Source organism: Capricornis sumatraensis, chromosome X (genome assembly GCF_032405125.1).
Source record: "Capricornis sumatraensis isolate serow.1 chromosome X, serow.2, whole genome shotgun sequence".
Classification (NCBI taxonomy): Eukaryota; Metazoa; Chordata; class Mammalia; order Artiodactyla; family Bovidae; genus Capricornis; species Capricornis sumatraensis.
In genome coordinates, this window is record NC_091092.1 from 22,182,530 (window position 1) to 22,470,887 (window position 288,358).

Below are 288,358 nucleotides of genomic sequence, written 5' to 3' on the forward strand. Positions count from 1 at the left end.
GAACTTTGTGTCTTAATAAGAAAAAAAATCTGTTAATAGAATCCATAAAATTCCTTACTAATTGAGGATTTTAATAATCAAGCGCCTATTTAAAGACAATGATGTTTTCAAAATAAAATTTATTCAACATTTAGGAAAAAATTCAGTTTGATAAGACTCATATCTAACATTTAGCCATAAGATTGGGATTTATTGAGTCAACAGAGTGAATCTTGATTAGAAAGGTCTTCTTTTTTTGGTATGAAAAACCTGAAATTAAGAAAGAGCTCCATTATTAACAGTCATTAATAACACAAACTATTTCACTTAGATTAACAACTCAGAGAAATAGAAAAAAAAATCATTCAGCGGGGAATAACATTTCATGCACATTTACATTTCTTTTATCTTTAAAAGATTTGGCATTATGGTATTTTTTCTCTCAGTCACATTTCCTTCTTAAAGCTCACCAAAGATATAGTGGTCGATCGATAGCATTATCTGTGTAACTCAAATAGCTAAAATCAGCTCATAATGCAGGTTATGTTTTTTGTATAGATTCTACTATACGGCTAGCAGAACTGGAGTGTGAGCTCTCGGAGGTTACACACCAAGATTTTTAAAATTTTTGCAATCTTTCACTTGTGGCACACTAGTAATATATATCAGGCTGCGTACATTTTAGGTCAGTCTTTCCTTTTCCTCATCTTGCTTTTCGCCTGTAATTCTCATGTTTCCCCTAATCTAAAGGTATTGTTTCATGTTCTAAAGCATTATTATTATATATCATCAAAAGCAAGTCCACCCCAATATGTAGCTTTTAGGGTTAATATTTTAAATTACTGTTCATTCTTAAGACATCATCATAGTCTACACAACATCATTGTACATTCACAGTGTACAGGCAGTTATAAAATGTAGGTTCATCAGTTCTAAAGCAAAATATTCTTTATCTATTAGCTCAGACTAAACATGGTAATGCTATACAACTTACCATTTTCAATAAATTTCTTTGCTTATATAAAAGTATACAAGTAACTACCAAAACAAATAATGAGACAAGAACAAACGGTACCAAGAAAAATAGTAAGATTTCCTTCCATATGTCACCTAGGATTAAAATCACAAAAAAAGGGGAAGGGTTAGATGTGTACAATTATTTTGAAAACGGAATTATTTTATAAATAAACTTGTAAATGGAGAAGAACGGAGTTAAACTTGGCAACTTCTGCCATATCTCCCAGTAAGTGATGTTTGAGTCTGGATTCCTTTCATTCCTGAACTTTTTTTTTTTTACTAGAACAACTACTTTACTAGACTGTGACAGCTCTTCATTTTGCTTAGAGATATAACTACCTGAAGCCCCATTCTATTTTTTTTTTTAAATATTTATTTTTTTGGCTGTGCCAGATCTTAGTTGTGGTATACAAGATCTTTAGTTTCAGCATTCAAACTCTAAGTTGAGGCATGTGGGATCTAGCTACCTGACTGGAGTTAGAACCTAGGCCCCCCTGCACAGAGTCTTAGCCATTAGACCACCAGGGAATTCCTCCCCCCCTCCCCCATTCTCATTTTATTACAAGATTTTGTTTCAAATTTGTTCTTGTGAATTTTTCACAATAACACAGTGGTAAAATATTAACAGAGTGATTAGATAAACACACCATATGTATCTCTTAACCCTCAATAAGTCAAATGTTTATATCATACAATGCAGTAGTGAGTGAAAGTTGGTCTTCAGTAAGTCTCAGTGCGAATAATGGGCCTAGTCTTTAAAAGTCATGTTTTTGAAATTGTCTTACATTCTGGAGACTAAAGAAATGAGCTTTTTCTTATCTTTTTTTTTTTTTTTTTAGGGATGAAATTTTAATGGTTCTTCTGCATAGCAAGGGCTTCCCTGGTGGCTCAGGAGGTAAAGTGTCTGCCTGCAATGAGGGAGAGCCATGTTTGATCCCTGGGTTTGGAAGATCCTCTGGAGAAGGAAATGGCAATCCACTCCAGTATTCTTGCCTAAAGAATTCCATGGACAGAGGAGCCTGGTGGGCTACAGTCCATGGGGTCACAAAGAGTCGGACACAACTGAGTAACTGACACCGTCACTGCATAGCAAGAAATGAGCAATCACTAGACAAATTGAAAATGTATACAAGGTTTGTCCTTCCAAAACCAGTATCTCCCACATTTTTGAAATACTATGGAACATTTTGAATCTTAGGCCTATATCTATACTCAAAACTATCTCCAGCCCCACTTTTTTCTTGGTGTCTTATTCATTTAGGATCTTATTTTCTATTAGAAAATTACCAAATTCATAGGCCCAGTTAAGAATTGCAAGGATATAATCCAGAGAAATGACTAATGATATGAGCTTCTGGCATGCAAAATTAACAGCAAGAAACAGGCTTTTTTTGTGAAGTTTCAGAGTAAATCCTGAATAAGATAGTCATTTTCAAAAGATTACTGTGCTATTTTTCTATAACTTAAAACATCCAATAAGAAATATACAAAAGAAATAAGACCACATGCACCTCAAAAGTCTTTGTTTCTAATCTCAAACTTATTAAGACATAGCCATCAGGGCAAAAGAAATCTGTCATCAAAAACATGGTTAACAGCAAAAGAGACACAGATGTATAGAATGGACTTTTAGACTCTGAGGGAGAGGGAGAGGGTGGGATGATTTGGGAGAATGGCATTGAAACATGTATACTATCATGTAAGAAATGAATCATCAGTCTATGTTCGATACAGGATACAGGATGCTTGGGGCTGGTGCACAGGGATGATCCAGAGGGATGATATGGGGTGGGAGGTGGGAGGGGGGTTCAGGATTGGGAACTCATGTACACCCGTGGCTGATTCATGTCAATGTATGGCAAAACCAATACAGTATTGCAAAGCAAAATAAAGTAAAAATAAAAATTTTTTTAAAATGGTTAAGATTACATACAAAAAGTTTAAAAAACAAAAACAAACAAAAAAACTTCATTGTACATCAATTATATTCCAACTTTAAAAAAGATTATATATAAAATATATAAAAGGATGTTAAAAATGAAAATCATGTCTTCTTTAAACATTGCCTTGACTAATGAAAGTGAAAGTGAAAGTCACTCAGTCCTGTCTGACTCTTTGCAGCCCTATAGGGCTTCCCTGGTGGCTCAGAGGTTAAAGTGTCTGCCTGTAATGTGGGAGACCTGGGTTCGATCCCTGGGTCAGGAAGATCCCCTGGAGAAGGAAATAGCAACCCACTCCAGTATTCTTGCCTGGAGAATCCCATGGACAGAGGAGCCTGGTGGGCTATATATATATTCTTTTTCAAATTCTTTTCCCATTTAGGTTATTACAGAGTATTCAGCAGAGTTCCCTATGCTATATAGTAGGTCCTTGTTGGTTATCCATTTTAATTATAGTGTGTACATGTCAATCCCAAACATATTTAATTGAAATATATCTTTTACCATAAGTCACTTTAAATCAGTGTTGGAAGTAAACAGAATGTACATTTTACTAATGATAACATATTAATCAGAAAAATATTCATTAGGCATGATACCAGACACTCAAAAACAAGTGTCTTGTTTAAGATTTCTGTTCTCTTGAAAATCAAAAGCATAGGAAAATATTGATAAAAATAGTCTTCCCCACAAAAACACTAGCACATTCTCTCTTCTCACAGAAAAACAAGAATGTTGATAACTGAACTATAACAAGACTCTGAATAAAGTCAACTTTAAGACAACTTAAACTAGCTAAAACCGAGGATTAGATTTCCTATAAATCTATGTTCAATTGAGGTGCTTGCTAATTTATCTTTTCTGTTTATAGACTATCTGCAAGAGCATTTGGACTTCCATAATTACAAAATACACTGAGAGAAAATTAATTTTGCTAGCAAAGAGCAAATAGTTTAGTTACTGTTCTTTTTAAAATATATTTTCTTCAATAACTATATCAACATATTTTATGATTGTTCCCTCTTTCTAACATTTAAATGGATTCATTTGAATTTCAATGGGGAAGCAGCATAGACTATAAAAATCTTGAATAATGAGCATATAATTTTTCAAAACCATATAAAGAAGACATAATATACCCAAGGGTCTGATAAAATACATATATGCTTGTAAGTAAAACTTCAGAGTAAATGTACTACTGCAACTCCAATTGGTACTAATACAGATTTGGTTAACATCTGGTAAGTATATAAGAAACTCAAGAATAGTACCACCAAATTTTGGAGCTAAGACTACCATTGGAAGGTAATCCACTAGCAAAATCAAAGCAAAACAGGTAAAATTAGCTTATCAAATGAAAGTAGGAAGAATCAAACAGAATTTATTAAACCTAGCACTGTGGAGAAGATACAGCCCAATTAATATTATAGACATCTATAAAAATAGGTAATATAGCCAATATTTTATAATAACTTTAAATGGAGTAAAGCCTTTTAAATTGTGAATCACTACATTGTACACCTGTAACTTATATCTCAAGGAACTATACCTCAGTAAAAAAAAAAAAAATGGTGAAGAAGGATTGGCCCTATGATATTGATAACCTGTGTCACTGAATTGTAGTGACCTATGACATCCAATAAGGCATCTTCTTCCTCAAACAGTGCTAGAAATACTCTACTGTTCTTTTATCCCATACCTTTCCAGCACTGTTCATCACTCCACTCACTCCATATTCCATCATCTGCACAATAAATATTCATTTTGCTTCTTACTAAAAAGCATAATCGGAGACTTTCATTTGATGTTCTTGTGATGTATATTTCATTTTCAATTGTGGTAGTCTGAAAGCCAAGAATAAAATAAGATGTCATTATTTGATCTAACTGCAGCTAGCCATACTCTATTTGATTTGTCATTTTTAAAGTGAGTTTTGTTACATGAAATAAATGCATCAAATGCCTAGAAAGGTATATACCAGTATCCTAACAGTGGCCATCACTGTATGGTGTTTTACTTTTCATTCTTTCTTCCTTATTTATATCTAACATTTTTCCTGTAGTGATAATGGATTACTGGTAGTAAAGGGCATATATGACAGGGCAAAATTCCTAGGTAGTTTTGGTGCTTATGACTCCCATTTTGGATTAGTTTCAAATTGTCCAGATTCCATAAATTAGAAAATGCTACATATACTGAGTTAGCAAAAAGAGTCATCATGTGAAGGTTGTTTCTATGGATACTGTAAAGTTCATACACACAAAGCTTCTTTTCTTCCCTTATTCTTATTTTGTTTAATCATAAGACCAGTATAGTGTCCAACTCTTTGCGACCCCATGGACTGTAGCGTACCAGGCTCCTCTGTCCATGGGATTTTCCAGGCAATAGTACTGGAGTGGATTGCCATTTCCTTCTCCAGGGGATCTTCCCGACCCAGGGATCGAACCCAGGTCTCCCACATTGTAGACAGATGCTTTACCGTCTGAGCCACACTATAAAGCCCCATAAATTAGAAAGTGCTACATATACTGAGTTAGCAAAAAGAGTCATCATGTGAAGGTTGTTTCTATGGATACTGTAAAGTTCATACACACAAAGCTTCTTTTTTTCCCTTATTCTTATTTTGTTTAATCATAAGACCAGTATAACAGTGCTCAGGGCCTAACATGAAACCACCCCTTCCGATATGAGAATACACACAGCTGGATGATCTCAAAAGAAAAAAAAAAATCACTTCATGATTACTTCAATTTTGCATTTAAAAGAGCCGAAGAGTGTTTCTCATCCAAAACAACATTTGTTGTAACTTTTCTTGTGAGCTAGCATAATGTAATGTAAATTAAAGTAGACTGGGAATAAGATCTGGATTCTCGTTCTAGCTACATAATTTTATTGTAAGTCATTCACTTCCTTGGGACTTGTAAATCTATTTTTTTCAATTAGAAAAATCAGTTTTTTCATCTGTATGTGAAATGAATTGATTAGAACTAGTGGTTCACACACTTGTCTCCACCACTCCCTAAGCTGGAAACCGATGAATAAAATTAATATATAACAACATGGAAACAAGTGATTAGGTTATCTCTAAGGACCTATGTAGCTTTAAAGTTGGTATAATTAGCTGATTATACTTTCAGACTGCAAGCATCTTTCTTTTGTCCACAAGATTGTTTGGTTTTCTGAAAGTTAAATTAAGGTGCATGTCATGTTCCATCCTCATGTGAATAGCAACTGACTTTGGTTCTTATGTTTACTATTTTATTTAAAAGGCTGTGTTTACGATTTTCCCAAATAAATGCAATGTCCATACCACCCAGGCAGTATCATCTTCTGTGAACTCAATTTCATAAATTAGACATTTTGCTGGAATAGGTCCTCTGGGAATGCTCCATTTCAGGTTGACTTCTGAATTCTTCATAGTAAGACTAAGGTAGTCTGGTGGCAAAGGTTTAACTGAAAACAAAAGGAAACAATTTCAACATGAAAGTTATTGAAGTTTAGCAGTAGTCTTTATCAAAAGCTAGGGGCACCTATTAACAGAAGCATCCAGGATAAATCAGATGGCTCAAGACTATTCTCTATAAGTGAGTGAGTGTTAGTTGCTCAGTCGTGTCTGACTCTTTAAGACCCCATGGACTGCAGCCCACCAGGCTCCTCTGTCCATGAGATTTCCAGGCAAGGATACTGAAGTGGGTTGTCATTTCCTTCTCCAGGGGATCTTCCCAACCCAGGGATCGAACCCAGGTCTCCTGCACTGCAGGCAGATCCTTTACTGACTGAGCTACAAGGGAAGTCCCAATGTGAATTAAAATCAAAGCCACTTGCTAACCAAGATCAGTTTAAGAAACTTGGTTATTTGGGAAACTGATTTTTTGTTAAGCCACATATTGACAAATATGTAAGTCCAAGAGAAAAGCTAGAGGATCCAAATCATTACAGTCATTTTTGCATTTCATGGCATTAGAAACAACTACCACAACAAATTACTACTAGTATTTTTATTTTTATTAATAGCTAATTCTTATTTAGAGCTTATGATGTGTCAGGAAGTAAACCAGGAATGTTACATCATAAACTTATTCATGTCTCACAATAAATCTATGAGGTGGTCCTCTATTATCTTCATCTTACTGAAAAGGAAATTGAAACATATTAAGAGTAACTCACCCAAAGTCATATAGCTAGAATGTAATAAATTAAAAATTTATGGCTGGCTCTAGAACCTGTCATTCTTGTAACTGTTAGAAATGAGAACACAGACTCAGACAATATCCAACATATTCCCAGGGCCTTTTGAGCATTGGGAATGAGTGATTCCATAATTATTCTATTATTAACATTAGACAAAAATACTTTATAGAAGACAAACTCTGAAGCTGGGAAACAAATTATGAATTCTAAATGAACACTATCCTTTATACTCATTCAATTCCTTATCTTCCATACTTTTATATTTAATTAGTTCTTCCTTGTACTCTGTTGGCCTCCAGTTTTCTGGCTTTGCATTCCAGTGTGTGAAGCCGCTCAGTCATGTCCGACTCTTTGTGACCCCATGGACTGTAGCCCGCCAGGCTCCTCTGTCCATGGGATTCTCCAGGCAAGAATACTGGAGTGGGTTGCCATATCCTTCTCCAGGGATCTTCCCAACCCAGGGATTGAACCCGGGTCTCGTGCATTGCAGGCTTTATCCTCTGAGCCAACAGGGAAGCCTACATTCCAGTAGATATCTATTTATCTACCTCTTCTCTTCCACGTGTCGGTTGTAAATGGTCTAAACTAGAAACATTTTGAAGTTGTTTACCTCACCTATATTTTGAAGCTGAAAAATGAAATAGCTGGGTCTGATTAATTGGGATTCTGATGATCCATTAACACAGATGTAGAAATCTTTATAGTCTGATGACTCCAAGTAGGGAAATCTGCATCCAATATTTTTTCCTTTAGCCTGGATATAATCAATACACTCTAACGCATGGTCCAAGCTCTCATACCTATAAAAAGAAGTGTGGTAAGAATTGTGTTTATCAATATCTTCTAGTAGTATGGTGCTCAGTTTCAATTATTTTAAAATACCAGGTAAATAAAAATCATTTAATAACATACAATATTTACTGAATACCAACTATGTGCCAGATCCTATGAAAAGTGCTAGGGGTACAACAGTAAGAAAAGTAGACATAGGCCATTATTTTACAGAGCTTACAATCTGGTGGGAATCTTTATAAAATCTAAGATATAAGGCAAGAATTCTTACTCATATACTTAGGTTATGTTGATTCACCAATAGGATTGTGGTGATTCCTATTAGGAAAACATGGGATTTATATTGATAAATCAATTTATATTGATTTATATTGATAATCCTGAATGGTACTGCTTTTTAAAATACAGTACTGAAGAATTTACTAGAAGAAAGCAGATTTAAAAGCAGATTTACAAGGTGGCCAAGAAGCACAGGAAAAGATGTTCAACATCAGTAATTATTAGAGAAATGCAAATCAAAACTACAATGAGGAGTCACCTCACACCAGTCAGAATGGCCTTCATCAACAAGTCTACAGACAATCAATGCTGGAAATGGGGTTGGTAGATGCTAACTATTACATTTAGGATGGATAAACAGCAAGCTCTTAATGTATAATACAGGGAACTATATTCAATATCCTGTGATAAACCGCAATGGAAAAGAATGTATATATGTATATAACTGAGTCATTTTGCTGTACAGCAGAGATTGGAGCAACACTGTAAGTCAACCTCACTTCAATGGAAAAAAAAGAAAGAAAAATAATGCTGGAGCAGGTGTGAAGTAAAAGGAGCCCTCCTACACTGTCAGTGGGAATATAAATTGGTATAACCACTATAAAGAACAGTATGGAGGTTCCTTAAAAAAACTAAAAATAAAACTACTATACGATCCAACAATCCCACTCCTGGGCATAAAGCTGGAGAAAACTAACTAGGAAAGATACATGCATCTCAATATTCATAGTGGCACTGTTTACAGTAGCCAAGACATGGAAGCAATCTAAATGTCCATTGATAGATGAATGGATAAAGTAGATGTGGTAAATATACAAAATGGAATACTACTTAGCCATAAAAATAAATGAGATCATGCTATCTGCAACAACATGGATGGACCTAGATATTATCATACAAATGAACTAAATCAGAAAGAGAAATAAAAATATCACATGATATCACATATCTAAATATTAAAAATGATACAAATGAACTTATTTACAAAACAGAAACAGTCTCACAGACTTCAAAAACAAACATGGTTATTAAAGGGGAAAGGTGGTGGTGGGGTAAATTAGGAGTTTGGATTAAAATAGACACAGTATTATATACAAAATAGGTAATCAATAAAGACCTACTGTATAGCACGGGAAACTACTCAATATTCTATAATAACCTATGTGGGAAAAGAAACTGAAAAAGAATAGATATATGTATATGTATAACTGAACCACTTTGCTGTACACTTGAAACAACATTGTAAATCAACTATATTCTAATATAAAATAAAAATTAAATTTCAAAGTAAATAAAATATAAAAATTAAAGAGAAAATTTAATTAAAACATTTTAAAAATAAAAGCAGACATAAAATATTGTTATGTTTAATAAAATGAATGAAAATCCTCTGAGAGCATAATACACATAGGGATAAATCCCAAAAAAGCCAGTCAGTTCAGTCGCTCAGTTGTGTCCGACTCTTTGCCAACCCATGAATTGCAGCACGCCAGGCCTCCCTGTCCATCACCATCTCCCAGAGTTCACCCAAACTCATGTCCATCGAGCCAGTGATGTCATCCAGTCATTTCATCTTCTGGTGTCCCCTTTTCCTCCTACCCCCAATCCCTCCCAGCATCAGAGTCTTTTCCAATGAGTCAACACTTCACATGAGGTGGCCAAAGTACTGGAGTTTCAGCTTTAGCATCAGTCCTTCCAATGAACATCCAGGGCTAATCCCCTTTAGAATGGACTGGTTGCATCTCCTTGCAGTCCAAGGGACTCTCAAGAGTCTTCTCCAACACCACAGTTCAAAAGCATCAATTTCTTGGCGCTCAGCTTTCTTCACAGTCCAACTCTCACATCCATACATGACTACTGGAAAAACCATAGCCTTGACTAGATGGACCTTTGTTGGCAAAGTAATGTCTCTGCTTTTGAATATGCTATCTAGGTTGGTCATAACTTTCCTTCCAAGGAGTAAGCGTCTTTAATTTAAAAAAAGCCAACAGGGGCTCAAAAAGAGAAAGAAGAGCTGTTCGGCAAGTAAATATATAGTTTTCCATTCTCCTAGATAAGATATGTTGCTGTATCATTGAAATTTAACCTCTTTCCAGTAATAAAGCTAATGGGAATTAGGGGGGATTTCCCTACTAATTTCCAAAGGAATAAATGCCCTATTTATTTTCCTAAATAACCTGTAATGCAAAATTTACTTTATCTATAAAAGCAGCCAAAATATCAGCCTAGCAGCTGATATGGTACTGGTACAAATATATGGACTCCACTGAATTCACTTTATGCCAAATATTTTGCTAAGTCATATCCGACTCTTTGTAAACTCATGGACTGCAAGGTTTCCCTGTCCTTTACTATTTCCCAGAATTTGTTCAAACTCTTGTCCATTGAGTCAATGATGCCATCCAAGTAACTCCTCTGTTGCCCTCTTCTCCTCCTGTCCTCAACCTTTCCCAGAATCAGAGTCTTTTCCAATAAGTTGGCTCTTCACATCAAGTAGCCAAAGTATTGGGGCTTCGGCTTCTGCATCAGTCCTTCCAATGAATATTCAGAGTTGATTTCCTTTAGGATTGACTGGTTTGATCTCCTTGCTGTTCAAGGGACTCTCAAGAGTCTTCTCTAGCACCACAGTTTGAAAGTGTCAATTCTTTGGCGCTTAGCCTTCTTCATGGTCCAACTCTCACATCTGTACATGACTACTGGATAAACTATAGCTTTGACTATATGATTGTTGGCAAAGTGGCTATGAAATTAAAAGATGCTTGTTTCTTGGAAGAAAAGCTACAACAAACCTAAATGGTGTATTAAAAGCAGTGACAACATTTTAAACCCTTAGTGAGAGTTAACAAAGGCAGGGAAGTCAGAAAAAGGATCTGGTTTTAATAGCTACATGGTTTTTTAAAAAGCAAGAATATGAAATATGTCAGAACTTTTTAGGTTATAATTCCATCTATTTAGAAGATGCAAAATTTAACTCAGTACAGAAACAATGATTGCATTCCTTATATCACCCATAGAGTGCCTTCTAGTAGCTACAGCCTAAACCTACTTATTCCCATTGAAAACCCTAAATAATTGTAAATAAACTTCATCATAAATCCAACTCTGAAAAAGTGTAATGAATTCAGTTTAATGAAAATGAAATTCTCTCAGTCGTGTTCAACTCTTTGTGACTGCATGGACTATACAGTTCATGGACTTCTCCAGGCCAGAATACTGAAGTGGGTAGCGGTTCCCTTCTCCAGGGGATCTTCCCAACCCAGGGATCGAACCTGGGTCTCCCTCATGGCAGGAGGATTCTTTACTAGCTGAGCTACCAGGGAAGCCCATCTAGAGGCCCAAGTATTTGTTTTGTTTGCCTTGTTTGTATTTTTTAAAGTTTGAATTAGGTATGTATGTATGTGCTAGTTGCTCAGTCCTGTCCTACACTTTGCGACCCCAAGGACTGTAGCCCTCCAGGCTTCTCTGTCCATGGAATTCTCCAGGCAGGAATACTGGAGTGGGTTGCCATTCCCTTCCCCAGGGGGTCTTCCCAACCCAGGGATTGAACCCAGGTCTCTTGCATTGCAGGTATATTCTTTACCATCTGAGCTACCTGGGAAGCCCTAATGAAAATACAGTTACTAATACTGTGGATTAATTTTGATAGATATCTTCTGGATATGGAATTCTTATCATAAAATACTTACCAGTAATATAAGCTGTAGTTGCTATCCAAGTGGGCACCCATGCCAGGTTTCCAAGAGCAGAGTAAATATTGCCAGTTGTAATATACACAATCCATATCCTGAATTTTAGTGTCCAGAGTTCCTAAGAAATGAATAAACTGTGAATGCTTGAAAGACATGGTAATGAATCACTTGGGAAATCACTAAGCAATTTTATTTCATTTCCTTTGACCTCTCCACTTCATTTAGCAATCAACATAATCAGGAAAATCCCCAAAGGAAGTTGTTGGAAATCACTTCACTTTAAGTGGAACATGCAAAATCAAAACCTTTTGAGGGCTCATTTATTGGTACTAGTGTAAGCATATGCAGAAGTGCCAAATTAATAATTCTAGGATGCTCTGAGCAGCTGCATAGTTGCATGTATATTCACTGATATGAGCCCAAAACTGGGATCTATATTAACCTAATAAGGGCTATAGTCTATGGGGCCACAAAGAGTTGCACATGACTGAGCATGTATGCATGAAATAAAATGTAGGTTTTGCCACATATGTTTTCTGATTTAAAGAATTCAAAACCCAGAAAGAAAAACACCAATACAGTATACTAACACATATATATGGAATTTAGAAAGATGGTAATGATAACCCTGTATGTGAGACAGCAAAAGAGACACAGATGTATAGAACGGACTTTTGGACTTTCGAGGGAGAAGGAGAGGGTGGGATGATTTGGGAAAATGGCACTGAAACATGTATACTATCATGTAAGAAACAAATCGCCAGTCTATGTTCGATACAGGATACAGGATGCTTGGGTCTGGTGCACGGGGATGATCCAGAGAGGTGATATGGGGTGGGAGGTGGGAGGGGGGTTCAGGATTGGGAACTCATGTACACCCGTGGCGGATTCATGTCAATGTATGGCAAAACCAATACAGTATTGTAAAGTAAAATAAAGTAAAAATAAAAATTAAAAAAAAAAAGAATTCAAAACACCAGTCACCCACTCCTCAGAAGGATTCTATTTTGTGCCACATTCTCAACTATACATATAATCTTCTGTATAAGTGTTAAAGAACTTACTTCCCATATAGATTTTTCTAACAGTATTAACTATGAAAAGAGAGCTTTGTTTTAACCTTGTGATGATATCCAGTAAGTAGCTTCTGACCATGAACTTTGAACTTCTGATCCATTTGTGCATTGCCTTGGCAGAAGTGCATGTATCTTTGCTTCAACACCTTTGTTAAGATCAAACCCATCTTTGTAAAGTAGATTCTTAGTGATGATCGTCTGTTTGATAAAAAGATGAGACAAAGTCAAGCTTAGAAACAATAATGGTATCATAAGCCACATTATTAAGACTAAAAAGTCATTAATACTCTGGAGAGTCTTCAATAGCTAAGAAATTCCAGATGATTATCTGATAAAATGTCCCAGATATATTTTTGGCAGAGTTCACCTTCTGCATATTACTTCATTTGATGAGATCATTTGAATCTTAACACCTCATTCAAAATAAATTCTGGAAGACAAAAAAGGCTCTGCGGCAGGAACTTGAGCTATAACCAACTTATAGCTCAAGGGATAATTTTCATGTACCATATGCCTATTACATGACAATTTTCACCTTTCAAAAATCATATGAAATAGGAATCATATACAATCTTGGTGGTAACTGGAGGAAGCCAGACAAAGTGTGACTATCTGAAGGACTAAAATCATATATCATTTATCCTTCTATTCCTGATACCTAGCCAGTGAAGTAGCTGGCAGAAAAAAGTTGCTCAATGAATGTTTGATTTTAATCGTTCTTTGAAACTACCTAGCTGAATTAAGAAGATAACAGAATTCCTTGTACAATCAAAATCTTTGAAAGAACATGCTTGTTGACTATATAAATAGTTAATAATTCAATAAACTTTCACTGAGCACTTACTACAATATATGCAAAGAACCATGCTGTGTTCCGTAGGGTGAGTACAAAGAAAAATAAGGCTTAATTCCTACAAAGAAAAAGCTCACATCATCCGGTACCTTATGTAAGACCCATACACAGGATTTAAGTAACTCTGAAATATGGTAAAATGTATAAGTACTCTATAAGTCCATATTCCATGAGATCAGATTTTCCTTTCCTGTACTTCCAATGGTAGTCTTAATAGTGGTTGGGGTGAAAACAGACATTGCAGGATGTACAGGAGACAGCAGCAGGCATGCAACTTATATCTTAATATAGCTATTGAGATACAAGAGATATTGAGAAACAAGAGCAGACACTGACATCAGGAATCACAAGAAAACTAATAAGCACTCTAGTATCTTAAGTGCATGCTTTACTTACCCTCCAGTTTTCACTATCAACATTTCGATATTTTAATTCATATTCTACAGTGCATTTATTAAAATTATCCAGAGACACTGGAGGTTGCCATTGCAAATAGAGATAACCTAAATATCCAGGGTCCACTATTTCAAAATCCTGAGGAGGATTAACTGAAATAAAATCAATAGAATATTTTAATTTTTATCCTGTATTTTATGACAAAGATTTCTAAATCTAGATTACTTTCATATGTCCATAAACTGATGAATGAAAAAAATAAACTATGATATATTCATAAAATGGAATATTATCCAGCCATAAGAAAGAATAAAACACTGATATATGCTAGAACATGAATGAACCTTGAAAACCTTACTCTAAGTAAAAGAAGCCCACATATTACATGATTTCATTTATGTGAGATATTGGAATAGGTAAATTCATAGAGACAGAAAATCAATTAGTGGTTGCCAGGTGCTGGAGGGAGGGGCGAATGGGATGTAACTACTGAATGGATATGAAATTTCTTTTGGGGGTGATGTAACTATTCTGGAATTGTATAATTGTGGCTGTTATACAACTTTGTGAATATACTAAAAACAAGTATACATTATGCTTTAAAATTATAAGTTTTATGTCTTGTGAATTAAATCTCAGAAAAGCTATTTTTAAAAATCTAGATTACTATTACATAGTTGTCCCTTCTTTGAGAAATTGTATATGTAAATGTGACTTAGCCTATCTAGGTACTGTTTTCATAGAAATAAGAAATTCAACATGGAGTTTTCTCTGCAGTCATATAGACCACAATTTGGTCTTGGGTAGGAACATTTTATTACATAAATCTCTCTCATAGCAAGAATCAGTCAGTATTAATCTAGTGTTTACTATATGTATAACATCATAACATACATGCATACACATACAAAGGGACAGAAAATATAAAATACGGCACACACAAAAAGGGATAGAAAATATAAAATATGACTACTCTGGCTAAGTGCCTTAAGAATTAGGGGAACAGGCCAATTTTGTTGGTCCATTCAAGATAATTGAATCCTCTGGTTAACTAAAGCTCAGAGCTATTTGCAGAATATGCAAACCTGAGCCATTTTTTGGAAGGATTCAAAAAAAAGTGGCAGGCAGCTGAGTGACAGGAAACAACTTATTTTATTTCAAGGGAGGGGGCAGCGGGAGGCAATGGCTCCTTCATCTGTTGATTTAGAAAGCAATAAAAATTAACAAACTATTCTATAAATGTACTAAGTGTTAGTCACTCAGTCATGTCCAACTCTTGCAACTCCACGGACTGTAGTCCGCTAGGCTCCTCTGTCCACGGAATTCTTGAGGCAAGAATACTGGAGTGGGTAGCCACACCCTTCTCCAGGGGACTTTCTGGACCCAGGGATCAAACCTGGGCCTCCTACATTGTAGGCAGATTCTGTACTGTCTGAACTAAAAGGGAAGTCCCATAAACTTACTAAACCTACTAGCAAATCTAGTACATAGTACTGCCCTCATGTTGCCTTTCTGCTAATAATTTCTTCTCATTTCTGCTCTGCTTTTCATTTTAATACTTTACTTCATATTACTTATTGAGAAAAGTAAAAAAATCAACAGAAATAAATGATGCCAAAAATAATGATTTGAAATGAGAGCCTCATGAACCAAATAAAGAAGGTCTCTGTTGAAGATGAAATGACAATCCTATTGTTTCAACTCATGATTAGAAATTTTTGTTAAATACATTTTTCTAATTATCTTCTGCAATGAAAAGTTCATTAGACATGACTTAATAATTGTGTAATGATTTTTAAAATTCATTTTAAACTTATGTATTTTTAAAACTTATTTAATTGTCTTAAAAGTTAAGGTAGCTATGGTTTTTCCAGTAGTCATATATGGATGTGAGAGTTGGACTATAAAGAAAGCTGAGTGAGAAAGAATTGATGCTTTGGAACTGTGGTGTTGGAGAAGACTCTTGAGAGTCCCTTGGACTGCAAGGAGATCCAACCAATCCATTCTAAAGGAAATCAGTTCTGAATATTCATTGGAAGGACTGATGCTGAAGCTGAAACTCCAATACTTTGGCCACCTGATGCAAAGAACTGACTCACTGGAAAAGACCCCGATGCTGGGAAAGATTGTAAGTGGGAGGAGAAGGGGATGACAGAGGATGAGATGGTTGGATGGCATCAACGTCAATGGACATGAGTCTGAGCAAGCTCCAGGAGTTGGTGATGGACAGGGAAGCCAGGTGTGCTGCAGTCCATGGGGTCTCAAAGAACCAGACACAACTGAGCGACTGAACTGAACTGAGTAATTAAGGAATGTTTTCAGTTAATTGGGTACCAGACAATGAGGTTTTCGGTAAATAGCCTCTTTTTTAGAAAAGATTATATGAAAATTAGGGCAGAAATAAATGCAAAAGAAACAAAAGAGACCATAAGCAAAAATCAACAAAGCCAAAAGCTGGTTCTTTGAGAGGATAAATAAAATTGACAAAACATTAGCCAGACTCATCAAGAAACAAAGGGAGAAAAATCAAATCAATAAAATTAGAAATGAAATTGGAGAGATCACAACAGACAACACAAATACAAAGGATCATAAGAGACTACTAACAGCAATTATATGCCAATAAAATGGACATCTTGGAAGGAATGGACACATTCTTAGAAAAATATAACTTTCCAAAAGTGAACCAAGAAGAAATAGAAAATCTTAACAGACCCATCACAAGCACAGAAATTGAAACTGTAATCAGAAATTTTCCAGCAAACAAAAGCCCAGGTCTAGACAGCTTCACAGCTGAATTCTACCAAAAATTCAGAGAAGAGCTAACATCTATCCTATTCAAACTCTTCCAGAAAATTGCAGAGGAAGGTAAACTTCCAAACTCATTCTATGAGGCCACCATCACCCTAATACCAAAACTTGACAAAGATGCCACAAAAAAATAAAACTACAGGCCAATATCACTGATGAACACAGACGCAAAAATCCTTAACAAAATTCTAGCAATCAGAATCCAACAACACATTAAAAAGATCATACACCATGACCAAGTGGGCTTTATCTCAGGGATGCAAGGATTCTTCAGTATCCACAAATCAATCCATGTAATACACCACATTAGCAAATTAAAAAATAAAAGCCAAACGATTATCTCAATAGATGCAGAGAAAGCCTTTGACAAAAATTCAACATCCATTTATGATAAAAACTCTCCAGAAAGCAGGAATAGAAGGAACATACCTCAACATAATAAAAGCCACATATGACAAACCCACAGCAAAAATTATCCTCAATGGTGAAAAATTGAAAGCATTTCCCCTAAAGGCAGGAACAAGACAAGGGTGCCCACTTTCACCATTACTATTCAACATAATTTTGGAAGTTTGGCCACAGCAATCAGAGCAGAAAAAGAATTAAAAGGAATCCAAATTGGAAAAGAAGAAGTAAAACTCTCACTGCTTGCAGATGACATGATCCTCTACATAGAAAACCCTAAAGACTCCACCAGAAAATTACTAGAGCTAATCAATGAATACAGTAAATTTGCAGGATATAAAATCAACACACAGAAATCCCTTGCATTCCTATACACTAATAATGAGAAAATAGAGAAATTAAGGAAACAATTTCATTCACCATTGCAATGAAAAGAATAAAATAGGAATATATCTACCTAAATAAACTAAAGACCTATATAGAAAACTATAAAACACTGGTGAAAGAAATCAAAGAGGACACTAATAGATGGAGAAATATACCATGTTCATGGATCAGAAGAATCAATATAGTGAAAATGAGTATACTACGCAAAGCAATCTACAGATTCAAAGTAATCCCTATCAAGCTACCAACGGTATTTTTCACAGAGCTAGAACAAATAATTTCACAATTTGTGAAATACAAAAAACCTCGAATAGCCAAAGCAACCTTGAGAAAGAAGAATGGAACTGGAGGAATCAACCTGCCTGACTTCAGGCTCTACTACAAAGCCAGTCATCAAGACAGTATGGTAGTGGCACAAACACAGAAATATAGATAAATAGAACAAAATAGAAAACCCAGAGATAAATCCACACACCTATGGACACCTTATCTTTGACAAAGGAGGCAAGAATATACAGTGGAGAAAAGACAATCTCTTTAACAAGTGATGCTGGGAAAACTGGTCAACCACTTGTAAAAGAATGAAACTAGAACACTTCCTAACACCATACACAAAAATAAACTCAAAATGGATTAAAGATCTAAATGTAAGACCAGAAACTGTACAACTCCTAGAGGAAAACATAGGCAAAACACTCTCCAACATAAATCACAGCAAGATCCTCTATGACCCACCTCCCAGAATATTGGAAATAAAAGCAAAAATAAACAAATGGGACCTAATTAAACTTAAAAGCTTCTGCACAACAAAGGAAACTATAAGCAAGGTGAAAAGACAGCCTTCAGAATGGGAGAAAATAATAGCAAATGAAGCAACTGAAAAAGAACTAATCCAAAAATATACAAGCAAATCCTGCAGCTCAATTCCAGAAAAATAAACGACCCAATCAAAAAATGGGCCAAAGAACTAAACAGGCATTTTCTCCAAAGAAGACATACAGATGGCTAACAAACACATGAAAAGATGCTCAACATCACTCACTATCAGAAAAATGCAAATCAAAACCACAGTGAGGTACCATTTCACACCAGTCAGAATGGCTGCGATCCAAAAGTCTACAAGCAGTAAATGCTGGAGAGGGTGTGGAGAAAAGGGAACCCTCTTACACTGTTGGTGGGAATGCAGACTAGTACAGCCACCATGGAGAACAGTGTGGAGATTCCTTAAAAACCTGGAAATAGAACTGCCTTATGACCCAGAAATCCCACTGCTGGGCATACACACCAAGGAAACCAGAATTGAAAGAGACACATGTACCCCAATGTTCATTGTGGCACTGTTTATAATAGCCAGGACATGGAAGCAACCTAGATGTCCATCAGCAGACGAATGGATAAGAAATCTGTGGTACATATATACACAATGGAGTATTACTTAGCCATTAAAAAGAATACATTTGAATCAGTTCTAATGAGATGGATGAAACTGGAGCCGATTATACAGACTGAAGTAAGCCAGAAAGAAAAACACCAATACAGCATACTAACACATATATATGAAATTTAGAAAGATGGTAAGATAACCCTGTATGCAAGACAGCAAAAGAGACACAGATGTATAGAACAGTGTTTTGGACTCTGTGGGAGAGGAAGAGGGTGGGATGATTTGGGAGAATGGCATTGAAACATGTATAATATCATATATGAAATGAATCACCAGTCCAGGTTCGATGCATGATACTGGATGCTTGGGGCTGGTGCACTGGGATGACTCAGAGGGATGGTACAGGGAGGGAGGTGGGAGGGGGGTTCAGGATGGGCAACATGTGTATACCCATGGCAGATTCATGTTGATGTATGGCAAAACCAATATAATATTGTAAAGTAATTAACCTTCAATTAAAATAAATAAATTTAAATTAAAAAAATAAATAAAGTCAATAACCAAAACAGAAAAAAAGAAAAGATTATATGAAAAGGTATAGAAAGTATATTTTAGTTTGGCATTTATCCCATAAAACATTATCATCAGTTACGTTACACATGAGGCTGACTAGTAAGAACGTATCTTTTGTGTATGGGCTCCCTGAAATATTTCCAATAATAATTTATCTATTTATGCACTTTCATATGGTAGGTTGACAAGGCAGTTAATATCTCTGATTTTAAAACTACTCCATTCTTGGTTTACCTTTTATCTCAGCATTTGAAGACAAAGTAGAGCCAAAAGCTGTGCAAATAAGAAGGGTATATAGACATCTGATATCCAAATGAATGAAAGCCATTTCTCTAAGATTTAATACCTTGCAATTTCCACTCTAAGAAGGAAAAAGATAAAATTTTAACATTATCATACTTCAATATGGATTAAATGTGATTAAAAATACAGTTGGGAACTCTTTGTGGGCTTTCCACCAAGAACTGGGAAAACTGTGTCCCGTAGAACCATTTAAACAGAAAAAACATAAATCAAGCTTGGAACCAAAATAATTGGAAAAGAAGATTTTTGTCTCATCCTTCTTATGAAAGCAAAAACAAGGCGACACAAAGATATCCTTTCAGCCCCTGGCTTTGACACACACACACACATTATACATAACATGCTATGACCAAGATATGATGACCTCAAATAGCCTTCAGCCTGAAGATTGAACCAGACCCACCTGAGAGTTCTATATCTATTTGTGGGGGGAATTATATCATTAGTCTCCATAGTGATATTCTCCACTAGCCACCAAGAAGACACACTAATACATACACACACTCTTTTCTGAGACAAAAATTATTTGAAAGTTATCTGAATATTGATAAAATCTCAGAATCAATAGCAAATATACCAAAGCCTCAGATAACTCAGAACTTTGTTTCATTTCTTCATAAACATTAAATCCTCATCATCTACTCTCCTATCTGTTCAACTCTTCCCTGTATTTCTTATATCAGTAAATGACACCATAATCTTCCCAATTGTCCAAACCAGAAACCTGAGGTTTTTTAATCCCTCCCTCTCCCATCCAATTTCTCCATTATCACTACACCTTCCTAAGCTGAGGATCTCATCATCAGGGATCTCCTTATCCAGTCTTTCCTGCCTCCAAACCATTTCACATCACATACAGTAAGGACAAATCTGAATTCATCACCTCTCTTAAAACAGCAATTTACTGACACAGAATAAAATTTAATAATTTTTTTCCACAGAAGAATACTGGTTTTATGATCAAAACTAAAAGGACTCATGTCTCCACACATCTATTCAATCAAAAAATACTCTCCTTTCCATGAAAAAGCATTACTTCCAGTTCTACAATTCTCTTTCAGTCTATATTCTTAAAAGCAACAATTTCACAGGAAGGATTAAAAGTCAATTACCCCAACAGTCAGAGACTGCCTTTCTTTTCTCCTACTTAAGTTAATTATGCAGGACAGACCCTTTTCCCTGCCCCACCCTCTCAGTCTTACCTGCTCCAACTGTAATGTTCTCATGTTGCTAGGCTTCAATTATTACATAATGGAATCTTGGAATCAGACTGTTAGAGCCAGCAAGTATATTGGAGGCAATGCTAGTCCAATCCTCCTTTATATATTGGGAAGTAAAACTCAGACTTGCCCAAGATTACACAGTAAGTTAGTAAATTAGTAACAAAGCTGGAAGTAGAACAGAGATGTGATTCCCAGTCTAGTGCCCTTCCACCCTAATATGCTGGATCCCACATGTTTGGCTCAGTATTATGAAAGCTTTTCCCTTGGGACTCCAGCATTTAAGTCTTCCTTAAGTTAGCTAGCCAGGCTGAAGCAACACCATGCTATTTCTTTTTCTATGTCTCATACAATTGTAAGGGGATGCCATTCCTCTTACTGAGGTCCAATGAATCTCTCTACACAATTCCTTCATCCCCATCACCAGCCCATTGCTGCCTTCTAAGGCATGTGTAAGTAATAAGTGGGTTTGGTGAACAGAAGGCCACATTTCTGCCATAGAGATGCTCTTACAGATTGAGATTAAAAAGACTGGTTACTTTTGGATCCAAGGCAATAGGTCTGACAAACAAATTCTTTCATATTACCTATAAGGATGAAGACAATCATGCTTGCCCTACTATCAATCTCTCCTTAAATATTTTATTAGCCCCTGGTCATGTACAGCATAAAAGCTAAATAAAGAGTTAAAAATAACTTGCTTCTATTCTATTTATAGGGTATTGAAATTAAACTCAGACCATCAAATAGCATTTCCTGGATCAGTTAAACACATTTAAGCAAAAATAGGAAATAGACTAGCTGGCTTCCTGAATCAATTATCTAGAAATCCACAAAAGGAATTCCTGAATAACACTTAGTGTCCCACCTAGACTTTCTTACCCAAGTGAACGTGAAGACAATTCTTTCCTCAGCTTCTGGGTTACAAGACTGTCACTAGTGCAATGAGGGAGTTAGCATAAAAGTGAAAGTGATGTTACTGAGTCATGTCAGACTCTTTGCGACCCCATGTACTGTAGCCTACCACGCTCCTCTGTCCATGGGATTTTCCAGGCAAAAGTACTGGAGTGAGTTGCCATTTCCTTCTCCAATAGTTAGCAGAAGGACAGAGTTTTTCACAAGGGATCTGAAGGCAAATGAAAGATGGGGGATAGAAATGCAGGGATACAAAATGTGAAACAGTTTCAGATATACTCCCCACTCCCAGCCCACAGTTAACAATCACTTATCTGGTCATTTTATTTTTTAAAATGAGGAAATACCCAAAGAGGAAAGTGAGTCATCCTAGCTTACACAACTTATGGGGAGTAGAGCTAGGACTGAAAAACAGTTCTCTTGAGCCCTTTCTTGACTAAATAAATTTTCTTGTCATAAGAAGTCTATCCTGCATCTATCTTTCCAGAAGTCTCCCTGCAAACTTTCCTAAACCTACAGTTGCCGCCCAAACCATCAACCCCACCACACAGTTTTATCATCATGACATTTTTAGCAGAGTAATAATTCAACAAACTTTGATTGTGCTTTTTTTTTTTGCCAAATACTATTCCAGGTAAATCTTGTCTGAAGAGGCAAGGTGCAAGTGATGAATCATAACATCTATAATAATGATAAAAATATATCCTACTATTGATTCAGCATTCCCAGCATTTCAGGCACTGGCCTGTGCTAAGCCCTTTATATGTATAATCTCATTTAATACTCAGTCAGCCTTGGATGTATGCACTATTTTTATTCCCATGTTAAAAACCAGAAACTGAGAAGAGAAGAAATTAAACAACTTCCTACAAGTTACTACAGGCCATAAATGGTGAAGCTTGGATTTGAACCTAGACAGCCTAGTGTCAGACACCTTGATAACCACTACACTAGAGAGGTTCCAGACCTAAGATCAATGTGGCAAACAACTTCTTGTTTCTGTCCACCCAGTTTTACACAACACTGTTGCTCAGACAGTTTTCCACTAAGAATCATCTTTGGGAAGGCAAGCCTAAAGCTAGTTCCTGGTTTCAGCCTCCCTTCCCCACCTCTTGAAAGCCATGCTAGATAAACTCTTTGTTCTAAGTGTTGGCAGGAACAATTCTTGCATTACTGGAGAAACTCCAGGTACTTACCAATAACATTGTTTCTCAAGAAATGGATTATCATAAGTAATTATCATAGCCCCCCTTTTCCCCCTTTCCAACTTAGAGACATTTATTGAATCTCTAATACTTTCCTTCCTGTCTGACAATCAAGCACACTGAATAAAAATAGGCTTTCCTGAAACAGCCAGGGGGCCAGGACACAGATTCTATAAGTCACAAGATAGGGGAGTTTAAAGGGGGGGGGGCTAAAAGCCATCTAAAGCAAATATAGAATCACAGCACAGTATTGTAAAAGCTGACAGGACTGACTAATTTTTGAATAAACCAATAGATATATGGCCAAGGAGCTTGTTGTAATACAAACAAAATAATACCAATATCAAAATGGATTTCAGCCCTGCCTCAACCACTAATGTGCTTTCAGTTCAGTTCAGTCACTCAGTCGTGTCCGATTCTTTGTGACCCCATGAATTGCAGCATGTCAGGCCTCCCTGTCCATTACCAACTCCAGGAGTTCACCCAAACTCATGTCCACCAAGTCAGTGATGCCATCCAGCCATCGCATCCTCTGTTGTCCCCTTCTCCTCCTGCCCCCAAACCCTCCCAGCATCAGAGTCTTTTCCAATGAGTCAACTCTTCACATGAGGTGGCCAAAGTATTGGAGTTTCAGCTTCAGCATCAGTCCTTCCAAAGAACACCCAAGACTGATCTCCTTCAGAATGGACTGGTTGGATCTCCTTGCAGTCCAAGGGACTCTCAAGAGTCTTCTCCAGCACCACAGTTCAAAAGCATCAATTCTTCGGTGCTCAGCTTTCTTCACTGTCCAATTTTCACATCCATACATGACCACTGAAAAAAAACATAGCCTTGACTAGACGGACTTTTGTTGGCAAAGTAATGTCTCTGCTTTTGAATATACTATCTAGGTTGGTCATAGGTTTTCTTCCAAGGAGTTAAGTGTCTTTTAATTTCATGGCTGCAATCACCATCTGCAGTGATTTTGGAGCCCCAAAAAATAAAGTCTGACACTGTTTCCACTGTTTCCCCATCTATTTCCCATGAAGTGATGGGACCGGATGCCATGATCTTCGTTTTCTGAATGTTGAGCTTTAAGCCAACTTTTTCACTCTCCTCTTTTAGTTTCATCAAGAGGCTTTTTAGTTCCTCTTCACTTTCTGTAATAAGGGTGGTATCATCTCTATATCTGAGGTTATTGATATTTCTCCTGGCAATCTTGATTCCAGCTTGTGCTTCTTCCAGCCCAGCGTTTCTCATGATATACTCTGCATATAAGTTAAATAAACAGGGTGACAATATACAGTCTTGACGTACTCCTTTTCCTATTTGGAACCAGTCTGTTGTTCCATGTCCAGTTCTAACTGTTGCTTTCTGAGCTGCATACAGATTTCTCAGGAGGCAAGTAAGGTGGTCTGGTATTTCCATCTCTTTAAGAAATTTTCCACAGTTTGTTGTGATCCACACAGTCAAAGGCTTTGGCATAGTCAATGAAACAGAAATAGATGTTTGTCTAGAACTCTCTTCCTTTTCCCATGATCCAGCGGATGTTGGCAATTTGATCTCTGGTTCCTCTGCCTTTTCTAAAACCAGCTTGAACATCTGGAAGTTCACGATTCACGTATTGTTGAAGGCTGGCTTGGAGAATTTTGAGCATTACTTTACTAGTGTGTGAGATGAGTGCAATTGTGTGGTAGTTTGAGCATTCTTTGGCATTGCCTTTCTTTGAGATTCAAATGAAAACTGACCTTTTCCAGACAGAATGATCTCTGTTCATTTCCAAGGCAAACCATTCAATATCACAGTAATCCAAGTCTATGCCCCAACCAGTAATGCTGAAGAAGCTGAAGTTGAACGGTTCTATGAAGACCTACAAGACCTTTTAGAACTAACACCCAAAGAAGATATCTTTTGCATTATAGGGGACTGGAATGCAAAAGTAGGAAGTTAAGAAACACCTGGAGTAACAGGCAAATTTGGCCTTGGGATACGGAATGAAGCAGGGCAAAGACTAACAGAGTTTTGCCAAGAGAATGCACTGGTCATAGAAAACACCATCTTCCAAAACACAAAAGAAGACTCTACACATGGACATCACCAGATGGTCAACACTGAAATCAGATTGATTATATTCTTTGCAGCCAAAGATGGAGAAGCTCTATACAGTCAGCATAAACAAGACCAGGAGCTGACTGTGGCTCAGATCATGAACTTCTTATTGCCAAATTCAGACTTAAATTGAAGAAAGTAGGGATAACCAGTAGACCATTGAGATATTACCTAAATATAATTTCTTATGATTATACAGTGGAAGTGAGAAATAGATTTAAGGGACTAGATCTGATAGATAGAGTGCCTCATGAACTATGGACGGAGGTTCGTGACATTGTACAGAGACAGGGATCAAGACCATCCCCATGGAATAGAAAAAAAGAAAAATGGCCATCTGGGAAGGCCTTACAAATAGCTGTGAAAAGTAGAGAAGCAAAAAGCAAAGGAGAAAATGAAAGATACAAGCATCTGAATGCAGAGTTTCAAAGAATAGCAAGAAGAGATAAGAAAGCCTTCCTCAGCGATCAATGCAAAGAAATAGAGGAAAAAAACAGAATGGGAGAGACTAGAGATCTCTTCAAGAAAATTAGAGATATCAAGGGAACATTTCATGCAAAGACAGGCTCGATAAAAGACAGAAATTGTATGGACCTAAGAGAAGCAGAAGATATTAAGAAGATGTGGCAAGAATACACAGAACTGTACAAAAAAAGATCTTCACAACCCAGATAACCATGATGGTGTGATCACTCACCTAGAGCCAGATATCCTGGAATGTGAAGTCAAGTGGGCCTTAGAAAGCATCACTACGAACAAAGCTAGTGGAGGTGATGAAATTCCAGTTGAGCTATTTCAAATCCTGAAAGATAATGCTGTGAAAGTGCTGCACTCAATATGCCGGCAAATTTGGAAAACTAATTTGCTTAGAGGTAAATTATAACTCAATTTCTATCTATAATGTGGAGGTAATGACTCCAGCCTGGCAGTTTTGGGTTTAAGATTAAATGAGATAATGTATGTGAAAGAGAATAGTAAATTGCTCTAAGGGGTTTGCTTCTGAGCATCTTATTACTCAGAAAAAACTAGAAAACAACTTACTCCAAATCCACACGTTTCCTCCTACTACTTCAGCAAAATCTACTTCTGCACAGTTGATAAAAAGGCCCTTATTGTTAACCTCTTTTACCATCCTTTTTGACCCATTAGCTACCTTTATTGGTTTTTGTCTTAGTAATAACAATTTATTGCATTTTTAAATGTTTCATAGTTTACAAAAAATATATTGAATTATTTTAACAAATCTGTAGGTATAACAGTTTGTATTACATATCTACAATCATTAAAACTGGGGTTTAGAGAAGTAATGTGACTTGAAAAAGATCCCACTGCTTGCAAAATCCACACTGAAATGAAAGGTAAAAGAAGCAAGGAACAGAAATATGTTGTAAGGCTAATAATGCAATCTCTTACATAGTATGGTTTTGTAGCAAAGTTTCTTCTCTACCTTGACAAAGAAGAAAAAAAGATTCTTCCAAAGTATCTGAAATGGCCACAAGTTCTTTAAAAAGGCAATTACTAAGTTACAAAGACAAATATTATCTATCGAAAATGATGAATGAAGTTTTGCAATGTCACTAATGTGGCTTATAAAAACCACCTAAAGGGAAGTATGGCCGTGTTATTTCTATTGCCGTTTAGGAAAAAAAAAAAAAAAATCAGTGTTATAAAATTTGATACTTTCTATTCACATTATTTAAACTATTTAAAAATATCAGTCAAAGCAATTGGAATAGGGTTAGGAGAACAAGAAAATGGGAAAAATAGAAGAGAACTAATGCTTGAGTAGTGTGTTAGTCACTCAGTCATGTATGACTCTTTTCAACCCCATGGACTGAAGTTCACCAGATTCATTTATCCATGGAATTCTCCAGGTAAGAATACTGGAATGGGTTGCCATTTCCTTCTCCAAGGGAATTTCTCAACACAGGGATCGAACTCGGATCTCCCGAATTACAGGCAGATTCTTTACCATTTGCGTTACCAGAAATGGAAAAGTAGATGTGATACAGGAAAAGCTTTACCAAAGTCCAAGCTCTTTTTCAACTTGTCCAAAAGAATCTGGGTAAGGAACACAAGAAACCAAGGAAAAATACACACACTCACACACACACAAACTCACACTGAGACTGAGGAACAAAGAGAACAGAGAGAAGCAGTTTATTCAGGGCAGATGCAAAGGGTGTGGGCATCCTCCTGAGTGAGGAATACCCACAGGGTGTTGATACCCTCCTTTTAATCTCATTTTCAGCTCTGTGAATGGGTGGGGGTCTTTTTGATGAGGGGTGGAGTATTTATTGAAGGGAAGTTTGAGGTTTGGCTCAGATTGCACCAGGTAGCAGGTAGCACCAGCTTCCAGTCCTGTGCATTTGTCTCCTAAAGCCACTGTGTGTGCTCTTTAAGAGCTGTTTTCCTTAAAATTTCCCTTACTAGTTGAGCACCACATGTGAAAATTCCTAAAGGGTCATCAGCAACCTGTGATTTTTTATTTGCACACCCTCCATGCTTTTCAAGGTCAGAGTTTCTTGCTCAGATGCTACAAAGGGTTCGTTCTAGATGCCATTCTTCTCTGCATCATGGTCTCATTAAGTGCAAAACAGGGAGGTGGCTTTGCCTTCTGCCTAATGCCTATACATAAGGAGCCCGTCCTTGTGCTGGCCTGTCTTTCCTGCCTCAAGGTGATTGCAAAGGCTTAAATGTTGTCTTTGGGTAAAATGATAAATTTATATGGTCTTACATGAGAAGACATTGACTAGAAGATCTGGGCTCTAGCATCAACGTTAGCAGGGGATTTAGAAAATGATAATAATAGGGACTATAGTTTCTTAAGTTCTTACCAGGTGTCAAGCTCTGTTACAGATATTTGATATGGATTAACTCATTTAAGTCTCACAAATGTTGCTAGTTACTATTATTATTACAATATCCCAATATTACAAATGAGTTGTTTGAGGCTCAGAAAGGTTAAGTAAATTATTCAAGGTCATACAATTTAAGCAAAAATTATGCCCACATCTAATTCTAAAGATTATGTTCCTTTTAACATATAATAAGTGTCTTTCCATCTCACTTAGGTGAAGGTGAAGTCGCTCAGTCATGTCCGACTCTTTGCGACCCCGTGGGCTGTAGCCTACCAGGCTCCTCCATCCATGGGATTCTCCAGGCAAGAATACCGGAGAATCTCACTTTAGTGAAACTCAATTTCCTGTCATAGGAATTATCCCTAGGATATCATTCTGTTCCATCAGTTAATCTGGTGTGAATCCATCCATGGTTTCAGGATTTGACTCAAAAGTGCCAGCTTCCTGAATAAGCAATCTTGTTTCAAGGAGACCATCCAACATATACAAATATTTATTCATAGTTTCTAGAGTATAGCCATGACTCCGCATCATAATCAGCATCTCTGGAACCTGCCAAATCCTGAGGCCCAGCAACATTTTGAGATCAATGCATAGCTCAATAATAGTATAATCAGTCTATGAACTCCTGATGAGTCAATTCTGATTTAGATAATAAGTGGCAATTATTATTTCTTGCAGTGGAGTAACTTTTAAAGAATGCTGAAGATGACTTTGTGTACTTTCAAATATAAAAGGACTTTGAATCAGACAGATTCGTCATGCTTGCCTTTAGTCAACTGTCATTTCCCACAAAAATGCAAAAAAAGGGCACATGATGAATAATGAAAGTCACTACAGATGAATAAAGTACAGGTAGGATCTCCTTTTAACAAATACCACTTTAGCATCCAGTTATACATAACATGATTATATTTGTGTCCCTGTCAGCATTACATACTAACATTGTTTCTTGACATTTATGAAACATGTTCAATAAATCTTGTAAAACATAAGTAGTCATCTTATTCCCTAATTCTTTTTATAGATGGTTTCCTGTATAACATCTTGAGTTCATCCAATTGACAAGTTTCCTGAAGTACTATCAAAGCTACAGAATTAGGTTTTAAGCTATTCAGTTCAGTTGCTCAGTCATGTCTGACTCTTTGTGACCCCATGAATTGCAGCACGCCAGGCCTCCCTGTCCATTACCAACTCCTGGAGTTCACTCAGACTCACGTCCATCGAGTCGGTGATGCCATCCAGCCATCTCATCCTCTGTCGTCCTCTTTTCCTCCTGCCCCCAATCCCTCCCAGCATCAGAGTCTTTTCCAATGAGTCAAATTTACACCATGGCAACTGACAGGTTTATAGTGTTAATTCATGAAGCAGCTTACACATTTCAGAATCTGTTCCTAGTCTGGGCAGATCAGAGCCTTTTACTTTATAATTCTATCCAATAAACCAACAACAGGCTTTTACAACCCTTTAAAAAAATCTTCCAGGTCATCAATTTCTTAAAATAGGTAAAATTCTTATTATTAAATACACCTTACATTCTATTCAAATTAAGTCACAGCTGAAGAGCAATGCAGTATCTTGCTCTGGAACTAGCAAAACAATCTCTTTTGTTTTTTTAACACCCTTCTTCTACACCCTTCTTCTCACCCCCAAATGTTCCTCAATACTAGTGTGAACAAACACTGTGTACCCAAAACATTCACTTAGAGTAACAACTTTGGAATAACAACTTTTAAAGTCATTCCTTAAAAAACGTGAACTAGAACTGCCATACAACCCAGCAATCCCACTGTTGGGCATACACACCGAGGAAACCAGAATTGAAAGAGACAAATGTACCCTAATGATCACTGCAGCACTGTTTACAATAGCTAGGACATAGAATCAACATAGATGTCCATCGGCAGATGAATGGATAAGAAAGTTGTGATAGATATACACAATGGAATATTACTCAGCTATTAAAAAAAAACACATTTGAGTCATGTCTAATGAGGTTGATGAAACGGGAGCCTATTATACAGAGTGAAGTAAGCCAGAAAGAGAAACACCAATACAGTATATTCATGCATATATATGGAATTTAGAAAGATGGTAACAATGATCCTATATGCAAGGCAGCAAAAGAGACACAGATGTAAAGAACAGACTTTTGGACTATGTGGGAGAAGGCAAGGGTAGGATGATATGAGAGAATAGCATTGAAACGTGCATATTACCATATGTAAAATAGATGACCAAGGCAAATTTATTGTATGAAGCAGGGAACCCAAACCTGGTGGGATGGGGTGGGGAGGGAGGAGGGTGGAGGGTTCAGGATGGGTGGGACACATGTACAGCCATGGCTGATTCATGTCAATGTATGGCAAAACCCACCACAATATTGTAAATAGCCTTCAATTAAAATAAATAAATTAATTTTAAAAAATGCACAGAGAAAAGAGGAAAGGAAAGGAATAAACTACAAGCAATTATGTAAGTGGGAAAAAAAAAGTTTATTTGTCCCTACCTTTATCCTACTTGGTCTTCAGAAACAAAAGGAAATTATATTTGAAAGAAGATAATACCCATAGCCTCAGTTTATCTCCGCATAAACAGTATGTGGCATTCGATAAAAAGTTATTAGGGATGCAAAAAAAAAAAAATGATCATAATCCCGGTCCCCTCTCCATAGTGATCATGGAGTTGGGCCACCTAGTTCTCCCATCTAGAATATTTATTATATAGGGAACAGAGCTGACTAACAATTAGCCACAACTTTGGAGCCACTAAGTTGGTCACTTTCCCCAGGCTGTTGCCAGCAACAACTGAGCATGGCAGGGCTATTGGAAGTGGGGCATTTCTCCCTGATGCACAAGCCAACTCTTACACCCAAACTTTTTTCAACTCCAGAATTGATGGATGAACAAAACATTTCTGAGCACAAAACAAAAATATAACCCAGTTCATCTTCCAGTGTTTTGTGACAAAGAACTGATCATCCCAATTTGCTAAAGAATGTATGACAATATTCTTTATTCTTTTATTAATTTCCTTGTTTTTCTGCACCAAACTTGATACTGTTTGTAGGTGGACAATACTACAGACAGGCATGATACAAATGTGATTGGAAGGAAATTAAAAGTGTAGACATTTAGGGTGGTCCTAAGATGGCAGAGGAATAGGACAGGGAGACCACTTTCTTACCCACAAATTCATCGAAAGATCATTTGAATGCTGAGCAACTTTCACAAAACAACTTCTGAACACTGGCAGAGGACACCGGGCACCCAGAAAGGCAGCCCATTGTCTTCGAAAGGAGGTAGGACAAAATATAAAAAATAAAAAGAGAGACAAAAGAGTTAGGGACAGAGACCCATACCAGGGAGGGAGTTGTAAATGAGGAAAAGTTTCCAAACACCAGGAAACCTTCTCACTTGGGGTGGGGGGAGGGTCTGGGGGGAGTTTTGAAATCTCAGAGGGCAACATAACTTGGAGGAAAAAATAAATAAATAAAACCCACAGATTATGCCCCTAACTGCAACTCCCAGCAGAGAAGTAGCCCAGATGCTCGCGTCTGCCACCAGGAAGCAGGGGCTGAACAAAGAGGCGCAGCGTGCATTGCTTAAGGTAAGGACTGGGCCTGAATGCCCTGAGGGTAATCTGAGGGAGCTAACGGGAGATAGCAACCCAAACTGTGGGATAGCCAGAGAGAGGGGAAAAAAAAAAAAAAGAGGAAAGAGAGGGAGAGAGAGAACTTCCCCACAAAAAGCTCTAACCTAAGGCACTGCTGGGTCTGCTCACAGAACAAAGGACTGAGCGAATACCAGAGGAGAGCTAGCCAGCAGCGGACTGGCCCATCCCCTACTGGAGCCAGGGAGGCAGGCAGGCAACAGCCAGAGCCGGAAGGCAAGGGGCAAACTCAGTCCGAGAGATGGCATCCTCTACCAAACTGCGAGCAGGCTCCCAGATGCTAACCAAGTCTTCCTGGGATCCTGGATGGTTGACACCCATCAGGAGGGTCGCAGCCAAAGATCAGCTCCCCAGAGGAGACACATGGCACACCTGAGAAGGTGCTCCCACTGTGCACCCGGGAAACCAAGCAACCAGGACCGGGGAGGAGATAAGATGCACCGCCCTACCCAGGTAGAGAGCACTTGCCAAGCATCTGGTCGCCTGAGCTGCTTGAACCTGGGAAGGGCACAAAACGCAGGCCCAACCAAGGTTGTGCTTTTGTGGAGTACCCAAGAACCTGAACCTGAGCGGCTTAGACCTGCGAAGTGCACCCAACCCAGGGCCCTCTTTAGACAGTTCCCTTGCAGAGCAACCTGGAGCCTGAGCAGTGTAGACCGGGAAAGCACACACACCTGAGCAGAGGCAAACCCAATGTGGCCTAGGCACTGCAAGCACTCCCCACACATGCCAGTGATATTTGTTTGTAGTGTTCTCCCTCCCCGCACCACAATTGAACAAGTGAGCCCAAATAAATGACCACCTTCAACCCCTTGTGTCAGGGTGAAAGTTAGATACTGAAGAGACTTGCAAACAGAGGAAGCCAAAGTAAACAAAGAAGAGGGAACCACTTTGGAAGTGACAGGTGCAACAGATTAAAACCCTATAGTTAGCCTTGACTACATTGGAAGCAACATATAGACCTTGAGAAGACGTATTAGCTGGAACAAAGAACTATCTGAAACTGAACTGATGCAACACTGCCCTCAACAGCTCCAGAAAGGTTCCTAGATATATTTTACTATTATCATTTTTTAATTTTTTTAATTTTTAAGTTCTTTATTGATCCTTTAATTTTCCCTTTTAAAACCTACTATTACCTTGCAAAAAAGACCCTATTTTTAAAGCAAATTTCATATATTTTTCATAACTTTTGCGATTTTGCTTTGTTTTCTTAATATTGTATTTTTAAGAGTTTAACCTCTACTCTAAATTTTTAATCTTTGCTTTTTGGTATTTGTTATCAATTTTGTACATTTAAGAATCCAATATTCAGTACCCATTTTTACTTAGCAGTGTGATTAATGGATTGATTGCTCTCTCCCCTTTTGACTCTCCTTTTTCTCCCCCAGGTCACCTCTATCTCTTCCCTCCCTCTTCTCTTCTCTACCCAAATCTGTGAATCTCTTTGGGTGTTCCAGGCTGTGGAGAACACTTAGGGAACTGATCACTGGCAAGATTGGTCTCTCTCCTTTTGATTCCCTCTCCTCTCCTCCTGGTCATCTCTATCTCCTTCCTCCCTCTTCTCTTATCTGTGCAACTCTGTGAACCTCTCTGAGTGTTCCAGACTATGGAGAACACATAGGGAATTGATTACTGGCTAGACTGCTCTCTCCCCATTTGATTCTGCCTCTTCTCCTCCTGGTCACCTCTATCTACCTCCTCCCTCCTCTCTTTTCCATGTAACTCTGTGAACCTCTCTGGGTGTCCCTCACTGTGGAGAATCTTTTCACCATTAACCTAGGTGTTTTGTCATCAGTGCTGTATGGATGGAGAAGTCTTGAGGCTACTGTAAGTATAAGACTGAAAACCAGAGGCAGGAGGCTTAAATCCAAAACTTGAGAACAGCAGAAAACTCCTGACTCCGGGGAACACTAATAGATAAGAGCTCATCCAAAAGCTTCCATACCTACACTGAAACCAAGCTCCACCCAAGAGCCAACAAGTTTCAGAGCAAGACATACCAAGCTAATTCTCCAATAACAGAGGAACATAGCCAGGAGCATTAGAATACAGGTGGCAAAAAGTCACAGCAAGCCCATAGACACTTCAAAATTCACTACTGGACACTTGATTGCACTCCAGAGAGAAGAGATCCAGCTCCACCCACCAGAACACCAATGCAAGCTTCCCTAACCAGGAAACCTTGACAAGTCATTCATCCAACCCCACCCATAGGGAGCAACCGCCACAATAAAGAGGAACCACAAACTTCCAGCATACAGAAAGGCCACCCCAAACACAGTAACCTAAACAAGATGAAAAGGCAGGGAAATATTCAGCAGATAAAGGAACATGATAAAAGCCCAGTAAACCAAACAAAAGAGGAGGGGATAGGGAGTCTACTTGAAAAAGAATTAAGAATAATGATAGTAAAAATGATCCAAAATTTTGAAAACAAAATGGAGTTACAGATAACTAGTCTGGAGACAAGGATTGAGAAGATGTAAGAAAAATTTAACAGACCTAGAAGAAATAAAAGAGTCAATCAATAATGAATAATGCAATAACTGAAATCAAAAGCACTCTGGAGGGAACCAACAGTAGAATAACTGAGGCAGAAGATAAGATAAGTGAGGTGGAAGACAGAATGGTGGAAATAAATGAAGCAGAGAGGGAAAAAGAAAAAAGAATAAAAAGAAATGAAGACAACCTCAGAGACCTCTGGGACAATGTTAAATGTCCCAACATTCAAAATAGGAGTCCCAGAAGAAGACAAAAAGAAAGGCCATGAGAAAATACTTGAGGAGATAATAGTTGAAAACATCCCTAAAATGGGGAAGGAAATAATAACCCAAATCCAAAAAACCCAGAGAGGCCCAAACAGGATAAACCCAAGGCAAAACACCCCAAGACACACATTAATCAAATTAACAAAGATCAAACACAAAGAACAAATATTAAAAGCAGCAAGGGGAAAACAACAAATAACTGAGAAGAGGAGTCCCATAAGGATAACAGCTGATGTTTCAATAGAAACTCTTCAAGCCAGAAGGGAATGGAAGGACACACTTAAAGTGATGAAAGAGAAAAAGCTACAACCCAGATTACTGTACCCACTAAGGCTCTCATTCAAATATGAAGCAGAAATCAAAAGCTTTACAGACAAGCAAAAGCTGAGAGAATTCAGCACCACCAAACCAGCTCTAAAACAAATGCTAAAGGGTCTTCTCTCGACAGGAAAGAGGTTTATTCACCTTTTCTGTGTATAAACTCAAACTCAAACTCAAAACAACAAAGTAAATGGCAACAGGATCATACTTATCAATAATTACCTTAAATGTAAATGGGTTGAATACCCCAACCAAAAGACAAAGACTGGCTGAATGGATACAAAAACAAGACCCCTATGTATGTTGTCTAAAAGACCCACCTCAAAACAAGGGACACATACGGACTGAAAGTGAAGGGCTGGAAAAAGGTATTTCACACAAATGGAGACCAAAGGAAAGCAGGAATAGCAATACTCATATCAGATAAAACAGACTTTGAAATAAAGGCCATGAAAAGAGACAAAGAAAGACACTACATAATGATCAAAGGATCAATCCAAGAAGAAGATGTAACAATTATAAATATATATGCACCCAACATGGGAGCACCACAATATGTAAGACAAATGCTAACAAGTATGAAAGGGGAAATTAACAATAACACAATAATAGTGAGAGACTTTAACAGCCCACTCACACCTATGGATAGATCAACTAAACAGAAAATTAGCAAGGAAAAACAAACTTTAAATGATACAATGGACCAGATAGATCTAATTGATATCTATAAGACATTTCAACCTAAAACAATGAATTTCACCTTTTTCTCAAGTGTACACAGAACCTTCTCCAGGATAGATCACATCCTGGGCCATAAATCTAGCCTTGGTAAATTTAAAAAAAAATTGAAATCATCTAAAGCATATTTTCTGATCACAATACAGTAAGATTAGATGACAACTACAGGGTAAAAAAGCTATTAAAAATACAAACATATGAAGGCTAAACAACACATTTCTGAATAACCAACAAATCACAGAAGAAATCAAAATATGCATAGAAACAAATGAAAATGAAAACACAAAACCCAACAACCTATTCAGATTCAGATCAGTCACTCAGTCGTGTCTGACTCTTTGTGACCCCATGAATTGCAGCACGCCAGGCCTCCTTGTCCATCACCAACTCCCAGAGTTCACTCAAACTCACGTCCATCGAGTCGGTGATGCCATCTGGCCATCTCATCCTCTGTCGTCCCCTTGTCCTCCTACCCTCAATCCCTCCCTGCATCAGAGTCTTTTCCAATGAGTCAACTCTTCACATGAGGTGGCCAAAGTACTGGAGTTTCAGCTTTAGCATCATTCCTTCCAAAGAACACCCAGGACCAATCTCCTTTAGAATGGACTGGTTGGATCTCCTTTTAGTCCAAGGGACTTTCAAGTCTTCTCCAACACCTTTTATCCCATGGATGCAAGGATTCTTCAATATCCACAAATCAATCAATCAATGTGATACACCACATTAACAAATTGAAAGATAAAATCCATATGATTACCTAAATAGATGCAGTTCAAAAGCATCAATTCTTCGGCTCTCAGCTTTCTTCACAGTCCAACTCTCGCATCCATACATGACCACTGGAAAAACCACAAAACCTATGGGATTCACTAAAAGCATTGCTAAGGGGAAGGTTCATAGCCATACAAGCCTACCCCAAGAAACAGGAGAAAAATCAAATAAATAATCTAACTCTCCACCTAAAGCAACTAGAAAAGAAAAAATGAAGCAACCCAGGGTTAGTAGAAGGAAAGAAATCATAAAAAGTAGGGTAGAAATAAGTGCAAAAGAAACAAAAGAGACCATAGCAAAAATCACAAAGCCAAAAGATGGTTCTTTGAGAAGATAAATAAAATAGACAAACCATTAGCCAGATTCATCAAGAAAAAAAAGGAGAAGAATCAAACCAACAAAATTAGAAATGAAAATGGAGAAATCACAACAGACAACACAGAAATACAAAGGATCATAGAGACTACTATCAGCAACTTCTGCCAATAAAATGGACAACTTGGAAGAAGTGGACAAATTCTTAAAAAGAGTATAACTTTCCAAAACTGAACCAGAAGAAATAGAAAATCTTAACAGACCCATCACAAGCACAGAAATTGAAACTGTAATCAGAAATCTTCCAACAAACAAAAGCCCGGGACCAGATGGCTTCACAGCTGAATTCTACCATAAATTTAGAGAGAGGTAACACCTATCCTACTGAAATTTCTCAAGAAAATTTCAGAGGAAGGTCAAATTCCAAACTCATTCTATGAGGCTATCAGCACCCTAATACCAAAACCTGACAAAGATGCCAGAAAAAAAAGAAAACTACCGGCCAATATCACTGATGAACATAGACACAAAACACCTTAACAAAATTCTAGCTATCAGAATCCAACAACATATTAAAAAGATGATACATTATGACCAAGTGGGCTTTTATCCCATGGATGCAAGGATTCTTCAATATCCACAAATCAATCAATGTGATACACCACATTAACAAATTGAAAGATAAAATCCATATGATTACCAAAATAGATGCAGAGAACGCCTTTGACAAAATTCAACATCCATTTATGACCAAAAAAAAAAAAAACCCTCCAGAAAGAAGGCATAGAAGGAACATAACTCAACATAATAAAAGCCATATATGATAAACCCTCAATGGTGAAAATTGAAAGCATTTCCCCTCAAGTCAGGAAGAAAACAAGGATCCCAACTCTCACCAGTACTATTCAACATAGTTTTGGAAGTTTTAGCCAGAGCAATCAGAGAAGAAAAAGAAATCAAAGGAATCCAGATTGGAAAAGAAGTAAAACTCTCACTGTTTGCACATGATATGATCTTATACTTAGAAAACCCTAAAGACTCCACCAGAAAATTACTAGAGCTAACCAATGAAGTTGCAGGATATATAATTAACACACAGAAATCCCTTGCATTCCTATACACTAACAATAAGAAAACAGAAGTAGAAATTAAGGAAACAATTCCATTCACCATTGCAATGAAAAGAATAAAATACTTAGGAATAAATCTACCTAAAGAACAAAAGACCTATATATAAAAAATTTAAAAAACACTGATGAAAGAAATCAAAGATGACACATATAGATGGAGAAATATACCATGTTCATGGATCAGAAGAATCAATATAGTGAAAATGCATATACTACCCAAAGCAATCTATAGATTCAATGCAATCCCCATTAAGCTACCAGTGTTATTTTTCAGAGAACTAGAACAAATAATTTCAAAATTTCTATGGAAATACAAAAAGCCTCGAATAGCTAAAATAATCCTGAGAAAGAAGAATGGAACTGAAGGAATCAATCTGGCTGAATTCAGGCTACACTACAAAGTTACACTCATCAAGACAGTATGGTACTGACACAAAGATGGAAACATACATGGATGGAACAAAATAGAAAGCCCAGAGAAAAATCCACACACCTATGAACACCTTTGATTGTGTGGATCACAATAAACTGTGGAAAATTCTGAAAGAGATGGGAATACCAGACCACCTGACCTGCCTCCTGAGAAACCTGTATGCAGGTCAGGAAGCAATAGTTAGAACTGGACATGGAACAACAGACTGGTTCCAAATAGGAAAAGGAGCACGTCAAGGCTGTATATTGTCACCCTGCTTATTTAACTTCTATGCAGAATACATCATGAGAAACGCTGGGCTGGCAGAAGCACAAGCTAGAATCAAGATTGCCGGGAGAAATATCAATAACCTCAGATATGAAGATGACACCACTCTTATGGCAGAAAGTGAAGAGGAACTAAAAAGCCTCTTGATGAAACTGAAAGAGGAGAGTGAAAAAGTTGGCTTAAAGCTCAACATTCAGAAAATGAAGATCATGGCATCTGGTCCCATCACTTCATGGGAAATAGATGGGGAAACAGTGGAAACAGTGTCAGACTTTATTTTGGGGGGCTCCAAAATCACTGCAGATGGTGATTGCAGCCATGAAATTAAAAGACGCTTACTTATTGGAAGGAAAGTTATGACCAACCTAGATAGTATATTCAAAAGCAGAGACATTACTTTGCCAACATAGGTCCGTCTTGTCAAGACTATGGTTTTTCCAGTAGTCATGTATGAATATGAGAGTTGGACTATGAAGAAAGCTGAGTGCCGAAGAATTGATGCTTTTGAAGTGTGGTGTTGGAGAAGACTCTTGAGAGTCCCTTGGACTGCAAGGAGATCCAACCAGTCCATTCTGAAGGAGATCAGCCCTGGGTATTCTTTGGAAGGAATGATGCTAAAGCTGAAACTCCAATACTTTGGCCACCTCATGCGAAGAGTTGACTCATTGGAAAAGACTCTGATGCTGGGAGGGATTGGGGGCAGGAGGAGAAGGGGACGACAGAGGATGAAATGGCTGTATGGCATCACTGACTTGATGGACGTGAGTTTGAGTGAACTCCGGGAGTTGGTGATGGACAGGGAGGCCTGGCGGGCTGCGATTCATGGGGTAGCAAAGAGTCGGGCATGACTGAGCGACTGAACTGAACTGAACTGAACTGATGAACACCTTATCTTTGACAAAGGATGCAAGAATATACAATTGAGAAAAGACAATCTCTTTAACAAGGGGTGCTGGGAAAACTGGTCAACCACCTCTAAAAGAGTGAAACTAGAACACTTTCTAACACCATACACAAAAATAAACTCAAAATGAATTAAAGATCTAAATGTAAGAACAGAAACTATTAAACTTCTAGAGGAAAACATAGGCAAAACACTCTCTGAGGTAAATCATAGCAGAATGATCTGTGTTCCACCTCCAAGAGTAATGGAAATAAAAGCAAAACTAAACAAATGGGACCCAATTAAACTTCAAAGCTTTTGCACAAAGAAGAAAACTATAAGCAAGGTGAAAAGACAGCCTTCAGAATGGGAGAAAATAATAGCAAATGAAGCAACTGACAAAGAATTAATCTCAAAAATATACAAGCAGCTCCTGCAGCTAAATTCCAGAAAACTAAGCAACCTAATCAAAAAATGGCCCAAACAACTAAACAGACATTTCTCCAAAGAAGACCTACAGATAGCTAACAAACTCATGAAAAGATGCTCAACATCACTCATTACCAGAGAAATGCAAATCAAAACCACAATGAGGTACCATCTCACACTGGTGAGAATGGCTGCTATCCAAAAGTCTACAAATAACAAATGCTGGAGAGGGTGTGGAGAAAAGGATACCCTCTTACACTATTGGTGGGAATGCAAACTAGTACAGCCACTATGGAGAACAGTGTTAGTTCAGTTCAGTCGCTCAGTTGTGTCCGACTCTTTGGGACCCCATGAATTGCAGCATGCCAGGCCTCCCTGTCCATCACCATCTCCCAGAGTTCACCCAGACTCAGGTCCATCGAGTCCGTGATGCCATCCAGCCATCTCATCCTCGGTCGTCCCCTTCTCCTCCTGCCCCTAATCCCTCCCAGCATTAGAGTCTTTTCCAATGAGTCAATGTTGGGAGTCGTCGTGAGGAACTCTGCCCATGGCAAAGGTCATGAGGAAGGAAGCTTGGCATACGCAAAGGCGTGATCAAGCCTCAGGAAACCCTGTGTTCCTGAGCATCTACCCCAAAACCAGAGTACTTTATGGGGAGCTCTCCCCCATAACCATTTCTCTCAGAGAAGGAGTTAACCTGCAGCTCCAGTTAATAAAAATTCCTGGGCGTGACAAGAGTGTTTCAACTTACAAACTCTGGAGGTTCTCTGGCCTGCCTGATCAGGCTCGTCCGGCCGCATGTGATTGTTTACAGCCTCCCAACTGTGAGAGGCACGGGATGTTTTAAAACTTTCTAAATACAGACTCTTTTGAGAAGTTAGAAGATCATTAGTATAGTATTAGTAGGTTGATTAGGAATTATATTGGTGAAGGGTTTTTTCATTTGTCCTGCCAATAATTACTGCTAATTCCCTGCCCTGGGTGTGACAAGGATGTCTCAGGTCAAACCTCTCTGCTGACAGACTAGCTTATGTGACAGCCTCTCAGCCATAAACAGCACAGAGAGTTTGGAGTATTAGCATAGGGCTTTTTTCATTGATGAGTCAATGATTGCCATCAGGCCTCCATATCCTTAAGCACCTGGGAATATATTAATCAATGTATTTGGAATATAGAAAAGGAAATATAGTAGTTTTTTTATGTTAGCAATACTAGACTTTTTGAGTTAATGAATCTTCTCTTTTATTATAGACCACTGTACTTTGTTATAAATCACTGTGTCCTTGCTATGCAAAAATGTAACTTTATCACTATCTTAAGACAAAATAGATCTTAAGGGGAACATTGGTGAAGGGTTTACATTTGTTGAGCCAATATTTCCTGCTAAATCTCAATATTCCTGTCCTTATAATGAATATAACTAGCATATAGGAGAAATAAGTATTAAACTTTAAGATTAATCATGTTAAACCTTAGGTTAAGTAAATTCCTTTCTTGATTGTAACTCACTACACCCTCACCCTATAGGAATGCAACTTTATTTGGAGGGTGGCGCCTGATTTAAGAAAAAATCACCCCTGGAAAAATAAGTTTTCTGGTTAACTGACCAGTATCAGAAAGGGCCATAAAATGTCAGCAGACCTCATGGCCAGAAGATGATGAAACTCATAAGACCTTTGTATAATTTTATATGAAGCACCTGATTGTGACAAGGGTCAGGTCTGCTGGCCCCAGCGTGACTCTGTATTCATCCCTATATATAACAAAAAGGTATATAAACAAACCTGAAAAATAAAGAAATCGGATCAGTTTCTGGAAAGACTGATTCCCCCGTGTCATTTCTTTCTTGCTCTCCGCTTTCCTGGCTGAATTACCTTCTGAAATGTGGGTACTCATCAAGCCTGCTAATTCTGCCTGGGCTTCTGAGATCAGACCGGGGAGGCCTCAGTGCCTCCTCTCCTTTGGGAGAATGAAAGACGCCTGTTGCCTATGTAGGTGGTGATTGGTATTCCATGTAAACCAGTTGTTCAGCCTCTTTTCTCCACTAATCTTCCTACTACACTATCTGTTTCTAATCTCCCTCTATATCTGTAATTAAATAAGTTTTTTTCCAGGATGCCGACTCCGTCCCCACCTTCGAATCACCCTGGATCCACTGGGGCTGGACCCCAGCAAGTCAACTCTTCGCATGAGGTGGCCAAAGTACTGAAGCTTCAGCTTTAGCATCATTCCTTCCAAAGAAATCCCAGGGTTGATCTCCTTCAGAATGGACTGGTTGGATCTCCTTGCAGTCCGAGGGACTCTCAAGAGTCTTCTCCAACACCGCAGTCCAAAAGCATCAATTCTTCTGCACTCAGCCCTCTTTATAGTTGGACTGTGACATCCATACATGACTACTGGAAGAACCTAGCCTTGACTAGATGGACCTTTGTTGGCAAAGTAATGTCTCTGCTTTTTAACATGCTATCCAGGTTGGTCATAACTTTCCTTCCAAGGAGTAAGCGTCTTTTAGTTTCATGGCTGCAGTCACCATCTGCAGTGATTTTGGAGCCCAGAAAAATAAAGTCAGACACTGTTTCCCCATCTATTTGCCATGAAGTGATGGGACCAGATGCCATGATCTTAGTTTTCTGAATGTTGAGCTTTAAACCAACTTTTCCACTCTCCTCTTTCACTTTCATCAAGAGGCTTTTTAGTTTCTCTTCAGTTCAGTTCAGTTTAGTTCAGTCGCTTTCGGCCATAAGGGTGGTGTCATCTGCATATGTGAGGTTATTGATATTTCTCCCAGCAATCTTGATTCCAACTTGTGCTTCATCCAACCCAAAGTTTCTCATGATGGACTCTACATATAAGTTAAATAAGCAGGATGACAATATACAGCCTTGATGTACTCCTTTTCCTATTTGGAACCAGTCTGTTGTTCCATGTCCAGTTCTAACTGTTGCTTCCTGACCTGCATACAGATTTCTCAAGAGCCAGGTCAGGTGGTCTGGTATTCCTATCTGTTTCAGATTTTTCCACAGTTTATTGTGATCCACACAGTCAAAGGCGTTGGCATAATCAATAAAGCAGAAATAGGTGTTTTTCTGGAACTCTCTTGCTTTTTTAATGATCCATCGGATGTTGGCAATTTGATCTCTGGTTCCTCTGTATTTTCTAAATCCAGCTTGAACATCTGGAAGTTCATTGTTCATTATTCCTGAAGCCTGGCTTAGAGAATTTTGAGCATTACTTTGCTAGTGTGTGAGATGAGTACAATTGTGCGGTAGTTTGAGCATTCTTTGGCATTGTCTTTCTTTGGCAATGGAATGAAATTCTGACCTTTTCCAGTCCTGTGGCCACTGCTGAGTTTTCCAAATTCACTGGCATATTGAGTGCAGCACTTTCACAGCATCATCTTTCAGGATTTGAAATAGCTCAACTGGAGTTCCATCACCTCCACTAGCTTTGTTTGTAGTGATACTTCTAAGGCCCACTTGACTTCACATTCCAGGATGTCTGGCTCTAGGGGAGTCATCATACCATCGTGATTATCTGGGTCATGAAGATCTTTTTTGTATAGTTCTTCTGTGTATTCTTGCCACCTCTTCTTAATATCTTCAGTTTCTGTTAGGTCCATTTCATTTCTGTCCTTTATTGAACCCATCTTTGCATAAAATATTCCCTTAGTAACTCTAAATTTCTTGAAGAGATCTCTAATCTTTCCCACTCTATTGTTTTCCTCTATTTCTTTTCATTGATTACTGAGGAAAGCTTTCTTATCTCTCCTTGCTCTTCTTTGGAACTCTGCATTCAAATGGGTATTTCTTTCCTTTTCTCCTTTGCTTTTTGCTTCTCTTCTTTTCACAGCTATTTGTAAGGCCTCCTCAGACAGCCATTTTGCTTTTTTGTATTTCTTTTTCTTGGGGATGGTCTGATTCCTGTCTCCTGTACAGTGTCACAAACCTTCATCCATAGGTCATCAGGCACTCTGTCTATCAGATCTTAGCGCATATATGTGGAATTTAGAAAGATGGTAATGATGACCCTATACGCAATACAGCAAAAGAGACAGAGACGTAAAGAACAGACTTTTGGACTCTGTGGGAGAGGCAAGGGTGGGATGGTTTGAGAAAATAGCACTGGAACATGTATATTATTATATGTGAAATAGATCGCCAGTACTGGTTCAATGCATGAGACAGGATGCTCAGGGCTGGTGAACTGGGATGACCCTGAGGGATGGGATGGGGAGGGAAGTGGGAGGTGGGGTTCAGGATGGGGAACACATGTACACCCATGGCTGATTCATGTGAATGTATGTCAAAAACCACCACAATTTTTAAAAGTAATTAGCCTTCAATTAAAATTTAAAAAGTGTAGACATTTTATTTCTGAAAGCAATTATCCTTCAATAAAAAATAAATCAATTTTAAAAAGATAACAACAAAAAATATTAACCATTTTACCTAGGATTTCAAAATCCAAAACTGAAAATATTTTGTATTAATAATTATAAAGCAAAAATGACTATCATCTCTTCCATAAAATTATGAGTTGTCAGCAATTTCAAAAGGGTTAAATTTGGATGACACATATTTAAGGAGAAGAATAAAAAGTGAGTGTAACCTAAAAGCTATTAGAAATACATTTAAAATCTGAAATAAATTTTATAAGATGGAAATAATCTTTCATAACAGTAAAATATATGTCTTTCATGAGCATGTAAATATATGAAAATATGGCATTATGTAATATGTCATGCCATCAGTAACAGAAAGAATGTTAAGAAGACAAAAATATTTCTAGCATGTATTCATTATTCATCAATTATTTCTGGAAGCCTACTACATACCAGGATTTGTTCCAGCCGCTGGAGTTAACAGCAGTGCACAAAACAAAGAACCTGCTTTCTCAGAACTAACTTTCTGGAGTGGGAGACAGACAATAAACGTATCTGATAATTATAACTTTCATAAAAATAAAGCAGGATAATATGAAAGAGAGTTCATTTTATATAGGGTGATCAGGAAATGCCTCTCTAAAAAAAATAACATTAAGGACCTCAGTGAAGTGAGGGTCTGAACCAGGTGAAAATACAGGGAAAGAAACTTTCAGGGAGAAGAAATGTTGTTGTTTAGTCACTAACTCTTGTCTGACACTGTGACCTCATGGATTATAGCCTACCAGGCTCATCTGTCCATGGGATTCTCCAGGCAAGAATACTGGAGTGCTTGGCCATTTCCTACTCTATGAAATCTTCCCAGACCAGGGATGGAACCCATGTTGAAGGAATAGCACATTCAGAAGCCCTAGGGAGGGAATCAGCTTAGTAGTTCTAGCAAGACTGGTAGGATAGGAAACAGATAGTTAGACAATCTCACAAAGATAGGCTGACTGTGGGCAATGGTACTGAATTTCCTATTTATACTTAGTAAAATGGGAAGCAGTTGGATAGCTGTGAGTAGAGTGAGATGATGTCCATTATAGTTGAAAAGTCTACTCTATATGGAAGGGAAGGGTAGAAGCAATAAACCAGGCTAGAGCTGACGGTGACTTGCACCAATTTGCCAGCAGTGGAGAAGCTGATAGGATTTTACTGATCCATTGACTGTGGAGTATCAGAGGATGATTCCTCTATTTTTGTAATGGGAAACTAGATAATTGTTTGTGGGGCATGAGGATGATGGACAAAGGTTCAGTTTTACATGGTTCAGTTTGAGCTGCCTAACAAAACATCTTATGGCTTCCTGATAGCTCAGTTGGTAAAGAATCCACCTGCAATGCAGGGGACCCCAATTTGATCCCTGGGTCAAGAAGATCTGCTGGAGATGGGATAGGCTACCCAATCCAGAATTCTTGGGCTTCCCTTGTGGCTCAGCTGGTAAAGAATCTGCCTGTAATGTGGGAGACCTGGGTTGAAACCCTGGGTTGGGAAGATCTCCTGGAGAAGAGAAAGGCTACCCATTCCAGTATTCTGGCCTGGAGAATTCTTGGCTCAGCTGGTAAAGAATCGGCCTGTAATGCGGGAGACCTGGGTTGAATCCCTGGGTTGGGAAGATCTCCTGGAGAAGAGAAAGACTACCCACTCCAGTATTCTGGCCTGGAGAATTCCATGGACTGTATAGCCCATGGAGTCATAAAGAGTTGGACACAGCTGGGTGACTTTCACCACCACCAGATCAATTAAACATCTAAAGGGAGAAGGTGAGTAGGCAGTTGGACTTGGTTCTGGAAATTAGGGGAAAGATTGGAGCTATAGATATATTTTTGAGAGTCACCAATACATGTTGTTGCTGTTGTTCAGTCACTCAGTGGTGTCCAGCTCTTTACGACCCCATGGACTGCAGCACGCCAGGCTTCCCTGTCCATTACCAATACCCAGAGCTTGCTCAATCTCATGTCCATTGAGTCAGTGATACCATCCAACCACCTTGTCTTCTGTTGCCTCCTTTTCCTCCTGCCTTTAATCTTTCCCAGCATCAGGGTCTTTCCCAATGAGTAGGTTCTTTGCATCAGGTGGCCAAATTATTGGAGCTTCAGGTTCAGCATCAGTTCTTCCAATGAATAATCAGGACTGATTTCCTATAGGATTGACTGGTTTGATCTCCTTTCAGTCCAAGGGACTCTCAAGAGTCTTCTCCAACACCTCAGTTCAAAAGCATCAATTCTTCAGTGCTCAGCCTTCTTTATGGTTCAACTCTCACACTCATAAATGACTAGTAGAAAAACCATAGCTTTAATTATACAGACATTTGTCAGCAAACTAATGTCTCTGCTATTTAATATGCTGTCTAGGTTTGTCATAGATTTTCTTCCAAGGAGCAAGCATTTTCTAATTTCATGGCTGAAGTCACCAACTGCAGTGATTTTGGAGCCCAAGAAAACAAAGTCTGTCACGGTTTCCTTTGTTTCCTCATCTATTTGCCATGAATTGATGGGACCAGATGCCATAATCTTCGTTTTTTGAATGCTCAGTTTTGAGACAGCTTTTTCACTCTCCTCTTTCACCTTCATCAAGAGGTTCTTAGTTCCTCTTCACTTTCTGCCATAAGGGTGGTTGGTGTCATCTGCATATCTGAGGTTACTGATATTTCTCCCTGCAATCTTGATTCCAGCTTATGATTCATCCAGCCCGGTATTTTGCATTATGTACTCTGCACCTAAGTTAAATAAGCAGGGTGACAACATACAGTCTTGATGTACTCCTTTCCCAATTTGGAACCAGTCCATTGTTCCATGTCCAGTTCTCACTGTTGCTTCTTGACCTGCATACAGGTTTCTGAGGAGGCAGGTAAGGTGGTCTGGTATTCACATCTCTTTAAGAATTTTCCACAGTTTGTTGTGATTCACACAGTCAAAAGCTTTAGAGTAGTCATTGAAGCATAAGTAGATGTTTTTCTGGAATTCTCTTGCTTCTTCTATGATCCAACAGATGTTGGCAATTTGTTCTCTGGTTCCTCTGCTTTTACTAAATCCAGCTTGAACATCTGGAAGTTCTTGGTTCGTGTACTGTTGGAGCTTGGCTTGGAGAATTTTGAGCATTACTTTGCTAACATGTGAGATGAGTACAATTGTGCAGTAGTTTGAACATTCTTTGGCATTGCCTTTCTTTGAGGTTGTAATGAAAACTGACCTTTTCTAGTCCTGTGGCCACTGCTGAGCTTTGCAAATTTGCTAGCATATTGAGTGCAGCACTTTCACAGCATCATCTTTTACAATTTGAAATATCTCAGCTGGAGTTCCAACACCTACACCATCTTTGTTCATATCACCTCCACTAGCTTTGTTCGTAGTGATGCTTCCTACGGCCCACTTGACTTGCACTCCAGGATGTCTGGCTCTAGGTGAGTGATTATACCATCATGGTTATCTGGGTCATTAAGATCATTTTTGTAAAATTCTGTGTAATCTTGCACACCTCTTCTTAATATCTTTTGTTTCAGTTAGAGCCATACCATTTCTGTCCTGTATTGTGCCCATCTTTGCATGAAATTTTCCCTTGCTATCTCTAATTTTCTTGAGGTCTCTAGTCATCAGTATATATGTAGTATCTAAAGCCATAGGATTAATTAAAGTCACCTAAGGTATAGTGTGTGGCTTCCCTGGATGTTCAGTGGTAAAGATCTGCCTGCCAACCTAGAAGATGCAAGTTCAGCCCCCAGGTTAGGAAGATCTCCTGGAGGAGAAAATGACAACCCATTCCAGTATTCTTGCTGGAAAAAAAATCCCATGGACAAAGGAGTCTGGCAGGCTACAGCCCATGGGTAGCAAAGAATCTGACACAACTGAGCCACTGAGCACACACACCCACACAGGATAGAGTGTAGATAAGATAAAGAGAAGAGGAGCAAGGACTGAGATATATGGGACCCTCCAATATATAGAGGCCAAAGTGATGAGAAGGTACCAACAAAAGGCACTAAAGGGAGGCCAAGGAAAAGAGAAAGAAACCCAAAATTTGTGGTGTCTCAGAAACCAAGTAAGGAAAATGCTTCAAGGATAAAGTGATAGACAATGTCAAAAGCTGTCAGTAAGTCTGACTTGTGGACACAGCTGGGGAAGGAGAGTGTGGGATGCATTGAGAGTAGCATGGAAACATACATTACCATGCATAAAATAGATAGCTGGTGGGAATTTGCTCTGTGATGCAAGGAGCTCAAATCTGGTGCTCTGTGACAACCTAGAGGGGTGGGATTGGGTGGGAGGTGGGAGGGAGGTTCAAGAGGAAGGAGACATATGTATACCTAAGGCTGATTCATGTTGATGTATGGCAGAAACCAACACAATATTGTAAAGCAATTATCCTTCAATTAAAAATAATTTATTTTTTTTTTTTAAAGCTGTCAATAGGCCAAGTAAGATGAGGCCTGAGAATGGTCTAATAAGTTTGGCAAACTGAAGATAACTGGTAACATTGATAAGGGAACAAGTGGAATGTCTGGAGCAAAACAGATTAAAGTGGATTCAGGAAAAAAATGGAAGGGTAAAAATTAGAGACAATGAGTATGGATAATTAATTCTCTTGAGACTTTTGCAATGAAAGAACATAAGGTGCTCTTGCTAGGAGGAAGTCACTCACTTCTTCCCTTTGAAGACATGAATGGAGAACATCTTACATAAAGGCTTGATACTGTTGTTACTTGGGTTTTGGTCATACCTGCTTAGTAACAGTGAATGTTCTTATTTTAAGGATGCAGGTCAGAGTATTTTAGGATTGTATTGATCCTTATCAAAGCATACCATACTAAGGCAAAACATTTTTCTGAGACAATTAGAAACGATCACAGTTTAGTTTCACCAGTGATTATTTTAACAAATACTTCACATCTGCTCAAATTGTTTTGCTAAGGTATCTGCATCTTCTCACATTTCCAATGAAATATTATTTTTAAAAGCCTGCAATTTTTCCAGACCATTGAACATCTTTACTTTCCATCTATGTGCAATCTGGGATTTCATTCTTTTTCTTCTAAATTTGTCTTCTGCAGCAAAAGTAACAACTAAAGAAACAACTTTATATTTTTTTGGGGGGGGGGGTTCTTTTAAAAATAATTTGCTTTCTTTTGCATGCCACAGGACAGATTTCTAGTTTCAAAACAGGGTACATCAAGAACAAAAATATCCCCCCTCCCCAACCATCTTTATTGTCAACCATCTTTATTGTCACCAATATAAGAAATCCTTCTGGAAACATAAGCAAGTGACTAACTAGGTATCGAACCACTGAATCTACAAGTTAATACATAATCTGTTATGGCAGAATAATCAAGAGTTTTCCCCCAAAGAAAGATTTTAATTTTTCAAATATTAAAGAGTCTCAGAGGATCATATGAGAACAAACAAAAATCTGTTACTCCAAGTTTGACGGTAAAGATGAGTAACACACTGGCAGCTGAAGAAAGCTGAAACTCTTACTAATAAATAGATCCAAATTAAGAATTTTACAACATTTCTTTAGAAAACAGAATCAGAATTCCTTTTTTTTTTTAAATGATGATCCTGTGGAATGCATTCACTTCCATATTTATCTAATATCATAACAGTGAAGGCACTTTAAAAATTTGGCTATTGGTCTAGAAATATGACTGAAGATCAGAATGAAGGCATATCAGAATTCTGGTTCTAGGGAACATAAAACCTATATGGTATTTTGAAAACTTTGAAACAAAGGGATCAAATAATAAAACTATACAAACTCCCAAAGGGTTCCAATAAGTGCGAATCTTTAAGCAAGAAGATTTGTATTCTGGCTTAGATTAGCAGTCTATTTGAAACTCAGCATAGAGGGTCCTATTTCATCATTCACACTCTTGCTGTTTGTTTCTTCTCCCACAGATCTCTCATCTTCTTTCCTTATATTCTTCTTTTTCTATTTTCTCCCTCTTTCCCTCTCTTATTGATGTTTTTTTCTTTTCCATTAGGTGGAAATAAATATATATTTTTTAAATTTCTGGCTGTTCTTATTTTAAAAAGACTATAGCATTCTCTCTTTGGGGCTTCCCTGGTAGCTCAGCTAGTAAAGAATCCGCCTGCAATGTAGGAGACCCCAGTTCGATTCCTGGGTCAGGAAGATCCCCTAGAGAAGGGATAAGCTACCCACTCAAAAATTCCTGGGCTTCCCTGGTGGCTCAGATGGTAAAGAATCCATCTGCAGTGCAGGAGACCTGGGTTCGATCTCTGGGTTGGCAAGATCCTCTGGAGGAGGGCATGGCAACCCACTCTAGAATTCCTGCCTGGAGAATCCCCATGGGCAGAGGTGCCTGGCAGGCTACAGTCCATTTGGTTGCAAAGAGTCAAACTAAGCGACTATGCACAGCACATTCTCTTTTCTTAATATATTTTCCTTAATTCTTTGGCTTCAGAATGTTTTCCAAGCATTACTAGAAGATTAGGCCAGTTTTGTAACCTTGTAAGTTTACTTTTTAAAAGTGTTTATGACCAAAAAAGTTCTTTTTTACTTGTATGTGGGCAAAAAAGTTCTTTTTTACTTGTGTGTGGGCAGACCCTTATTGTTTTTCACTGGGCTGACTGCCCTTCATAAAAATGAATTTCCTGCTTTAAGAGGACTGGTTCTTTATCTGCTTAAAAGCTGTAAATTCACTTCATAATTTTAAGTGGTAAATCTGCCTACTTACCCATTTTCTCACTGTTTTTGATAGCTGCTTTTGAGCATGGGTTAGACAATGTTTACTAAATGACTTCAGAGTCTTCTCACCAAAATAGAACCTCAGAGTGTCTATTTTTATGGCCTGTGCCTTTGATTGCTCTATTGATGCTGACATGGTCATAGGCATCCATCCAGATCTTCATTTCACAGACATTTCCTAAGCATTCATCTTTGCTCTCAAGGCTACAGATATGCAATTGACCTAGACACAGAGTTCCCTGCCATCAAGTTTACTGAAGGAGAGCAAAAAAGAAAAACAAAACAAACAACACAGTAACTCAAAACACACTTATCAGAATGGCCAAAATTCAGGACACTGATGACAATAATAAATGCTGATAAGGCTGTGAAGCAACAAGAACACTCATTCATTGCTGGTAGGAATGCAAAATGGTACAGCCACTTTGGAAGATAATTTGGCGATTTTGCACAAAACTAAACAAATTATTACCATATGATCCAGCAGTCATGCTCCTTGGTTATTTACCAAAAGGAGTTGAAAATTTATGTGCACACAAAAACCTGCATACAAATATTTATAGCAGCTTTATTCACAACTGCAAAAACTTGGAAGCAACAAGATGTCACTCAGTTCATTCATGCAAAGGGCAACATTTAAATGACGTAGCACTTCCCTTGGCTGGAGTCTCCAACCAGATATCTGGGGAAAACATCATACTGATCCATCCCACCTATAAATATTATAAATCACAAAATGCTGAAATAGAAACTTTTCACAGTGACAAAATACAATGTGACAACAGTTCAGTATTCCTCCTTGAGGCCTTCAAAGTCCTTACTGTTCTAAATAAATGCCAGAGAATGCTCTCTGGCCATTTGGAGATTCTGCTAATATAAGAAACTTAACAGGTACCATAGCCCTCTCCCCTCCATCATGAGCTGCTGTTGCCACAGCTTTCTGAATGATGTTCTGATGGTGCATGCACATATTTTTAGTCCAATGCTGTTTCACCTTTTTCATATGTTGACAGCTCATCCACATGCTTTGTTTATTCTCAAAATGCCCTGAAGTTCAAATTCTCAATGAATCAGTACTAATTCCAATAATAATGTACACTGTTCTTCCTGCCAAAATGCTAGATAAATAAAATGGCTGATTCCAAAGACAGAGAGTAATCACACATACCTAGAAAAAAATAACTATTTGTAGTAGAATCAAACCTAGAAAAGAATGGCTTTGCCTTCCTTTGATGGGCCATCCATGGGAGAGTTAGAATGACCAATTCCTTCTACCCTCCAACCCTGTTTCATTTCTTAGAAATGGGCAGTTGGCTCTTCAGAAATCCCTAGGCCCTGTTGATTCTCTTGGTTGTTGTTTAGTCACTCAGTCATATCTGGTGCTTTGCAACCCCATGGACTGTAACCCACCAGGCTCCTCTTTCCATGGAATTCTCCAGGCAAGAATACTGGAGTGGGTTGTCATTTCCTACTCCAGGGAATCTTCCTGACCAAGGGAGTGAACCCAGGTCTCCTGCACTGGCAGCCAGATTCTTTATCAGTGAGCCACCAAGGAAGCCCCAATTCTCTTGATACTTACTAACAAAATAATTATATATATATATATATATGTGTGTGTGTGTGTGTGTGTGTGTATATATATAAATTTCAGTTCAGTTCAGTTCAGTTCAGTCATTCAGCCGTGTCCGACTCCTTGCGACCCCATGAATTGCAGCACACCAGGCCTCCCTGCTCATCACCAACTCCCGGAGTTCACTCAGACTCAAGTCCATCGAGTCTGTGATGCCATACAACCATCTCATCTTCGGTCGTCCCCTTCTCCTCCTGCCCCCAATGTCTCCCAGCATCAGAGTCTTTTCCAATGAGTCAACTCTTCGCATGAGGTGGCCCAAGTACTGGAGTTTCAGCTTCAGCATCATTCCCTCCAAAGAAATCCCAGGGTTGATCTCCTTCAGAATGGACTGGTTGGATCTCCTTGCAGTCCAAGAGACTCTCAAGAGTCTTCTCCAACACCACACTTCAAAAGCATCAATTCTTTGGCACTCAGCCTTCTTCACAGTCCAACTCTCACATCCATACATGACCACAGGAGAAACCATAGCCTTGACTAGGCGGACCCTAGTCGGCAAAGTAATGTCTCTGCTTTTGAATATACTATCTAGGTTGGTCATAGCTTTTCATCCAAGGAGTAAGCGTCTTTTAATTTCATGGCTGCAATCACCATCTGCAGTGATTTTGGAGCCCCCAAAAATAAAGTCTGACACTGCTTCTACTGTTTCCCCATCTATTTGCCATGAAGTGATGGGACCAGATGCCATGATCTTCGTTTTCTGAATGTTGAGCTTTAAGCCAACTTTTTCACGCTCCTCTTTCACTTTCATGAAGAGGCTTTTTAGCGCCTCTTCACTTTCTTCCATAAGAGTGGTGTCATCTGCATATCTGAGGTTATTGATATTTCTCCTGGCAATCTTGATTCCAGCTTGTGTTTCTTCCAGTCCAGCATATCTCATGATGTACTTGGCATATAAGTTAAATAAGCGTTCGAGGTCGGGGGCGGCAGCCGAGAGGAGCTACCCGGCGTCCGAGGTCAGGGGCGGCGGCTGGGAGGAGACACCCGGCGTCCGAGGTCAGGGGCGGCAGCCGAGAGGAGCTACCCGCGTCCAAGGTCAGGGGCGGCCAGGAGGAGACATCTCGCACCCGAGGCCAAGGGCAGTGACCCTGAGGAGCCACCCCGAGCCCAAGGCCAGGGGCGACAGCTGGGAGGAGCCACCCACGCCCGAAGCCAGGGCCGGTGGCTGGGAGGAGCATCCTGAGGAGTGGTGGCTGCGCAGGTGCAGGAGGGCCTAGAGAAGCTATCCCACGTTGAAGGTCAGGAAAGGCGGCAGTAAGGAGATACCCCCCGTCCAAAGTAAGGAGCAGCGGCTGTCCTTTGCTGGAGCAGCAGTGAAGAGATGCCCCACGCCCAAGGTAAGAGAAACCCAAGTAAGAAGGTAGGTGTTGCAAAGGGCATCAGAGGGCAGACATACTGAAACCATACTCAAAGAAAACTAGTCAGTCTAATCACACTAGGACCACAGCCTTGTCTAACTCAATGAAACCAAGCCATGCCTGTGGGGCAACCCAAGATGGGCGGGTCATGGTGGAGAGGTCTGACAGAGTGTGGTCCACTGGAGAAGGGAATGACAAGCCACTTCAGTATTCTTGCCTTGAGAACCCCATGAACAGTATGAACAGTACATATAAATTTACACACCAAAAACATACTTGGCTTCCACCATCTATCACCATGGCTTATATGCAGATGAGAAAACAGGCCAGAGAAGTTAACTGATTTTCCCATAATCCCTTTTCACTCTAGCTTACATTTTAAGTACTGTCACTGTGGTGATTTTTCAGCTTTGCAACAACTGGATTGTTTTCTTCCAAATCCATTTGGCAGACTTTGCCTTCTTCCTTTCTTTGTTAAATCTAGATAAGCTCCCATACTCTCAAACTAAAACTGCCCCTCTGCCTGTTTGTCCTAACTTCCTAAGAAAATCCCAACCAATAAAATGAGTCCAACCTTCAGGCTTTCTCTGGGCCCATACCTGAGAAGATGAGTGCTGAAAGAATAAGTCTCAGAATAGATTAGTTCCACAATAAAGTTATAATATTCAATTTTAAAGGAACCCACAATACTGCTCAGAAACACTATTATATGCCTCTGTTTAGCTTTATTCCATTCTTGACAATAATTATAAACTTCTTCCAATATCTTCCATCCTCTCATTTCCTCTCCCTTGATCTCAGCACATGACTTTGTCTCTTTAAAAGCAAAATTGAATAAGGACCTATTGGATAGCACAGGGAACCCTTCTCAATGCTCTATAATGATCTATATGGGAAAATAATCTTAAAAAGTGAATATATGTATATGTATAACTGACACGCTTTGCTGTACACCTGATACCAACACAACATTGTTAATCAACTATACTCTAATAAAAATTTTAACAAATAAATAAAAACAAAATTGAAACTATTATATGGAGATTCCCTCATTTTCTTGATTCCACATTTTCCCCATATCCTCTCTTCCTTCCCTACTGTTATAAAAGAAAAGAGTATATTCCCTACCAAGGTAAAACCGTTCATTGTGTGTTTCAGACTCCAACTTTGATCACATTATCAGGGTCTTTATAATTTAATATTTTCTTTTCTCCTATATCTTCACAGAAGGGATGGCAAACAACTTCAGTATTCTTGACTCGAGAATCCCATGAACAGTATAAAAAGGCAAAGGATATGACACCAGAAGATGAGCCCTGTATGTGGGTAAGTGTCCAATAAGCCATTGGGCAAGAGCAGAGAAATGGCTCCAGAAATAATGAAGAGGCTGGGCCAAAGCAGAAATGATGCTCTGCTATGGATGTGCCTGGTGGTGAATATTTGATGCAAAGACAGGCACAATAAAGCGCAGAAATGGTACAGACCTAACAGAAGCAGAAGATATTAAGAAGAAGTGACAAGAATACACAGAAGAACTATACAAAAATATCTTCATGACCCAGATAACGATGATGGTGTGGTCACTCACCTAGAGCCAGATCCTGGAATGCAAAGTTAAGGGGGCCTTAGGAAGCATCACTACAAACAAACCTAGTGGAAGTGATGGAATTCCAGTTGAGCTATTTTAAATCCTAAAAGATGATGCTGTGAAAGTGCTGCACTCAATATGTTAGCAAATTTGGAACACTCAGCAATGGCCAGAGAACTGGAAAAGGTCAGTTTTCATTCCAATCCCAAAGAATGGCAATGTCACATCTGCACTCACATGCTAGCAAAGTAAAGCTCAAAATTCTCCAAGCCAGGGTTCAACAGAACATGAACCACAAATTTCCAAATGTTCAAGCTGGATTTAGAAAAGGCAGAGGAACCAGAGATCAAATTGCCAACATCTGTTGGATCATAGAAAAAGCAAGGGAATTCCAGAAAAATATCTTCTGCTTTATTGACTATGCCAAAGTCTTTGTGTGGATCACAACAAACTGTGGAAAATTCTTAAAGAGATAGGAATACCAGACCACCTTATCTGCCTTCTGAGAAATCTGTATACAGGTCAAGAAGCAACAGTTAGAGCTGGACATGGAATAACAGACTGGTTCATAATTGGAGAAGAAATATGTTAAGGCTGAATATTGGCACCCTGCTTATTTAACTTATATGCAGAGTACATCATGCAAAATGCCCAGCTGGATGAAGCACAAGCTGGAATCAAGATTGCCGGGAGAAATTTCAGTAACCTCAGGTACACAGATGACACCATCCTTATGGCAGAAAGTGAAGAACTAAAGAGCCTCTTGATGAAAGTGAAAGAGGAGAGTGAAAAAGCTGGCTTAAAACTCAGTACTAGGAAAACTAAGATCATGGCAACTGGTCCCATCACTTCATGGCAAATAGATGGGGAACAATGGAAACAGTGAGAGACTTTATTTTGGGGGGTTCCAAAATCACAGGAGGCCTGGCATGCTGTGATTCATGGGGTCGCAAAGAGTTGGACATGACTGAGCAACTGAACTGACTGAAAATCACTGCAGATGGTAACTACAACCATGAAATTAAAAGACGCTTGCTCCTTGGAGAAAAGGTATGACCAACCTAGAAAGTGAAAGAAAGAAAGAAAGTGAACTCACTCAGTCGTGTGCTACTGCTTGTGACCCCACGGACTGTAGCTTGCCAGGCTCCTACGTCCATGGGCTTTTCCAGGCAAGAGTACTGGAGTGGGTTGCCAATTCCTTCTCCAGAGGATCTTCCCGACCCAGGGATCAAACCCAGGTCTCCCACACTGTAGGCAGACGCTTTACCATCTGAGCCAACAGGGAAGTGATGACCAATCTAGACAGCATATTAAAAACCAGAGACATTACTTTGCCAACAAAGGTCTGTATAGTTAAAAGCTATGGATTTTCTAGTAGTCATGTATGGGTGTGACAGTTGAACCATAAAGAAGGCTGAACAATGAAGAATTGATGCTTTTGAACTGTGGTGCTGGAGAAGACTCTTGAGAGTCTCTTGGACATTAAGGAGATCCAACCAGTCCATCCTAAAGGAAATCAGTCCCGAATATTCATTGGAAGGATTGATGCTGAAGCTGAAACTCCAATACTTTGCCACTTGATGAGAAGAAAAGAACTGACTCACTGGAAAAGACGCTCCTGCTGGGAACGATTGAAGGCAGAAAGAGAAGGGGACGACAGAGGATGAGATGGTTGGATGGCATCACAGACTCAATGGACATGAATTTGAACAAGCTCCAGGAGTTGGTGAAGGACAGGGAAGCCTGCCATGCTGCAGTCCATGGGGTCCCAAAGAATCGGATATGACTGAGCGACTGAACTGAACTGTGATGAGAGTAAAGTCTGATGCTGTAAAGAAGAATATTGCATTGGAACCTAAAATGTTAGGTCCATGAATCCAGAGAAATTTGACGTGGTCAAGCAGGAGATGGCAAGCATGAACATAGACATTTTAGGAATCAGTGAACTAAAATTTATGGGTGGGTGAATTTAAATAAGACTATTTTTATATCTATGGCTGTGGGCAAGAATCCCTTAGAAGAAATGGAATAGTCCTCATAGTCAACAACAGAGTCCAAAATGCAGTACTTGGGTAATCTCAAAAACAACAGAATGATCTCAGTTAGTTTCCAAGGCAAGTCATTCAACATCACAACAATCCAAGTCTATGTCACAACCACTAATGCCAAAGAAGCTGATGTTCAGCAGTTCTGTGAAGATCTACAAGACTTTCTAGAACTAACACCAAATAAAGATGTCCTTTTCATCATACAGGACTGGAATGCAAAAGTAGGAAGTCAAGAGATACCCAGAGTAACAGGCAAGTTTGGCTTTGGAGTACAAAATGAAGCAGGGCAAAGGCTAAGAGTTTTGTCAAGAGAACACATTGGTCATAGTAAACAGCTTCTTCCAACAACACAAGAGATCACTCTACACATAAACATCACAAGATGGTCAATACCAAAATCAAATGGATTATATTTTTTGCAGTCAAAGATGGAGAAACTCTATACAGCAAAAACAAAACTTGGAGCTGACTATGGCTCATATCATCAGCTCCTTATTGCAAAATTCAGGCTTAAAATGAAGAAAGCAGGGAAAACCACTAGACCATTCAGGTATCAAATCCTTTACAATTACACAGTGGAGGTGACAAACTAATTCATGACATTAGATCTGGTAGACAGAGTGATTGAAGAACTATGGACAGAGGTTCATAACATTGTACAGGAGGTGATGACCAAAACCATCCCCAAGAAAAAGAAATGCAAGAAGGCAAAATGTTTGTCTGAGAAGGTCTTACAAATAGCTGAGAAAAGAAGAGAAGTGAAAAGCAAAGAAGAAAGGGAAAGATAAATCCAAACCCAACTGAATGCAGAGTTCCAGAGAATAGCAGGGAGAGATAAGAAAGCCTTAAGTGAATAGTGCAAAGAAATAGAGGGAAACAAAAGAATGGGAAAGACTAGAGATCTCTTCAAGAAAATTAGAGATACCAAGGGAACATTTCATGCAAAGATGGGCTCAATAAGGACAGAAACAGTATAGGCCTAACAACAACAACAAAAAAGAGATTAAGAAGAGGTGACAAGAATACACAGAAGATCTGTACAAAAAAAAGGTCTTAATGACCCAGTTAACCACGATAAGTTGGTTAGTCACCTACCTAGAGCCAGATATCCTGGAGTGCAAAGTCAAGTGGGTCTTAGGAAGCATCACTATGGACAAAGCTAGTGGAGGTGATGAAATTCCAGTTGAACTATTTCAAATACTGAAAGATGATGTGAAAGTGCTGCACTCAGTATGCCAACAAATTTGGAAAACTCAGCAGTGGCCACAGGACTAGAAAAGGTCATTCAAATCCCAAAGGAAAGCAATGCCAAAGAATGTTCAAACTACTGTACTGTTGAGCTCATTTCACATGCTAGCAAGGTAATGCTCAAAATCCTTCAAGCTAGGCTTCAACAGTGACCTGATAACTTTCAGATGTTCAAGCTGGATTTAGAAAGGACAGAGGAACCAGAGATCAAATTGCCAACATCTGGTGGATCATCAAAAAAGCAAGGGAATTCCAAATAAACATCTTCTACTTCATTGACAACTTTAAAGCCTTTGACTGTGTGGATCACAACAAATTGTAGAAAATTCTTAAAGAAATGGGAATACCAGACCATCTTACCTGTCTGCTGAGAAACCTGTATGCAGGACAAGAAGCAACAGTAAGAACCGGACATAGAATAATGAACTGGTTCATAATTGGGGAATAAATACGTCAAGGCTGTGTATAGTCACCCTGCTTATTTACCTTATATGCAGAGTTCATCATGCAAAATGCCAGGCTGGATGAATCACTAGCTGGAATCAAGATTGCTGGGAGAAATATCAACAACTTCTGATATGCAGATGACACCACTCTAATGGCGAAAAGTGAAGAGAACTAAAGAGCCTCTTGATGAAGGTGAATGAGGGGAGTGAAAAAGCTGGTTTAAAATTCAGCATTCAAAAATCTAAGATCATGGCAGCTGGTCCCATCATTTCACGGCAAATGGATGGGGAAAAAGTGGAAACAATGACAGATTTTATTTTCCTGGGCTCCAAAGTCACTGAGGACACTTGATGCAGCCATGAAAATAAAAGACAATTGCTCCTTAGAACAAAAGTTAAGACAAACCTAGACAGCATATTAAAAAGCAGAGACATCACTTTGGCAACAAAGTTCCATATAGTTAAAACTATGGTTTTTCCAGTAGTCATGTACAGGTGTGAGTTTGGACCATAAAGAAGATTGAGCACTGAAGAATTAATGTTTTCAAACTGTGGTGCTGGAGAAGATGCTTGAGAGTCCCTTGGACAGCAGGAGTCATGTCTGATTCTTTGCGACCCAGTATACTATACAGTCCATGGAATTCTCTAGGCCAGAATACTGGAGTGGGTAGCCTTTCCCTTATCTAGGGGATCTTCCCAACCCAGGTATTGAATCCAGGTCTCCCCCATTGCAGGCAGATTCTTTACCAGCTGAGCCACAGGGAAGGTGATCCAGCCAGTTATTCCTAAAAAAGTCAACCCTAATATTCATTGGAAGGACTGATGCTGAAGCTGAAGCTCCAATACTTTGGCCACATGATGTGAAGATCTAACTCATTGGAAAATACTCTTATGCTGGGAAAGATTGCAGGCAGGAGAAGAAGGGGGTGACAGAGGTTGGATGGCATCATCAACTCAATGGACATGAGTTTGAGCAAATTCCAGGAGATAGTGGAGGACAGAGGAGCCTGATGTGCTGCAGTCCATGGTGTCCCAAGAGCCGGACACGACTTACCAGATGAACAACAACTACATATATCTTCAATATACATGAGATGTGTGTACAAATACATAAATATCAGTTCAACATATATATTAGCATTAAAATATCCTATTTCTCCCCAAACTTAAAAAAAAAAAAAAAAACTATCTTGCCCATATATTTGTCTCCACCTGCTGCTCTAATTCTCCCATCTTCTTCACAGTCAAATTTCTAGGAAGAGTTGTTTATCTTTGCTGGTTTCACACCTCCCACTCACTCTTCACCACTCCATTTCCTACCGGCTTCTTCTGCCAATCCATGACTTTCCTGAAACAGGTTTCCCTAAGAATAACTAGTGGCCTTCATGTGACTGAATCCAATCAATCTTTTTTTAGCCCAATCTTAGTGGAATTCAGCTGTTGACCACCATCCTTCTTGAAACGGTGTTCCCTTGGCTTTTCTCACAGCAATGTCCCAGTTTTCCTTCTACCTCTCTGGCTACACTTTTCATTTCATAAAGGTTCACAATTTACTTATCCTAATATTAAATGAAGTTCTTTGAAACCCTCGTCTCTTTGACTCTATGTTCTCCCTAGGAAAATTTATCCACTCCCTAGCTTCCATTACCATCTATATGCTAATGACTTTCAAACATTTATCTCTCACTCAAGTTACTGTTCCTGTTCTGAGCACCAGACCTGTATATCTAATCGTTTTCTCAAAATTGTACACTTAGAAGTCTCAAACACAACGCAAATGCAAAATATCAAAATCACAATCTTCCAACTGAAAAGGGGTCCTTTTGCCAGATGTGTAGTAGTTTCAAGGTGTCAAGGTGTAGTGGTCCCATATCACTGACTGGCAGTGGAATCTATTCAACAGTATAAACCAGAAATCAAAGAACTGACACGTAATCAAAGAATAAACACCTAATATCTATATCTCACATCTAACCCATAATCATTTAGTCCATTTTTCAAACATCCTGTGAAATTACTTGAATCTGTCTCCTTTCCATACTAGTTCAAATCATCATAATTTGCCTGGACTCTTACAATAACTTCTTAATACATGTCCCTGAATTTACTGTGGCACCACCCTATTTCCACACTGTAAGCTAAGTGCCTTTCTTCTGTTTTCCAAATGTAAATATGATTATGCAACTTCCTCACTAAAAATTCTTCACAGCTTCCTTTTGGAATAAAGATAAAAATATTTGACTTGATTCTCAAGGTCCTAAGTATTGTGACATCTGACTACTTTTACAGATGCCTTTTATAAATTCTTCTATATTGTGCTCTGGGCTCTCACTACAGGGCCGGTGCACTTGTTATTCCATCTTTCTGGAATATTTGTGTCTCTTTCTATCCCCCTTGAACTAGTTCACTTCTACTCATATTATTTTCTCCATTTTACATGAGAAAATGAGACACAGAAGGGTTAAATTACTGATCCAAGATTACATAGATAGTAAGTAGGAAGATAGTAAGTACACTTCCCTTGTAGCTCAGTCGATAAAAAATCTGTCTGCGGTGCAGGAGACCCGGGTTCAGTCCCTCAGTTGGGAAGATCCCCTGGAGAAGGAAATGACAACCCATTCCAGTGCCCTTGCCTGGAAAAATCTCATGGACAGAGGAGCCTGGTGGGCTGCAGTCCATGGGGTCGCAAAGAGTCGGGCATGACTGAGCAACTAACATTTACTTACTTAAGTAGGAAGAAGCAGTATTCCAGCCTAATCAGTCTGATTCTAGAAACAATCCTTTTAATTCATAAAACACTGACACTGGAAACTTTCCTTCAAAGTAGTTAGAATTTAAAATTACACATTTATAATTGTGACTGTTTGAGTAGGGTCCATCAATTCTGGTTATTGTAAAGTCCACGAGAGCAGAAACTGCTTCTGCTTTTGTATTAGTATGAGGCCTGTCACATAGTAGGCAATAAATGTCTGCTGAGTGAATGAATCGATATGAATTTGACTATGAACTAGTTATTTCCAGAGACCCTCTAATTTTGGAAAACTGACAGACTCCTGATCCAAAACAAAGTTTCCATGCTCTATCATAGTGCCTTGATACTTCTACATAAGTCACCAATATTTTTAACTTGTATAAATAACAAACCTGTACTTATCAAAGAAAGGCATGGAGAAGGAAGTATATCTTTCCTGGAACACTGATGAATTCCATTTATGAAGATTTTCTTAAAATATCCAAATAACCCTTCAGTACATGATTTCAAAACACAGATGATGTAGTTCAGTTGTCTCTGTTTCAAAGAACGTGAATACACATGGGGATTATAAATATTCAAAACACTGATGCAACTTATCATCAATTTCCTTTTCTCTATTTCCAGTACCAAATGACAGTATGACTTCCCAAGTAGTGTCCTAAACCAGAAACATAGGAATAATCCTAGATTCCCTTCTTTCGTTTATCTTCAACCATGATCTCCTTCTCTAATTATTATACCTTTGTGACCCATCCATATCACTCCATCTTCACTGTCATGACCCTAATCCTAACCATCACCATTCCTTGATTGATGAAGTACAGTTACATCCTGATATATTTTACCCCATACAATATGTCAGATTCAAGCAATCTTCAAAGCTGTAGCCAGTGTGACCTTTTCAAACCACAAATACATCCATTCAAACTCCTTCACTGGCTTCCCATTGCTCTACAGGTCAGTTTATATTTATTTATTTATTATTTTACTTTACAGTCAGTTTTTAATGGCTTACAATTCAACACTGCTTATAGTGTGCTCAGTGCTTGTATAAGCACTTCACTGTATTAATTCACTTAATCCTGACCACGGCATTATGAAATAGGTAGTGATGTCATCCTGTTTTACCAATAAGGAAACTGTGGCACAGAAAAGCTAAATGATTATCACAAGGTCCCATAGGTAGTAATGAATGGAGACAGATTCAAAGGCAAGCAAGTATCATTCAGAGTTTGTGCTTTAATCTCTATGCAGCATTGCCTCTCATAAAATGACGGATAAACTCTTTAACATAGTAATCAATAATTCTTATTATCCGGATTTTATTAACACTTTCAGTCTCATCTCCTACTTATAGATCTTGAAAAGTAGAGTCTTGTATCTTTAAGCTGTTGGTTATGCCGGTCCCCTTATACCAATCCTGTTTTACCTAGCCTAATCATTGATTGCCCCTAGTCACTGAGATTTAGCTCAAGTAGCACTTAACTTCTGGGCTTCCCAGGTGGCTCAGTTGTTTAAGAATCTGCCAGCAATATAGGAGATACAAGTTTGATCCCTGGGTCAAGAAGATCCCCTGGAGGAGAGCATGGCAACCCACTCCAGTATTCTTGCTTGGAGAAAACAATGGGACAGAGGAGCCTGGTGGGCTGCATAGGGTCCATAGGGTCACAAAGAATCAGACATGACTGAAGTGACTGAAGTAACTGAACACGTAGGCATGCATAGCACTTAACTTCTATAAGCTTTCTGCACTCCCTCTTCCCAGACTGAATTTTGTAAGTCTCCTCTGTACTCTCTGCTGAAATATTAGGGAATGAAATTCTGCAGTATATTAAAAGGCACTCACAATTTAGTGAAGGGAGAATCTCATAAACACACAAGTATTGCCAATATATTTTGGGATAATTATTTGTATTTTGGTCTAAGTTTTTTCACTTCTCCCTACAATTTCAAGAAGATAGTTGAGCCTTTTTATTCTTCTTTACCTCACCCAAGGAGATCCCTAATCCCCAGTTTCCAGGACTGAAATTTGAAGTTTTCCACACAGACTTTCCTTCATGGCTTCTGTATTCCCAAAACCCAAGCTCACTGGAGAGATCATGCTTGGAGGTACCAATGCAGGTCTCTGGAAGACAGATAGAATTTCTTTTAGGATATTAAAGAAAGAAAGGGACATACACTATAGACAAAAAGAAGTCACGGCTCTGATAGGGTTTAGAGGTGGCAAGGAGAACAGGAGAACTCAACATTCGATAGTGGCAACCAAGGAAGGGCAAAAGCTCAGAGAAATTGTAATGAGTATTCTGGGCTCTAGACACAGGGGACTCAGTCCCAGCAATCATCCAGTCCCCTAAGCATGATACAGAAGAAGCAGCAGCAAACCAAAAATGACCATACTTGACAGAGACAAAATGGTATATCAGAGACTATATCACAGAGTTGACAGAAAATTACTGATTAGTGACCAAAAGGGCTTCCCTAGTAGTGTGGTGTTTCCTAAGGTTTCAGCATATTTGCTTGAGCCAGTAGGAGGTTTAAGTATTGGCTGAAATTGCATATTTTATTTATCTGGCAGAATGTTGCATACAAGGGAACTGAACATATTTCAATGTGAAACTTCTTACATAAACACATTTATGGACTATTTCATGATGCTAACTTCAATTAGAAGTAAAGATATACCCATTTGAATACAGAGTTCCAAAGAAGAGCAAGGAGAGACAAAAAAAGCATTTCTCAGTGATCAATGCAACGAAATAGAGGAAAACAACAGAGTGGGAAAGATTAGAGATCTCTTCAAGAAAATCAGAGATATAAAGGTAAATTTTCATCCAAAGATAGGCACAAAAAAGGACAGAAATGGTATGGACCTAACAGAAGCAGAAGACATTAAGAAGAAGTGGCAAGAATACACAGACGAACTACACAAAAAAGATCTTCATGACCCAGAAAACCACAATGGTGTGATCACTGACCTAGAGCCAGACATCCTGGAATGCAAAGTCAAGTGAGCCTTAGGAAGCATCACTACGAAAAAAGCTAGTGGAGGTGATGGAATTCCAGTGGAGCTATTTCAAATCCTGAAAGATGATGCTGTGAAAGTGCTTCACTCAATATGCCAGCAAATTTGGAACACTCAGCAGTGGCCACAGGACTGGAAAAGGTCAGTTTTCATTCCAATCCCAAAGAAAGGCAATGGCAAAGAATGCTCAAACTACCACACAATTGTACTCATCTCACACACTAGCAAAGTAATGCTCAAAATTCTCTAAGCCAGGCTGCAACAGTACATGAACCGTGAACTTCCAGATTTTCAAGCTGGTTTTAGAAAAGGCAGAGGAACCAAAGATCAAATTGCCAACATCTGTTGGATCATCAAAAAAGCAACAGAGTTCTAGACAAACATCTATTTCTGCTTTACTGATTATGCCCAAGCCTTTGACTGTATGGATCACAACAAACTGTGGAGAATTCTTAAAGAGACGGGAATACCAGACCACCTTACTTGCCTCCTAAGAAATCTGTATGCAGGTCAGGAAGCAACAGTTAGAACTGGACATGGAAAAACAGACTGGTTCATAATTGGGAAAAGAGTACATCAAGGCTGTATATTGTCACCCTGCTCATTTAACTTATATGTAGAGTCCATCATGAGAAATGCTGGGCTGGAGGAAACACAAGCTGGAATCAAGATTGTCAGGAGAAACATCAATAACCTCAGATATGCAGATGACACCACCTTTATGGCAGAAAGTGAAGAAGAACTAAAAAGCCTCTTGATGAAAGTGAAAGAGGAGAGTGAAAATGTTGGCTTAAAGCTCAACATTCAGAAAACGAAGATCATGCCATCTGGTCTCATCACTTCATGGCAAATAGATGGGGAAACACTGGAAACAGTGTCAGACTTTATTTTGGGGGGCTCCAAAATCACTGCAGATGGTGACTGCAGCCATGAAATTAAAAGACTTTTGCTCCTTGGAAGAAAATTTATGACCAACCTAGACAGCATATTCAAAAGCAGAGACATTACTTTGCCAACAAAGGTCTGTCTAGTCAAGGCTATGGTTTTTCCAGTAGTCATACATGGATGTGAGAGTTGGACTATAAAGAAAGCTGAGCACCGAAGAATTGATGCTTTTGAACTGTGGTGTTGGGGAAGACTCTTGAGAGTCCCTTGGAGAGATCCAACCAGTCCATCCTAAAGGAAATCAGTTCTGAATATTCACTGGAAGGACTGATGCTGAAGCTGAAACTCCCATACTTTGGCTACCTGATGGGAAAATCTGACTCATTGGAACAGACCCTGCTGCTGGGAAAGATTGAAGGTGGGAGAAGAAGGGGATGACAAAGGATGAGATGGTTGTATGGCATCACTGACTCAATGGACATGAGTTTGAGTAGACTCCGGGAGTTGGTGATGGACAGGAAGGCCTGATGTGGCCATGAAGTCACAAAGAGTCAGACACGACTGAGCGACCAAACTGAACTAACTGAACTTCAATTATAATGAAGTAAAGTTAGTCATGTCTGACTCTTTGTGACCCCATGGACCCTAGCCTGCCAGGCTCTTCTGTCCATGGGATTCTGCAGGTCAAAATACTAGAGTGGGTAGCCGTTCCATTCTCCAGGGGATCTTCCCAACCCAGGGATCAAACCTGATTCTCCTGCATTGCAGGTGAATTCTTTACCAACTAAGCCACCAGGAAAGCCCCGATTATAATAAGGTGTGGTAAGTTTCAAGAGAGAGGCAAGCACTTAGGAGCACAGAGGACTGGCACATAATCTACTCTGGGTGTGGTGGAGTCAAGTAAGTGTCCTTACAGGAATATGTATCTAAACATCCTCATAGATAAGGAGTAGGTGTGTGCCTGGGGAATTTGAGGAAAGGATTTCTCTTCAATGGTAATTGATGAAGCAAAAGCAAGTAAGTGAGAAATCTTAATGAATTCATGGATCTATTATGCAAGTGGTTTGCTTTGGCTGCAGTATACCGGTACATTCCCAAGTGGTGCAGTGGTAAAGAATCTGCTTTCCAATGCAGGAGATGCAAGAGACTTGGGTTCAATCCCTGGGTTGGGAAGATCCCCTGCAGCAGGAAATGGCAACCCACTCCAGTATTCTTACCTGGGAAATTCCATGAACAGTTGATACATAAGCATGCCTTCTGAGTTCTGTTAAGACTTTGGACTTAATCTGATAGTAATAAATGGTACTGACAGGAGAAACTGATAATCATTGACATTAGTGAAGCAGAAGATTGAACGTTGAAAAAGCATTCAACAGCCAAGAGCCTCATGTGTCAATGAAGGAAAGGCATGGGGCAAGCAAGACAAGAACTGAAATGCATCTGCTGTAATTGGAAATAAGAAGTAATTAGTAATCATGGTCAGAGACGGCAATGGCAAGCCACTCCAGTACTCTTGCCTAGAAAATCTCATGGACAGAGGAGCTTGGTAGGCTGCAGTCCATGGGGTCGCTACTAGTCAGACACAACTGAGCGACTTCACTTTCACTTTTCACTTTCATGCATTGGAGAAGGAAATGGCAACCCACTCCAGTGTTCTTTCCTGGAGAATCCCAGGGATGGCGGAGCCTGGTGGGCTTGCACAGAGTCGGACACGACTGAAGCGACTTAGCAGCAGCAGCAGCAGTGACCATGGTTAAGGCAGTTATATGTGTGGACCCATTATTGAAGTTCGGTTGTACAAAGAAGGGTCAAGAAATGGTCTTTGTCCCCTTCTTGCTAAGAAAAGAACTCACAGAGAGGAAAAGGTTAAAAGTACAGAAGAGAAAGGTGATAATTGTATAAAAAAAGATCCCTGAAATAGCAATAGGAAGGTATGGAATCTAAAACAAAGGCAGAGAGATAGAACTTGGATTGATAGAGGGCTAGTTTTTCCTCAGACAAAAGCATGGATGAAGATGCAAATCAATGTATGTATAAAAGATGATGAGGTAGATGGAGGAGAGGTTCAGACACACCTGGTGGCTCTTATTTTCTATGTTAAATAGGACCCAAATCCACCTCTTGAGAATAAATGTGCAATAGCTGAGTAGGAGCCTTAAGAGAAGTGACCATTTGCAACAGCCAACAAAGAGGGCATAAAAGAGCTGAAGGAAGTCCATCTGAATAATGACATGTAGAACGACCTGGTTAGTTCCTATTCATTTATTAGATCTCAGCTCAGATGTCACTTAGAGAAGCTGATGTGCATCCTCTGTTACATGCTTTTAGAGCACTAACTACTTTTCCTTTAAAGACTTATAATGGTTTTAACCTTATATTTATCTAATTAACTTCTACTTCATTAGACAATAAAGTCAATGAGGATTAAGTAAGTAAGTGTTAGCCGCTCAGTCGTGCCTGACTCTTTGTAATCCCATGGACTGTAGCCCACCAGGCTTCTCTGTCCATGAGATTTTCCAATAAGCATTAGGGAGTATGTTTGCTTTGCTCACTATGATACCGTTTAACCCTTAGTTTCCCATCTCTAAAACGTGAAGAACATTAATCCTTTTCTACATGTGTATGATATGGATATAGTTAGCTTAGCACCAAACTGGAATTTCAGATATAAGAAAGCAGGAACTTCAAATTATTCCCTGTTGTATCCTCAGTACCTAGCACAGCGCATGACACAGTGGATGCTCAATAAATATTTGCCTACACAAGTAAAACCAACATGGCAGGACACCAAATCTCCTGACTTCCATTCCAGTGCTCTTCCCACTCTACCACAACTACCCACACCAAATGTTTAATATGTTGTAATTAATATATATGCATATATTATTATTATTGTTTTACTCAAGAAGAAAGTGAAGTTCTGAGAGATTAATTATCCCATGAAAGTTAAACAGCTAATTAGCATGTGGAATCAGAATTCAGTTCCAGGTCTTCCTGGCTCCTAAATCTGAGTTCTTTCTGTAATTTCACACTGCTGCTAAGATATTAAATGATGAAAGACTTAATACATGAACTCTCCCAAGGGTGTGTGCATTTGGAAGTCCTCCCAACATCTCCACTGGCAAAGATAAACAAAACAAAGCAATCATTTAGAGGTAAAATCTCAGGGAAAGTGAACGTGATGAGTCAATGAAGATGATATTTGTGGACAGGCACCTGTCAACTGCTTTGCAAATCATATCAGGTAGGCACTTGCCTACCTACTCCGTGACTCTATGTTATCTATCTCCCCAGTATAAATCTTGAGCCAACAGAAAAAATGAAAGACATAATTCCAAATCTTCTCAGTATTGTCTCCATGAGACTATAGAAGAAGCATGGAATAATGGGAAGAGCCCAGACATTGCAGCCACACAGATCTAAACAACACACTTCAGCTTTCTGTACCTAAATCTGTTTACCTATAACATGGAAGCAGTAATACTTGGGGTTTCAGTTCAGTTCAGTTGCTCAGTCACGTCCAACTCTTTGTGACCCCATGAATCACAGCACGCCAGGCCTCCCTGTCCATCACCAACTTCTGGAGTTCACTCAAACTCACGTCCATCGAGTCAGTGATGCCATCCAGCCATCTCATCCTCTGTTGTCCCCTTCTCCTCCTGCCCACAATCCCTACCAGAATCAGAGTCTTTTCCAATGAGTCAACTCTTCGCATGAGGTGGCCAAAGTACTGGAGTTTCAGCTTCAGCATCATTCCCTCCAAAGAAATCCCAGGGCTGATCTCCTTCAGAATGGACTGGTTGGATCTCCTTGGGAAATACTTAAATGGGATGAAAGTAGAGTGAAAGTGAAAGTCACTCAGTCATGTTTGACTCTTGCGACCCCATGGACTGTAGTCTGCCAGGCTTCTCTGTCCATGGAATTCTCTAGGCAAAAATACTGGAGTGGGTTGCCTTTCCCTTATCCAGAGGATCTTCCCAACTCAGGGATTGAACCTGATATCTCGCATTGCAAGTGGATTATTTACCGTCTGAGCCACCAGGGAAGCCCAGCATATTGGGCATAAAAACCCAATTGCTATTAGTTGTCTTCAGCTTCTCCCATATCTAGGAGCCACCTCTTATCAATTCTTTGGAGACACTGAAAAATATATCAAAGGGAACAACAATCTATTTCACTGCAACTTCTCCAAGTCGTAGAAAAGTACAGGTGATATTTATCCGATTGTCAAAAAAAAAAAAAAATACCCTGAAGGCAAGTTTTTCATTTACAGGTAACATCATAGCATCAAAAAAATTAAGAATCCAATAGTTGTTCTGTCTCTCTTTCGTTTAATCTTATTGTTTGAATAATCATTTCAAACATTTCTACTGCCTTTCACAACATTAGGCAGAGTCAGGACACCTGGTTCATTTTACAGATGAAGAAAAGACAGAGAGGTGGGAGGATGTCCATCCCAAGGTCACAGGACTATATGGGAGGATCTAGAACTGAAAACTCTATCTCTTAGTCTTTTGTTTATTATTTAATAACAATAAGAAATCATTTATGAGATTAAGTCTTAAACACTCTAAAAATTCTGTATATCAATAAAAATTTGACCAAAGACAGCTGATAGACACCCTGTATTCATGCCCTAATTTTATATATCTTTTTACATATTCAAAAAAGAAAAATAATCTGGAAGCACCCAAAATGAGGGCAATGTATAAAAGTGATAGTCACATTTAAGTGTTAACTATATATTCTTTCAAAGGAAGACAACATCAGATGCATAAAATGCTAGTTGACTTCAGAGCAAAAACAGTGAAAATTGGAAATTTTATTTTAATAACTTACTATATATGTAACCATAATATTCAAATAAATGAAATCATCATATATAGAGGTATGCATGCTCCATACATTAAATCAAACTGTCATATAAAATAAATCATTCATTTTAAAGGAGCTCTATGGTTATTTCTAAGCTTAAGAGAGAAAAGTTACAGTGAAGTGGAAAATTCACATTTATAGAAAAAAAAATCACACAGAACTCACAGAAAACCTCTTAACTCTAAAATGCAACTATCTTTACCATTTCTAATGGACCAGGTTTGCTTATAAAAGGTATGATTTTTTATAGAAAATAAAAACTAATAAGATGAGAATAATAAAAATTAAAATCAAGTGTTATTTACTCTGATTATCCATCACCTATTAGTTAACTTCATTTAAAATATTACAATATTTCCCCAGATTAATATTGTCAAGTCAATTTTTGCCACAAAAAAGAATTATGAGCCCCTTTTAAAAGAAGTGAATAAAGTGAAACAAAAAATTATTCAAAATAGCTTACCTCTAATCCCAACACTCCCTCCCTCAAATTTAAGTTCCAGACTTACTACAAGCAAATAATGTGTGCAGTTATAATTGAATTCTTCTGCAACGTCACTAAAATCTGTCTCAATGAATAGTTTTTTAGCTTAACAGATTTTAAATGACCTTAGAACTGAAGTCTTATCCACCAAATGTACTGTCATGAGAATATCTGAATTCAAACAGGTCAGCATTCAAGGTTATATCTGTCAAAAGATTCAGAGGAAATCACAAAGTTCATCTGAATGATTTTCTTTCCCTTTTAATTAGTTCCTTATATGCCATTGCAGTATGCCAATGTTATTTTACTATGTGACTCACCACATTGGGAATTAAAAGATAAGTAAGTGATTAAACTTAAATATGTGATTGCCAGGGCTATGTTGTTTCCTCAGAGTGCTTTACTGTGTTGAGTTTCAAATATCTTTAAGTATGTAAAGAATCATAGATGGACAAGGAATCAGGAAACCTGGATTCTACTCTGGACTCTCTTTCCCACAGTCAGCTAGGTGACCTTGGGCAATTTCTTTAACTTCTTTGGCCTCAGTTTCAAAAAAATTTACTGAATGGAACCTCAAAATTCATCTAGTCTAAGTTTCAATTCCAAGCAAAAATTGCCTCTGCATTTCCCCTAAGAAACAGTCAGTTTCTCATATGTAAAATTGGCAGTTAGAACTAGATGATGACTAAGGTTTTCCCTCATTTCTAATATTCCTGGTGTTGTAATTAAAACTCAGTAAGTGTCATGTATATTTTTCCCATTGAAAGTTTATCAAATAACCCTTTACATAACCAAACAAGATTTTATGTTAGCCCAGACAAAATTAAGAAACTCAGATCACCATCAAGTTGGCCCTCATCTTTCAAGTCTCCACAGTTTTTAATACACTTCTGATTTTATCTCCATGACCAGGAACTATGCAAAACTATAAGAAGCTTGGATACTTTTGATGTTTTTCAAAAGTAGATGAAATGGTGACAGTGATTTATTCCAAAATAAGAATGAACTGAGACTGGATTCAGTCTATATACCATCTAATATTCCAATGGATAAAAAGTATCTTTCTTGCTTTGGAACACAGGTTCAGACTTGATAACTTCTCTCAGATAACAAAGATATATTTTACATTAAATATATGAATAAACAAATAAAAAGCGAAGAGTCTGACTGAAGAGGGGACCGTGGATTACAGTCTTCACTCCATTACTAACTGAATGTCCTGCCCTGAACTCCTTTGGCAGGACAGGTCTTCAGATAGATATTTTTAGGAGCTGATTTTATGAGCCCAATTCTTGTATCTCCTCATATCTAGAAAATCACTAAAATCATTCATGGTGACACCTGTTTATCGTGACTAGCAGTCACCTACAAGAGACTAGCAGAAACTTTCGCAAAAAAATATGTGCTTGATTACATGTACTTCCCCTTCACCAAAATCACATATTTTAGACCTTCCCCTCTACTTCTTTGGAGCAATTTCTCAGAGCTATCTGAGGTGCTGTCTCTCAAGCTATAGTCCTCATTTTGCCTGAAATAAAACTTAACTCACAACTCTCACACTGTGTGTTTTTGTTGGCAAAACCATAAATTAAATGTCATACCTTGGTGCCCATAGGGGATTAGTCCCATAATCCCCACATGGATACCAAAATCCATGGATGTTCAAGTCCCTTATATAAAATGGTATAGTCCAACTGGCCCTCCTTATCTGTGAATGCAGAATACCCATATCTGGAGGGCTGACTGTATAGTTGATAAAATGAAGTTGGAAACAATAATGCACCATGCCTTAAAAATTAAAGTTGGTTAGACTTGAACTTCTACTTTGATTTGATAGCTTAATCAGTGAAAGCATAGGCTTAGCTTTGCTCTTTGGTGTAAAGGGAAAGACACCAAAAAGACAACTCATTTTAATATACTGAAAGTCCTACTTCATGGCTTTCTAGTGACATCAATAGAAGTTGCCAGTTATACTTTGTATGCTTATACTTTAGCACTCATTACTCTGACCCAGATACAAAGCATGTTGCAATTCCTAAAAAAAAAAAAAAAAAAAAAAAAAAAGAGAGAGAGAGAGAGAGAGAGAGAATTCAGGAATAAGCCTAATTGGTGTAGAGAAAGGAAGTGGGACAAGACTAGTTGGAGCAGTCTTCCACTACTGAAAGTTAGCCTATACCAAAACGAAAAAAGGGTATAAACCCACATTTGATGAAGGTCAGGAAAGTGAAAGTGGAGAGTGAAAAAGTTGGCTTAAAGCTCAACATTCAGAAAACGAAGATCATGGCATCCGGTCCCATCACTTCATGGGAAATAGATGGGGAAACAGTGGAAACAGTGTCAGACTTTATTTTGGGGGGCTCCAATATCACTGCAGATGGTGACTGCAGCCATGAAATTAAAAGAGGCTTACTCCTTGGAAGAAAAGTTATGACCAACCTAGATAGCATATTCAAAAGCAGAGACATTACTTTGCCGACTAAGGTCCGTGTAGCCAAGGCTATGGTTTTTCCTGTGGTCATGTATGGATGTGAGAGTTGGACTGTGGAGAAGGCTGAGTGCCAAAGAATTGATGCTTTTGAAGTGTGGTGTTGGAGAAGACTCTTGAGAGTCCCTTGGACTGCAAGGAGATCCAACCAGTCCATTCTGAAGGAGATCAACCTGGGGATTTCTTTGGAAGGAATGATGCTAAAGCTGAAACTCCAGTACTTTGGCCACCTCATGTGAAGAGTTGACTCATTGGAAAAGACTCTGATGCTGGGAGACATTGGGGGCAGGAGGAGAAGGGGACGACAGAGGATGAGATGGCTGGATAGCATCACTGACTCAATGGACGTGAGTCTGAGTGAACTCCAGGAGTTGGTGATGGACAGGGAGGCCTGGCGTGCTGCAATTCATGGTGTCACAAAGAGTCGGACATGACTGAGCGACTGAACTGAACTGAACTGAGGGTCAGTGTAACCCAAGGGACATGAAATGAGGAGGTACATCAAAGCCTCAGAGCAGGGAAGTTTCTAAGAACAGTTGGGATAAGGTCATTCTTCTGAGAGAATTGGGCAAGGTGATACAAATGATTCTGCAAGCAGTCAATCCCTGAAAAGCGGTCAGCAAAACCTAGGCCAAAGATTTAGGCCTGGATCCCAATTTCAACAGAGACACAGAAAAAGAACTAAACTTCAGATCGGAACCAAAGTCCAATTAAACAGCCAGTAGCAGATGATGGGGTGAGAGAGAAAATCTAAAGCCTGAGCTTACAAAGTGTCCCAGGGGCCCAGATCAATCTCAGAGGCATAGCACACATTAGGCTTTTTCCAAACCTCCATCTGCTAAAACAGAATGGTTCTTATTGGGTCAAGAGTATGTGAGAACTGAGCCTTTGTAGGCTGATATCACTAAGATAGACAAGTACTATCCAGAGCTCTTTAGCAGGAATGTATTTTTCGTTGTTGTTTAGTTGCTAAGTTGAGTTCAACTCTTTGCAACTCTATGGACTGCAGCATACCAGGCTTCCCTCTCCTTCACTATCTCCCAGAGTTTGTCCATTGAGTCAGTGATGCCATCCAATCATCTCATCCTCTGTCACTCCCTTCTCATCCTGCCCTCAATCTTTCTCAGCATCAGGGTCTTTTCCAATGAGTGGGCTCTTCACATCAGGTGGCCAAAGTACTGGAGCCTCAGCTTCAGCATCAGTCCTTCCAATGAATATGCAGGGTTGATTTCCTTTAACATATTTATTACCTTATTTATTCCATTAGCACCCTGAGATAGTTAAGTAGATAAGATTTCAGTTTTAAAAATGAATGTCATTCAAGTTTCAACAGGTTAAATTACTTCCAGAAATCAAACATTCAAGAAAAATAAAACTTGGGTAGACCTCACAACTAGTCCAGTGCTTTTCCTGTAAAACTACTGCTGGGATTCTTCCTGATACCTCAGCAGCTAAAATAGCTGACTGGCAGGGGTCATGATATCTTTTTAATTGTGTAAAGTTATGCAACTCCCACCAAAACAGGAAATGGGAATTCTTGAACTTTTGATAAAATGAGGCAATTAGCAAAGACATTATTTAATGTGCCATAGTATTATTTTCTTTGTAATGCTAAAAAACATTAAATAAGCATGAATAAGAAAAATAAGTATTTGAAAATAATTTAAATAACCATTGAATATTTAGTTTATATGTACAAACACATACACTTTCTAAAAAAAATTCTTTGAATTTGAGAACAGTTTTTAAACTTTCAGGCAAATGTCAAACTTCTCAGGTTCTGTGGGGATTTTTTAAAAAATCATAACACCCCAGAAAACTGACTTGAAAAGTTATCTGGTAGAGTTGACATGTCTACAGAAAAGCATTGTGCTATAAAGAACATACTCTGTGAGACAGACAGCATCTAGACTGCCTGCATTCCCCTGAATCCAGTTTTTAATACTCTAAAACCAGCTATTATTCATTTGTGAACTCCGAATTCCTCTACAGACCACCACAGATTCAACAGCAAGATACCAGAGCTAAGATTCTCAGGAAACCCACAAAAGCTAGGAAATACAATTAGCGTCACCATGATACAGTCACCAGATCAACACCAAACACACTTAAACACAGACGCATAGACTGCCAAAGGTCAGTAGTACAAGATTCTGTTTTCTATTCACTCACATTTATTCAATGGTTCATAGAGCAATGATGTGCCAAGCACTGCTCTAGATGTTTAAGGTACAAATGTGAGTTAGATACTATCTCATGTAGCTCACACTCTAGTTAGAGGGATAGAAACTAGAAACTTGACAATTATAGTTCTGTATGATAGGAACAGTACACTATGACAGAATCATTGGCACCTAAGGAAGCTAAGAGGAAAGAACTCATTCTATATGTGTTGTGGAAAAGGTGAGTGTCTTTAAGAAGAGATGGTTTGGGGGCAGGGAGTAGAGGGGTTAGCAAGTAGGTAGGAGACTGATGCTCTTGATATATTTGCTCTTTGCCCCAAGTTCCTGGCACAAGGTTCCTAAGACTCTTGGAATTTACTGAGTGAAAGGAGTGTCTTCTGTATTTTTAATGATCTCCTATCAGCCAAACTTGAGCTTATGCTAATGAGGTGATGATTGGTGAGCCCCCACTTAGCTCAGGATGAGGGTTGCTTGTCAGAGGAACCAACCTTTAGATTAGAGGTTGGAACTATCGTCCCCATCACCTGAGCTCCTGGGAGATAAGAGGGGGCTGGAAGTTGAGTTCCATCACCAAAGATTTAGTCAGTTATGCCTAACTAATGAAACTTCAATAAAAACTCCTAAACAACTTGGCGTGGAGAGTTTCAAGGTTGGTGAGCACATCAAGATACAAGAAGTTGACACACTTGGAGAGAGAATAAAAGCTCCATGAATTGAAGTACCCCTAGCTCCATGAATACCTTGCCCTTTTACATGTCTCCCACTTGGCTGCTCTTATAATAAACCATTAATAGACAGTACAGTGTTTTCCAAAGTTCCTTGAGTCATTCTAATGAACTATCAAACCTAAAATGAGTCATTAGGACTTTCTGAATTTACAGCTGGTTGGTCAGAAGTACTGGGACTTTTGACAGGCATCTGAAGTGGGGACAGTCTTGAGGGATTGACCTCTTAACCTGTGGGGTCTTTGCTAACTACAGATAGCATCAGCATTGAATTGAATGGTAGGATATCATTTGGGGTCAGAGAATCTGAGACTGAATAATCAGTTCATGTTAGAAAGCACTACAAACAGGTCAACTGTCTTTTTAACCATTTCTTTACGAGTTATCAGTTCAGTTCAGTTCAGTCGCTCTGTCATGTCCACCTCTTTGCGACCCCATGAACTGCAGCATGCCAGGCCTCCCTGTCCATCATCAACTCCCAGAGTCCACCCAACCCCATGTCCATTGAGTCAGTGATGCCATCCAACCATCTCACCCTCTGCCATCCCCTTCTCCTCCTGCACTCAATCTTTCCCAGCATCAGGGTGTTTTCACAAGAGTCAGCTCTTCACATCAGGTGGCCAAAGTATTGGAATTTCAGCTTCAACATCAGTCCTTCCAATGAACACCCAGGACTGATCTCTTTTAGGATGGACTGGTTGGATCTCCTTGCAGTCCAAGGGACTCTCAAGAGTCTTCTCCAATACCACAGTTCAAAAGCATCAATTCTTCGGCACTCAGCTTTCTTTATAGTTCAACATTCACATCCACACATAACCACTGGAAAGACCACAGCCTTGACTAGACGGACCTTTGTGGACAAAGTAATGTCTCTGTTTTTTAATATGCTGTCTAGTTTGGTCATGACTTTCCTTCCAAGGAGTAAGCGTCTTTTAATTTCATGGCTGCAATCACCATCCGCAGTGATTTTAGAGCCCCCCAAAATAAAGTCAACCACTGTTTCCACTGTTTCCCCATCTATTTGCCATGAAGTGATGGGACCGGATGCCATGATCTTAGTTTTCTGAATGTTGAGCTTTAAGCCAACTTTTTCACTCTCCTCTTTCACTTTCATCAAGAGGCTCTTTAGTTCTTCTTCACTTTCTGCCATAAGGGTGGTGTCATCTGTATATCTGAGGTTATTAATATTTCTCCCAGCAATCTTGATTCCAGCTTGAGTCATACAGCTCACTATTTGCAAAGGCCTAGGTCTTTCAGGAAACTTGTCAAGATAATGTTGTTTGATAAACTTTAGCAAAGATTGTTTGTCAGCATCCATTTTCATATTCTTCCTGTTAGTAATGGAATCTTATGAGCTCTATCTGTGTGCAAGGCTTCTGAGCCAGAGACTACATTTCCATACTCCTTCGCAGTTAGGTATGAGAGAAATTTAGACAATGATATGCAAGCAGCAGTGATGTGTGTGACCTTTGGTCATATTTTGACAAGAAAACTCTTGTCCTCTTCTTTCTCTCTCCTCACTAAACCAGTTGACTACAGCACAGACATGATAATGGGAGCCAATCTGGCCACATAGACAAAGTCACCATACTAGGAGACAGCAAGCAACAGGCAGAAGGACCCTCAGGCTTGGATGACCTCCTGCAGCAGTGCTGCATGCCCACCTTGGGTCTGTTGCTTGAGCCATAATATTTCAAGGTCTCTTGATTATCACAACTTATTGTGTAACCCTAAATAACATAGGGATAAATCCTCATTAAAGTACAACTGAATTCACAGCTGCACTATTTACAATAGTCAACACATGGTAGCAAGCCAAGTGCCCATCAACAATGGACTGGCTTAAGAAGATGTGGTATGTATAAACAATGGAATATTAGCCATAAAAAAAGAATGAAATAATGCCATTTGCAGAAACATAGATGATCTAAAGAGTATTATGCTTAAGAGAAGTAACTTAGAGAAAGACAAACACTATATGAAATCACTTATATGTAGAATCTGGAAAATAATACAAATGAATCTATGCATAAAACAGAAACAGACTCACAGACATAGAAAACAAATTTATGGTTATGAAAGAGGAGAAGGGAGGGAGAGAAAAATTCAGGGTATGGCACTAACAGATACAAACTACTATACATAAAATAGATAAACAATAAGGATTTACTGTATAGCACAGGGCTTTATAACCTTTATCTTGTAATAACCTATAGAAAAAAAGAGTCACTATGCTGTACACCTGAAACTAATATTATAAATCAACAATACTTCAATTTTTCAAAATACAATTGATATTTCTTAATATGTTACTCTTCTCAAAGGTATCTGCACATAGAATCTAAAAATCAAAGGATGCATAAATTCCAAAAAAATAAATATGCTCTGAAATGATAAGAGGAAAAACATAGACATGAAATCGACTTCACAATATTAGTTTGAACATAGTATAGTATCTGCTACAAGCATTTTTTCACATTTCTAAATTCACTATTGTTTAAGAATATTGAAAGATAAATAAAAGTAGAAATAATATAATGAAACTGCATGTACCCATTATCTAGATTCAACAATTATCAAGATAACATTTTTATTAATCATATCATGAAAACTGATATTCCTACTTTCAAAGGTAAGAAAGTATCATGTTCAGAGACACTGCTGAAATGCTGAAACTAATCTAAAATATCATAGTCTAACACCCTTTTTTACAGCCAAGTAAACTAAAGCCCTGAATACAAAGATGACCTAATCAAAGCCATTTAGTTAGTAACAGCTGGTATAAGAATCAGTTTCCACTTTATCATACTGCTATTTAATATTAAATACTGTTTAATTTATTTGAATCTTTTGAAAATAACTGATGAAACATGGTAAAGCCTTTTTTCCATAAATTCATTAAAACAGACTATTCTCCAGATGAGTCTTTTCTACCTAAAATATTTTTCCTAAGAATACAAGTTACAAAACAACTCTTCCACTTATCCCCTTTTACATCTAAATGTACTATAATAGAAACAGTTCATCAATCAAGAGTTCAGAGAAATAATCATATAGAATTTTACTGTAAAATCATGACCTTTCCGGATTTGTCTCTTGATAATGCTAAGACAGGAATAAACACATGATGAACTTGTTAATTAACTACTAACAGGAAACCAGAGTATACACATGTGTATCCTTGGATTGAGTCTCAATAAAGTTAGAAGTTAAGTCCCAGCTGGAGACCGGACGACCAGCAGAAAATTCCTACAGCCATGGCACAGCATATTTTAGAAAAAATAAAGATCAACAATAGATTTTAATTTTCTCAAGTTGTCATTCCAATACTGGCACAGGGGTTTTAAAATGCTTAAACAATTCCTAAACTGGGTTTCAAAACCATTTCACCTATTAATCTTTGCATTTCATTTAGAAGAAAACTATAGGTCTTATGGTTCATATTTATTGCATATTTAACAGTTGGCTTCAAAGTGGTTATATTGCTTGAAAAGAGAACAGCTGGATTATTTTAACTAATATTGAGAAGATCTTGAGAATTATATTTTAGATTGCCAGCATATCTTTGAAGAAATGCTTCATTTCTCTCCTCAGACTGTGACCTACTTTCTCCTTAGGTTGCTGCTGCTTGCTGCTGCTAAGTTGCTTCAGTCGTGTCCGACTCTGTGCGATCCCATAGACGGCAGCCCATCAGGCTCCCCCGTCCCTGGGATTCTCCAGGCAAGAACACTGGAGTGGGTTGCCATTTCCTTCTCCAATGCATGAAAGTGAAAAGTGAAAGTGAAGTCACTCAGTCGTGTCCGACTCTTTGTGACCCCATGGAGTGCAGCCTACCAGGCTCCTCCATCCATGGGATTCTCCAGGCAAGAATATTGGAGTGGGTTGACATTGCCTTTTCCATCTCCTTAGGTTACCATCATTCATTCATTCAGTCAATCATTTGTCTGGCAAACATCGAGTTCTGTGTTAGATAAGCAGCATACAACAATGAATGAATGAATTCCTGCCCTCACTGAACTTATATTCCAGTGTTAGAGATAAACCATAAAACAAACAAGCAAAAATAGGTTAGGTAATGATAAATGCCATACAAAACACAAGAGGCAGGTTAAGACGCTAAATAGTGATGGGTGGAGTGAGGGAACAAGGCTATTTTAGAAAGGATGATTAGGAAGGCCTCTCTGAGGAAGGAACTGAATAAAAAGGTGGAGGGAGTCATGAAGATAACAGTAGAGAGTGTTTCAGGCAAATGGAACAACAAGTACAATGGCCCTAATGAGGGACTGTGTCTGTGGGTTGGGAGCAGTAAGCAAGAAAGAAAGAAGCGGAAAGGTCAGAGAGGTAGAGGTGTAGTTTGTGTGGTGCCTCCTAGGCCGTTTTAGACTTTGGCTTTTGTTCTGAGTGAGATGGGAGTCATCGAAAGATTTTGATCAGGGAGTATATGAAATTAGTTGTATCTTTGATATAATTCCAGCTGCAGAATAGATAATAAACTGGAAAAGGAAACAGTTTTCTAGTAATTTTCTAGCCAAGAGATAATGGCAGTTTGTACTATGATGGTGGAAAGTGCCATATTCTGAATATATTTTGAAGGTAGGTCTGGTGTGATCTTCTAAAAGATTAAATGTAGGGTATGTGAGCGAGAGGGTAATCTAAAAATGATACCAAGGATTCTAGTCTAAGCAATTAGGTAAATGATGATGCCATTTATTGAAAGGAGGCACACTCGGGGAGGAGCAGGCTAGGCATAGGTATGAGGAATTCAATTTTGGACATGGTAAGTTTGAGTTGTTCATTAAACTTCCAAGTGAAGATACAGAGTGGACAGTTGGATACACAAGTCTAGAATATAGGGGAGAGCTCAGAACTAGAGTTAATGATACATTGCTGTTGTTTTAGTTATTAAGATGTGTCCGACTCTTTTGCAACTCCATGGACTATAGCCCACCAGGCTCCTCAGTCCATGGGGTTTCCCAGGCAAGAATACTGGAGTAAATTGCTGTTTCCTTCTCCAGGGGATCTTCCCTGACCAGAGATTAGACCCATGTCTCCTGCATTGGCAGGTGGATTCTTGACCGCTGAGCCACCTGGGAAGCCTTAATGATATATATGTGGTCCTTAAAGTTCTGAGACTGAGAATGAGACTGTCTGGTGATTGTATTTTTAGATTGTGTAGCAGGTTGAGGCATGGGTCATTCTAGAGAATTACCACACAATTGCAAAAGATAAACATTTGGTGATTGAAACAACTATCTAATATCAGTAGATAAACTAAATGATGTTCACTGGTTTTAATCTTTATGTCCTTTATTCTCAAGTACAAAAGTATATTCTGTCTTCTTTTAACATTCTATTTTAAATAGTCAAGGTCTCAGCACTATTAACACTCCACTGCTAATCACTAAGCTTCTAAAAGTCACAGTCATTCACTTTATAAGACTCATTCTTACAAAGCTCTTTTCTAGAACTTTTCCTTGCCTGGCTAGTGGCATTACCACATTAAAATATGAAACTTTCTTACTTTAAGACACCTCATTTCCATTATTTTCCATTTAAGTTCGAAGACCAATTAATAATTTTTGTGCTCTTGTGACAACTAGGGGGCAACAAATGAAAATTTCCCTGAAGAGAAAGTTGTACAAAGACTCATAATTTCAGGACTCAAAAGATATCTTTAAAAAAAAAATCCTCAAAATTTATCAAATTATACACAGTAAATATGTACAGTTCTTTGCATATCAATTATACTTCACTGTTGCTGCTGCTGCTGCTGTGTTGCTTCAGTCGTGTCTGACTCTGTGCGACCCCAGAGATGGCAGCCCACCAAGCTCCCCTGTCCCTGGGATTCTCCAGGCAAGAACACTGGAGTGGGTTGCCATTTCCTTCTCCAATGCATGAAAGTGAAAAGTGAAAATGAAGTCACTGAGTCGTCTCCAACTCTCAGCGACCCCATGGACTGCAGCCCACCAGGCTCCTCCGTCCATGGGATTTTCCAAGCAAAAGTACTGGAGTGGGGTGCCATTGCCTTCTCCACACTTCACTAAGCTGTTAAAAAAATTTTTTTAATATTTCATTCTGTATCACTGGATTGTTGTGCTGACTTTCCGTTACTACTAGTTTCAACTGATCTCTCTCGCAGATTCCCATTAATCCTTGTGTATTCGAATGTTGAGAGCAAATTATATACCATCTTCCTTGGTTCTGAGCTGCTCTCTAGCATATATATGTGACACACATTTAGAAGAAGACATAGATTAGCTAAGAGAAATGCAAATATACTTAGAAAATTAATCACAACAGCTTCAGATCTTCGTATACTGTCTGAGAACATTAATTCTGGAGTCATACTGACTGGGTTTGAATTTCAGCACCATTACTTATTGGTTGTGTAACTCTAGAGAATGTACTAAAACATCTTCATGTCTCACTTTCCTCATCTTTAAAATGGAGACAGGAATAGGTCTCACTTCACAGAATTGTGAAAGTGAAAGTCACTCAGTTGTGTCCGACTCTTTGTGACCCCATAGACTGTAGTCCATAGAATTCTCCAGGCCAGAATACTGGAGTGGGTAGCCTTTCCTTTCTCCAGGGGAATCTTCCCAACCCAGGTATTGAATCCAGGTCTCCCACATTGCAGGCGGATTCTCTACCAGCTGAGCTACAATGGAAGCCCAAGAATACTGGAGTGGGTAGGCTATCCCTTCTCCAGCAGATCTTCCGGACCCAGGAATCAAACTGGGGTCTCCTGCATTGCAGGTGGATTCTTTACTAACTGAAGCCCTTCACAGAATTGTAGCAAGAATTAAATAAATATGTATAAAGCATCTACTATGTGCTTGGCACACAGTAAGCCTATGTGTGAATTGGGTGATAGAAGATTTTGATCAGAAGGTTGGACAAGGGTTGAATAAAACAAAGCTCCATCTGTCCATTTACTTGTCAAGATTTACCCCTTGCCACCTATTGGGGTTACAAGCCCCATATGGGAAAGAGGCAGGTATGTGTTAAATATTTCACATTTGCACAGTATGACTCATTCTTATCTTGAGTATTTTGCAAAGTAGAGACTGCTGCTGCTGCTGCTGCTGCTAAGTCACTTCAGTTGTGTCCAACTCTGTGCGATCCCATGGACTGCAGCCTACCAGGCTCCTCCGCCCATGGGATTTTCCAGGCAAGAGTACTGGAGTGGGTTGCCATTGCCTTCTCCAAAGTAGAGACTAGGGCTACTAATTTTAGTGATTTGTAACGAATGAGGGTATACATACATAGATGCACATATGAACAAAATTTTTTAAAAATCCTAGAAGAGGGAAGATAAACATAATAAGAAAATATGAAAAGGGAAGGAAATTGGAGAGCAAGAATTGCTAAACCATCAAAGACCTCATTCCCACACTTGGCAACTATGCCTAAGCTGTCTGTATTTTTTTTTTTAAGTAAGAGGAACAATTTTCCTTAAATGCTTAATAGAAATCTTTTAAGTTCCACTAGTGATACAAAAGAGGCCCATCCTTTGGAGAAAATGTAGCAGAGTGTCTCAAGATGTAACATGTATAGATAATTATAAGTTCCTAAACATTAAATAACAATAACCAGATTCCTTCCTTAGTTTATCAATTCCATATGCCAGAGTGGGCTGCAGAATCTCTGAGACCCAAAAGATAGAATAAAGGATTGTAAGGAAGCCAGTGTGAAAAAGCAGCTATCATTTCCACTTTTTCCTAAAGGCTGAAAAACCTAAATTAGGAGAAAAGCATAAAGATATATTTCCTTCCCTCAAGAAGCTGATAGTCTAGTCCAGGAAAGGTAGAGAGGTGACAAGACAAATGGAATGCGTCCACTAAATACTAACTGATAGAGAGAAGCATTTTTTTTTTTTTTCCATATGGGTCTACGGAAATCCAGGCAGTGAGTTTCAGTGAGGGGATGATGTCTGCATGGAGTTTTAAATGAGAAATAGGAGATAAATGATAAATAGGAAGTCTCACTATCTTCTCCTTGGATTATTGGAAGTATTCCCTATCTTCCCTCTGACCCACCGTCTCTGGCACACAAGAAAAATATGAAGAAGGACTTGAGTTGTCTAGGGAGGGAGAAATTGAGATGGGTCCAGCAAACATAGTTTTTATTTAGAACAAGGTAGCTTGATTGTGTATAAATTTGGGGCATATGCTTTTTATTTTATTTTAACATTGGCCTTCCACATTACCATGAGTCTTTTACAGTGACACACTATTTGACAATTTTCTTTTTTTTTTTTAATTTTTAATTTATTTTTTTTTAATTTTTATTTTTACTTTATTTTACTTTACAATACTGTATTGGTTTTGCCATAGATTGACATGAATCCACCACGGGTGTACATGCGTTCCCAAACATGAACCCCCCTCCCACCTCCCTCCCCATAACATCTCTCTGGGTCATCACCGTGCACCAGCCCCAAGCATGCTGTATCCTGCGTCGGACATAGACTGGCGATTCGATTCTTACATGATAGTATACATGTTACAATGCCATTCTCCCAAATCATCCCACCCTCATATTTGACAATTTTCATCTGCTATGTTATCCAAATACTTAATGACACAGATTCTAATTCCAAGATACACAGATGTTCCCTTACTATGGACACCTTAGAAAAAAATTCAATAGCTGTGAACATTCTTTTTCATAAGGTTTGGTGAGATTTGTTGTCGCCAATATATACCACACTTAATTTCTTAACTATCATCTGTGATATTTAATGAGTCAAATTCCTATGATAACAACTTACTTTTATTTCCATGCATGGTAAATCAGTATCTCTCCCTTCTCCTTAGCCCATTGTGAGACCCAAAAGAAAAAGGTCGTTTCTAAAATCATAAGAAATATCTTCTATATGAGTCTCCCTCTGCCATGGTACTCTTCCTGTGTCCTTCATTTTTAAAGAACATGTTCTTCTAAATTCTCTCTCTCTCATAAGCCTGTCAAACTTCCGTGAATCTACAGTTTCTTATCACAGACATACACACGCTCCTGGGACCTCCCCCAAAACCACCAAAATAGAGAAAGATTTAGTGATGTGTATTAAGAGCACTAGACCATGAGTTAGGGAGCCTGAATTTTGGCCCTAATTCTACCATTGTTACATTGGATACAAATTTATTTTCTCAGGACCTCCATTTCTTCAACAGTAAAATAAGCTTGATAACCTACAAAGTCATATTCAGTTCTAATTATTCTCCAAAAATTCTTTAAAATAAAATTTGCTTTGTTACAAATACATTTACTTTATACAATTTTACTATAAATTTTAAGAAAATTAAAACTTACCTTTTCAAATGTGTGAGATCCAGTCACTTCTTGTGAATTGTTTCCACAAGGCCTATGAAAGAAGAGTACTATGAGTTAAAAGCAAATGAACTTATAGACAAAAGATATTAAATGTGGTAACCTCTTGGTGATATCTATGGAAAGGAAATTATTCAAATAAGTAGTTTGCTTTTACTAAATGCTTAAGGTAACAGAACTTGTGTGGACTGGCATAGTTCACATTATTTTCCCTCCTTCTAATGAGTGACATTAATACTAATCATCACCAATGAAATAATTACTACTGACAGTGTAAAGAAACATACTGAAATATTATTCAGGCCATTGTTATGTTTTGAAATGAGAAGAAACTATTAAAGATCTCAACTTGCTTACAGAAGTTGTTTTTTTTTTTTTAATCACTTAACCAATAGTTTAAATGCAAATCATGCCAGTACACTTCAACATTATTTGGAGTCAACATGATTCCAAAAGAGCTAGTGCACCAAATGTAGTGCTACAGAAGAATCCTTGGAGTCACTAGGTCTTGCTGCTCCACTCAAACCATCATAGACAGATGAGACTTTCTCCTATTTATAAAACTCTTTAGAGAGAAGATTCCACAACTTTCCTCAGGATCCATTTCCAATATTTCACAATCAAGTTTCCTCCTTAAGGGTGTAACGAAAATCTTCCATGCTTTCTTAAGTTTATTTAGCCATCTAAGAATAAAGAAACCATTGACTATCCTCTGCATCTAAGTAACTGATATTTTAACATAATTATTAAATTATCCTTCAGGCCTCTCTTCTCTGAGTTGATGAACACTGTTCCTTCAACATTCCCCTCAGAACACATCTCTTATGTCCCATGACTTATTTTCTGTTACTCTAGGTAAATGCCTTGCTTCAGAATTTTGGTAAGGCCTGCCTGGATTTGAGTTTCTTTTTATGTTTTACACTCTAAAACTCTTGAATTTACATGGAGTCTATAGTATCTGCTCCTTACCTAAGATTTTATCTCTCAGAATAATATTAAGCAATTGCCAATATTATCCAAAATATAGCTGTATAACTACAGTGCACAAAACATAAATTTAAAAAAATGTAAAAGTCCTAATTTAACCTCAAAAATAAGGCAATATAGTTTTAGCTTTGTGATATCCTGTCCAGAGGCCAAGAATTATTCAAGTGGTATTTCTCAGGAAACAAATGTTTAGACTCTTGGGAGGAAGCCAGAAATCTGGAGTGGGTGATGTGGTTCTTGGCTCCCTAATTCTTATGTCATCAGAGAAATATTTTGGCTGAGCACTGAACACTTGTCCTCATTTCCAGACCATTTCATTTTGTGAAGTTAGAGAATTCTATAATGTATCCCATGCATTTTTATGGTCTAATTGCCATGTTATATATTTGGAATTTGAACTTTTGGAGTGTATGAAGATATTGTCAATCTAAAAGGTGTCTTCCTATATATTACACAATAACTAATGCCTCTCTAAGGTCTGGTTCAGTACCTGACTTACTCTCTTGGGTTCTTAAGCATCTCCTTCTCAATAAGACCAACACTATGTCCACTCTGTTTAAAACTGCAGCCTGTACCAATCACTCACACACACACTCATGCATACACACACACCACACCTACTTCTATATTTCAAAGCATGCATTTCCTTTTAATATAAAATATCATTTAATGAGTTGTCATTTATTGCTTGTTTCCCTCCTCTAGACTGTAAGCTCTATGTAGCAGTTATTTTTGTCTGTTTTGTTCCTGATGATGACCAAGTGCCTATAACTAGTACCTGACACACATTATGTGCTCAATAAATATGTCCTAAATGAATGAATGAGTTGAATAGTCCCTGAGGGATAGTGAGTATACAGATTGGCACTATGACATGCTCTATTTTGATATATTATTGAAGGCATCAAACATCAGTTAACTCATTAAGTTGAAAGCTCACAGTCATCCCGCCTCAGTACTAATGCACTATTTTCTCTGTTGGGAATGCTTTTCTGTCACACCAGCTTATTATTCATAACTAAAGTGTCACCACCTCTGAAAGTCCTTCCCTCACCACCCGATGTCAATTAGACACCAACACAGCCTGAGAAAGTGATTGCCAGTCACTATCACAATGCCAGTCACTGTTTTAGTTCCTTCATTATATTGTAACATCTTATGAAAAAAAAAACAAATCAACTTTTTGGCCATACTCGCCACTACCTGAGGTTATATTATTGGTTTATTTATATATATACTTGTGTAAAATGTGCAAGCTTTGTGAGATCAGCAGTATATTCCCAGCATCAGGGTAAGAGTAGGTAATTTGTCAATACTTGATGAATGAATGAATAAATTATTAATTTGTAAAAATATAAATCATGAAGTTGAAAACAGAAATGACAAGGACTATTCATCCAATTGCAAAATATTATTGGATGTTACTTTCATTTATTTATTTCAAAACATTTATTCAGTGGTTACAAGTTGTACTTCATCATTTATATAGATAAATATATTCATATACACAGTCACATATGTATTATCTGTAAACAGGGCACACATGTAAGAAGCAAAAGAAGTAAAGGAGAATAACACAAGAAAAGTGAAAATAAAATGGAGACAATCATGGGTTGATTTGAGAAGTAGGAATATAATAAGTGGTTTTGGGGTAGCTGAAAAGAGTATTAAAATGTTCCAGAAGAAAATATGATTAAAGCATAATCAGAAAATATCTCACCTGGATTGCTCATGAAACTTAACTTTGATCAGGTACACTTGGTCAGCCTCACTCCACATAAACCTCACTTTTTTCATACTCCTGGGAACTCTACCTATTAAAAACCTGAGATTTTAATACCAAATTCCTTTCTCCCAAGGTGCTACATCTCCCCGGTTTCATTAAACTCATGTAGTTTGTTCCCTCACATTCAAAAAAAACAAAACAAAACAAAACAAAAAAAAACACCCAAAGGCATTTGGTTACCTTAGTTAACAGAATAGAAATGATAAGTATTTAGCTCTTGGTTTCTCAGTGGTAGGTGCGCAATTAACATCTGCTAAATGGAAACAGAAGAATATAGGAATATAGGCATTAAAAGGCAGCCTGATTTCTATTACTAAATATAAAAGTTTCATCATGTGATCTTAGAAAATGAACATTTTATTTATAGAAAGTTAAGTATTAGAAAGGTAAGTTTTAGACTTACCTTCTCATGTGACTATAAGCCTTCATATTCTCTGGCAATGAGTCTGAAACTAAATGGGGGAAGTTGTCCCAATGATTTCCCTTTTGTGCTTTCCACTTATCTCTAAATGGTTTCTTTTTAAGTAGAATTGACTAAAACAAGAACAAAGGGAATGCTGACACCACTTGGACTACAGGAAGCATTTGGAAATGGGAACCAATGTCTACATTTCCTTCTTTCTCCTTTTCAGGAAAACCCCTGTAACATTTACAATATGTTCATTTAAACAATTTGTTTGAACAACTGGAGGAAAGTGTCAGCATTCTAAAGGCAAAACACACTAAAAGGCATTTATTTTAATTTTCAGGACACAGTTAACATTTTATCCTCTGTCATTTTCCTTTTATAGTTTTTTATTAAGCTTCCAAAGTAGTTTATATTTGAAAAACAAGATGAACACATCAGAGCAATACGTAGCTCTAAATTTCATATTTATTTTTACATGTGAGTTTCATTAAGAAGCCACTGAGATAAGAACAGGAAATATTCACTCCATTTTCTAAAAGAGGAAAATAAAAAGTTCATTTTCCAAGATCACATGACAATAATTTTTCTATTTGGGAATAGAAACCAGACTACCTTTTAATGTTGTCTACATTCCTATATTCTTCTATTTCTATTTAGCAGATATTAATTGAGCACCTACCACTGAAAAACCAAGAGCTAAGTACTTGATACAAACATAAGATATAGTCTCTCTCTCCTCAAGGAAATTAGTATTCAGTACAGAAAACAGAAATTTGTGAGTACCAGGACCCAGGAGAAAGGAGCAGTGACCCCACAAGAGACTGACCCACACTTGCCCAGGAGTGTCCAGGAGTCTCCAGCAGAGGCATGGGTCGGTGGTGGCCTGTGGCAGGGTTGGGGACAGGGAGTGTAGCAGTACCTACATGGGATCTTTTGAAGGAGGTCGTCATTATTTTCATTACCTCCACCATAGTTTGGCCACAGGTAAATAGCAGGGAGGGAACACTGCTCCACCCATCAACAGAAAATTGGATTAAAGATTTACTTAGCATGAACCCGCCCAACAGAACAAGATCCAGTTTCCCACTCAGTCATTCTCTCCCATTAGGAAGCTTCCATAAGCCTCTTTTCCCTCTCCATTAGAGGGCAGACAGACTGAAAATCACAGAAAACTAACCAATCTGATCACATGGAACACAAGCTTGTCTAACTCAATGAAACTATGAGCCATGCTGTGTAGGGCCACCCAAGATGGACGGGTCATGATGGAGAGTTCTGACAAAACGTGGCCCACTGGAGAAGGGAAAGGCAAACCATTTAAGTATTCTTGCCTTGGGAACCCCATGAACAGTATGAAAAGGCAACAAGATAGGACACTGAAAGATGAACTCCCCAGGTCGGTAGGTACCCAGTATGCTACTGGAGATCAGTGGAGAAATAACTCCAGAAAGAATGAAGAGATGGAGCCAAAGCAAAAACACCACCCAGTTGTGGATGTGACTGGTGATAGAAGCAAACTGCAATGCTGTAAAGAGCAATATTGCATAGGAACCTGGAATGTTAGGTCCATGAATCTAGGCAAATTGGAAGTGGTCAAACAGGAGATGGCAAGAGTGAATGTCGACATTTAAGGAATCAGCAAACTAAAATGGACTGGAATGGGTGAATTTAACTCAGATGACCATTATATCTACTACTGTGGGCAAGAATCCCTTAGAATAAATTGAGTAGCCATCATAGTCAACAAAGGAGTTCGAAATGCAGTACTTGGATGCAATCTCAAAAACGTTCATTTCCAAGGCAAACCATTCAATATAAGAGTAATCCGACCAGTAATGCTGAAGAAGCTGAAGTTGAACAGCTCTATGAAGACCTACAAGACCTTCTAGAATGAACACCGTAAAGATGTGCATTTCATCATAGGGGATTGGAAAGCAAAAGTAGGAAGTTAAGAAACACCTGGAGTAACAGGCAAATTTGGCCTTGGAATGCGGAATGAAGCAGGGCAAAGACTAACAGACCTCTACCATGAGAACGGACTGGTGATAGCAAACACCCTCTTCAACAACACAAGAGAAGACTCTACACATGGACATCACCAGATGGTCAACACCAAAATCAGACTGATTATATTCTTTGCAGCCAAAGATGGAGAAGCTCTATACAGTCAGCAAAAACAAGACCGGGAGCTAACTGTGGCTCAGATCATGAACAGATATGCCAAATTCAGACTTAAATTGAAGAAAGTAGGGAAAATCACTCAACCATTCATGTACGACCTAAATCAAATCCCTTACGATTATACAGTGGAAGTGACAAATATATTCAAGGGATTAGATCTGATAGACAGAGTGCCTGAAGAACTATGGAGATGGGTTCGTGACATTGTACAGGAGACAGGGAGCAAGACCATCCCCAAGAGAAAGAAATGCATAAAAGCAAAATGGCTGTCTGAGGAAGCCTTACAAATAGCTGTGAAAAGAAAAGCAAAAAGCAAAGGAGAAAAGGAAAGATATACCTACTTGAATACAGAGATCCAAAGAATAGCAAGGAGAGATAGGAAAGCCTTCCTCAGTGATCAATGCAAAGAAATAGAGGAAAACAATAGAGTGGGAAAGACTAGTGATCTCTTCAAGAAAATTAGAGATACAAAGGGAACATTTCATGCAAAGATGCACTCAGTAAAGGACAGAAATGGTATGAACCTAACAAAAGCAGAAGATATTAAGAAGAGGTGGCAAGAATACACAGAACTATGCAAAAATGAACTTCACGAACCAGATAATCATGATAGTGTGATCACTCACCTAGAGCCAGACATACTTCAGTGCAAAGTTAAATGGGCCTTAGGAAGCATCACTACGAACAAAGCTAGTGGAGGTGATGGAATTCCAGTTGAGCTGTTTCAAACCCTGAAAGATGATGCTGTGAAAGTGCCACACTCAATATGCCAGTAAATTTGGAACAGTCAGCAGTGGCCACAGGACTGGAAAAGTTCAGTTTTCACTCCAATTCCAAAGAAAGGCAATGGCAAAGAATGCTCAAACTACCGCACAATTGCACTCATCTCACATGCTAGTAAAGTAATGCTCAAAATTCTCCAAGCCAGGCTTCAGCAATATGTGAACCATGAACTTCCTGATGTTCAAGCTGGTTTTAGAGAAGGCAGAGGAACCAGAGATCTAAATACCAGCATCTGCTGGATCATGGAAAAAGCAAGAGAGTTCCAGAAAAACATCTATTTCTGCTTTATTGACTATCCCAAAGCCTTTGACTGTATGAATCACAAATTCTTAAAGAGATGGGACTACCAGACCAACTGACCTGGCTCTTGAGAAATCTGTATGCAGGTCAGGAAGCAACAGTTAGAACTGGACATGGAACAACAGACTGGTTCCAAATAGAAAAAGGAGTATGTCAAGGCTGTATATTGTCACCCTGCTTATTTAACTTATATGCAGAGTACATAATGAGGAACGCTGCATTGGATGAAGCACAAGCTGGAATCAAGATTGCCGGGAGAAATATCAATAACCTCAGATATGCAGATGACACCACCTTTGTGGCAGAAAGCAAAGAAGAACTAAAGAGCCTCTTGATGAAAGTGAAAGAGGAGAATGAAAAAGTTGGCTTAAAGTTCAACATTCAGAAAACTAAGATCATGGCATCTGGTCCCATCAGTTCATGGCAAATAATTGGGGAAACAGTGGAAACAGTGACAGACTGTATGTATTTTGGGGGCCTTCAATATCACTGCTGATGCTGACTGTAACCATGAAATTAACAGATGCTTACTCCTTGGAATAAAAGTTGTGACCAACCAGATGGCATATTAAAAAGCAGAGACATTACTTTGTCAACAAGGTCCGTCTAGTCAAGGCTATGGTTTTTCCAGTGGTCATGTATGGATGTGAGAGTTGGACTATAAAGAAAGCTGAGCACTGAAGAATTGATGCTTTTTGAACTGTGGTGTTGGAGAAGACTGTTGACAATCCCTTGGAATGCAAGGAGATCCAACCAGTCCATCCAAAAGGAAATCAGTCCTGAATATACATTGGAAGGACTGATGTTGAAGTTGAAACTCCAATACTTTGGCCACCTGATGCGAAGAGCTGACTCATTTTAAAAGACCCTGATGCTGGGGAAGATTGAAGTGGGGAAGTGAAGGTGATGCCAGAGGATGAGATGGTTGGATGGTATCACCGACTCATGGACATGAGTTTGAGTAGACCCCGGGAGTTGCTGACAGACAGGGAGGCCTAGTGTGCAGCAGTGCATGGAGTTGCAAAGAGTCGGGCACAACTGAGAGACTGAACTGAACTGAATGGAAAACAGACATGTGAATAAAAATTGCTAATATGGTAAGAAGTTGTATTAAGATGGTGATCTCCAAGCTCATAGATAATAAAATCCACTACGTCTTCTTATTTAAATACAGTCTCTCAGTATATATGTTCAATTATAAGTTATACACATAGTGTCATAATTAGCTAATCTCTTAAGGCAAAAAACATTCTGAAGGTGAAGTTCACTATTACTATACAGGATATATTAATACATTCATATATCAGAGTCTTGTTAACTTTGAATGCTGTAGGCCATCATTTCAGCAGGACTTATTAGATCATCATGTTTCTTGGATTTCTTTTGTATTTAAACTAATAATACAGTTGACAAAGAATACTGTCAATTTCTTCATCATGTTTACATTATTAGCAATATCATCAATATTCTTTGTGAGGGTTAGTTTGCTTAAAATTTAAATAACATGATTAAGAAATCTAACTGGGAACATGTAATGTGCAACATCTTGTACTATTGTGAAATTAAACCATTAAGTAACTGTTTTGATGCACTCCTCTATACTTTTACTCTGGGATACATCAGAGATTATATGACATCACATGTGACCCTCTGTTATCAAACAGACCATGTGATGACATTATATATAAGTAATTATACATAGTATTTTTTATTATATATAATAAAACAGATTCATTATTTTTGATTGAAATAGACATTCTTATGTGTATACTCAACACCAATGTCCACCTAAAACAACCCCTAGAGTATATTTCTCTAACTTGAGATAACACTGTACTGGTCCATGCAACAGTCAGAAAAGGAATTTCAAAATTTTCAAATATTATCCAAAAAGCACTAAAAAATGTTTTCTGTTGCTTTATGATCCCTAACTAGAAAATTGTCTAGTCATGGTATCTCAAATGCAATCCCTATGCTTTCTAGCTGAGCTTTTACTATATCTACTCTATAATGTTAAAGCTCATTTAGGAAGAATGAGTGTAAGAGATTGTCAAAAACTGGGTCCCATACTAATTAAATGGTTCTATTAACAGTCTAGGGCTTCTCTAGTGACTCAGTGGTAAACAATCCGCCTGCCAATATTGCAGGTGTGAAAGTTAAAGTCGAAAAAAAAAAAAAGAAAGTTAAAGTCGCTCCATCATATCTGACTCTTTGAGACTCCATGGATTATACTGGAATTTTCCAGGCCAGAATACTGGAATGGATATTGCAGGAGACCCAGGTTCAATCCCTGGGTTGGCAAGATCCCCTAGAGAAGGAAACGGCAACCTATTCCAGTATTCTGGCCTGGAGAATCCCATGGACATGGAGTAGCAAAGAGTCTGACACCACTGAGTGACTAAATAACAACATTAACAGGCTAAGATTACATATCTCATGTGTTATTACTTTATCTATGGACTTACTAAGTTACAAGTGACTATACTTTGCTTTGAATCATTAATATTCTCAAGATCATAAACAACAAACATGGTGTATTAAGCCAAATATACTTAAGGAAGTATGATGTAATGGAAAGAAATTTTGAAGTCAGATAGGCTTGAATTTAAATCCCAGCTTAGCCATTTAGGAGTTATGTGGCCTTGGCAAAGTAGCTTAATTCTCTGAACCTGTTTCTTCAAGTGTTAAGCAGAAGTAGTATCATCCCCCTGCATCAGGACTTTTCATGAGCAAAACATGTCATTCAGTAAGTACTCAATAACTTAATATCAATTATCACTTTAAATAAATAAAATTATGTGCAAATGGAGCAAAATTTTCAGCCTTGGGTTCCTGGTAATTATACTTTCTGGAAGAGCTTTCATGAATTTGCTAATGTATTGGCTCATTAGAAAAAATATGACAAACCTAGAGAGCATATTAAAAAGCAGAGACATTACTTTGCCAACAAAGGTCCATCTAGTCAAAGCTATGGTTTTTCCAGTAGTCATGTACAGATATTAGAGTTAGACCATAAAGAAGGCTAAGCACCAAAGAATTGATGCTTTTGAACTGTGGTTCAAGAAGACTCTGGAGAGTCCCCTGGACTTGCAAGATCAAACCAGTCAATCCATAAGGAAATCCAACTCAATGGACATGAGTTTGAGTAAGCTCTGGGAGATGGTGAAGGACAGGGAAGCCTGGGTTCAATCCCTGGGTTGGGAAGATTCTCTGGAGAAGGGAAAGGCAAGTCACAATTTTTTGCTGGTGAAGGGTCTTGCCTTGATGTTGATGGCTGCTGACTGATCAGGGTGGTGTTTGCTGAAGACTGCTGTGGCAATTTCTTAAAATAAGACAACAATGAAGTTTGCCACATCAAGTGATTCTTCCTTTCATGAACAATTTATCTGTAACATGTGATGCTGTCTGATAGCATTTTACCCACAGTAGAACTTTGAAAATTGGAGTCAGTCCTCTCAAACCCTGACAATGCTCTATCAACTAATTTTATGTAATATTCTAAATTCTTTCCTGTCACTTCAACAATCTTCACAGCATCTTCACCAGGAGTAGAGTCCATCTCAAGAAACAACTTTCTTTGCTCATCCATAAGAAACAACTCCTCATTTATTAAAGTTTTATCATGAGATTAGAACAATCGACTCACATCTTCAGGTTCTATGTCTAATCCTAGGTCTCTTGCTATTTTCACCACATATGTAGTGACTTCCTCTACTGAAGTCTTGAACCCTTCAAAGTCATCCATAAGGGTTGGAATCAACTTTACCCAAACTCCTGTTTATGCTGATATTTTGCCATTCCCATGACAGGAATGTTCTTAATGGTACCTAGAATGGTAAATTCTTTCAAGAAGGTTTTAAGTTGACTTTGCCCAGATCCAACAGAAGAATCACTATGGTTAACTATAGATTTACAAAATGTTTAAATCATAAGACTTGAAAGTCTAACTATCTCCGTGCTCCACGGGTTGCAGAATTGATATGTTAGCAGGCATGCAAACACATTAATCTTATTGTATATCTCCATCAGAGCTTCTGGGTGACCCAGTGCATTTTCAGTTAGCTGGAATATTTTGAAAAGAATCTTTTTTCCTGAGCAGTAGGTTTCAACAGTGGGCTTAAAATATTCAGTAAACCATGTTGAAAACATGATGTGCTGTCAGCCAGGTTTTGCTATTCCATTTACAGAGCACAGGCAAAGTAGATATAACATACATGGAATTTTCAGAACGGTAAATGAACATTGGCTTCAATTTAAAGTCACCAGCTGCATTAGCCCTTAACGAGACAGTCACCTTGTCCTTTGAAGGTAAGAACTGACTTCTCTCTAGCTATCAAAGTCCAAGATGGTATTGTCTTCCAATGGAAGGCTGTTTCATCTACATTGAAAATCTATTGTTTAGTTGAGCCAACTTCATTAAGCATCTTAGCTAGATGGTCTGGATAACTTGCTGCACCACTTGTTATAGAGATGGTTTCTTTCCTTCAGCCTCATGAACCAATCTCTGCTAACTTCAAACTTTTCTTTTGCAGCTTCCTCAACTCTCTCAGTCATCATGGATTTAATATATTTGGAGCCTTGCTCTGGATTAGGCTTTGGATTAAAGGAATATTGTGGCTGGTTTGACCATCTATCCAGTCATTAAAACATCTGCATAGCAACACAGCTGTTTTGCTTTCTTATCACTCATGTGTTCACTGGAGTAGTACTTTCAATCTCTTTCACAAACTTTTCATATGCATGCATAACTTAACTGGCACAAGAGGCCTAGATTTTAGCCTTGTCTCAGCTTTCAACACACATCTTCCTAAGTTTAATCATTTCTAACTTTTGATTTAAAGTGTGAGAAATTTGGTCCAGTGATTAGGACTCTGCACTTCCACTGCCCAGGGCCTAGATTTCATTCCTGGTAGGGGAAATAACTAACTAAATAACTAAACCAAGTGAGAGAAATGTGATTCATTCTTTCACTTAAACACTCAGAGGCACTGTAAGATTATTAATTAGCCTATTTTCAATATTGTTATAGGGAGGAATAGTGAGCCCTGAGGACAGGGGGAGTAATATGGGCATGGCTGGCCAATGGAATACTCAGCACACACACAATGATTATCAATTAAGTTCACTATCTTATATGAGTGCAGTTCATGGCACTCAAAAACAACTACAATAGTAACATTAGAGATCACTGATCACAAACCACCATAAAAGATGTAATAATGATGAAAAAGTTTAAAATATTGTGAGAATTACAAAAATGTGACAGAAACACAAAGCGAGGAAATGCTGTTTCAAAAATGGCACCAATTGACTTGCTTGAAGTAGAGTTGTCACAAACAAAAAAAGTTTGTAAAGAAAACACCCTCAGGGATGGGATGGGGAGGGAGGAGGGATGGATTCAGGATGGGGAACACATGTACACCCATGGCTGATTCATGTGAATGTATGGCAAAAAGCACCAAAATATTATAATTAGCCTCCAATTAAAACAAATTGATTATAGCTACAACTGTGGGCAGGAATCCCTTAGAAGAAATGGCGTAGCCATCATATTCAACAAGAGTCTGAAATGCAGTACTTGGGTGCAATCTCAAAAACGACAGACTGATCTCTGTTCGTCTCCAAGGCAAACCATTCAATATCACGGTAATCCAAGTCTATGCCCTGACCAGAAACGCAGAAGCTGAAATTGAATGGTTCTATGAAGACCTACAAGACCTTCTAGAACTAACACCCCCCAAAGATGTTCTTTTCATTATAGGGGACTGGAATGCAAAAGTAGGAAGTCAAGAAACACCTGGATAACAGGTAAATTTGGCCTTGGAGCATGGAATGAAGCAGGGCAAAGGCTAATAGAGTTCTACCAAGAGAACGGACTGGTCATAGCAAACACCATCTTCCAACAACACAAGAGAAGACGCTACACATGGACATCACCAGATGGCCAACACTGAAATCAGACTGATTATATTCTTTGCAGCCAAAGGTGGAGAAGTGCTATACAGTTAGCAAAAACAAGACCGGGAGCTGACTGTGGCTCAGATCATGAACTCCTTATTGCCAAATTCAGACTCAAATTGAAGAAAGTAGGCAAAACCACTCGACCATTCAGGTATGACCTAAATCAAATCCCTTATGATTATACAGTGGAAGTGACAAATAGATTCAAGGGATTAGATCTGATAGAGTGCCTGAAGAACTATGGACAGAGGTTTGTGACATTGTACAAGGAGCAAGACCATCCCCATGGAAAACAAATGCATAAAAGCAAAATGGCTGTCTGAGGAAGCCTTACAAATAGCTGTGAAAAGAAAGGAAGCAAAAAGCAAAAAAGAAAAGGAAAGATATACCCATTTTAATGCAGAGTTCCAAAGAATAGCAAGGAGAGATAAGAAAGCCTTCCTCAGTGATCAGTGCAAAGAAATAGAGGAAAACAATAGAGTGGGAATGACTAGCGATCTCTTCAAGAAAATTATAGAGATACCAAGGGAACATTTCATGCAAAGATGGGCTCAATAAAGGACAGAATTTGTAGGGACCTAACAGAAGCAGAAGGTATTAAGAAGAGGTGGCAAGAATACACAGAAGAAGTGTACAAAAAAGATCTTCACGACCCAGATAGTCACGATGGTGTGATCACTCACCTAGAGCCAGACATCCTGGAATGTGAAGTCAAATGGGTCTTAGGAAGCATCACTACTAACAAAGCTAGTGGAAGTGATGGAATTCCAGTTGAGCTATTTCAAATCCTGAAAGATGATGCTGTGAAAGTGCTGCACTCAATATGCCAGCAAATTGGGAACACTCAGCAGTGGCCACAGGACTGGAAAAGGTCAATTTTCATTCCAATCCCAAAGAAAGGCAATGCCAAAGAATGCTCGAACTACCACACAACTGCACTCATCTCACATGCTAGTAAAGTAATGCTCAAAATTCTCCAAGCCAGGCTTCAACAGTGCGTGAACTTCCAGATGTTCAAGCTGGTTTTAAAAAAGGCAGAGGAACCAGAGATCAAATTGCCAACATCCGATGAATCATCAAAAAAGCAAGAGAGTACCAGTTGACTGTGTGGATCACAAAAAACTGTGGAAAATTCTGAAAGAGATGGGAATCCCAGACCACCTGACTTAACTCTTGAGAAACCTGTATGCAGGTCAGGAAGCAACAGTTAGAACTGAACATGGAACAACAGACTGGTTCCAAATAGGAAAAGGAGTACGTCAAGGCTGTATATGTTCACCCTGTTTATTTAACTTATATGCAGAGTACATCATGAGAAATGCTGGGCTGGAGGAATCACAGGCTGGAATCAAGATTGCTGGGAGAAGTATCAATAACCTCAGATATGCAGATGACACCACCCTTATGGCAGAAAGTGAATAACTAAGGAGCCTCTAGATGAAGGTGAAAGAGGAGAGTGAAAAAGTTGGTTTAAAGCTCAACATTCAGAAAACTAAGATCATGGCATCTGACCCCATCACTTTATGGCAAAGAGATGGGGAAGCAGTGGAGACAATGGTTGATTTTCTGGGCTCCAAAATCACTGCAGATGGTGACTGCAGCCATGAAATTAAAAGACACTTACTCCTTGGAAGGAAAGTTATGACCAACCTAGACAGCATATTGAAAAGCAGAGACATTACTTTGTCAACAAGGTCCGTCTAGTCAAGGCTATGGTTTTTCCTGTGGTCATGTATGGATGTGAGAGTTGGACTATAAAGAAAGCTGAGTGCCGAAGAATTGATGCTTTTGAACTGTGGGGTTGGAGAAGACTCTTGAGAGTCCCTTGGACTGCATGGAGATCCAACCAGTCCATCCGAAAGGAAATCAGTCCTTAATATTTATTCGAAGGACTGATGCTGAAGCTGAAATACTTTGGCCACCTGATGCGAAGAGCTGACTCATTTTAAAAGACCCTGATGCTGGGAAAGATTGAGGGCAGGAGGAGAAGGGGACAACAGAGGATGAGATGGTTGGATGGCATCACCAACTCAATGGACATGGGTTTGGGTGAACTCAGGGAGTTGGTGATGGATAGGGAGGCCTGGCGTTCTGCAGTTCATGGGGTCGCAGAGAGTTGGACACGACTAAATGACTGAACTAACTGAATTAATTAAAAAAAAAACACGCACACAGTATCTGCAAAACACAAAAAAACTGGTATGTCTATAGCCCCATCTGTACCTTTGTTCATTCAAACTGTTTTCCACAGGAATTGTAGAACATCATACTAAAAGAGATGATTTCTTCATGGCATGGCAAGGTTTAGAATTTTTTTTTTCTTTTTTCCCTAGTCTATCTTTATGACCAGAGTGGCCTTCAAAAGAATAAAGCCTTTATGTATTCTCTCTTCCATCCCATATTTCCCAAGGCCATCTTAGCTATGTCTTATGTTCCCTAGAGCACCAGGGAATAGTTTTGATCCCTGAAAATACATACTATTCCCATGGAAAAGGAGAGAAAAGCTAATTCAAAGGGAATACACAGAGACAGAGATGTAGAAAGAGACACTTATTAAGTAGTTTCAGAGTAACTAATAAAAAAGATCATTTTTAAGCCTATATCACAGATCTGACATAGTTCACTGGAAAATTCAAAAATAATAATAATGACAGATAAAAGATTTCCTGAAATAGATAAAATCCCCTTTCCCTGTATGCAGTAGTCAAGCAGATGTCCCCATTGAAAGAGGTTCTTATATTGTTATTTATATTGATTGGAAGAGTCTTCATTCCTTACAGACTGGAATTATAGTTCTCAGTAAAGTCTGCAAACCTGTCCCTGCATGTTTGTGTATACACATTTAGGTATAGTTCACTCTCCTCATACACATATTCATCACACTTCACTTTGACTCTCCTGGTAAGAGTAGCAATATCTTCTGGGAACTGAACATGTACAAAGCCTGGTCAGACTGGGGTAGCTAGAAGACTGAAGTTTGAGAGGGAAGCAGATATGAAAGTGAGAAGTATGAAAATTAGGAGCACGAAGTACACCCATATACAAATGGTGGAGCAAATTCCATTAAGACATAGGAACTCATTACTGAACCTAGAGAGAATTCCACTCTGTAACAGACTTTTCAGTTCAGTTCAGTTCAGTTCAGTGGCTCAGTAGTGTCCAACTCTTTGCAACCCTATGGACTGCAGTACACCAGGCTTCCCTGTCCAGCACCAACTCCCAGAGCTTGCTCAAACTCATGTCCATCAAGTCAGTGATACTATCCAAACAATTCATCCTCTGTCATCCCCTTCTCCTCCTGCCTTCAGTCTTTTCTAGCATCAGGGTCTTTCCTAATGAGTCAGTTCTTCACATCAGGTGGCCAAAGTACTGGAGCTTCAGGTTCAGCATCAGTCTTCCGATGAATATTCAGGACTGACTTCTTTTTAGCAAAATGCAAATACTTGTACAAAGGATACTTTTAGATGCATCCATTATTATCTTCGAGGACACAGCTGTCAAGCTAGCAAAGGGCAAGGCCCTATAGGAAGTAAAATCAAGCAAGACAGGAAGGTGATGAAAGAGCAAAAGTAAGATAATGGAGATGGGGAGAGAGGCTGAACAAGAACAGAAGCTGCGAAAGAAACATGTTTGTCCGCTTCATAAGTTTGATTAGGTCCATCTCCAAATCTTAAAGTTTCCCTTTGTTCTGCAGATTTCTCATTCTATACTTCATTTCCTAATCACTGTTCATTAATTTCTAATCCAGACAAGATCGATCTAGTAGATTAGAAGATATAGAATCAGTGTGTAATTTCTGGGCACAAATAGGGGAAGTATACAAAAATGAAAGCCAAATAATAAACAAGAAAATATGGAGTACAGGCAAACATGTATTATGGCTCTTTTTTCCCATTAGAATGCTTTAATCTCAGTTTCTTTTCACACTTCAAGTGACATTCACAGTCAAAGTTATAGTAGACAATTGTTAGACTAGAAAAAACTAGGACATAGTCCAGAGAAAGAACGTTAAATTAAAATATATCTGGGAAAACTGAGTTATAAACCCTGCCCATTACACAACATATCCTAAATTAAACAAAAAGGAAATTAGCAGTGAAACTTCCAAAGAAGGAACTTGGTTTAATGGGGGGTGGGGGGGACACCCATGCCTTGAAACTCCTGAGCATTCTAGAAATCTTGAGGTTTTATTTAAAGTTTCATAAATCTACCATTCCCATTTTAAAATATTTTCAAAATTATCAACATTTTACAGCTTAAATATTTCTTACCCTACTTTCCTAGAAATATATGATAGGCATTTTTATATATGTCATGACCTGAAAAATTCTAAAAAAATAGAGATCTTGTTACTAACGTCTTTTCTACCCTTGTTAAAATACTACATACACTATATTATTCTTGGAAGGCACAGATCATGACCATAATTAAGGAAATGTTCTTCAGAACACAAGTCTTTTTGGATGTTGTTTATTAGTGTGTACCAGCTGTGCATGCAGTTCCATGTCATAATGTTGGCTTATTTTCTTTGTTCATTAGTTTTTTCTTCTCTAGGGAATTTGTTTTTAGCATCTATTCAAATCAGAGAGTTCAGTGGAATTGGATATAATAAATAAAAACAGCTTTGTCAGAAAAACAAAGAAATTCAAGAAAAAGAAAACACTTGATTTGTCTTGATTGGGGCTAATATAATTAGCAAATCCTTGGCTTCTGAAGAATGAGAAACATTTTATCTGCTACTTAAGGTTCGATCTGTGGGTTGATTTTCTCATTTGACTGCAAAATTAAATGGTTCTAGTCACTTCATAAAGCAAATCAATGAGTAGGTACACAAATCTTTTAAGAACAGGTCTTCCCTAGATTTTAATTCAAGTTTGTTCAGATATGCCAATGTATACCCCCAGGGAACAATTGATTGATTCCTTCCTGGTTATATTTTTGACTTTTATTTATTTATTTTAAATATAAATTTATTCATTTTAATTAGAGGTTAATTACTTTATAATATTGTATTGGTTTTGCCATACATCAACATGAATCTGCCACAGGTATACACGTGTTCCCCATCCTGAACTCCCCTCCCTCCTCCCTCCCCTTACCCTCTGGGTCATCTCAGTGCACCAGCCCCAAAGGACATATCTTGCAGGCCTACTTGGAAGTTGTGTTGTTCACATCACTCCAATTTACTCCCTGTGATCCAAATATGAATATGGAATAAAATAGAGGAAAACAGCTTAGAAAGAAGAAAAAATCAACAGAAATTACAATAGAAAACTATAAGTAACTCAAATTCAATATATGTGGGACTTAACTGTCCTGTTCCAGATCTGCTTTTCCTATTCCCTTCCTTATACTGGTAAGGGCATCTCCATTAATATGATTCAAGTCAGAAAGCCTAAAATATACTTGACTTTCCCTCCAATGCCTACATGTAACCACTCATCAAATTCTGTTGATTTCACCCTAAAATCTCTCTCATATTAGTCCTTTCCTCTCCTACCCACTGCCACTGACCTAATCTGTGTCCTCAACATTTCTCACAAAAACCTGTCTCAGACTTCTTGTCAATCTTGTCTCCAAAAGCCCAATATGAATATTCCTTTGCTTAGAACCGTTCCTTAGCATCATTTCTTACAGAATCATGGCTAAATTCCTTAGCATGGAGTTCAGGGTTTTTCACTACCTATCCTAGTCTACCTTTCCAACCTTATCTCTCAGTCACTCATTTACATGCATCTTATATGCTAGCACTCAGGACTTTTTCCTCACAGCTAAACCATATAATTTCAGGTCTCTACCTTTTTTTCCCCTCATGCTGTTTCCCCCCATCACTTTCAACCACTAATAAACCCCAACTTATCTTGAAAGACTTAATTTTCAAATATCACCTTTGCTCCACAGTTTTCCCTTATTTCCTCCACAGCCTTCATCTCCACTCTAGGCACACATAAATGATTGCTCCCTCGTGTACGTTTCTATAAGCAATTCTCTTACAGTTCTTATCTATTGATTATCATCTCTGGATTATTTATATATACCAGTGATGGCTTATTGCCTGTTTTTCACATCCCTGCTGGGTATACATCACCATAGTCTATACCAAATGACCCTATTCACCCTCAAGCTGTGGCTGATTAGACCAAAAGGGAAATAGTGCTTTACAACAGACAGATCTGGTGGTCACCACATTACCCTAGTGGTAAAGCTTGACCTCAATAATAATGGAATGGCTTGACATGATATGCATCCTAATGTGATGCTTTGAGAATTATACACACTGCTCATGTTATCTTCTCACTTGATATGTGTCACCAGTGGCTCAGACAGTAAAGGAAGATCCCCTGGAGAAGGGAATGGCTACCTACTCCAGTATTCTTGCCTGGAGAATTCACTGGACAGAGGAGCCTGGCAGGCTATAGCCCATAGTATTATTAAAGAGTCGGACATGACTGAGCAACTAACACACATCATCTTCTCGCTAGAGATGTTTCACCTGAAAGTAGTCGTAAGAAAAAGTTCAAACACATCCCGAATGTAAGATATTCTAGAGAACATCTACTGGACTCTTCCATCCAAAATATCTGGACTCTTCAAAAGAATTAGTGAAATGAAATAGAGGTAATGGGAGCCTCACATCTACCCTGAATCTTTAGAGCTATGAGCCAGACCCCTTAGAAATTCAAGCCAGAAAACAACTCCCTCCCTTGAATCCAAGACTCAAATCCTTAGAAGTGTAAAGAACCTACAGCTGTTTGTCAACATACACTAAAGGAAAAGTCAGGATTTCTTATAACTGTCAAGCAGCCTAATTCACACATCTGTCATTTCTGTATGAACCTAAGTTCATTCAGCTCTCTATTCACCTTCTACCTATTCTTTTCACCTGACTGAATCTACCACTGATCTCTATCTCTTACTTCAAAACTTCCAGAATATTTTAACTGTGCTACAACTGAAGCTTCTTCACTGACTGCAATTTCCTTCTCTAACTTTGATTTAAACAGGTTTATCTCTGGATATTTCTCCTGCTATACTGTCAGGTAGAGGCTATTATTTCTGCCATATTCAATTTACCTCTGGGTAAGTGATGGGAACTTAATCTCTGTCTTACATAACTTCTATCCCATTTCAGTTGTGCACTTGCAGTCAGTCACCCAGAACTAATTACTTCTGAAATAAATTTGTCACTATACCATTTGAGAATATTTTCAGGATTCTCACCCTACCAATATCAAGACATCAGTTCTTCAACCATCTCACAGACCCATCTACTTAATCCATATAAACCTTTTGTCTTTGCTTTTCTTTCCCATAAAATTTAGATTTCATGTTCTAACACTTCAACCTTCTGTTGTCAGTTATCTTCAATTCTCACGTTTTGTGGCACCAGACTCCCACTGCCTTCTGGCTTCTATTCTTTCTGATGAGAAATCAGCTATGAATCTTATTAAGGTTCCTTTGCACATAATCAGTCATTTTTTGCTTGCTGTTTTCAAGTTTCTCTCATTTTAACACTTTGATCATGATTTGTCTTGGAGTGTATCTCTGAGTTTATCCTACTTGGAATTTGTTGAGCTTCTTGGATGTGTAGAATAATGTTTTCATCAAATTTGATAAGTTTTATGTGTAAGTATGTTTGATGGTGTCCCACAGGTCTCTATTCATATTTTTCATTTTTTTTTCTGTTCTCACACTGGATAATCTCAACTGTCCTATCTTAAACACATCTGATTATTTCTTCTGTTACCTCAAATCTGCTTTTGAGACTGACTCTAATGAACTGCACTTTTCAACTGTGAAATTTCTATTTGGTTCTGCCTTATAGATACTCTTTATTGATATTCTGTATTTGGTGAACATCATTTTCATACCTCTTTTAACTCTTGATACATGGCTTCCTTTAATTTTTTGAACATATTTATAATTGCTTATTTGTATTCATTGAATAGTACTGGTGTATCAAAACTCAGGGCTTCCTCAGGGATAGTTTCTACTGACTACATTTTTTAAGTGTATGCACCATACTTTCCCATTTCTTTCTGTGTCTTGTAATTTTTTGTTGTTGAAAATTGGATGTTTTAAATAATATAATGTGGCAACTCTGGAAATCAGATTTTCCTTCCCCAGGGTGTGTTGTTGATATTTGTTTAGTGTCTTCCCTTAACCAATTCTTCAGAGATTATATTCTTAGCTTTTTGTGGCTACTGAAGTCTCTGTTCAGATAGCTGAGTGGTCAGCTAATGACTGAACAGCAGTTACCTCAACCATCTCAAACTAGTAAGCCTCCTATCTTTTACTGAGGTAGGTGGTTTGTTGACAAATGCCTTCAATATTGGCAGTTTACAATCCCATCTTAGCCTTTATTTCCTGCTTTTGCAGAACTTCAAGGTCAGCCAGATAAGAGATTAGGTCTTCTCAGTTCTTTCTTGGGTATTTGCTCACACGTGCACATGTTCATGGCCACCTAGATCCCCAGGGATACATCAGAACTTTTCAAAGATTCCTATGGACACTTCATTCCCCAGATTTTTAAGTTTTTGGCTTGCTGCCTGTTTGTCCCATCCATTGATGTCCCCTGAAGAGACTGTGATGTTAAACAACTGCCTCTAATTTTTTTTTTTTTTTTTTAATGAAAAGTGTTCTAAGGATAGACTTTCCTCATCAAGCAAGCCCAGAGTCAGGTCAAACAAAAGCCAGTTCTGATAACAAGGATTTCCCAGAGAAATACCAAAAGGTCAAATGTTCTGGGAATGAGGCTCTTTGGAGAACTCCAAATCCATTCTGTTCCTTTTTATATATGTGAGGCTGTAGTTATTCACAGCTCACATGGTCCTGAGACTGTTGGTTTTCAAGGCTACCCCAGAGCTCACAAAAGGAGAATGGAAACAGGGCAAGTCAAAATTTCATAATGCTTACTATTTTACTGAGATTCATTCATTTCTCTTAAATAAATGCTCCTTGTATTGTCACAAGGCTTTGGTAAATTTTCAGAGTTGTGAAAGAGTTAATTTCGACAAATTTTGCTGTTCTCATTTCTTCTATGAAGGAACTGATTTCCAAAGGTCCATACACTACCAATGTGGAAGTGCTTCTCTCATCACATTTCTATTTTGATTGACCCTTTTTCTCAAACCATTCATTCCTCCTATTTTAGAATACTTTTTCTTCAATCTTTTAGTTGTTACTGTATTTTCTTATACATGCTTAAAGTCCAAAGTTAAAAACAAAAATCTTACCTTCTCCTGAAAAGATAAGCATCATAGAACATTAACGTAACACTTTCCTCTCAAGGTATGTTAAATATGGTCGGGTATTTTATCATATATAGTCTTTTTAGCCATCACTGTTATAATTTAATAGTCAATGTTTATTCTGATTTACCCGTATGTTTAGCTTTACTCTTATTTATCATTTGTTCTTGAATCTCAGATGATCTCACATCATTTTCCCTCTGCCTAAAGTGCTTCTTTTAAATTTTTCATTAATGTGATTCTATGAGTGGTAAACAATCTTAGTTGTTGTTGTTGCTGAGTCACTCAGTCGTTTCTGACTCTTTGGGACCCCATGGACTGCAGCATGCAGACTTTCCTGTCCTTCACCATCTCCCGGAGTTTGCTCAAACTCATATTGAGTTGGTGATAACATCCAACCATCTCATCCTCTGTTGTCCCCTTCTCCTCCTGCTTTCAATCTTTCCCAGCATCAGGGTTTTTTTCAATGAATCAGCTCTTCACATCAGGTGACAAAAGTATTGGAGCTTCAGCTTCAGCATCAGTCCTTCCAGTTAATAGTCAGGGTTGATTTCCTTTATAAATATTTTATCCTAGTTTTGAAAAACCAGTCTGACTATACAATTCTAGGTTGATAATGATTTTCTAATAGATACTGAGGATATTATTCTACCATCTTCTAGCTTTCATTGTTTTAGAGAAATAAGTAATCAGCATAATCACTGATGGTTTGTAGCTCATTTCACTCTTAGTGCTTTGTCTTTTGCTTTACCTCTGGCATTCTATATTTGTTTGTAAGTTTGGATATCTATTTATTTTGCTGGAGATTGGTTGGTCTCTTTAAGAATTATTTTTTATTCCATTTTGGTAAATTTCAGGTTTCTTCTATTCAAATATTCTCTCTCACCCATTTTCTTTCACCTCTTCTTTTGGAAATCCCATTATAGAGATTAGACCTTTCCCCTTTTATCTCCCATATCTAAATTTCTCTCTTCCTCACTTTGATGAATTCCAGGTAATTTCTTCTTCATTCTCTCTTCAGCTACCTCTGTGCTCCAAAATCTGTTCACTGAATTTTTAAAATTTAGTAATTATAACGTTATTTCTGGATCATTTTGATCGTTTAAAAACATCTGCTTGGTCTTTTTTATAGTCTTTGGTCCTTTATTCATACTATCAATTTCCATATTTATTATCTCCAAACACTTTTAAAAATCTTTTATATTCTGTGCTCAGTAATTTCAACATCTAAAGTCTTTTCACTTCTTAGTCTATTTTCTATTATCTCTGTTGAACCCTTGTTTTCTTGTGGTTTGTTTTTGAAATTTGACTGTGAGTTTATATTCTATGAAACTCTGAGAATTTGTCATTGAAGATTCACTCCTCCAAAAGAGACACTCCTTTGCTTTGTTCAGTTCAGTTCAGTTCAGTTGCTCAGTCGTGTCCAACTCTTTGTGACCCCATGAATCGCAGCACACCAGGCCTCCCTGTCCATCACCATCTCCCAGAGTTCACTCAGACTCACATCCATTGAGTCCGTGATGACATCCAGCCATCTCATCCTCTGTCGTCCCCTTCTCCTCCTGCCCACAATCCCTCCCAGCATCAGAGTCTTTTCCAATGAGTCAGCTCTTTGCATCAGGTGGCCAAAGTACTGGAGCTTCAGCTTCAGCATCATTCCTTCCAAAGAAATCCCAGGGTTGATCTCCTTCAGAATGGACTGTTGGATCTCCTTGCAGTCCAAGGGACTCTCAAGAGTCTTCTCCAACACCACAGTTCAAAAGCATCAATTCTTCGGCACTCAGCCTTCTTCACAGTCCAACTCTCACATCCATACATGACCACAGGAAAAACCATAGCCTTGACTAGACGGACCTTAGTCGGCAAAGTAATGTCTCTGCTTTTGAATATGCTATCTAGGTTGGTCATAACTTTTCTTCCAAGGAGTAAGCCTCTTTTAATTTCATGGCTGCAGTCACCATCTGCAGTGATTCTGGAGCCCCCCAAAAATAAAGTCTGACACTTTTTCCACTGTTTCCCCATCTATTTCCCATGAAGTGATGGGACCAGATGCCATGATCTTCGTTTTCTGAATGTTGAGCTTTAAGCCAACTTTTTTGCTCTCCTCTTTCACTTTCATCAAGAGGCTTTTTAGCTCCTCTTCACTTTCTGCCATAAGGGTGGTGTCATCTGCATATCTGAGGTTATTGATATTTCTCCCAGCAATCTTGATTCCAGCTTGTGTTTCTTCCAGTCCAGCGTTTCTCATGATGTACTCTGCATAGAAGTTAAATAAGCAGGGTGACAATATACAGCCTTGACGTACGTTACCTGGAAACATTACCAATCTGAGTACACTTCAATTAAACTCTATGCATGAGGCTTTTGGAATATACACAAAAAATGTGTAATAAGTTACAAGCCCATGCTGGAGATGGTTAATTTGAGGTTTAAAATACTTATGAGAGATTTTTTTTTTCTTTTCCACTTAATGTCAAAGTCAAGCAAGGCAATTTCCTTTTTCTCCTTATTACACAACCTTTTGAAGTTTAAGCTTTATAACACATTCTCTTTTGGAATGCCAACTTTGAAAAATCTCAGATTTTATCTCCTATCCTCAAGTCCCATGCAACTGTCAAAACACAATATTTTCAGAAAACATCAGGCTAATCTGCAGCTATGGTGCCTTATTATCAACTCAGCAATGTCTTCAGCAATATATTTTATTTTTGTAGTATGACCTCATAACTATATATATATATATATAAATAATCAAGCACTTTTAAGGAGGTGGATGGTTCTCATGTTATTTCACTTATAATAACAGAGGAAACAGACTATCTTGAAGTACTGTTCTAAACATCTACATCTCATTAAAATATGTGAACTGCACTGATATCAATATTCCAGACAAAATTTTAACTCTTACTTTTGCTTAATATTTTTCATAAATAATTGAAATGAATTAAGCTAAGCAAAAGTAGCTTTTCATGGCATGTCTAAAATATGTAGAAACTAATTACAGGCACCCTGAAACTTTAGAAACACCTACTTACCATTATCTAGATGATTTTTAAATCAATCATATCTGTATATCAAGCATTCCTCCACATTTTCATCATAACCAGGAGCCTAGAAACATGCAGGCAAATAGATGGAAGTAAGCAAATGAGAATTTCAAAGTATTTTGGTCTAATTTGTCAGTCTGTCTGAGTTTGTTGAAGACTTGGCAGAAACTAAGCTGGTCCAAAATAGGGCTTATTACTAATAATACTGTTAACCAAAAATTGCATCTTCAGTGTTTTCAGGATCCTGGCAATGTACAGAGAGATTAGTAGGCAGCTTCCTGTGGCAGTTTATAGAGCAAATTTAATTTCTTTTTATGGTTCTTCCTGGCAGGCAAGTCAGGGAAAATCTTATTTTTAATGTATCTTATTCCTGAAGAATAAGGAATAAGATATTTACAAAGCTGTATTTACAAAGCTGCTCATGATTACTTTATTTGTGATTAAGAAATGTGCCTAGGTCCTTGCTACTCAAAGTCTGTTCCACAGACCATCAGCAACAACCTCACATAAAAGCTTGTTATAAATGCAAAATCTCAGACTCTTCCCCAGACCTACTTGATTGGTTCATTTTAACAAGATTTCCAGGTAATTTGTGTGCACATTAAAGTCTGAGAAGCACTGACCTAGGTGACTCTGGTAGGTTCGTAACTGGTTGACAAATGACATTCACAGTGTTGATTGCTATCAATAGTGAATAAGATCTCAACCAGACTACCACATTCATAAAATGCTGAACATCACAATATATAAAGACTTAGATGAAGACATAAATGGTGCGATTATAAAATTTTGAACTGCAGAATCAAAACTCAAAAAAACATTTTGGATAGGTCTGACAAATAACAAGATAAAATGTATTGAGAAGAAATGTAAAGGTTCAAAAACTAAACTGCACAAATACAAAAGAGGAGACTCTGGTTTAATAGTAGCTCATATATAAAATACCTAAACAAGACTTCCAAAGGTCCTGTCAATGATGGAAAATGAGCAAGATTACTAGCTTTTCTCCCCATTAATTTTCAAGAAACTATACAGGTAAACATAGACCCAAATAACTAATTTTAAGAAATTCCTGAAAACCGCTTGTGAAGGTGTGACAAGAGGCTGAAGTCTGGTGCAAAGGTTAGCTGGAGGTAGCAATGAGGGGAACGGTTAGGAAAAGAAGAGGTTTATGTTCTGGTTTTGTCTCTAGTCTGCATCTCCTTGAAATACGCATTACATAGGGCTAGCCAAATAAAATATGAGGTTTAAAAAAATCATTATAAAGAAATATTTATCCTATGAATACAAAGTTGAGTCAACATCAGAAAATCTGTTAATATAAATCTTTGTATAATAGACTATTGGATTAAATTACAATTGATGCAGAAATATATTTGGTAAGGTTCAACATCTATTTATGATTATTTTTAAAAGTCATGAAAGCTGGTTACTTGATAAATGTTCAAAAACTTATAGAAAATATTATACTTAATGGAATAACATTAGTTATATTTCCATTAAAATCAAAATGAGTACAAAGCTGCTAGCTATCACTGCAGTTTAACATAGTATTGCAGGTTCTGGACAATGTTATAAAAAATACATAAAATATAAAGAAGTTTAAAGATTAGAAGGAAGACCTTAAAACTATTATTTGAAAATTATATGATCGTTTGCATAGAAGAATGTGTAGAATTAGCAAATCATTAAAACTATGAACAGTTAAGCAAGACTTCCAGATACAAAATCAACAGCATTTTCCCATGCCAGCAACAACCAATTAATAGAATTTAAAATATAATACTCACAATTGTATCAAAATTAAAAAAAATATCTTAGGCATTACATTAATCAGGAAGGCCTAATATCTTTATGGAGAAAATTATTAACTCTAATATAGGAAATATAGGTGGTATTGGAGAAGACTTTTGAGAGTCACTTGGACTGCAAGAAGATCCAACCAGTCCATTTTACAGGAGATCAGTTTTGAGTGTTCATTGGAAGGACTGACGTTGAAGCTGAAACTCCGGTACTTTGGCCACCTGATGCGAAGAGCTGACTCATTTGAAAAGACCCTGATGCTGGGAAAGATTGAGGGCAAGAGAAGAAGGGGACAACACAGGATGAGATGGTTGGATGGCATCACCGATTTGATGGACATGGGTTTGGGTGGACTCCGGGAGTTGGTGATAGACAGGGAGGCCTGGCGTGCTGTGGTTCATGGGATCGCAAAGAGTCGGACACGACTGAGTGACTGAACTGAACTGAACTGAACATAGGAAACAGTTGAGCTGAATAGAGATATATTCCATGCTCTTGAATGGGAAGACTTATTATAAATATATCAATTGTCTCCACATTAATATTTAAATTCAATGTAATCTCAACCAAAATTTCAGCTGATTTTTAAAGAAAGTAAATAAATGTAATAAAAATGTACACAGTGTAGTAAAAGCCCACAAATTGATATGCCAACCTTAAGACAGATGAAGAGCCATAATAACACTTTTACTTTTTAAAAACCTGATCTTTTTGCAACAAATACTTATCCCATTTCTTAAAGCCTTACCTCTCCAAGATTACAATTTATCAATTTTCTAAATATCTCCAAATTGTCCTTTCTTATCTCTTTTCTCTCTCCACCTCTCAAAAATGCTCTTTAAAAAATAGAAATGGCTTTCTTTTAACTATTACTTAACTCTCTATTTTCATAAAATTGAAGACTTAATAACTACATAAGAATTTTACAGAAAATAATGAAAAACTTTTGACTGTGAGTATATAGATTGGAGCCATCGATGAACTATGCATGGGGCTTCCCTGGTGGTTCAGTGGTAAAAAATTTGCCTGGCAACATAGGAGACACAGGCTTGATCCTGGGTTGGAAAGATCCCCTGGAGAAGGAAATGGCAACACTCTTCGGTAATTTTGCCTGGACAATTCCATGGACAGAGGAACCTGGTGGGCTATAATAGTACATGGGGTTGCAAAGTGTCAGACATGACTTAGCAACTAAATAACTGATATAAATCTTACCAACTAATTTTCAAATAATATCAAAAGTACCTAGAAACAAGCACAGAAAATAGTGAAAATTTTCCTGCTACTTTATAATTTGTTTTAAAAAATACTTTTGATTAACATTTTCATAGGCCAAAATTACCAGAGCTTCTGAGTAATATTAATGATTTATCTGCAACAGAACCATAAACATAAAAGCATTATATTTAAGCTAATGTGAAATATTCTAAAACACAGAGAAAGATTTCAGAGTTAACTGCTTTAGAAATAAACTGTTTTAAGCAAAAGAGACACAGATGTATAGAACAGGCTTTTGGACTCTGTGGGAGAGGGAGACGGTGGGATGATTTAGGAGAATGGCATTGAAACGTATAATATCATATATAAAAAAAATAAAAATAGTTGAAAATTTGAAAAAAAATATATAAAACTTAATGAAATACATTGTTTTTTACATAGAATATTTTACAAATCTATGGGATATATCAATTTTCTCCATGAAAATATAGCATACAATCATTCAAAATAATTATTTTTTTAAAGAAATATGACTGTCAGAACCAACTAGCAGAAATGAATAGTCAATGACAAACATAGTACTGAGAGGTAAATTTCAAAAATTAAACTTGCAAAATATGAGCATGAAAAACAATTAAATTGTAATAGGTGGCAACCTCATTGACATCAGTCTTAGCAATGTTTTTGCAGATCTGACTCAAGGGAAACAAAAGCAAAAATAAACAAATGAGACTACATCAAACTAAAAAGCTTTCACACAACAAAGGAAATCATAATCCAAAGAAAATGGCAATCTCCTGACTGGGGAAGATATTTGTAAATCACATATCTGATAAAGGGTTAATATTCAAAATAAATACAGAACACATACAACTCAACAGTAGCAACAATAAAAAAAAACTGATTAAAAATGTGCAGAGGATCTAAACAGACATTCTTCCAAAGACATACAGATAACCAACAAGTACATGAAAAGATGTTCAACATGACTAATTATTAGGGAACTGGATATCAAAACCCAAATGAGATATCACCTGCCTGTAAGAATGGATATTATTTAAAAGACAAAAAATAATAAGTGTTGGCAAGGATGTGGAGAAAAGGGAACCCTTGTACACTGTTGGTGGAGTAGTGAATTGATAGAGCCTCTATGGAAAACAGCAGAGAAATTCCTCAAAAAATTAAGACTAGAACTACCATATGACCCAGCTATTCCACTTCTGGGTATTTATCTAAAGAACACAAAACACTAATTTAAAAAAAAATATATGCACCCCTATGTTAACTGCAGCATTATTTACAATAATCAAGATATGGAAATAAACTAAGCATCCATTGATGGATGAATAAAAATATGGTTTATATACACAATAAAATCTACTCAGCCATAAAAAATAATGAAATTCTGCCATTTACACAAGGATGGACCTTGAAGGTATTATGCCAAGTGAAATCTAAAAGAAAATAAAACAAAAACAAACTGATAGATTCCAAGATCAGATTAGCGGTTTTTCAGAGGGTAAGGGGGTAGGGGAAAGGCAATATAGCTGAAGTGGGTAAACTGTATAGTGATGGATGGTAACTAGCTTTGTGGTGGTGACCACTTTGTAGTATATGTATACATGTTGAATTATAATGCTGTATACCTGAAACTTATATAATGAAAAAGAATAATAGCCCTAGGGTATAATTTCAATTACTACTTTATAAATTATACAACATTACTTTGTATTTCTCTGCATTAGAAGTGACTGAGGTATCTAAACAAAGTTCCAGAAAATTCAACTTGCTAACTGAAAAATCTATTTTTTTCCATGTATTTACACATGTACATAATACATTTCTTGTTATTTAGGTAGCTACTTGATGCATACTAATGGAGCACAGTAAAAATAAATTTATTTCTAACTTTGAATGACAGGAAGCACAGAGAGTCCTTTACAGGATTAAGATGACATCATTTTCTAAAGATATCCAAAGAAACCATTTTTTTAAAAGAAAACATTGCCTACTAAAAATATCATGATGTACAGAAAATCTGGACTAAACTTACTTTGAATATCCTCTCAAAGTCTATTTTTCCATACTAGGGAACATAGACACAAGTTACCAAATACCTACAGAAAAAGGATGCTGTGATGTTAAGAGAAGAGGTAGAAAGGGGAAAAAAAGAAATCTCAGCCTTTAATTTTTGTGTTCAACTTTATACACAGTTTGCATCGGTAATATACATTTAGTGTTCCATTTATTTTTAAATGCATCAGAAAATCAATCATGATAGATCTGTGACCAATACAAACATTTCTGAATTCAAAAAATTCAGTTAGAAAAGTCAATAAACTAGCACTTCTGTAAAGATAATTATTAAACAATGGTAATGTACATTTACTCCTTATTTCAGTTCTAACATATCCAACATCACTTCTTTCTTGTGCCATACAGGAATAAAATTTAGCAGGAAGTAAGCTATCTACTGTATGTTTTAGGGCCTAATAAAATATTTTAGTTTGATTACTTAACGTTCTTCAAAACACAAATCCAATTCAAATAATGATAATCATTCCTTATTCAATAACTGGTGAAGTAAATATATAATAACCATAAAAACTATTTTGAATAAATTTTACGCTTACTCAAAAACTACTAAAAGAAATACATCAGAAACTTGGTATAATGTTTGCTTGGGGACTATGCTGTGAAACTGCCAGAGAAGTGTTCCTTTTGTCACTTAGTAAATAAAACTGCCATGGTATGGACCTCAGATAGACCCATCTTAAATGGAACTTTGCTTTATAATAAAGAATGTTACAGAGGTTCTGGTGTATTTTTTCTTTAAAGTAATAATTAATTGACAAGTAAGTGAAATGCAATAAGGAAATGGCCTATAATTTCACTAATATTTCAATGATACAAAACATGAAAATACTTGTAAAATAATTAACATCTAGACTAATTAACAAGAGGAATTCTACAGCATGATAACTATGAAAGCAGTATGAATGATTGCTGTAGCTTTTTAATGATCACTTTATTTGTAACACTGTCAAATTTTTACATTAAAAACTAATAACTAAGGTACATATTTGTAATTTCTTACTTTATTCCCAAGTTTTCACTAAAGAGAGATTTTTGTCAATGACTTTTTTTAGATCCAACTAAAAAATAACTAATTAGCTCAAATATTTAAAGTAATAAATTATCAATAATTTAATTTTTAAAACTTTTAGTCATAAAAAGCTTTAATTCTTTAAAAGCTCCGATTTGACCCTCAGGGAATGTAAAGAACACGTCTGTATCCTAAAGCCAAAACTTAATTATATGGCTTCATGCCAACAGATCAAAAAAAGTAGAGTTGCTCTTAAACCAATCCTTATTATATCATTTGGCACAATAGTTTTTACCTTTTTTATATATCATTGAAACACCCAGGCCAACATTTCTAGTAAGTTGCATCCATATTAAGAGGTAACAAGTGCAAATAATCACATACTTAAGATATGATACTTGCTTGACTACTACAAAAGTAATTATACTTAAGTTTTTCTATAGGAAACTGAGTTATTCATTACAGTAATGTTTTTGAAAAATTCCTGCACTACTAAAAATGTAAATTTATCCATCTTTAAATTAAACAAGGGCTTTATATAATAGTATGCTAATGAAAAGATTTATAGAGTGGTCTGTTATTTATTTCATCATGTTAATTGAGGATCAGTTAAGATTTACAGGATCCACAAATGGACATATTTTCTAATAAAAACCTACTCCTCAGCTGCTGCTCTCTGAATCTGAATATAACCAAAGGCAGCATACTGATGTAGTAACATTCCTGAAAGTCAAGACATAAACCCAAACTTTGGCAGTTTTATCAAAATCTCCTTGATAATTAAATACTCTGCTAGTTCTCAAAAACCTTACTGCTTTGTGTAACATTTTCAATACAGAAATAAAATACTCTTCAAATAATACATTTCAAAAGATGATTAAGTTTTGCAAAATTAAATAGTATAAATTAAGCATATTAACATCGTTTTTCTGACAACATGAAATAACCAGTTTAAGAAAACTGCAATGGACTAAATAAAAAACACAAATGTCACAATGTGAGGCACATTTATCCTCACATATTACTGAACTTACAAAATCTACTAAAATATTTTAAAATTCCATTATTACATTTAAAAAACTGCAAAAATGCTTAAGACTATAGGAGAGTCATGAATTACACAGGCACTTCACATGTAAACAATCTACAGTACAACTGAAAATATTTTGGCACCAACCTATAATACTAAAAGAATTCAATATAAAGCCAGAGTTCTGTAATTTCTACTCACTTTTTTCTATAAAACTAAGACCAAAGACTGAAGAAATTATGTATAAACTAGAATCACAAGTATATTAAATAACTCAAATATAGAATTAGTTTTAAATTGGTAAAAAAATGATTACCTTATCCAGATGTTTACCAGTATGCTATGATAAAAAAATTAAACCTAATGTGATTATTAAATTGAAATCACATTTTAAACAGTATTAATCTGATTATTGAAAAATAATCAAGATTATTAGCTAACTTAGTAAAAAGAGAATTTGAATTTATCAAAAACTCTTATTAAGTGGATCTAGTTTTCCCTCAAAAGAAGTTTGGGCAATTCAAAATTGAATTTTGATGTTTTAACATGATTTTTCTTAAATCTAAAGCTTGAATAATAAAATTATTTTTGACTAGACATCCTTATTCATAAATTTGAGATATCTGAAATCACTTCAAATAAATGAAACTAGACATTTAGGATTTTTTAATGTTATGTCAAGCCGTAGAAAGCTGAGATGCCTTGGTTGTAGGTAATTCAAGAAGAGCCTGAACTGTGACACCAACTTTCACAAGACCTCTTTCTTCCAAAATATGATGAGGCAAACAGAGTCTTTCCTGAAAAAACAAAACAAATGATATCTAAACATGTGTTTTTTAATAGTACAGCAAAACCTCAGTAAGTCAGAACTGAGTTTTTATAAAACTCCAGGTAAAAATTATACAATTCTAATAAAATAAACTTTAAGATGTCTGCTTCAATAGATTTTTATGGTATGGAATTCTATTTTATGGGCTGTATTTTTATCTGAGGTTGATCTGATCTACACAATAAGAAAATATTTTTAAGTGAGACGGCGGTGCTAGATGTTCCCTAAGCCCTTGTGCTAGAGCAGAAAGAGCACTATATTTCCAGCCAAGAGATCTAAGGGTCATATGGAGTACTAAAGGTACTAAAATTCCCTGAGATACTGTTTTTTCATCCTGAAAATGGAACTGTATGAGAAACAAATAGAAGAATCTATATATGGAGCATTTTAAACATTTTGTAACCTGCTCAGTCCTATACAAAACTAGCCACTCTGGTTCCTTCTATCAGTTCTTAGGTTCCATGGTCTGTGATGTATATAGCACTTCAGTACTTTTATTGTCATAAGATGACTTCCCTCCAGCTTCTAGTGATGTTGTGTTGCTTCTCAGTTCAAATAGTCTAGAATTTGATAAATAACAACTGTCTTCTCTTCTAAGTCATTATATATGTCATTTCTTCACAATTCTATGAGAAAGAAGGTTTAGAGACAACTTTGCATTAGGTTTCATTAGCCTTCAGTGATCCTCTTTTAACATTCTTAATGTTTCCAAGGGTTCTGTCTTCACCCTCTTCTCTTTCTATACTGTATTCTCTCCTTGGTATTCTCAAAGCCTAATCAAAATCACAAGGATTTTAATTGAAGATATGCATGAATGTGCACAGCATCAATAAATTTGGTAGCATTTTTTTGAAGAAATGATACAGTCCACTGCTTCAGTTGGAACACTCACTCATCTCAGGAAAATAAGCTAGAAGTGGATAGAGTAGACGGCAAACAGACCATTTATAGGTCCCATATGGTCCATGATTTGTTTTAGGTGACTAGCATAGTTGTTTTACAACATTACTTTTTTTAATCCAGTGTTTCTTGAAACATTGGAAACTTTGGCAAGATAAGGCCCCTAATCCCAATGAGTAACAACTATATCTTCCATCCTGATAATTTTCAAATCTTTATTTCCTGCCAAGATCTCTCTGAGCTCCAGATACAAACGTCAACTTGATACAGCCAAATGGATGTCCAACAGACATATCAAAATCAATATGTCCACAACAGAACTACTTCCTTAATAAATTAACTTTTCTGTCTGTATTCTATACCTCAGTCAGTAATACACTATTCAGTCTCTCTCAACATAAACCTGGGAATCATAATCGTGTTTCTTCCTTATTCCCCTGACTCAGTCATCAAATACTACTGATACTATCTCATTTATCAAAATAGTTCTCAAAAACTATCTTCTCACTCCATTTCTCTGCAACATTTATTGCCCCCCTAATATTTCGCTTGTTTATTCAAATAATCACCAACATATATCAGAAACTAAAAAAGGTTTCAAATCAATGGCATCAGCTCCCAGCTCAGAAACTAGAAAAAGCAGAGCAAATTAAACCAATGGTAAGCAGAAAGAAGGAAATAATCAAGGTGAGAGAGGAAACCAATAAAATTAAAAAACAAAATATTAGTGAAAAAAATCAATAAAACCAAACGTTAGTTCACTGAGAATTTTTTTTTTTTTAATTCGCAAAATCCCTAGCTAGATTAATCAGGAAAAAGAGAGAACAATACACGAATTAACAATATCAGGAATAAAAGAAGTGATGCCACAGGAGAGTCTACAAATACTAAAATGATAAAAAGGGGGACATTATAAACAACATTATAGCAACACGTTTGACAAACTAGATGAAAAGGACAAATTCTTTGAAAGACACCATATATGAAAGCTCATACAAGAAGAAATAGAAAATTAGAATAGCCCTATATTCATTAAAGAAATTGAAACTGTGGTTAAAAATTTTCCTACAAAGAAAACCCCCTGCCTAGATGGATTCAAAGTTCAATAATGACTGTGACTAAACATTTAATGAGTAAATAATATTAATTCTATCCATAATATTCAATAAAAGTGAAGAGTGGGGAATACTTCCTAACATGTTCCATGAGGTCAGCATTACCTTGACACCAAAACCAGACAAAAACTTTAAAAGAAAGAAAACTAACGAACAATAACCCTATTGATACAGATGCAAAAGGGCTAAACAAAATTTTAACAAATTGAATCCAACAACATAAAAATAGTAACAACAACAAAATCCATCATGACCAAGTGGGTTTGATCCCAGGAGTCCAGGTTTGAGTTAATATCTGAAAACCGACCAATGTAATTAACAATGCTGTGAAAGAAAAAAATGTTAACTCAGTAGATGTAGAAAAAGCACTTGACAAAATTCAACATTCATTCCTGGTAAGAACTCTCAGCAAACTAGAATCATGTATCTCACAAGGAACTTGTATCTGGAATATATAAAGAAATAATAAAAGGTGACTAATTCAATTAACAAATGAGCACAGGATTTGAAAAGACATTTCTCCAAAGAATATATACAAATAGTTAACAGGCACACAAAAAGATGACCAACATCATTAGCCATTAAGGAAAAGCTAATCAACATTTAAATTAAAAAATAAATAAAAAATTTAAAAAAACACACACAATGAGACCACTTCAGACCTCCTACTAGGATGACTAGAATCAAAAAGGTAGACAAGAATAATTGGTGAGGATGCAGAGAAATTAGAACCCACATACATTGCTTCTGTGAATGTAAACTGGAAAATAATTTAGTAGTTCCTCAAAAAGATAAACAGAGAGCAGATATAACAGATATAACCCAGCATAGAGCAACCATTTAACCTACCATATAACCTTGTTAACTAAGAGAATTAAAACAAGCATTCAAACAAAAACATGTTCATTAATGTTCACAGTAGCATTATTCATAATAAACAATGAGTGGAAACAGCCCAAATATCCATCAACTGATGAATGGTGAACAAAATGTGGTATATACATATAATGGACTATTACTCAACCCCAAAATATGAAGTACAGTCATGCCTCAGAGATAGTGAGACTCCAGTTCTAGACCACCAAAATAAAGCAAATATTGCAATAAAGTAAGTCACATGAATTTTTGTTTCCCAATGTATATAAAAGTTATATTTACATTATACTCTAGTCTCTTAGTGTGCAATAACATTACATCTTTTTTAAAAAACTTAATTAAAAATATCTTATTACTAAAAAATACTAATCATCATCTGACAGTGCAGGGTTGTCACAAACCTTGAATTCATAAAAAATGCTGTATTTGTGGTGCACAATAAAGTGAAGTGCAATAAACCTGAGTATGTCTGTACTGCTTTATGCTACAACATGGATAAACCTTGAGAGCATTATGCTAAATGAAAGAAGCCACACACAAAAGACCCCATATCATATGACATTATTAATATGTAATGTTAAGAATAGGCAAATTCATACAGATAAAAAAGAGGAGGGACTGCTAACAGCTAAGAGGTTTCTTTTGGGGTGATAAAAATATTCTACCCTTATTAATAGTTTGCTGTCCAACTCTGTGACTATACTAAAAACCATTGAATTATACACTTTAAATGGGTGAATTTTATGATATATTAAATATTTTTTAAAATAAAAAGCAATGTGTGTGCCCAGGCCTAAAAATAAGATAACTTCAATCCATACCTTTCAACATATATAAAAATTAACTAAAATTTGATTATAGACCTAAATGTAAAAACTAAGACCATAAAAATTCTAGAAATAAATATAGGAGAAAATCTTTGTGACCTTAATTTATGCAAAGATTTCTTTGGTTTGACACCAAAAGTACAATCACTTTTTTTAAATGACAAATTACAAAAAATATAAAATTTCTGCTCTTTGAGAAGATACTACAATGAGAATGAAAAGATAAGGCAAAGACTGGGGTACAGTATTTGTAAATCATATACTGTATCTAATAAAGGACTTGATCCACACATCCAATAAAGGACTTTATCTACAATTTATAAAGAACCTCAAACTCAGTAAGAAAACAACTCAAAAGATAGACAAAAGATTGGAACAAACACTTCATAAAAGTCATACAAATGGAAAATAAGACCTTTAAAAAATGATCAACATCATTAGTCTTCAGACAAATGGAAACTAAAACCACACTGACAAACTGTACATACCTATTAAAATGAATAAATTTAAAAAGACACTGACCGTATTGAATATTACTGAGGATGTGGAGGAACTGGAACTCTCCTACGCTGCTGATGGGAATGTAAAATGATATAACCACTTTGGAAAAGTTTTATACTCAATGTTAAGCATATAACTCCTGTATGTTCTAGCCATTCCACTCTTATGTGCCTACCCAAAATTAAAGAATGTATATATCCGAAGACTGGTACATAAATATTCATAGCAGCCTTATTTATAGTAGTCCCTAAAACTGCAAACAATCCAAATGGCCATCAACAAACGGGTCAATGGACTGACAAATTGTGATATATTCATATAATAAAATACTACACAATAATAAAAAGGAATGACCTTTTTATACATGCAATATTATGAGTCTTAGAATAGCTACACTGAGCAAAAGAAGCCAGAAAAAAAAAATCGTATATATTTTATCATTCCAGTTATATATAACTCCAGATGGAAAATGCAAACTAAACTATAATAACAGAAAACAGCTTTTAGCAGTTGACTAGAGGATTGCAAAGGGATAAAAGGAAACTTTTGAGGGTAATGGACATGTTCATTATCCTGACTATGGTAATGATTTCATGGTATATGCATATGTCAAAATTCATCAAACTGTATACTTATATGAACTTTATTGTATGTCAATTATACTTCAATAAAACTGTTAAAAATACAAAAATATCCTAAAAAATTAAATTTAAAAACTGACTATATATGATCATTTTCAAGTCAGGGAAAAACAAATTGAAGCTAAAAATAAAATCTCTCCTTTCGTTACCAATACCTAGAGAGTTTTGAAAATGAAAGCTGATGAGCCACCTTTATGGTGAGGATGGGTGAGTCACTAACTCTGTCATAGAACAAATAGGAGAAAGAAGATGAGAGCATGCTAAGTAGAATGGTTTTCATAAGACCTTTCCTGTCATTCTCCTTGCCTAATGTATAAAGAAAGTGTCAGGAGTAAGTTAGATTGTCTTTCATTTCATGTATAAGAACAGAAATAGAGAATATCCAAGTTAGAGGGTGGGTTCTGGAATTAGATCACTGAGGATCATAGTTTGCTTCCACTGTTTACTAAAGTTTTAGTAAAAGTAAAGTTTAGCAAACTTGGATAAGTTTTCTAAGCTCTCTGTGCCTCAGTTTCTTCATCTGTAAAATGTCATTCATTTAATAAATGTTGACTGAGAACCCCTCATCAAAAAACTCTTAAAAACTGACAAAACAGGAAAATATACACAATGCAATAACAAACTTGAAAAATAACCATCCTAATTTTTCTTTCTCACTAAGAGATTAAGAGTGAGTATAAAAAGAAAGAACTAACATAAAGATGCTTAGGAATTAAAATTTCAAAACATCATGTCAAGCATAGACAAGAAGTAACTAGCTTGCATATAGCTTCCAAATTAAACAGTAATTCAACTGATTCTCTCTATATAAATTATATTTATTCACTGGTAGAAAGAGGTTACAGTAGAATTTGTAAACCAGATTATTATGACACTATTGAAAAGAGAACTTAATAATCACAATATTTAAGTGTATCAAAACAACACATGGTACACCTTAAACTTACAAAATGTTATGTCAATGATATCTCAATAAAATATACTTTAAAAAATAAAAGGAAAAAAGTACAACTACATTGTGATCTGCTAACAATTCCAAGTCCTCTCAACGGTTCATCATGTTGTTAAGTTTATAATGTTATCAAAAAAGCTATATTTTGATTTTTCATTTTCATTATATATTTATAATATTGCTTTGTTAATTTAATACTATTACAATTATTACATAAAACATAAGCTAATTTCTACAAATGTCAGAAAAAGTTTATCCAGCGAGGTATTATCATAATGTTACTAAGATTTCCAAATTGACATTTTAAATAAAGTTTTAAATGTTGTTCACACTGAATGCAAATCTTTCAATCAGAGTCTATTCTTAGATTAAAGGAATCCAAATATCCTCTATCAGGAAAAATAAGAGTAGCAACAGCATCACAATCAACCTGTCATATGACCAGTAAGTTATGTTTATTCGATGATGTGCATGGTTAGTAAATTTTTCTACATATGTAGCTATTTTACAATTACTTTAAAAGCAGCTTAAAAATCATTCAATAGACAGCTTTTACATTTAAATATGGAATTCAGTAGAAGGTGAAAAGGAAGGTATTCATTTTCATGTTCAAAAAGCATTATTCATGCCTACTGTGAAGAAGCCAGTTTATATGTAATAAATTCATATTTAAATGATCATTTTGTTAGAAAAATAATTACCTGTGAGACACCCAACTTTTTACAAGCGTCAAGAAAGTTTTCTACATTTCTTCGACATTTCGCCATGCTAAGTTTAGGCTGTAAAGTAAGAAAAATTGCATATTTTCAGGTATATTTGTACAAAACTTATAAAAACTGAAAATTATATTTATTGAAGAATATTATTTAAAGATTGTTTCAAGCAGCTTTATCTTCCTTTAGAGAACTAACACACTGTAGCCAAAACTTACCACTGCTGGTGATGGCACATGAATACTAGCTACAGAGCGTGGCCTTATATGATTGGCTAAATGGCAAAGAACAACCCCATCCATCAGTGCAGCTCCTATGTCATCAGGCAAAATTACTTTTAACCTGGATTCAAGATTCTGTAAAAGAAACGGGTATAAATCACAGACATTCTATTTAAATATATATGTATACAACTAATCATTACATAATCTAAAATTTTAAAGAGTACTGAAAATAATATATTCTTTTTTAATTATCCAAGTTAAACCCATTTCTATAAAGCAGACCTGAAAGGTCAATGTGACTTACATTGCGAAGCTGTCTTATTTGTTCTCGCTCTTCCCGTAGATGTTCCATCTTTCTTCTCATTGTAAAACCTGGATCTGCTGCCCCATATTCCTGGCGAGATGAGCGGATGAAAGCTATAAAAACAGAAATTTCCTAGCTTATTACAAAGCTGATCGGAAGGATCAACCATCGGCGGGGAAAGAGGCATGATACAAAGAACTAGAACAAAATGACATAAAGCACTTTCACTATTAATGAATTCTAATTTTTTTTTTTACAGAATATAATTGAAATTACTTATCTGCATAATTGAAAACAACAGGGAAGACAAGTGTAACAACTGCTACCACCTACAGATGTTCTTACTTGAACATATGTTATTAGAAACATGATCCAGGTTAAGAAATCAGCCTTTATTATCTTTAAAGAAATAGGAAATTATTCTTGAAGATCAATACAGTTATTCAGGAATAAAAACTATAATTCAATACCTTGCCAAGTAACATGGATCCATTTTCTTTTGGGCTTGCCAAATGCGAAAAGATCCCTTTTTAAAACCACAATATAATGGAGTGCTATAATTTCAAACAGTGTTTGGTCTGCTGGCAGAGTGGTCATTCTAATAGCAGTCACAGTAGAGTAGAAATAAGACTGCAGTATATCTAAGGCAAAAAGCTGAGGTTTCAGGAGCTTGAAGGTAAAGAGGAAGAAAGAAATGGGGAATGGGAATTGGAAAGACAAATAAGGTTAAGAGAAAATTACTTTTAGGAGAGGGGAAAGAATGAATCTACGTGTACTTAAAACTAAGGAATCAATCCCATTTAAGCTGAGAAACTCTAGTTTTGTATATAACCAATAGATTGTATTAGCAGAATATATATTTACCTGATCTAGGCTTCAAGCCAAAGGGACCATGTGAAAAAACATCAGTTCTATCATACTCCTAAAAACAAAAAACAAATAAAATCTTTTTTCTTTCAAAATAAAATAGTTATATTCATGCCAATTTTGAGAAGTATTTTTTTTCCATAATTAGTGGAGTAGAGAAAGGTAAACTGCAGTTTAATTCAAACAGATAATGTTTCATTTTTAAAAGGTCTACAAATATTTGCTAATTAACTTCTCTCTTAGTATAAGGGAAATGAAAGTTATTGAAGTGAATCAAATAAACATATACTCTTTCTTTTAATGAAGAACCAGATTAAAGTCTCCTGAAAAATGGAAAAAAGTTTCAATGAAAAGATAAGTGAAATTAGTGACATTTACTTACTATCTACTATGGACTTGACCCTTAGTGGATAATCTGAGGCAAATATACACATTCAAACTAACAGTGGCTGCAGAGTGATAGAGAATAAAGCATTATTTCTTCTATCTGAATTCACATTATTTCAAAGTGCTTTCAAACAGTAGTGTACTGTGAAAAGAAACGTGGTATATTTAAAAAATCTGAACTTAGAGTCAGAAAGTTTAGACTAAGTTTTAAGCAAAACATTTAATTTTTCTGTAACTATCCTTTCACCTTTAAAATAGGCTGCTGTAAAAATTAACTGAGATAACTAAAAGAAAGCACTTTGTAAATTATAAAATGGAAAGATAATGCAATTTTAATAGCATCTTATTTAATCTGTACAACAACTATGAAGTTGTTAGAGTTTGGGCTTCAGTCACTCCTTTACCATTTATTGACTGAAGTCTTTAGGAAAACTTATCACTCTTGAGCTGTAAAAGGATGAGGATAATACCCAGCTAGTGGGACTGCTCTTAGGTTTAAATGTATAGGCAAGCACTTTGTTAATAGTAAAGCACTATACTAATTGTTTTTACCATTTTCCTTTCACTGATGAAACTGAAACAATCAGCATTCTGGTGACTGTCTTAATTTTCTGATTAACATGGGATAAGCAATTCAAGTTGAACATCAGCTGAGCTACCAAAACACATGCTCACCACCTATCTATCCACAAGCCTGTTTGTCTTGATTATTTCAGTTAAAGTACTATGAATTTCCAGACAAAAATTTAGTTTATCCAAATGTAAGGAAAATGTGTTACAAAAGCAATATAATTTGAGAAAATTGGCACTGATCCTCTTCTTATTGAGCATAGATCATAAAATCACAAAAAATCTAAGAAAATAAGTTATCACCTACATTTGTTATAACTGAAAGTAAAAGAAAGGATTTACAAAAGCATGTGACAGAGACGAATTTTAGCATATCCTAATTTAAACTGTTTTGAAAAAAGAATGTAAACCAGTTTACCTGCCATATAAGTAATTTAGAAACATGTTTAGAAAACTAATGTCCATCCAAGTCCATCTTAAAGTTTTATAATGCAACTGACCCAAAACAATACACAAACAATTCTGGCTTTAAAAAAATCTAATACCACCTATATAAAATGAAATACTGTCTAATTAACCAAAATTATATTGTGATTTTGGATTATCCAAATATTTAGACAAAGTCCTGAATTCACCAAATAAATAAAAAATCATCTATTTACTAATGCCAGTACAGTTTTAGAATACTAAGTAATCTGAAGTAAAAGAGCTATTGTTTCGAATTTTTAAAATTTATCTCATAACATATTAAAAGCAACAAGTTTAACTAAATTAGAAGAGTCAATCATTCAAACCAAAAGAATATTTGGTTGAGATCTCAGAAACTCTTAACTTTCATCTACCCCTTTTCCCCATGGCCCCTCCTTAGGTCTAAGATGCTAGGAAAAGTGTACCCTCTTGTCGATAGGAACAACCCACTACAGGGATGTTTCTCGTGGAAAAAGGAAGTTTTTCTTGCATTGCTTTCAGACCTAATTGGTTATGAGAAAAACCAAAGGCCATTGCACAATGCTGAAGTATTTTTTTCAAATTTAAAATCTGAAAGCTACTCTTGTCATTTATTTCAAAATATGGATGAATTATAAAACATAAAAAATTTATAAAGTGAATTATTTCATGTGATCTATAGGCATTTTTCAATAAGTAATTTAAGTGATATTCATTATGAATATTTGTACCAAAACATGGTGTTCTTAGAAGTTTTTGTAGGCTAGTTTTGTACAAATTAACCTACTATGGATTTTTAAATATGGGCGAATAAACTACATTTACAAAAGAAAGATGAGATTAGAGAGAAGCGACAAAGAAAACCTATGTAAACACATTTAAAAAACAGAACTTGTACCTCAGATGATACTGGCGATTGTGGTGACATATTAGCATTATCACTGTCTTGCTAAAATATAAAAATAAAAACATGAAACATGAAATTAAAATATGAATGATGATTCAGACATGCAAAAGGAAAACTGAAACTACTAAAGAAGGATCTGGAAAATACCATCCACCACCTTGCCAAAATGTGGTCTGTAGACCAGTAGCATCAGCATCTTCTGGAAGCTTGTTAGAAATGCAGAATCTCAGGCCCCACCCAAGACCTACTGAATCAGAATCTGTATTTCAGTAAAATCCCCAGGTGATTCATAAGCAATTTAGAGTTTATAAGTAGTGTCTACTTACATCAAATATTTTCTTACAAGTTTATTTCCTTTAAATATTACTAATGAAAAACCTTTCTATATTTCTTAGAAAATAGCTACAATTTAAGATTAATTCCTGATAAGAAATGGCAGCAATATATTCTAATGTGAGACAGACACATGGAAGCATGCAAATATTCCATCACCCCAAATAATAACATTTACCTGGAAAATTACGTTTATCTAATAAAAGCTTAGAAATAATGACAAAGAACTGAACTGCATAAAATACTACTAAATGGTTCATGTTTTTCCTCAATGACTACTACTAAACAAATACAAAAATCTTAACATTTAACCTTGAATATACATACAAGATAAAGTATACATTCATCATCAACAAATGATTACTGACTGTCTACTATATGTCAGACACTGGTGCTAGACCCTGGGAATATTGAAACTTAGTAAAATATCATTCACTCAAGGATCTCTCAGCCTACGGGGGGAAATAGATTCATTTACAGAAGTAATTCAAACTTCTCAGAACAATAATAGAGCTATGCATGACATATTATTAGGCACAGATAAGGGATACTTGGGGAAATGGTGGGGCTGATAAGTAAAGGCAAGTTTCCTGAGAAACTAAAAACTGAGTAGATGTTTAACAATATTTCAAGATGAGAGGACAAGGACAAAGGCACAGAAACAATAAATGTAAGGATGAGTGCAGAAAACCTTGTGCTGTGCTGTGTTTAGTAGAAAACCTTGTAGTTCTGTATTTTTGAAGAGTATGGTGAAAGGAAGGTAAATCGTGAATTGAGGCTGATGTGGGAAGCCAAAGCTTGATCAAGAAGAACCCTAAATTTACCTTTTAAGTGATGAGGAGACAGAGAAGGTTTCTAAGCAAGGGAATGGCCTGATCATATTTGCGTTCTTTGAAACAATCATTGGCAGCAGAGAGGAAAATGGATTGGAGAAAGGGAGAAGATTAAGTATGCTACTGCAGTAGTATAGGCCAGAAATGATAAGGGCTTGTGCCAGAGCAGAAATGCAGGTGGGGAATGTATTCAAAATATTTCTGTATCCAGAAAAAAAGAGAGTAGGTTTTGGTAACTGATTAGATATTGAAGCATGCAGGACCCAAGTGGATTAAACATAAAAAGGAACAAAGAAATCATCCAAGCTGAACCTCAAACCTACAGTACAACACACACTTTTTGGGTGATTCCATATCTTAAAATTAAAAGAGTTTTTATAAGTCCTCCCAAGTATTCAACATCAAATTAATTACCAATCTGTCCAAACTAAAGTACATAGAGTTACTTAAGTATTTATGGTGATGAGACTGTATCATTTCAAAAATGCCAGGCTGATGTACAAGTTAAAATGATGAGGTAGAAAAATTTATAGTAATTCTCAAACTGTAGAAATCTAATTTTAAATGTTAAAATAGTATACAGAGTTGTGAAAAGAATTAGTAAGTTTCAAAGGAAAAATCTCAATTGACCACCATGCTGATTTAAGAAGATAAAATATGCAAGAATTTTAGTTACAGTTTTAATATGAATGTTAATAAAATTCTAAGACCAAACTACTAAGAACATGTGGAAATTATATAATCAAATTAATACCAGTCTAATCATGCTAATTTTTTTATTATTGGAGAAAATCCACACATTAAATCAATAACAAGATGGATTATATTTTACCCTGATTGAGCCAATTACATATGAAAATAAATGTTTTAAATAATTGTTAATATTACCCTCTTTTCTCACCTCATTGTTTTCATTGCCACTTGAACTCTTCCTTGATGATTTATACTGAAAAATATTTAAAACACATACTTTATTTTTCCTTAGACATGAAATTTTCTAACTAGTAAATTATATATAAGGTTTATTCACATTTTGATACTTTTAAATTATCTAAATTACATGTAAAATGTAAACTGTATGTAAATATCTTTAAACTGTTTAATTTCATAACCATTTTAAACAGTCCTACTACTATAATAGCTAACACAAGTAATACTTTCTACATGCAAGGCATTGTTCTAAGTACATACATCAAGTAACATTTATTTCCTAAACCAATCTATTTCCCATTCATTCAGGTTTGCTGAGTCTTGTCTTAAATCCTCCTTTTTCTTAATCCACTATATACAAAACATCAGGTCAGTTCTTTCTGAAAAGTCTCTCAGACTTCTGAATTCTCTCAACTGTTAAACTATTAGTCTATTCTAGGCCTTATTACCTCATGCTTAGTCTGCAATCTTACCATTCAAAAATGTCATTCATTTTTAAGAAACCTATTGATTTTAGGTTAAGAAATACTACATTACATGTATATATTGACTATACAATAATAGTAACAGTGATAATAGCTAACACTTATACTAGTGCTTACTATTAATATATACTTTGCACTGACTGAAGTGTCTTGTATGTATGGACCCACTTAATCTTAACAACTCTGAGGTAAATACGATTATCTCCATTTTATACAAGGAACAGAGGTAATATGCTTAATATCACAAATGCTGGAATGTAAAAAGTGCTTTTACTAGGATCAATAATCAAGGAAATACAGTTTTGACACATGGAATCTGGTCTCATCACTTCATGGGAAATAGATGGGGAAACAGTGGAAACAGTGTCAGACTTTATTTTTGGGGGCTCCAAAATCACTGCAGATGGTGATTGCAGCCATGAAATTAAAAGACGTTTACTCCTTGGAAGAAAAGTTATAAAAAGAGAGCATACTGAAAAGCAGAGACATTACTTTGCCAACAAAGGTCCATCTAGTCAAGGCTATGGTTTTTCCAGTGGTCATGTATGGATGTGAAAGTTGGACTGTGAAGAAAGCTGAGTACCAAAGAATTGATGCTTTTGAACTGTGGTGTTGGAGAAGACTCTTGAGAGTCCCTTGGACTGCAAGGAGATCCAACCAGTCCATTCTAAAGGAAATTAGTCCTGGGTGTTCATTGGAAGGACTAATGCTGAAGCTGAAACTCTAATACTCTGACCACTTCATGCGAAGAGTTGACTCATTGGAAAAGACTCTGATGCTGGGAGGGATTGAGGGCAGGAGGAGTAGGGGACGACAGAGAATGAGATGGCTGGATGCCATCACTGACCCGATGGACGTGAGTTTGAGTGAACTTCGGGAGATGGTGATGGACAGGGAGGCCTCGCGTGCTGCAATTCATGGGGTCGCAAAGACTCAGACACGACTGAGTGACTGAACTGAACTGAACTGAACTGAAAGTTCTTCTGATTCTGCCATCACAGAAATTTTCCTGCAAATCAGTGGTAGATTGACCTTTTTCAAAACACTAACTCTTCTACTGAAAAAAAAACTAACTTTCCAATTATGTCCAGATTTCTCTGCTGGCATTCAAGGTTCTATTTAAAGCCCCCTTTACTTATGCAGAATTATCTTCCAAAACTGTTCGAAAAACAGCTAACCTACCTGGTAACTCATCCACAAACTGGAGGATGAACAGTATCAGGGATTATAAACATAAGACCTAAATTCCTCTACTGTCTCTCCTGTGGCTTACAAAAACTATCAGTAATCTACCAAGGTGTTCTTGGCAGCCAATCCCAGACAAAGCCTCAATACACTTTCAACCCAGTGTTCCAGATAGCCATCAAACAGAGCTGGCATGTGTGAATTAACCTATTTTCCACCCTTAAGCATGATGTCACTGATGGCACTTGTTCTATTTCAATAATAGAGTGACACCTGAAGAGTGAACACCAGGACCCCAAGAAAGCATCAGTCATAATATTGAAGGAGAAGAAACTCATGGACGTCAAAACAGGGGCACTGCCCAAGCTTGTTACTGCTGCAAGATTTCACCTCTAAAGGCACTGTTGAAGAGTTTCAAAAAGGTATTACAGAAAGGTTTTCAAAAAGGTATTACAAGCATGTCACTGGAGTTTCTATGCTTACATGCTTTTCAACTACTGCCTTTCTTAAAAGGAACTCAAACATGAGCAGTTATAGAAGTACCCACTGAAGAGGACACAGTCTGCATTCCTGACTGTGACTACCTTTGCCCAAAAGCCCTGATCTTTACTGAATCCTTTCATATTTTAATTGAGAATTAACACCTGATAAAAGATGACTAGTAGAAAAACAAACCAAACACAAAAGAATGACATTTTAGTAAATAATAAGCTAATTAAGTCTGGAGAAATACATACAGAAATTTGTATGCAGGTCAAGAAGCAACAGTTAGAACTGGACATGGAACAACAGACTGGTTCCAAATCAGGAAAAGAGTACGTCAAGGCTGTATATTGTCACCCTGTTTATTTAACTTATATGCAGAGTACATCATATGAAATGTCAGGCTGCATGAAGCACAAGCTGGAATCAAGATTGCCAGGAGAAATATCAATAACCTCAAATATGGAGATGACACCACCCTTATGGCAGAAAGCGAAGAACTAAAGAGTCTCTTGATGAAAGTGTAAGAGAAGAGTGAAAAAGTTGGCTTAAAGCTCAACATTCAGAAAACTAAGATCATGGCATCTGGTCCCATCACTTCATGGCAAATAGATGGGGAAACAATGGAAACAGTGACAGACTTTATTTTCTTGGGCTCCAAAATCACTACAGATGGTGACTGCTGCCATGAAATTAAAAGATGCTTGTTCCTTGGAAGAAAAGCTATGACCAACCTAGACAGCATATTAAAAACCAGAGACATTACTTTGCCAACAAAGGTCCGTCTAGTTAAAGCTATGGTTTTTCCAGTAGTCATGTATAGATGTGAGAGACGGATCATAAAGCTGAGCACTGAAGAATTGATGTTTTTGAACTGGGGTATTGGAGAAGACTCTTGAGAGTCCCTTGGACCGCAAGGAGATCCAACCAGTCAATCCTAAATGAAATCAGTCCTGAATACTCATTGGAAGGACTGATGCTGAAGCTGAAACTCTGATACTTGGGCCATCTCATGCGAAAAAGTGACTCATTGGAAAAGACCCTGATGCTGAGAAAGATTGAAGGCAGGAGAAGGGGACGCCAGAGGATGAGATGGTTGGATGGCATCACTGACTCAATGGAAATGAGTTTGAGTAAGCTCCAGGAGTTTGGTGATGGACAAGGAAGCCTGGCAAGCTGCAGTCCATGGGGTCGCAAAGAGTTGGACCCAACTGAGCGACTGGACTGAACTGAACTGAAGTCTGGAGAAGGGTATGGCAATCCACTCCAGTTCTTGTCCGGAGAATCCCATGGACAGAGGAGTCTGGCGGGCTATAGTCCGTGGGGTCGCAAAGAGTTGGGCACGACTGAGTGAATAACACACACATACACACACACTAATTAAGTATACACTCTGTGGCAAGTACTGTTTTAAGCACTTTAGATTATTCATTGAATAATTCATTATTCATTAAATAATTCATTATTCATTAAATAATTCAGTAGCTACAATAATCCTGTGAAGGAAGATACCAAAAGAGTCATTTGAAGAAAAAACAAAAATAATAAGCTCAGAAAGATTAGGTAATTTACCAAATTTACCAAATCACTCAATTAGATATCTAAGTGAGAACTGGAACCAAAGTGGTTTGATTTCTGAGGACAAGGCTCTTAACCACTGTGCTATACTCTCATCCCTAAATCCTCAATGATTAGTAGGGATTTTTCAGGAATAAGAAAATGAGCATGCTCAGAAGAAGGAGAGCACAAAGGACAAAAAGTTCAGCCTAGGAAAAAGTCAAAGAGTTGCTAATGAGACTGTGTCAGGTAACAGAACTTAGGTAAAGATGGACATGATGCTTTCAAAAAGTCCATATTTTGTTATTGCTAATGAGGAGCCAATAAAGAATTTTAAGCCAGGGATTTCTCTACAACCTGTGAAACTAGAGAAAGTGGAACCATTAAGAAGTTGTTATTAACACAACTGCCAATAAAAGAAAGAATATGGGTTCCAACACAAGCAAGGGCAGTAGATATGGAGAAGAGGTAATGAACTGGAGAAAGATGTATAGTTAGCATTCTGGTGAACAACTAGGTGAGGAGAAAGAAAGAGAGCAAGATCAAGGAAGACTGAGGTACAGAGCTTAGAAAACTCGGTGGGTAATACTGCTATTAACTAAAATAAAGAATAGAGAGGAGGAGCAAGTTCCATGGTGGTGGGATGGGACAGGGAGACACGATGAATATGAAACACATGGTATCCAGACAATTAGAAACACAGGTACAGAGACAAGTGAAAAAAAGTTATGAGATGTAAATTTAGACCCAGGAGAATATGAGACATCTGAAATCATAAAAGCTTCAGAGAGAGTAAGGAAAGAGGATGAGACCCTAAAAGCAAGTAGGAGAAAAATCAGAAGAAAAGTTAGCCAGGAGTATCAAAAAGAAAAAAGAAGAATCGGGGAAGGAAAATGAGGAAGAAACCAAGCAAGGGGTTTTGAGAAGAAAGAGGTCTCATCACTGTCAAACGCTAAACTGAATTTTGCCATTAGTAGGTATGTTACGCTCCAGTGAGGCTATTTCGGAGAAGGCAATGGCACCCCACTCCAGTACTCTTGCCTGGAAAATCCCATGGACGGAGGAGCCTGGTAGGCTGCAGTCCATGGAGTTGCTGAGAGTCGGATAGGACACGACTGAGCGACTTCACTTTCACTTTTCACTTTCATGCATTGGAGAAGGAAATGGCAACCCACTCCAGTGTTCTTGCCTGGAGAATCCCAGGGACAGAGGAGCTTGGTGGGCCGCCATCTATTGGGTCGCACAGAGTCAGACACGACTGAAGCAACTTAGCAGCAGCAGCAGCAGCAGCAGTAGTGAGACTATTTTAATAGAGAAATAGAAGTAAAAGCTGCACTGCAGTGAGTTAAGTGAAGTGAAAGTCGCTCAGTTGTGTCCGACTCTTTGAAACCCCATGGACTGTAGCCTGCCAGGGTCCTCTGTCCATGGAATTCTCCAGGCAAGAATACTGAAGTGGGTTGCCATTCCCTTCTCTAGGTGATCTTCCCAACCTAGGGATTGAACCCAGGTCTCCTGCATGGCAGGCAGATTCTTTATCGTCTGAGCCACCAGGGAAGTCCAAGAATAATGGAGTGGGTAGCCTATCCCTTCTCCAGGAGATCTTCGCAACCCAGGGATCAAACTGGGGTCTTCTGCATTGCAGGTGGATTCTTTACCAGCTGAGCTACCAGGAAAGCCCACAGTGAGTTAAGGAGTGATTAAAAACTGCGGATCTAGCAAAGGTAAGTTTGGTCCCAGAAGAAAGCAAAGAAACAAGGCAACAGCTGTTCGGGAATCAGGGATAATGGTAGAGGTCTGAGCACATTTATAAGATGGAAGGTAAAGAGACAGGACATAGAAGAGTGAGCAGATAATTGATAAAGGAAAGAAACAGAGGATGATGCAGTCAAAAACTTGATGAGACTTGTATTATTGTTACTCAAGTACTATTCCAATTTAAAATATCCATTATACACAAAAACTTAGAAAGATACTTGTTTTGCATTACTGTACATATTTAAATATCCTAAAACTCAAATCTGAATATATACATAGATTTAAAATATTCTGTAAGTCCAAATTGTTACTAATTCACCTCAGCTGTCCTCAATTAATATTAGTTTGAAAAACTGAAGTTTCATTAATTCTAAATTCAAATACTATACAATAAAGGCCTATTTAGGAAACAAAGATTACTTCGTTCATCTCTGAAGCTCATATTAACTTCACAGGAAAGACAGTACTTGTGCACAAACTGACTCTGCTTTATCACAAAAGTAACGAGATACATTTGAAGACAAATATATTTGGCATTTAAATAAATCAAATAATCCTTCATGTTGATGTATGGCAAAACCAATACAATATTGTAAAGTAATTAGCCTCTAATTAAAATAAATAAATTTATATTAAAATAAATAAATAAAATTATGTTAAAAAAACTAATTTAGCATAGTTATCTAGTGTTTTTAACTTTATTTAGAAAAGAATCATCAAATGCATTTAGAAATTTGTATTGTCATTCCTGCAAGAAATGAAAGCTACTAATTTACATTGAACATTATCAAAAAAAGGTTAAATTTTCATACTTTGTTTATATACTAACACATTTCTCTAAGATTTTCTTTTTTAAGGTAATGTATTTTCTGGAATATCTTTACTTTGAGAAATGCAGTGATTTTATTTCAGTAACAATGACGTTAAATTTTATTTACTAGAATTGTAATCTGAACAAGGGTGGCCAAGAGTCTAAAAGAGTTAACATAACTCTCCTACAATGATCTACTTACTCATATAGTTTGACCTAAATTATCTTCTTAATTACATCATCTGGCCAATTATGTTGGAACATTTTTTAATTTCATTTCAGGGGCTTACCTGAAAAACATACCTCCCCAAACCAGTCCCAGCAACTAAGAAACCGGAGAGCTAGAGTTTACACACACACATTTTCAATAAATCTCCTAAATAACAGCATCATGAATAATTTATCATGGGACACAAACAAAGAAATCCTGTGGTTCAGTCATTTATATGTGCTGGGGTAAAGGTGCACAAAAGCTCTATGTTTCACAACAAAGCAAAGTTAAAGGAGCCATCACTGAGTGAGTTTAGTGAAAATTTGATATGTATCTCTATAGTCAAGGTGAAGTCGCTCAGTCGTGTCCGACTCTTTGCAACCCTGTGGACTGTAGCCTACCAGGCTCCTCTGTCCATGGGATTCTCCAGGCAAGAATACTGGAATGGGTTGCCATTTCCTTCTCCAGGGGATCTTTCCGACCCAGGGATCGAACCCAGGTCTCCCGCATTGGAGGCAGACGCTTTAACCTCTGAGCCACCAGGGAAGCCATCTCTATAGTAGCATACATTAAGATATAATACTGAACTTAATTTAGATATATAGTTAATCTCTATAGTAGTATACATTAACTATATATCTAAATTAAGTTCAATATTATATCTTATGAGTAAGCCTTTTGATTCCTGAGGGATAAGTGATTAAAAGAAATTTTCTTTTTGAAAGAAAGAAACTTCACAGAAATCGATGATATTTTAATCATGAAAACATTGGCAAATCTGAATAACACTTTTGACTTCACTTAGTAGTATCTCAATTTTACAGTTTTTTTAACATCTTAGGAAAAAATTGTTGACATTCAATTTTTTACACTGTCCTAACACTGACATCTTCTGACTATTGAGGAGAACTACATAATTGCTTAAAACATTTCCCAGTAATTGAAGCTTATCTTTGCACCTACTTTATTAACTATAGTAGAAATTCACATTTGTTGAATGATGATTATGGACTCTTCAAATATTATCTTATTTGATTCCTTAGCAACTTATAAAATGGTAATATTGTGGAAGGTATACTTAAGCCATAGAAAACAAAATATTAAACAAAAATTATTCTAATTAAATCAAACAACTATTTTTTAAGGTTCACTGAGGCTTCCATTAAGACTTTTATTGAGAGTTTTACTTGAGTTATAATAAATTAAAAACACAAAAGTGTTCATCTGGTATTAGGCTATCCACAGTAGATCAACAGGCAGCACAGCATAGGCTCTGGGTTCAATGAACTCAGACATTTGTTATCCTAAGTGACCTGGAGGATATTACTTAGCCTCTCTGTGCCTTAATTTGCCCATCTATAAAGTAAACATGGTAATAAACGTACTTACTCATAGGGTTGTTATAAAGATTAAATGAGTTGATATTTGTAAAGTAAGTACTTAGAACAATGCCTAGCACTTACTAACTGCCATATATAAGTATTTTGACAAACAGAATCTGTATGCTTTTACTATACTAATGATCAAATAAATATCAAATCTCTTTTATTAGTTAAAAATATTAAAATTTATACCACATCATCAGTTATTCATCAAGTTTTATCTGTTAACAAATTTCCTTTAGTGCCTTTATTCAAGTTCCATAAACAAAAAGAGGAGACTTTAAATTAATAAATGCCAGAATGTAAATATAACTACAGATTTGTAAAGGGTATTGACCAGGGTTCTATCTAGAATGTCTTTCCCTTTTTCCTTGTATCTTTTATTTCTTCATTATCTCTCATATTGACCAGGTAACATGAGGCTCATTAAAAGGATCCAGCAGTTATTTGTTGACAGCATAAACTTACACAGACTAAGACATATAACATTTTTGTTTGGGGCATATGATACTACTTCCAAATATATGTTACACATCTATAAAAAGAAAACTGATCAATGTGCATAGAGATTCACTTTTATCAAACTGATAACAGCATGAAATAAGAACTATGTACTTATATATGTATTTATTATTAGACAAAATTAGGTTTGGGGAAACAGAAAAAGTTCACAAAGACAACAAAATTTGCTGAATAGAGCAGGAACTTCTTTTCACTGTTCATTTGAATCAGAAATCCCAATAACAAATTCAAGAGTACTCCAATTCTAATGACTGGTCACTACAATACAGCAGACCTGAATCACAAATAGACAAAAAATATTACAATGTTTATGAAGGTGTATGTATGCAATGAAATTTCATTAAAATTCTGCTAACTAGAAATTTGAGATAATTCAGATGGCCCGAGCCTTTAATTGAGCCAAGACGAAACATCATCCTAAGAAATATATTAAGGTAATAAGAAAATGGGGGAGAGGCTTTTTAGAATAATATAAATAGCATTTATTTACATTGAAACAGTTAAATGCTAATTGTGAAAATGTGTCAACTCTATATTGAAACAAACTGAATGAAAGACCTTTTTTAGGCAATTCTTTTAAAACATTATTAGATATTGCTACAACAATCAGTGTAGTAAACATTCATATTTCTTGTAAAGTATCTGGCAAATCACAATTCACTCTGATCTACTCTTAATTATTTTGAATTGCTGAAATTTTATGGAAATAAGTGGATCATATAATTATACCACATGCATGTAGGAAATCAAGATAACACATTTACTATATTTAACTAGAGAGTTATATTCTGTCATATTAATGTAAAACAAAATGGATAAAATCAAAGCTAATAATTACAAAGTACATTTTATAACTGAATAAAGTACCTTAAAATATTCTTTTCTAATCTGTTTGCTCCGCCTCCTTTCTTCACTCTGCCAGATTATCGGGTGAGATTCTGGCCATTGCTGCTCATCTGTTTGATCCTTTTGATTTTCTAAGGGCTGTAAAAAGATAATTGCTTTTAATGAGATAAATGATAAAAAAATATTAGATATAACAGCAATTTAATTTCTTCTTACCTGCCATATGAGGGGTGATAATGGTGAATTAACTTCATCTGCTGAGACACTGAAAAATTAAAAATGCCTTAATATTTAAAATATTTAGAATGTATACCTTAAGTATACATTATTAACATTATAGAGTTATCAGTTTTTTCTTTTTACCAGAAATCTAAAGAATTTACCCATGCCTATGCTTTGAACTAATAACATAAAACTTTCACAAAATGTATTCAATTCCGAATAACTTATGCTCCTTTAAAAAACATCAAAATGCATTTATTATTTAATCACACCCTATGCATAGAGCATTTCGGCTCTTTTGGGCTCAAAAGTAATGCCGTATCTAGAGACATATAGTCAAAATATATTATAGGATATTTATAATATTAATTCATTAAAGTGAAAGTGAAGTCGCTAGGTCATGTCCGACTCTTTCCGACCACATGGACTGTAGCCTATCAGGCTATTCCATCCATGGGATTTTCCAGGAAAAAGTGCTGGAATGGATTGCCATTTCCTTCTCCAGGGGATCTTCCCGACCCAGTAATCGAACCCAGGTCTCCCACACTGCAGGCAGATGCTTTACCATCTGAGCCACCAGTGAAGCTCCCAAATCTCATCTATTAATTCATTACCAAAAACTAAAAAAAAAAAATAATAATAATAATACAATTTCTTTAGATGATCTGCATGAAACTTCAAGTGACCTAATATAACTGGAATTTCAAAATAATATATGCTATGTGATAAGAAGGATGAAGATAAAGACTTCAAATTTTCAAATTTCATGAAAACAATGAACACACAAATTTGAGAAGCACAATGAACTCCAAGCAAAAAAAAAAAAGAAAATGAAGACTACTACAATAAGATACATCACAATTAAATTAAAAGCAAATGATAAAGATAAAATCTAAAAAGCAGCCAGAGAAAAAAATACACATTAGGTTCAATGAACTGACAAGAGAGTTCTCACAGGAAACAGCGCAATCCAGAAGACAGGAGAAAAACCTCTTTAAGGTACCAAAAGAAAATGAAATTAACAAATGAGAATTTTATACTAGCAAGATATTTCAAAAATGAAAGTGAAATTTTTTTTTTTTTTTGGCCACACCACGTGGCTTATGGGATCTTAATTCCCTGACCAGGGGTTGAACCCAGCACTGCAGCAGTGAAAGCACCAAGTTCTAACCACTGGACCACCAGGGAATTTCCAAGACTTTTTATTTTTTTATTATTTATTTATTTATTTATTTTAAATTTCAAAATCTTTAATGCTTACATGCGTTTCCAAACATGAACCCCCCTCCCCTCCCTCCCCATAACATCTCTCTGGGTCATCCCCATGCACCAGCCCCAAGCATGCTGTATCCTGCTTCAGACATAGACTGGCGATTCGATTCTTACATGATAGTATACATGTTAGAATGCCATTCTCCCAAATCATCCCACCCTCTCCCTCTCCCTCTGAGTCCAAAAGTCCGTTATACACAGCTGTGTCTTTTTTGCTGTCTTGCATACAGGGTCGTCATTGCCATCTTTCTAAATTCCATATATATATGTGTTAGTATACTGTATTGGTGTTTTTCTTTCTGGCTTACTTCACTCTGTATAATCAGCTCCAGTTTCATCCATCTCATCAGAACTGATTCAAATGAATTCTTTTTAACGGTTGAGTAATACTCCATTGTGTATATGTACCACAGCTTTCTTATCCATTCATCTGCTGATGGACATCTAGGTTGCTTCCATGTCCTGGCTATTAGAAACAGTGCTGCGATGAACATTGGGGTACATGTGTCTCTCAATTCTGGTTTCCTCCGTGTGTATGCCCAGCAGTGGCACTGCTGGGTCATAAGGTAATTCTATTTGCAATTTTTTAAGTAATCTCCACACTGTTCTCCATAGTGGCTGTACTAGTTTGCATTCCCACCAACAGTGTAGGAGGGTTCCCTTTTCTCCACACCCTCTCCAGCATTTATTGCTTGCAGATTTTTGGATCGCAGCCATTCTGACTGGTGTGAAGTGGTACCTCATTGTGGCTTTGATTTGCATTTCTCTAATAATGAGTGATGTTGAGCATCTTTTCATGTGTTTGTTAGCCATCGATATGTCTTCTTTGGAGAAATGTCTAGTTCTTTGGCCCATTTTTTGATTGGGTCGTTTATTTTTCTGGAATTGAGCTGCATAAGTTGCTTGTATTATTTTTGAGATTAGTTGTTTGTCAGTTGCTTCATTTGCTATTATTTACTCCCATTCAGAAGGCTGTCTTTTCACCTTGCTTATATTTACCTTTGTTGTGCAGAAGCTTTTAATTTTAATTAGATCCCATTTGTTTATTTTTGCTTTTATTTCCAGAATTCTGGGAGGTGGATCATAGAGGATCCTGCTGTGATTTATGTCTGAGAGTGTTTTGCCTATGTTCTCCTCTAGGAGTTTTATAGTTTCTGGTCTTACATTTAGATCTTTAATCCATTTTGAGTTTATTTTTGTGTGCGGTGTTAGAAAGTGATCTAGTTTCATTCTTTTACAAGTGGTTAACCAGTTTTCCCAGCACCACTTGTAAAGAGATTGTCTTTACTCCATTGTATATTCTTGCCTCCTTTGTCAAAGATAAGGTGTCCATATGTGTGTGGATTTATCTCTGGGCTTTCTATTTTGTTCCATTGATCTATATGTCTGTCTTTGTGCCAGTACCATACTGTTTTGATGACTGTGGCTTTGTAGTAGAGCCTGAAGTCAGGCAAGTTGATTCCTCCAGTTCCATTCTTCTTTCTCAAGATTGCTTTGGCAATTCGAGGTTTTTTGTATTGCCATACAAATCTTGAAATTATTTTTTCTAGTTCTGTGAAAAATATGGCTGGTAGCTTGATAGGGATTGCATTGAATTTGTAAATTGCTTTGGGTTGTATACTCATTTTCAGTATACTGATTCTTCCAATCCATGAACACGGTATATTTCTCCATCTATTAGTGTCCTCTTTGATTTCTTTCACCAGTGTTTTATAGTTTTATATATATAGGTCTTTAGTTTCTTTAGGTAGATATATTCCTAAGTATTTTATTCTTTTCGTTGCAATGGTGAATGGAATTGTTTCCTTAATTTCTTTTTCTACTTTCTCATTATTAGTGTATAGGAATGCAAGGGATTTCTGAGTGTTAATTTTATATCCTGCAACTTTACTATATTCATTGATTAGCTCTAGTAATTTTCTGGTGGTCTTTAGGGTTTTCTATGTAGAGGATCATGTCATCTGCAAACAGTGAAAGTTTAACTTCTTCTTTTCCAATTTGGATTCCTTTTATTTCTTTTTCTGCTCTGATTGCTGTGGCCAAAACTTCCAGAACTATGTTGAATAGTAGCGGTGAAAGTGGGCACCCTTGTCTTGTTCCTGACTTTAGCGGAAATGCTTTCAATTTTTCACCATTGAGGATAATGTTTGCTGTGGGTTTGTCATATATAGCTTTTATTATGTTGAGGTATGTTCCTTCTATTCCTGCTTTCTGGAGAGTTTTTATCATAAATGGATTTTGAATTTTGTCAAAGGCCTTCTCTGCATCTATTGAGATAATCATATGGTTTTTATTTTTCAATTTCTTAATGTGGTGAATTACACTGATTGATTTGCGGATATTGAAAAATCCTTGCATCCCTGGGATGAAGCCCACTTGGTCATGGTGTATGATCTTTTTAATGTGTTGTTGAATTCTGATTGCTAGAATTTTGTTGAGGATTTTTGCATCTATGTTCATCAGTGATATTGGCCTGTAGTTTTCTCTTTTTGTGACATCTTTGTCAGGTTTTGGTATTAGGGTGATGGTGGCCTCATAGAATGAGTTTGGAAGTTTACCTTCCTCTGCAATTTTCTGGAAGAGTTTGAGTAGGATAGGTGTTAGCTCTTCTCGAAATTTTTGGTAGAATTCAGCCGTGAAGCCGTCTGGACCTGGGCTTTTGTTTGCTGGAAGATTTCTGATTACAGTTTCAACTTGTGTGCTTGTGATGGGTCTGTTAAGATTTTCTATTTCTTCCTGGTTCAGTTTTGGAAAATTGTACTTTTCTAAGAATTTGTCCATTTCTTCCACGTTGTCCATTTTATTGGCATACAACTGCTGATAGTAGTCTCTTATGATCCTTTGTATTTCTGTGTTGTCTGTTGTGATCTCTCCATTTTCATTTCTAATTTTATTGATTTGATTTTTCTCTCTTTGCTTCTTGGTGAGTCTGGCTAGTGGTTTGTCAATTTTATTTATCCTTTCAAAGAACCAGCTTTTGGCTTTGTTGATTTTTGCTATGGTCTCTTTTGTTTCTTTTGCATTTATTTCTGCCCTAATTTTTAAGATTTCTTTCCTTCTACTAACTCTGGGGTTCTCCAATTCTTCCTTTTCTAGTTGCTTTAGTTGTAGAGTTAGGTTATTTATTTGACTTTTTTCTTGTTTCTTGAGGTATGCCTGTATTGCTATGAACTTTCCTCTTAGCACTGCTTTTATAGTGTCCCACAGGTTTTGGGTTGTTGTGTTTTCATTTTCATTAGTTTCTATGCATATTTTGATTTCTTTTTTGATTTCTTCTGTGATTTGTTGGTTATTCAGAAGTGTGTTGTTCAACCTACATATGTTGGAATTTTTAATAGTTTTTCTCCTGTAATTGAGATCTAATCTTAATGCATTATGGTCAGAAAAGATGCTTGGAATGATTTCGATTTTTTTGAATTTATCAAGTTTAGATTTATGGCCCAGGATGTGATCTATCCTGGAGAAGGTTCCATGAGCACTTGAAAAAAAGGTGAAATTCATTGTTTTGGGGTGAAATGTCCTATAGATGTCAATTAGGTCTAACTGATCTAATGTATCATTTAAAGTTTGCGTTTCTTTGTTAATTTTCTGTTTAGTTGATCTGTCCATAGGTGTGAGTGGGGTATTAAAGTCTCCCACTATTATTGTGTTATTGTTGATTTCCCCTTTCATACTTGTTAGCATTTGTCTTACATATTGCGGTGCTCCTATATTGGGTGCATATATATTTATAATTGTTATATCTTCTTCTTGGATTGATCCTTTGATCATTATGTAGTGGCTTTGTCTCTTTTCACAGCCTTTGTTTTAAAGTCTATTTTATCAGATATGAGTATTGCCACTCCTGCTTTCTTTTGGTCTCTATTTGCATGGTATATCTTTTTCCAGCCCTTCACTTTCAGTCTGTATGCGTCCCTTGTTTTGAGGTGGGTCTCTTGTAAGCAGCATATAGAGGGGTCTTGTTTTTGTATCCATTCGGCCAGTCTTTGCCTTTTGGTTGGGGCGTTCAACCCATTTACGTTTAAGGTAATTATTGATAAGTATGATCCTGTTGCCATTTACTTTATTGTTTTGGGTTCGGGTTTATACACCCTTTTTGTGTTTCCTGTCTAGAGAATATCCTTTAGAATTTGTTGGAGAGCTGGTTTGGTGGTGCTGAATTCTCTCAGCTTTTGCTTGTCTGTAAAGCTTTTGATTTCTCCTTCGTATTTGAATGAGATCCTTGCTGGGTACAGTAATCTGGGCTGTAGGTTATTGTCTTTCATCACTTTCAGTATGGCTTGCCATTCCCTCCTGGCCTGAAGAGTTTCTATTGAAAGATCAGCTGTTATCCTTATGGGAATCCCCTTGTGTGTTATTTGTTGTTTTTCCCTTGCTGCTTTTAATATTTGTTCTTTGTGTTTGATCTTTGTTAATTTAATTAATATGTGTCTTGGGGTGTTTCACCTTGGGTTTATCCTATTTGGAACTCTCTGTGTTTCTTGGACTTGGATGATTATTTCCTTCCCCATTTTAGGGAAGTTTTCAACTATTATCTCCTCAAGGATTTTCTCATGATCTTTCTTTCTGTCTTCTTCTTCTGGGACTCCTATAATTCGAATGTTGGAGCGTTTCATATTGTCCTGGAGGTCTCTGAGATTGTCCTCATTTCTTTTAATTCGTTTTTCTTGTTTCCTCTCTGATTCATTTATTTCTACCATTCTATCTTCTATTTCACTAATCCTATCTTCTGCCTCCGTTATTCTACTATTTGTTGCCTCCAGAGTGTTTCTAATCTCATTTATTGCGTTATTCATTATATTTTGACTCTTTTTTATTTCTTCTAGGTCCTTGTTAAACCTTTCTTGCATCTTCTCAATCCTTGTCTCTAGGCTATTTATCTGTGATTCCATTTTGATTTCAAGATTTTGGATCATTTTCACTATCAATATTTGGAATTCCTTCTCAGGTAGATTCCCTACTTCTTCCTCTTTTGTTTGGTTTGGTGGTCAACTCTCCTGTTCCTTTACCTGCTGAGTATTCCTCTGTCTCTTCATCTTGGTTATATTGCTGCGTTTGGGGTGGCCTTTTTACATTCTGGTAATTTGTGGAGTTCTCTTTATTATGGAGCTTCCTCACTGTGGGTGGGGTTCTATCAGTGGCTTGTCAAGGTTTCCTGGTTAGGGAGGCTTGTGTTGGAGTTCTGGTGGGTGGAGCTGGGTTTCTTCTCTCTGGAGTGCAGTGGAGTGACCAGTAATGGGTTATGAGACTCAAAGGTTTTGGAATAATTTTGAGCTGCCTGTATATTGAAGCTCAGGGGAGTGTTCCTGTGTTGCTGGAGAATTTGAGTGGTATGTCTTGTTTTGGAACTTGTTGGCCCTTGGTGGAGCTTGGTTTCAGTGTAGGTATGAAGGCATTTGATGAGCTCCTATTGCTTAATGTTCCCTGAATTCAAGAGTTCTCTAATGTTTTCAGGCTTTGGATTTAAGCCTCCTGCTTCTGGTCTTCAGTTTTATTTTTACAGTAGCCTCTAGACTTCTCCATCTATACAGCACTGATGATAAAACATCTAGGTTAAAGATGAAAAGTTTCTCCACATTGAGGGACACTCAGAGAGGTTCACTGAGTTACAAGGAGAAGAGAAGATGGAGGGGGTAGTTAGAGGTAACTGGAATGAGATGCGGTGAGATCAAAAGAGGAGAGAGCAAGCTAGCCAGTAGTCACTTCCTTATGTGGGCTCTATAGTCTGGACCGCTCAGAGGTATTTACGGAGTTATATGGGGCAGAGGAGAGGGAGGAAGTAGACAGAGATGACCAGGAGGATAAGAGAGAGGAATGAGAAGGAGAGAGACAAATCCTGCCAGTAACCAGTTCCTTAGGTGTTCTCCACTGTCTGGAACACACAGAGATTCACAGAGTTGGATAGAGAAGAGTTGGGGGAGAAAAGAGACAGAGGCCACCTGGTGGAGAAAAAGGAGAGTCCAAAGGAGGAGAGAGTGGTCAAGCCAGTAATTTCGCTCTCAGGTAAACTTGGGTAGTGAAGTTTGGGTTTTTAAATGTACAAAATTGACAACAAAAACTTAAGAACAAAGATTTAAAATCTAGAGTAGAGGTTGGATTTTCAAAAATACAATATTAAAGAAAAGCAGCAGAAGGAAAAAGGAAGAAAGAAAAAAAATGAGAAAACAAAACAAAACAAACAAGATTTAAAAAAAAAAAAAAAAAACAACAACCATCCAAAGACTATATATGGTGTTTGCCTTAAAAAAAAAAAAAGAAAAAAAAGTCTTTTTTTTTTTTAAATAGTAATAGTAGGCTATAGAAATAAAAATTAGAGGAGAAATAGAAGACTTAACAATTTTAAAAAAGCTAGAATAAAAAAGAAAAAAAGAAAAAAAAAGGAATGATTTTAAAGATAGTAAAAATATATCTGGCCCTTCTCTGATGTTGTGGGCCGTGTGGGATCACTTCCAAGGTGGTTCCCTCTGTTTAACTTGTTCTGTTTGCTGGTTTTTTAGGCTCACTAGTTCAGTCACGCTGTGGGGAGGGGGGATGCTGCAAACAAATAGCACTGTTGTGTGCACACAGTGTCTCAGCCCCGCTTGACCTGTCCCTTCTCGCGGCGCACAAACCGCTCCGGCTCTACGATGCTCAGCCGGGAACCGTCTGGGGCCGGCCCTAGGCTGCGTGCACTTCCCCGGTCCAAGCCGCTCAGGTTCGGCACTCAGGCAGCCCTCAGAGGCACAGATTCGGCTGGGACTGCGCTTTGTGCCCTTCCCAGGTCCGAGTAGCTCAGGAGTTTGGCGAGCGCGATCTCCGCGACTTGTCACCTTTTCTGCCGCTGCTGCTCAGCTTTCTGGGTAGACCACTGGCGCCCCCCCGTGAGGCAGATGGTGACTGTCCAGCACCCCCAGAAGTCTTAGCAAAGAAGCCTGCTTACAGTTAGGTAAGTAAAGTCTCTCCAGGTCTGCAATTGCCCCTTTCCAGTCCTTACGGCTCTGACTGCCTGTCCCCAGCAGGGGATGGTCTGCAGCCGGCTTATTCCGTTCCGTCCTTTGTTCTGTGCTCGGTCCTGGCGGTGTCTTATGTTCGAGCTTTTCGTGCGGTAGCTATCCCACAGTCTGGTTTGCTAGCCCAAGTTAGATCGTTCTGGTTGCGCGTGGGGCGTTCCTGCCCGATTCTTACAAAGCACTGCAGCCCGCACCTCCCGCGCTTCCCTGCCCTGCCCCCACTAGCTTGTGGCGGATGCAGGCGTCTGTGCTGCTTTTCCACTGGGGGAGTTACTGTTGGGCTTGTAATCTGTTGGTTTTAATTATTTATTTATTTTTCCCTTCCTGTTATGTTGCCCTCTGTGTTTGCAAGGCTCGCCACAGACTCGGCAGGGAGAGTGTTTCCTGGTGTTTGGAAACCTCTCTTCTTAAAATTCCCTTCCCAGGATGGGCTTCCCTTCCTGGGACGGAGCTCCCTCCCCACCTCCATTGTCTCCTTTTTCGTCTTTTATATTTTTTCCTACCTGTTTTTGAAGACAATGGTCTGCTTTTCTGGTTGCCTGATGTCCTCTGCCAGCCTACAGAAGTTGTTTTGTGGAGTTCGCTCAGCGTTGAAATGTTCTTTTGAGGAATTTGTGAGGGAGAAAGTGGTCTTCCTGTCCTATTCCTCCGCCATCTTTACAGTTCCCCCCCAAGACTTTTTAAAACATTACAGAAACTGAAGGATTCAACATCAGCAGACCAGCAGGAAAAGTAATGTGAAAATAGTTCTTTCAGATAGAAGGAAAATGATATACATGGAAATACAGAGCTACACAAAGGAACAAAGGCTACTGGAGATGGTAACTAAAGGGGTAAAGATAGAAGACATTATTCTGATTAAATCTCTTTGAAGAAACAATTGAGTATTTAAAGCAAGAATAATAACCACGTAATATCCCACATCCGAGGTCAGGGGTGGCGGCTGAGAGGAGATACCCTGTGTCCAAGGTCAGGGGCAACGGCCATGAGTGCCAGGCTGCAACAGCACAGGAGCGGCCGAGAGGAGCTACGCCACGTCTGAGGTCAGGGGCAGCGGCCGGGAAGAGCTACCTCCTGCCCGAGGCCAGGGGCAGCAGCCAAGAGGAGCTACACCATGCCCAAAGTCCGGGGCAGTGGCCGAGAGGAGCAACCCCACGTCCAAGGAGCAGTGGCTGCGCAGGTGTAGGAGGGCCGAGAGGAGCTACTCCACGTTCAAGGTCAGGAGGGGCAGCGGTGAGGAGATACCCCTCGCCCAAGGTAAGGAGCAGTGGCTGCGCTTTGTGGAGCAGCCGTGAAGAGATACCCCACGTCCAAGGTAAGAGAAACCCAAGTAAGACGGTAGGTGTTGCAAGAGGGCATCAGAGGGCAGACACACTGAAACCATCCTCACAGAAAACTAGTCAATCTGATCACACTAGGACCACAGCCTTGTCTAACTCAATGAAACTAAGCCATGCCCTGGGGGGCCACTCAAGATGGGCGAGTAATGGTGGAGAGGGCTGACAGAATGTGGTCCACTGGAGAAGGGAATGGCAAACCACTTCAGTATTTTTGCCTTGAGAATCCCATGAACGGTATGAAAAGGCAAAATGATAGGATACTGAAAGAGGAATTCCCCAGGTCAGTAGGTGTCCAATATGCTACTGGCGATCAGGGGAGAAATAACTCCAGAAAGAATGAAGGGATGGAGCCAAAACAAAAACAATACCCAGTTGTGGATGTGACTGGTGAGAGAAGCAAGGTCCGATGCTGTAAAGAGCAATATTGGAATGTCAGGTCCATGAATCAAGGCAAATTGGAAGCAGTCAAACAGGAGATGGCAAGAGAAAACATCGACATTCTAGGTATCAGTGAACTAAAATGGACGGGAATGGTGAATTAACTCAGATGACCATTATATCTACTACTGCAGGCAGGAATCCCTTAGAAAAAATGGAGTAGCCATCATGGTCAACAAAAGAGTCTGAAACAACAGAATGATCTCTGTTCATTTCCAAAGCAAACCATTCAATATCATGGTAATCCAAGTCTATGCCCCAATCAGTAACGCTGAAGAAACTTAAGTTGAATGGTTCTATGAAGACCTACAAGACCTTTTAAAACTAACACCCAAAAAAGATGTCCTTTTCATTATAGGGGACTGGAATGCAAAGCAGGAAGTCAAGAAACACCTGGAGTAACGGGCCAATTTGGTCCTGGAATATGGAATGAAGCAGGGCAAGGCTAATAGAGTTTTCCCAAGAGAACGCACTGGTCATAGCAAACACCCTCTTCCAACAACACAAGAGAAGACTCCACACATGGACATCACCAGATGGTCAACACCAAAATCAGATTGATTATATTCTTTGCAGCCAAAGATGGAGAAGCTCTATACAGTCAGCAAAAACAAGACCGGGAGCTGACTGTGGCTCAGATCATGAACTCCTTATTGCCAAATTCAGACTTAAATTGAAGAACGTAGGGAAAACCACTAGACCATTCAGGTTATGACCTAAATCAAATTCCTTATGATTATACAGTGGAAGTGAGAAATAGATTTAAGGGCCTAGATCTGATAGAGTGCCTGATGAAGTATGGAATGAGGTTCGTGACATTGTACAGGAGACAGGGATCAAGAACATCCCCATGGAGAAGAAATGCAAAAAAGCAAAATGGCTGTCTGGGGAAGCCTTACAAATAGCTGTGAAAAAAAGAGAGGTGAAAAGCAAAGGAGAAAAGGAAAGACACAAGCATCTGAATGCAGAGTTCCAAAGAATAGCAAGAAGAGAAAAGAAAGCCTTCTTCAGCAATCAATGCAAAGAAATAGAGGAAAAGAACAGAAAGGGAAAGACTAGAGATTTCTTAAAGAAAATTAGAGATACCAAGGGAACATGTCATGCAAAGATGGGCTCGATAAAGAACAGAAATGGTCTGGACCTAACACAAGCAGAAGATATTAAGAAGAGGTGGCAAGAATACACAGAAGAACTGTACAAAAGATATCTTCATGGCCTGGATAATCATGATGGTGTGATCACTCACCTAGAGCCAAACATCCTGGAATGAGAAGTCAAGGTGGGACTTAGAAAGTGTCACTACAAACAAAGTTAGTGGAGGTGATGGAATTCCAGTAGAGCTATTTCAAATCCTGAAAGATGATGCTGTGAAAGTGCTGCACTCAATATGCGAGCAAATTTGGAAAACTCAGCAGTGGCCACAGGACTGGAAAAGGTCAGTTTTCATTCCAATCCCAAAGAAAGGCAATGCAAAAGAATGCTCAAACTATCATACAATTACACTCATCTCACACGCTAGTAAAGTAATGCTCAAAATTCTCCAAGCCAGGCTTCAGCAATACATGAACCGTTAACTTCCAGATGTTCAAGCTGGTTTTAGAAAAGGCAGAGGAACCAGAGATCAAATTGTCAACATCCGCTGGATCATGGAAAAAGCAAGAGAGTTCCAGAAAAACATCTATTTCTGCTTTATTGACTATGCCAAAGCCTTTGACTGTGTGGATCACAATAAATTGTGGAAAATTCTGAGAGAGATGGGAATACCAGACCACCTGATCTGCCTCTTGAGAAACTTAGATGCAGGTCAGGAAGCAACAGTTAGAAGTGGACATGGAACAACCAACTGGTTCCAAATAGGAAAAGGAGTATGTCAAGGCTGTATATTGTCACCCTGCTTATTTAGCTTCTATGCAGAGTACATCATGAGAAACGCTGGACTGGAAGAAACACAAGCTGGAATCAAGATTGCCAGGAAAAATATCAATAACCTCAGATATGCAGATGACACCATCCTTATGGCAGAAAGTGAAGAGGAACTAAAAAGCCTCTTGATGAAAGTGAAAGAGGAGAGTGAAAAAGTTGGCTTAAAGCTCAACATTCAGAAAACGAAGATCATGGCATCTGGTCCCATCACTTCATGGGAAATAGATGGGGAAACAGTGGAAACAGTGTCAGACTTTATTTTTGGGGGCTCCAGGGTCACTGCAGATGGTGATTGCAGCCGTGAAATTAAAAGAGGCTTACTCCTTGGAAGGAAAGTTATGACCAACCTAGATAGCATATTGAAAAGCAGAGATATTACTTTGGCAACAAAGGTCCGTCTAGTCAAGGCTATGGTTTTTCCAGTAGTTATGTATGAATGTGAGAGTTGGACTGTGAAGAAAGCTGAGCACCAAAGAATTGATGCTTTTGAACTGTGGTGTTGGAGAAGAAGACTCTTGAGAGTCCCATGGGCTGCAAGGAGATCCAACCAGTCTGTTCTAAAGGAGATCAGTCCTGGGTGGTTTTGGAAGGAATGATGCTGAAGCTGAAACTCCAGTACTTGGCCACCTCATGCGAAGAGTTGACTCATTGGAAAAGACTCTGATGCTGGGAGGGTTTGGGGGCAGGAGGAAAAGGGGACAACAGAGGATGAGATGGCTGGATGGTATCACCAACTCGATGGATGTGAGTTTGGGTGAAGTCCGGGAGTTGATGATGAACAGGGGGGCCTGGCATGCTGCGATTCATGTTCACAAAGAGTCGGACACAGCTGAGTAACTGAACTGAACTGAACTGATGTTAACACAAATGTAAAACGTATGGCAACAACATTGCAAAGGCCAGGAGGGAAGAAATAGAAGTATACTCTTGTTCTTATCCAATATGTATATGCATAATAGCACTTAAAGGTAGACTGTCATAAATTACATATACTTTAAACCCTAAAACAATCACTAACATAACAACTAGTTATGTCTAATAAGCCCACAACAGAGATAAATAGGAATTTCAAAATATAATTCAAAAGACAGGAGAAAAAGATGGAAGATATCTAAAAATAATGCATAAGACAAAAATTAAACACCTAATAATACAGTAGACTTAAATCCATTAATACAAGTAGTTTCAATTAAATATTAAAAATCCTAACAGTGCAATTAAAAATCAGATTGTCAGATTTGATAGAAAAGATACTACCATATGCTAACAATAAGAAACTGCCTTTCTCCATAAAGAGACAAATAGGTTAAATGTAAAAGGAAGAAGAAAGATATATCATATAAACACTAAGAAAGAAATTAAACTAGAAGAAAGCTGAGGTGACCATGTAATATCAGGGAAGTATACTTCAGAGCAAAGAATATAACCAAGGGACTTCCCTGGCGGTCCAATGGTTAAGAGTCTGTGCATCCCTTGAAGTGGGCATGGGTTTGATCCCTGATTGAGGAACTAAGACCCTGTACACCACACACAAAAACGCCACCCTAACCAGGAATATTTAAAAAGTCATTTTATAATGACAAAGATGTAAATTCACCAAAAGGACATTATAATCCTAAACATTTATGTATTTAATAACAGCTTTAGAATATATGAAGGAAAAATGAAAGAACTTTAAAGAGCAAGACAAATCCACAGTGTTGGAAATTTCAAATAGTCTCCTCTTAGTAATTGATAAAAACAACACTGTAATGCACCCAGGTGGTGGTGGGGTGGTGAAGACAAACAATGAACAAATAAAGAAGTCTGAGATATAAATAATAAAGTACTGAGAATGTCAGATGGTAAAAAAGTATATATTTACAATGTCAGACAGTACTAAGTTCTGTGGAGAAAAGTAGAGCAGGGTATGCAAAAAGGGAAGAAGGAGTGGGGAAGGGATGCTCTTTTATCTAAGTTGTCCAGGGAATCTCTTGCCGAAGCAATGAAAGTTGAGCAGAAACGTAAAGACAAGGGAATAAGCTGTATGATTTTCTGAGAGGAAATCATTTCAATAGAGGCAAAAGCTTTGAGAGGCTGGGAAACTTGGTGTATTGGGAGTCAACAAGGAGGCCAGTATAACTAGAGAAGGACTAACAAGCAGGAAGAACAAGGCAAGAGGAACACAGTAGGGAGCTAAATAATGCACAGGTTCACAAGTCCTTAAAGGACCCTGGTTTTTATTCTGAATGAAATGAGAGATCATTAGAAAATTCTGAAGAACGACATGATGTAACTTACATTTTAAAAATATCAAACTGATTCTTCTTTTTTTTTAATTGAAAACAGACTAGAGGAAAGCAAAGATGGAAAGGAGACTTGGTAGAAGGCTGTTAGAACTGAAGTAAGAGATTTCTAGGGCTGGGGTGATATGTGTGGAAGTAGTAAGACATGATCAGATTCTGGGCATATTTTGAAGGTAGAATCAACAGGATTTGCTAAAGGATTAGTTATGGAATGTGAAAGAAAGTGACAAGTTATAGATGACTCTGAGGTCTCTGAGCTGAGCACTATTAATAGAAGGATGGAGCTGACATTTTCTGAAATGGGGAAAAATGCAAGAAGAGTTAACTTTTGAGGGACAAAGTGAATGATTAAAAGTGCTATTTGGGAAGGTTAAGTCTCAAATGCATCATACATCCTAGCGGAGCTGTTTAGTAGGTAACAGGCAATGCAACTCTGCTGTGTGTGTGTGTATGTATATACATACATATGTACACAGAAATACACATGCACATGCAAATGTTCATGCATATATATAGAAAACTGGTTTAAGGGGAAAATACCAAAATATTAAGACTTGTCATCTCTGGGGAGTAGGATAATAGATGATTCTTTTTTTCCTTTATGATAAAATTTTCCTATTTTTAAACAATAAAGCTACATTATTCTTATAAACAGGAAAAAACTAAAATTTTGTTTTGTTTTTAAAGAAGAAATTAGGCGACTGTTCTGAAAATGAGAAAAGTGACAGTAAGAATTCTGTAAAGAAAAGGCCAAGATTGAAAATCACCATTTTGAAGTTTGGGTAATTGGGGCTTTCTCAAGAGAATGTTAGGAACCTGGTGAAAAAGCTTAAGATAGAAATGAAAGAAACTGACAGTGTATGGAAAAAAGTACTACAATATTGTAAAGTAATTAGCCTCCAATTAAAATAAATTAAAAAAAGAAAGAAACTGAGAAGGAAGGTAATAACAGAAACTTCAAGGACAAAAACATGTCAGATAAAGAATCAGTATTCAAAAAGGGAGAGAGTGGGTTAAATCCAATTTAATGCAGGAGATATAGGAGATGAGGGCTCAATCCCTGGGTCAGGAAGATCTCCTGGAGGAAGAAATGGCAATCCATTCCAGTATTCTTGCCAGAAGAATCCCATGGACAGAGGAGCCTGGTGGGCTACAATCCATGGGGTCACAAAGAGTTGGACATGACTGAGTGACTGAGCACACACATGCACACAAGTGAAATTTGAGACAGATGAATATTTCTCGATTTGGGTATAAAAAGTTATCTTATGCCTGAACTGAATTCTAAAAGCCTAAGTGAAAAATGGAAGAAGAAGGGGAAATTCCAGCAGAAACACCAGGACACAGAACACAGAGATGCGAAATCATGTTGGAATAAAGGAAGGAGTACTATGGTTCCTAGCTGTAAAAGGTACCAGTGCAAGAGTACACAGGCTGAGGCTTTCAAGCTAGGCAGAAACTCACTTCAATCTTATGGGTTAAGCCAAACATTTTAAGCTTTATCCTAAAAATTAGAAAAAGAAGATTAATAACTTGGAAACACATAGTCAGGCCTGTGCTTTAGAACCATCACTCTTACACCATTAGCACAGAAAACAAATTTAAAGGTAGGCCAAACTTGAGAAACGAGGTTTGGCTGCGAACTGTTGCAGTAGTCCAGGTAGAAAAGACAGGGCCTGAGCCAACATAACTGCAACAGGAATGCAGAGGTTGAGACAGATGCAAATAATGTTAAGAAGCTAAGATGCAAATAATGTTAAGAAGCTAAAGTTTTCTGTGACTGACTGGATTGGGAAGAATGTGTAAGAGAAAGCAATTTCCAATGATTCCAAAGTTGACTATATAAACAGTGGCACATTCACTCAAGGTGCACTATACAGGAGAAGAAATAGATTTGGGAAAAGTAAGTCTAGTTTGGATTGTAAGGTAGTTTGGAAAAGACATCAATGAAATGTATGCATCTGGAGAAAGCAAGCTGTTCTTGTTTCCAAACATTAAAAGTTGGGGTTCTGAAGCCAGACATCCTGGGTTTAAATTCTCACTATACCATTTACTAGCTGTGTGACCCTGAAAAGCTATGGCAATTTCTGAGCCTCAGTTTTTCACCTATAAAATGGGGATGACAATAGCAACAACTTCATAAGTTATTATGAGGATTAAATGAGATCATACAGCTAAAGCACTAAGAATAGTATACATACAACAACCATTTAACAAACGTTAATTCTCTCTGTGTGTTATTCTGTACCCACACCCTAGCCTTCGACTTTTATATTCCCAAAGGAATAACTCAGAAGTTGAGGTTGGTGCAAATTTTCAAACCAACAAAAAGAATAAATAGAAACTTTCAAGGTCTTCTAGTTCTCTGGAATTCATATACCTGGATTTAGACTATGTATTCATACAGAAGTAAATAAAACCTAATTGAAAATAAATTAAAAAGTGAACTATAACATAGATAACAAATACAATCAATGATAATACATTATTCCTGACCATAACAGTAATACAATAAATGTCTGCTAAATGGATAAATATTGAGAACAAGAGGAGAAGGAGGTGAGAGAATGAGATGGTTGGATAGTATCATCAACACAATGGACACAAGTCTGAGCAAACTCGGAAGATAGTGAAGGACAGGAAAGCCTGGTGTAGTGCAGTTCATAGCATTTCAAAGAGTAGGATATAGCGATTGAACAACAACAACAAATGGATAAATGATTCTGTCATCAAAACAAAATGCAGGTATGAGCACAAAAAGTTTAAGTTGGCATTCTTGCAATTGTTTACATCAAAAGTCAATTTAACTTGTGTTGTATAATACATTAAAAAAACATTTTAAAAGCCATTTCTTCCTTAAATTGTCTCTATATTAAATTGATATCAATTATTCTATTAAAGCCTACATATAGGAACATTACTGTCAAAGGATCAACTCTCATTATATAATATTAACCATAAGAACTAAGATATTTTTATACCTCTTTTCGCATTCCATAGTTTGTTTTGGCTTGTTTCTTATGACATAAGTTGAATGATTAAGAATCCTAGAAATAAATCAGCACATTAATTTCATAATATATTAAAGAGAATAGTGTATATACATGATATAAAAATGTTGATAATAAACTGCATCTGGTCCATGAAGATCTTTGCTAGAAAACAATATTTAAATATTATTTAGATCAGATGCCCATAAGTTCACTGGCTATTATGAAGGAATGAAGCTCACCAATTCTTCCATGCATTTTCTTTTATAAACCCTTTTTCGAGGCTTGGATATTTTCCAGCCATGTTATTTTCCTGTGCATATCTAGCTTTTAGCTGAGATAGAAAATAAAGAGATGCAGATTGTTTAAGTATCATCATAACTGATTTCATTTTTCCCAGCATAGCAAATGATAGGGCCATGTAGATGTAATAAACAATCATTTTGCCAAATAATAAACCTTAATTCCAAATGCAAAGCCAGTGCTAAAGTTCAATTCTTTAAAAAAAATCCACAAGCCTATAAAACTTTTAATAACAGAATGAAACAATATATTTGAAGAAAATCAAAAAAAGAAAGAAAAATAGAGTGATAAACCATTACATGAGAGAACCATTTGTTCATAATTTTATATAATTCTAAGTATTGATCTCAAAGTCAAAAGCAATGAATAATAATCTATCTTTAATATAAGTAACTAATATATTTGAGTTAATATTTATCTATTTACTATGGATATAAATGTTAATTTTCAATTTTAAAGTTTAGTTTTATAAGGAGTAGAATATCTGCCTTTGATTCAAAATAATATAATCGGATGTCAACTATCAAAAGAATACAGAGAAGAAGAGAATTTCAAATTAAAGATGCATATTGACTATTAAAATATATAATGAAATAAATATGTTCGTAATTCCAGAAAGATGGTTTCATAAAGAAACCAATTTCCATTACCCCAGTTTTTTCTCACTAGCTAAGATCTAGTAGAGCCTCAACAGGAGGAAGCTACAGCGAGAGGCAAATGACCAGTATCACACACAAAGCAGTGTAGCTTTGCACCAAGTAATTTCTAGATTACTGACACCTTTATTCTTCTTTGTGTGGACAGGCACTAAAATTGTATCGAATCCCCAAATGCAGAGGAATTTAGATAATAAAATATCTAAGAACATCAGGAAAAAATACATCATTAAAGAGTAATTTTTTAAAAAGGAAGTGAATCCTAAGAATTCTCTTCACATGGAAAAATATTTTTTCTGTTTCTTTAGTTCTGTGTATGAAATGATGGATGTTCACTAAACTGCTTATGATAATGATTTCATGATTTATGGAAGTCAAATCATTATACCAAACACCTTATACAAGGCTGCATGTTAATTATATCTCGATAAAACTGAAAGAGTAAAAAATTGATTTAAAAAGGAAATGTATCCTTTTTAGCACTGCAAAGTATCCTTGGAGAGGGTGAGGGTCAGAATTATTCCCTTGGAAGGGGGCGTCAAACTACAATGCCCTCCACTGCAGTAAATTCGGAATTCTCCCCACACCACACACACTCGTGTTGTGACTACTGATGTGCATGAGTCACATTAGAGGAGAAAGAAAAATGTTGAGCTCTACTTACTGATAAAATATATTTTATATTGAAAATTCCCTGAAAAATTTTACTCTGTACATTGATATTTAATGTTTTACTGTGTGATACTCAGAGTCAAAATAAATGTCTGTTTTATCTAAATATCTATTTTAGATTATTAAAACACTTCCCTAATCCAGGTACCAGTACTGAATTTTAGGTAAAAGAGTATATATATAATTCAGCTGCATCAACCTGGCCACTTAATACTTAAGGTGTCCACAAACTCTAGATACCTTGATGCACGTCCTGCTGCTCTGGTCCTCTGGAAGAATTTTTCACTGAATGATGCTCTATAACATAAAGGCCTCCGTCTGTATTCATATTTCACGTACATCAACCAAACCAAAAGATGGAAGAAGTAAGATGTTTTGGGAGAGGATAGGGAAGTCATTAGTAAAGCAAGCAGAAAAGAAAGAATGGATAGATTTTAAGGGTTGAGAGAACTACCTAATTAGTTATAACAAGCTAGAAGTTAACATGATGCTCCTCAAATTAAGAGTTCATATGATCAGAAAAAGAAAAAAAAATCACATGAAAAAGTAATGTACATAATTTCTATAATTCAAAACTAAAGTACTAAACTGCTCAAAATCTGATTTTGCTTTACATGATCCATAACTAATTATACTTCAATATAACTTTTCATAATTACTTTTTAAAATTTAACTGTATTACATAGTATTCAGAAGTACATCTTTCCACAGTAAGTAAAAACTCTCAGGACACACATAAAAGCAAATCAAATAATTATTAAAAGTAAATACATATTAGAAAATACTACAGAATAAGCTAACAGGAATGAACATGCTATGGGGAACCAATCAACTGAAGCTATTCATTGCAAAAGTCTTCATATAATCCTTTCTTTAGCATGAAAATTAAATTTTAAGAAGCCAGCTAAACATTTACTTACTAAGCCACACAGTAAGAAAATCAGTATAAGAAAGAGCAGTAGCCACTTCTCTAATACTAAGATACCCACTTCTCTAATGCTAAGATACATAAGCAGAGTTGGTGGAAATTTGAAGAATTGGTTAAATAATTTACAGAGCAATATTATTTTAAGATAATAGTTTTTTATTTAACTTCCAAAATTATAGTAAGAATAAAATTATGATTTGTGGAACAACTATTTTAATATAGAGAAGGTCACTGACTCAAGGGGACTTTAATACACTCAAATACAAGTAAAAATAATCCAATCTTTTAAGAAAGAGGATAAAGATTAGCTTTTAAAAATTTAACAATAAACTGTCAATATAAAGTAGTTTAATATATGCATCTCAATTAGACAAAGAAGGACAGTCTTTTAAATAACTAGGCTTCAGACTTTGAACACTTAAGATTTATCTGCTTGATGGTTTACTTGGTGATCTCTTTTCCCACCCTTTTTGATTACTAATTCTGTACAACATTCTCTTGTTATATTCCTAGGATAGTTCCATCTACCAAGTACTAGTATAAACCTTATTAAAGAATTACATATATCTCTTAAAAAAAAAACAGTGTGAACTAAAGTGGCAAAGCTGCTCTAAGAAAGTCATCACTGAACTCAACATAAGCTGTTTTTAAATTCCCTCTAATTTTTTTGGCTGGCTTCTTTTAGATTTAGCTGAGAGTTAACACTGCATTTACTTTCCACTAATAGCTAGCTAAAGAACAGCTAAATAGTAAGCATACAGTCAAATTAGAAATCCTAAGTGGTACTTCTTGCTATACAAGAATAATCTTAGCCCAGATAAATTATTTTAAATCAATACTAACAATAAATAAACAAAAATATTGCAATGATTATATTAAAACTTAAAAAGAAATATTAAAACTTCTGGTTGATTTGCAATTTTAAATAGCATTTCAGATTCTTCATTTAATAAAGCTAGAATCTAAAACAATACTTTTTGAAAGGGGAAATCTACAACCAGAGAGGGTATAAAAACTCAAATCCTCTAAGGAATATATTCTTTTAAAAGATTACTTTGACTTTTAGACTAACTCAAATTTATGTGTTATAACAGTAAACAACAATTTTAATTATCTAAATCTAAGAGATATAAGCAATAGCAGCATATTTTAGAAGGAAGGATGATATGATTTAATGGAGAAAATAATAGATTCAGCATAAGATAATTCTGAGCCCAGTGTAAGTTTAGCCATGAACAGAATTGGTTAGGGATGTAAATTGTCTATAGATTACACATTTTAAAAGTAAAATGTACTCCTTACTTTATATCCAGATATCATAAAATTTTAATGCCTTCAAAAATTAGACATAGTTATTATAATATTAATATCACTGATTATTAATCCAAAAAGCTCTTATATTTATATGCACTAACATCTGAAAAGGAGAATGGAGAAACAGTTCAGAGAAAGAAATTAATTTTGCATAAATTTCAAAAATAACAAAAATTATGTAGAGAGAACATATTAACTAAATTAATGGTTCATACTAGCTTTAAATTTGATCTCATTTTCAAGTAATTAACCAGTAACAGTATTAACAAATACCTACTATGTACAAGGCAGAGCTAGGTACTGCTTTGTACTTATTACAAACTATCAAAAAGCAAGACCTATGAAACATCATTTGATATATTTAGGTTGAAAGAGTAATTTAAGTCAGAGGGATAGATGTAAAACTATACAATAGGAGAAAACTGAAAATATAGAAATGATATATACAGCTATATTAAAATCTAAAATTATACACTCAAATGCAATTCTGGACATGAGGGAAATACATATTGTTGTGGGTTCTTATAAAATCAATATTCTCTGTTCATAATGATAAATGCAATTTTTTCACCTGCCAAGTAGGGGAGGTAGAAAACTTAACTACTTTATAAGCTACATAGAGCAGGTGGTGGCTTGCTTCATCATACCTCTTAAACCAATGGGGCCATTAATACTTTAATTTTACTGAAGGGGGGAAAATACATACAACCTCATAAGTAGTCAATTTTTAAAAAGGCCCATTAGAAATGAATCACAGGAAAGATTAAAAGATAAGCTTCAAAAAGGATGACAGAAAAGCGTGACAAAAAGTTATGACAGAAGAAAAATGTCAATTGGGAATGAGGATACATTAGATATAGAAGGGATAAAGATATTTTCTAGTATGTTTTTTAATTCTATAAATGTATTAGCAGTGCAAAAAGAGATACATGGTGGTTATTTTAAAAACTATTATAGTGGCCCCTAATACCACACATCAGTCATTGAATAAGTTTTAATAGTAATTATTTTTCAAAACATCTTTAAGCAAATGCCAACATACTTTTTTAAACATCCTAAAACATGGGCCTGTGATCCATAAACATTTATTGCTTTAAATATGTAAAAAACATAACAGTTATCCAAGTTAAATGCACCAAAAATTATTCTGTTAATTTTCTCAAAACAAACAAACAAAATCTCAATTCTGCTTTACGCTTTCAAAATTATTAACATAAATGTAGCACTCTCAGTACATGAAGATGGCAATAACAGCCAACCCTCAGCAGCACGCAGAACCTTCTCTGTGTAAAAAATGGACTTGCACTGATTTTATACTCATTAACACAAGGTCCTGCTCATTGCCAATAACATGCCTAGCCAGAGGGAGAAATGCTCCTTGACCAACACAGACTAAAGTGAACCTGTGATTCTCAAACTGTCACACTGATTTAATCAGTGATTATATAATTCAATTTTAAGGAGTTTACACATATCCTGAGTAACTCAAAATCAGATAAAAAGCACACTATATACTTGTGACATATACTTGGAAAAAATGCTTATAACATATAATGCTATTGTTAGCTAAGATGAATATCAATTATTATTATTTAGTACAAAGGAATAAAAAAGATACTTAAGCAATAAATAGAATGACTACATGAGTATAAATTATTCTGTTAATTATCTATGTAATTTTATATTTCTTTTCTAAGTATTTCCTATTGTCTTTTAGTAGATGGTCTTCTTGTTTACTGTTTATTTGACAATCTTTAAATATCAAATTTAATGATTATAAAATTTTCCCATATAAATCTCATTACTGAAAAAAATACCTGTTCTTCTGCTCTTGCTGCAATAACTGAACGGCTATTTTCCTCAAATCAGTTACTTCCTTCAAACCATCATCCTCTTCCTCAGCAAGTAGTTGTTCTTTCCCAAGTCTGAAAGGTAACATAAACGTGATTATCCAAAAAGTAAGGCAGATGATATTTTATGCCAGCTTTCAGATGTAGAAACCATTTTTTGTTTTTACTAGCACATGAAATGTTCTTTTATTTAAAATGTTAAAATAAGAAATAAAGAATATTGAAGGAATATGAAAACATATTAATATCTATCCTCTCTACTCAATAGGAAATGTCACATTCTGGTTATATTAATATAATTAATGGCTAAGAAAGTAAACTGCATTACCATTTTGTAATTTCTGAAATGTGAAATGACCACAATAATTTAACAATGCATATTCTCCATCTTGAGTATAATAAGGACCACAGAGCTCTATTTGGCCTATCTTTAGAAAACAATAGAAAATGTTATGAAAATTTTTTATTTTATCAAACCACTCTGCTTTTATCATTTATTTTGATTTCTAAAATCTCTGCATAAAATGTTTAAGTAGTAGAAATGCAAAATAGACTCAGATAAGATTGCAAAATTTGCCCAAAAAATTCATTAAAATATATGTATCTTTTTTGTCATTTAAAAAGAACAAAGAAATTTTAAAACTGTTCTCTAAACTCTAGTAATTTTATCCCAAAGGCATTTCATTTAAAAAATGGTGTCAGTGACTTCCTGGCAGTCCAGTGGTTAAAACTCTGCACTTTCACTGAAGAGGACACAGATTCAATCCTTGGTGGGGAAACTAAGATCATGCATGCTGCATGGTAAGGTAAGTAAGTAAGTAAGTAAATCAACAAATAATGGTATCAAACCTAAGACTCTGTATCTTTACCATATCTTGCATGCTACTGGAGTCTCTCAAGGTAAGACAACTGTCTTCATGCAATAACATGAGAAAGTAACAGAAAAATGAAACACAGAGAGTAAAGCAAAGCACTGTATCTCCTTATGTGGCACCAGAGATGATTAATTAATGACTATTAAAAAGTTACCAATGAGGTCATTTGACGGAAGCACAATACAGAGAAAAGAGAAAAACTTGGGGATAGAGAGCTAGACACACACCCAAGGTTCTAGTGGACACTAGCTAAGTGGTTTTAGAGAAGAAACACCTTCCTTATCTGTAAAAATGTGGACAATATCCACCCTGTAGGATTTAGTGACAGAGAAGGCAATGGCAACCCCTTCAGTACTCTTGCCTGAAAAATCCCATGGACGGAGGAGCCTGGTGGGCTGCCATCTATGGGGTCGCACAGAGTGGGACACGACTGATGCGACTCAGCAGCAGCAGCAGGATTTAGTGAAGATTAAGTAAGAAACTTCAAAAGAGGAACTCCCCAGGTCATCAGGTGCCCAATATGCTACTGGAGATCAGTGGAGAAATAACTCCAGAAAGAATGAAGGGATGGAGCCAAAGCAAAATCAATACCCAGTTGTGGATGTGACTGGTGATAGAAGCAAGTCTGATGCTGTAAAGAGCAATATTGCATAGGAATCTGGTATGTCAGGTTCATGAATCAACGCAAATTGGAAGTGGTCAAACAAGAGATGGCAAGGGTGAACGTCGACATTCTAGGAATCAGCGAACTAAAATGGACTGGAATGGGTGAATTTAACTCAGATGACCATTATATCTACTACTGCGGGCAGGAATCCCTCAGAAGAAATGGAGTAGCCATCATGGTCAACAAAAGAGTCCAAAATCCAGTACTTGGATGCAATCTCAAAAACGAAAGAATGATCTCTGTTCGTCTCCAAGGCAAATTATTCAATATCACAGTTATCCAAGTCTATGCCCCAACCACTAATGCTGAAGAAGCTGAAGTTGAACGGTTCTATGAAGACCTACAAGACCTCTTAGGACTAACACCCAAAAAAGATGTCCTTTTCATTATAGGGGACTGGAATGCAAAAGTAGGAAGTCAAGAAACACCTCGAGTAACAGGCAAATTTGGCCTTGGAATGCAGACTGAAGCAGGGCAAAGACTAATAGAGTTTTGCCAAGAAAATGCACTGGTCATAGCAAACACCCTCTTCCAACAACACAAGAGAAGACTCTACACATGGACATCACCAGATGGTCAACACCAAAATCAGATTGATTATATTCTTTGCAGCCAAAGATGGAGAAGCTCTATACAGTCAACAAAAACAAGACCAGGAGCTGACTGTGCCTCAGATCATAAACTCCTTATTACCAAATTCAGACTCAAATTGAAGAAAGTAGGGAAAACTGCTAGACCATTCAGGTATGACCTAAATCAAATCCCTTATGATTATACAGTGGAAGTGAGAAATAGATTTAAGGGCCTAGATCTGATAGATAGAATGCCTGATGAACTATGGAATGAGGTTTGTGACATTGTACAGGAGACAGGGATCAAGACCATCCCCATGGAAAAGATATGCAAAAAAGCAAAATGGCTGTCTGGGGAGGCCTTACAAATAGCTGTGAAAAGAAGAGAGGTGAAAAGCAAAGGAGAAAAGGAAAGATATAAGCATCTGAATGTAGAGTTCCAAAGAATAGCATGAAGAGATAAGAAAGCCTTCTTCAGCAATCAATGCAAAGAAATAGAGGAAAAGAACAGAATGGGAAAGACTAGAGATCTCTTCAAGAAAATTAGAGATACCAAGGGAACATGTCATGCAAAGATGGGCTCGATAAAGGACAGAAATGGTCTGGACCTAGCAGAAGCAGAAGATATTAAGAAGAGGTGGCAAGAATACACGGAAGAACTGTACAAAAAAGATCTTCACGACCCAGATAATGATGATGATGCGATCACTAATCTAGAGCCAGACATCTTGGAATGTGAAGTCAAGTGGGCCTCAGAAAGCATCACTATGAACAAAGCTAGTGGAGGTGATGGAATTCCAGTTGAGCTGTTTCAAATCCTGAAAGATGATGCTGTGAAAGTGCTGCACTCAATATGCGAGCAAATTTGGAAAACTCAGCAGTGGCCACAGGACTGGAAAAGGTCAGTTTTCATTCCAATCCCAAAGAAAGGCAATGCCAAAGAATGCTCAAACTACTGCACAATTGCACTCATCTCACATGACAATAAAGTAATGCTCAAAATTCTCCAAGCCAGGCTTCAGCAATACGTGAACCATGAACTCCCTGATGTCCAAGCTGGTTTTAGAAAAGGCAGAGGAGCCAGAGATCAAATTGCCAACATCCGCTGGATCATGGAAAAAGCAAGAGAGTTCCAGAAAAAAAAATCTATTTCTGCTTTATTGACTATGCCAAAGCCTTTGACTATGTGGATCACAATAAACTGTGGAAAATTCTGAAAGAGATGGGAATACCAGACCACCTGACCTGCCTCTTGAGAAATCTGTATACAGGCCAGGAAGCAACAGTTAGAAGTGAACATGGAACAACAGACTGGTTCCAAATAGGAAAAGGAGTACGTCAAGGCTGTATATTGTCACCCTGCTTATTTAACTTCTATGCAGAGTACATCATGAGAAATGCTGGACTGGAAGAAACACAAGCTGGAATCAAGATTGCCAGGAGAAATATCAATAACCTCAGATAGGGAGATGACACCACCCTTATGGCAGAAAGTGAAGAGGAGCTAAAAAGCCTCTTGATGAAAGTGAAAGAGGAGAGCAAAAAAGTTGGCTTAAAGCTCAACATTCAGAAAATGAAGATCATGGCATCCGGTCCCATCACTTCATGGGAAATAGATGGGGAAACAGTGGAAACAGTGCCAGACTTTATTTTGGGGGGGCTCCAAAATCACTGCAGATGGTACTGCAGCCATGAAATTAAAAGACACTTGCTCCTTGGTAGAAAAGTTATGACCAACCTAGATCGCATATTCAAAAGCAGAGACATTACTCTGCCGACTAAGGTCCGTCTAGTCAAGGCTATGGTTTTTCCTGTGGTCATGTATGGATGTGAGAGTTGGACTGTGAAGCAGGCTGAGTGCCGAAGAATTGATGCTTTTGAAGTGTGGTGTTGGAGAAGACTCTTGAGAGTCCCTTGGACTGCAAGGAGATCCAACCAGTCCATTCTGAAGGAGATCAGCCCTGGGATTTCTTTGGAAGGAATGATGCTAAAGCTGAAACTCCAGTACTTTGGCCACCTCATGCGAAGAGTTGACTCATTGGAAAAGACTCTGATGCTGGGAGGGATAGGGGGCAGGAGAAGAAGGGGACGACAGAGGATGAGATGGCTGGATGGCATCACTGACTCGATGGACATGAGTCTGAGTGAACTCCGGGAGATGGTGATGGACAGGGAGGCCTGGCGTGCTGCGATTCATGGGGTCGCAAAGAGTCGGACACGACTGAGCGACTGAACTGAACTGAACTGAACTGAAGTAAGAAACATAGGAAAGCATGTAGCACAGATCCTGGTAGATGGTAGGTATTCAACAAATACTCTTTCTTTTCTAAAAAAATATGGTAGGTCAATTTCTATCATTTCATAAGATAAAGGATACAGAGAAGATCCAAAGTAAATTATGTTAATAAAATAGAGAAGTAAATACCCTTAAAATTACCATAACCAGTCTCATGTAATGTAAAGTTTATTAAGCCAAGAGTCAGAACACCTCAGTTTGAGACATTTGAAACTCCACGTCTCAGTTTCCTAATCGGTCAAATTATACCAATACTATCTGTTTTAAAGAACAGCTAAATAGCTTAAATGAGGCAATGTATGGGAAAGTATAATTTTCTTCAATAATAGTAATAGGGGACATTATAATTACACTTATGGAGAAAAACAGTGTATATACTACATTCAGCTTATATGTTTACTATAATTTTCAGCTTCATTGAGGAAAGCAGACAGATGAAATATTCACAAATTAACTACCTGAAATTAACAGGTAAATGAACAAAAAAATTATTCATTCAAGCAGAAATATCTAATGATATGTCAAGGATTAATAAGCAAAACTTCAATTTGCAAATTCAAGTGTGCTTACCTTTTTTCATCTCCCAATTCTTCATTTTTCTGAGATTTTTCAGGACCTTTCTCTTTTCCCTTACATAAAAGAAAGTTATCATTTTAAATTGTATGGTTCACTTTTGTGAGATTAAGGAGAACGTGTTTTTTATATTTGTACAAAGTTTTCTTTACCTTAAGGAAAGCAACAAATGATCCAATATGTGCATCTCCTTGTTCAGGAACTACTACATCATCTGTATTGGCATCAGTAAAATCATACACCTCCTGGTCTAAGTATAGATTAATACTTATTAGAAAACACGAATAGTAAACAGTGTGCTCTGACACTGCAGTGCTTAGAAAAAAGTATCTTCTTCTCAATAAAAGAGTTTATCAAAGATACTATAATTTGGGGGCTTCCCAGGTGGCGCCAGTGGTAAAAAAACCCATCTGCCCATGCAGGAGATGCAAGAGATGTTGGTTCAATCCCTTGGTTAGGAAGGTTCCCTGGAGGAGTGCACAGCAACCCACTCCAGTACTCTTGTCTGGAGAATCTCATAGAGAGAGGAGCTTTACAGCCTATGGTCCATAGGTTGCATAGAGTTGGACACGATTGAAGCAACTTAGCAAGCATGCACATGCTATTATTTTTAAAGCCCACTTTAAAAAATATATTCATTTTTAAAAAGGGATATATACATGACATAAAAACAGCAGACACCTTATGAATTACCTTTCTGAGAATCAGGTTTACTTCCTATTGAGTGACTGTCATTTCTTGATGTCTGCTCTCTATTTGATTCTGAGACTTGAGAATGAAGGCTGATTGTGTCATCATCTGATGGCTGAATGCAATAAGTAAAAAGTAAAAATGAAGCATTTTAAACATATGATAAGGATTAGTTACTTTAATTACATATATGAAGTACAGAATACCTGATTCAAATCTCCAGTTTTAAAACCAAAAATTAATATGAGGTTTACTGTTTTGCTTTTAAAACTGCATGTCTTTTGTTTAACTTGAGGTCATAAAATGCAATGCTGATCACATTTTTAAGCAAAATAAATGAAATGTGTGCAAGTGCCTATCTACTTCAAAGCTCTAGTAAATTTTTTTTTGTTTTTCTAATAAAATCTTAAAATAGTTCAGTAATAGAAAAGACTCACTTCTGTTGTAGACAATCGTTTCTCTCCATTATCACTTCCAATTCCAGAGTCAGGACCATGATTTTTATTTGGATAAAAATCTTCCATACTATGGAAATACAAATTCTAAGGGCAGTTAAGGTTTTCTTCTTAAATAGATAATACATAATTGACCTAAAATTTCACTAGATAATATAAAATACATACTTTTGATATGTAAGATCCTTAAAAACATGAGGAAAAAATACTGGATCATATAAAACACTTTATTCATGTCCCTCATGTAATATTTTCACGTGCTCTGTTGTAAAATAGGTTACAATAGCCTTAACAATAGCCTATTATTTCTTCTGAGAGATTCAGAAAAGCAGAGAGTCCTGCTAGAAAATCATCTTGATAAAGACCTATTTTTCTTATGAGTTTGTCAAATTTCACCATACAATGCTGAAATGTCTTTTAACCTTAATACAATCATTTCTTCTTCATTATCTCTAAAAATATATTTAGCTTCATAAATAAGGACCATTAAGTAATTAAGAGAAAAAAGGCCAAAAAAACGCCTGTAAAACATTGAATAAGCAATTGTTTTGGTGTGAGGAAAGAGCTGTCCTTGTAAATTTCTGAATTACAGTATGCCACCCAAGTTGCAAAATAGTTTTCACATTAATTTGCAAATTTACCATATACTGTACATTAACCACTGGTTATATGCCAAGAACTGGGCTAAGTTTTTTTTTAAGTATTTTAAAGATAATACTTCACATTCCTTGTGAAAATTCTAGCAGGTTATTGGTGCTTTCTCATTTTACAGAAAAGGAAACTGAGGCCAGAAGGGGCTGAAAAAATGACCCAATGACATACAACTTGCAAATGGCAGTCTAAGTTTTATCCCAAGATTATCTAACACTGAAGTCCCTGATCTGCTATATTTCTTCCCCAAATACTGATTTTATACTTTTCAGGAGTATATCAACAAACTTAGGGAAGCAATTACCAAGGGTTAAGGCACTATGCTGAACACCTGAAATGAGATGAATTTTAATGTTTGCTTTCAAAGCTTTCTCAGCCCAGAGGGGGAGTATGTTTATCTGTTCTGAAAGATATGACAAAGGTAAATGGGGCTTCCCAGAGGTTCAGTGGTAAAGAATCCACCTGCCAAGCAAGAGACGAGGGTTTGATCCCTGGGTTGGGAAGATCCCCAGAGAAGGAAATGGTAACCCACTCCAGTATTCTTGCCTGAGAAATCACAGTCAGAGGAGCCTGGCAGGCTATAGTCCATGGGGTTGCAAAAGAGTTAAGACTCAACTTACCAAATAAACAACAAGAACAAAGGTAAATATAAATTTCTCCTTGGGAAGGTGAGGAAAGGCTTCACCCAAGAAAGAAGCATTTGAGATTAATCTTGAAGGATGAAAAACAACAATTGATAGCACTGGCTGAGTGTCTACATTGTCTTAGATACTATGCCAGGTGCACCTCATATTTTATTTATAATGAAATTGTACGATTTATGCATTATTATTTCTTCTTACAAACGAAGAAATAAAGCTAATAAAAGTTAACTTCCCAAAGGGAAATATTATGACATTTACTGAGTATCATTTACTGAACTAGTTGCTAGGCACACATTTAATTCTCACAACAAGCTTTTGAAATATGTATTGTTAACATTTTAAATAAAGAAACAGGCTCAGAGAGATTAAATAACTTACATAGGCCAAGGAGGAATTAAGAGGTTAAACCATGATTAGAACTGAAATCCATCTAACTCCACCGCCCAATAATACATCCATATACTATACTATACTAACATACATTGGCGTGTTTGAAACAGATGACAATGATAATAATAAGCTATTTGTTGAGGAATTAATAAGACACTGTGATAAATACTCTATATGCATTATTTCATTCAATCCTGACAACATCCATATGATTATTTTCCTTTTCACATACAAAAAAGCTAAAAACCAGAGATCATATGATGCAAGGACATACAGTTATTAAGAGTTGGAGAAGAGCTTCACGAGGTTATTATGTCTGACTCCAAAAGCTGAAGATAAGTATAACTACTACAATGCCTATATAGAATAAAGAGTTTACAAAATATCAAGGAACGGTATTCTAAGTAGTAAGAACCATATAGCCAAGAACATGAGTGAGAAACTAGAAAGTACATACAAGAATTGAGTAATTCAATACCAGCTCTGTGTGAGAGATAAGTGCACCCAAGAGCCACAAATAAACTCTATTGATCTGCCTTGTCCAATACAGTAGCCACTAGTCATGCTTGGCAACAGAACATTTGAAATGTAACTAGTCCAAATTGAGACATGCTACAAATGTAAAATACACGCTAGATTTCAAAGATTTAAAAGAAAGTGAAATAACTCACTAGTGTTTTACATGTAATTATATATTGAAATTTCAATTATGAAGGAGCTTTATACAGTCAGCAAAAACAAGACCAGGAGCTGACTGTGGTTCAGATCATGAACTGCTTATTGCCAAATTCAGATTTAAATTGAAGAAAGTAAGGAAAACTACTAGACCATCAGGTATGACCTAAATCAAATCCCTTTTGATTATACAGTGGAAGTGACAAATAGATCCAAGGGATTAGATCTGATAGAGTGCCAGAAGAACTATGGATGCAGGTTCAAGACACTGTACAAGAGGCAGTATTCAAGACCATCCCCAAGGAAAAGAAATGCAAAAAGGCAAAATGGTTGTCTGAGGAAACCTTACAAATAGCCGAGAAAAGAAAAAAAGCTAAAGGCAAAGGAGAAAAGGAAAGATATACACATCTGAATGCAAAGTTCCAAGGAATAGCAAGGAGAGGTAAGAAACCTTTCCTCAGTGATCAGTGCAAAGAAATAGAGGAAGACAACAGAATGGGAAAGACTAGAGATCTCTTCAAGAAAATGAGAGATACCAAGGGAACATTTCATGCAAAGATGGGCACAGTAAAGGACAGAAATGTTAAAGACCTAACAGAAGCAGAAGATATTAAGAAAAGGTGGAAAGAATACACAAAAGAACTATACATAAAAGATCTTAGTGACCCAGATAACCAACGATGGTGTGCTCACTCACCTACAGCCAGACATCCTGCAGTGCAAAGTCAAGTGGGCCTTAGGAAGCATTACTACAAACAAAGCTAGTGAAGGTGATGGGATTCCAGCTAAGCCATTTCAAATCCTAAAAGATGACACTGTGAGAGTGCTGCACTCAATATGCCAGCAAATTTGGAAAACTCAGCAGTAGCCACAGGACTGGAAGAAGTCAGTTTCAATTCCAATCCCAAAGAAAGGCAATGACAAAGAATGTTCAAACTATGGCACAACTGCAAGCATCTCACACGCTAGCAACTGCTACTGCTGCTAAGTCACTTCAGTCATGTCCGACTCTGTGTGACCCCACAGACAGCAGCCCACCAGGCTCCCCCGTCCCTGGGATTCTCCAGGCAAGAACACTGAAGTGGGTTGCCATTCCCTTCTCCAATGCATGAAAGTGAAAAGTGAAAGTGAAGTCTCTCAGTCGTGTCTGACCCTCAGCGACCCCATGGACTGCAGCCTTCCAGGCTCCTCCATCCATGGGATTTTCCAGGCAAGAGTACTGGAGTGGGGTGCCATTGCCTTCTCCGCACACTAGCAAAGTAATGCTCAAAATTCTCCAAGCCAGGCTTCAACAGTGTATGAACCATGAACTTCTAGATGTTCAAACCTGGATTTAGAAAAGGCAGGGGAACCAAAGATCAAATTGCCAACATCCATTGTATAATAGAAAAAGCAAGAGAGTTCCAGAAAAACATCTATTTCTGCTTTACTGACTATGCCAAAGCCTTTAACTATGTAGATCACAACAAACTGTGGAGAATTCTGAAAGAGATGGGAATACCAGACCACCTGACCTGCCTCCTGACAAACTTCTATGCAGGACAAGAAGCAACATTTAGAACTGGACATGGAACAACGGACTGGTTCCAAATCGAGAAAGGAGTACATCAAGGCTGTATATTGACACCCTGCATATTTCACTTACATATAGAGTACATCACACAAAATTCCAGGCTGGATGAAGCACAAGCTGGAATCAAGATTGCCGGGAGAAATATCAATAGCCTCAGATATGCAGATGATACCACCGTTATGGCAAAAGTGAAAAGAAATTGAAGAGCCTCTTAATGAAAGTGAAAGAGGAGAGTGAAAAAGTTGGCTTAAAATTTAACATTCAAAAAACTAAAATCATGGCATCCGGTCCCATCACTTCATGGCAAATAGATGGAGAAACAATGGAAACAGTGTCAGACTTTATTTTCTTGGGCTCCCAAATCCCTGAAGATGGTGACTGCAGCCACAAAATTAAAAGATGCTTGCTCCTTGGAAGAAAAGCTATGAGAAACCTAGACAGCATATTAAAAAGGTACATAAAAATAGACATTACTTTGCTGACAAAGGTCCATCTAGTCAAAGCTATAGTTTTTCCAGTAGTCGTGTATCGATGCGTTAGGCCATAAAGAAAGCTGAGTGCCAAAAAATTGATGCTTCTGCAACTGTGGTGTTCGAGAAGATTGTTGAGAGTCCCTTGGACTGCAAGGAGATCAAACTAGTCCATCCTAAAGGAAATCAGTCCTGAATATTTATTGGAAGGACTGATGCTGAAGCTGAAGCTCCAATACTTTGGCCACCTGATGAGAAGAACTGACTCATTTGAAAAGACCCTGATGCTGGGAAAGATTGAAGGCAGGAGGAGAAGGGGACGAAAGAGGATGAGATGGCTGGATGGTATCACCGACTCGATGATCATGAGTTTGAGCAAGCTCCAAGTGTTGGTGCTGGACAGGGAAACCTGGCGTGCTGCAGGCCGTGGGGTCACAAAGAGTTGGACACAACTGAGCAACTGAACTGAACTGACATACTGAAATGACATTTTTAATATATTGGATAATGTAACATGCATTATTAAAATTAATTTTTTATTTTTTAAATAGGTTACAAGAAAATTTAAAAATTACCAATGTGGCTCATATTGCCTTTCAATTGGACAGCATTGCTAGACACCATCTTCAAAATCTATCTCAATTCTGTCCACTCCTTTTCATCTCTACTGCAATAACCCTATTCTAGACCCCTTGATCTTTTGGTAGTACCACAACACCCTAACTAGTCCCCGTGTTTTTACTTGTTTGCTTCCAATGTATTTTCTCTATAAGAGCCAAAATAGTTTCTTAAAAAATAATTTAATCATGTTATCCTCCTGTTTATAATTGTCCAATGACTATCTACTATACTTTAAATAAAACTCAAACTTCTTACCACAGCCTCCAAAGCCCCCATATAACTTCAGCCCTGACTAACTTTCCAAAGTCAACTTGTACCACAGTGCTGGCCTCCTCTCAGGTTTTTTTAGCATACCAAGTTTCTTCCTAACTTAAGACCTTTGCACATGCCATTATTTCTGCCTGAAATGCTCATTCCCTCACTCGCTCCACAGCTAGCTTTTCTCCTTTCAGGTCTTGACTTAAAATCTCACCTTCCCAAAGAGACACTCCTCAACCACAGTCCTGAAACATGTTCCTTCCCTTCAAAGCACTCACCAAAATTTGAAATTATATGTGTGTGTCTATGTTCTTGTTTTATTTAACAACCAACTCGTCCACTAGAATGTGAGCTCCATGAGGGCCGAGGCCAATATGTAATTCAACAAACCCTGAATCTAGTGGTAGGCACTCAAATAAATAAATGACTAATATAATGTATGTCATTACTAAAGTAATTTTGAAATAAATATACAAACATATTAATAGAGATTAGTATATGAATTAATTCTAATTTTTGTAGAATTGTGTAGTCTACTATCATTGGAAAAGACTCTGATGCTAGGAGGGATTGGGGGCAGGAGGAGAAGGGGACGACAGAGGATGAGATGGCTGGATGGCATCACTGACTCGATGGACGTGAGTCTGAGTGAACTCCGGGAGCTGGTGATGGACAGGGAGGCCTGGCGTGCTGCAATTCATGGTGTCACAAAGAGTTGGACACGACTGAGCGACTGAACTGAACTGAACTGAACTATCATTTATAATATTAAGCAAACTAATCCTTTGGCAACTAAATTTAATGCACAGATTCTTAATCATTCTAAGGCAACAAAAATATTTGAGAAAAATCCTATTTCGGATTCAAAAACTTGCACTGTTAACAATAATACTTACTACGCTGGCATTCCATGTAGTCTAAACTATGCCATAAATACAATAACAAATCTTTAAATATTTTAGTCAGGGACAGTCTCCCTTTGTATAGTCTCATCCTACTCCAAATTATTTTCTATACTATTGGATGGAATTATGTTTTCATAAAATCTTTCAGACCAATCTACGTCTCAAAAGGATGAATTAAAAAAAATATCAAATCTAACATTTCAAAATCTTTTAAGGAAAAAAAAACAATATCAAACAGAATATCAATGATAAATCATCCCTGATCCATATAGAAATGAATCAAAAAATATCCATATAGAAATGCATCAAGAAAATGGAGGTGAAAGGTAACCAACCACACGTCTTACTCTTCCACTAACCTCAGTTCAAAGTCAAATTCTACTTATTCCAAATGTACAGCACAGTGATTACAGTAGAACATTAATAGTTGTCAAGTGCTGAGAAATTAGTTCTTCTGTACTAGAATGTCAGAAATATATTTTACTTTACATTTTACTACTAAAAGCTTTAATAATAAATTTTTTGAGAAAACTCCAAATTTATTCTACTATCAGAGGTTCACTCTATGATGGTGATATTTCACTTCAGCTAATAACTGATTTTAACACTAGACCAATCATCCTAAGTATGTTCAGTTCACTCAAAATAAACAAATATCATCTATATATATAGAGAAGACACCATCGTCATGAAATTAGAATATTACAAAGTATTACATTACCTGTCTGTGAGAGGTTGGGAGGGCATTCTTTTACTCAGTGATGGAAGATCCAGAGAATCTGGTTTCTTATCCATTCTGCAACACGCTTGGATATTTAAGTATTTAAATATGTGTACTTTACCTTTTAAACATATCTGTCAATAAATAATAGAGTAAGATTATAGTTCCAAATATAAAGTCATTTACCAATTTATTAATAAATTTTAATAACTTCAAATTACTCTGAGATATAACAATCATGATATCATGATAGATCCTTTACATATTTAAATACTTTGTACTTCTGACACTAGGTGAAAAAAATCTGACAGCACTGACAATAACTAAAACTATTCTGGCGTGCTGCGATTCATGGGGTCGCAAAGAGTCAGACATGACTGAGCAACTGAACTGAACTGAACTGATTGTGGTCTCTGTTCTTATTAGAAAAAACTAAGTTAATTTTTCTGTATTTCCCTGAACTATTTTGTTAAAAGCACAAAGTACAAACCACTAAGCAATATAAAATTTATAATTCATAAAAGTTGCCTTCACTAGAAAAAATGCTGCTGCTGCTGCTAAGTCGCGTCAGTCATGTCCGACTCTGTGCGACCCCATAGACGGCAGCCCACCAGGCTCTTCCATCCCTGGGATTCTCCAGGCAAGAATACTGGAGTGGGTTGCCATTTCCTTCTCCAATGCATGAAAGTGAAAAGTGAAAGTGAAGTCACTCAGTTATGTGCGACTCCTCACAACCCTATGGGCTGTAGCCCACTAGGCTTCTCCGTCCATGGGATTTCCCAGGCAAGAGTACTGGATTGGGTTGCCACTGCCTTCTCCAGAAAAAAATGAAAAGAAATAGATTCATTGTAGTGGTAAGAACAGAAGAAAAAAAAAAATAACCCACGTAATTCTTTAAAGTAACCTCATCAGAACCACTAAGTTTAAACACTGGAAGAAAGTTAATCAAAAGAATGCAAATACAGGATAAATTTGTTGAAAGGTGTAACGGTAAGCCACTTAAAATAAAACGAAACAAATTTTTAAATGGTCAATTCAACTAATGTAATATCCAGGAAAATTATTTTCATTGGCAATAAAGAAAAAGAATAATGAGAGGGAAAATACTGTGTGAAAGAAAGTATTTTATATAAAAAAGATGGACAATGAGCATTAGGGAAACAATAATTTTGCTTTACAAAGGATAACTGTAGTCACCATAAATGTTATCCAATAAGTATTTCTCAAAATTTAGAAGAGAAAATGTTGTTTTATGGAAGCACATAACCTAGCAACACACAAAAACAATCAATAAAGAAAACAATAGAAATAGCACATTAAAACATAATTATCATTTCAGGTAGAAAGGAAAAATGGTTCTTAGGTAAATCTAATGGTTACCAGATCTGACCTGACCACTGAAAAATTTTGTTTAAAAGGAAAATGTAAACCATTTGTGCTTTAGAACATAAATATATTACCAATTAAAATATATCCTATTATCTATCCAAATTTGTAAAAATTATCTATTTCCAAGTTAAATGCTGAAAAATTACTTTGGTAAATTTAATTTATATCATCATAATTCACATATAGTTTTAAAATCAAAGAGAATTATAAAACAGTTAACAAAAAATTAATCCCCTGTTCCACCTCTTTGGGCTTCCCTGGTGGCTCAGAGGTTAAAGCGTCTGCCTGGAATGCAGGAGACCTGGGTTCGATCCCTGGGTCAGGAAGATCCACTGGAGAAGGAAATGGCAACCCACTCCAGTACTCTTGCCTGGAGAAACCCATGGAGGGAGGAGCCTGGTAGCCTACAGTCCATGGGGTCACAAAGAGTCAGACACGACTGAGACCCAGTCCCCACATTTAACTCTTTCAGTTGGTTTCTGCTTTTTATCTTCATATTTATAAATAACATGGTTCTAGTGGTATTTTTTATTTTTTAATTATAGATTTTATTTATCAAGATCTTACTAAGGAGGATGAGGACTTAGATTTCTTGTGTTATCAACACCACTGACGTACCAGATAGATGGGCCCCAGGCTGAGCAGCTGAAATCTGTCCCCTGTGGACAGATACTTCAAGACAAAAATAATGGAAGGAAAAAGGAGGAGCCGAGTCCTGCTTGAACTTGGATAGAAGATAAAGAGACCACATATTTCTCATTCTTAAGGTCAAAGAGGCCTCTCTAATTACACATGTGCAGAAAGGTTCCTCAGTAGGTCAGAGAAGGAAGGGGGCACCAGACCATAATATGCTCTTCTTCCCAGAAGCCCTTGCCTTGGAATCCATCTTGGCTAAGAGATGCACACACACACAGGGGAGGACCCTGAGTTAAACCAAATAGGGATTCAGAGCCAGGTAAAAGCCAGATGACTGGCCAAACAAGACTTGGAAAAAGTGCCCTCTATGAGTGATTTAGGGCAGGTGTGCTCCTCCTCACTGCCTGGGGAGGAGGGTGCAGAGGGGTGGTGCTCAGGGTCGACCACACACACTTTCTCTCCAGGTATGTATCTCTGCCTTGCTTCTCTCTTAAACTGTTTCTCTGTGTGCTCTCCGACTTGTGTTAGTTGCTAAGTTGCGTCCAACTCTTTGCGACTCCATAGACTGTACCCCACTGGGCTCATCTGTCTATGGACTTGTCGAGGCAAGAATACTGGAGTGGGTTGCCATACCCTTCTCCAGGGGATCTTTCTGACCCAGGAATCGATCCTGGGTCTCCTGCATTTTAGGCAGATTCTTTTATCGTCTGCGCTACCAGGGAAGTGCTGTGTCTCTAATAATATACTCTGTACCTGTTTTTCCAGTTTTTGCCTCCTTGAAACATTCTTACTTTCAAACAGGGGCAAGAGTTAGCTAAATTTTGCTTCTAGCCTCTAGGCAGAGGTTCAATTTCTAGACAGGGAACTAAGATCTTGCTTCAAGCCACTGCTCACTGCCATCTGCATGAGATCACCGCCACTATCACATATCATAAAACCACCATTCTCCCATCACCAATCCCTATCAACTCATATAAACATACTTGCTCCCTCTTCAGAAGCATAACATAGTGGTTGGAACATGAACTCTGGAGTTAAGATTGCCTTGGTTTGAAACCAGGCTCCACCACATGCTAGTCATGTGACCTTAGAAAAGACAGGAAACAGCTACAGCTCTGTTTTCTCTTTTATAAAATGAAGTATAATGACAGTACTTATTTTATAGGGTTGCTATAAGAAATGAGTGCATGTATGTAAAGCATGTTCAATACAGTGCTTGGAGCATGGTTAAGTGCCATATAAATCTTTGTTATTATTACATCTATGTCACAATTTTTCATTAAATCAAAATCTAGTATTTACAACACTATGACCAAGAAAGTAGTCACAGAGGTTAGTTAGATTCATTTCCTTTCTCTTGTAAGTTTTTGTTTTTCCTAAAGTGACTACTTGCCCCATTTTCCTCCTTTGTTTAATTTTCTGATGCTAAGAACTGACTCATTGGAAAAGACCCTGATGCTGGGAAAGATTGGAGGCAGGAGGAAAAGGGGACGACAGAGGATGAGATGGTTGAATGGCATCACCAACTCAATGGACATGACTTTGAGTAAGCTCCAGGAGTTGGTGATGGACAGGGAAGCCTGGTGTGCTGCAGCCCATGGGGTCACAAAGAGTCGGACATGACTGAGCAACTGAACTGAACTGATAATTTTCTGTGTGCTACTACTAATTCATTCCTGACTCTGACAGAACTGTAAAACGTCTCTCCATACTGACAAGTACATCAAGTCAACTGTTAACTTCTTTATTATTTTTCTATTTTCTTTTGGGAGACAACCCTCCCCCCACCAAACTGACTGGTTGCTAGACTCTAGGTCCATGCATACCAGTCTATCTTAGACATGAAGAATTCTTCTTAATTTGTTCCTTCATTTTGATATAGTACACCCTCTACTGGCTTTCTAGTAAAGTGTGCAGGACAGCTAAAACATGAGATCTTGCATGTTTGAAACTTTTTTTTTTTTTCTATCTTACAATTGACTAATAGTTTGACTTTACAAATTTGGGAATATTCCTTCAGTCACTGAAGACATCATTCTAACATCTTCTAGTTCCCCATAGTGCTGCTGAGAAGTCATTCTGACTACCACTGCTATGAATATGACCCATTTTGTCTTCATGGAAGCCTTTCAGTCTCTTTCATGTTAGAAATTATTTCTACAATGTCTAGTGATCCATGGCTGTCTGTTCATTTTCAAAAGAAAAATGATAAGTCAAATGGAAGCTCTATGTAAGAGGGAGAAGTTTATCAATGGTCAGCCCGTGTCTAGAGAACAGATCGTGACTTGTGCTTCAGGGGACTGCCAATGATCAGTATACCTACAGGTCTTTTCTCCTAGTTCCATCAGTCTACCAAGAGAGAAATCATCCATCCTAAGTCACATAAGAGAGGCTGCCAGCATTCTGGGAGCCAAGCAAGAGAGGTCTACTGACACTCCCAGTATTCAGTACATATGCATTCACTGTTGTCAGTATGGGATCTCATTCGTGCCTATAGCTGTACCTGTAGCCCCTAACTCTGGTTGAGTCTCTCTACAGCTATGCTATCCAATATAGTAGTCACTAGCCACATGTGGCTATTTAATCTAAATAAAACTAAAAATGCAATTCTTCAATCACACTATATACTTTCAAGTGCTCAATATCCACTTGTGGCTACAATACAGGACAGTACAAATATAGAACATTTCCATCATTACAGAAGGTTCTAATAGACAGCACTGCTCTAAAGAATAAACTCCAGGCTTATGCTGAGGGAAGGAATGATACTCATTTCGCTGATGAGCTGAGGAAGAGAATCTGAGAGAATCCACCTACTCCTCAGAGTAAACCCTAGGTTTCTGCTAAGGCAAGAAGTGGAAGTCATGTAGCTGCAGAACTAAGGGCAAAATCAGTGCAAATTTAGATCTGTATTGTTGAATATATTAACAACTAGTCATGTAAAACTATTGACATTTCAATTAATCAAAATGAAATTAAATGGAAAATGTTGTTCCTTAGCACACTAGTCATATATCAAGTACTCAATAGCAATAGAGGAAAACAATAGAATGGGAAAGACTAGAGAGCTCCTCAAGAAAATGAGAGATACCAGGGAACATTTCATGCAATGATGGGCACAAAAAGGACAGAAATGTTAAGGACCTAACAGAAGCAGAAGATATTAAGAAAAGATGGCAAGAATACACAAAAGAACTATACATAAAAGATCTTAGTGACCCAGATAACCAACGATGGTGTGCTCACTCACCTACAGCCAGACATCCTGCAGTGCAAAGTCAAGTGGGCCTTAGGAAGCATTACTACAAACAAAGCTAGTGAAGGTGATGGGATTCCAGCTAAGCCATTTCAAATCCTAAAAGATGACACTGTGAGAGTGCTGCACTCAATATGCCAGCAAATTTGGAAAACTTAGCAGTGGCCACAGGACTGGAAAAGGTCGGTTTTCATTCCAATCCCAAAGAAAAGCAATGCCAAAGAATGTTCAAACTATGGCACAACTGCAAGCATCTCACATGCTAGCAAAGTAATTCTCAAAACTCTCCAAGCCAGGCTGCAACAGTACATGAACCATGAACTTCCAGATGTTCAAAGCTGGAATTAGAAAAGGCAGAGGAACCAGAGATCAAATTGCCAACATCTGTTGGATCATAGACAAAGCAAGAGAATTCCAGAAAAACATCTACTTCTGCTTCATTGACTATGCTAAAGCCTTTGACTGTGTGGATCACAACAAACTGTGGAACATTAAAGAGATGGGAATATCAGACCACCTGACCTGTCTCCTGACAAACTTCTATGCAGGTCAAGAAGCAACAGTTAGAAACGGAAATGAAAGAGTGAACTGGTTCCAAATTGAGAAAGGAATACATCAATGCTGTATATTGTCACCCTGCATATTTCACTTATATATAGAGTACATCATGCAAAATGCCAGGCTGGATGAAGCACAAGCTGGAATCAAGATTGCCGGGAGAAATATCAATAGCCTCAGACATGCAGAAGACACCACCGTTATGGCAGAAAGCAGAAAGGAACTGAAGAGCCTCTTGATGAAAGTGAAAGAGGAGAGTGAAATAGCTGGCTTCAAACTCAACATTCAAAAAACTAAAATCATGGCATCCAGTCCCATCACTTCATGGCAAATAGATGGGGAAACAATGGAAACAGTGACAGACTTTATTTTCTTGGGCTCCAAAATCCCTGCAGATGGTGACTGCAGCCATGAAATTAAGACACTTGCTCCTTGGAAGAACAGCTATGACAAACCTAGATATATTGCAGAGAAGGCAATGGCACCCCACTCCAGTAGTCTTGCCTGGAAAATCCCATGGATGGAGGAGCCTGGTGGGCTGCAGTCCATGGGGTCACTACAAGTTGGATACAACTGAGCGACTTCACTTTCATGCACTGGAGAAGGACATGGCAACCCACTCCAGTGTCCTTGCCTGGAGAATCCCAAGGATGAGGGAGCCTGGTGGGCTGCCGTCTGGGGTCACACAGAGTCGGACACGACTGAAGTGACTTAGCAGCAGCAGCAGCAGACAGCATATTGAAAAGGAAAGACATTATTTTAGTGACAAAGGTCCATCTAGTCAAACCTATGGTTTTTCTAGTAATCATGTGTAAATCTGAGAGTTGGACCATAAAGAAGTTCAGTTCAGTTCAGTCAGTTGTGTCCAACTCTTTGAGACCCCACGGACTGCAGCATGCCAGGCTTCCCTGTCCATCACTGACTCCCAGAGTTTGCTCAAACTCATGTCCATTGAGTCGGAGATGCCATCCAACCATCTCATCATCTGTTGTCCCCTTCTCCTCCTGCCTTCCATCTTTCCCAGCATCACGGTCTTTTCAAATGAGTCAGCTCTTCACATCAGGTGGCCAAAGTACTGGAGTTTCAGCTTCAACATCAGTCCTTCCAATGTATATTCAGCAATGATTTCCTTTAGGATTGACTGGTTGGATCTCCTTGCAGGGACTCTCAAGAGTCTTCTCCAACACTACAGTGCAAAAGCATCAATTCTTCGACGCTCAGCTTTCTTCACAGTCCAACTCTCACATTCATACATGATTACTGGAAAAACCATAACCTTGACTAGACAGACCTTTGTGGGCAAAGTAATGTCTCTGCTTTTAATATGCTGTCTAGGCTGGTCATAACTTTCCTTCCAAAGAGCAAGCATCTTTTTAATTTCATGGCTGCAATCACCAACTGCAGGGATTTTAGAGCCCCCAAAAATAAAGTCTGACACTGTTTCCACTGTTTCCCCATCTATTTCCCATGAAGTCATGGGGTCAGAAGCCATGATCTTAGTTTTCTGAATGTTGAGCTTTAAACCAACTTTTTCACTCTTCTCTTTCACCTTCATCAAAAGGCTCCTTAGTTCTTCACTTTCTGCCATATGGGTGGTGTCATCTGCATATCTGAGGTTATTAATATTTCTCCCAGAAATCTTGATTCTAGCTTGTGCTTCATCCAGACCAGCGTTACTCATTATGTACTCTGCATATAAGTTAAATAAGCAGAGTCACAATATACAGCCTTGACGTACTCCTTTCCCGATTTGGAACCAGTCTGTTGTTCCATGTCCAGTTCTAACTGTTGCTTCCTGACCTGCATGCAGATTTCTCAAGAGACAGGTCAGGTGGTCTGGTATTCCCATCTCTTTGAGAATTTTCCACAATTTGTTGTGATCCACACAGTCAAAGGCTCTGGCAGAGTCAGTAAAGCAGAAATAGATGTTTTTCTGGAACTCTCTTGCTTGTTCGATGATCCAACGGATGCTGGCAATTTGATCTCTGGTTTCTCTACTTTTTCTAAATCCAGCTTGAACATCTGTAAGTTCATGGCACAAAGAAGGCTGAGCGCCAAAGAATTGATGCTTTTGAACTGTGGTGTTGGAGAAGACTCTTGAGAGTCCCTTGGACAGCAAAAAGACCAAACCAGTCAATCCTAAATTAAATCAATCCTGAATATTCATTGGAAGGACTGATGCTGAAGCTGAAGCTCCTATACATGGCTACCTGATGTGAAGAGTGAACTCATTGGAAAAGACCCTGATGTTTGGAAAGACTAAAGGCAAGAGGAGAAGTGGACAACAGAGGATAAGATGTTTGGATGACATCACCAATTCAATGGACATGAGTTTCAGCAAGCTCTGGGAGATGGTGAAAGACAGTGAAGTCTGGCATGCTACAGTCCATGGGGTCACAAAGAGTCTGACATGACTGAGCGAATGAACAATAATATTGGACATCACAGATTATACAACATTTCCATTATTTAGAAAGTCCTATTAAATAGCAGAGCCTTAGATATTCTACAGACCTCCATGTTTTCAGTCTTTCATCCCTCTATTGAGTTACATGTTTCATTCAATAATCACCAAAGAAACATCCAAGCCATTCCCAGATTTAACACAGTAAAATCAACTCGCTTCTTGTTGCCTTCTCCCATAGCAGACACAGGTTTTGGGTTTCCACATCCTGCTATGGTAGCTACTACCAGGCCAGGACTGCAGTCAGCTTTTAGTATTTGAATTTAGAAAAAAGGCACTCATTTGCAATGAGTGGAATGCACCTTAGTAGGAAAAGAGGGAAAAAAGGCAACTTTTCTGGATGTATAAAATCCAATGCCAGGGCACATAGCTTGGAAATAGAGTACAGGCTGGCACTTCACTACCATGTGCCTCCTCAATCAGATACTCTTGTGCAATGTAAGTGGAGATCCTAATTACCACTATTTCACCTATTTTCCATTTTCCAAAATTCTGTTGCCATCTCTCCCCTGCTGTCCTCTTCTCTCTCAATCTTTGTCTTCATGAGTTTAGAGTTTAGTGTACTCCTTTACTATCATTTTAGTGGATTCCACATGAATTTAATTCTCAAACTTAAAGTCAAACCAGTCAGTCTCAAAGGAAATCAACCCTGAATATTCACTGGAAGGACTGATACTGAAGCTGAAGCTCCAAAACTCTGGCCACCTGATGCGAAGAGCCAACTCATTGGAAAAGACCCTGATGCTGGGAAAGATTGAAGGCAGGAGGAGAAGAGGGCAACAGAGGATGAGATGATTGGATAGCATCACTGATTCAATGGACACGAGTGAGCAAACTCTGGGAGACAATAAGGGACAGGGAAGCCTGGCATGCTTCAGACCATGGGGTTGCAAAGAGTCAGACATGACTGAGTCACTGAACAAAACAGTAGGAATTAATATTTTTAACTTGAATCTTTCTGTTATGATTCCACCTATTGGTGCTAAAAATATATTTCAATCAATCACACAACAAATCTCAAGTAAATATATACCTCAGTAGGACAGAGCTAGACAGAATCCTTAGTCGATCCTTTTAAAATAACACAAACAACCAGAATTATCAGTTCACAAGCAGAAAGTTGGTATCTGGGTTATCCAAATCCTATTGTCTAGAAACAAAGCTAAACCTCCTACCAAAGTGAAAAAGCCACATCCCAGAAAAAAAAAAAAAAAAAACCACTTTTGAGAGCAATACCTCAAAAGCAAACTGACTCCTAATTCTGATGCTTTTGTATTTACCAGAAACATGTAATTTTGAATAAAAATGAAAGAAGCAGTATCATTGTTTTAAATTACAAACCTGTGCTGGTGGTACTTGCAAAGGATTGTTATCCAAAATTATTACTTGTAAATGATGCAGCTTCCTGTAACAAACTGGAATTTCGGTCACTTTATTACAAGAGAAATCCAGCTTGACTAAGGGAAGATCTCCTAATTCTGTTCAGAAATAAAAATAATTTAATTAAATTCTATATAGTTATTCTCTTATTCATGTGAGTAAGAACAGTGAGCATCTTACCATCTGGTAATGCCTGAAGATTATTTCTTCTTATATTTAGCTCTCTAAGTGATTGTAATTTTCCCATTTGTTGGGGAAGAACCTGAATCTCATTGCAGCTAATATCCTAAGGAAAAAAGAAAATAAAATTATAACAAACTAATGGAGAAATAGAGACATATTTCTAATTTTAATTAAAGCACATGGCTAATAGCTAGCAAATCACCTTCAATGTCATTTCTCTAAATATGGATTATCAGGCAGATTTATATTTATATTACATCCTGAAATCAATCCAGCACAATTAACATAAATTTTTTTTGTGTAAAAGTGTGAGGTTATAACTTAGTAATACACAAGTCAGCATTTTGAAAATCTCAACTAAAGACCACTCTTATCAACTAAAACCAGAAGGTGCTCTTCATTCATAGGTAAAATGAAAGAGAACTATCAATCACTGGGATAATTTGTCAATTATAGTAGTTGTTTGGGCTTCCCTGGTGACTCAGATGATAAAGAATCTGCCTGCAATGCAGGAGATCTGGGTTTGATCCCTAGGTTGGGAAGACCCCCTGGAGGAGCACATGGCAACCCACTCCAGTATTCTTGCCTGGAAAATCCCCATGGACAGAGGAGCCTGGTGGGCTACAGTCCATGAGGTCTCAAAGAGTCAGACATGACTGAGTGACTAAGCACAAAAAGTAGTTGTTTTGAGATACCTGGTTGGGCAGGAGGTGAGAAAGTCAAGGATTTACAGATGTGAGCTGGAGAATCAAAGCCCATGGTCAGAATCAATTTAACAAAACCTGTTTCTATGAGGGATTACAGGCTCAAAATTTGGTGGCTCACATCATAACCCAAAGACATTCTAAGGGATCTGGTCAGAACTGCCTCATGGTTACGTTAAAATGCAAACCTCAGTTTAAAGGTAAACAATATCACATTTCCATAATAACAGAAGAAAGGAACAGCTTACGTTATTAAACTGTGCAGTCCTCTCCCCCTTTCTTATCACATCAACAGAAAAGGAAGAAGAATCTGCAAGATCTCAGGCAGTAGTCATTCTAGACAAAGTGCAAATGAAATTCATATTCTACTGCAACTGTCCCCAATTTCCAACTTTGACTGGAAACGACATTTAGCTTGGAACGAAAGGTGTGGCACATACATGTATTGTTTTATCAAAAGCAAAAAAGGCAGGAGGGTAAATTCAAAAGAAGAATATTGTTGTTTAGTCACTGACTTGTGTCCAACATTTTTGCGACTCCATGGACTGTAGCCTGCCAGGTTCTCCTGTCCATGGGATTTCCCAGGCAAGAATACTGGAATGGGTAGACATCCCCTTCTTCAGGGGATCTTTCTAACCCAGAGATCAAACCCTCATCTCCTGCACTGGCAAGTGGATTTACCACTGAGTCATCGGGGAAGCCCCTAAAGAACATTAAATAATATCTAATCATCTATAGATTTTAAAATGTATCTACATGCCATCTTCATTTAACAACTATTTATCAAATACAAACTATTTGCTGGGCACTGTTCTAGGTGCTGGGGACGTATCAATGAATAAAACAAACAAAAAGTCCTGCCCTCGTAGCTCCTTATGGATACTGCATTATAGCAAAGGGAGCAGATTACACAATATACTAGAAGTGCTATGGAGGCAAAAAACAGAGCAGGGTAAAGGAAAATGGTAGTGTTAGTAATATTGGGGAAGGATAGGAATTTAGATTGTTTCATAAAGTAGTTAATATTTGAGCACTATTATCAGAAGTGAGAGTATGAGCCATGCCAATACATAAGAAAGGAATATTCCAGACAGAAGGCCCAATAAATGTAAAGGCTCTTAAGCAAAGCATATGTAACATGTACTAAGAACAGCAATGAATCCAGTGTAGCTAGAGAAAAGTGGGCAAGGGGAAGACTAGGATGGAGGGAAAAGTTTTGGCTTTTACTCAGAAATGTGGCCAGGTACCAGAAACTTTTAAACAGAGGTATGACACAATCTAACTTATGTTTTGACAAACATCATCTTAGCTATTGTGTTGAGGACAGTCCAAATGATGGATAAGAAAACTTCAGAAAAACATCCATTAAAGTAGATACTATGGCTCCCTCCCAAAGGTGCCTAATACTGAAGATGTCCATACAAAAAATTAATAAAAATTTGACAGGAAGCTGCCACTTCATAGAAGAAACAAACCTGGCACAGGATACTGAACTACTCACCAATGGGTACTCTACAAAATACTCAGCTGGGATTTCAAGACCTGAGAGTATTTCCTAGATCTAATGACAGACTTCACTATAGCTGGCTATGACATTCCTAGGATATACTGTCCTGGGAAAACATTCCAATGACAAGTAATATCCACAAATTAATTCTGTGATGTAAATTGTCAACTAAAAAAAATAAAAAATAAAATTATCAATTAGCCACCCTAATGCAACCTATCCAGTTACTGATTTTGAAAGTTGAAAGTGCAATGATTTTACAGTGCTAGTAAAATAATGATTAATATGTTTTAATATTCTGTTTAAATAAAAATACTACACTAAATCTCAAAATTCTAAATATTTTTGAAATTTCATTTATCCAAAAACTATCTCATGTAATATAATTTAAAACATAGGTCAAAAACTGAATGAAAAAGAAAGAAAAAAGAAATTACAGAGCCACGGAATCTTTTTTTAAAAAATACTTATTTGGCTGCATCCAATCTTATTTGCAGACACAAGATCTTTGTTGCATCATGCAGGATCTTCCCTTGCAGCACTCTGGTTCTCTAGTGGCAAGTGGGCTTAGTTGCTTGATGGTATGTGGGATCTTAGTTCCCTGATCAAGGATGAAACCTGCATCCCTTGCATTGCAAGGTGAATTCTTAACCACTGGACCATCAGGAAAGTCCCAGACTCATAGAATCTTAAAGGAGAATATGCATAAAATCTTTAAAAACATTAACAGTGTACATGTCAAAGAAAGCAATGAGCCCCTTGTATTATGAATTTGTTAGATCACATCTGGCATCTTCTGTTCATTTCTGAGTGTTACATTAAAAGAGACTATAATAAAAGGGAGCATTTTCAGGACAGAAATAGCTAAAAATAAAAGGCAGTAAAGAATAGAAATATAGAAACTAAAAAAAGGAATAAAGGTAATAAAAATATTTAAGCCACAGAAAAACAGGTCTTAAGAGTTTGGTAAAATGGAGAGTACACACACAACAATTTATAAATATCTGAAGGGAAGAAAAGTTATCATTATCTATACTTCTTTACATGATAGTCTCTAGACCAATGCATAAGAGTGATGGGGCATGTATCTTAGTTTAAAATAAGAAAGTTAACAAAATTTTGCAAAAGAGAATTAGGGCTGCCTCAGATACACAAACACAAAGATTTGTCCACCATTGAAAATATACAACTAGATGTGTCAGGGATTCCTGCATTAGGAAGTGGTTTTATCTGACTACTTACAAGATTTCTTACAATAATAAAATTATGTGGTTCTACAACATAACAAGACTAAGCTCAAGGAAATTTCTTTGCATTACAACTACATATGCTTATGAATTTTAAAAAAGGTATTCCTGAAATTTCTGTTCATTACATTCTATTTGTACATTAATTTCCCATTATAAACTAGTACATAAGTTCCTCAAGAAAACTTTTCACCCTCCACACATAAAAAATCATATTTATGAACACTTGAAAAAAATCTATGATTGGAAAAGCATTACTCAAGATAAAATAGAAAATAAAAAAATAAACAGCATAGTATATTGTGTAAGGTAGAAGTAACAGAAAGATGTGAAAATAGCTCACTGTTTTGAAGATTTAATTATGTTTCTCTAAGTTCATTGTCCTATAATACCTAAAATGATATGTTCAAAGTAATGACTTTAAATTATTCTTATATTTCTACAATCAATTATATATAAAGGCCTCTTTCCATTTATCTTCATTTCAAAAGTGTTATAAAATTACATGGGGATATAGAAGAAGGTCATTTTATTAATTCTACTGCATGTAGGCATTGTACTCTCTATCTCCTCTCTCTGAAGCCTTCATTGAAGTCCTGTAAAACCTTAAAAAAAAAAAAAAAACCTTACCTTTTCCTGATCTAAGAAATTTACTGTCCACAAAAAGGATAGACAATTGGTTATTTGTCTGAAAGTATTTTTTAAGATTTGTAAGCAAGTCTTCTGGTCTCACTAAGACTAAGGAACAACCAAGGTTTTTATCGTAGTTGTGAGCTAAAATCAGACATAAGCAAGGGTATCTCGAAATATCACTAAAGAGAACTTAGGCATATACCAAGATTTTTTTTTTTTAATTAGAGTGAAATTCCATAAAGGAATTAATCTCCCAAAATATAACGATATGTGTTATACACATTACATACAATCAATACAACTATTTTACTCACCAATTCCATTAAATCTTTTAACTTTCCGATTTCTTCTGGAATGGATACCAGTTTATTATTACTGAGGACCAAAACTTTAAGGGGAAGATCGAATAGGTATTTTGGCAATGTTGATAAAAGATTTCGACTGAAAAGAATAAGAAAGTCTCATTATGAGAAATAAGTCTGAAATAAAGTATGTTGAAAAAGAACAAATCACTTCAAAATTAAGAATTTTTCACTAAATAACAACTATTATTTAATTAATGCTTACTTTGTAACAGGCTAATATTTTTACATGCACTGTCTCATTAAATCCTCATATTAACCTAACAAGGCAGGTGGTATTACTTGCATTATACAAATAAATTTAAAGGTTAAATTTGGTTAAGTCACTTGCCCAGGCACAAGCCTGCACTGTGATCTGTAATACTGTCCTACACATCACCAGCTCTCAAAACTCAGAATTTTTTCTGAGCGAGAGAAAATTCTAACTCAGAATTCTCAAAATTCTTCCGAGCTAAAGAATTGCCAGAACCTTGCTCTCTGGTATAATTTCACTATATTCAATACCTCTACACCTCTCACTAGGGGAAGGCTCCAAGGATAAATTTGCATGCACTGTTCAAATTTATGAAAGAATGAATAGAATTATACCTTTAAAATGTAGTAACCTTAACCCATTCTCTCTCTTTTTAAAAATTTATTTATTATTATTATTTTTTTTTTTACTTTACAATATTGTATTTAACCCATTCTCTTTTGTTGCAGGTTTATGGTGGAACAGTCTACTAGCACCTTCTTTTCAGCTCACAGTTGATACAACATTCATGTCTCTGCAGATATATTTAAATATAAGGACAACTAACATTTGTTACTATGTAGCAGGCCATGTTCCAGAGCAGGCCATGTTCCAGAGAAGGCAATGGCACCCCACTCCAGCACTCTTGCCTGGAAAGTCCCATGGACAGAGGAGCCTGGTGGGCCACAGTCCATGGGGTCGCTAAGAGTCAGACACGACTGAGCGAATTCACTTTCACTTTTCACTTTCATGCATTGGAGAAGGAAATGGCAACCCACTCCAGTGTTCTTGCCTGGAGAATTCCAGGGATGGGGGAGCCTGGTGGGCTGCCGTCTCTGGGGTCGCACAGAGTTGGACACAACTGAAGCGACTTAGCAGCAGCAGCAGCAGGCCATGTTCACAGCACCTCACATTAATTCACTTGACTAATCCCCACAACAACCTACTTTAGGAAGATAGATACTATCATAATGCCCATTTTACATTCGAAGAAAAAGTCTAAAAGAGATTAAGTAAACTGCTCCAAGTCACACAGCTGGTAAATGAGAGAACCAGGATTCAAATCCAGGCGATTTGGTTTTGGGTCCCTTACCCTCAAACTAATTTTGGCCAGATTTGCATGCCAAAGTAGACTGACCCAAACTATCCCTGCTGTAGACTAAACGTTTGTGTTCTCCCGACTCAAAACTATAATGCTGAAGCCTAATCCCCAGTGTGATGGTACATGGAGGTGGGGCTTTTGGGAGGTGATTAGTGGCCTTAAAAAGAGACCTCAGAGTGCTCCCTTGCTCTTTACTCCATGTAAGAACTCAGCTAGAAGAGTCATCTATCTATATAAATCAGGAAACGGGTCTTCACCAGACACTGAATCAGCTTGCACTTTGATCTTCAAATTTCCAGCCTTCAAAACTATGAAAAATAAATTTCTGTTGTTTATAACCACCCAGTCTATGGTATTCTGTTATAGTGCCATCAATGGGCTAAGACAATTCTACTACCAATATATATATATAAAGTGTACCACTACATTTAGATACTATCAAGCATTCATTAGCAATTTGCTATTATTTTCCCTGCTTTTCAAAGTGATATTTATAGTCTTGTACATAGCATTTTATATAACATACACAGTAATAAAACTCCAGTGTTACCCTAAGAGAGGGACTTCAAGCCCTTTTGCCCCATTTTATGCCTGCAGAGGATGTTCAGAAACACTAGACTGGTTTAATCACACGGCACAGACTTTAATAAAAAAGGCTAATGCCCCAAGACCAAAAATCCTAGCCAGACTGTTGGAATGTCAAATATGCTAGGTGTTTGTCACAACTCTTGCACATTAAGCATCAAGTACAATCCTTGGGAAAGTGGTCTGTCTGGAGCACAAAGGGTCTTCCTGAGGATTCTACTAAAAAGAAGCATAGTATACAGGAAGAAAGAATAAGCTAAAAATTATCTTACAAGTTTCTCAAAATCTTTTCACCAAAATGAAAAATAAATAAATAGGAAAAAGAATGGCACATACAAACTCAATCTAATCTCCCTCATACCAGGAAAGTTTAAAAATTGGTTTCTCTTCTTCCCTTAAGAAGCAGGTTTATTGAGTTAGCAGTCAGCTCTCTATTTCTTTACACACAGATAATAATCATAAATCTTCACTTTTTCCACATGCTTTAGAGATAGCCAAAGGAAGCCAGTCATTAGAACAAGTGTTATGTTAATACTGTGTCTGTAAACAAAAATTACAAGTCAACTTTTAGAGATCAAAATGGGAAAGAATGACACATAGTTTTAGTAAAACTATTCTAAGATGTACCATAAAGGTTGATATATAAATGCAACAATTTCTGACAAATTGTTTTTTCCATAAAAGAACAAAATAAAATGATAATAAAGACAAAAAACTTAAAAATACCTCACTTCCCTCAAACCTTTCCCAAGCCAGCCCAAGGAGATTATGTACCCAGTTAGAGAAAGGAGCAACCCAAATGACCAATATCTATGGAAGGAAATTAAAATACTCTCACATTTTAGGTTAAAATGGTTTCAGTTAAAGTGATATGTACTGCCAGGTGATTCCACTGAGGGAGATATACATAATAAATATCACAGAAAGGAACACTATCATTTATGTATATTAACTATATTTACTACTTCCCTATTTGAGAATTTAGACAAGTAATTTCATTAAGGAAGAAGTTTTCCCTTATAATTCAAAACATAAAACAAAAATAAGAATAAGCTTCTAAAATTAAGTCACAATATACCAGTTTCCATTCACTGTAACTCATTCGGTAGGGCAATTATTTTCTTATACTTATTCAATGTTCAGTCTATTATAAAAACAGCATAAAGCTAAGAATGAGAGTTCTACAGCCATACTGCTGCTTTGATTCGAATCTTGTCTCTACCAATTGCAGTGTGTGTGATTTTGAGCAAATAGTTAACCTATGTGCTTCAATTTCCTCATCTGCAATGCAGGGATAATAACTATATATCTGAAAATGTTGTGAAGATGAGATGAGGTAATATGGGTAAAGTATTCCTAACACTGCTTGGCACACAGTAAGAACTTATTATTAACATCAACTATTATCCAGTTCCTAACCTTCCAATAATCCCATCCCAATCTATCCATCCTTGAGGTAGGAACAAGAAGTCACAAGAGTGAAAAATATAACTCAAGAACTGTTTCTTCATAATGTTCCACTTTAATTGGGGGTGCTAATAAATAAACCTGTGTTGTGGTACTATGATTTCAACAAAATATTTCTGGTCTAAAGCCTTGGTACTCAAACTGACCTAAGGACCAGCAGGCATGGGCATTACCAGAGATTTGTTAGAAATGCTGGCCTATGAAATCAGAATCTGCATCTGGTTCCTTTGGGCATTGAAGTTTGAGAAGCACTGCTCTCAAGAACAAGACCAAAAACCTATAAAGTAATGTGGACATATAGAAAATACAAATAAGATGCTGTTGAGACATAGGTTACATAGCCAAACCAATTACCTTCCTTTGCAACTAAAGAATTAGAACTGTATTAAAAAACAAGATTTATTTCCCCCAAAATTGTTTCCTTACCTAATGTTAAGGTATGTTAACATTTGCAGGTTTTTAATGGCTTCAGGAATGATTTTGATGCAATTATGATATAAATTTAATGTTTCAAGAGGTGCAAATAACCAGACCTCAGAAGGAATTTCTGTAAAACGATTTCTTGAAAGATCTGAAAAATAAAAGTAATATCTGCATGTCAAACATATACCTACATTTGTGGTAATTAACAGAACTATTTACATACTTGCTGAATCACTGAGAATTCAACCAACTATTCAAAATACTGACCTTGACCTTTTGCCTTCACCAGGCAAAAAATATATAGAAATATACTCATGGAAAGTCTGTTCATTAACAAACTGCACTTCAATATCTTTAAATATTATTTTTTAAAATACCAATAAAGAATTCTCTCTGATATTTAAAAATATGAATAAAACCTTCCCTGATCCCACATCCCCCTCCATCCACCTCTTCCTCCTTTACAGTAAAACTTAAATAAATCTACAACATAACTATACCCCATACTTACCATGGACTTTTCAACCCATTATAATTTGCCTTGTATTCATTTTTATGTCTACCAAGGTCACTAAGCCTCCATATCAACCGCCACTCATCCATTTGGAAATGTTTCTCTTCCCTGGGCCTGGAAAACTACACTTCTGGATCATTTCCTGTTATCTCCCTGGCTGCTACTAAGTCTCTTGCTAGATTCTCCTCTACCCATACTGTAAATGTTTTTGTTCCTAAGGACTCTGATATAAGGTACTCTTTCCTTAAGACATACTCTATTAGATGATTTAATCCAAAACTAGGGTTACTACTCATATACTGACAATTTCAAATTAAATATGTTTGAACACTTATGTGCTAATCTTTAGGACTTCCTCTTTGTAACTCTCAAGTACCTCAAATTCTGCAAGTGCAAAATCTTAACTGAAGATCTTCTTCCACATATCTGTTTCTTTCACTTTATATAATGTCACCAACATACTCCTCATGAGCTGCTCAAGCCAGAAACTTAGCATTTACACTTGATTCCTTCCTCTCCTAAACTATTCCAAGTACAAACAAATAATTCTATTCACTTAAGTTTTCACATGCACATGCACAGACACACACACATACATACACAAAAACAGATTATAACTATTATACATCTATTGATACTTTGCTAAATGAAATTTTGAAAAATACTTACGATATCATGTGGCAGGAAAAAAAATACCCTAAAAGAGTTTCTCAACCAAAGTATTATTGACTTTTTGCACTGCATAGCTATTTGTTGTATAGGGCTATCATGGGCACTGTAGGATATTTAGCAGCATCCCTAACATCTATCTACTAGATGCCAGTTAACACCCTCTGGTCATAGTAGTCAAAAAACATCCCATGGAATATAAACCCTCCTACCCCTGTTGAGAACTTCTGCCTGAACAATTATCAAATTAGCTATCTTACCATCGGAATATACTTTGCTGAGGGAGAAGGCAATGGCAACCCACTCCAGTACTCTTGCCGGGAAGGTCCCATGGATGGAGGAGGCCTGGTAGGCTGCAGTCCATGGGATCGCTAGGAGTCGGACATGACTTCACTTTCACTTTTCACTGTCATGCATAGGAGAAGGAAATGGCAACCCACACCAGTATTCTTGCCTGGAGAATCCCAGGGATGGGAAAGCCGGGTGGGCTGCTGTCTATGGGGTCGTACAGAGTCGGAGACAACTGAAGCGACTTAGCAGCAGCAGCAAGGGCTCCCCAGGTCGTGCTAGTGGTAAAGAACCCACCTGGCAATGTAGGAGACTTAAGAGATGCAAGTTTGATCCCTGGGTGGGAATGATTCCCCGGAGAAGGAAATGGCAACCCACTGCTGTGCTCTTGCCTGGAGAATCCCATGGACAGAGGAGCCTGGAGGGCTACAGTCCACAGGGTCACAAAGAGTCAGACCTGACTGAATCAACTTAGCATGCACGCACACACACATACTTTGCTAACACTACTTCATTATACTTATTTGGTTAAAAACATAAGACTATTATTTACCTTTATCAAGAAAAACATCTATGCAGTTAAGGAGTTTGGAACCAACATGTACACACTGATGCTGCTGCTGCTAAGTCACTTCAGTTGTGTCCGACCCTGTGTGACCCCACAGACAGCAGCCCACCAGTCTCCTCTGTCCCTGGGATTCTCCAGGCAAGAATACTGGTGTGGGTTGCCATTTCCTTCTCCAATGCATGAAAGTGAAAAGTGAAAAGTGAAAGTGAAGTCTCTCAGTCGTGTTCGACTCTTCTGGATCCCATGGAATGCAGCCTACCAGGCTCCTCCATTCATGGGTTTTTCCAGGCAAGAGTACTGGAGTAGGTTGCCATTTCCTTCTCCATTGCTACATTTAAAATGGTTAACCAACAAGAACCTACTGTATAGCACAGAGAACTTTGCTCAGTGTTATGTAGCAGCCTGGATAGGAGGGGAGTTTAGGGAAAAATGGATACATGTATATGTACAGCTGAGTCCCTTTACTGTCCACCTGAAACTATCATAACATTGTTAACTGGCTATACTCCAATATAAAATAAAAAGTTAAAAGAAGAACATCTATGGTGTATCTTAGGCCACTGTACCTCATCTGGTCTGCCCACACAAGAACAGCTTCCTACCAACATTAAAATTTCTCACTCTGAGGGATGACACCTATTTATTTAGCAGCATAATAATTTGCTAATCAGAATATTAATATCCACGTATGTTTTTACATATGTGTGTAAATGCAAAATTTTGTAACTGGCTAAAGAATATATTAGTTATGATTATATAATATAAAAGTTAATTTGGATTCTTTTTCTTCTCACCAGAATACTCTGAATAGCTAAATAAAAGGATAGATGGAATTATTAGAAATCAAAATCTGAACCTGAAATAGAAGTTTTCAATTTACTGGCTCACCTCCTCTAGATACCCAGGCATAATGCAGTTCTATTAAGGGGGAAAAATTAAGACTTCTTTTTTTTAGTTTAGAATATTTCTTTTACATTTGATTTTTATCTCTTATCCTTATAACTTCAGAACTCTAGGAGTTGAAAATTACTGCTTACAGTTAATTTGAAATCCTAAAAACAAATTCTGCCCAGTTTGTTATTCTATATAATATTTAGTAAGTACTCACATATAATACATAAATTCTAGTGGCCCTAGAATTAGATGATGGTAGCTTGCATGGAGATGGCAAGAATAAAGATAAAAAATAGAATTTGAAATATATTTTGATATTAGTACTTACAGGAATTGGGTATTTAATTGTCTATGTGGGATAAATAAGAGACAGTAATCAAGAATGGAATCCAGAGAAGACTAGCAGGAGAACAAGATGGCGAAAAGTAGGACAGAAGTGCTTGCAGAATACCAGCTGAGAGCTGACAGGAGTACCTGACCACCAGAAAAGAATATATAGAACCAAGCAAAACTCAGTAGGATGAAGGAACTAGGGGGGAAAACAGGAGTGTTAGTAGGGCTGGACCTGCCCTTGGTGGGTGGGGGAACTGAAACAGGGGTCCAATTCCCACATCAAGGCAATTGTCTGGGTCACAAGAGTAACATTTAAGGCTGAGAGTGAATCAGCTGATCTGTGGTAGCCTAAATGGAATGAGAATCAGACAGTCCTTGCCACAGCCATATGTACCCTGGAAAGGGATGCAGGTCCCCTAGAAGGCGCAGCAGCTGGGAGCTGGAGCATAGGGATTGTAGAGCAATCCCAGGATGAGGGATGCTGTTGACTGCAGAGAGATGGACCAAGGGGACCTGAGGGAGGAGACTGTGGTGGGAAATGCCTGTGGAGGAAAGCCATGGAAGCAAGGCGAGTCATGCATAGGGGGTGGAGCCATCACCACAATCTTTCTCCCCACAGACCAGCACCGGCAACTGAACAATAGAGAGGCTGGCCCATCAAGCACCTGATGCACCCAACAACAGAGAAGGACCCCAGACAAAGGAGCCTTTTAAGTGCCTGAACAGGTGGGGCTATGGAGAAAGACTAGCCAAAGAGGCCTTCTGATCACCAGCTATCAGAGGCTTAAAAAAAAAGACTCTGATAGGGCCACAAATCCTGTGGCTGAGGCAGTCTGGGTCCCTGCACACTTGGCACAGCCAGGGTCTCTGCAACCCAAGCAGCTGTGCCACCTTCATGCTTAACCCTCACTGGGGCAGACACAAGTCTTCCAGGGCAGCCTCAGGAGCAAACCCCAGTGGACGACCCACATACACAGGTAGAAATAAAACCACAATTGAAACCCAGAGGCAGTGTGGCTAAGGAAGAAGACCCAAAACCTTCCCACCAGCTGTACAAGCTGCAGATTAAATCCACATGATCAACTAGGCAGCCTATGTCTATGGAATATATAAAAGGACATTGAGAATTCCCACAAGAGAAAACGCACTAGTTCTGATAGCTGTGGACATTGGTGGCAAGAACACAAAGGAGTAGGACCAGATTAGAGTCTGAGCTGCCCTCACTGCAGATCTGGAGACCAGAACAGTGCTGGAGGGCATCCTAGGTAGGCGAGCTAGACTGTGACTCCCAGCAAGGAAAAGAACCCTGACAGCAGTGACTCAAGAAAAACATTTATTCTTCTTATATTTTGATTTATCCTGTAGTTTCTTTGTTTTTTTTTTCTTTCCTTTTTTATCCCTCTGTTGTAGTTGTTGATTTTATAAGCATTATGAAATATAATTAAGCTTTTGAGTTTTTTTTTTAATCACACTTTTTATTCCTGTTATAAACCTCTACCTCTACATTGGCCTTTTGCAGTTCTGTGGAGTTTTTTTCTTTTCCTCTTTTTTTAATTTTAATTTTTAAATTTCTTAAACCTATTATTTTTTCTACATTTATTCCCTTATTTGCTTTTTCTACTGTTCCTTTCCCCTTGCAGTTGATTTTTAATATATATAAATTTTCTTTATCTACCTCTATTGAACTTTGCATATTTACTCCTTCTTTCTTTTTTCTCATCATATTTGTTAGTTTTGTTTTCATTGCTTTATTCCCCAGTTGGCACCTTGCTTTAGTTTTGTTTTTCAGCTTGTGTTTCAGTTAGTTTTGTTCTTAACCGGTAGATATCATTTTTGGTTTCCAGTGTTTGTGGGGTCAATCTATTGTACTTTATTTTTGTTGGAGTATTTTGATTTTGTTTATGTGTATATGTGTATATTCCATTATTTTAATTATTATTTGCATGATTTTGTAACTGCCATTTGTCTGGGGATCATCTTGGGTTTCTCATTTTTGGGTATTTGTTTTAATCTCACTTAATGCCATAACAAACCACCTGTGGAATCTCTGTTCCTGGCCAGAGATCAAGCCCTGAGCCTTCAGAGTGGAAGAACTGATTCCAAGACCCTAGACTACCAGAGAACTCCTAACCCAAGGGAATATCAAATAGTGAGAACTCCCACAAAGGAAACCACTTGAATACAAGACCCAATATCACCCAACTACCAGTAGCACCCTGTGCTACTACTCATCCAAATAACAAACAAGACAAAAATACAAACCCAATCATCAGCAGACAGGATTATCACCTCATTCAGCCCTGCCCATCAAAAAAAAATAAATAAACTCAGCATAAATCTCATGCTACACAAAGCCTACACAAACCACTGGACAAACCTTTAGAAACCAAAAAGAAGAAAGAATTCAACCTTGAAGGCTGGGAAAAGGAGACCTCAAACCCAGTAAGTTTTTAAATAAATAATGAAAAGGCAGAGAAATACTGCACAAATGAAGGATCAAACTAGAAACAAAGGAGTCCAAATAAATGAAGAGGAAATAGGCAAATTATCTGAAAAAGAATTCAGAATGATAGTAAAGATGATCAAAAACCTAGAAAATAGAATGAAGAAAATGCAAGAATCAATTAACAAAGACCTAGAAGAATTAAAGAGAAAACGTACTGAGACAAAGAACACAATAATTGAAATTAAAAATACTCTAGCAGGAATCAATAGCAGAATATCTGAAGCAGAAGAAAAGATCAGTGACCTGGAAGATAAAATGGTGGAAATAACTGCTAAAGAGCAGAATAAAGTAAAAAGAAAGAAAAGAACTGAAGATAGACTCAGAGACTGCTGGGACAATATTAAACACACCAAAATTTGAATTACAGGAGTCCCATAAAAAAAAAAAAAACACACAGAAAAAGAAAGGGTATGACAAAATTTTTGAACAGGTTATACTGATCTTTCTACAGAAACTCTGCACCCCAGAAGGGAATGGCAGGATATAGTTAAAGTACTGAAAGAGAAAAATCTAGAACCAAGATTACTCTACCCAGCAAGGATCTCATGCAAGACTGATGGAGAAATTAAAAGCTTTTCAGATAAGCAAAAGTTAAGAGAATTCAGTACCACCAAATCAACTTTACAACAAATGATAAACTTATGTAGTCAGGAAATCAAAGATCTACAAAAACAAACCCCAAACAATTAAGAAACTGGAAATAGGAACAAATATATCAATAATTAAAAGTAAATGGATTAAATGCTCCAACCAAAAGACACAGATTGGTTGAATGGATACAAAAACAAGACCCATATACATGCTGTCTACAAGAAACTGACTTGAGACCTAAAGACACATATAGACTGAAAGTGAGAGGATGAAAAAATATATTCCATGCAAATGGAAAGCAAAAGAAAGCTGTAATAAAGGAGTAATAAACCTCATTTCAGAAAAAGTAGACCTCAAAATAAAGAATACTACAAAAGATAAGGAAGGACACTACATCATGATCAAGGGATCAATCGAAAAGGAAGACATAACAATTGTGAATATCTATGCACCCAACATAGGAGTACCTCAATACACGAGACACACACTAACAGACATAAAAGGAGAAATGGGCAGTAACACAATAATAGTAGGAGACTTTAAACACCCCACTTACTGATGAACAGTTCACCAAAACAGAAAATTAATAAAGAAACATGTCTTAAATGATACATTAGATGAGATAGATTTCACTGATATCTTCAGGACATTGCATCCAAATGCAGAAGAATACACCTTCTTCTCAAGTGCACATGGAACATTCTCCAGGATAGACTACATCTTGGGTCACAAATCAAACCTCAGTAAATTTTAAAAAACTGAAATCGTATCAAGCATCTTTTCCAACCACAATGCTATGAGACTAGATATCAATTACAAGAAAAAAAAACTGTAAAACACAAATGTAGGGAAATTAAATAATACATTTCTAAATAATAAACAGGTTACTGAGGAAATAAAAAAGGGAAATCAAAAATATCCTGGAAACAAATGACAATGAAAACATGACAGTTCAAAACCTATGGTATGCAGCAAAAGCAGTTAAGAGGGAAGTTTGTAGACATACAACCCTACCTCAAGAAACAAGAAAAACATCAAATAGACAACCTAACTTTATACCTAAAACAACTGGAAAAAGAACAAAAAAAAAAAACAAAACAAGATTAGCAGAAAGAAAGAAATCATAAATATATGAGCAAAAATAAATGAAAAAGAAAAAAGAAATAAAGGAAAAATAAGTAAAAATTATTAATTATATAATTAATAATTTAATAATTAGTAAAGGTTTACTAACAATTAGTGAAGATTAATAAAACTAAAAGCTGGTTCTTTGAGAAGATAAACAAAATTGACAAACCTTTAGCCAGACTCATCAAGAAAAAAAGAGAGAAGAATCAAATCAGCAAAATTAGAAATGAAAAAGGAGAGGTTACAACAGACAATGCAGAAATACAAAGGATTATGAGACTATCATGAACAACTATATGGCAACAAAATGGATAACCTGGAAGAAACAGATTCTTCAGTTCAGTTCAGTCGCTCAGTCGTGTCCGACTGTTTGCAACCCCATGAAACGCAGCACACCAGGCCTCCCTGTCCATCACCAACTCCCAGAGTCCACCCAAACCCATGTTGCTCGAATTGGTGATGCCATCCAACCATCTCATCCTCTGTCATCCCCTCCTCCTCCTGCCCCCAATCCCTCCCAGCATCAGGGTCTTTTCAAATGAGTCAGCTCTTCGCATCAGGTGGCCAAAGTATTGGAGTTTCAGCTTCAACATCAGTCCTTCCAATGAACACCCAGGACTTATCTCCTTTAGGATGGACTGGCTGGATCTCCTTGCAGTCCAAGGGACTCTCAAGAGTCTTCTCCAATACCACAGTTCAAAAGCATCAATTCTTCGGTGCTCAGCTTTCTTTATAGTCCAACTCTCACATCCATACATGACCTCTTCCTAGACTGAACCAGCAAGAAATAGAAATCATGAACAACCCAATTACAAGCACTGAAATCAAAACTTTGATCAAAAATCTCCCAAAAGAACAAAAGCCCAGGACCAAATGGCTTCATAGGTGAATTCTATCAAACATTTAGAGAAAAGCTAATGCCTATCCTTCTAAAACTCTTTCAAAAATTGTAGAAGAAGGAACACTTCTAAACTCATTCAACAAAGCCACCATCACTCTGATTCCAAAACCAGACAAATACAACACAAAAAAAGAAATCTACAGGCCAATATCACTGATGAACATAGATGCAAAAATCCTCAACAAAATTCTAGCAAACAGAATTCAACAACACATTAAAAAGCTCACCATTAAAAAGCTACATCATGATCAAGTTGGGTTTATCCCAGGGTTGCAAGCATTCTTCGATATATGCAAATCAATGTGATACCCCAAATTAACAAACTGAAAGATAAAATCCATATGATAATCTCAATAGATGCACAAAAAGCTTTTGACAAAATCCAGCACACACTTATGATTAAAACTCTTAAAAGAATGGGCACAGAAGGAACCTACCTCAACATAGTGAAGGCCATATATAAGCCAAAAGCAAACATTATTCTCAATAGTGCAAAACAGAAAGCATTCCCCCTAAGATCAGGAACAAGACAAAGGTGTCCACTCTCACCACTATCATTCAACATAATTTTGGATGTCCTAGCTACAGCAATCAGAGAAGAAAAAGAAATAAAAGGAATCCAGAGCAGAAAAAAAGAAGTAAAGTTCTCACTGTTCACAGATGACATGACACTATACATAGAAAACCCTAAAGAAACTATCAGAAGATTACTAGAGCTGATCAGTGAATTTATCAAAGTCACAGGATACAAAATCAATACACAGAAATCACTTGCATTTCTATATACTAACAATGAAAAATCAGAAAAAGAAATTAAAGAATCAATCCCATTCACCACTGCAACAAAATTAATAAAATATCTAGGAATAAACTTATCTAAGGAGACAAAAGAACTCCATACAAAAAATTATAAAACACTAATGAAAGAAATCAAAGATGACATAAACAGATGGAGAGATATTATATGTTCCTGGGTAGGAAGAATTAACATTGTGAAAATGACTATAACTACCAAATGCAATCTATAGATTCAATGTGATCCCTATCAAATTACCAAGAACTATAACAAAAAATTTCACAATTCATATGGAAACACAAAAGACCTTGAATAGCCAAAGCAGTCTTGCAAAAGTAGAATGGAGTTGGAGGAATCAACCTTCTTAACTTCAGACTATACTACAAAACTACAGTCATCAAGACAATATGGTACTAGCACAAAAAGAGAAATATAGACCAATGGAATAAGTTAAAAAGCCCAGAAATAAACCTATACACCTATGGGTACCTTATTTTTGACAGAGGAGGCAAGAATATACAATGGGGCAAAGACAGCCTCTTCTCTAAGTGGTTCTGGGAAAACTGGACAGCTACATGCAAAAGAATGAAATTAGAACACTAACTACTAACATCATACACAAAGATAAACTCAAAATGGATTAAAGACCTAAATGCAAGACCAGAAACTATAAAATTCTTAGAGGAAAACATAGGCAGAACACTTGATGACATAAATCAAAGCAAGACCCTCTATGACCCACCTCCTAAAGAATGTAAATAAAAACAAAAGTAAACAAGTAGGATCTGATTAAACTTAAACGCTTTTGCACAGCAAAGGAAACTATAAGCCAGATGAAAAGACAACCCTCAGAATGGGAGAAAGTAACAGCAAATCAAACAACTGACAAAGAATTAATTTCCAAAATATACAAGCAGCTCATACAACTCAATACCAGAAAAACAAACAACCCAGTCAAAAAGTGGGAAAAAGACCTAAACAGACATTTCTCCAAAGAAGACATACAGATGGCTAACAAACACATGAAAAGATGCTCAATATTGCTCATCATTAGAGAAATGCAAATCAAAACTACAATGAAGTATCACCTCACACCAGTCACAATGCCCATCATCAAAAAGTTTACAAACAATAAATGCTGGAGAGGGTGTGGATAAAAGGAAACCCTCTTGCACTGTTGGTGGGAATGCAAATTGATAGAGCCACTGTGGAAGATGGTATGAAGATTCCTTTAAAAACTAAGAAGAAAACCACCATATGACCCAGCAATCTCACTCCTTGGCATAAACCCTGAGAAAATCAAAATTGAAAAAGACACATGTACCCCAATGTTCACTGCAGCACTATTTGCAACATTTACAACAGCTAGAACATGGAAGCAACCTAGATGTCCATCAACAGATGAATGGATGAAGAAGTTGTGGTACATATACACAATGGAATATTACTCAGCCATAAAAAGGAACACATTTGAGTCAGTTGTAATGAGGTAGATGAACTTTTCTATCTTAAAAGGATAGATCTCATGTTAAAAGGATAGATCTCATGATATGCACTCACCACAATATAAAGGAGTATTTTTCAAAATAAGTAGATCTGTTATACAGAGTGAAATAAGTCAGACAGAGAAAAATAAATATCATATACTAATGCATATATACGGAATCTAGAAAGATGGTACTGAAGAATTTATTTGCAGGGCAGCAATAGAGAAACAGATATAGAGAAAGGACTTATGGACACGGGGAGAGGGGAGGAGAAGATGAGATGTATACAGAGAGTACTTACATTACCATATGTAAAATAGATAGCCAATGGGAATATGCTGTATGTCTCAGGAAACTCAAACAGGGGCTCTGTATTAACCTAGAGGGGTGCAAAGGGGAGGGGACATATGTTTACCTATGGCTGACTCATGTTGATGTTTGACAGAAAACAAAATTCTCTAATTATTCTTCAATTAAAAAATAAATATTTTTTTTTAAAAAAGAATGGAATCCAGAATTCTGGCTTAGGCAACTAAATGATGCTACTTAACAGAAAAGTGAGAGGTGGAACAGGATTTTTATTCTTATTTTTGCTATACAGTTTTGTTTTGCTTTTTGAAGAAGAGGATAGAATCAAGGGTTCAATTTTACATTTGTACAAACTGAGATATCTGGAAGATAAGGGATTGTGAAATGGCCAGTTAATCAGATCATTCTGGATTTCATACGTGAGGTCTGGGATGGACACATAAAATTGAAAGTTGTGGGAATATGGTTAGCACTATAAAATCATAGAAATGGAAGACATCACCTAAAATCAGAGTACTAAGTCAAAAAGAAATTCAAGACTGGGCCATCCAGAAGACCAATGTTTAAAAGTTAAGCATAGGAAAAAAAAAAGCAAGCAGAGGAGACTAAAACTAATAGTCCAGAGAAAATACAAGAACCATAAAAAATAGAACATTCAAAGAAGCAACTGGAGAAAAAGCAAAAGTATCAGTATTAATAACCAATGGTTTTAATAATTTAAATAAAATCAAAATATTATTTTAATAATTTATAGATTTATTATTGTGTGATGCTTTATCTTCCTTCCCCTCCAAAAACAAGACTCAGTTAAATTACAAAGTAATATTATGAGTTCCCTTAGGGAATTTAAATGAATTTTCATTCATAAACTATTTTCTGAATGAGCTAATATATTTATTTAGTAAACACCACTTAAAATTACAATTATTTTTCAGGTATAATTGAGTAAAGCAAATAAAGCATAATAAAGTCAAAATTAAAACTCAAGCCATTATAAAGCCTCTAAGAAAATCTTGTTCTAGGCTTTTTCAGATTTTTTTTTTCTTTTTCATTTTTTATTTTAGGGGGCTCATTGCATAATTTGTTTACTTGTTAATTGGAGTATAGTTGATTTAGGCTTTTCCAATATTTTAAATCTGTATAAACATCTTTTCTAAGAATGGGGTAAACAGAACAATACTGCCAAAAGAAAAATACAACCACAGAGACAAAGGTGGCCAATAACACAAAACAATCTGTATTTTAATTTCTTGATCTATCTCACACTAACAGCATCTCGTATTTTCCTTCAAAAGAGTAAAAATTAACTTTTACATAGATATAATGGATAAAATTTAAACTCTGATTTATCTTGTGATGTACAATTAAATAAGATTTTATAACATGAAAAATCATTTAATGAACACATGCAGTAAGGCAACTAGAATAAAAAAGAACACATTATACTCAAGAAATACATGCAAAATTAGTATTTTATTTAATATAATTCCATCTAAAGATGGAAAACAAACTTTTAATTTCTTCCTGATGGTGAGATTCATTTCACAACAGCTTTAAAGTCTACCTTCTTAGGGGACAAGTAAGACTTGGGAAACAACAATTGTAAAAATGTTTCACCTTTCCCACATACACACAAGAAAATAAATTAAATTCTGCTGTTTATCTTCCTGTAGTGAGCTGAATGGTAGCCCTCAAAGATATCAGGTCCTAATAATTCCTGGAACCTGTCAATGTTAGCTTATATGGTAAAATTTTTTGGCAGATATAATTAACTGTCTTGCAATGAAGAATATCCTGCATCATCGAGGTGGGTGCTAAGTGCCATCGCACATATCTTTACAGGAAGACGACAGAGGGAAACAAGATGCACATTGAGGAAAAGGCCATGTGAAAGATGGAGGAAGACACTGGAGTGATGAGGTCACAGAATGCCAGCAGTTACCAGATGCTGAAAGAGGTGAGGAGTGGATTCTCTCAAGTCTCCAGAGGGTTTATATCCCTGCTGAAACCTTGATTTTAGCTTCAAAAGACTTATTTTGGACTTCTGGTCTCAAGAACTATAAGAGAGTAAATTTCTGTTGTTTCAAACCACCAAGTTTATGGGTCATTTGTTACAGCAGCCACAGGAAACAAACACATTTCTCAAAAATAGTTTATCAGAATTAATGAGAAAATACCTGCAAAAATATTTTAATAGTTGTACGTTTTTTTCTTTAGTAGTAAGGTGATAACTCAATTAATTAGTATCCTTGAGGATAAAAACCTGTATCACCAGTGAACTAGGTTTCATCTTAGTTTTTATTATAAATCATATGAAGTAGTATTGGCAATAACTCAACAGTAGACAGACTGTGTACTGTTTCTTGCCTTCCTTCAAAGTGCTCCTTGTAAAACTGCTGGGAGCCTGTTAAAGACATTAATAGATCATTTTAAATAATCTGATCTAAATTATGTTCTGTATCACTCAAGTTTCAGAGGTCAAAAAAGCTAGAGAAGGGAGAAAAGGAGTCAGATGGAATGGAAATCTGTTTGCTGCCTCCCAAGCTGCAGCCACAAGAGCCACAGATGGGTCCATCTGTCACCGAGTACAATTCTTGGCCCACTGGCTATCATTTCTGCCAAGGTATAGCAAATTATTTTCAGAATGTATACTATTATACTATACTAATTTCAGTTTTGTCTGATTCACTGTACAAAAGGCTGTATGACATTTGTCACAAATTGTTAAAATGAACTGATACATGAGTCTTCTCTGGGTGGTATTTAATAGTACAAGCTGCTATAGTTCCTCTTATTTAAAAAAAATCCTAGATCAACTGAAAAACTGTTACATTTTCACCTATGAAAAAATGTCTAACAAATGATGGGTGTTGTTAGAACACAGGCTCATCATTAACAGAGATAGAGAATTTTCTGCTTAAAGAAATATGACAGTTAAGTAGAGAAATAATTTGAAATCAGAATTGTAAAATCACATCAACAATAAGCTAAGTGGAACTAAAGCAAATACCTTATACACACACTTGTGCGTGAACATAAACACACACCTTCCATATATGCTAGATCTGAAGGCTATAGGCTTTGCACAATTTCTAATCTTCAAAACAATCTTATGAGGTAGCCACTACCCCTCATTATACACATGAATCAAAGACATATTGAATGGCATGTCTAATGTTAAAAAACAACTAGTAGTAATTGACAGCACAGAGGTTCCCAACTCAGATGTGACTTCAAAGTCCATGTTTTATGTGTGCTCGTCCATTCCTCCAACACATTATGCATTGTGACTTCCTGTCCCAGACTTCAAATATTCTGTTCCACTGGAACCCCAAAGTAGAGTCAAAGAAATTCTAAATCTCCTAACTACATTCATATCCTAGGTTTCTTCTTGCAATAGGAAGCGGAACAAAAATCTTACTTCAAGCCCCAATTTTTAGTTAAGAAAATAATGAACATTAAAAAACTTTCAGCTGTTCCCAATTTAGCATTTCAGAACTGCTAAGTCTGAGCCAACACACAGCTTTCTTGGCTCCTTAAAAGAGAGGACTCTTATTAATTTTTCAATATTTTAACCAACTCAATTAACAAGGATTAAAGAAAATTAAACAAGTTTCTTCAAAAGGTTTGTAACATCTTATAGGCAAAACCATTCTGTTGAGTACTTGTCAAGAACTCTAAAGGATCTGAGACTTCAACCTACTTGTCAGCCAACAAGCTAGCCTAACAGTTTAACGGGTGCTGGCAGAAGGCATGAAACCCCTGTGTGAGTCAAAGGACTTAATTACTCACAGCACAGCAAGTGGCATGACCAGCATATTTGTAGCAGTTCGTCTTTCTCCCAAAATCTCACAGGGGCAACATATATGAGTATAGATGGATACTTGCACATACAATACACCACATTACAGAAGAGGAGCTTCGAATTAAGGGAACTCAAATCTTTTATAATAGACAGTACGTATGCCTGCACTGTGTTCAAACGGAAACATTGTTTTTCTTGATAATAAGCATAATTGTCCTTTGCTCTCGAGACAGAAATTATCTCATTCTTCCCAAAGATGGTCCTGAACAAAGGGCTGTTAGTGCTTCACTGGCAAGATGTATAAAAACATGAGACCCATGGAATATTATCTCCCAGCTCTACCATGTACATTCCTTATTGACCAGAGATTGGAAGTTGCAGCCTCACCACAGAAAATATACAAGGTAAAATAAATATCATAAGCACCAAATTCTCTGTAGTTCTGCACTCAGAGTCTGAGACAGAGGCAGGCAAATCCTCATTCTCACCTTCCAAGTCTCATTCTTATTTCCCAGGCAGCATCCTAAATTGAATCATAACCTGTGTCATTCATTCAAAATTCCGTAAGGACCAAATCAGGTACTACATGTTAGGGTAGGTTAAAAGCAAATCAGATATCACCTCTAAGAAATTCTAATTATTGTTCCCTAACACTTCGGTGAAAGGAACTATGGAAAAAAAAAAATTACCCCCACTTAGTTTGACTAAAATTGTGATTTGTACAAACATGTTGTGACGGGACCAATACTTCATCATCCTTGGGGTTTATCTCACAGTTTACAGAAGTCCTGTAGACTGAAAAATGCAGTATAACTGTTATTTAGTAGATGAGCACTAGACTATATCTGAACTATATTCTAATTCTACTCATGATTACCTATAAAAGATTGTCCAAATCACTTAATTACTGCTCCTCACTACCTCAGAGCTACTGGAAATGAGTAAACATTCTTAAATCCCTAGAGGAAATAAACAAAAGAAATGAAAGGAAAATTATCAATTTGCAGCCAATGATGTATAATGTTCATAAAAGTACAAAATAAAATGCTGAAAACTGACTATTATATTCAGTTCTTATTTACATTAAAAATATATGCTAGAATTATATGTCTTCAGGAAAGTACATAAAATCAACTAACTTAAATACTTATTTCCCAACATGAAAATGAAAAAAAAATAAATTTTCTGTGCTTTTCAGTAATTGGTGTACATAAAATCTGAGTAATATGCTCTAAAATATTAATGCTTCATTATCTATTTTCTCATCTAAAAGAAATGTTAGGAGTAGAAACAAAAGCAACAAGAAAACATGAGGCACCACAGCTGTCTGTCAATAAAAGAATGGAGAGTATTTTTGAAGTATTAAGACTCTGATGTTGGAACTTGATGGGAAATGACAACCCCATGGCTCTGGCATCTGCTTTCAACAGATGCCCTCAGCAAAGACAGGTGATTTCTTGATTCAGTATTCCCTAAAAAGGTATTGTGCTGTCATTCAGAACAAGATAATGAAAAATCAGTCTATAGCTGCTGCTGCTGCTAAGTCACTTCAGTTGTGCCCGACTCTGTGTGACCCCATAGATGGCAGCCCACCAGGCTCCCCCGTCCCCGGGATTCTCCAGGCAAGAACACTGGAGTGGGTTGCCATTTCCTTCTCCAATGCACGAAAGTGAAAAGTGAAAGTGAAGTCGCTCAAGTCATCTCCAACTCTTAGTGACCCCATGGACTGCAGCCTACCAGGCTCCTCCATCCATGGGATTTTCCAGGCAAGAGTACTGGAGTGGGGTGCCATTGCCTTCTCCGCTATAGCACTGAAGCCTCACTGAATAAGATGCACAGCTCAAGAATTTCTAAGCTACTTTATGATGAGTTAAAGTATTAACCATAAGTACAGTGGAGAGAAAAAAGTGATGTAGATATTCAAAAAAGTGAATAAAAATGCTTTAAAACCAACAGTTATGAGAAACAATAACAAGCAGACCTCAGTGACCTGCAGCAACCAACAATGGAAGACTCCTTTTGAGCACAGGCACTTTGAGAAACAAGGGTGCAAACAAAAACAGATGCTGCAAGGAGAAAGCACAGCTGCTAACCAAAGGACAGATTACATGCATGCTCAGTGAGAAAAAGGACTTTGAGTCATACAATTACTAAGCCACGTGGAAAGACAAGACTTTATTTTGTAAGGGGGGAAGGGGAAGCTCTATGCACAGCTGTATGTAGAAAATTCTACATATTGTTTCAATTTCACAAAAAAAAAAATGCAGTATAATGACATTCAAACATCAAAGTGATGTTTGAGAATGGCACTCTACTTCAACCCCTATAAAATTTATTATACTATAAATTTAGCATTTTGAACTCATGTTGTATTATTATTAAGTGGTTCTCAAAAACTTTTTATTTTCAAAAGACAAATGTTATAGCTTCATCACATAACTTTTACTAAAATAAGTTTCAGATGGAAGAAAAAGATAAACATACTAATGAATCATAGAAAACTAGAAAAACATTTTAGTGAATAGTCACTCAATTCTAGAATTGGGGATGGACTTTCAAAGCATCAAATGAAGAAATAATTCACAAATGAAAAGATTTCTAGATTTAGCTACATAAGTTTTACATAAAGAAAACTATAGTCTATCAAAGAGCAAAATGAGGGACTTCTCTGGTGGTCCAGTGGCTAAGACTCTGTGCTCCAATGCAGGGGCCTGTGTTCAATACCCAGTCAGGGAACTAGATCCCACATGCACCAACTGGGAGTTCACAAGCCACAACAAAAATCTTGCATTATGAAACTAACAGTTCATATGCTGCAATTAAAGATCCCCATGCCACCAACGAAAACTGAAGATTCAGAGTGCTGCAAGTAAGACCCAGTGCAGTGAAATAAATTATAAAAAAAAAAAAATTTAAGCAAAATGATACTAACAGTTCATATATAAAGCCTGAGCCAAGGACATAAATAGATTCAAATATAAAAATTATTAATGACCTAGATATATGTGAAAATACATTCAACCTCACTATTAATCAAAAGAAGAGTAAAGAATAAGACACTATGATTTGCCCATCATTTTAAAGGTTCTCAAAGATATTACAGGGGCTTTCCTAGTAGCTCAGCTGCTAAAGAATCTGCCTGAAATGCAGGAGACCCCAGTTCGATTCCTGGGTTGGGAACATCCCCTGGAGAAAGGATAGGCTACCCACTCCAAACCCCAGCTGGGTTGGTATAGCTGTCACAGCCAGAATCCCAAGTGGCGGCCACCAAGATCTGTAGGATGAGGAGGAACCAGTCTGGCTTAAGTAACTGATGACAAGTGTGTGACCTGTGCTTAGGGAATGTGTCTAAAAGCTGCTGGTCCCCCTAGTGTCTAGAATCTGCTGGCCCCCTGACAACCTTCAGATGTATAAATGAGCACAGGAATCAAAGAGAAGGATGTGTGCTCATCTTCTCCTGTGAAAACTCCAAAACTGCAACTTGATGCTGAACAACCATTGACAGGAGAATGTTGGATCCCACCAAAAAGATACCTCATGTCCAAAGGCAAAGGGGAAGCCCCAAAAAGACAGTAGGAGGGGAAAAATCATGTTTAGAATCAAACCCTATACCCACCAGAGACGCTTGGAGGGCTCAAACAAAACCTTATGTACACCAGGACCACAGAGACAGCCAGACCTGCCTTTGAGTGTTTGAGTGTCTCCTGCAGAGGCACTGGTCAGTAGTGGCCTGCCGTGGGGATAGGGGCTCTGACTGCAGCAGACCTGGGTCACACAGCATGTGGCATAAGCCCTCTTAGAGGAGGTCACCGTTAGCTGCACCATAGAGCCGCCAGGCAGATGACCCACAAACTGCAGAACAATTACATCAAAGAAATTCCTGCACTGTTAAGAAAGTTCTAGGACTGACAACAGATTTACCAACCTGGGGATCCAGCAAAGGGACTGAGAACCCTCAGGGAATTTGACTTTGGAGGCCAGAAGGATTTGATCACAGAACTTCCACAGGACTGGGGAAACAGATTCTTGGAAGACACAAATCAAACCTGTGTGCACTAGGAGCCGGGAGAATGGAGCAGTGTCCCCACAAGAGACTGAATCAGACTTGCCTGTGAGTGTCCAGGAGTGGAGGCATGGCTCAACAGTTTGGCCTCAGGCCAAACAACTGGGAGGGAACACAGCCCCAACCATCAACAGAAAATTAGATTAAAGATTTACTGAGCATGGCCCTGCCCATCAGAACAAGATCCAGCTTCCCCAACAGTCAGTCTCTCCCATCAAGAAGCTTCCATAAGCCTTTTATCCTTATTCATCAGAGGGCTGACAGAATGAAAACCACAATCACAGAAACTAATCAAACTGATCACATGGACCACAGCCTTGTCTAACTCAATGAAACTATGAGCCATGCCATGTAGGGCCACCCAAAATAAACAGGTCATGGTGGAGAGTTCTGACAAAACATGGGATGCTGGAGAACGGAATGGCAAATCACTTCAGTATTCATGCCATGAACAGTATGAAAAGGCAAAAAGATATGACACTGAAATTTGAACTCCGCAGGTCAGTAGGTGCCCAATATGTCACTGGAGAAGAGTGGAGAAATAACTCCAGAAAGAATGAAGAAATGGAGTCAAAGCAAAAACAACACCCACCCAGTTGTGGATGTGACCAGTGATGGAAGTAAAGTCCGACTTACTTCCAGAACAACACTGGAAAGAACAATACTGTATAGGAACCTAGAGTGTTAGGTCCATGAATCAAGGTAAATTGGAAGTGGTCAAACAGGAGGTGGCAAGAGTGAACATGGACATTTTAGCAATCAGTGAACTAAAATGCACTGGAATGGGCGAATTTAACTCAGATGACCATTATATCTACTACTGTGTCAAAGAATACCTTAGAAGAAATGGCGTAGCCCTCATAGTCAACAAGAGTCCGAAATGCAGCACTTGGGTGTAGTCTCAAAAACAACAGAATGATCTCTGTTCGTTTCCAAGACTAACCATTCAGTATCACAGTAATCCAAGTCTATGCCCCGACCACTAATGCTGAAGAAGCTGAAGTTGAATGGTTCTATGAAGACCTACAAGACCTTCTAGAACTAACACCAAAAAAAGATGCCCTTTTCATCATAGGGGACTGGAATGCAAAAGCAGGAAGTCAAGAGACACCTGGAATAACAGGCAAGTTTGGCCTTGGAGTACCAAATGAAGCAGGGCAAAGGCTAACAGAGTTTTGCCAAGAGAACACACTGGTCATAGCAAACACCCTTTTTCAACAATACAAGAGCCAACTCTACACAGGGACATCACCAGATGGTCAGTACCAAAATCGACCAATTATATTCTTTGCAGCAAAGATGGAGAAGACATATACAGTGAGCCGAAACAAGACCTGGAGCTGACTGTCACTCAGATCATCAGCTTCTTATTGTAAAATTCAGGCTCAGATTGAAGAATATAGGGAAACCATTAAGCCATTCATTATGACCTAAATCAAATCCCTTATGATTATAAAGTGGAGGTGACAAACAGATTCAAGGGACTAGATCTGGTACACAGAGTACCTGAAGGACCATGGATGGAGGTTCATAACATTTCACAGGAGGTGATGACCAAAACCATCCCCAAGAAAAAGAAATGAAAGAAGGCAAAGTGGTTGTCTGAGGAGGCCTTACAAATAGCTGAGAAAGGAAGAGAAGTGAAAGGCAAAGGAGAAAGGGAAAGATATATTCAACTAAATGCAGAGTTCCAGAGAATGGGAAAAACTAGAGATCTCTTTAAGAAAACTGGAGTTACCAAGGGAACATTTCATACAAAGATAGGCACAATAAAGGAATAAAACAGCAATGATGGAACAGAAGCAGAAGAAATTAAGAAAAGGTGGCAAGAATACACAGAACTGTACAAAACAGCTCTTAATGACCCACGATGATGTGGTGAATCACCTACAGCTAGATGTCCTGGAATGTGAAGTCAAGTGGGTCTTGAGAAGCATTACAACAAAAGTGGTGTAATTCAGTTCATTACAAAGGACTGATGGTGAAGCTGAAGTTTCAATACTTTGGCTACCTGATGTGAAGAACTGACTCACTGGAAAAGACCCTAATACTAGGAAAGACTGAAGGTAGGAGGAGAAGGGGACAACAGAGGATGAGATGGTCAGATACTATCACTGACTCAATGGACATGAGTCTGAGAAAACTCCAGGAGTTGGTGATGGACAGGGAAGCCTGGCATGCTGCAGTCCATGGAGTCCCAAAGAGTCGGACACGACTGAGCAACTGAACTGAACTGAAAAACAAACAAAGCTAGAGAAGGTGATGGAATTCTAGCTGAGCTATTTCAAATCTTAAAAGAGGATGCTGTTAGATTGCTGTATTCATTATGCCAGCAAATTTGGAAAACTCAGCAGTGGCCACAGGACTGCAAAAAGTCAGTTTTCATTCCAATCCCAAAGAAGGGCAATGCCAAAGAATGTAAAAATTACTGTACAATTGCACTCATTTCACATGCCAGCAAGATTATGCTCAAAACCCTTCAAGCTAGGTTTCAGCACTACATAAACGGAGAATGTCCAGATGTACAAGCTGGATTTAGAAAAGGCAAAGGAACCAGAGGTCAAATTGCCATACGCTGATCATAGAAAAAGTAAGCGAATTCCTTAAAAACAAATGGGACCTAATTAAACATAAAAGACTTTGCACAATAAAGGAAACTATAAGCAAGGTGAAAAGACAACCTTCAGAATGGGAGAAAATAACAGCAAATGAACCAACTGACAAAGAACTAATCTCAAAAATATACAAGCAACTCCTGCAGTTCAATTCCAGAAAAATAAACAACCCAATCAAAAAGTGGGCCAAAGAACTAAACAGACATTTCTCCAAAGAAGACATGCAAATGCCTAATAAACATATGAAAAAATGCTCAGCATACTCATTATCAGAGAAATGGAAATCAAAACCACAGTGAGGTACCATCTCATGCCAGTCAGAACGGCTGCTATCAAAAAGTCTACAAAAAATATATGCTGGAGAGGGTGCAGAGAAAAAGGAACCCTCTTATACTGTTGGTGGGAATTCAAACTAGTACAGCCACTATGGAGAACAGTGTGGAGATTCCTTAAAAAACTGGAAATAGAACTGCCTTATCACCCAGCAATCCTACTACTGGGCTTACACACCAAGGAAACCAGAATTTAAAAAGACACATGTACCCCAATGTTCACTGCAGCACCGTTTACAATAGCCAGGACATGGAAGCAACCTAGATGTCCATCAGCAGACGAGTGGATAAGAAAGCTGTGGTACATATACACAATGGAATATTACTCAGCCATTAAAAAGAATACATTTGAACCAGTTCTAATGAGGTAGATGAAACTGGAGCCTATTATACAGAGCGAAGTAAGTCAGAAAGAAAAACCCCAATACAGTATATTAGCACATATACACGGAATTTAGAAAGATGGTAATGATGACCCTGTATGTGAGATAGCAAGAGACACAGATATAAAGAATAGACTGTTGGACTCTGTGAGAGAAGGTAAGGGTGGGGTGATTTGAGAGAATAGCATTGAAACATGTATATTATCATATGTGAAATAGATCGCCCGTCCAGGTTCAATGCATGAGACAGGGTGCTCAGGGCTGGTGAACTGGGATGACCCTGAGGGATGGGATGGGGAGGGTGGGGGGGAGAGTCAGGATGGGGAACATATGTACACCCAAGGCTGATTCATGTGAATGTATGACAAAAACCACAATATTGTAAAGTAATTAGTCTCCAATTAAAATAAAAAAAAAAAACATCTACTTCTGCTTCATTCACTATGCTAAACCCCTTGACTATGTGGATCACAACACACTGTGGAATATTCTTAAAGAGAAGGGAATACCAAAGCACCTTACCTGCCTTCTGAGGTAGGTATGCAGGTCAAGAAGCAACAGTTAGAACATACATGGAAAAAAAATTGGGAAAGGAGTATGTCAAGGCTATATATTGTCACCCTGCTTATTTAACTTATATGCAGCATATATCATGCGAAATGCTGGGTTGGATGAAGCACAAGCTGGTATCAAGATTGTTGGGAGAAATATCAATAACCTTAGATATGCATATGACACCACTTTAATGGCAGAAAGTGAAGAGGAACTTAAGAGCCTTTTGATGAAGGTGAAAGAAGAGTGGGAAAAAAGCTGGATTAAAATTCAACTTTCAAAAAACTAAGATCATGGCATCCGGTCCCATCACTTCATAGCAAATAGATGGGGAAAATGTGGAAACAGTGTCAGATTTCATTTTCTTGGGCTACAAAATCAATGCAGAAGTTGACTGCGAAATTAAAAGATGCTTGCTCCTTGGAAGAACAGCTATGTCAAACCTAGCCAGTGTTTTTAAGAAATATCACTTTGCCAAAATAGGTCTGTATAGTCATAGCTGTGGTTTTACCAGTAGTCATGTACGGATGTGAGAGCTGGACCATAAAGAAGGCTGAGTGGTGAAGAACTGACGCTTTCGAACTGCGGTGCTGGGGAAGACTCTTGAGAGTTCCTTCAACTGCAAGATGAAACCAGTCAATCCTAAAGGAAATCAACCCTGAATATTCACTGGAAGGACTGATGCTGAAGCTGAAGCTCCAATACTTTGGCCACCAGATGCGATAGCTGACTCATTGGAAAAGACCCTGATGCTGGGCAAGACTGAAGCCAGGAGGGGAAGGGGACAACAGAGGATGAGATGGTTCAGTTCAGTTCAGTCGCTCAGTCGTGTACGACTCTTTGCGACCCCATGAATCCCAGCACGCCAGGCCTCCCTGTACATCACTAACTCCCAAAGTTCACTCAGACTCACATCCATCCAGTCCGTGATGACATCCAGCCATCTCATCCTCTGTCGTCCCCTTCTCCTCCTGCCCCCAATCCCTCCCAGAATCAGAGTCTTTTCCAATGAATCAACTCTTCGCATGAGGTGGCCAAAGTACTGGAGTTTCAGCTTCAGCATCATTCCCTCCAAAGAAATCCCAGGGTTGATCTCCTTCAGAATGGACTAAGGTTGGATCTCTTTGCAATCCAAGGGACCCTCAAGAGTCTTCTCCAACACCACAGTTCAAAAGCATCAATTCTTCGGCGCTCAGCCTTCTTCAGAGTCCAACTCTCACATCCATACATGATCACTGGAAAAACCATAGCCTTGACTAGACGGACCTTTGTTGGCAAAGTAATGTCTCTGCTTTTGAATATGCTATCTAGGTTGGTCATAACTTTTCTTCCAAGGAGTAAGTGTCTTTTAACTTCATGGCTGCAGTCACCATCTGCAGTGATTTTGGAGCCCCCAAAAATAAAGTCTGACACTGTTTCCACTGTTTCCCCATCTATTTCCCATGGAGTGATGGGACCGGATGCCATGATCTTCGTTTTCTGAATGTTGAGCTTTAAGCCAACTTTTTCACTCTCTTCTTTCACTTTCATCAAGAGGCTTTTTAGTTCCTCTTCACTTTCTGCCATAAGGGTGGTGTCATCTGCATATCTGAGGTTATTGATATTTCTCCCGGCCATCTTGATTCCAGCTTGTGTTTCTTCCAGTCCAGCATTTCTCATGATGTACTCTGCATATAAGTTAAATAAGCAGGGTGACAATATACAGCCTTGATGTACTCCTTTTCCTATTTGGAACCAGTCTGTTGTTCCATGTCCAGTTCTAACTGTTGCTTCCTGACCTGTATATAGGTTTCTCAAGAGGCAAGTAAGGTGGTCTGGTATTCCCATCTCTTTCAGAATTTTCCACAGTTTATTGTGATCCACACAGTCAAAGGCTTTGGCATAGTCAATTAAGCAGAAATAGATATTTTTCTGGAACTCTCTTGCTTTTTCCATGATCCAGCATGGTTGGATGACATCAACAACTCAATGGACATGAGTTTGAGCAAACTCCAGGAAATGGTGAAGGACAGGGAGCCTGGCATGCTGCAGTGCATGGGGTCAAAAAGTCAGACACAACCTGGCGAATGAACAACAACAAATATTATTATATAACCCAGCTATTTCATTCACAAGTATACACACAAGAAATTATTGTATATCTACAACAGGACACGTGAATAATAATGCTTATAGTAGTACTGTTCACAAGAGTAAAAATATGTTAACAATATTATGGCCACCAGTGAGAAAGTGGATAAAGTATGCTATAGTTGCACAATGAAAGATAATTCAGCCATCAAAAAGAATGAACTATAGTTTCATACAACAATTTGTATCTTTGCAACTTAGTAGTAAGTAATATAATATTAAAATTACCAGTTATATAAAGCAGAGTTATGCATTACATTTTTTAAAAGTTCAAAACAAGAACTAAGCAATGTATTATTAAGGAGCAAGCTTACTGGCTGGAAGCCGTCTTAGTAGCAACAAGTGACAAGCAGATTTGCATATGAGAAAGAGTCCTCAGGCTACAGTATGAAGAACAAATTGGACTTAAAGCAAACTGAACGTGAAGCAGAGAAATCATCTGGGAAAAACCGCTGATAGGGTCAGTTAAAGGTGAGGAGAGAAGGACATAAACAACAACAACTGACACTGAGATTAGACAGGAATGGAACAGAATTGAAAGCTATTCAAAGAGTTATGATCAAGAGCCCTTAAGTTCCAACCATATATAGAGGGTGAGGAAGGTGAAGAGTCAAGAATAATTCCCAAGTTTCCGGTCTGCAAGACCTGAGGTCCTAGGGTCAATACAAAAGTTGATTTTTTTTTTTTTTTGGACATTTTGAGTTTCAAGAGACTCTGGGATGTCAATATTCATGTAGTATCCTCTTTTTTTTTTAATGGGCTTCCCAGGTGGCACAGTGGTAAAGAACCCACCTACCACTGCAGGAGATGCTGGAGACATGGGTTCGATCCCTGGGTTGGGAAGATCCCCTGGAGGAGGAAATGGCAACCCACTCCAGTATTCTTGCCTGGAAAATTCCATGCACAGAGGAGACTGGTGAGCTATAGTCCATGGGGTTGCAGAGAATTGGATCTTCTTTTTATGATTAAGTATAAAATCTGATCCTTTCCCCTTCAAAGCCTATCCTATAATCGATGTCACCACTCCCTCTTCAAATTTGCACACTGCTTTGTTTTTGATTATGACATTCATCTTACTTTAGCCAAGCAGTGCTCAGTCTTGGCACCATTGACATTTTGGACCTGCAAAGTCTTTGTTGTGTGTGCACTCCTGTTCATTTTAAGATGCTTAGCAGCATCCCTAGCTTCTACCCACTAGATGTGAGTAGCATCCCCAAGTTATGACAATCAAAACTGTTTCCAAAAGCCAATGAAGTTGCTCAGTCATGTCCGACTCTTTGTGATCCCATGGACTGTAACCTACCAGGCTCCTCCATCCATGGAATTTGCCAGGCAAGAGTACTGGAGTGGCATTTCCTTCTCCAGGGGATCATCCCAACCCAGGGATTGAACCCAGATCTCCTGCATTGCAGGCAGACGCTTTACCGTCTGAGCTACCAGGGAAGCCCCAACATTACCAAATATCTCTTGGGGGCAAGTTCCCCATTCCTTAAAACCATGATCTAACCTATATAATAGATACATGAATACTTAATTTATACCACCACTTAAAATCATAAATTCCCTAAAGGCAGCAACTTTACCATCTTGCCCATTTATATAAAATAGATATGACAAATGTATTCTTACATACTCATCAAGGTAGATTAAGGAGATAGTTATCTATGTTTGATTTACTATTTTTAAATTTATAAATATCTTTAAAAGTAATTGATTTCCCATTGACACAGGCATCTCTAACCAATTAGCTAAAGTACTAAGGATTTATATACTGGAATTATTTTTTTAAGAAGGGAAAATTTCTATGCTGCATATTCTGGAGTCTCTCAGGGACATAAGCATTTCACGAAGTCATTTTTGAATCAAATCCAAATTCACAAATGTTCTAGAATTGGTTAGTCTCCATACAGTTCAAATAAAAGTTTATACACAATCATTTTATTTCTGTCTCTTGTCCCCTTAAATCCCTAATATTATGCATAAAATTTCACCAAAAGAAGCATAATTAATTTAAACACCAATCCATGCCTCAAATTATAAGAGTACACAGATAAACAATGTCCACAAATAGGTAAGATTTTATTTTCCTATTTGGAAAAAAAAACTTAAAATAAATTTTTTATCAAAACATATATTAGACAATATCTATTGTTTAACTATCCATTACAGTCTACTGACTGGCAGTCTATAAGTGGAATGCTATCAATTTATAATTTATTTGAAACAGTAGAAATGTAAGGACTAAAAGTTAGACCTTTAGCAGACTGAATACACTAGTTTAAAATGAAACTAAACACAAACTTAATTATTGTTATAAAACTCACTTGTACAGCTTTCTTTTATTACATTAAATGGTTCCCTGGAGTATAAGGTTGTTTTTTTTTTTCTATAAAAGGGAAATGGGGGGAAAAAAGGGAAGCAGAGAAAACTTTCTGAAATTTTTCAGAGAACTGATTGTATTACAATGCTTCAAGAACTACCTAAATATACACAAAGTTTCAAGAAAAGTAAAAGGTTTCCCCTTCTAAATTGTTCATGATGATGAACAGTCTCTGTTCCATGGGGGTGGGCATCACACAGTTTAAGTATCCCTTAGAGAGTACTGTTGGGATGGGCTAGGAGAATGATATACCCTTTTGCAAACTGTGACTGTATGCCTTGGAACTTAAATACCACCTCCCAGGAAATCAATATGCTCTAAGTCTTCAATTACTTTTATCTGTGAAAAGTGTCCTGAACATCACTTCTCATGCTGTCAATGAGGTTCTGGATCTTGTATATCTTTATGCTTTTGACGATAAATAAATACTTCAGAGTTTATGTTACAAACAATCTAAATCAAAATATTAAATTTTAAACTTTAAGCCAGTGTCTCTAATCCCAGTTCTAAAATATTCCAATCAACCACTTCTGTTCTTTTACCTGCCATGAAGTATATATGGTAATTTTTTTCCAGAAAACATGGTAAGATCATATTTTTCAAATGCAATTAATCTAGCTGCTTATCACACAGTCCTAATTCTAAACTGTGGCTTATTCTCCATAATGATTCCTTAAAGCATTTTGCTCTATTGAGTACCTATTCCTATGCTTATAAACTTGTTTTCCCATGACACTGCATTGATTAACACTAAAATTTAAGACATTATTATCCCCACGGATCTACATTCCCGCCACCTTAGCAAAAGTCAGAGAACTAGGTAACCCCTCTCTTCCATTGCTAACGACCATGTCCACTGCTAACGACCAGTCCATGAAGATCCTCCCTCCCCGTCTTGTATTTTAACACTGAACTCTCCACCAATTCCATCCTCTCAGCCTCCAAGTATGTTTGAGAAAATACAGAGTGAACTTTCAGTTAACATCTGCCCTTAATATGCAATGCCATTCTCAACGCCATATGTGTGTAATTTCTCCCCTGAAAGCCTGCAATTGTCCCTTTCTGCTTAATTCTAACCAACCCGGCATGCATGGGGTCGCAAACAGTCGGACACAATTTAGCAACTGAACTGAACTGAAGCTGATCCCATAGTGATCATTTAACCCAAGATTCAGCAAGAGTTAACTTTATAGGAAATTTTCTCAAACTAACTTAACTCCCAATAAAATTAAGCCTTATGCCACAGTTCCATATAACTTATTTGTATCATTTATTAAAATATATTTTTAATATTGCTACATCTCTTTTCTAATAATCACATATATTACTGTACACATGCATCTATTTTATAAACCTTTATAGGATCATGTTTCCAGAGTTAGAGTTTAATAAAAGCTTGCTTAATGTACCTATTGTAAAACCAATACCATGAAGACAAGCTATGCAAATATCATGTGCAAAACAAAACACACTGCACCGTAAACAGAAACTATATGATCTATGAAGCTAAATAAGCATTCATCTTTCAGATTAAATCACCTATTTATTAGCACAGTGTTTATTAATAGCTTTGTTATAAGAAGAAAAAGTGTTGCAACAGGAATAACACTGGAATAGTGTTAGATTTAGAAAATCTAGCCTCTGACCCACACTCTGCCATATACTAGCCATTTAACTTCGCGCAAATCACTTAACCTCTCTCAACAACAAAGGGTAATTACTATGCACTCTACAAAGCCCACAGGGTTATTATTAGGATACAAAAGGGTAATATATATGAAAGTGCTTAGAATTTACAAGGAGCTGTATAAATGGTATGAGTTTAATGACAACCATACACTCTGATTTAAGATAACATTTTTTTTTATTTTGTGTTTCTTATTTACCATGGGTTTTGAGTTGGTTCATTTTTTTTTTAATATTTTAAAATGTGAACTTGCAAAAGAAAGAAATTAAAGGGCAACTATTTATGCTCTAGAAGAATTCATCACTGAATAAAACACTGCAAGGTTTAGCAACTCAAATTCAATCTGAACCAATTAAAATATGAGTCAACTAACAAAAATGTCCTTCATATTCAACTTTTCAGCAAGATATTTATTACATAAAGCAAGGCAGATATTTGATTCCAGCCACAAAATCACAAGCTTATTCCACCAAATGCACTTAGATGGCCTTCACCTATGTAACAAAATCAGAGGCTGCAAAGTTTAACTGGCTCCATTTTACAAGCAGATACAAGACACCATGCTCCACAGTTGAAGAGGTGAACCAGCACATGTAGGAAATATTAGAGTTGACTCCAGGTTTACAGGAAAACATGTGATTCACCAGGACACAACACAATCTGATGTATGTAAAGAATTCCTAAATCTGTTTCACAGACCTATTGTTTATGGACATAAAGAACTATGAAGAAGCAGAGGGGGCAGCTGCAAATAGACTGAGACTTATTTGTAGTACTGGTGACAGTCAAATATGAAAAGTTTCCAAATTTGTTTGCATAGCCATTACCCATTATCATTTTTAAGCTCTCTTAAAGTCAACAAGTATCACAGTATCCAGATAGACTAAAACTTTCTAGGCCATTTCCCTTTGTCTTGCCAAGTCTACCCACAGACCAGCAAAGATAAGACATTACAACCAGAGTTAGCTATTTTCTTGAAACTTTCTGATCCCTGATTTCCTGTTTTCATATGCATGAGGATTTTAATTAAGAAGTATCTGGAAGGCATATCAATTCAAAAAAGGTCATGAGCACAAACCACCAAATGGAGAATCAAGTAAACTGGCAAACTCTCCCTTTTAAATGTTAATCACCTAGAAAGGCTGCCATAATTAGTTATTAGCAGTTGAGCTCCATCCCAGCAAAGAAAAGGGAGTGAGGCTGAAGAGGGAAAAAGAAATAAGGAGGGCAGCAGGAGGAAGGGGACAGGTGAAGAAGAACAGACACCAGAAATGCAAAGAGAAATAAAAAAGATACCAAAGATAAACTTTGCCATCAGCTACATACAATCCACACTCCCTCACAGGAAGACTATTAATAGAGAAATTAAGATTTTGCTGCTACATATTTTACAGTCATTATTTTAACACAAGTTTATCCAACAATGTTAAATGTAAAACAGTTATTCAAGGGAACTGGAGAAACTATAGTTTCCTGTAAGTTCCTAGTCACTAAAGACATAATATGATGAAAAAAATGAGTCTGCTTCACACAACTCTATCAGAAAGAGTACTGAACTAGAACGTGAACATTTAGTTCTGATCTCTATACTAGAACTTGAACATTTAGTTCCTTCCTAGCTTTGGTTTTGACGTTCTTGACAATTAGCTTTAGGTTAGTCACCAAACTTTTATCAATGTTCTCATTCACTCAAACAATAAATATTTCTTAAATGTCTAAAAAATTCTAGAGTTTCCCAACCCTGACTGCACAGAAGAATCACCTGGGAATACTTACACACACACACACACACACACACACACACACACACACACACACACACCTCTTTGCCCCTGAGACTGATTTAATTGGTCTGGGGTGGAGCCCGGGCATAGATTAAAAAACAAACAAACAAACAAACAAAAAAACTCCCTTGCTATCTTTTTTTTAATTTTTTTAGCTTTATTTTACTTTACAATATTGTATTGGTTTTGCCATACATTGACATGAATCCGCCACGTCCCACCTCCCACCCCATACCATCTCTCTGGATCATCCCCGTGCACCAGCCCCAAGCATCCCGTATCCTGTATCGAACATAGACTGGCAGGCAAGGTGGAAAGCCACAGGTCTATTTCATCTTTTATGTACATGGTAAGGAACAGCAAACAATGTGAAGAGCTCCCTTCCTTTAAATGTATCAATTTCCCCTTCTAATCCAATTTTGTTTTAACCTAGATTCTCACCACCTCACACCTAGATTAACAAATAGTTTCCTACCTAGTTTCCCTTCTTCCAGTCTCTTCCCAACTCAATAAACCATTGCTGTCTAACTAATCAATTTGGTACTGAAACATTATTCCACTGAGAGTCATTTTAAATATAACAATAACAACAGAACTGTTTTCATTGAGCAGAGACTATATTGCATATACATATTTATATGTTTGTATATATACAAGTATGTATGTATAATCTCAAACATGCTCTATTTTTCTTCAATTCCATTTATATATAATGGATACTAGTCTCTTTACATACAAGATTATTGCCCCTAACTAGTTGTGGTTGAATTTGGTCAAAAATGAATGGCAAATGAATCACCCACAGATCTCTAATTTAAATTCTCACGTGGTCCCACAAGGAACACCAATTCAATTTTTTTTTTTTAAGTAAAATGAGGTGGAATTATTTCAAAAAGTTCTCTGTTACTGTAGACACTGATAAAGTTTATGATGAATGAATATTACCAAGAATAAATATGGTTCTGGTTTGTGTTAAAACTTGCCTCAGAAAACAAACTAAAGCCTTAAAAGCCAATGGTTATAATCACATAAGATGATACTCATATTTATGAAAAATATTAAGTACAATATAAGATGTATATAATGAGAAAACAAAGGAAGTGCATTACTTATTCCCTGACCGTAAGCAGTTTTCCATCTTCCCAGGGAAAGCAAAACATAAAAAAGAAAATAAAGCCAGCACTAGCACGTAAGTGGTAAAGACATTAAGTACCATGGGAATTCAAAGAAACAGAAGACTGCCCTGGACTAAGGGAGTTGGAGACAGCATGTTGGAAAAGCTGGGGCTTGAACAAAATTAAATAGGTGGAGAAAAGGAAATCTCATGAATATGGATCTTCTACAAAGATAAGGCAGAAATTCATAAACTACGTTTGAGGAACTGGGAGCTGACCTACTTGGAACAGAGGGTTCTATGTAGGAGCATTTGAGGACTTAAGGTTGAAACAATAAACTGGAGCCAGACAGTGAAAGGCCAGAATGCCAACCTAGGATACTTCAACTCTGCGCTATAGATAGATAAATCTTTTATAGCTAACAACAAGCAAAACAACATATCCCTATAATGATGCAGTCTGAAACCATTTTTCTTGAAGCCTTTGAAGAACATACCTAGTAGTACAATGTCTTGCCAATATATCTTGAATATGTGAACATATTGTTTAGGAAATCTGTTCAGAGTGAAACAGTAAACACTCAAATATGCTTTCCAACATACAAAATCATTGATGGTTCTTAGGATAACTCCTAAGAGAATAACTGGATAGGAGGCTTCAATTTTAGGTTCTCTTCCTCTCCCCACCCTCATCCAAACACACATCTTGATTTAATACCTAGAAACACATACAATGAAATAGTGTTATTCTGAAAATAAGAGATCTTTTATTACCTCCCATTATGAGTGAATTTACTTACTACATTGCCTCAAAATCACTAAATTTATTAAGATCATTTCGTCCATGATTTCTTTCAGCAAAGCAGATGAAAACAGATACATAAATAACAAATTTGAAGATTATGAAAAGTGAAAAGTCCTTCATCAAATCAAAACACACCTAAAATAATCAGCCTTGGCTTATAAGGCAGAGGGGAGACTGTTCATAACAAAAAATGCCATCCACAACAAAGAGTACCAGAGAGTATATGAAGAACATTACAATAGCCAATTTCTCATTCAAAATGATAAACTGTTAACCCACAACTCCAAAAAGAATGGAGTTAATTTTGATTCTCAAAAATGCCCTTACAATTTTTGGTTACATCTGTAATGAAAATTAAGACTCCAACACAACTCAAAACAAGGAGTCTTTCCCTTAGTAAAGCAGACACATAAGTGATTGATGATTTAATTTGCCGTTGCAGCAAATACTAATTTAAGCACCACTACCTCAACACAGGAAAATGACAAATCTCAGTATTTAAAGCCATACGTGACAAAAAGGCAAGACTATTCTAGGATGATTAAAACGCACACAAAATAAGAACACAGAAAAAAACCGTGGCAATATTGCTGCTGCACTAGGAAAAGGGATATACCATTCTTACAGGCACGCATGGCTTTAAAGAATATGTATAGATTATGGTCTTATGTATTGTCTTTTTTTCCTGCAGGAAAGACCGGAACATTCACGAGAGTTGGAAGAAGTGCATTCAGGATGGTGTCAATGCCTCCCTCCCCACCCCTTCAGGGGGGAAACTCGCTTTAACAATAATGCTCTCGCACTCCTCACATCCCACCCGGTTTCCACAGACCCTTCAGTCAGCATTCCTGCCCACCCCCCACACCCCCCACACCCCCGCCGCCACCTCCCCGCTCTGCCCCTCACATTCAGAGCTGGCTGCTCCGCCTGTCTCGCCGCCCCCGCGCACCCGCCCCGACCAGCGGAGTCTAACAACGCAGCCCCGCAGCCACCCAGAAACCCACTGCCCCCACCTCCTCCTCGCCCAGCTTCCCCTCCCCCTCCCCGCCCTGTCACCTGCTTGGGTGGTGTCCGTCAGGTCGTAGCCGCTGCCCGGGAAGTCTCGGAGCTTCCTACCGCTGAGGCTCAGGATGCCGGAGTTGCCCGCCTCCTCCAGGGCCCGGTCCAGGCTCCTCACGGTGTGTTGAGGCTGCAGGCTCCCCGGGTTCCACTGCGGCCCGTTGGGGAACGGCTGACCGAAAAGAGTCGGTACCGGGATGGGCACCACCAGGGTCCCGCCGCCGCCGCCGCCTCCCACTCCGGTTCCGCCACCTCCCCCTCCGGCCCCACCACCGCCACCGCTACTTCCACCTCCACCACAACTGCCGCCCCCACTGTTACCACCACCTCCCTGACTCGCCGCCATGTTCCTGGGAGAGAGAATAGCCCCCGACAATACTCTGAGCCTGTGCCGCGAGTGTAGGGGGTTCTTAGGACGCATGCGCAGGCTGGGGGCGGGAGGTGGGGAGTGCGAGGTAGAGGGTGGGAAGGAACCAGGGGGCGGGCTGGGAGGAGGTGTTGGGTATGGAAGAGACGCTGTTCAAACGTGCAGAATGCTTGCTTTAAGAAATGTGCTATCAGAGGAAGGATGCTAAACCCCGGTTCCGCTGCTTTGGGTACCAAAATCTTGGGAAGCGACACCAGCTTAACTCTAGGTCGTCAGGGATGTGACCCCAGATCTCTAAGTTGCTTCACCTTTTGAGATCTGCAAAACAAAAGTAAATATATTAGAGATGAAAGAGATTCGTTTCAGAATATTTTGAAGCGGCATTTAGAAGGACTATCAGCTATCTGATTGAAACGCTTACTGCATATGCCTCAGGAATCCTTTAGCAGTGTTAACACGGAGAGAAATTTTGGGGAGGAATATGGGTGCAGAATTGTTTTTTAAGCCTGCATGAATTTTCCCATAGTTTAGAATTCCAAAATAAGAAAAGCCTTTTAAAATGTTTTCAAGGAAACCTCTCGTTTCAGTGTGTGTGTGTCTCAGCCAAACTGCTGCCTTCCAAAACTTGGAAAAGTTCTCTACATTCTGTTCTATAACTCTTTGAAGTCCTGCCAAGGTCTCCAAAATATCTCGAGTTTCTTATCATGTTAGTATGGCTGATGGAAAACTCTGATCATCAAACAACCTTAAAGTTTATTTTTGATATACAGCCTTTCTGAAGATTTAATGCTGTGGATAGGAAGCTAATCAATCTTGGATTTTCGGAGTTCATTCTTGGAACCTGAAGCCAACCATTTAGGTAGGTCACTGCCATCCCTCCACTCCCACTCAGAGTTATTCAAATTTTTTTCACTCGTAGAAAAGTTACACAATAAAACTATCAGAATACTTGATCGTATTCAGTTATCATTAATTAGAATATCTTGTGCATCTCTTTTACATCCACTTCAGTTTAAACAATCTATCAACAGTCTCATTTTCTTGGAGAAAGCTCCACAAAAATCACTATTTTGGGAAAAAAAAATACAGGAAAGAATTACAACTTGTCTAAATTGCTTTCTGGCCATATAGGTTAACTAAGATAACTATGGTGCAAGAAATCACATTTGCCACATGCATGACCCACAGAAGGACCAGGACTGAAAATCAGACCTCCACAATGAATTAGGAAGTGAAATCAAAAAAGAACATTCTACCTTATATCTCATCCTTCTTACATCACAAATCAAATTAGGTATTAATTGAGAATTCCCAGAATCAAAAAGGGTGGAAAGGGAAACTAAATGCATTAGAGAGAGATAAGATTAGGAAAGGAACATTTAATAACTAGGCAATAAAAAAATTAGTGATTATTTAAAACAATGTATTGGACTCCTGGAAAAGTATGTCCTCAGAATACCTGTCGAGAGAAGAAGGCCTTATACAACTAATTTAAGAAGAAAAGTAATCTTTCAAAGAATTTAAAAGATAGTCTAAGTAGAAAAAACAGGAAGCCTACAAGGTAGGCTAGATATACATGAAAATCAGGCAAAATAACACATTCTGAAGCTCTTTGACAAAGAATTTTGAACAAAATATGCAGTCTTTATTGAATAAAGCACTGGAAAACTACAAATGTGATTTGTATTCAAGAGAACCAAGCAAATTGGTAGTTACCCAACATTTATAAATAATATAGAGAAGAAGAGGCAGAGTCCAAAGCTCCAAATTCTTCTATTAGAGATCAAGATTATTGGGATAGACTACAGGATGTTCTTATCATCATATAAATAAATTAAAAGTGAGATGTTTTATCTCGGGATCTAGAAGAAGGCAATGAACTTGGGGATGAACTAGACAGAACTATAATATTAATTTAGGTTAAAATTCTGATCAGGATGCGGGAAAAAGCCAAGGGAGTCTCTGCAGTTTGTTTCCTGAAAACATTAGTATTTATACTCAACACTGCAGATGGTGGCTGCAGCCATGAAATTAAAAGACGCTTGCTCCTTGGAAGAAAAGTGATGACCAACCTAGACAGCATATTCAAAAGCAGAGACATTAGTTTGCCAACTAAGGTCCGTCTAGTCAAGGCTATGGTTTTTCCAATGATCGTGTATGGATGTGAGAGTTGGACTGTGAAGAAGGCTGAGCACCGAAGAATTGATGCGTTTAAACTGTGGTGTTGGAGAAGACTCTTGAGAGTCCCTTGGACTGCAAGGAGATCCAACCAGTCCATTCTGAAGGAGATCAGCCCTGGGGTTTCTTTGGAGGGAATGATGCTAAAGCTGAAACTCCAGTACTTTGGCCACCTCATGCAAAGAGTTGACTCATTGGAAAAGACTCTGATGCTGGGAGGGATTAGGGGCAGGAGGAGAAGGGGACGACCTAGGATGAGATGGCTGGATGGCATCACCAACTCGATGGATGTGAGTTTGAGTGAACTCCTGGAGTTGGTGATGGGCAGGGAGGCCTGGTGTGCTATGATTCATGGGGTCGCAAAGAGTCAGACAGGACTGAGTGACTGAACTAAACTGAACTGAACTGAAATACTAAACTCAGGAGAGAAGAAACAGTGAAATGTTGAGTATCATCAAGACATATCAGGGGGGCTTCCCTGGTGTCTCAGCAGTAAAGAATCTGCCTGCAACGCAGGAGACGTGGTTTCTATCCCTGGGTCGGGAAGATCGCCTGGAGGAGGGCATGGCAACCTACTCCACTTAAGATTTTTTAAAAATTTTTAAAAAGACATATATTAGAAACCCTGAAAATATTATTTATATCATACTGAACTCTTCCACAGCTGCTGCTGGAATGTGATATGAAGTTCTGCTCACTCCTCTCTCAGCATAAGTCCTGAATTAGACAAAGCCCTAAGAAGTACACCTAAAATAATCAGAGAAATGAGAGAAGGAGAAATTTACTTGGCCTTCATCTCTGTGGTAACCTGATCTTCAGTCCCCTCCAAAATCCCCGTTCTAGCATGGAACCATCAGAGGAGTGAGTATAGTTTAGTTTAGTTTAGTTCAGTCGCTGAACTGAACTAAACACAGCTTTCTGGATGGGATCTTCCCCCATCAGGGATCAAACCCAGGTTCCCTGGCAGTGAAAGCACTGAGTCCAAACTACTGGACCACCAGGTAATTCCCCCTTTGCACTGCTTTAACCACTCCTAACAAATCCATTAATCCCAAAGTTAATATTTCTTAACTCAAAAGGGATTTGGAGAAATATAGAATGATCACTATTACTAAAAAGAGACTATTCTATAACTAATCTTTAATGGTGATGTCAGTAAGCACTATTATGTTCTGTCTTGGTTAGAATCCCTGCTATGATGCTTACAAGATGCAAGATAAACAAGTCATTTAAGCTCTCAAAGTCTCAGATTTCTTGTCTATAAAACAAGGATCATAACATTATTAGCTATCTCAGAAGACTTCAGTGAGGATTACACAAGATATTTACACAAAGCACATATATTATAATGATTGTTACCTTTTTTTATGTTTACTTTGCCTGTAGAACACTGAGCAAAGTGAATGATGAATTATCAGCACAGCAGTTCTTAAATTCCTCTGTACTACTGTGCTACCAGTATTAATAGACCTTTTCCTCTGTGTTGCTCTTGAAGTTACATCCTTACTGATTCACCCCAGGTTTCTGCCTCTCCTAACATTTGTGTTTTCACTATGTGATTCAGTAACTTGATTCCAATTCTTGCTTACTGTCTCTAATGCAATCCCAGGTTTTTGACCTCTGTGTTCCTAGTATGAGACCCGGGTTCAATTTCTGGGTTGGGAAGATCTCCTGGAGAAGGAAATAGCAACCCACTCCAGTATTCTTGCCCCCCCCAAAAGAAGGGGCTCCTGATATCATGAAATCAATTTAAATATCTGTTCCAAATCCTCCTTTAAAATATATCTTAAATGTTTTTGCTTTATGTAAACAACACAGAGGTTCTCAAGGCAAGAATACTGAAGTGGCTTGCCATTCCCTTCTCCAGTGGACCACGTTTTGTCAGAACTCTCCACCATGACCTGTCCGTCTTGGGTGGCCATACATGCATCATAGCAGGGATTCTCACCAAGACAGAACATAATAGTGCTTACTGACATCACCATTAAAGATTAGTTATAGAATAGTCTCTTTTAAGTAATAGTAATCATTCTATATTTCTCCAAATCCCTTTTGAGCTAAGAAATATTAACTTTGGGATTAATGGATTTATTATGAGCCATACAATGGCATGGCTCATAGTTTCATTGAGTTAGACAAGGCTGTGGTCCATGTAATCAGTTTGGTTAGTTTTCTGATATTGTGGGTTTTCATTTTGTCTGCCCTCTGATGAATAAGGATAAAGGCTTATGGAAGCTTCCTGATTGGAGAGACTGACTGTGGGGGAAACTGGGTCTTGTTTTGATGGGCAGGGCTCCATAAATCTTTAATCTAATTTTCTGTTGATGGGTGGGGCTATGTTCCCTCCCTGTTATTTGACCTGAGGCCAAACTATGGTGGAGGCAATGAAGAACTGACTCAGAAAAGACCCTGATGCAGGGAAAAATTGAAGATAGGAGGAAAATGGGACAACAGAGAATCAGATGGTTGGATGGCATCACTGACTTGATGGACATGATTTTGAGTAAGCTCTGGGAGTTAGTGATGGACAGGGAAGCCTGGCGTGCCACAGTCTATGGGGTCACAGAGTCGGACATGACTGAGTGAATGAACTGAACTGAAGCAACAAAGGTCTATTAAAAATCCTGAAGAGTTTATTAGTGTGTAAAATACAGATTGCTGAATTTTTGCTTAGTTTAGCTTGGCCAAAAGAAAGCAAATAAAATATCACATTAAATTATTCAGACTCTTATGTCCAATTAAAAAATATAAGGCTGAGAAAGATTTTTTAGTTTTCTTTGGTATTACATTGGAAAGTCTCCTTTTTATAGGTAAACATGGAAACAAGCCATATGCCTTTTGGGCAATCTTGTATAATTATCTTCCTCTGCTGGCAGTATGTGAGAGAAAATGATGAAATTGGGCCTTTTCAAGTAAAATCTAAATTCCTAAAAGGAAGACCTAGGCAACTGTTATGTTACCTCTAAGCAGGCTATACATGTGTAAGGGAAAAAAATAAAAGATGTTAATGACATTTCAGTAAAACTTGTTAAAGGAATTGGGCTTCCCAGGTGGCTCAAATGGTAAAGAATCCACCTGCCAATGCAGAAGACTTAGGTTTGACCCCTAGTTTGGGAAATACCCTAGAGAAGGAAATGGCAACTCATTCCAATATTCTTGCCTGAAGAACCCCAGAAACAGAGGAGGTTGCAAAGAGTTGTACACAACTTAGCTTATGAACAACAACATTAAAAGAATTACAATATCAAGATAGATTAAAACCCCAGGAGAAAAGATAAATCCCAAAAAGGTTTAGATTCTGTATTTCCTTAAACAGAATGAAATAGAAATACTGGACCAAAATCTGTGTATAAAATGAAGGTTGGAATGAAATGATGAAGAATCAAGTTGGGCATCTACCAAAGTCTAATTATATTTGTTTACCTTAAATTTTGCTTCAAATCTTCATCACTATATATGGCAAAGTGTGTCTGTTAGAGGTTTATGGGGTTTTGTTTCTTTCTCTAAATCAAATAAACATATGAAATAAATCTCTGTGGGACTGTGACTGAAGTGACTTCAGGCCTGGTGGCAGTGTGCCTAAATTATAAGTTGTTTTTTTTTTAAAATTTATGATGCAATTTCTTTAAAAGGCTGTATCTGTTAACCTGAAGATCTCAAGTGATAACTGGGTCACACGTGACCTTAAAATCCAGTGTTTCTCTCTATGTAGCAACAAGACTATTTCTTCTGAACCATGGTCATGATCATGACCCCAGTTAGCCTATTGGTGGGTTGTCAGAAGAAGGGTCAAAGCTCTGTTCCCTCAATAAGAGAGTGTGTTATGAAATATTGCAGAATATTTTAGATGTGTTTTGTTTTGGTGTGACAGTCAGAAATTTCAGCCTTTGCTTATAAGTATAGGTTGGCAATGCTGACCCTTAAGAAGACACTTACTTCTGCTTAAGTACTTTGTCTACAATTATGGTATGATTCTACAAAGTAGGAGAAAATATATTGGTTCTGATGACCTCATGTTTCACACTTCCAGGCTTTAATAGGTGTATTGATGTAGGAAACTAACATACTCCACTCTTTTGTGGTTTTAAAAATCTGTTTCTTAAAACAGCTAGCCATAGTCATTAAATAATGGAGTAAATAATTCTAAGGTAGTCAAGTAGTAGTCAAAGTCACCCAGTCGTGTCCGACTCTTGCGACCCCATGGACTGCAGCCCACAAGGTTCCTCTGTCCATAGGATTCTCCAGGCAAGAATACTGGAGTGGGTTGCCATTTCCTTCTCCAATTCTAAGGTACTAATTAGTAAAGTGTTAGGTTATCCTTGATGACTTCATCCCCTTCTTCCATTTTGTATTTCTTAAACTCTCCTTAATAAATCTTCATCTTAAATACCTCTACTTAGAATAAATTCTTTTTTTCCAAGATACATACTTAAAGTTTCAGAGGACTTTAAAATTTCCTGAGCTGGTTGAGATTTCTCCTACTGGTCATAGACAATAAACTGATAAGCTGACAAAACCAAAGATATAAATACACCGTACTGTTTGACTACTAGCATTATCTCCACTGCCACAACCTTAACTCAAGTCACTATTTTCTCTGGACTACTACAGTTGTCTCCTAATTGACTTTTCTACTTCTACCCTTCTACCACTTAATAATTATGTGGCCTTGGGCAAGAACCTTAGTTTCTTCATGACTTCATTTTCATCTGAAAAATAGGAATGATAATACTACCTACCTTACAGAGATATTATGAGGATTAAAATTAATACGAGTCTAGCATATGGTAAGAACTTTAGCTAGTATCGTTGTCATTATTGTTATCATTAAAATTTTCTACTAGCTAATAATATCTAGCAGTGAAAGGTAAATTATCTCTCTTAATTGCACAAGAGTCTTATGCAGTGGACAGTATTATCCCCATTTTACATGTGAGGATACTACACTCCAGAGAAATTAAGTAACTAGTTCAAGGTCTCAGTTGAGAAGTGGCACAGCAAAAATTTGAATAGAAATATACCTGACTGCTAAACTGAGGCTCTTAACCACTGTAACTTCTGGCAGTAATCTATTGATATTTGCCTTGTATCTTTTCTCAGTCCAAAAATTCTTAGCTGTTTAACTCCTTCCAAACTATCTCCATAAAACAGTTGCTAAGTGCTGCCTGGTTAACTTATATAAAATCATTAAGTTTGTTCATTAACAACTTTCATCAAGTTTCACATCAACCCTTTTTTAATTGAAATATAATTTATGTTTCAAGTGTACAACAAAGTGACTGACTTTTATATATATATATATGTATATATACACCATATAAATATATACACAATATATATATATACACACACACACACATGCTAAGTCTCTTCAGTCGTGTCCAATTCTTTGCAACCATATGGACTATAGCCCATTAGGCTCCTCTGTCAGATTCTTTTCCACTATGGGTTACTACAAAATACTGAATATAGTTCCTTGTGCTATACAGTAGGTCCATATTGTTTAACTATTATATATATATATGTATATATATATATATATGTGTGTATATATATATATATATATATATATATATTCGTGTGTATTTGTTAATTCCAAACTCCTAACTTATCCCTCCCCCCACTTCTCCCCTTTGGTAACCATAAAGTGTTTTTTCTGTGAGTCTATTTCTGTTTTTAAAATAAGTTCATTTGCATCATTTTTTTAGCTTCCATATACAAGTGATATCATATATTTGTCTTTCTCTAACTTACTTCACTTAGTATGATAATCTCTAGGTCCATCCATGTTGCTGCACATGTCATTATTTCATGCTTTTAAAAGACTAATATTCCATTATACACACACATGCATATATATATATATATATATATATATATACACATACACATACATACACACAAACACACACACCACATCTTCTTTACTCATTCATCTGTCAATGATATTTACATTGCTTCCATGTCTTGGCTATAGTAAATAGTGCTGCTACGAACATTGGGGTACATCTATCTTTTTGAATTATAGTTTTGCCCAGGAGTGGGATTACTAGATCATATGGTAACTAACTCTATTTTAGTTTTTTAGGGAACCTCCATACTGTTTTTTATAGTGGCTATACCAATTTACATTCCCACCAAACAGTGTAGAAAGTTTCCCTTTTCTCGACACCTTCTCCAGCATTTACTATTTGTAGACTTTTTGATGATGGCCAATTATATAACCACATACCACTTGATATGTACATCTGCTATGGGATAGCTGGGTTCTTACCAATATTCCTTTATTATATATAAGCTTTCTATTAACACTCTTATTAATAAAGATTTTTTCTTATTATTCCTTTATGTTAGATCCTAAGAAATTCAGTTATTCAATCATAGAGTAGAAGTACTTTAATCCTCTTAATAAACATTGTCAAGTTATTTCCAAAAGTCTTGTACCAGTTTACAAAAATAATTTTTTGGCTGCACCACATGGCTTGTGGGATCTTAGTTCCCAGACTGAGGACTGAACTCATGCCCTCATTAGTAAAAGTACAGAGTCCTAACCACTAGACCACCAGGGAATTTTCTAAGTAAAAATATCTTTGCCAGTACTGGGAATGTTCAGTTTTTAAATATCTTTACTATATTATATATGACACAGAAAAAAAAAAAGTTAGTTCTTCTGCTTTAAAAACAAAACTTAGCCTCTCACCTGAGACCATCAAAAATTTGGACAATGTATATAGAATGATGACTTTCAAAATACTGAGTATCAGTCAACAAAAACAGTAATACTGGTATGAGACACAAAAGAATTAAGGCCTGCAACTGCCCAATCTTATTGTTTTGAGTGAGTTTCCAGAAACTTCTTCAGCTGGAAAAAAGGGGATCTATGAAAAACCTACAGCTAAAAATAAACCTAATGGTGGAAATGTGCATGAGTGTATGCTCAGTTGTGTCAGACTCTTTGCAACCCCCTGGACTGTAGCCCATCGTGCTTTGCAATCCATGAGATTCTCCAGGCAAGAATACTGGAGTGGGTTGCCATTCCTTTCTCCGAGGGATCTTCCCAACCCAGGGATCAACCTGCCTCTCTTATGTCTCCAGCATTTGCAGGCAGATTCTTGACCACTGAGTTGTGATTGTGAAAGACTGAATCCTTTCTCTCTAAGATCAGGAACAAGACAAGGGTGTTCAAGAGTGTCCAATTCATGAATATTGTACTAAAGTTTCCAGATGGAGTAAGAAAGCAAGAGAGAAAGAAGGGAAGAAGGTAGAGAAAAGAGGGAATAAGGGTAAGAGGATAGAAGGGAAATGGGAAAGGAAAAAAGGAAAGGAAGGAGGCAGGCATCCAGATTGGAAAGGAGTCTTTATTCACAGATAATATGATCATCTATTTAGAAAATAAATGGAATCTATAATAAAGCTATAAGAACAAATAAGTGAGTTTGGCAAAGGTAAAGGATAGAAACTCTGACAAAGATGTGAAAGACCTGCACACTGAATACTACAGACCATGGCTAAAGGAAATTAAATAAAACATAAATAAATAAATAGATATATCATCTTCATGGATTAGAAGACAATATTGCTATGGTGCCAGTTCTCTCCAAAGTCTCAGCAGGCTTTTTTTAGGAGAAGCTGACAAGCTAATTTTAAAATTCATATGAAAATGCAAATACTCTAGAATAGTGGAAACAATTTGGAAAAAGAAAACAAAGTTGGAAGACTAAGACTATCAAAATGCAAGACTTACTACAAAGCTACACTAAGATAGTGTTGTACTGGTATAAATATAGATACATAAATCAATTGCACAGAATAGAAAGCCCAAAAATAATCTCTTGTTTATGGGCAAATGACTTTTGACAAAGGTGTAAAGACAAGTCAGTAGGAAAAAGACAGTTTTAGCAAATAGTGCTAGCACAATTGAATATCCATATGCAAAAAAAAGACAAAGTTGGATCCATACTTCACATTACATCTAAAAATTTACCGGTAATCCATCATAGACTTACGTAAAATTGAAAAATTAAAACAAAGGAGAAAATATTTCTGACCTTGATTTAGACAAAGACTTCTCAAATATAACACAAATAGCACAATCCATAAAAGAAACGATTGATAAATTGGACTTCATCAACATTATAAACCTCTGCTCTTTGAAAGACGTTGTTCAAAGAATAAAAAAACACACAGAATGAGAGAAAATACTTTCAAATCATACATAAAATAAAGACTCGTAATTACACTATGTACATAACTCTCCAGAGTAATGAGAATCATAAGTAATATTAAGAAAACAAACAACCCAATAAAAAAATGAGCCAAAGATTTGAACATTTCACCAAAGAAAATATCTGGATGGCAAACAAGCTCATGATAAAGTGCTCAACATCATTACTCATTACTGAATGAAAAATAAAACTATGAGATACTACCATACCTCTATTAGAATTACTAATATTAAAAACATTGACCATACCAAATGTTAACAAGGATGTGGAGAAACTGGAACCCTCATACTCTGCTGTTGGAAATGTAGAAGGGTAAAACCACTTTGGAAACAGTATGGCAATTTCTTAAAATGTTTAACAAACATCCACTCTACGGTTTAGTTGGTCCACTCCTAGATATTTACTCAAGAGAAATGAAAGCTCACAGACATACAAAGATTTGCAAATGAATGTTAACAGAGTATTTGTCTGGAATAGTCAAAAACTGTTAGTCAAATAGTCAAAAACTGAAGACAGCTTAAATGTATATCAATAGAAGAATGGACAAAAAAATTGGATTATTTCCATACAGTGGATTACCTTTCAGTAATAGACAGGAATGAACTATTGATAAAATATAACAAAGTGAATGGATTTCAAAATAAATATGCTGAATAAAAAAGCCAGAAAAAAAGTACATAATGTATGATTCCCTTTACATAAAACTCAAAAAATGCCAACTAATCTCTACGGACAGAAAACAGACTAGTGGTTTTCTGGAGGCATATAGAGCTTGGGATCATGGGCAGAGAAATCACAAAGGAGCATTAAAAAATTCTTGGGGGTAATAAGAATATTCACATCTTAATCATGATAATGGTTTCATGGGTATGTATATATGCCAAAAATTATCAAATTTATACTTTCCATATGTACAATTTATTTGATGTCAATTATACCTCTAGAAAAATGTTAAAATTGACAAATTATTCATTGCAAAATGAACAAGGAAAAGATTTTTTAAGAATAAAATTTCAATAAAATTTAATAAATAATTTAATAATTAATTTAATAATTAATAATAAATAAATAATAATAAATAATTAAATAATAAACTTAATAAAAGTTAATACAAAAATAGTTAAATGTTTTAATAACATTTAATATAAATTGACCAAAGAATTAAATTGAGTGAGTTGAGTTTATTCTTTTTTTAATTTTTATTTTTAATTGGAAGATAATTGCTTTACAGTACTGTGTTGGTTTATGCCATACAACAATGTGAATTTACTCTCAGTATGCTTTCTTGACAAAAATAATGAAATATAATTCTGAATTAAATGTTTGTATATAATTAGGAAATAAATATGTCCTTAGAGTCCAACTACTGTATCAAAATGGCCTAAAATATTTGAATAAAAATGGTTTAGCTCCAATTGAGATTATTGAAGCAATCATCAATTATATCCCTTTGATGAGTTTGCAATGTAGTTGTAGAAGCAAGACTTGCATGTAATAATTGATTCCATTTATAATGGTACTGGGAAATCAGAGAATAGAGTTAAGGAAATATTTATGGAGGAACTTGATCTGAATCTTGAAGAGTGATGGCCTAGACAGAGCAGAAGGGATACGACACCTCAGGAAAGGGTAAACACAGAAATAAGCATGTGGTGTTTTAGGAACAGTATTCAACATGGCCTGACCAGAGCAAAGGGGACATATTGGGGAGAATGGAAAATAAGCTTACATAAGTAAGATAGAACTGGATTATGGTTGGTCTTGAAGTCAGAAAGAGGTGATTAGGTTGGATTCATTAGATAAATTTCTCAGAGGATCTGGCATGATTATGCTCAATGAGTTTAGGCAGAAGGAAACTGGAGTGGGGGAAATTAATTGTGATGTTAGACTAAGGTAGTGGTGTTAGAGAAATGTTTAGGAGACAAATTTAAGAGAGGTTTTACAGGAAGACTTAACAGGATTTGGAGATGGATTAAACATTTATTCCCTAGTTCTATTCCTTGTTTCCTTGACATTAATAGATATTTAGTGTTAACTTAACATTTACATCTCCTTTCACATCTATATTCAATAATAATTGCATAGTCACATTTATGTAATCTAAGCCTGGGATTTTTTCTCTTCTTTTCCAAGCATAATATATCATCTAACTCTTCCTGATTAATTTATTCAGTATTAAGAATTCTGAGTTCATTTTCATTGATGTGCTTTGTATAATTACGTTCTACTATAACCTTATTTCATAATCTGATACACTGTTTATTCTGACTTTTTTCTTACACAAGATTCATTTTCCAATGTATAATCAACCTGTATCTCAAAAAAGTTAATATTTTAAACTTAATTCTCTGTGACTCAGTGTAAATCACTAACAATTTACCTTTTATTCTAGTTACTTCTTACTGTTCTTGTACATTCTGAAGTGATACATTATCAATTGCATTCCATATGGTCTTCTAGACTCTTCCTTTGCAAAATAAACATTTCTGGCACAGAAAGCTCCTTTTTCTGTGTGTATGAGATTGCTTACAGGATATTTGTGCCTTGCGAGAAAGGGAAAGGAGACAGCTAGCAGAGCCTGGCTCCCTCATACTAACCCTAACTTTCTTTATTCCCACTGTACAATTTAGTCTCAGTTCAGTTAGTTCAGTCACTCAGTCGTGTCCGACTCTTTGCAACCCCATGAATCGCAGCACGCCAGGCCTCCCTGTCCATCACCAACTCCTGCAGTTCACTCAGACTCACGTCCATCGAGTCCGTGATGCCATCCAGCCATCTCATCCTAGGTCGTCCCCTTCTCCTCCTGCCCCCAATCCCTCCCAGCATCAGAGTCTTTTCCAATGAGTCAACTCTTCATATGAGGTGGCCAAAGTACTGGAGTTTCAGCTTTAGCATCATTCCTTCCAAAGAAATCCCAGGGTTGATCTCCTTCAGAATGGACTGGTTGGATCTCCTTGCAGTCCAAGGGACTCTCAAGAGTCTTCTCCAACACCATAGTTCAAAAGCATCAATTCTTCGGCACTCAGCCTTCTTCATAGTCCAACTCTCACATCCATACATGACCACAGGAAAAACCATAGCCTTGACTAGATGGACCTTAGTCGGCAAACTAATGTCTCTGCTTTTCAATATGCTATCTAGGTTGGTCATAACTTTCCTTCCAAGGAGTAAGCGTCTTTCAATTTCATGGCTGCAGTCACCATCTGCAGTGATTTTGGAGCCCCCAAAAATAAAGTCTGACACTGTTTCCCCATCTATTTCCCGTGAAGTGATGGGACCAGATGCCATAGAGCAGGCTAAAACATGTGAGTTATTAACCCTCAACAGTCTAAGCAACAATCTCCAGTAAATGGTTACCTCGAAAGCTGAGCAGAATATTTTTTGAAAATAACACTTTCAGAAGAAATTTTCAACAAATATCTTCTCTGAAATAATCTTTTTTGATGCTGCATCACGCCATCCCATTACTCTTTTTCTATTGCCACCACATTAACCCTTTTGACCTCAAGATCAAATTCAGTCTTGGATCAAAACAAAAGAGCAACAACAACAAAACTCTTACTAAATAGTCTCAAACTCAAATCCGTCCCCTTTCTGCCATCCTCAATAGACCCTAGTCGTCTCTCCCTTGAATTATTACACCAGCTTCCTAACTAGTGTCCCTGCTTCTGGTCTTGCCTCTCAGTTCAGTTCAGTCGCTCAGTCGTGTCTGACTGCAACCAATGGACTGCAGCACGCCAGGCCTCCCTGTCCATCAACAACTCCACAGTTCACCCAAACTCATCTCCATTGAGTCGGTGACGCCATCCAACCATCTCATCCTCTGTTGTCTCCTTCTTCTCCTGCCTTCAAGCTTTTCCAGCATCAGGGTCTTCTCAAATGAGTCAGCTCTTCCCATTAGGTGGCCAAAGTATGGAAGTTTCAGCTTCAACATCAGTACTTCCAATGAACACCCAGGACTGATCTCCTTTAGGATGGACTGGTTGGATCTCCTTGCAGTCCAAGAGATTCTCAAGAGTCTTCTCCAACACCACACTTCAAAAGCATCAATTCTTCGGCACTCAGCTTTCCTCATAGTCCAACTCTCCCATCCATACGTGACTGCTGGAAAAACCATAGCTTTAACTAGATGAACCTTTGTTGACAAAGTAATGTCTCTGCTTTTGAATATGCTATCTAGGTTGGTCATAACTTTCTTTCCAAGGAGCAAGCGTCTTTTAATTTAATGGCTGCAGTCACCATCTGCAGTGATTTTGAGGCCCCAAAAAATAGTCAGCCACTGTTTCCACTGTTTCCCCATCTATTTCCCATGAAGTGATGGGACCGGATGCCATGATCTTCATTTTCTGAATGTTGAGCTTTAAGCCAACTTTTTCACTCTTCTCTTTCACTTTCATCAAGAGGCTCTTTCATTCTTCTTCGCTTTCTGCCATAAGGGTGGTGTCAACTGCATATCTGAGGTTATTGATATTTCTCCTGGCAATCTTGATTCCAGCTTGTGCTTCATCCAGCCCAGCATTTCTCATGATGTACTCTGCATATAAGTTAAATAAGCAGGGTGACAATATAAAGCCTTGACATACTCCTATTCCTGTTTGGAACCAGTCTGTTGTTCCATGTCCAGTTCTAACTGTTGCTTCCTGACCTGCATACAGATTTCTCAAGAGGCAGGTCAGGTGATCTGGTATTCCCATCTCTTTCAGAATTTTCCACAGTTTGTCATGATCCACACAGTCAAAGGCTTTGGCATAGTCAATAAAGCAGAAATAGATGTTTTTCCTCTGGTTGGTCCTACCTATTTCCACATTGCTGCCAGAGTGACTTATCAAAAATGGTCACTTGCCACCTTCCTTATTTCCTACAAAAGAAGGTCCAATTCCTTTAGTATTGTATATAGGGCCTTTCATGATTTGGTTCCTGCCTATTTCTCCAGTCTCACCTCACCATTCAGATGCTTTTTACTTTATGCTCTAGTCTAGCCATACTAAATCACTTATATTTCTTGCCACACACCATGCTCTTCCTCTTGATATAAATGACCTCCTCAAACTATTTCCACTGAGTAACACCTACTCATCCTTCAAGATTCAGTTTGGCATCACTTTTCCAAAATGCCTTTCTTCAACTTCTCATCAGTTGATTTCCCTCCAGTTCACTGCATTCTCGAAACACTCTGCGTGTATCTGTATCACATTAGTTATTACACATTATCACTTTTGGTCTTGTTTCCCTTCTCTCAGATGTGAACTCCTAGAAGGCAGGGACTGTGTCAAATTTGTATTTGTGTTCTAGAACATAGTATAACTCAAAAATATTTGTTCCAGAATAGGAAAATGCAAAATAAGTCTTAGGATAAACACCTTATATTTTGCTCCCAACGCCCTTTGAGGCACACATATATTTGTATGAGAATTAAAGTCATTTAATCCTAACATCCACAATAGAATGATATTTTTTTCTCAAAATCATGTTCAAAGCTTGCCTCTCTCCACATCATAGTTGTAGTCCACTCTCTATTCTTGTATTTAGCACAAAGTTGCCATTTTCCAAAGTTTTGTTATTTGCAAGCCTGGCTCCCTTGTTAGACTTATAAGGCACTAAAACCCAATTTTCCTCAATATGACTGCCCCCTGTCCCTGGCAATTTCTGGAAGCCTCAGACTCCAGCCTTGTGAGCAACTAAATTCCACTGCTTACTGCCTTAAGGTCATATCTAAGAAAGGTTTTCTGGCTCATAAATTTTTCCTGCTGTTTGGAGTAGAGGGCACAGAGCCTGGGTGTCATAAAAGAAAGTGCTAATCTGTACATGAGGTGTATTGAAGCATGTAAAGCCAGTTTGCAACAGTCTATGACATTTTTATGAGGTTAAAAGCATCTTGCCAGACCTATTCAAATTGTATACATGTGGGAGAATTGTGCTTATAGCTATTTTTAGAGTTTTAGATCATCTTCCACAAATATGCCAAGGTATCCTCAGTAGTCTACTAGAGATCAAAAATATTTCCAAAGATGTGTGCCAAGGTCCAACTTCTGATGTGACAGGACTGATTACAGGATGATGATTCTTACTGTAGGTTAAGTAGGTTTGCTGCTGCTGCTGCTAAGTTGCTTCAGTCATGTCCGACTCTGTGCGACCCCATAGATGGCAGCCCACCAGACTCCCCTGTCCCTGGGATTCTCCAGGCAAGGACACCAGAGTGCGTTGCCATTTCCTTCTCCAATGCATGAAAGTGAAAAGTGAAAGTGAAGTTGCTCAGTCGTGTCCGACTCTTAGTGACCCCATGGACTGCAGCCTACCAGGCTCCTCCGTCCATGGGATTTTCCAGGCAAGAGTACTGGAGTGGGGTGCCATTGCCTTCTCCTAGCTTTCTAATAAGGAGCTAAACAGATTGCTTATCTGCTGACTTCAGAGAGAGAATCAGTAGATAATAGTGAGCACCAGCTCACTAGCAGTAGGAAATCTAATGGGCAGTGGGAGAAGGAAACTTCAGTCTTTGAGGAGTCTATGTGCCCCCTTTGGCAGAAATACTATACATTGCTACCCCTCTTCAGGATATACTTCTGCCTACTGTCATCTCATCCCATTCCTTCTTTCCTCTTTTCTGTGACTTTGGGTAATCCATTCCCTGTAATTCATTCCAGCTCTTTCAGGTTTTAGTTAATAACAGAATCACAGTCAATAATGTGACACCTCTACTGAAAATTGGTGACACAATTGTGTATAATTTCAATAGAAGTACATGAATCAGGTTAAAGGAGATACTATCTTCCCTTTACTTTTTGTTCATCAAAATACAACTGGATATTTGGTTCCATCATGAGAGCTACAATTAAAGAGAATAAACAAAAATATCCAGGGATTTTGAAGATCAAGTGTTACAAATATCATTTATTGTGAAAAATTTTAAATTTATTTTCCTCGGCACTGTTTCTTGATGAGTAGTTTATCTGCGTCAAAATTATCTGGGAGCTTGTTAAATTTTTAGATTCTTAAGATCCATCCCAGACCTGCCCAATTGGTATCTCTGGGAAATGGACTAGGTGATCTAGATTTCTTAACATGCCCTCTAGACAATTATTTTGCATATTAAAGCTTGACAACTAATGATTTGCAAAGTATATCATAATGGCTTTCAACTGTTTGTAAGGGTTCTTATATGGAAAAAGGAAAAGATTAAATCTGAATTGCTCAAGAAAGGATAGTTTTGTGTTGTTTAAGAAGGTAGAACTTAAACTATGGATGAAGGCTATAGCAGGAAAGTTCAAATATGAGGAAGATATTTTTAAAGCAATTAGGCATAGCCATCAAAAGAAGTAGCAACTGTCTTGCAAAGTATTGAACTTTTACCCCTGGAAGTGTTCATATATAGAGGATAGAGAGTTCTCTTTAAGGGACAATGTAGTAGAAATTCTTACATTGAGTAGGAAGTTTAGTAAACTGACTTCTTGCATCTCTTCTAGCTTACATGTTTGATAAATTTATACAAAATGCTTTGAATCATTAAAATTATGTCAGGGCCTCCAAAGCTGATATTCCTGGTCTCTTTGATCTTTCCTTCATTTAGCATTCATTTATAAGCAACTACTATGTGCTGAGCATTGTGTTACATTGTAGAGATACAATGGTCAACAGGCAGCAGCATTCCTGTCTTTGTGGAATTTATAGTGTCCTGAGTAAAGGGCAAAAGTACCCTTAAAAGTTATAGAGTGACTCGGTGGTAAAGAACCTGCCTGTCAATGCCAGAGATGCAGGAGACATGGGTTTGATCCCTGGGTAGGGAAGATCCCCTGGAGGAGAAAATGGCAATATGTTCCAGTATTCTTGCCTGGAAAATTCCATGGACAGACAAACCTGGTGGGTTACAGTCCATGGGTTCATAAAGAGTCAGACACGACTGAAACAACTGAGCACACACTCACAGTTATAGAATAAGTGGTGTGGTGGAGGAAATGTAAGGTACTAAGGGGACATAGAGAAAGGGCACCTAGCTGAACTTGGGAGTCAGGGAAAATTTTCTGGAGGAAATACTACCTAAGCTGAGAATTCAGCCATTAGCAGTACTTAGCAAGGCAAGGGAGGGAAGAGCTTGTGCAAAGGGCAGGAGGTAAGAGACAGCATGCTCAATCAAGAAAATGAAGGTAATTCAGAATGGCTAGAGTAGGGCTTCCCTTGTGGCTCAGTTGGTAAAGAATCCACCTGCCATGCAAGAGACCTGGGTTTGATCCCTGGGTTGGGAAGATCCCCTGGAGAAGGGAAAAGCTACTCACTCCAGTAGTCTGGCCTAGAGAATTCCATGGACTATATAGTCCATAGGATCACAAAGAGTCAGACACGACTGAGTGACTTGCACTTCAGAGCAGAAGTGGCGCAAGATACAAAATGACTGAAAATGGTACATACAGTGTTCACACTCTCTGGGCCACACAGATTATCATAAAAGTTTGGCTTTTACCCCAAAGGCAATGTGGAACCATTGAAGGGTTCTAATACAAGAAATAATATGAACAAATATTCAGTATACAAAAAACCCATTCCTTAGTACACAGAATAGCCTCTTGCTCTGTCTTTCAGTACCAGTGTTCTGGAAACTTATCCACTTATTTAGAGTCCAACTAGCTTTGATCTCTTGCACACAGTTTCCTGTGACTACTGCCTGCTTTCTGAGTGCTACTTCACAGCCATCATAATATAAAGTAGAAAGTAAATATGTGGTTGTGGATCCACACTAACTGATCTTAAGCTAGGTATACAACCTTTCTAAGACTCGGTAAGTGGTTCATCACTACAAGATCACAAGCTCCATGAGGACAAAAGTCTGGTTCACTATGCTATCCTTAGAACCTGGGACATCTTTATTACTTAGTTAGTATTTGTTTGCTGAACAATGAATCCACAAAATGGGGACTCTGGTGCATACTTACCCCACTGTTGTGGTTAGTATTAAAAGTTATTACATAATGAGTGTAATGCCTAGAACATAGTGCTGCTGTTGCTGCTGCTAAGTCACTTCAGTCGTGTCTGACTCTGTGCGACCCCAGAGACGGCAGCCCACCAAGCTCCCCTGTCCCTGGGATTCTCCAGGCAAGAACACTGGAGTGGGTTGCCATTTCCTTCTCTGATGCATGAAAGTGAAAAGTGTGAAAGTGAAGTCACTGAGCCTTGTCCAACTCTCAGTGACCCCATGGACTGCAGCCTACCAGGCTCTTCTGTCCATGGGATTTTCCAGGCAAGAGTACTGGAGTGGGGTGCCATTGACGGTCCACAAAGAGAGCTGTCATTATTATGATGATGCCTTGTTGCTCTTGGCTCTAGAGCACCACTTTATCTGCCTTTTCTATTATAATTTACAGCTGTGGCTGGATTCCAGTGACCCTGACTCTTCACCTCCTTTACATGAGATTGCCAGTTGCCTCAATACTTGGTAATAATTTCTACATTCTCTCTATTTCTGTAATTGTGATTCTGATTTCACCCAAACCAGAAAGATTAATAAAAGTGTCATTTAATGTATGAGTCCCTTCAGTGTTCACCTGAAACTATCACAGCATTGTTTGTTAATCGGCTATGCCCCAATACAAAATAAAAAGTTTAAATAAAGAAGAAAAGATACCTGCATCCATTAGTAGTCACTCCCTTTTTTCCCCAATCTCTAATCTACTTTCTATTGCTATGGGTTTGTCCAGTGTAGACATTTTATGTAAAGAGAACCATAAAAAAAAAAAAGGTCATTTAAAAATTCTAATGCATTGAAATTAATGCTGAAAATGTATAATTCAGAGTATTAAAAATATATTATTTACAACCTTCATAATAATAATCTCTGAAATTAGAGTTGTACGATATAATTAAAAATAAAAGGAAAATGAGTCAAAAAAAGGGAGCATAGGACATAATTTCATAAAAGAAAACCCTATCAAGTAATATGAAAACTGATGCAGTACAACTTTGTTTTCAGCTGCTTTTATATATTTTATATATTAGACACCCTCAAATTCTTAGAGGGCAAAAGCAGTTGATTTGGAAATAGTGATGATGTGAAATGAACTAGGAAAAGATAAATTTGGTGAATTGTTCTGTCAGCCCTGAGGCAGGGAATGAGTGTGTTTACCAGCTGTCTGCCTGTCTTCCTAATGTATCTGCTGGTATATTAATGCCATAGAAATGAAAATAAACAGTAGTCTTGCCAATATAGGTGAAATTCTGAACAAGTGACCTAAATAAAGGTAACTAATATGGTAAAAGAAAGAATAATGCTACATAACACTTTGCTGAATTTTATATTTTAAAGGCCTTAATCTCTAAAACTAGAGTGATTCATAGAGATTAGATTTAAATTTTTGTAGGTCTAATAATCGGGCTTCCCAGGTGGCTCAGTGGGTAAAGAATCTGCCTGCAATACAGGAGACGCAGGAGATGTGGATTGGATCCCTGGGTCGGGAAGATCCCCTGGAGGAGGGCATGGCGACCCACTCCAGCATTCTTGCCTGGCGAATCCCATGGACAAAGGAGCCTGGCGGGCTACAGTCCATGGGATCACAAAGAGTCACGACTGAGCAACTAACACTCAGTCACAGAGTGTCACAGGGTCACAGAGTCAGAAAGGACTGAAGCAACTGAGCACACACGCACTCAGGTCTGATAGTAATAAAAATTTTAGTTCATCCAAAGATAAAAATAATTAAATGACTAGAATGAGGAAAAGACATAAATTTGTGTTAGTACCTTGGTTAACTCAACATCACTGATCAGCTTTAGAACACTATTACAGAAATAAAACTGTAATACATAATATAAATTTACTTAAATGCTTCAAAAATAGTTGATAATATATGAAAATGTTCAGTTATTGTAGTAAGTAATGAGCCAATCCTATTTTGTCCTAACTTATTCCATTACATTGAAAGAAATTTTTAGAAAGCAAAATACTTGTTATACTAAAAATAATAGCATAAAGATATTCTATCCTCAATATGTCAAACCTCTTCAGAGATTAGGCTTCATAAGTCTATCTAGTGGATTATATTATGAATCCCTATCAAAGAAGATCCTGTGAAGAACATAAATAGATTTTAAATTCATGATTTTAGAGTATACATAGCAACAGTCACAAAATTACAACAAGCAGAATGCATGCAGGTTTACACTTACCAAATGAAAGGGTATAGGCAGAGATAAGTCTTTCTCTCCAAGATTTAATAGGTCTCCCCGTGGAGGAGCAAATCTCTCCTTTCTTTATCTGCCAGTCCAATGTTGAATACAGGCCTTTATTGTCTCAGCTAACTAACATTGAGGAAATCATCATGTGTCTTCACTGTAAGGCCTTTCACAAAGTTAACATATGAACTGAGACAGAATGCAGAGGAGAATGAAACAAAAATGTGTAGCTGAAATGCTGTCAGGAAATCTCCAAAAAATTAAGGCTAAGTCCCATTTATTTGTGAGAGAACCAGTTCTGGAAGGCTGAAGATACCTGAAATATATTAAAAGAGCCGTTTTTCTATCCATCTGATTTGGCAGTGGAGTGCCTCTTAGTGTCCATGGTAACTCCCACAGAGTGGTTTGGAAATTCATCATTAAAAGGCTTACACATTAAAATATAATGGATCAGCCATAGTACTTAGGTAATTCTCAGTTTCTGAACTTCAAAACAAGTTTAAACCATTCTATACCTTTAGGAACATATTATCAAAGCAATTGATATATTAAAAAATTACCCACTTTTTAAAATCCACATCAATATAATTTTTCAAGTACTACAAAGTATAGCTAGTGATTATAGTACAACAAAGATAAAAACATGACAGGCTTTGGAAATCTAAAATAGTCTCACAAAATATAAATAGTGTATAGAAATTATAATCATAGAAATATTAATTAAGGAATATAGGAAAGTACTTCTATTGATGTCCTTAAATGGCCATTTTGTTTTGCATTCTTTGTTTTAGAGGAATATAAAAGGGTTGTATTTTTAACTTCGAAACTTCTAACATTTTTTTGGTTATCCTTTCAGCATTAAAAAGCTAACTAAACTGAGGCAAGACAGGATTTAATATAGTGAATTGAAACTAAAGAAATCTGTCTTGGTTCCTACTTAAAGTCCTTCCTCGGCAGGTTTCATAGTACAAATTGAGAAATTGGTTAAATGCATGGAAATACTTCATTGGCCTGCTTGAAAGCAACTGACCTTTACTCAGCCTGTTAATCAGTAAGTGAAGTCAGTGAGACATGACTAATCCCAGAGGAAGAGCTTTTGAATATACCTTAGTGTGGGTAAGACCTGGCGGAAACTCAGGGTGCATTTAGCTAAAATTAAGAACTTAAAAGTCTTAACCCTTCAGTGGTTTGAAATGCATTATATACATTAAAAAAAAAAAAAACTCTCCAAGTGAACTGTACTCAATTAAAAGAACTATAGGCTCCAAATACAATATACCCCCAATATTTTTGGATAAGGTCAGGAATGTTGTGGTCTGATGGGGAAATTAAAATAAAACTAAGTGATAAGATTAATCACCTGGGAAAATAGTCTCAGGAAAATAGCCCACGTATGAAATGACTTATAAGCATTTTGACATTGGACTAGAAGTTTCCTAAGTTAAAAACACCCCCTTTAAAAGAAGGTGTTAACTTTAAATATAATAATCAACTATAATTAAGGCTTTTTAAACATTTCTTTCATGATGAAATTTGAATAGAAGAGACATCTTGATGATTGATAAAGAGATATATTAAAGTGGGCTTCCCAGGAGGCTCAGTGGAAAGAATCTGCCTGCCAATGCAGGAGCAGCAGGAGACATGGTCTCCTGTCAGGAAGATCCTGGAGTAGGGCATGACAACACACCCCAGTATTCTTTCCTGAAGAATCCCAAGGACAGAGGAGCCTGGTTGGTTACAGTCCATGGGGTCTCAAAAAGTCTGACGTGACAGCATGCACGCCCTTCAAAGTAAGGTACGTGAAGTATAACAATTTGTCCATTTCCTCAGTACCATGCAATTGCGAGGACTAAAGAAAGATTCTGTTCTTTTTGACAGCTTCATGCCTACAGAAAGAGTGGATGTATCTAATTATCATAATTGGATTACAGTAACCTATTAAGATAATTCGGTCCCTCATACTTCTTTTATACCAAAGAAGACTTTTACTAGCATGTTTTTCATTGTGAACATTCCCGCTCAAGTCCCTGATAAGTAGACTCTGTGTTCACTATGACTCTCTACCCCACTATCATGTATACAATCCTGTAAGATACAGCCTTAGCAGCCAGCAAGCTAGTGGACGTGATGGAATTCCAGTTGAGCTGTTTCAAATCCTGAAAGATGATGCTGTGAAAGTGCTGCACTCAATATGCCAGCAAATTTGGAAAACTCAGCAGTGGCCACAGGACTGGAAAAGGTCAGTTTTCATTCCAATCCCAAAGAAAGGAAATGCCAAAGAATGCTCAAACTACTGCACAATTGCACTCATCTCACATGCTACTAAAGTAATGCTCAAAATTCTCCAAGCCAAGCTTCAGCAGTACGTGAACCGTGAACTCCCTGATGTTCAAGCTGGTTTTAGAAAAGGCAGAGGAACCAGAGATCAAATTGCCAACATCTGCTGGATCATGGAAAAAGCAAGAGAGTTCCAGAAAAAACATCTATTTCTGCTTTATTGACAATGCCAAAGCCTTTGACTGTGTGGATCACAATAAACTGGAAAATTCTGAAAGAGATGGGAATACCAGACCACCTAACCTGCCTCTTGAGAAATCTGTATGCAGGCCAGGAAGAAACAGAACTGGACATGGAACAACAGACTGGTTCCAGATAGGAAAAGGAGTACATCAAGGCTGTATATTATCACCCTGTTTATTTAACTTCTATGCAGAGTACATCATGAGAAATGCTGGACTGGAAGAAACACAAGCTGGAATCAAGATTGCCAGGAGAAATATCAATAACCTCAGATATGCAGATGACACCACCCTTATGGCAGAAAGTGAAGAGGAGCTAAAAAGCCTCTTGATGAAAGTGAAAGAGGAGAGCGAAAAAGTTGGCTTAAAGCTCAACATTCAGAAAATGAAGATCATGGCATCCGGTCCCATGACTTCATGGGAAATAGATGGGGAAACAGTGGAAACAGTGACAGACTTTATTTTGGGGCATTCCAAAATCACTGCAGATGGTGACTGCAGCCATGAAATTAAAAGACGCTTACTCCTTGGAAGAAAAGTTATGACCAACCTAGATAGCCTATTCAAATGCAGAGACATTACTTTGCCGACTAGGGTCCGTCTAGTCAAGGCTATGGTATTCCCTGTGATCATGTATGGATATGAGAGTTGGACTGTGAAGAAGGCTGAGTGCCGAAGAATTGATGCTTTTGAAGTGTGGTGTTGGAGAAGACTCTTGAGAGTCCCTTGGACTGCAAGGAGATCCAACCAGTCCTTTCTGAAGGAGATCAGCCCTGGGATTTCTTTGGAAGGAATGATGCTAAAGCTGAAGCTCCAGTACTTTGGCCACCTCATGAGAAGAGTTGACTCATTGGAAAAGACTCTGATGCTGGGAGGGATTGGGGGCAGGAGGAGAAGGGGACAACAGAGATGAGATGGCTGGATGGCATCACGGACTTGATGGACGTGAGTCTGAGTGAACTCCGGGAGATGGTGATGGGCAGGGAGGCCTGACGTGCTGCGATTCATGGGGTTGCAAAGAGTCGGACACGACTGAACGACTGAACTGAACTGAGACTCTTTCTATGCCATCTTATGTAGAACATGGGCTTCCCCGATGGCTCAGATGGTAAAGAATTCACCTGCCAATGCAGGAAAGCCGGGTTCGACCTCTGGGTTGGGAAGATCCCCTGGAGAAGGAAATGGCAACCCACTCCAGTATTCTTGCCTAGAGAGTTCCATGGACAGAGACTACAGTCCATGAGGCTGTAAAGAGTTGGACATGACTGAGCAACTCACACACACACACACACACACACACATACATACATATGTATATAAACATATATGTTATACAAACCCAATGGAATATTATTCAACCATAAAAATGAAAGAAATTCTAAGACAACAACATGGATGGGCCTGGAGGACATTATGCTAAGTGAATAAGTCAGACACAGAAAGACAAATACTATATGATGTCACTTATATGTGGAATGTGAAAAAGTTGAACTCAGAAAATCAGTGAGTAGAACAGTGGTTACCAGTGGCTAGAGTGTCGGAATTATGAAGAGTGTGGGAGTTATAAGTAGATGTTAGTCAAAGAGTACAAACTTCCAGTTATAAGATGAATAATTTCTGGAGATTTAATGCACAGTATGGTGATTATAGTTAATAATACTCTACTGCATACCAAAAATTTGCTATGACAGTAGATCTTAAGTGAAGTGATGGATGTGTTAATTAATGTCATTTTAGTAATCATTTCATGATGTATATGTATATTAAATCATTATGTTGCACATATTTTAAAAAATCACATGTATAACCTAAATATATACCATTTTATTTGTCAATCATACTTTAATAAGGTTATAAAAATTAAATAAATGGATCTTATATTTTGCTTACATTTTATATTTACTTACATTTTATATACTGCTTTTACAAAAATCAGTAATATATATAAACACTAGCACCAAAATCAGAAATTAAGGAATCAATAAATTATTTTTAAAATATTTTTCTTATAAATTCATAGTTTATTTATTGTTGATAGTAAATTACTCTGATAGCTTTCAAATGTGAATCAGTTATCAACACAACTTTTTAGAAATGTTTCTAATATTTAAAATGAGGGATAACTTAAAAATATGTAGAACATTTGACAATCTTGTTATCTTCATTTCTCTCACACTCCACATCCAATTTTGCTCCTTCAAAATATACTCCAAATCCAACCACTTTACACTGTAATGTACCAAATGGCCATCAACTATCACCTGCATAATGGGTCTCCCTATTTACTGCTTCCACTCTTGCCCTCTACAGTCTTTTCTCAAAACAGCAACCGGAATGATTCATATTTAAAATGTAAGTCAAATCACCATTTCACTCCTCTGTTCAAAACTCTGCAAACGGCTTCCCACCTTAGTCACATAAAGAGCCAAAAATGTTATGATAGCTCCTTCCAAGTCATGCACAACTTTCCTCCTTCCCTTCCCCAACATTTAATACTCTGACCTCCTGTTCAAGAATGGGGAAGAAGATGGTCTTTTCTCCCTCCACACTTTTCCTTTGATTATAAAACTGTAGTCCACTAAGTTATCAGCATGGCACCCTCTCCTCTGCCTGCTTGTAAGCCTCACAAGCTTCCTATTCTAATAAATCACTTCTTGTCTATTACTTTGTCTCTCACTGAATTTTTCCTGTGCTGAGACATAAAGGACTGGAACTTTTTGGAGTCCCCCAAAACGCCATCTAAAGGTTTCAAAATGTCTTCTCATCAAGGCATTTCTTGACCATTCTATTTAATATTACAACTTCCCGCAACACACAACTTCTTAACTCCATATTTTTTTCTCCATAGCACTTATCACTTACACTATTCATTTTACTTACTTATTTTGTATATGATCCATCTTCCCTCACTAGAATGTAAGTTCCATGAAGACAGGGATTTTTTTGTGTTCTTTATTCACTGTTGTATCCACACAATGTAGAACAGTATCTGGTTCAATATATATTTATTGAATAAGTGAATGAATGAATGAAGCATATGAGATGATGCTTCTTTCTAGGAGCATTCCTTTCCATATATATTAATATGGAAATAACATTCTCTGGACTCTTCTTTTCCTCTACATATTCCTGAAAATATCCAAAAGTCTTCAGGAACACCAGACATAGTAACTTGATTGCTTTTAGCCATTGACCATGTGGAACATCTAAAAACTGTGAACTGTAATGAACTCAGTTCACATACTTGCTTGTGATGACAATCCAGAATGCTGACTTCTGCCTTTATGGAACTAAGTGGTCCTGTATTTTGCCTTCCTATATTAATAATAACAAATTAGATAAATGTGCAATTGTAGCTTTACAACTCTGTAATCCAAGGGAATCTGTGCCAATGATTCCCTTATCCCTAAGTGTATACACCCAGAGAAATTGCTCTCTATTATTTTTCAATACAGAGCAATAGAGAGGTACTAAGACCTGAATTTCTGTTCATGTGGTGCAGTTCTATCACTGATTAATTTTTTTTCTTATATCACTAAAAACCCTGGTATACATACTGTGGTTGTGTATGTGTATACAGGCTTTTCATTTTGTCACATATTTTAAAATGAGTATTCAGTTCAGAGACTAGTCAAATTCTACATGTTGAGTTAAATAGACTCCAAATCCTCCCACATGAACTAAACTAAGGTAGTGAGATGTAGCAGAACATGCCACTCCAAAATATGCCTCTTTAGCATATGGATTATTTTGAGAGGCAGCAGGCACAGAAGAAGCTCTGAAAACAGAGAAGTTACTCTTTCATAGGGGAAATTTACATTTATAGAGTAAATGTCCACTTGTATGTGGTTCCCTTTCTGTACCAGGAAGAGAAGAAAAACTCTAAATCAGAAGAGAACATTATCAATGGACGAGATGCTTACTTAAATCTGCATAACAAACCTTACCCTTGTCTACTGTGCTTTTCCTGGCCACCTCCCAGGACTGGTTCCCAACTTCCAATATCTTTATTCTGTTTTTAACTAAAGATGGAATTTACTTAAGCTGATAGCTTGGGCCATCTTGGGGAGTTAGTTTTCCTGGGTATCTCCCATGTATACATGAAGTATACATGTTAATAAAGTTCTGTCTGTTTTTCTTTTGTTAATCTGTCTTTTGTTACCGTGTGTGGGGGAAGTAGTTTAGTTGCAAAGTCATATCCAACTCTTTATGACCCCATGAAGGCTCCCCTGTCCTTGGACAGGCTCCTCTGTCCATGGGATTTCCCAGGCAAGAATACTGGAGTGGGTTGCCATTCCCTACTCCAGGGAATCTTCCTGACCCAGGGATGGAACCTGAGTCTCCTGCATTGGAGGTGGTTTCCTGCATCGAAGGCCGATTCTTTATAGACTGAGCCACCTAGGGTTCTCATCCAAGAACTAGGAAAGGTAGAGGGAACATTATTTTTCCCTCCCCTATAGTAGATAGAAGATGGCAACCCACTCTAGTATTCTTGTTTGGAAAATCCCATGGACAGAAGAGCCTGGTGGACTACAGTCTATGAGGTCACAAAAGAGTCAGACACTGCTTAGCCACTAAACAATAACACAACAGTAACTGTAAACAATCCACCAGTTTCGGGGGGAAAGAGAAGCCTGTAGGAAACCTTTGCAGGTAAAGGGAGTTAGTAGTAGCTTGATGTGTCCTAGTGACAGTATCCTCATTTATTAGTTAGGTAGCACTATCACCAAAATATGTGCACAAAGAGCATTACACATGCTACTGCAGAATTATGAGTCATGAAAGTAAAGCAATAGTGACATTTGGAAAGCAAGCATTGACTCTTATCAAAAGCAAAACATAAGCCCAAGAGTCCTTACAGCTAAATTGAAAAGCTAAAGGTGAATGTATTGATTTGATATCCTTTGAAGATACTGCAGTTCCTTTATTTCTTGCTTGTTTCTGTGTTTTGAAAAACAAAAACTGGAAGTTGCTGAATCTATTTTAAGATATCAGTTTGGTATACAAGGCAGCAATTATGACAACATTTGTATTAAAAATCAGAAAAAAATGGTGAATGCTACTTAAAGCACTTGAATGTGAATGTATTTTCAGTGTAATGTTTAAAGAAGAAATAATTGAAAGGAAGAAGATAAATGATAATTGTGATTATTATTATATGATATTTTCTACAATAGTAGAGAAACCAAAAAATGTTCCCTCCTTTTCATTTGCGGAAGGTTCTTAACAAGAAACCCATATATTCCTAAGACTATTTCAGAGTTGCCAAATATGCAAAAGTATACAACAAATAATGCTTCACTGAGCTTGTGAAAGTAGATAATTTATCTGAATATCTGAATGCAGGAGAGTAATAGACAGGATTCAGCCCAGAAAATAAAGCAGTAACATTAATGAGAAGTGTAGATCTCTCACTGAATGCATTCTTTTCCCTCTCAAAATATAAGCTATTTAATATTACACTTGAAACTATGGCAGAACTGAAAAATAGAGTTTTTCTACTAAAAAAATATATTTCTTTGAATTTTATGGGAATGAAACTTTTAAAATATCATGTCTAAAAGATGGTTTCAGAGATAGATACTAAATTATGAAACCTGAACCAAACGATCAGGGAATAAGGATGTCTGATCAAACTGATTTTCTTATGATAAATTCATTTTCGTTCAATTTTTTGTTAAATAAGAATATTCTAAAGAATATTAATAAAACAAAATTCAATTGAATTAGATTAATGAAAACCAAAACAAACTTTTTTTAATGCTTGAACATGTGCATTTTTGGATTATCATTTGAAGAAATAATCACTCTCCAGTAGTCTAGATACAGAACGTGCATTTGAGTGTTTGTTTACTTGTGTTGTCAACAAATAGAGAAAAAAAATCCTCAGACAAGAAATATATTGTGATGTTTCTTTTTTGTGAAAATGCAAAATAACTTAATCAATTGGAAATTATAGTTAAATAGATAATGGAAATGTAAATTCTGCATATATACAGAAAGCAGTTTGATAGAAATTTGAATATTTGCTACTTAGATATTTTTATCCTTTCTCTCACTTTCCAAATTCAGCTTTGTGTGTTTTCTGCATGCAGCTATGACAGAAGCTATGTGTCCTGGCCCCAGCTCTAGGTGTTGGTGCAGATCAGGCTACAAGCCCAGTGCTAAACAATTCACCAGCTGTGTATTAGAGTGTGAGCACAGGGGGATCTGCCTCAAACTACTCCTATTCAGTCCATGGGAAAGATGAGAGAACACCCCCCAAAAAAAGAAAGAAAAGAAACATATTTTTCTGAGCTCTACTTTTTTTAGGAAGGACCTCAATTACATCTTTTCTCTATGTCTGAGCTTAAATAATGGAACTCATGAACCTGCAATCTTAATGAGAAAAAAAAGGCTAGGAGTGGGGGAGGAGAGGCACTGTGTTCAATGTAGTGGAAAGAGAAAAGAAGCAAAGACAATAGCTTTAAACAGATGAGAACATGTGAAGCATGTTGCTTATGAAAAACCTTACCACTACTTTGTGAAGATTTGTCAATTAATCTAGCAAATATAATTATGAAATGGATGAATATTTTTAATGCCACAGAATAAAATACAAGATATAAGAAAAGGAACAAGCTTAACTGATCATTAGCCCAATTTCATTTTTTGGATGCATTTACTTTCACCTCCCATTTATTTAAGGGTAGATATTTCAAAATGGTAGCAAGATGATGCTGTGAAAGTGCTGCACTCAATATGCCACCAATTTGGAAAACTCAGCAGTGGCCACAGGACTGGAAAAGGTCAGTTTTCATTCCAATCCCAAAGAAAGGCAATGTCAAAGAATGCTCAAACTACTGCACAATTGCTTTCATCTCACACACTAATAAAGTGATACTCAAAATTCTCCAAGCCAGGCTTCAACAGTACGTGAACCATGAACTTCCAGATGTTCAAGCTGGATTTAGAAAAGGCAGAGGAACCAAAGATCCAATTGCCAACATCCAATCGATCATTGGAAAATCAAGAAAGTTCCAGACAAGCATATACTTCTGTTTTATTGACTATGCCAAAGCCTTTGACTGTGTGGATCATGACAAACTATGGAAAATCCTGAAAGAGATGAGAATACCAGACCACCTGACTTGCCTCTTGAGAAATCTGTATGCAGGTCAGGAAGCAACAGTTAGAACTGGACATGGAACAACTGACTGGTTCCAAATAGGGAAAGGAGTAGGTCAAGGCTATATATTGTCACCCTGCTTATTTAACATATGCAGAGTACATCATGAGAAACGCTGGACTGAAAGAAGCACAAGCTGGAATCAAGATTGCCAGGAGAAATATCAATAACCTCAGATAGGCAGATGACACTACCCTTACAGCAGAAAATGAAGAAGAACTAAAGAGTTGCTTGATGAAAGTGAAAGAGGAGAGTGAAAAAGTTGGCTTAAAGCTCAACATTCAGAAACTAAGATGAAGGCATCCAGTCCCATCACTTCATGGCAAATAGATGGGGAAACAGTGGAAACAGTGACAGATTTTATTTTTTGGGGCTCCAAAATCACTGCAGATGGTGACTGCAGCCATGAAATTAAAAGACGCTTGCTCCTTGGAAGAAAAGTTATGACCAATCTAGATAGCATATTGAAAAACAGAGACATTACTTTGCCAACTATGGATGGGAGAGTTGGACTATAAAGAAAGCTAAGTGCCAAAGAACTGATGCTTCTGAAGTGTGGTGTTGGAGAATACTCTTGAGAGTCCCTTGGACTGCAAGGAGATCCAACCAGTCCGTGCTAAAGGAAATCAGTCCTGAATACTCATTGGAAGGACTGATGTTGAAGCTGAAACTCCAATACTTTGGCCACCTGATGCAAAGAACTGACTCATTTGAAAAGACCCTGAGCCTGGGACAGATTGAAGGCAGGAGGAGAAAGGGATGACAGAGGATAAGATGGTTGGATGAATCACAGACTCAATGGACATGAGTTTGAGTAAACTCTGGGAGTTGGTGGTGGACAGGGAGGCCTGGCATGCTGCAGTCCATGCGATCACAAAGAGTCAAATATGACTAAGCAACTGAACTGAACTGAAGCAAGATTATCACACTAAATTGAAACTTCTTGGCTAACTTTTCAAAGTGTTCAATGATATAGGTATGTTTTTAAAACTAAAAAAATAAAAGCAAAATATCCCACCACCTTATTCTCACAAGGTTACCTTGACAGGCAGTGTAGTGTGACTCTGGAAACTAGTTCTCTAGTCTTATTCTGCCAATTCCCTCTTAGCTGTGTGCTGTGAGACAAAGCGCTAACCTCTCTGAAGCTAGGTTTCTTTGTCTTTAAAATGACAGAGTTACTTTGGACTGTCTTCAGGGCTTTATTTCTTTTTTGCTGTTGTTGTTGCTGTTGGCTGCACCATGCAGCTTGTGGGATCTTAGTTCCTCACCCAGGGATTGAACTCAGGCCCTCAGCAGTGAACATACTGCCTTACCTAATTCTAACCACTGGGACAGGTAGGGAATTCCCTCTTTTCTGTTTTAATAATCCTGTACCTTTATAAGATTATTATTTCTATTCCTAAGCTGGGCCTATTTGGTATAGAACAAAAGAGAGACTTGGAAGAAAAGGAAGTAGAAAATGAAAATCAATTCAGGCAAGGAAAAAAAAAAAACTGTAGGCTTGAATTATCCAAGTGCACATAAGAGATAAATAATTTCTTGAACTTCTGTTTATAGCATATAATTGTATTATTATGTAATGCAATTAATAATATTCAGAATGCCTCCATTTTGAGGAAGACTAATTTTAAATCTTTTACTAAAAGGTCATTTCTTTTACAAGTACAAAACATTGTTAAAAAAACATTTAAATAGCAAATGTGATATTTATCAGTAGCACCATTTGAGGCATAATTGTGTTCCTAGCAAAAAGGCGTTTTCAAAGTCATACCTGTGATGATACATCCATACTCTTCAGTTGTGATATTTAGTTATCACCATGGGATACATTTTTCTGGTATTTTGGTATAAAAGACATTATGACATCTAAAGACAAGTTGATGTTTTACTTGACTTGAATTCCAGGGTATATAAATATGTTTTTTTGCTATCATGAAAATGGGTAATGCCAAAAAGGATAAATTAAATAAATTATTTTCTTCTGAAGATTCAGACTGAAGATCATAAAAGTAAAACAAACATCTGATTGAAACAATAGTAACCATATTAAATTGTCTTTGAGAGTTTAATAATTTTCTCTTTTTAAGAATAGAGAAAAATAACTTATAAATATCTTCCTAGGGAATGTTATTTTCTACAAATTAAATTTTAAAATCTATAGTTTTTCAATACAATTCAGATTAAACAAAATGAAATCTTGCATAACCTCACACAACGTAAATAAACTCTATTTCAATTTAAAAATAGCATATCCTCTGAAATCTTGTTTTTGCTATTCTGCACCTGAAATATGCCATTATGTCAATTAGGAAAATAATCCTCAGTTCAGTTCAGTCACTCAGTCATGTCCAGCTCTTTGTGACCACATGAACCGCAGCACGCCAGGCCTCCCTGTCCTTCACCAACTCCTGGAGTCCACCCAAATCCATGTCCATTGAGTCGGTGATTCATCCAACTATCTTATCCTCTGTCATCCCCTTCTCCTCCTGCCCTCAAGCTTTCCTAGCATCAGGGTCTTTTCAAATGAGTCAGCTCTTTGCATCAGGTAGCCAAAGTATTAGAGTTTCAGCTTCAACATCAGTCCTTCCAATGAACACCCAGGACTGATCTCCTTTAGGATAGACTGGTTGGATCTCCTTGCAGTCCAAGGGACTCTCAAGAGTCTTCTCCAGCACCACAGTTAAAAAGCATCAATTCTTCAGCACTCAGCTTTTTTTATAGTCCAACTCTCACATCCATACATGACCACTGGAAAAACCATAGCCTTGACTAGATGGACCTTTGTTGACAAAGTAATGTCTCTGCTTTTTAATATACTATCTAGGTTAGTCATAACTTTCCTCCCCAAGGAGTAAGTGTCTTTTAATTTAATGACTGCAATCATCATCTACAGTGATTAGTGGGGCATGTTGACCAAGAAAATTATATTTCAGAAATAGTACTGATTGTAAATGTGCTACACCTCAATGTTAGAACTAATTTACAAAAAGACCATTTTTAAAGTTTGTATTTGTAACCAGTGGGATTCAGGACACACTACCCTAAAATATGGCACCTTGGCATACTGAATATTTTAAACTGAAGGAGAAAACAGCAAAAGCAGGAAGGTCACTGAATTCTCCCCTACTCCTCCCTGTTATGACCCCTCTCCTGAAACAAGTCATAAAACCCTCACACAAGATTGTGTCATCCCTATATCCAGAGGAAAGGACCCATTCTTTTCTCCAAAGACAAAGGGATGCCAACAAGAATCTTAACAAGAAAACCTTGCTAAGCTTCCCCTGCTGCTGCTGCTGCTGCTGCTAAGTCCCTTCAGTAGTGTCCGACTCTGTGACCCCATGGACGGCAGCCCACCAGGCTTGCCCGTCCCTGGGATTCTCCAAGCAAGAACATTGGAGTGGGTTGCCACCTTCTTCTCCAATGCATGAAAGTGAAAAGTGAAAGTGAAGTCGTTCAGTCGTGTCTGACTCTTAGCGACCCCATGGACTGCAGCCTACCAGGTTCCTCTGTCCATGGGGTTTTCCAGGCAAGAGTACTGAAGTGGAGTGCCATTGCCTTCCCCTAATTTACTGCAATTATCTGCTCTTGAATTAATTAAACAGAGGCCATTAGACTGAGGTGTCTCTAGTGCCATGGCATTCTACATAAGAAAATTAAAACCTAAGCCTCTGAATGCCTCAAGGTTACAAAATAAAAACACTAAAAACAACCACAAATAGCCAGTCAAGTTTTAAGCTACAGCAAATCAAAAAATTTCTTTTCATTCTCTCTTATAAATCTTTTCCTTAGCTCATGTTGCTGGAGTGCCCCTAACCACTTCAGGTTGAGTGTTGCCAGATTTGAACGGGTAAATGCTCAAAAAACTCTTAACATATTTAATATGCCTCAGTTTCTCTTTTAACTCCTAATGCTTTTTAATCTATCATATCTCTCCATGACTGTCCAGTCTTCATTGAAACTGGCATAAAACTCTCAGGTCTAAATGTTTATTTAGGTCTTTATTTCCTTATGGAAGCTCCCATGTCACATAAAACTTATATTAAATAAATTGGTATGCTTTACTTCTGTTTATTTGTCTTTGTCAGTTTAATTTTTGGACTCAATCAGGGATACTAAGAGGGTCATAGAAAACTTTTTCCTTACCCGTGCAACTTTATTTTCTTCATTTTATAATTTTCTATGTATTTATTTATGACAAGAATTTTTCTTTTTCTAACCCTATTTTAAATATTCAATTATGGAAAATATTTGTATATTTTGTGGAAAATTAGGTATATTTTGTAAAAATATACAAGAACAATTAAAAATTGTATACTAATTAGTAAAAAATAATATTATTGTATTTTTTGTATGCTAGACACTGCACCATGTATTTTACATATGCTTTCTAATGTGAAAGATGGTTTACTTGCTAAGGGTTTATGTTATGTACAACAGATATTTTACATTTTAAATAAAATAAATTTTAAAACTAGATATGCAAAACATTTTCCACCTACAAATTACTGAAATCTGCATTACTGCATACTAGTAGAAAAAACTTTGCACTTTTACTGCATACCAGGAGAAAAACAATATCATCAATTGTATTATCAGACATTATTTTTAAATAATTCTATTGAGTTGGAAAATGGTTACTTATAAAATAAAGGAGCTTTTTTACAAATGGCCAAAAGGCACAGGAGATGCTCAGTCATCTGCTACTGCTAAGTCACTTCAGTTGTGTCCGACTCTGTGCAACCCCATAGACGGCAGCCCACCAGCCTCACCCGTCCCTGGGATTCTCCAGGCAAGAGTACTGGAGTGGGGTGACATTTCCTTCTCCAATGCACAAAAGTGAAAAGTGAAAGTGAAGTTGCTCAGTCGTGCCCGACCCTCAGCAACCCCATGGACTGCAGCCTCCAGGCTCCTCCATCCATGGGATTTTCCAGGCAAGAATAATGGAGTGGGGTGCCATTGCCTTCTCCAGGGGATCTTCTCGAACCAGGGGTCAAACCCATGTCTCCTGTGTTGCAGGCAAATGCTCAGTCATCAGGGGAAGGCAAATCAAAACTACAGTGAGATATTACCTCTCACTCAGTAGGATGTTACCGTCAAAAGCAAGCAAACAGAAAATAACAAGTATTGGTGAGGTTGTGGAGAAATTGGAACCTTTATGCACTGGTGGCAGGATTGTAAAATGGTGCATCTACTAGGAAAACTTTATGAAGTTTTCCCAAAAAATTAAAAATAGAACTACCATATAATCCAGCAATCCTACCTCTAGGTATATATCCAAAAGAATTAAAAGCAGAGTCTCAATGAAATATCTGCATACCCATGCATCATAGCACTTTTCATAAGAGCCAAGAAGTGGAAGCAACCCAAATGTCCATCAACGGTTAAACGGATAAACAAAATGTGGTAACATCTTATGAAAAACCCAAAGGAACTTTTTGGCCAACCCAATACATACAATGGATTATCATTCTGCCTTAAAAAAGGGAGGAAATCCTGTCACATGCTGCAACATGGATGAACCTTGAGAACATTTTCTAAGGGAAATAAGCCAGTCACAAAATGACAAGTATTGTATAACTCCACTTATATGAGGTACTTAGAGTAGTCAAATTCATAGAGACAGAAAGTAGAAAGGTGGTAACCAGGGAGGGGAGAAAGGGAAAAAAGGAGTTGCTTAATGGACATAGTGGTTTGGATTTGCAGGGTGAAAAAAGTCTGAAAATCTATTGCATAACAATGTGAATACTTTTAACACTATTGATCTGTGTACTTTAAAATGCTTAAGATGGTAAATTTTATGTTAAATATTTTACTATAATAATAATGAAATAGTTTACATTTCTAAATCAATGTTTTTATAATCTCTTTTATTAGACAATGAAATATAGAGTTATCTCTAACATCTTATTTTTGCTTTTCCATATAAGGTATATGCCAGTAAATCAACTATATTTCAACTTTTTAAAAAAAGGATACACTAGGACTTCCCTGGTGGTCCAGTGGCTAAGACACATGCTCCCAAAGAAGAGGGCCAAGGTTTGATCCCTGGTCAGGGAACTAGATCCCATATGCCACAACTAAGACCTGATGCGGCTAAATAAATAGATAAAAATTTTAAAATGTTTTTTAGAAAGGATATGTCATCGTGCAAATCTTTGAACAGTTATCCTGGCTAAAAAAAGAAAACATTGCACATTTAAATTAATGCATATATATTCCTCTAAAAGCATGGAAATAAAGTAAGGCTGCCTTTTTACAAAGTAAACTAGTTGAAAATGATAAAGATCTGGTAATCTGATAAGAAGATAATTGTGATTTTCAGTCTGAATATTGTATAAAGTCTATGTAATAAAGGTAAAGATTAGTTCAAATCCAAATAGTTTCTAACGTGTATCAAAAAATCACAGACTAGATCGAAATCTTATCACTTCTCATATAAGTGATGTACATGTGAGAAGATGATACTGAAGGAAGTGGGTAAGAAACAGGGAACATAGTATTAGTTTCCATCATTCTATAGACAATTGCTGCTGCTGCTGCTGCTGCTAAGTCGCTTCAGTTGTGTCCGACTCTGTGTGACCCCAGAGACGGCAGCCCACCAGGCGCCCCGGCACTGGGATTCTCCAGGCAAGAACACTGGAGTGGGTTGCCATTTCCTTCTCCAATGCATGAAAGTGAAAAGTGAAAGTGAATTCGCTCAGTCGTGTCCGACTCCTAGCGACCCCATGGACTGCAACCTACCAGGCTCCTCCATCCATGGGATTTGCCAGGCAACAGTACTGGAGAGGGTTGCCATTGCCTTCTCCCAACAGACAATTAAATGAATATAAAAGGACTCCCAGTAATGTGATAGATCACCTGTTAACATCCATAACATTTAGAGAGCTCCTAAAGTCAAGAAAATCTAAATATTCCAGTCAAAAACCAAGTATGGTATATAAACATACTTTGCAAAAGGAAAAGTAGCAAATAGCCAATAGAGATGAATCAAAAAGTCAGCCTCAGTAGCAATTAAAAAAATTTTTGTATGCAAAATGGTTCTTAGCTTTGTCATGTTGACAGAAATTTGTTGGGAAATTCACACTTTTAAGTACATTTTGGTGAAAATTTTCTGAAGGACTTTATCAATATTGGATATCATTCCAGTTAGTTATTCTAGTTGGGTGGATTTATTTTAATTAAATAATTAGAGACATGCACAAAAATTTTGTGTCTCTATCACACCATTATCTTGTGCAGCGTAAAATTGGAATGAGGCTAAATGACCAACAAAAATGGAATGGTTAAATAAATTATGATACACAAAGGCAAGGAAATACTATATAGCTTTGAAAGACTACTTAATGGCTTAAGAAATTACTAAGGTGTTTAGATTCAGAAAGGAAATAAACTATATATTTAATGCTACCTTAAAAATACTACCTATTTTACAGCAAAAAGATAATATATGCATCAAAAAACATAAGAATATTAAATGTTAGCAAGTGTTTTTAAAAGTAGATACCATTAGGTGGTAGAAAGGATTGTTTTTTAAAAATTATGAGTAATATATTTTTCTCATATAAATATATACATATATTACTTTTGTCAGTTTTAAAATGTTTATAATGGAGGAGGACACTTTAGGAATTTGGGATTAACATATACACACTACTATATATAAAGTAGATAAACAACATAGACCTACTATTTAGCACAGGGAACTATACTTAGTATTTTGTAATGACCTATATGGGAAAAAATCTGAAACAGAATATATTTACTGTACACCTAAAACTAACACAACATTGTAAATCAACTATACTTCAATAAAAAGTGATTTTTTGGAGCCACATCACCTGGCCTGTGGGATCTTATTTCCCTGACCTGGAATCAATCCCTTGTCCCCTGCATCAGTCGCATAGAGTCTTGACCCCTGTATTGCCAGGGATGTCCCAAAAAATGAATTTAAAAATTAAAAAAAATAGAATGTACATGATAATGTTCCTTTATAAAATCAGAAACACTGAGTTATTTTTAGATATACATTTGCCCTATTAAGTCTTCCCTACCAAAGCCTGTCTATGCCTTAAAAAACAAATATTCTTGTTATCAAGTCATGTTCAACTCTTTGCAACCCCATGGACTGTAGCATGCCAAGACTCCCTGGAGTTTGTCCAAGTTTATGTCCATTGCATCAGTGATGCCATCCAACCATCTTGTCCTCTGTCACCCTCTTCTCCTCCTGCCTTCAATCTTTCCTAGCATCAGGGTTTCTTCTAATGAGCTGACTGCTTGCATCAGGTGGCCAAAAACAGATATGTTGAGATATAATTCACATATCATAAAATTCACCCATTTAAAGTATATTGATTACTGAAAGGATGACATTGAAATTTCCAACTATTATTTGTTGAACTATTTGTCACTTCAGTTCTGTTGGTTTTTATTTCATGTTTTTGGGTCTCTGTTGTTAGGTGCATATGTGTGTGTAATTTTTTCTCTACACTTTCATAGCTTAAGAGAGAGTAGTTATTCCATCCTCTGTGATTCCACAGCACATTGCTCATTGGTCTATCACTTTTCACAATTCACTGTCTTTTTTATTATTTTTGTACTTGTCTCTCTCTCTACTGTGTCTCAGCTATCTGCACGGTAGAATCTAGTAAAGTACAAGAGAGAAAATAAGTAATGAATGAATGAATGACCTAATCCCCTTGTTTTGTACTTAGCCTCAAAGCTATTCTTGCTGTGCTTAGCATTTTGAATTAAAGATAGTGATCAAATCCAACTCCAAAAAATGCAACTGACACTTGAAAATGCCAAATTGAATTTGGTTAAAATTCCTTCCTCAAATTTCCTTATACATTTCAGTATATGTAATGTGCAATTCAATTGTGTGGGGAAAAGTTAGCATAACTATAAAGGTTGGGTTCTATTTTTTTTGTAACTTCTATATGTTTACATAAATTATGTCATTTCTCTTGTTTTTTTGAGTTTAAATATTCCCACCGCTATTGCCCATACAGTTTTTTCAGTAGTCGTGTATGAATGTGAGAGTTGGACTATTAAGAAAGCTGAGCACCAAAGAATTGATGCTTTTGAACTGTGATGTTGGAGAAGACTCTTGAGAGTCCCTTGGAGATCCAACTAGTCCATCCTAAAGGAAATCAGTCCTGAATATTCATTGGAAGGACTGATGCTAAAGCTGAAACTCCAATACTTTGGCCACCTGATGCAAATAACTGACTCATTGGAAAAGACCCTGATGCTGGGAAAGATTGAAGGTGAGAAGAGAAGGGGACAACAGAGGATTAGATGGTTGAATGGCATCACCGACTTTATGGACATGAGTTTGAGTAAGCTCCGGGGATTGGTTATGGACAGGGAAGCCTGGTGTGCTGCAGTCCATGGAGTTGCAAAGAATCGGACATGACTGGGTGACTGAACTGATACTGATTGACCTCAGTGGAATGCCAGAAGTTAGAAACAGGAACAGAAAAAGAAAAAAAAATCCTATAGGAGTAGTAAATGTTTGCCCCATTTATTTCTATTCTATTTGCTATCTACCATTAATCCAGGTTTGTAACCTAGAATTGCAACATAGCAGGAAATAACAGATGATTTACTTTCTAGGAAAACATTCATTGTGCAATTTTGAAAAATGTGAACATGAACTTTAATAAAAGCTTAAAGGATTTACTGTAAGAACTATATTATTCTCTTTAAAAGCAATCCTCTCTTTATGTGATTGTATACTCACATACCTAAATATTTGAAAACCTACTAGTTTACCTGCTATGTAGCAAAAAAGAGTACTTATGAGAAAATTTTTTTTTAATCTAACAGTATAATTAGTAATTGTTAGAAACATAAACCTCTTTATTTATTTATTTATGTTTTGGCCACAACTGCATGGCTTGCAGGATCTTAGTTTACCAACCAGGGATTGATTTGGTGCCAGCTGCAGCAGAAATATGCAGGGTCTTAACTACTGGACTGCCCGGAAAGTCCCAGAAATACTAGCCTTTAAATAAAAATGACGCCCAAATCTTGGCTTTCTGTGTACTGATGCTGAACAGAAATATGGAGACAGAGTTATGGAGGAGAAAGAGTGACAATTCTTTACCAGGCAAAAAGACAACATAGCAGGCTAGTGCCTTTGAGAACTGGGCCCCTCTCCCTGGGGAATAGTGTTAGTCATTGAGTCATGTCAGACTCTTTGCCACCCCATGCACTGTAGCCCATCAGGCTCCTCTGTTCACAGGATTCTCCAGGCAAGAATACTGGAATGAGTTGCCATTCTTTTCTCCAGGGTATCTTTCCAACCCAAGGATTGAACCCAAACCCAGGGATCAAACCCAGGTCTCCCGGTATTGTGGGCAGATTCTTTACTACCTGAGTCAGGGAAGCTTTGGAGAATAGGGAGAGGTCTATTCGCTCCTGGTGGGAGGTAGGTGATAAAGATCTCAGCAGTGATATGCTTGCATTCTTCTGATGGGTTGGTGGTGAGGTAAGTAGGAAATCAGCATCCTCAACCTTCAGATCCAACAGGTCTGGGGTCTACATGCTTGCATGCAGCATACCATTGTTAATCATTAACTTTTCCTACCTGGAGGGGTTTCAGTATCTGCAAAATAGGTCAGATATTGTCTATTTCCACTAATGGGTAAACAGGGCCTTGCCCCAAGGCTACTCTTAACTGTTTCTCCCAGGCATCACATCTACTCCCTTCCCTAATTAGCAGCTTCTTGAATTTGTCCATTGGAACTCAGGGAAGGTCATGAAGTCTGAATGAAGGCCATTTCCTGTAATCAAAAAATAGGGTCACAGAAAATCTTTGTGCCCAGGAGCCCCACAGGGCTCAAAAGTCTCCTCAGAAACCTTCTATTTGAAACATATGTACAAACATAGCTTCTACAAGATCATAATCTATATATTTTCTTGCAGAAAATTCAGCAGCTAAGTTCAAAGAAATCATCCCAACAAAGCAAGATGTTTGTGACACTGAGAAGGACCCCGTGGAGCCCTCCCTGGTACAAATCCTTTTCATGTCCCCCATTTCTTATTTGTAGGAAACAGGCTTCATTCAGCCTCCTTGACCTTCCTTGAGTTCTAAAGGGCAGATTCAAACACTTGCTAATCAGGGAAGGAAGGGGGATGAATAACAAAGAAGGGAAATAATAATGCAGCCTTAGGGTAGGTGGTGGTTCTTCCTCAAGGAGTAAGCATAACAATATCTTTGAACAGAAACTAAGGCCCCAGTTCAGGTGGAGGATGGCAAGTGCTGGGTGAGAGTGCGAGTCCTAGAGCACTTCCCTATTGCCTCACCACCAAATCACATACCCTGCAGCTTCCCCCACCCCAATTTTGCCTATAAAACTTCTCCCTGAAAACTATCAGGGAGTTTGGGGTTTTTGAGCAGGGTCCACCTGATGTTGCTTGGTTTTACAATAAACTTTTCTCTGCTCTAAAACTTTGACATTTCTGTTTGTTTGGCCTCACTGTGCAACAACACACACAAACTTACATTCAGTGACATTTGAATTATGCTCTATTAAAGCACATGATTTAAAAATCAATTAATGTAATCCACCACATCAACATGCTATGGAAGAAAAATAACATGATCATATCAGAAGATGATAAATACAAACCTCTCATAAAATGGTTTTGAAAAATATAGGTAAAATGACCCTGCAAACTATCAAATGCTAGGGCTGTAGTGGTAAGTACAAAATTAAGGATGTATTTCTGAGTTAAGTAGCAATAATCTTAGACAGATATTTAAAACTATGCATGTAGAGATATTTTTTTAGTTACACAAGCAACCATTTATAAATCTTGGGCTGAGGAAAGTGAGAAATTACACTAGATAGATAGATGGATGGATGGATTGATATAGATATAGATATAAACACATATGTTAGGGAGCTGTTGGCTGATTTGGGCTCCAAAATCACTGCAGATGGTGATTGCAGCCATGAAATTAAAAGATGCTTGCTCCTTGAAAGAAAAGCTATGACCTGGACAGTATATTAAAAAGCAGAGACATTACTTTGCCAACAAAGGTCCATCTAGTCAAAGCTATGGTTTTTCCAGTAGTGATGTACGGATGTGATGAAGAGGAAAAGTTAAAATTTTACATAACCTCCTTCTCCTTCTGCCTCTGTAACTCAGCTTGCCGCTTGCAAAGTCTATATCATGTAGGTCACATATTCTCAGAAAGTGGGGACTTGCAATACTAGGAACTGGAGTTTATCTCACTCACCCTTGTCCTGCTCTTAGCATTCGTCCAGCCCCTGCAAACCTGCCAGGCATCCCTCTCCCCATCTTGACTGCTGTTCCAACATGCACAAAACCCCTTAGTTTAAACCAGCCTATTAACAGCTAGTGTTGCCCACTACAGTCTGTCTATAAAAACTCTGTAATCCCTTTGTTTCGGGCTCAGAGCTTGGAGTGTTGACTCCTCTGGGCGCGCCGATGTAATAAACCTAAGTTCTCCAACTCTCCGAGTGTGGTGCTTGGTTTCTTGAGTACTGGTTTCTGCAACAGTGAGAGTTGGCCTATATAGAAAGCTGAGCGCCAAAGATGTTTTTGAACTGTGATGTTGGAGAAGATTCCTGAGGGTCCCTTGGATTGCAAGGAGATCCAACCAGTCCATCTTAAAGGAAATCAGTCCTGAATATTCATTGGGAGGTCTGATGCTAAAGCTGAAACTCCAATACTTTGCCCACCTGATGCAAAGAACTGACTCACTGGAAAACCTGATGTTGCGAAAGATTGAAGGCAGGAGGAGAAGGGGACGACAGAGGATGAGATGGTTGGATGGCATCACTTTAAGTAAACTCCGGGAGTTGGTAATGGACAGGGAGGCCGGGCATGCTGCAGTCCATGGGGTCACAAAAAGTCAGACATGACTGAGCAACTGAACTGACTGACTGGGTAGTTGACGGACTAGCCAGGGACTCTAAAGAACCAGACTCAAGAAAAACGGCAGGAATCAAATGTAGACCAAAGAATGTCACCTGCCATTTCAGTCAACAAAGAATGTTTCAGCCATAAAGACATCAGCTGTTACAGCCACCCCCTAACTCAATGGTACACCTTGAAGGGAATCCAGGATGGAGAAAAACAGGATAATCACCATAGACAGTTAAGATGTATATCAAAGGGATAATTTCAGTGAGCCAAGACTCTTGCATTTTCCCATATATAGAGAATCATTAACTTGAGAAATTTGTTTTTTTGTGATTAGCAATAATCTTTCTTTTATAAGTATAGATGGATGTCCAAAATGCTTTAACCTCAGATATTGTCTGTTTTATGGCCATGTCATATGATCTATTCAGGTTTTCTATTTCTTTTAAAGTCAATTGCAGTATTTTGTGTCCAGGAGTTTGTCCATTTCATCTGAATTGTCTAAGTTGTTGGTATAAAGTTGTTCAAAACATTGCCTTATAATCCTTAACATTTTTATAGGTAGTAGTAATGTCTCTCTTTTAATTTTTGGTCTTGGCAATCTCTTTTTTTTGTCCATGTTGTAGTTTGCAGGATCTTAGTTGCCCAACTAGGGCTTGAATCCAGGATCATGGCAGTGAAAGCACTGATTCCTAACCGCTGGACCACCAGGGAATTCCCAGCTGTAATCTTTTGATTTTCAACTACATGTGTTTTTTTTTTTTTTCAGCAAATACTCATATAGTCTGGCTCCTCCCTTACCTCTTTGAAATATTCCTTCAGAACTATATGAGGGGCTACCTTCCTGAGCTATAGTCCTCAGTAATGTCCTGAATAAAATATAATTCTCAACATTTAGGTTGTGCATTTTTTTCCAGTCAACACAACAGAGGTTAGACAATTAGAATTGTGACTAAAATTACACTTGAAACTTAATCTAATGAGCCCACCACTGCCATACACTGATACTGAAATTTGCACCACTGCTATTACTACCCCCAGAAACTGGCTATTGTGGCTTAGCTTTCATGTGGAGAATAGACATAATAAACCAGGCTAGAAGAAAGAAGATCAGTTAGGAAGCTTTTTCAATGTAAACTACAAATTGGCACTTGCCATCGGTGTTTTGTCATCTACCTCTGAAACAGAGCAGGACCATATGGTCCTTGCCAACCTCACCCTCCAACCATGTCTTCTGCTTGCCCTTTGCCTTTGCAAAACTTTAATCAAAGGATAAGTTTAATCAGAGAAGTGAGAAATGCTGAAACAAAGGAAAACAATCAAAGGAGACTAAATAATAATAATAATATAGTTATTAAGCACGGTCAAGGACCTTTAGTTCTTTCTCAAGGGCTATAGATAATATTCTGAATCATATCCTGTGAAATGTCTTATAAATACCAAAACACCAGGGAAAGAAGTTAACTACATGATGGCCAGACTGTACCCAGGACATGAGCTGCCACAATTTGAAAACAGACCCCAAAGAAGTGGGAATAAGTACACCCTGAAACTGAAGATTAACTGTACCTAAAACAACCAAGATGATGCTAGTCGGGCCATTGATTACCAATTTGAAGATTACTATGCTGTTTCTGCATGTAATCCACCCCTCCGACTCTGTCTATAAAAGCTCTCACCCTCTGCTTGTTGGGGGGAGAGTCCACCATTGGACAGATATCCACCACCGTCTCCCCTCCAGTTGCCAGCATATGAAATAAAGCAGATTTTCCCTTCCACCAACCTGGCCTGTTTATTGGCTTTTGAGTGGAGAACAGAAGGACCCACCACACTCCTTCAGTAACACCTCTACAAGGATTATATCATGTGCTGCTGCAGCTGCAGTTGCTGACCTTCAACAACCCCGAAAGGATTCAAGGTGGAGAGCAGAAATGAAGCACCCTATGCTCTGGAAAAACTGGCAGAACAGGTCTTGAGATAGTGAGATATTTTCAAGAGCTGATTTGATGAGCCCAATTCTTGCATCTCCTCATATTTAGAAAAGCACTAAATTCCTTCATGGTGACATTTGCTCCTCATAACTAGCAGAAACCTTCTGCAAGAATAGTGCTTAATTGCATGTACTCCACCTTTACCAATATCGCATAAATGCTGACCTTCTCCCTGCACTTGGAGCAGTTCCTCAGAGCTATCTGAGATGCTGTTTCCTGGGCTATAGTCTTCATTTTGCCTCATGTAAAGCTTAACTTGAAACTTTCACATTGTGCATTTTTTTAAAAGTTGGCAACACTACCATGTCTTAAAGGCTCCATTACCTCTTGCTACAAATAAGGAATTTGGAAGCATTAAGAAATTTTTAAAAATGTTAAAATATAGACTGTCTGTCTCTTTTTTGGGGTCACATCTATTAGAGGGATACCAGTGTGATACTTCTAGAACCCCAATGTCTCCAATGTCTTAAAGACTTACTGGAACTTTTTTTTTTTCTTTGATGATGGTGCTCACGGTGCCTTGGTTTTGTTTTTGTTTTTAAAATTCCAGTTCCCCCTTTCTTTAGGTTTTAGATTGAATCTAGTAAAAATTGGGCTAGGAGACAACTTGAGAGAGACTACTCATAAAATTACTGTGCATAAAAATTGCTTCTCTCATGTGGCAAACAAGGAAGCTATTTAATAAGTCTGGCTTTGCATAACTTTTGTCGGCTTCCATTCAAATAAGCGTAGGTTCAAACTGAGTTCCCTGCTATTTATATAAGGTCTAATCCACAGTTTCAAATGTTTCTTCAAATTGGAATGTGAAGTCAAGGAGGCCTTAGAAAGCATCACTACGAACAAAGCTAGTGGAGGTGATGGAATTCCAGTTGAGCTATTTCAAATCCTGAAAGATGATGCTGTGAAAGTGCTGCATTCAATATAACAACAAATTTGGAAAACTCAGCAGTGGTAACAAGACTGCAAAAGGTCAGCTTTCATTCCATTGCCAAAGAAAGGCAATGCCAAAGAATGCTCAAACTACTGCACAATTGCACTCATCTCAAATGCTAGTAAAGTAATGCTCAAAATTCTCCAAGCCAGGCTTCAGCAATATGTGAACCGTGAACTCCCTGATGTTCAGGTTGGTTTTAGAAAAGGCAGAGGAACCAGAGATCAAATTGCCAACATCCGCTGGATCATGGAAAAAGCAAGAGAGTTCCAGAAAAACATCTATTTCTGCTTTATTGACTATGCCAAAGCCTTTGACCGTGTGAATCACAATAAACCGTGAAAAATTCTGAAAGAGATGGGAATACCAGATCACCTGACCTGCCTCTTGAGAAATCTGTATGCAGGCCAGGAAGAAGCAGTTAGAACTGGACATGGAACAACAGACTGGTTCCAAATAGGAAAAGGAGTACGTCAAGGCTGTATATTGTCACCCTGCTTATTTAACTTATATGCAGAGTACATCATGAGAAACGCTGGACTGGAAGAAACACAAGCTGGAATCAAGATTGCCAGGAGAAATATCAATAACCTCAGATATGCAGATGACACCACCCTTATGGCAGAAAGTGAAGAGGAACTAAAAAGCCTCTTGATGAAAGTGAAAGAAGAGAGTGAAAAAGTTGGCTTAAAGCTCAACATTCAGAAAATGAAGATCATGGCATCCAGTCCCATGACTTCATGGGAAATAGATGGGGAAACAGTGGAAACAGTGTCAGACTTTATTTTGGGGCGTTCCAAAATCACTGCAGATGGTGACTGCAGCCATGAAATTAAAAGACGCTTGCTCCTTGGAAGACAAGTTATGACCAACCTAGATAGCATATTCAAAAGCAGAGACATTACTTTGCCGACTAAGGTCTGTCTAGTCAAGGCTATGGTTTTTCCAGTAGTCATGTACGAATGTGAGAGTTGGACTGTGAAGAAGGGTGAGTGCTGAAGAATTGATGCTTTTGAAGTGTGGTGTTGGAGAAGACTCTTGAGAATCTCTTGGACTGCAAGGAGATCCAACCAGTCCATTCTGAAGGAGATCAGCCCTGGGATTTCTTTGGAGGGAATGATGCTAAAGCTGAAACTCCAGTACTTTGGCCACCTCATGCGAAGTGTTGACTCATTGGAAACGACTCTGATTCTGGGAGGGATTGGGGGCAGGAGGAGAAGGGGACGACAGAGGATGAGATGGCTGGTTGGCATCACTGACTCAATGGATGTGAGTCTGAGTGAACTCTGGGAGTTGCTGATGGACAGGGAGGCCTAGCAAGCTGCGATTCTTGGGGTCACAAAGAGTTGGACACGACTGAGCGACTAAACTGAATAAGTTCTCAGGTGTTACTGATGTTGTGGGTCTAGGAACTACACTATGAGAACAACTGCTTTGAATGTTGGAGACAGAACCCAGTTCTCAGACAATTTCTCTATTTATATACACTGATTCAGTGATACTTAAATCATGTGACTCAGACTGGGACTTGAGACCACTCGGCCACGTCTCAAACCCAGTCAAAACCCAGATTGGGACATGAACTTATGATCTTTTAACTGAGATCACACTTGGTCTCTGGACTTAATGAAGCTCAGGGTCTTGATGTCTTATTGCAGGAGGAATTCAGTGAGAGACAAAGCAATAAGTAAGAAGTGGATTTATTTAGAGAGAAACACCTTTCCACCAATCTGGCCTGTTTATTGGCTTTTGAGTGGAGAGCAGCTGGACAGAGTGTGGGCCATGTCAGAAGGCAAGAGTGGCCTCAAAATACTGTGTGGTTTGTTTTTACGGGCTGAGTAATTTGATAGGTTGAGTGGGAGGATTATTCTAACAAAATATTCTGGGGAAGAGGTGAAGATTTCCAGGAATTGAGTTACTGCCCACTTATTAGTCTTTGATGGTCACCTTTGGAACTGTCATAGTGCTGGTGGATGTGTCACTTAGCTTATGCTAATGTATTCCAATGAGGGTATGATGAGGCTCAAGTCCACTGGAAGGCAAATATTCTACCATCTTGTACCTAGTTGGTTCTAGCCAGTTTTCATCATATCCTATGGCTAGGTCATTCTTTTAAAGGCTGTACCCTGCCCCTTCCCTCCTGTTCTAATTTCATCTAGTCTCATGATTTTCAAAAGTAGATATACACTGATGTCTTCCAAATTTGAATCCCTAGCTCAGACTTCACTGAAAGTTTGTATAATTGACTACTTGAGATCTCTACTCAAATACACAATGGTAATCAGAAACTTAATTTTTCAAGGCCAAATTCTTTAAAAAATATTTTATTGAAGTATAGTTGATTAGTTAGGGAAACACTGACTGCAACAGCCTACACTGAACAAGGTACCATAGTAATCATTTGCGTGAGTTATTTTATGACAGGAGGTCCTGGTAAGGAACACAGAACTAACAAGCCACCACCAACTGGAAGAATTTGGGAAAGGTCAAAAAGAGGCCTACATGTCCTATCAACCTCCCAGGATCCTCCTTACTGGAATCCATCTTGGCTGAGTGATGCATGAGGACTCAGTCTAGCTGAGTGAGTCCTTCCTGGCAAGGAAGGACCCTGGAGTTAGAGTGATTGGCCAGAGACAACCAGGAAACTATTCCCATTACCATACAATCTGAAACAGCAAGCCAGGTAGCAGAGCAGTTCTCCCGGGGTTCCTAACCTTGCTGCTCTCCACTTAGTACCCCTTCCTAATAAAGTCTCTAGCTTTGTCAGCACATGTCTTTCCTTGAAAAATTAATTTCTCAGTATACTAACGCATATATATGGAATTTTGAAAGATGGTAATGATAACCCTGTATGTAAGACAGCAAAAGAGACACAGATGTATAGAACAGTCTTTTGGACTCTGTGGGATAGGGAGAGGGTGGGATGATTTGGGAGAATGGCATTGAAACAGGTATAATATCATATAAGAACCTAATCGCCAGTACAGGTTTGATGCAGGATACAGGATGCTTGGGGCTGGTGCACTGGGATGACCCGGAGGGATGGTGAAGGGAGGGGGGTGGGAGGGGGTTTTAGGATGGGGAACACGTGTACACCCGTGGCAGATTCATGTTGATGTATGGCAGAACCAATACAATATTGAAAAGTAATTTGTTGGGAGCCACGTTAGGCATTACTGACAAAATGGAGGCACGGCCCCAGACCCCTCTCCTCATTCCGCAGGCACAGCCCCGGGATGAAGGAGTTAGGCCTTGTAATTCTGACTTGTCTTTTCCTCTCCTTGGCTAAATTGACTGAAAAGTAATATTAAGGTGCTTACTGTTTTGAGAGGAGCATGAGAAGGCACAAAGTCTTTTACAGTTGTGCCCAAAAAATAATTTATAAAATAACCATTGACATTTGTTCAAGGATCTTTACAAAGAATTTCCCAGGATGAGCATGTAGGCTGCAGCTTGAGGCCATCGGAAGGATTATTATCTGAGACCTGTTTGTGAGGGGAATGTTTATGGCAAAAGAAGTTTTCTGAGTTTAGGGTTTAGGATTAATTAAGAATAGCTAGAAGCCTTTTTAGGAGATAATGATCTTAAGATGCTAGGGGCAAACAGGATCTAGAAAGATAAGAAATAAACTGAGGAATGTGGCGTGAGTTACAATGTAATCACAAGTTAAGTATAGGACACATAAGAGAAAGAAGATAATAGATAGTTAAGCTGATTCTGAGAGAATCAGCTGAAGCAGGAACTCTGTTTGTAGGGTAACAATGATAAATCTGGGTGGGGGAAACTGCCAGTGTCAAACCTCTGATGTAATGCTCTTGTCAAAGTATAAAAGAGAACCTGAAGCTTGAAATAAACATGTAGTCCCATACTATGAGTCAGAAGCTACATCATCGCCGACACTGTCCATCTTTTCAGGTTGAATCCCTGGCTGCTGGAGCTGGACTCCAGCAGTAATTAGCCTCCAATTAAAATAAATAAATTTAAATTAAAAAAAAAGAAAAATTAATTTCTGAGTGTTCACAGGAGCCCATTCTCAGGTCTGGAAGGGGTCCACCTTCCTGTAACAGATTTATGATGTTATATTAGTTACTGCTGAACAGAAAGTGACTCAGATATACATACATTCTTTTTCTTATTCTTTCCCATTATGTTTTATCTCAGGATATTGAATAATTCCCTGTGCTATAGAGTCAGTTCAGTTCAGTTCAGTCACTCAGTCGTGTCCGACTCTTTGCGACCCCATGAATCGCAGCATGCCAGGCCTCCCTGTCCATCACCAACTCCCAGAGTTCACTCAGACTCGCGTCCATCAAGTCAGTGATGCCATTCAGCCATCTCATCCTCAGTCGTCCCCTTCTCCTCCTGCCCCCAATCCCTCCCAGCATCAAAGTCTTTTCCAAGGAGTCAACTCTTTGCATGAAGTGGCCAAAGTACTGGAGCTTCAGCTTTAGCATTATTCCTTCCAAAGAAATCCCAGGGTTGATCTCCTTCAGAATGGACTGGTTGGATCTCCTTGCAGTCCAAGAGACTCTCAAGAGTCTTCTCCAACACCACACTTCAAAAGCATCAATTCTTCGGCACTCACCCTTCTTCACAGTCCAACTCTCACATCCATACATGACTACTGGAAAAACCATAGCCTTGACTAGACAGACCTTAGTCGGCAAAGTAATGTCTCTGCTTTTGAATATACTATCTAGGTTGGTCATAACTTTTCTTCCAAGGAGTAAGCGTCTTTTAATTTCATGGCTGCAATCACAATCTGCAGTGATTTTGGAGGCCCCCCAAATAAAGTCTGACACTGTTTCCACTGTTTCCCCATCTATTTCCCATGAAGTGATGGGACCGGATGCCATGATCTTCGTTTTCTGAATGTTGAGCTTTAAGCCAACTTTTTCGCTCTCCTCTTTCACTTTCATCAAGAGGCTTTTTAGCTCCTCTTCACTTTCTTCCATAAGGGTGGTGTCATCTGCATATCTGAGGTTATTGATATTTCTTCCAGCAATCTTGATTCCAGCTTGTGTTTCTTTCAGTCCAGCGTTTCTCATGATGTACTCTGCATGTAAGTTAAATAAGCAGGGTGACAATATACAGCCTTGACGTACTCCTCTTCCTATTTGGAACCAGTCTGTTGTTCCATGTCCAGTTCTAACTGTTGCTTCCTGACCTGCATACAGATTTCTCAAGAGGCAGGTCAGGTTGTCTGGTATTCCTATCTCTTGAAGAATTTTCCACAGTTCTATAGAGTAGGACCTTGTTATTTATCCATTCTATATATATATCAGTCTGCACCTGCTAATTCCAAACTCCCAATCCTTCCTTCCTGCACCCCAACCCCCAACCCAAGACTAAGTCTTAATCTTATTGAAACCAGGCAGCACCCTGTGGGGGCCTTCTTGGGCATGAAAGCCTTTCTGCTTCCCAGTGCTTATAGGCAGGAAAAAGGCTTCAGCCTCCTGGACCTTCCTGAATATCAAAGGGAAGATTCAAACAGTTGCTAACCAGGAAAATATGGGAATGAAGAAACAATGAAGGAACAATCAAGAAACAATTCAGTTCAGTTCAGTCACTCAGTCGTGTCCCACTCTTTGTGACCTCATGAATCGCAGCACGTCAGGCCTCCCTGTCCATCACCAACTCCCGGATTTCACTCAGACTCATGTCCATTGAGCCATCTCATCCTCTGTTGTCCCCTTCTCCTCCTGACCCCAATTCCTCCCAGCATCAGAGTCTTTTCCAGTGAGTCAACTCTTCTCATGAGGTGGCCAAAGTACTGGAGTTTCAGCTTTAGCATCATTCCTTCCAAGGAAATCCCAGGGCTGATCTCCTTCAGAATGGAGCAATTAAAGCAGTGTCCTTTTTCCTTCTCAAGTGATATTCCTAATATTATCTTTGTGGTTTTTCTGGATGGGAGGGGAACTAGGGCCCCCCACCCAGTTGGAGGATGGTAACTTTAGGCTGAGCACAGCATTCCCACAACACTGCCCTGGTATCTCTCCATTAACCAATCAGAAGAAAGTCACACACTCTGCAACCCTCATCCCAAATTTTGCCTATAAAAACTTTTCCCTGAAAACCATCCAAGAGTTCGGGGTTTTTGAGCATGAACAATCCCCATTCTCCTTGCTTGGCCCTTTAATAAGCCTTTTTCTGTTCCAAATTCTGATGCTTTGTTTTGACTGGCATACAAACTTACGTTTGGTAACATTAACTCACAAACCCTGCTCTTCCCCTGTTTGGCCCCATTTCAGTAAATGGCAACTCTGTTCTTCTATTTTGTTAAACACAAAAGTTTTGAAGTCATTCTTGACAATGTGCCTTCTATCACACTCTATATGCAGTCCATCTGCAAATCCCGTGAGATCTTTTAAATTACATCCAGAATCTTCATCACCACTTCTCATCACCTCTACTACTACCATCTTAAGTCAAGCCATCATCATTTCTTGCCTGGATTTTTGATGTCAACTACAAATTGGCACTTACCTTGGGTACTTGCCATCTACTTCTACAATGATTAAATCACGTGCTGCTACAGCTGTTGATCTTCAACACCCACTGAAGGGAGATCAGGTGGAGAGCAAAAATGAGGCACTATGTGGTCTGGAAAAACTGGCAGAACAGGTCTTCAGATAGTTAGATATTTTCAGGAGCTGATTTAATGAGCCCAATTCTTGCATCCTCTCATATTTAGAAAAGCGCTAAATTCCTTCATGGTGACATCTGCTCCTCATGACTAGCAGAAATATTCTGCAAAAATATGTGCTTGGTTTCATGTACTCTGCCTTCACCAAAATCACATATATACTGATCTTTCCCCCCTACTTCTTTGGATCAATATCTCAGAGTAATCTGAGATGCTGTCTCCCAGGCTATAGTCCTCATTTGCCCCAAATAAAACTTAACTTGAAACTCTTACATTCTGCAATTTCTTAAGTTGGCAATATCAAGAAAATGAGTCCAGAGGAAATGGGAAGAAATATTATGATTACATATGGCGGTTAACTGGGTTGTTTGTGATTACATTATGAAAGAACTCCTCTCCTGGAAATATTAAAGGAAAAATTTTTCAGGAAGCTGGATATATTTTTTAAATATATGAAAATAGAAACCATTGAAATTTGAGTTATTATTATTGTTAACTCTTATTAATACCCACAGGCTGAAGGTGCAGTCTAAGAAAGTTTGTGTAATACATAGGAAATTTTTCATTCATTAAGATTTTGCCTTATACATTTATTTCTTCTCTTATTCAAGATTGATTATGCCAATCATACTCTTAATTCCATTTTTTCTGTCTCCTCTAAGATAGGAAATGTCTCTATTGATTATTTCCTATTGTCTTCCCTATTTTTAATGCCTTTCTTTTCCCTAACTCCTTTCCCAGAGCCTATAAACATGTTTAACTAAATTTTTCCCATTAAAAAGAAACACTCTATCTTACCTTGTGGAAGTAGTTGTTAAAACAATGGGTTGGAATTTAGCACCAGTATTTACTAGCTTTGTGTCCTTGGGCAAAATTTTAAATTCCTCTGTGCCATTTCCTTACCTGTAAAAATGAAATAATACTAGTTCTTACATTATGAGGTTATTATGAGAGTTAAAGGGAGACTAATAAAGCTCTTAGAAGAGTGCTTGACAGAAAGTAAATGCTATATGTGTTTGCTAAATAAAATTAATTAATTGATTAATTAATCAATCCTCAATTTATGGTTTGTTAGAACTCTGCTGACACTGCATAAGGAAATGGCAACCCACTCCAGTATTCTTGCCTGGAGAATCCCATGGACAGAGGAGCCTGGTAAGCTACAGTCCATAGGGTAGCAAAAAGTCAGGCACGACTGAGCTACTAATACACACACACAGAACTCTGCTTAAGGTTAAAAAAAAGAAAATCTTAATTACTAAATTTAATGTATTATTTACTTCACTAATTTGACCTTTCAGCAATACTTGACCCAGTTCAGTTAAGTTCAGTCTCTCAGTTGTTTCCAGTTCTTTGCAGCCCCATGGACTGCAGCATGTCAGTCCTCCCTGTCCATCACCAACTCCTGGAGTTTACTCAAACTCATGTCTATTGAGTCAGTGATGTCATACAACCATCTCATCCTCTGTTGTCCCCTTCTCCTCCTGTCTTCAATCTTTCCCAGCATAAGGGTCTTTTCCAATGAGTCAGTTCTTTGCATCAGGTGGTGAAAGTATTGGAGTTTCAGCTTCAGCATCAGTCTTTCCAATGACTGCTCAGGACTGATTTCCTTTAGGATTGACTGGTTGTAACTCCTTGCAGCCCAAGGCACTCTCAAGAGTCTTTTCCAACACCATAGTGCAAAAGCATCAATTCTTCAGGACTCAGCTTTCTTTATAGTCCAACTCTCACATCCATAGATGACTACTGGAAAAACCATAGCTTTGACTAGATAGACCTTTGTCAGTATAGTAATGTCTCTGCTTTTTAATATGTTGTCTAGGTTGGTCATAACTTTTTTTCCAAAGAGTAAGCTTCTTTTAATTTCATGGCTGCAGTTACCATCCACAGTGATTTTGGAGCCCAAGAAAATAAAGTCCGTCACTGTTTGTGAAAAGATACACCACGTCCAAGGGCAGAGAAGCCCCAGCAAGTTGGTAGGAGGGGTTAAATCACATTTAGAATCAAACCTCATACCTACCAGAAACACTCAGAGGGCTCAAACAAACCTTGTGTGCACCAGGACCCAGAGACCCCACAGAGACAGACAGAAGCGTGTTTGTCTCCTGTGGAGGTGCAGGTCAGCAGTGGACTGTTTCATGGGCACGGGCTCTGGGTGCAGCAGATCTGGGTATGGCATAAGCCCTCTTGGAGGAGGGTACCATTAACCCCACCATAGAGCCGCCAGAACTTACACAGGACTGGGAAACATACTCTTGGCGGGCACAAATGGAACACTGTGTAAACCAGGACTCAAGATAAAGGAACAGTGACCCCACAAGAGAACGACCCAGATTTGCCTGGGAGTGTCGAGGAGTCTCCAGCAGAGGCATGGGTTGGCGGTGGCCTGCTGCAGGGCTGGGGACACTGAGTGTAGCAGTGCATGCATGTGACCTTTTGAAGGAGTTCACCATTATCTTCATTACCTCCACCATAGTTTCAGTACAGTTCAGTCGCTCAGTTGTTTCCGACTCTTTGCGACCCCATGAATCGCAGCACGCAAGGCCTCCCTGTTCATCACCATCTCCCGGAGTTCACTCAGACTCACATCCATCGAGTCAGTGATGCCATTCAGCCAACTCACCTCGGTCGTCCCTTTCTCCTCCTTCCCCCAATCCCTCCCAGCATCAGAGTCTTTTCCAATGAGTCAACTCTTCTCATGAGGTGGCCAAAGTACTGGAGTTTCAGCTTTAGCATTATTCCTTCCAAAGAAATCCCAGGGTTGATCTCCTTCAGAATGGACTGGTTGGATCTCCTTGCAGTCCAAGAGACTCTCAAGAGTCTTCTCCAACACCACACTTCAAAAGCATCAATTCTTCAGCACTCAGCCTTCTTCACAGTCCAACTCTCACATCCATACATGACCACAGGAAAAACCATAGCCTTGACTAGATGGACCTTAGTCGGCAAAGTAATGTCTCTGCTTTTGAATATGCTATCTAGGTTGGTCATAACTTTTCTTCCAAGGAGTAAGCGTCTATTAATTTCATGGCTGCAGTCATCATCTGCAGTGATTTTGGAGCCCCAAAGGATAAAGTCTGACACTGTTTCCACTGTTTCCCCATCTATTTCCCATGAAGTCATGGGACTGGATGTCATGATCTTCGTTTTCTGAATGTTGAGCTTTAAGCCAACTTTCTCGCTCTCCTCTTTCACTTTCATCAAGAGGCTTTTTAGTTCCTCTTCACTTTCTGCCATAAGGGTGGTGTCATCTGCATATCTGAGGTTATTGATATTTCTCCCGGCAATCTTTATTCCAGCTTGTGTTTCTTTCAGTCCAGCGTTTCTCATGATGTACTCTGCATGTAAGTTAAATAAGCAGGGTGACAATATACAGCCTTGACGTACTCCTCTTCCTATTTGGAACCAGTCTGTTGCTCCATGTCCAGTTCTAACTGCTGCTTCCTGACCTGCATACAGATTTCTCAAGAGGCAGGTCAGGTGGTCTGGTATTCCCATCTCTTTCAGAATTTTTCATGGTTTATTGTGATCCACACAGTCAAAGGCTTTGGCATAGTTAATAAAGCAGAAATAGATGTTTTTCTGGAACTCTCTTGCTTTTTCCATGATCTAGTGGATGTTGGCAATTTGATCTCTGGTTCCTCTGCCTTTTCTGAAACCAGCTTGAACATCAGGGAGTTCACAGTTCACATATTGCTGAAGCCTGGCCTGGAGAATTTTGAGCCTTACTTTACTAGCATGTGAGATGAGTGCAATTGTGCGGTAGTTTGAGCATTCTTTGGCATTGCCTTTCTTTGAGATTGGAATGAAAACTGACCTTTTGCAGTCTTGTTACCACTGCTGAGTTTTCCAAATTTGTTGTTATATTGAATGCAGCACTTTCACAGCATCATCTTTCAGGATTTGAAACAGCTCCACTGGAATTCCATCACCTCCACTAGCTTTGTTCATAGTGATGCTTTCTAAGGCCTCCTTGACTTCACATTCCAAGATATCTGGCTCTAGATTAATGATCACATCATCATGATTATCTGGGTCATGAAGATATTTTTTGTACAGTTCTTCCGTGTATTCTTGCCACCTCTTCTTCACATCTTCTGCTTCTGTTAGGTCCATACCATTTCTGTCCTTTATCGAGCCCATCTTTGCATGACATGTTCCCTTGGTATCTCTAATTTTCTTGAAAAGATCTCTAGTCTTTCCCATTCTGTTGTTTTCCTCTATTTCTTTGCATTGATCGCTGAAGAAGGCTTTCTTATCTCTTCTTGCTATTCTTTGGAACTCTGCATTCAGATGCTTATATCTTTCCTTTTCTCCTTTGCTTTTTGCTTCTCTTCTTTTCACAGCTATTTGTAAGGCCTCCCCAGACAGCCATTTTGCTTTTTTGCATTCTTTTCCATGGCGATGGTCTTAATCCCTGTCTCCTGTACAATGTCATGAACCTTATTCCATAGTTCATCAGGCACTCTATCTATCTGATCTAGGCCCTTAAATCTATTTCTCACTTCCACTGTATAATCATAAGGGATTTGATTTAGGTCATACCTGAATGGTGTAGCAGTTTTCCCTGTTTTCTTCAATTTCAGTTTGAATTTGATAATAAGGAGTTCATGATCTGAGCCACAGTCAGCTCCTGGTCTTGTTTCTGTTGACTGTATAGAGGTTCTCCATCGTTTGCTGCAGAGAATATACTCAGTCTTATCTCAGTGTTGACCATCTGGTGATGTCCATGTGTAGAGTCTTGTCTTGTGTTGTTGGGAGAGGGTGTTTGCTATGACCAGTGCATTTTCTTGGTAAACCTGTGTTAGTCTTTGCCCTGCTTCATTCCGCATTCCAAGGCCAAATTTGCCTGTTACTCCAGGTCTTTCTTGACTTCCTTCTTTGGATTCCAGTCCCCTATAATGAAAAGGACATCTTTTTGGGGTGTTAGTTCTAAAAGGTCTTGTAGGTCTTCATAGAACCGTTCAACTTCAGCTTCTTCAGCATTACTGGTTGGGGCATAGACTTGGATTACTGTGATATTGAATGGTTTGCCTTAGAGATGAACAGAGATCATTCTGTCGTTTTTGAGATTGCATCCAAGTACTGCATTTCGGATTCTTTTGTTGAGCATAATGGCTACTCCATTTCTTCTGAGGGATTCCTGCCTGCAGTAGTAGATATAATGGTCATCTGAGTTAAATTCACCCATTCCAGTCCATTGTAGTTCACTGATTCCTAGAACATCGACGTTCACTCTTGCCATCTCCTGTTCAACCACTTCCAATTTGCCTTGATTCATGGACCTGACATTCCAGGTTCCTATGCAATATTGCTCTTTATAGCATTGGACCTTACTTCTCTCACCAGTCACATCCACAACTGGGTGTTGTTTTTGCTTTGGCTCCATCCCTTCATTCTTTCTGAAGTTATTTCTCCACTGACCTCCAGTAGCATATTGGGCACCTACTGACCTGGGGAGTACCTCTTTCAGTATCCTACCTTTTTGCCTTTTCATACTGTTCATGGGGTTCTCAAGGCAAGAATACTGAAGTGGTTTGCCATTTCCTTCTCCAGTGGACCACATTCTGTCAGCTCTCTCCACCATGACCTGCCCATCTTGGGTTGCGCCACGGGCATGGCTTAGTTTCATTGAGTTAGACAAGGCTGTGGTCCTAATGTGACTAGATTGACAAGTTTTCTGTGAGTATGGTTTCAGTGT

At 37.5% G+C, this 288,358-nt stretch overlaps 2 protein-coding genes and 2 non-coding genes across 4 annotated transcripts; 1 reads left to right on the top strand and 3 right to left on the bottom strand.

The window, feature by feature from the left end:
* Positions 1-216: 216 nt before the first annotated feature.
* Positions 217-89,487, bottom strand: IL13RA2 (interleukin 13 receptor subunit alpha 2). The gene is made up of 11 exons (XM_068963044.1): positions 89,461-89,487; positions 86,267-86,318; positions 20,007-20,133; positions 14,213-14,364; positions 13,008-13,161; positions 11,885-12,005; positions 7,743-7,927; positions 6,247-6,389; positions 4,636-4,780; positions 974-1,089; positions 217-249 (listed from the first exon to the last, which is right to left on the bottom strand). The coding sequence occupies exons 1-11, from the start codon at positions 89,484-89,486 to the stop codon at positions 217-219; spliced, it is 1,254 nt and encodes a 417-aa protein (XP_068819145.1). The 5' UTR covers position 89,487.
* A 29,336-nt stretch (positions 89,488-118,823) lies between these two features.
* On the bottom strand, positions 118,824-228,924 carry LRCH2 (leucine rich repeats and calponin homology domain containing 2). Its single transcript, XM_068962810.1, has 20 exons — positions 228,576-228,924; positions 194,889-195,033; positions 191,029-191,155; positions 186,621-186,726; positions 186,402-186,538; positions 176,758-176,891; positions 169,832-169,919; positions 169,398-169,509; positions 168,857-168,954; positions 168,702-168,760; positions 163,689-163,796; positions 157,990-158,055; positions 140,756-140,804; positions 140,561-140,677; positions 131,274-131,318; positions 126,893-126,950; positions 126,029-126,141; positions 125,719-125,856; positions 125,489-125,566; positions 118,824-118,943 (listed from the first exon to the last, which is right to left on the bottom strand). Exons 1-20 carry the CDS (start codon positions 228,922-228,924, stop codon positions 118,824-118,826), a joined length of 2,247 nt encoding a protein of 748 aa, XP_068818911.1.
* LOC138072092 (small nucleolar RNA SNORA35) lies at positions 128,738-128,866 on the bottom strand. Its single transcript, XR_011144242.1, has one exon. It is a non-coding gene; the product is annotated as a small nucleolar RNA SNORA35 (small nucleolar RNA).
* Positions 178,401-178,473, top strand: TRNAS-GGA (transfer RNA serine (anticodon GGA)). Its single transcript has one exon. It is a non-coding gene; the product is annotated as a tRNA-Ser (tRNA).
* Positions 228,925-288,358: the final 59,434 nt, after the last annotated feature.

What these genes read in the sequence shown, in the direction of transcription:
- IL13RA2 (XM_068963044.1), bottom strand. Translation starts at nt 89,486, where the DNA reads ATGAAGGCTTATAGTCACATGAGAAG. An exon ending in TTCAAATGCTGAGATAAAAG is followed by an intron (nt 14,365 to 20,006) that starts GTAAACCAAGAA and finishes ATTTTATTTCAG; the next exon opens with TTAATCCTCCTCAGGATTTT. An exon ending in TTGATAGTGAAAACTGGAGG is followed by an intron (nt 13,162 to 14,212) that starts GTAAGTAAAGCA and finishes TTTATCAAACAG; the next exon opens with ACGATCATCACTAAGAATCT.
- LRCH2 (XM_068962810.1), bottom strand. Translation starts at nt 228,924, where the DNA reads ATGGCGGCGAGTCAGGGAGGTGGTGGTAACAGTGGGGGCGGCAGTTGT. An exon ending in TTAGAAAAGAATATTTTAAG is followed by an intron (nt 131,319 to 140,560) that starts GTACTTTATTCA and finishes AATATTTTTCAG; the next exon opens with TATAAATCATCAAGGAAGAG. An exon ending in ATGTGCCATCACCAGCAGTG is followed by an intron (nt 125,567 to 125,718) that starts GTAAGTTTTGGC and finishes CTTACTTTACAG; the next exon opens with CCTAAACTTAGCATGGCGAA.